The sequence below is a fragment of the Strix aluco genome, chromosome 14 (genome assembly GCF_031877795.1).
Source record: "Strix aluco isolate bStrAlu1 chromosome 14, bStrAlu1.hap1, whole genome shotgun sequence".
Taxonomy (NCBI): Eukaryota; Metazoa; Chordata; class Aves; order Strigiformes; family Strigidae; genus Strix; species Strix aluco.
Genome location: NC_133944.1, coordinates 8,168,260 through 8,456,617, shown reverse-complemented (window position 1 = coordinate 8,456,617; position 288,358 = coordinate 8,168,260). Strand labels below are relative to the sequence as shown.

The 288,358-nt window shown below is 36.7% G+C and overlaps 1 long non-coding RNA gene across 1 annotated transcript; it reads left to right on the top strand.

Moving 5' to 3' along the window:
- The first annotated feature begins 50,952 nt into the window (after positions 1 to 50,952).
- On the top strand, positions 50,953 to 188,697 carry LOC141929757 (uncharacterized). Its single transcript, XR_012625094.1, has 3 exons — positions 50,953 to 51,008; positions 187,150 to 187,270; positions 188,584 to 188,697. It is a non-coding gene; the product is annotated as an uncharacterized LOC141929757 (long non-coding RNA).
- Positions 188,698 to 288,358: the final 99,661 nt, after the last annotated feature.

Here is a 288,358-nt window from a genome sequence, read left to right as displayed (position 1 = left end):
GGACTCAGTTTTATCAGAACAGCAGTGCTTCCCTGGAAGTGTGTGCTTGTTCCCTCTGCCTTTCATTCAGGCCAGTAGTAGGCTGTATATACCTCTGCTCTGAATTCTGCAACCTGGTAGTTTGGCGTCAAAAAGTTCACCAGGCTATGATAGCTATTGAGGGGTGACTGCCACCGGAGTGGAGGCTGCGTAGCATGCTCTTTCATCACAGAACCAGACATCAAGAGATGTAAAGTTTACATAGTCCAAAATTAGTTGTATATTCACTCTTCTCTCAAATCCCTGGTCTTGTTCCGTTCTCAGCACGGATCTCTAAATACAGTCTGTTGAGGTCTCTTTGAGGAGACCTTCATATCAGGAGAGGGTATCCTGGAAAGGACAGTACATTGCAGTGTCTTTCTGAAAAAAACATTGACACCTACATTTCAATACATGGAAAAGCTCAGAGTTTTCACTATTTTATGATGCAATTGGAAAATTGTCTGATTAATATAAACCTATTTTATTAATTTCTACCAAAATATATACATTTTTCTATGGCTTTTTCTGTAAGTTTAAATATATGATGTTTGAAGTGAAAAATCTGTCAGACATTGTATCTGCAACATTGGTTTAAAAGCTATCAAATGAGTTCAAAGGAAACAAATTTATGGAAATGAATTAGAGGTAAAAGGATTTAATTGAAGGTTTTTTGACTGTAATTGAAATTAACAAAGGCTATTGATAGAGATCAGAAGTAATTGAATTAATGGGAAGAAATTTTGTTTAATTGAGATTTAGTTGAAAATTACTAAAATTGAATGAAATTCAATGAGAAAAGTGATAAGCTGTCTACTGATTTTTAAGATTGATATTAATGGTTTTCTATAAAGAAAAGCTGTTATCTAAGAAAATGTATAACAGGTATATTCATATGAGCATTTATTTCTTTATTTTCTTAATGGGAATATTGATATTGTTGTGGTGTCACAAATACTATAAAAATAATCAAACTACCTGAATACAATATATAATATTGCTAAGTATAGATTCATGAGCTGTATGCAGAGAATAAAGAAATCCTTCATGCTTTTCTGTTATAATTGGTACTGAAAGAAATGAAGCATTGCTAGATATAGAACTACCGGACTAGTAATAATTCTCAGTATCATCTTTTAAACAACATGATCTATCATGATTATGATATGACATTTTCCAGTGGTATTGCTTGAAAGGGTTATAAATCCTTCCTTCAAAGTGACCCTAGTTTTATATGGCAAATGAGAATACAGATAAGTAGTTTTGGTTATTTTAGAATACAAATATATAGATTCTGAAAAATATGGGGTCTTTTTACTTGATAACCTGGGGTTCTGAAAGGGGAAGAGAGCTTATTACTACCATCTTTATCGGAACCCACACCAAAATTACAGGGGATTTATGAAAGCAAGAGTAGAGATGTGAGCATCAAGTTAATTGGTATTATTAATATCTCTCTGGAAACTGGCTGGAAAAGCTGTAGGAACTGAGCCGCAGTAACTTTTGAAAGTGTTATATACCCCTGACCCCAGTGTTTCGGGTCACAATGCCTATGGTCAGAAGGGTGTCCATCTGTTGGCATTGTTCCCTTTTACTATCTTTGAACTCTTATTTAAAGTCTAAAATATTTTAAGAAGGAACACATTAACAATATAGCTCTTAATTCAGCTTTGTTGAACAGTAAATGTACTTCTAGTTTCATTTGTGTTTTTCAAGGATTTAAACTGAGAAGGAATTGTTTTGCAATTCCAACAGGTAATTTTTTTCCCTAAGAGATTATCTTTTCATTTTAGAATGTCCCAGGAGAGGCTGAACTGCTTCACTTTTGTTAGGGGATGTGCTGGGTTGATACTAAAAACTAAACCTTGAATGATCAATCTCCTAATAGTTAACAAGTCTTATAAAAATAGCTATCCATTGTTTCTCTGACTAGCAGGTCCATTCACTTAGAACATTCATTTTCCTAAAAAATACATTTATTTATATTTACCTTACTAAAGAGATCTTTGCCATTTCACAAGTAAATAATCACTTCCTTTGAACTTTGCCATATGAAGTTGGTTCATATTCTCTGAATAATTACAGTTCAGCTATGACTTTATTTTTCATTCACAGACAAAGTGATATAGGTCTTAATTTTCCAGCAAAGCTATACCTTAGTTTCTGCTGATTGTAACATTTCTGTTCACATTTTAGCTGTAAAAGCTTCAAAAGAAGTCGCCATTTTTAATAATGAATAAGCAGATTTGTGCAAATCAAAATGTGGATGAGTTAGATGGAAACTGCAAAAACTATATTCACTGTACTTTACATCTTACATGTGTATCTTTTTTAAAGTCAAGCAAAGAATTTGAATGTGAATTCAAGGGCAGGCGGTGCTCTTTTCCTGTTGCTTTGATCAGTCATTTCTAGGTGTGCTGCTTCCTCTGTAATGTTCGTATATTACATTTGGAAACTTGTTCGATTCTGAAGCTCATAAATGAGTAAATGTTTATATTTTTAGAATAACTGAACTGTGAGAATTTTATGGAAGATAATTGTGGATTTATAAATACAGTTTAGACCCAACAACTAACTAAAGAAGGTTTTGGAGTAGGTGGCTATAGTATATTTTTCTTACACTTTATGCTGTTTAAATATAATTTCCAGTGAGTTACACCAAGGTGTGGGTTATCCTAAGCAAATAACTGATAGAGATTAATTGTCATATCTAAGCTCTATACTTTCTGTAATTTGACTTCCTTTAGCTTATGTAAAGTAAACCAAGAATCACTACCCTTTTCATTAGTACAGCCCACAGTTCCCTGTATCCATCTCACTTGGTTATGTGTACATTTTAGATTATGATCAAAATAGAGTTGCAGTTCTTTTAGCAATGCAATTTATCTCTTTCTCTCTATAAATACTTTGCTCTGTGTATGTGTAAGTTTGGTTTTGCATGTCTTTGCTAGGAGTTTCACCCATGTAATGTAGTAAATCCTCTCATGTTCCAAGATACAGAATGTTATCTTAAGCATCTGAGTTAACTGTTAGTAACTTTTAGTTCTGGTGTGGGAAGCTATGCTTTCCCTTCATCTTTTAGTTCATGAAAAGAATCAATGATCTTCTCCAGGTGTGTTTTGGTTATCAGTAATAAACACATTGCTGCTTGGGTTTTTTGACCTCTAAACACTGGCATGCTGAACTAACAAAATTAACTCCTCATCTTGCAGCAGGCTCTGTACTATCGGAACTTACAGCTTGCACAGATCCAGTAAAGATTTGTTATTCTTAAATGCTTTAATACTCCATCATTATTTACTGTCAGGAGGTTTGTTAATATTTTTTAATGTTGTTCTTTCTCTACTGTCTGGTCACCTCTCAGCACAAGTATGTTTGATATTTTAAGAATTCCATGAAGAGTGGTAAGTGCTTTTTGGTATATCTGTTGTTATGGGGACAGGGAATATCTAGTTGGGGGGATATCTAACTTTTAAATTTAGTAAAATACAAAGAAATTTTTCTATAGTAAGTAGGTTTTTTTAATTGATCTCTTAAAAAACAGTGTTGTCAGAAAGTAGAAGATAACATGTTCATTGGTTGATAATAAAATGAGTAATCTTTCAGCTATGGGACATAGCTGAAATCCAACAGTGTGATAAGCAGTGATAAAATCATATCTGGATGGCTGTTTGATGGTTTTAGGACATATAATGTTCTTACTTTGTTTCTGATAGATAAATTATTACCATACAAAAATCCCTTCCATCACACTTCATGCTAATGCACACCTTTATGCAGCAGTTGGAAAACAGAACTAGGTATGACAGTGGAACCATCTTTACCTCCTAAACTGCTTTTATGTGCCTTGCATCATCATAGCTAAAGGGATGCTTGAGCTAGTGCTAAGTAGCAGAAGACCTACAGAATTTTTTTAAGAATTTAATTGACAATGAGAAACACCAGATTGATTTGGAATAACTCAAACCAACAAAACCTGCCATTCTGATTTTATTAAGTCTGTAGAAAAAAATGATTGTATTTACTCTTGTTTCATAATTCTGTTATATCTGCTTGATTAAGAATCTAAGTAAATGAAAAAGGAGAAATAGTTATTGAGCCTAACAAATGTACACAGGAAAAATTAGCTGACCCTCAGTTACAACACTTCAGTTTCTCTTGACATTTCCTTTATTTTGAGCTGTTACATCTGCCCTAGCAAACACATTTATAAGTGGTTTCACAAGCAAAGTCAACATTTAGTCAGACAAAATAAAGCTAACAATGGAATGATTGCTGGTAAAATGAAAATTATTTGGGTTAGAAGAGACTAAACACACTGTATGAACAGTAAGTATTGCATAGCTTAACTTACCACATGCCCAGTGTATTTTGTTTTTTATGAAAACTTATGAATAGACATTTTATTTAGTGTGGACTCCTGTATTGAAAGGCATAGAATACCCAGGAAGTAAACGGTTTCATAGGGGGATGGTGAGGGGAAAGATTATACGGTGTTCTCTGGAATATGTGTTGTAGTTCAGCAGAATGTATAGAGCAAGAATTTTTAAAAGTTACAGTACCATATAGAGGTATGTTAAATGCTTCCGCAATTAACTTGATTAACTCCAAGGCAACAGGTAATTATCTACTCTAAGTCAGATCAGTCTATGTCCGGATAACTAATAAAACATTTTTAGGCATTTTTCAGAAATATGTTTCACAGTCCGTATTTTGTCCTGCCAAACAGGATAGAAGTAGTCTTTTTGTTAAAGAAATACTGCTACTGCTTTGAAGAAGAAGGGATTCAGTTAAAATTGGTTATCCTGCACCTGATTCTCTAGATTTCATTTTTTTTGTAGAGGATAGTGATATAGTCTGTGAGCTTTCTGTCTGTTTTAAAAGCAAGATAAGTATCAACAGGATTGATGGTGCAGAACACTTTTGGAAAGGACTTTATGGCAAGTGATGTGAAGAATTCCACCTTTAAGTGCTTTATCTGAAGTTTATACTGAAGTTTACTCTCTTCTCTGTTATGCTTAGCTTCTAGTTGGGCTGGATTATTGTTAGTCTAAAGGTAATGCTCAGAGTAAAGTGACAGCATTTGGATTTCAGGAATTCAAAATTTTTAAGTTTGCCTAGCCACGTATTAAAAACTGCATATCGAAGACCAGATGCATCAAACAATTATCAGGGTAATTTAATATCTAGAATCACAATATATATCACTACATGCTAGCATTAAGAATTATGTAGATTAGATAATTTAGATAGTAAGTTTATCACAGAGGACATTCTTCATAGATACAGACTTTGTTTTCAATAATAACCTTACATTAGCTAAAAAAAAATACAAAACAAACCATGAACTGAAAATATGAAACAAGACATGAACTTAAGCTATTACTGTTTTCCTTGTTATACCAAACTTATTACAGGTCACCAAAACACAGAATAGAGCAAAATTCTCCACGCTTTTTTAGTAATACACACTTGGAAGACCTAACACCATTGACTTCAATGTCAGAAAAGTTTGGAATCTGGTGCTTGTTATCTTCCACAAGATAGCAGGTGTTCAATCAAAGTTGTTAATGTATTTTCTGTGGATCTCATATACTTTAAAAGCAGGTAATTAGAATTATCCACAGATACTTTGTAACTATGAATAATTCATTTCCTGTGCATCAATAAAATAATTATTGCATATTATCATTCTTAGCTTTCTACTTCAATAAAATTGCTCACATCATGTCACTGTCATAGTAATGTGCCTTTTTATTTTTCATATTAATGAAAATTACCAGTAGAATGAGGAAAATTGTTATGAGATTTAATGTTACCTATAATTCTTTTCTGTTGTATTGCACTCAAATGATACAATATCTGGACCCTGCTTGATCATAGACATGTGTTCTTGCCCACCTTGGCCACTTTTGAATACTACCTTTCTAAAATAATTGTTTAGTAGTTTAGAGCTCTTACTTTAGTTTAACTAACTCAATTTCCAAACTATTTTGTAAAATTCAGGCAGTTTCTTTACAGTTGTAAAGCTCTTTTTTCTAATCTTGTTACTTTGTTTGTTTAGGAATTCACTACAGTCCTGATCCAGAATGATTTAACACATGAGTAATGTAGTATCCTCATTAAAAACATATCTATATTTTAAGCTAAGCAAGCATTTAAATCCTTGCTGGATTAAGATCAACTTCTATTTGAATTTATTTTTAATGACTTATCTTTCAGAAAACATTTAATGCTCATTAGAAATTTTTTTTTCAGCTGAAATTTGTTATTTTTCCAACAGCACTAAAAAAACCTGAAACGCAAAACAAATATTTTGGAAAAAAAAAAACCCAAACCCAACAAACACAAATCAATTTCTTTGTTGGAATACTTAAACCCACATTGGCTATAAAATACTTAGATTTTTGAAAAACTGTGTATTGGTTTGTTAAGATGTTTTGTTACTTTCGGTTGCAAAATGCCTACATCATTGTGACTTCACTGCTTTTCTAGGATTTAAAAGAATCCTTTTCAAGTCTGTCTAGTACTAGTCATGGAAGTTGCAATGGATTCTGTAATGCAACTGTCAGAGGCTTTGGAGAGACTGGAACTGAGGATTTGGATCAGCAAACCAAGTGCTGTAGCCATTGCTGTTTTGGTTAAAAAAAAAGTCTACCAAGACTTTCTTATCTATGTTCTGTTTGAAAAAGAGCTGCTGTGGTTCAGATGTCTAATTCTAGATAAAGTTATTATGGAGAGAAACCTCTGAGTTTCTGTATATGATTTTTTTGGAAGTGTCAGTGAAGAGTGAGCTCTGAATAGTCAGATATTTGGCTAGCCTGAGTCATCTTACCTTCATCATGTCATTTCAGTGTTTGTGAAGTTAGGTGAGGAGTTTGCTACAACATTTATGGAAAAATTAGGTGGGTTGAAAGTTGGTAAGATCAGTGTGTGGGCCTTAGCGAGCAAGGGATATTGAGGGACTCTCCCTGCTTTCCATACTGAGCGGTAAGCAAACTCACGGAAACAGTCTTACAGTACGTTAGTGTTTCCTGGTATTAATGAATCTCCTTGTTTGTCTGTTACAATGTACTGAACAAAGGACTCCCACCACGGGTTCTGTATGGTGTTGAGAAAATGCGTGTGATCTGAGATGATGCAATCGGCAGCACTGTGCACTGGGAGCAGGTTCTGGCTGAATGGTTTGGACCTGTATGTGTTGTGTCTGATGGGAATAAACAGAGCAAAAACATTTCTACTGAAAGGCAGAACAAGTCCAATCCAACCTAAGGTCATTATCCCAGAGACTCAGAGTCTCTAAAGAAAGGATTTTAGCATATTGATTTTTATTTTTTACTTATTCTGTGATTCATCTTGATTGCTAATTGTTCTTTGACACTCTCTGAGCATTTAAAGGAGGGGTCTGATCCTTACTCTTACTGAAGCCTTAGGGCTTTTCCCATTAGTATTAAATTACTTGCATAGAATCATTACTTGCAGGATCAGGTATGAAGATAAAGGAATACTTTGCAATTTTGAATCAGGACAACAGCCTAAGCCTGTACTGCAAATTCATTCACTACTTCCTTTGTCATTTTCAAAATAATAACGAGATTACAAAGCCTCAAAGCTAGTTTCATGTTTAGCTTGATCTTGAATTTTGAATGAATGATCTGAAGTGGAAAAAAAGATTGATCTTTCATGAAAATTATTTAAGTTTAACAAAGTATGGATGAAAATAAATCAAAATGTATTGTATTTTATAGGAAAAAATATCCAGAATTTTCTCATAGACCTTCTTCTGTTAGGTCTATCCTGGTTTTGTTTTTCAGACTGCATAGATAGATTGAGTATATATTTATCAAGCAGCTGCTGACCAGATTTTTTTTTTAAATGGGAGTGCCACGGTCACTGAGATCTGCATTAAAATCTTCAGGGTAGGACAGGAGAGAAGGGGAAATAATGTCCATTTGAATAAAACTGTAACTGGGGGGTACAATTATCTATAACAACAAGCTTATGTTCTTTTATTTTCTGGATTAGAACGTATGTTCTGTGTTGCTTCAATGTTCATTATAAACCCAGCAAAAATGTATTCTGCTTATAAAAGGGAAAATATGTGCTAAATTTTGTAAAATGCTTTAGAAATATTTTTTATTTCTACAATTCAGAAGCTTAAGTTTTTACAAAACTTCTACCTTCAATCTGACCTTCAACCTCTTTCTTCCCAACCTTTGCTTAATTTAAAGGGTAAGTACAATGATATTTTTTTTATCTCACTATATACCACTTGTAGCACAGTCCAAGTACTTTGTTGCATCTAAATAATTTCCTTAGAATGTGGAGCAGAACTTAAATTACTTAATAAAACAACAAAATGCAGGCTGTAAGCAAAAATCTAAAAACTTTAACTTCCCAGAATTATGCAGACATTCTTAAGAAGTGAAAAACAAATGAAACAAGCAAAATCTTTTATTTTTGCCATTACTGCAAGTTGAATGAACTTTTTATTTGCAATTTAAAATTTAAAAATATTTTTTATATCAGGAAATGTTAATATTCAACTTTAGTTATTTAGTGCACACAGAATGCTTTGTGCCTTATCTATAATACCATGACTTGGCACACATATGCTACCTGCTGTTATTTACTATTGTCTTAATTTCAAATTTGTTGTCAGAAAAATATCTTCCTTTTCCATCCTTCAGTTTGCTGTAACCTGAAACTCAGCTTTTAGTTACTGCTTGTTTGAAGCAGAAAGATATGATCATACTATGTGTAAATATCCAATTTAATGTGAAAATAATCTTAATAAAATACTCTGGAAAATGTGAGGGGTGAGATAGCAAAGGTTGTATACTTTCTCTTTGTATTTATTTTCGCAGTTCTGTGCTATGAATCCATGTATTTTGCACTAGAACATGTGTCAAAATTGATTAATTCTGAATTCTACTGCTACTTAAACATCTTTTCAGGCATGTCCACATCAGTGTAATCAGTGACAGCGATGTCCATGTAAGTGAATCCTTTTAAAATATATTTTCATTTAACCTTGATACAGTCATACTGTCTGATTATTAAATAGTCCATGAAATGGTGTGTGTATTGATCTTCTCAAATTGTGCATTCCAATGTAGTAAGACTTGCCAGGTCATTTAACTTCGGCATAAGATTCACTCCTTAAGGCTCCTCTTGCTTGCCATAGGATCTGCTGTGCCTCTGAAACTCAACACAGCTCAGTCTTTTCCTTCTCCAAGAACCCACACACTCTGTTTTGCTGATTAGATTCCTTTAGAGCATGACAGATCGGTCAGCCCAGGAAACGGCACATAGGATTGAGTGGGGCAGCGTTCTGTTTTTTCTAGATGCTTGTATGGGTTATCCTGACTTGTATGATTGGCATTAGGAAAGAGATGTTTTCCTAAATTAGGCTGGGATTAATTTGGGGAGATTTTTTCAACCTTTTTTTCCTGGAAGCCTTTAACATATTTGCTTCACTGCCCTTGTGGAGGCTTCAGATGTTAGCAGCCTCTTAGTCTTCTATCTATCTTGTCTGTTTTAATTTCAAAAATACAGTGTTGTTTTTTCTTTTCTTAAATAATTTTGTGGATTTAGCAGTAGAAATGTCCAGATGAAGTAGAATGGCTGGTGATCAGGTGCTCTGAATTTGCTCTGATGTTAAAGTCTATGAAACAATGAAACTAAGTGAAGAAATTGTGTATGCTGTAATGTTCATTCAAACAGAAAGAATTTGAAAAACAACTGCACCTGGGGAAAAAGATTTGGAAAGACACCTGGAGATGTTCCAAATGTGTGCTTTCTTAATAATTAGCACATCATACACCTAGTTAGCATCTCATAAATAACCATAAAGTAGTCATTTAATGAATCATTTTACATTGTGCTGTCAGAGGTTACAGAAAAAGCAAAATACTTCGTTTATTTTAAGAACAAGGTGCGGCTCTTCTTTCAGCATCGTCAAAAAAATTGCAGTAGGAAAACTGATGTCATATTATAGATGAGGTGAGGGTGTTTTAATACTACATAGCATGAGTTAAGGTCAGTGGCATCAAGTATTCTGTTTTGTACATATGTTACATTTTTAGCACATAACAGAGGGTGGCATTGGTTAAGCCATGGGGCATTTTCTGACTGCAGGCTTCATGAGGTTTCTATACCTGAGATCCTGTGTGGGAATCTGTTCAGCCACAGAAGCTTTTTAGGCTTCTCAGCTCCTTTCTACTCAGGTAGATTCAGTTAGCTTATTTAGTGCTGAGAAAAGCATTAGTACACTGTAACATTCTGGGCTTTGTAGATTTGTATTTAGTCTTGAGAGCTGCACGGATGGGTTATAATTGTGCTGCCCTCTGTGGGGGCTAACACAACTAAGTCTAGTTATGGTAGAAGACTCTTCTTGTTAAGGCACCAGACTGGGCTTGTGCTGGGGGAGCAGAGAGTCAGGATGCAGTCTCATCCACTAAGGGAGATCTGTCTTAGCATTCTGCCTGGGTTTTAGCGATGATTTCAACATACCTCATTAGGAGTCACTTCCATTTATTGTCTGAACTTAAGGATTTCTTAAATGGTGAGGGCAAACATCAGTCTATTCTGATAATCCTGTCTTTAACAGTAGACAATACAATATGCTTAGGGAAACATATAGGTAGTAGAGGTTCTGTACAACCATAGCATCATAGAGTCATTACGTTGGAAAAAAACCTTAAGATCATTGAGTCCAACCATTAACTTGACACTACCAAGTTAACTACCATTCCTTCATTCTTCTACATTCCTTCGCCTTGCATGGCCTCACCAATATTTTGTATTTCTGAGACAGAAATTGCACTTAAATCATTGTGTGTAGTAGCAGCTAATAAACTATCTGCATATAGATTCCTGATTAGTCATTTCATGTCTTGAATTTTTACAAGTAAAAGGTAGGCATGAAGTCTGCCTCTTCAGAAGTGACTGGAAGGATAACCATTAATGTAGTTGCTGTGCTAACTTTAGCCCTTAGTCCAAAGATGGTTATTGGTTTCATTCTAATGTCCATAAAAACAAGTCTTGATTATTTGTGTAGGTATCAAGAGACTTCCATAGAACAGGGGTGCAGCATTGATCTTGTCAAAGCTTGTGGTAAACCTGGCTTCAGTGAGAAAGTAGTTATATTTTAGGTGGTTCAAATCTTCTTTGAAACTGTTATTGATGTAACATTATTTGCTACACATATAGTCCTTGGATGTTAAGCATGGGGTGGGGGGAGGAGGGCACGTGGTGGGGAATCCCACACTTACGAGATTACTTCCTTGTTGAAGACAAGAAACCCCCAAGCCTTGTTCAGGAGACAAGACTTTGGCCTCTTCAGGAATCTGCTCCTGGGGCATATGGGTAGGGCCATAGTGGAAAGGGATAGGGCCCCAGGGGCAAGAGGGTTGCAGGAAAGCTGGTTGATATTCAAGATCACATCCTCCAAGCTAACAAGCAGTCTACTCCAATGAACTGAAGTCCAGCCAGGAGGCCTGCATAGATGAACAAGTTGCTCCTGGCAAAACTCAAACATGAAAAGGGAATATAGAGAAGGTAGAAGCAAAGGTAGAAGCAAAGACAGATATTCCTGGGAGGAATATAGAGAAGCTGTCTGAGCATGCAGAGATGGGGTTAGGAAAGCCAACGTCCACCTGAAATGAAATCTGGTGTGGGCTGTCAAAGGCAACAAGAAGGGCTTCTGTAAATATATAAGCAGCAAAAGGAAGACTAGGGAAAATGTGGGCCTGCTGCTGAACTGGGGCAGGGGCCCTGGTGTCACAGGATGCCTTCTTCATCTCAGTCTTTACTAGCAAGACTGGCCTTCAGAAATCCAAGGCCCCAGAGACCAGGGGGAAAGTCTGGAGCAAGGAGGTCTTTCCTGTGGCAGAAGCAGATCAGTGTAGGTAACACTTAAGCAACTGGACATACAAAAGTCCATGGGCCCTGATGGGGTTCCTGCACAAGTGCTGAAGGAGGCTGCTGACTGATACCTTTGTGAGGCATATCTTGATAACCTTGGAATGATCATGGAGATTGGCAGCGGTGCCTGAGGACTGAAGAAAGCAAATGTAATTTCTCAGTTCAAAAGAGACAGGAAGGAGGACCCAGGGAACTACAGGCATGTCAGCCTGTTTATTGTAACCATCCACAGTGGAGTACCCGAAGTGCCCGTCATGAAGACCTCTCATGTTTGTTCTTCTTACCGTATTTTTAATGTGGAAAATTATGTACTTCTGGAAGAATTTTCTCTACAGAAAAAACTGTTCAAAGTTTGCCTTCTACATACGGTTTTTTGAGAACTAAAAGTAGCTGGAATTTTAAGTGCTTAGCCCTCTCATTGTTTACTGAAGGTACTGTGAAGAAATGGAAACTCAACTTTCATAGAAATTGGGTATTTCTTTACAAATACAGGAAAAAGTAAGGCTTATAACTTTTAGCCAGTAACTGGTTTGTTCTTTTGCTATGATACGTTTGTACAGACTAAAAATACTAAATTATGTATAACTTAAAGCAAAGTTCTCATTGGAATTAATGAGAGCCTTCCAAGAGAAATAACAAATGTTGATAGTCAGCATTGCAAAATTTTTACTTTTTCTTTTCCTTTGGAAGGAGAGAAAACTGACCAGTGAAGTTGCAGAGCAGAAGGGAAAAAATGAAGTCGAAATCTAGGTGAAATATTATATTCTCATTTTTTTCTATTAAGAATTAATTATAATGTGATTATTCTATCACACAAGCTAGGAATAATTAAATGCAACAAAGGCCTCTATTTAAAATTAATAAAAAATAGATACATAGAGTGCATCAGTAAGGAACTTTTTTTTGTTGTTTTGATGCGCAGAAACAGACTCTACAACTTGAGGAGAGTTATAAAGCAGGTATGTTTATTCCGGCGTCGGGGTGCAAGGGGATTTCTCCACAAAGCTTGCACACCAACAGCACATTTTACCAGAAATTATGGAGTGTGGATATACATAGTCATTGGATTACACAATACAAATATACATATGCATAAGTAGGGCTGGGTTAGTTCAAAAGGCTGGTGTCAGCAGTTTGTTATCTCTGCGCCTGCGCATTGCCTCCTGGTGGTCATCTTCTGGGGTCTTCTGGAGGAAGGCTCGCAGTCCTCCTCAGCTTGTACTTTTCCTCAGAGCATGCACAGTTTCTCTTAGCGAATTTCTTGAACAACAAGAGTTGTTCCAGCTGGTTTACTTTCTCTATCTTATCTAAAAGCACCAGCATACTAGTTTCTACTGTCCATACATGGCTATCTGTACTCTGCAAAGACTCAGCTTGTTAGAACACATCTGCTTTCCAAGGACATGTCTCTTATTTTTGCCGAACATAGTAGATTCTTGATAAGTTTCCACAGAAAACTGCTTTGTTTTGAGGAACACAGTAGTACTTGGTAAGTTTCCACAGAACAGTCAGGGCAAGCAGGATTATTAATCAATATTCAGAAATCATTATAAATTGCTATAAGTAAATAAGTTGCAAATCAGGTGATCATTTCCCTGTATCAGTTTGCTTAAAGTTAAGTTTATATGTTCAATGTTGTAGGATCAAGGCATAAACACTGGTAAGAAAAGCAAACAGATAAGATTTGGAAGCTGGGCTCTGTATCCCTACTTTGGGCTGGCTGCAAGTCTGCAGTGTGGCTATCAAGTGTGAGTGGTGACTATGTAAATCAGATTTTGAATCTAATGTATGTATACTGAATTCTTCTACATGAGGCTGACTGTTTTTCTCTTTGATTTTGGCCTCTTCAGTATCCCTCTAGATGTTTTTTTCTCTGTAGTACAAACAAGTGAAGATACTTTTTCATGTACCAACAGTTTATCATAATCCAAGCCTTGAGTTTAAGCACTGTATGTAGTGACTCTGTTTCTTATTTAGAGACAGATATAAATTAATGAAATTCTGAAGTAATTTGCCTGGCATCTTGAAGCTTGCTGATTGTGTTTGTTGGAACTATCCAGTTGGTGGAAAACATCACCACCACCACCACCACCTAAAAATCTTTTGAAGAAACCTTTGAATAAATGATTTGAAAAGCATCCTTAGAGTCTTTAACATTGTTGTGGTTTAGCCCCAGCTGGTAATTAAGCACCACACAGCTGCTTGCTCACTCTGCCCCTACCCCAGTGGGATGGGGGAGGAAATCAGGAAGGAAAAAAGTAAAATTCATGGGTTGAGATAAAGACAGTTTAATAGGACAGAAAAGGAAGGGAAAGTAATAATAATAGAATATACAAAATAAATTATGCACAATACAATTGCCTACCACCCGCTGACTGATGCCCAGCCAATCCCCAAGCCACAGTGTTCCCTGACCAACTCCCCCCAGTTTATATACTGGGCATGACATCATATGGTGTGGAATACCCCTTTGGCTCGTTTGGGTCATCTGTCCTTGCTGTGTCCCCTCCCAGCTTCTTGTGCACTCCCAGCCTCTGCTGGCAGGGCAGTATGAGAAGCTGAAAAGTCCTTGGCTTAGTATAAACACTGCTCATCAACGATTAAAACATCTACGTTATTTTCATCCTAAATCCAAAACACAGCATTATACCAGCTACTAGAAAGAACATTAACTTTATTCCACCCGAAGCCAGGACAGACATCCATCAGCCTTTTTTAAGTGGTAAGTACCAATAAAATGTCTGTGGAGAGAAAAACTTAGAATTGTCTAATGTGGTGAGTACAGAGAAGATATTTTTGGATTTCTTAATGTAGCTTTCCATCCTGCAATGTATCATTAGGTGTTATCAACAGCAAGGAAAACTGCCAATCATCTTAACAACTAACTACTTTTAAAAAGACATCCAATGACTTTAATTATGATTAAGTATTTATGAAATTATCACTGCATACACAAATCCCTTCTGGTAATGATCAAGGTGTTTATTTTTTCCATATTGTTATGCTTTGGTCTTGCAGAGCACCTTTGAGTGTATGCATACTTTTGAAGTAGGGTTTTCTTACATAACCAACATATTTTAATTACCTTGAAAAATAAACCCCAAATGACCTCCAAACCCCCTTTGTTTCTCCAACAAGCAGCTATACTCTTTACCCTCTTTTTATATTCAGTGTTCTTTCTGTAGTTTACCTTCCCTTGAACTTGACTTCTTGTTTTGGTCTTTGTTGAATTGAAATTGTTCATTTTAAGGTGTTTACTGTTATTCTATCTGATCTTTATTCCCTGGCCTTCAAAAGCAGTGAAAATTTTGCCAGTTAGGTAGATGTACCTGGCCCCAGGCCAAAATTTTGAGGTACATGCTCTTTCCAAAGCATCTAGGAACAGACTGAAGTCCTGCCTCCTCTCACTGTCTGGAGACAGAAAAGTAGATATGTTGTCTATGGTCCTCTCAGCTCCTAATGTCTTGAGGGCTGAGTGAAATTTGTGGGCTATTTTGGAGGAATGCAAAAAGTTGGAAGACACAGCACTTGAGTCAAAGGATACATCTCCAAACTCTCACAACTTAAGGTCTCCTAAATCCTTCATACTTAAATTTCTGTTGGTGCTGGTGCCAACTTGTCAAGCATACTTGAAATCAAGTACATTTGTGTACAGTATTGATTTAACTCTGGTTTTGTATGCTGCAGACAGGCATTCTTTCCCTGTGACCATTGTAGAGTACCTCACCACTGTAGGATGTCTCTTCTGGGTTTTTTGCTTAGCAACTAGTTTGTTATTTTACAATCTGAAATAACTGGAATAGGAAAGCTTTGAGTGAGAGCAGCCCTACAATGTTCCATAGCCTGGGAATTAGAGCTTGGGATAATATATTCAACACCCTGCTCTAAATAAGTTGGAGTGGTGACTTGCTTTCCCATTCTACCTCAACCCATATAAGTGCTCTACCCCAATTAAGGAATGAATTCTCTCTTTTTCTTCTTTTAATTAACAGAAAATAAAAACAAATAATAAACTCAAATGTAGAGACTTTGGGCAGATGAAATTGGAAGGAGTGCAAGAATTTTTCCACCAGTGCTGTCCGAAGTTTTTAGTATTTTACAGATTGTTAAGATACCTTCTGACTAGGCATTCCTAAACCTAATTATTGCAACATTTAGGAAGATGTGAGGGTCTGGTCAGGACTAGATAAAAATAGCCAGAACCTATAGATACTAGATGCAGTTAGGTGGAAAATAGCTGAAAAATATGTGCAACTTTATTAAAATTATTAAAATATATTTATTAAAATATGTGCAACGTTTATTTGGTCCCTGGGAAGTTTAGAGACTTAACTACTGTGTAGCTCTTTAATCAATGAGAGTAATCAACTGTTAGCATGTCTTGCAGCTAAGCGCTCAGTAACATTTGTTAGGTACTGAAGTATCTTTGAAAATCTGGCTCTGTATCGTTCTGGCATATGGAATCTTCCTCCTCCTCCTTGATTATGCTGGTTTTTTTGGCAGCACTGGTAGTACTGCCCTTTTTACTATTATTCCTGTTCCCCTTGCAGAAACTCCTGATTTGTGTACTGTAACCTTCTGCGCTTCGACCACCTAGAATCCAGAACAATGTAGGGTTAGTGCATCCATCTTTTGCCTGGACCCATTGCTTCTTACTGTATTTATTTCTCTCTCCTCCCTTGCCATGCTCCAGTTTTCCAGTGTGACAGGCATCATTTTTACATTTAGAAACACTTAAAACCTTTGAATTTTTTTAATTTCCTTCCTTGACTCTGAAGATATTTTGCTGACATACAATAGTCAAGAATTTGCCTATGTAACTCTGGAAGGATGTGATCAATGAACTAACTCAGTGGTCCTTCGTAACCTTACCTGGATTTTTTTTGTTTCACTGCATGCAGACCAACACACCCCCCACCCCCCACCCCACCCCCCCCCCCCAAAAAAAAAAACAACCAAACAACAAAACAACAAAGAGAGAAAAACAACCTAGTAGTTTTCATTCTGTTCTAAGAAATTGACCTGACTTAGCTATCAGAGGTTTTAGATGCCAGAACATTATATAGCCAGTGAGCAATCTAACATAATATAACTTTCTTTAGGCCTCAGCTGTACAGATCAAATTAGAAAACTAAAAAAAGAACTCAAACTTAGTCTTTTAATTTAATATTCCAAATTGCATAGAAGATTTCACTATTAGGCAATCATGCACTGGTGCAGTTATATGTGTTTTCATTTGCAGAAGATCCTTCAATATGCAATTATAAGGAACTAAGATTTATGTTCATACATTTTCTTTTTTGTGCTCGCACTCTTTCTCTCACATGCTCTTTCTTGCACTCTCACTCTTTTTTTTTTTTAATTGACTATAATGTTTAAGTTAACCCTGCTTTATGCTAAAGATTACCCTGATGTTTAACCCTTTTATTCAAAGGAAAACTCTCCCAAAAGTGAGCATATGCCAAATTGTGTTTCAGGTGATTAAAAACATGCATTTCCATCAGTCAGTATTCAGACAATACTTACTTCCTTGCACTTACTAGGCAAGAGAATTTATATTATCTTATTGTACATCCAACTTCAGTGGTAGCAGCAAACTAAAGCTGAAATAAAACTGTGTCCTGCTCTTTTGCAATGAATAATAGTTAACTCAGTAATGTACATATATTTTCTTCAATTAAATAACCTAAGTTGCAGAGCATAATAGAATTTTACAACAAGTCTTGGCTCTAAAACAAATGGACAACAGAAATAGAATGTAGGTTTTAAATGTTATTTGTCTCTGTATAAATTATGTATTTGTATTTTAAACGACTTTGCTCTTTAAAGAATTATATAAACAGTAGGTTAAAGCCACTCATGTGTCATAAGACTGTACAGTGTTAAATGAGATTAAACAAGTCTTTCATTTTTGGTTAATGGCTGAATTATTAATTGTGCTTGCATGCATCTATAGGGATTATTTGGAGAACAGAATTTAGACTATGTTATCCTAAGGAATACAGGGTGTCTGTTTTTAATTCACTGCTGAATTAACTATACTTGAAGTCTGAGGAAAAGGCTGCTGGCCATCAGCCAACAGCAATTGCCACAAGTCAAAAGAGCTGCAAGAAGCAGGTCAAATTTAAGAAGTACAGAATGCTAAAGCTCAATTATTTAAATCAAAAAACCTAGTGCAGATGATCAAATAAGCAGTTGAGAGTATTTGATTGGGAGCACATGGAAACCATCTGTTCCTCTATAAGCTAAACCATAGTAATAAATACAGGCAATCATGTGTAGTTAAATGGCTACATTTTAGTTAGTACACTATAATGCCGTTCTCCGACTGAATTTATAAAAAATATCCCAGATTATTTGTGTGGAAAAACATGTATGTATGCATGTAAGAAATGCCCCACAAATGTGTGAAGAGTTTCACCTGCTTACTCTTCAGTACAACTGAATACAGTGTAACTATAAATAATTTCTGCCTTTTTTTAAAAAAAAAAAAAATCATCTCAGGCTACAAAATTTGTACAAAGAACCTTCTTGATGATCTGTCCGTTTCAATTGGTATTTCCAATGCAGAATTCTGAACAATGTTATTTTACATGTACTGTGTTTGAATGGTTGAGAAATGGAGTAAGTTTTTTTATCTTTTTAAAAACAGTGTTTGGTCTTTGGAGCTGGGAATGATTGAAAGTGAACTGGAAATTTTTCTCTTATTTTGATAGCAAAGCTTTTTAACTGTAGTCGTAATTAATCTGTATGAATTATTTTACATTTCTGCACCAACTCTGCATTTTCCACCATTGCTTGTTATAGGAGAGGTTTCTGATAGCTGAATTCTTTACACCTACTTGGGATAATTAAATACAAGCAACTGCACATAGGGCTTGTCCTGCAGTCATTTTTCCGAGCTGTAGTGTATATTTACTACATTTCAACCCCATGTCAACCTCTCTCCAGAAATATGAGTATATATGGTGCACAAATGCAGTGCCATTCTGAAATTTTATGTAGTGTATTCCAAATAGGTTGGACTTGCCTTCTGTTGTGTAACAATTGCAGTGAACAAATGAAATGATCAAGTGTATGAAACTACACAGGAGAAGTGTTCTAGAGTGGCCAATTTTTTTAAGTGTAGGTTTCTAGTATTACCTGAAGCCGTATCAAATCTTGTCGGTATTAGTACTGTACAAAATAAAGGAATGTGTTCCTTGCCTCCAGAATTCTTCAGTGTGCATGATTACTTTGGAAATACTAGTTTTCACTGATAAAAGGTGTCAATAGAAGCTCTACTAATATTCAGGCTTAGTTGCCATAGCAGAACACACAGCTGACCTCTTCTTAATCCATTTCAAGGATGAATTTACTTGTTAAATTCCTTTGTATCCTTCTTCACATGCAGTATTTGTCTTTTGTTCAGTAATTCTATATGCCAGACAGCTGTTTTGGAGCTCTGCTCAGCTTCCTGATGTCCTGGAACCTGAGATAAATAGCTCTTGCATATACAGACTACACATGTACAATAAATCTTGAGGCATCCTTCAAGTCGATTTTGATAGCTGCATGCTGTCCAGTGCATATGCCTAAAATTATATCCAGTAGTTCTGTTGTGGATTGAGCGTAGTTGCTGTCATTCAGAATCTGAAAAGTATTTCAGATGCATCACAGAAGCAGAGAGTTGAAACTGCAGCAAGTCTTTAGGTCAAGAAAAGACACAAGAATGTCAGCACCTTTAGAAATTGTCTGTTTCTTTTGAAGATTTTCATGCTTGTGAAAGCAAGGTACAAGAGACCAGAAATCCTTAGTGAAGGAGGCTGGTATGAAATCTCAGCCCCCCACCTAAACAATCTCGTGCAGTGTGGTCCAAAGTAAAGCTTAGAAGGAGAGTTTTAGCATCAGGAGCTGGTGGAGGAGAGGGTTGGAGAGATGAACAAAGATGCTGTGTCTCAACATTTGTTTCCTGCTCTATGGGGGGAATCTAGTTTTAAAAGTTAAAGTGAGTGTGTCTATGAAGCAACAAGCTGCTTCAAATTGTGCTTGTAACAGGAACAACTGGCAGTCTTCAAACTGGCTGACTGAATCATAGTTTGATATCTGTGCAAGTGAGAGATAGAAAAAAACAGGCAAAGAAGATACTGAATAAGATGCTCTGAATTTGTGTATTGTAAACTAGTTGCCTTACTTTGTAAATTAGGATATCTAAATTTTTAAAATAAACCAATTGTAATATTAAATAACTTGCATAAATACGGAACTTCATCCTTCTTACATTATGGGAAGAAGTTCCCTATCACTACTTTTCTCCTCGTAAGTTCCCTTCACATACACTGCTTTGCTGCATTTGAAGAATTTGGACTATGAAAATTGCTAGTACAATATAATGTCCTTTATGTCTTCTACTTGTAACTGGTAACAGTTAAAGTTTTGAGCAATATTGCTACATGTAAAGCAATAAGCTGCTTTGTGAACATGAGTAAATTTATGAAGCAGCAAAAAAGGTGTATATTTCTTGCTTTTGTGTGTGTGTGCACGTGTGCATGTTTTGAATTTCGTGGGCAGGAAAAAGGCTAGACTGAAGTTTAAATCGAGTAGTATATACAAAATGTCAGTCAAAAGTCAAAGTATATTTATAGCTGCCTTCTTTGAGAGTTTTGTATGAAAACACATTTTGTTTTTCTTCTCTTTGGTAGTCACTCATTTTTCTCCACCTTTGCAGCTGTGAAGCTGCACCAAGGGAGAGACCTCTTGTAAACCTCAGTTCTTTTAAGTAAAAAATGTTCACTAAATGAGAATGGCTTTAAAATAGCTTAAGGCAAGCAACATCATGTACTTGATGGGAACTAAAATGACTTTTGAAGAATTCTTTAGATGGTCCTTCAGAGTGGTTTTTTTCATGAGTCAAAGTAACTGAAAAGCTGAAATTTCAAATGATGGTACTGTTGAAGATTTTGAATAATGATCTTTCAATAACCCAGTGGTTTACTTCAATATGTTTCAAATATCTTTGTTCAGTTACATAAGGTTATGAATCAGTTAATTACAAGTACAGATGGGCAAACCGAAGCACTTAATTTTGATGACTCTAGAAATAATGTACAACATAAACACTTCTTTGGAATTTATGTAGAAGTGGTAGTACGCCGCACATTTTTTTTTGCAACAGTTAGCTAACTAATTACAGTGTACGGTATTTGTGCTGTCACTAAATGGTTTCACAGTGTGTAGCCACATCAGTTCTGTTCTTGAATTTGGCAACTTCAATTATTGCTGATAAAAGCTGACTTGTTCAGAAACTCTAAACTTTGAAAGTATGCTATTAAATTCTCCAGGGATCCTGTTTTAATTCAAAACTGAGTTCTTTGGTATCAAAAACTTGAGTTTTCAATGAACAACTGAATAGAAAAGGTCAATTATTAAGCAGAGCTCAAATCTTAGAATGTGGAGTGCCCTTCAGGCTTATGTTGGAAGTGATTTATTTCACAATAAAATTGCTGTAAGATTCCATGAAGGCAGTTAAACAATCTAAGATAAACTTTTCTTTTTAGATGTATGAGTGAAGGTATAAATTTTGCTTTTTGTGATGTGCATGAGTGTAATGTGTTCTTACAAACAATGTCCATTAAAATTAGATAAGGCAGTGCAGTTGTGTGTTACTGACAAGCTTTTAAAAATAAACTACATTTGTGGTAGATGGGGGGGGAAATAGTTATGTCTAGTAGAGTGAATCTCAAGTAAGGATCTAATTCTGGAGATGTGGGTCAAACTTAAATCCCATGGAACTTACTGTTGTTGCCTGCAAGTTATGTGTTATGTTAATGCCAAGGAAATAGCTATTAGTGGATGCCTATTACTGAAGACATGGTACAGAGATCAACAGGTAATCCTTTTATCAAAGAGTTTGCAATGAAAATTGATAATACAGTGAAATAATGTATCTGAGAGCAAATAATATGATGGTAAGTTACTGTATTTTTTCTAGAACTACATTTTTTTTCAGGGAAGAGGAGTAGAAATTGCTGTGTGAAAGGTAATGGTTCCACTTGTGAGAGATGAGAGTAGAATGAAGCAAATAAGGGAGGGCAAGAGTGGAAGAGTAAAACAAATGCCAAGGGGTTGTGAAGGCAATGAATGGAAATTTGGGGCTAATGCCCAATCATCTGATTGTACCAGTTAGAATCCAGACAAAGTGTATGCCAGTGCTTGGCCTGCTTCAACTGCTGCTTCGGCCTTTCTCAGTATTTCTTTCTGGTGTGCTTTGTATGGTTGCAAGTCTAGATACAAATGTGTTAAGGAAGGGTAATGAAATAAATGAATAAACCTTGCTTTTTCTCTTTCCCCATTTGTATTGCTATTGGTGTTGAATGGTAGCAATTAGAAGTTAGTTTATTAGAGGTACAGGGAAGAGCCGTTTTGATTTGATTGGTAAATGCTTTTGTGCATTCTATGCTGTAGAGGACAGCCTGGTTTTGGTGGCATTGCAGCATGGCATGCCCTTCCATGGGTCATCTCATCTTTGCCTTCCTGAGTTTCTATTGGTAAAATTCTGTTAATTCACTTTTAGAGAAGTGAAGACCACAGAAAAATCTCAAGATTGCTAAAATGCCTTTGGGTAAGAGAAGGGACCAGATGACATCCAGAGGGTCATATTCAGTGTTGGTTATCCCTTGATTCTAAATATACAGTATATTCTATAGTAATTAGTGGTGTACTGAAGTGCCAGCAGGTACATTAAACAACAAGTGGTCTGTCATGGATTGGTTGATCTTTTATACTCACTGTTGAAAGAGAAATGTGTGTAGTGAAATGACTTGTTTTGTTTGGCATGGGATGTTTTGTCCTTGTTTTTACTGGGTTTTTTATTTGTCTCTTATTGAAGGTAGAGTGTTTTGGTCTGGCAAAGATATATTCTTTGCACTTGGAGCAAAGCATAGCGAGATTTGGGATTGTGCCTATTTCCTAGGAGAGTTACCTCGAAAGTTTTGTCCCACATGTAGTTAAACTTGTTACAGAGATGTTAGCTGTGCCTGAAGTTGTTAACCATGGCCTTTATCCTGGACATCAAGAAGTCTTTTAGATGCCCTTTGACCAGATGACAGAGCACTTCTACACAGAAGACCAAAAAAATTTTGCATATGATAATTAGGAAGCCTCAGGTTTATGTGGGGTATTTTTGTTATGTTTTGTTTTTTAAAATGGACATCTGGACGCATCTGGTATACTTACATAACACTCAGCGCTACACTATTAAGTCTTAGATACATTCCCTGACCAAGAAAGACTAGCTTCATCATGGTCCAGTATGTCATGTTACGTGGTTCAACCAGAAAGTGATGAAATCATGAGCAAATCCCAGCCAAGGTGGAATTGCTCATAGCTGTGGTGTTTGTGAACTTCAGCCAAGAAGCTAACAGTGCTCCTGAACTGACTTGAACATCTGACCTTCAAAAAGCAGAACAATAATGCAAATAATCTTGATGGTAAAAAAAGAAACTTTAGCATAGTAGAAGGATTGTATTGCTTTGCCGGTTGACAAAACAGTTATCTCTGTTACTTTGCTTCTAGGTTAAGAAGAATAATACAACTGCTAATACACAAGAATTTCAGGGTACCATATGAAGGTATATTTTAATATCATTTGATGAAAAAGAAGCTAAGTTGTTGAGTGGGATTTCTTACTGGCCTATTCACTAATCTCTTGAAGTAGCAGATCTACACTGTTACAACAGTAGCTTTTAATATTAAACTATAAAAACCACAGAACTGTGTATTAGTGGCTTTTACTTTATATATTCATTTATGCATATTATAATTCTCAGTCTTGAAAAAAGATTGTATCCACATTATTTTGTCTAATTTATGCAGACTTAATTAGAGATTCTGCTCTCAAAAACTTTAAAATTCAATTATATTTACTTGAGCAAGCATGAAAGTGATGAGTTAAGTGTGAAAAAGACAGAAACAAAAGTTGAAAAAGCAATGGAAATACTTGCAATTGGCTACGGAGAATGAATATTGTTATTTTTTTAAAGACAATTTTTCATCTGTATATTTGGAAAAGCAGTACATTTAAGCACACCTATCCACTACTTGAAATGATCTGGTGTAAGCTTTTCTTAGGTTACCAAGGAAGAGAGATTCAAATGCTTGATGAAAGTTTAATAAAGTAGGAATGACAATTAGTTTTTGAAATACGTAAGTAAATAGAGGTCTTTTTCTGTATTCTTATGTAGTTAACATGGTGCCCGAAAGTCCAGTGTTGATGTGAAATCCCAAATTCTACATTCAGTGCAGAAAATAGGGGAAGGAAGAAAATTTGTTATCATACCACAGTGTTTTTTGGAGCTTCCAGCATTAGGCTCTTAGAGAAGGGGCTGCAAACTCTTCTCACGGGCTCACGCTGTCTTGTGAGCTCTCTTGCTCTCTCTTCAGTCTCATGTTGTACAGTTAGCCTGCACCTTCCAATATTTTGTGGAATTCTTTCAGAAAAGAAGTAATAGTCCCGACTAGAATCATTCATCACTGAGGGAAATCTATAGCCAGTGTTATACTAGTGCAATCCCTAGGAGGAAGACAGAATTACACAGGGGAGGGAGATAGAGAGCTGGCTGATATGCTTTGAGAGGTAGCTTCTTTATTAAGAAGCAGCAGCACAGATTCAGGATAGGTTGAGGAATAGGTCGGAAATGAAAACAACAAAAGAAAATTTCCCCTTTCTCCTTGCACATACTTCCTTGGTGTTGATGCATCTTGCTAAGCGTCTTACAAGATGTAAGAATGTATTGTGTTTCAGGCCATTTCACCAGCTTAATCTCCTGATAAGCTTTCTAACATCTGTTCTGAACTTGACATAAATTTTCTTTTCTGTGTTATCCTTGAGGCAAAATTCTCTTCTCTGGTCCTCACTGCAGCTCTCTTATCTACACTGCAGATCTTTTCTATGAATTTATATTCATTTTGCTGACTGAACATCCACTGACGTGAAGTTTTGCATACCAGCCAAACATGGAATGAATATACTTAACAATTATTCACTTTCTCACTTCAAATCTTAGAGAAGAGAGAATGAAGGAGCTTCTTACTGATTTTTTTTTTGTGGATTTTTTTTCCTTCACTACCTTTTCAACTACTTAAGACATTTGGTTTTAGAGAAATAAGGACCAAACATTGACAAGAACATGTTACAAGTGTAATTAGTGAGTGGCTGCACCTTATCAAATCCAGAATGTTGCAAGCGTTTAATTAGAAAGTAAAATACTGTATGTAATTCTGAATTTAAATTTTTCTGTTGCTTGTGGGGACTTGGCTTGTTACATTTCCTTGTAAAGTGTACCACTCTTAGGCAGAGGACTGCAGATTTTTGTCATCAATCAATATAAAAGTTCATTCACAAATTTAGTGGTGACTGAACTATACCACATATTGATTTTTTTTTTTGTCAGTACATTTTAGTCTCCTAGATGTTTATAGGATATGCATGTTCTTCACTGTGTTCTTCACTACAGTCCTGAAAAATTTAAAGGGTTTTTTTTTGTACAGACAGTTAGAATAAGATCTTTATTTTTTTTTTAAAGCACTCGAAAGGAGCATCCAGTTTGCTACTTGAAACTTAAAGAACTTCACGTTTCATGTTTTAGAGAAGATTGTTGTAGGTCTGATCTCGACCTAATTAATTCAGTTGTGTCCAACCCCAAATTGAGATCTTATTAAGATTTTTTACTAAGGTAATTATCTGTGATTTTAAGACAACATTAAGATCTTAAAACTTGTTATATTTACTGAAGGCTTCTCCAATAACTTAAATGTTTTCAATCCAGTACGTGAACTTTAGATATGTACTAAGTCCCTTGCACTATCATTTGCATTGTAAGGGTGGGTGGAAACACCTATGGTCGTTCTCTGCACAACAGAGTATATCAGCCTAGCAAACTTTTTCTTCTGTTATGGTATGACACATACTATTCTGGAGCAGTGTTAGATTGCTACAGACCAGAACTTCACATGGAAATGACAGTTATGACCATGTTAGCTAAGAGTTGCTCTTGTTGCAGGTTGAATTAGTTTGTGGTTGTCTGTTTTCTTTAAAGCAACATTTCAGTTAGAGGCATTTGCAAGTTATAAAGTATCTGGAAGTGTTTTCAGAGAGCTTGTGATCTTAGGATCAAAAGGACTACATCAGTGTTTCAGTTCTTTAGGCATTCAGAACTCCTTTTTTTGGTGCTCTTGTAATTTAAATATAGCTCAAATTATTATATTTTATTTGAAATGTTGTAACAGAGAAATAATTCATGGCAGAGATCTTCTATGTTCGAATTTCCACAGCCAAATGCCTTTTGAACACCGAACTCTAACTAGAATCTTAATTGATGCCAACCCTCCAGTTTTCATAAAAGCGTCACTGATAGGATTGTAACATTGGTAACCGTAGATCTTTGCATTCATGCACTTTCAAAGTCCATATAGTAGCAGGATAGTATTCTCCTATGCATTATTTCACAGTGTGGTCATTGCTCATAAGATGACTGTATACATGGTAAATTAGCATAGGATTTTGTGAATATTTGGAGAATATGGTGTAAAACCATGATGTTTCTAGTAGTTCTGCTCTATCTCCTTTTAGCTTGAACACAGCATGAAGAGAGCATGTAATTTTTGCAAATAATTTATTTTTTTAGGAATTACACAGGCTTTCTTTACAATATCTGTAGCATGATGTTAAATGGAAATGAAGTTCTGTCTTTTTGTTCTAGTTCCTATAGTTCCTCAGAAAAAAAGAAAGGACTTAATACATCAATTCCTGTTAACTGTAATCAGAAGGGTACCCACCAAGCTTTCCAGTGGGTCAGTGAAGAAAAAAAAACCTCAACATGATATAATTTGGTACTTTTGGGGTTTGGGGTTTTTATGGTTTCATATAACATGGCTCTCATTTTTTGAAGTATTAAGAGGATAGAAATGTATGGCATGAACTTTTATTGTCCAGGATACAAAATTGGTAGCTCACTGTTTAAGCAGGTATTTAAAAACTTTGGTTCGTCAATGAGCTTAGTTCGAGAGTTCAGTGTTGTACTTCATAAAAATGCCTGCATCTTATCAGCTAGTCATATTTGTCTGCCCTTGTTAGAAACTAATGTTGTTATACATAATGCTGAAGACACAGCAGTCTTTGAAAGGGGTAGCTTCTGTTAATCTTTCAGTCTTCAGCACTTCTGCGTTTAAACTTGAATTAATTAGTTAATTCATCTATGTAAAGAAAACCCCTTAATATAGTGCACTCTAATTGTGATTTCCTTCAGGATTCTTAAGGAGATCATATGAATTTGAGTTGTCATACACAATATCTTGTTTCTAACACCTGGATTTGCAGATTTTTCTATACATGTTTGCATAAAAAAGTATTAGAAATGGTGGAGGTGCAGAGTGATCTTTTCCCTGTTTATTCTTCAAGCTTCTGGCAGACAATGACAGGGATTTACTGAGTTGAAAATTGCATTGAAAAGCACTCATTGGATTTGATTGTGTCTAGTGGAGAATCTTCTAGGATTTATAGCTCATACTTTTTTAAAATAATCTTATGTTCCACCATGTCTTGTGTCAATGAATTTCACAATTTAATTATGTATTGTGTTAAAAATTACTTTAAGCATTACTTTGTTTTTTGACTTTTAATATGCTACCTGTTAATTGCATTGAAGGTTTCTCAGCTCCTGTGCTGTGAGACACAGTTGACCATTCATTCCACATCTATTTGCCTCACTATTGTTCGTGATTTTATACATCTTTGTAGTATTCTAATGCCTCTCTTCCATACTGAAGAGTCCTAGTCAGTCCTTTTATGGTGTTCTCTTCCCTAATCTTCTTATTCCCCTTCTCTGTGCTTTTTCAAATTCTCTCATTTGGTTTTATTTGATATGAGGGACCAGAATGGCTGCAGTATGAGATGCCATTCTTCATGCATTTAAATCCAGGAGAATCCCTGGGTATAATATAATAATAATTACATGTGTTATATCTTTTTCAGAGAGCTGGTCACAGTGACTTAAAGATCTCTTTTTCTGAACGATGTATGATTCAGTGATCATCTCTGAATTAACTCTCTTTCTTTAGTGTGAATTGCTGTGGACTTAACTGACATGGGACTTTATCTCCCAGTTGGTTAGTATCAAAAGCTCTTTCTGAAAATCACAGTCTAGTTCATATGAAAAAAAAAATGTGTTGAGTATGTAATATGGGAAGAAACTCTGCGGCAGCAGTTATTGCTGCTGGGTTATTTTACTCTTTGAAACGCATTCATATGAAGTAAGCATGGTGTTGGAAACTCAAGTAAAAGAAAAGAGAACTTTTAACATGCTGACAGTGCTGTGAATGATCTACCTGTCACTGTGTAGTCTGTTCATGGAGATGAACATGTGCTCTCCTGGAATGATTTACATGGTTTGGTATGTTTGGAACATTATTTGCCTCAGTGAAGATGTCATTTTCCCTGCTTTTCCAAGATTTGTGTAGACAGATGACTTCATGGCTAGAATTCTTTGTCTCTGGGGTGAATTGCTGCAATAGTTTACTGTCTCTGCAACTTATGGAGTTCCTGTTGTGCCAACACTTACTCATCAACAGTAGTGTCCATATTGCAATTCACATGCAAAACTATTGCAAGAAGCTGTAGAAGAGCAATTGTTTGATGGATTTAAGGAGATACCCTTTTACTGTTGTGTTTGTTTAAAATGGGCAACATCTGAACAAAACCAGTATAGGCCTTTGTTCTGAAGAGCGCATAAGTGTGTACTTTAAGCACGTGCCTGAAACTACCCTATACTAGACTACCAAAGTTTAAGCATTTTGTTAACAGTTATCTAATAGAATTTCATTTTGTGGTGCTTGTTTCTCTTGATCTTTACTCAACATTTTTGGAACTTCTTACTTCAATAGATAAGTCTTATGAAGAAGCATAAAATATCTGGAGTTATTTATTTAGCATTTGCTTTTTCCTGAAGAGAAGATATAGTTGTGTAGCAAAAGAAGTATGTTGGCACTTGTAGTTGAATGCTGTAGTAAATACTAAACTTGAGCTAAAGGGCTTTTTGCTTTAAAATCCAGCTATACCTTTGCTTTTTTGATACTAGTTTATGAACTGTTTCCTGACTGGTAAAATGGAAGTTGTCATTAGAAATCTGCACTGAGTGCCCCCCACCCCTCTCTTGTGAGCTATGGCAACTGCTTGGAAAAGAAAAGAGATGTGCTATGATTTAAAATACAGTTTGTGATCATTTAGATTGGACTCATCAGTAACTCTTTTTTTTTTTTTTTTCCCAGAATGATATTACTGTCACAAGTTAGCATGATAAAATGAACAGGCAGATTTTGAATAACAGTGATGTGATTATTGGGGTTTCCAGAATACAAATTTGTAATTCAAAACAGTCTTCCTTACAGTGGGTTTGAGACACACGCTTTGCTTAGACATATCTATATCCCAGAAAGTTTCTAAACAAGTGAATAATGTCACTGTGGTCAGCTAAAACACGCACTTTTTCCATTTTTTTATATTTCTGAAGTCACCAGGGTTGTACAGGTTCTTAGCGTTGAACTCATGCTTACATGCCATGTTTGACTGAGACCATAGTAAATGCCCAGAATACTCCTTGTCACTTTACAAAGACAGATGGTTATTTGCCATGATGAAATATTGCAATTTTTAAACAAAATGGGTTAATACTTATTTTTTTATTATAAAGATTATGCATCATGTCTACTTTCTTGTTACTAATATTAACTTTTCTTTATTTCTCTTCTCTCTTGTCTACTTGATGCTTACAAATGTATATCAGTCCAAAAAACCCCTGTAATTAAATTCCTTGGGCAGCATCAAAAGAATGAAGACATTTTGAGCTTACTAATGTTCTGCAGGGGATACTGTTTGCATGCCAGAGGGAAATGTGCACAAAAGGTGAAATAACTGGCAGTTGGCAGTTGTATATCTTCCTTCCAAAGTCAGGGCAACCTGAGAAGTAGTGTTTGTTATTTGCTGTCTTCCTTGTGAGAGTTAGCGATACGTATTATTGTGAACAGACTGACAGTGGGTCAGATGGCACACCAAGCCAGAGCTCTGTGCTCAGGTATAAGCAAAACATACAGTAAGGACAAACTTTAAACAACTTAGGTGCCTGATGGACTGACTCAGATTTCCTGGGGGTAAACTATTTGTAAATATTCACCAAACAACTTAGATCTTTCTGTTTTTCACGTCATGGATAAACTTCTACCTCTTCTCAATCTTTCAGGGAGTTTAGCCACCACAAAGCCTGGAGAAAGTGAGGTAAGACATTCTTAAAATTACTAATTTCTAAGGATTCTTCTTCATTACTTGTGTTGAGAGATTAGTCAGTCCTCTGTTACCATTCCCGATCTTTGAGTCTGATCCAATTTACAGTGAAGTCATCGGAATAATCTAGATGCGTTTTACAGGCTTTCAGCTAGTGCTTGGATTTTTGCATGAGAGAATCATAATGAAAAACAGTAGACTAGTATTTCACAAAATATTTGTGAAAGAGGTTTTCTTCTATAGAGTGAGTATTAGGCCTGTAGTCTGTTGTCAGTGGTAGATTGTTATAAATGGAATAGCAAGCATTGCACAAGATATGTAACAAAGGAATGAAAAAAGTCTTTAATACAATGCATTTTCATTTAAATTTTTGTACCAAGAAAAGTGTTTTTATTAACAGATGTATTACATTTGTTTATTTTCTCTTTATCTCTGTCAAATGCATTATAACTGTATTTTGTATTTATCATAGTATACATACAGCATTAGGAAGAAGGATTAAAGCAATACTCATTCATGCACGTGTGTTCTTATTTCTGTTTTCAAAATTGGCCTTGATATTCTAAATAACCCTGTATTTTGCCAAAATTTCTCCAGTTTGATTGGTAAAAACATAGATGGATTTAATTTGGAGGGCCCCTCTAGAGGTCATCTGATCTAGCCCCACCCTGCTGAAACGGTGAAGACTTCAAGCAAATTGCTCAGGATCTGTCCATTGGGCAGTTCCTCTGGCTCCCGTAGTGTTTCAAAGATGATAGGGAATGACCTTGCAGTGCCACTGACAAGCTCCCTTGGTACCCTCAAGTCACATCAACTTGTATGTGTCCATTTGCTGAAGCAGTCTCTAGTTCCACCTTACTCTACTGAAATGCTTCACTCTCCCAGACTCTGCTTCTAGATGAGTCAGCAGTCCCGGACCCTTTTGCACCTTGGGGCAGTCTGCCATTGTGATCTGCTAAGCAGATCCCTGAACAAGCGGAAATCTGCTTTCCTGAAGCCCGGGGCTGTAATTCTGCTGTTTGTTTTGTTCGCTTTTCTCTTAAACTCCATCATGTAGTCTTTGCAGCGAAGGCTGTCATTGACCTCCACATACTCACAGTTTTTCTTATTTATTATGTTAGTAGGTCCAACAGTGGGCCTCTCCTGGTTAACTTTCTGATCACCTGTGTTAAAAATTCTCATTAAATCTCTTCAGAAATCTCCCGGATTTGTTGTGCCCTGCCATGTTGCCCTTCCAGCAGATGTTCAATCATTAATGTTCCCATTGAGAAGCGGGGCTGTGATGATGAGACAACCTCCAATTCTTTGAGGGTTAATCCTTCTTAACGAGGTGATCTGTCCCAGACACCCGTCATGATGTCACCCATGATTGTCTGTTCTCTGGGCCTTACCCATAAGCTCTAAACTAGCTTGTCACCAGTTCTGCAGCAGAGCTGCATGAGTCTAAGCTGCTCTTTGGCCCTCTTCCTTACGTTCCCCTCCTGTCCTTCCTCAAGAGCCACTATTCCTTGTAGCACTCTGGGCTGAGCTGTGCCAGTGAGATCATGCCTGTGCAACTGCTTGGGAGCCATACATCAGACTCCATTTACATATCAATAGATGTAACACATCACAAAGCATCCTTAGTCAGTGTTACTACACACCTTTATCATTGATAGGTGTCACATTTATTGTAGGTAATCTTTAACCATCCTCCTCTGCATTCTCCCAAAATAGTTCATTTTGGTGATTCTCATTGTTTGACTAGACTCGTCTTCAGACATTTTTGCTTTCAGTCTTCCATTAGAAGATTTTGTATCACTTTTAAACTTCAAAGTATATAAAGACTGATGGAGGAGGGGAAGAGAGGGAAAAAAAAAGTGTGTTTTTTCAGACTATTTGTTAATGCTCCTGGTCTTGGATTCTCTTTGACGTTTTCCACATTTCTTTTTGTTTTGTCACTTGGCTGTAAATAACATACTTTCCTGGCCACTTAGAAAGGTAATGTTCTCCTCGCTTGTCTTGTACAATAGACTTATCATTGAGCAGAGCATTCCTGGCAGCCTATTGAAGAGCTTTAAATTGAAACATCCTTTTAGTGCAGAGTGGTAATCAAAATACTTGTGTGTTATATGGGAAAGGAGAAGTAAGCATTTTTCAAGTTTATGGCACAAAGCTTTTCCCATTGTTGTAAGAGTTCCATCATTAAAGAAGCCACCTTAAATTGCCACATAGATCCCAAAGCAGTTCTAAAAAATGTTTGCTTTTGGAGAGCAGTCTTTGGATCAGTTGTAATTGCAATTGTATTCTGGTGTCATTAGTTCTCTCTGTGGCTTTGCTCTGTGTGTTCTTCATCATCCAGAAAGTACATTCTATTTGAAGCATTTACTCCTAAGTCCCAGAGTGAAATATATTATATGATTTTCTCTGTCATCCCCAACAACTATGCATTGTTAGAGGTTCAAATTTGCTTCTTAATAAATATTCACTTTTTCTATGATTTTAAAAAACTGTAATACTGGTGCTACATACATTACAGTAACATGCTGGATGTGCCTTGTGCAGCATGGTAGCAAACTATAAATTGTAGTAAGTACTACCTTTACAATACAGAGTGTTTTCCCATAGGAGGGAACTGATGTTTATATTATTTTGATAGAGTTTTCAGGAATTTCTGAGGATATGACCTAGCAAAGGAGGAGAACAACATGAAAATTAGACTTTTATCGCATTTATTTACTGGATGGTTGTACTAGCCGTAGGTCTTGTATTTTGGGACTTTTTTCAACTGTTGAATTTGCCAAATTGTCTGACTGGAAGTATATTTTCATTTTTTATGGGCCCATAATGAAACTTAATTTTCTCTTAAATTGCTCATCTGGCCCTAGATGAATGCAGATAGGTTGCCAAGCCCCCAAGGCTTCTTGGGGTCATGTATTTGGGATCACTTGCCACGTGCTTTCATAAGCCATGGCTTCTACACTAGATCTCTAGTCTGGCCAACTTGCTTGGCATCTGGTCTCCAGAATTCCTGACTGTAGGAGATCCCTAATGAGCTGTGCTAGAAGTTGTGGCAGGTGCAGACTGAAATTAAGATCCACATTCAGAATAAAAATCTGTTGTGCTAGTCAGAAGTGAATAGCCATGGAAATGACTGGTATTTTACCCATATCCATCTAGAGCTTCCAAAGCTACTTGGATGTCCTGCTCTAGTGTGACCACTGATCAGTTTAGCAAAGTGGATTGGTACCTTGGAGTGGATATTTCATTCTAGATATGCCATAGTTTGGCAATAAGTATACACTTTCATGTTTTGGTCTATTGTCCTGATTCAGTCTTATTTTTCTTGAAAATAAAAATTTCCCAGAAACTGAAATTTCATTTCTGCACCTGCTCTCAGCATGTACATATTCCACCAACCATATACAAAATAAAAGTGAAACAAAATTACACATATCTTTAAAAGTTAAGGAATACTGGATTGTTGGCATTTAGCCCCTCCTTGCGTGTATGTTATGATTATGTGCTGTTCTCCAGCAAGAATGTATTGACTATAGAACCTAAGCTTCCTTAATCAGTTCCTCATTGGTTCTATCCTCCCAAGCTTCAGCTCTTTATCCTTCATAAATACTAACTAATCCTGTTCCGTTCCTGACCATCAGCTTCCTCTTCTTTTGACAAGTCAGCTTTTTGCAACTTGCTCTGCGGTTTCAGACGGCTTCTTTCTCCCTTTAGCTTGTGATTCACTGGTGCTAGAATGCCAGCAGAGAGCAAGGAGACAAAAGATCTCTGCTTTTAATACAAATACCTTATTGCATCTTGTAGCAGCAGTTATCATTAAAACCCTTCTCCACACTTACTACCAAAGAACAAGACGTGCTTACTCAGTCTATGGTATTGGAACATGCACTGTGTAGTTACAAACAGAATTTAATACCCACTTTCCTACAGAGATAAAAATGCTTGTAAAGTTTGGTCAGCAAAATCCAACAGTTTGAGCTGTGAGAGTCTCCAGTTCAGTCACTGAGAACAGATTCTTTTGCTTGTTAATCTTTGAGTGCCTGCTTACATGTGTGGGAAGTGTGGAAATGCTAGCAGGCTTCAAAACAAAAAAGTCTGGGAACTGTTTTACATGTGCAAAATTCTCCTCTCCCACTGCCAGTGTCAGAAATTTCTGATCAGGATGAAAGTATCAAAAATGAAAAGCTGAACCAGAGAGAGAGCACGAGACCCAGTGTAGGAAATGTCAACACAACTGGCTAAAGTTTGAGCCAGAAAAAGCAGTAAAGCAATGTTACTATTCAATGCTACCTGGAGTTTCCTGAATATCAGCACCAAATAATCCTTGCTTTTATTTTGTATATTGTAGTAGTGGTAAGAATAAAGCTTTCTGCTATAAATTCACATCCCTTAATTTATTCCAGCTTTTGGAATCCAGCAGTAGGATAAATGAAATGGAATTGCTCAACTCTTTTCCTTCATCATGAGCTGTTTTGTATTGCCAGGGTTCAGAGGAAGATTAAGAGTTATTTTTGTGGTTTAACCCCATCCAACAACTAAACACCAAGAACCGCTCGCTCACTCCCCCCTGGTGGGATGGGGGATGAGAATCACAAGAGTAAAAGTGAGAAAACTCGTGGGTGGAGATAAAGACAGTTTCATAAGTCAAGCAAAAGCCGCGCACACAAGCAAAGCAAAACAAGGAATTCATTCAGCACTTCCCAAGGGCAGGCAGGTGCTCAGCCATGCCCAGGACAGCAGGGCTCCATCACGTGTTGGGTGACTTGGGAAGACAAACGCCATCACTCTGAACATCCCCCCCTTCCTCCTTCTTCCCCCAGCTGTATGTGCTGAGCAGGATGCCCTGTGGGCTGGGACATCCCTTGGGTCAGCTGGGGTCAGCTGTCCCGGCTGTGTCCCCTCCCAACTTCTTGTGCACACCCAGCCTCCTCGCTGGTGGGGTGGGGTGAGAAGCAGAAAAAGGCCTCGACTCTGTGTAAGCGCTGCTCAGCAGAGACTAAAATATCCCTGGATTATCAACAGTGTTTTCAGCACAAATCCAAAACATAGCCCCATACTAGCTACTATGAAGAAAACTAACTCTATCCCAGCCAAAAGCAGCACATCTGGTTTTCTTATTTCATTGGTTGATTTATTTTGCTTTTGTACTTTACCTTTCAGGATGCAATTATGTCTACTGCATAATTTCATATTTTTAAACCAGCATGTAAGTTAACCATAGTGATACGTAGATTTATTATGGAATATATCCAAACTTACTCATTTGTCAGATATGATTATAATGTATCTTAACAAGTTTAATAAAGTGTGCTGAAGTGGTGTCACTATAAAAGTATTCCCAGAGATGTCTGCATTGATGTGAAACAGTTCCCTGACTACTTTGATTTGATCAGAGCTACGCAGCTAGCTTCACATCAAGCTTTTCCAGGCTTTATCACTCAGATTTCCATGAATTTTTCAAGCCTTTCTCTAAAATCTGCTTTATTATTTATTTAGCTGTTTCTTCACTACAAAGAAATCCAGTGGAAAATGAATGTCTCAGCTGTTTAACCGTTTGGCTAGGTCAGGTTATTTACTATGTCTCACTGTCTTCTCTATAAGTGAAGGCTGGAGTGTGGCTTTGTTTTTTGGCTGCATGCCATATGCCAATCTGCACAGGTGAATCCATAGTTAACCCATGGATGAAACTGGGCCTGTGAATGACAAATACCTCCATGATCATTCATATGGACAAGTCTGAGGTTGCCTACTCTTCTCAGACTTGAACAGTTGACAGGAAAATCCAGTTAGTCAGAATGGTTCGTTAGTAGCTGCTGCTTTGAGGTGCATACGTACACGCGTGCATATGTTATTAGCTGTCAGGCTTTCAAATTAGCTCTTAAGAAAAGGAAGATATGTTATTTCTTTTTATGACACAGAAGTGTTCATCAAAGTCAAGTTTCTACATCAGAAAGCATATCATATTGCAGCACAGTACATTGCTTGGACCATAGAGAGAAATCAGCTTTGGCAGTTACTTGCCACCTCATTGGGTGCAGAAAGTCCTCGTGACAGTGATTGGTAGGGTTGTGCTCCACAGAACAGAGTGTGGAAGAGTTCTCAGCCTTGCATGTTGAAATCTACATCCAAATCTTACCTACTTGCTCTCCCCATTCCCTTCCTATTCTTCCACTGATGTGAAAAGAGAGGAGAAGAGAGAGGCTAGAGTGGAAGACACAATAACCTCCTTGACTAGAGGAGTACATTGTAAACCTCCATTTATGTGGGTGGGCCTAGGGCTAGCTGAGCAGGTTCAAATATAAATGAGGTGGCTCCAGAAAGCTCCATTAGGCACAAGAAGTACAAGACTAGAAATAGCAACAGAATATGAGTGTTGGCACATTGGGTTAGTAAAACTTTGACAGTGATTTTTAGTTCTCCTATTGCATGCTAAGATCACCTTAGGAAGAAAGAAGCAACCTCTCCTGAATGCAGTGCCTGCAGAAATCTCTGATAATTGCAAATGCAGTGAACTATTTCTTCTTCAGCAGACTTCTGACCTGAGGTCTGTGTTTTTCCTGTACATTTGTGTTCTACAGTTGTGAATCACTGTATTTCAGTTTCATTTAAATTCAACAGTGGGAATAGAAACTAACTCTCCGAAGGACAGTCTCTGTGTTTATGGTATTATATTTTATTTATATCCCTTAGTGCAAAAATTATCATAGGCTTAACTTGTTTTCCTATATTTGAACTCCTGTTATGGAGTATATATACACTGCGTCTTGAGGCTTACAATGTTTCTGGTGTACTTCATATAGTGTTACAGATTTTAGCAAATTTATGTCATCCCAATGGTCTTTGAAGGAATTACAATTTCAGATTTACTCATCTACTTGCAGGTATGAACTGCAGACTGTGGCAACCAGTGCCAAATGGGATATGTATTCATAAATCTTATAACTGATACTTTGCACTGTAGCATTTAAATATTTTAATCAAAAGAGAAAAATGATAAGGAGGATGTATGGATATTATTTGGAATACTTTTTATACACAGAGTGTAAAGTGAAGAACATGATTGGAAAGACCTAGGAATATCCCAAAGTAGTTTTTGAAATAATAGGGTGATATCATTGTGAATAAGAAGTCTTTGAAATCCACCTACATTCCCTTCATCACGTAAATAGCGAGATAGTTAAAGGTTAGTAGGGAAGAGTTACAAGTTGAGGATATATTTTTTTGTACCAGTCTAGCAATGGTTGGTCTTCAGTGTAAACTACAGTGAGGATTTAGCATTCCTGCATGTAGTGTGTTACAGTGTTACTGCTTACGTAATGTGAAATGTATTTGTTCAAACTTTTTTTAAAAGTACTATTAAGTGTGCATGTGTGGATACAGACGCATGGCTTCTGTGATCTCAGCTTGTAGAATGTGAGCTAGGTGTCATCCTCAACTGTTGCAACGAAGCTCGCAAGGCTTTTTTCCCATCAGTCTTAGTACAAGCATGTTAATGTAGCCAAGTGAAACATGCGGAAATAATTTCACCACCTTTTGTGTTTGTTTGTGGGAACATATAGGCAGATGCAGTAGGAGAACAATACCCTTCGCCCTGTTTCTGTGGTTGTGGTGGCTTAGCCTCGGCTAACAGCCAAATGCCCACCCAGCTGCTTGCTCATTCGCCCTCCTCTGCAGGGCAGGGAGAGGAAATAGGATGAGAGAGCTTTTGGAATGAGGTAAAGAGGGAAATTCCTTATCAATTACTGTCACAGGCAAGAGAGGCTCAACTTGGGGAAAAGTGGGTTTTATTCACAATTAAAATAGATTCAGGTAGTAAGAAATAAAAAGACAAAAATTAAAAGAACACACTTCTCCCTCTTTTCCCATGCTGAACTTCACTCCTTCCCTCCAGACTGCTTTCCTGTCCCTGCGTGGTTCTGGGGGTGGCAGGGATGGCCAGTACACAGTGGTTTCTCCCTGCTGCTCCTTCCATCCCTCACTTTTCTCCTGGTCCACTGTGATCTCTCCCACAGGCTGCAGGGGAACCTCTGCTCTGGTGCCTAGAGCTTCTCTCACCTGATTTTCACACTGCTGGTTTTCAGTATGTCTTTTTTTATCCTTCCTCCTCTCTCTTTTCCTAAATATGCTCTCACAGAGGCTCCACCAGTGTCTCTGACAGGCTCAGCTGTCCGGTGGTGCCTCCATTGTGGAACCAGCTGTGTCTGGCATGGAGCAGCCCCAGTCTCTCCTCCCAGAGCCCCCCCTGCAGCTCCTCCCTCCGCCAGCACCTCCCCAGGTAAACCTCACACAGGGGTAGAAGGTGAGTCAGCATAAATAGAAGTGATTAGGGGAGCAGGGAAAAAAAAAAAAGGTGATTTTTTTGTATATTAAATTGATAGGCATGTTGGATGAGCTCCTAGTATGAGACTGGCTTGGGAACTCACCGATGAAATTATATTGACAAATTGTATGGTAAAATGATCCTGTAAGTAAATACCTACAGTCCAAAGAGATTGCACCAGATAGCCTGGAGGAGAAGGTTAGAAAACAGAATTTACAGGAGAGCGCGAGATGTGAAGGAGGAAGTTATTTTGCCTTCCTGTATCTTGTATTTCTGCCATGTGCCTGATGCATGCTTATCTTCTGCTTACTCTGTACAGAGAGTTTTATGTGCAGTTAATTCTGTGGACTAGCAGCTAGGATATTTTTGCAGTGTGCGTGTATTTCCCAGAAGTGCTGGTATATGAAGATCTGGGAATAAGCCATTAAGATTTTGTGAGAGCTTTGTTCTTTCCTACAGGGCGTTGTAAATAACTTACAATAATTTGGACTTAAGCAAAAAGGAATTAAGAAGTTGACTGCTGCTAATGAATACTAATGATTGCTGGAAACATGATCAATGTGAGGTACATATTATTAGTGAAGGTGCCCTTCTTAAACTTCATTAATCACCAAGATACCTAGGAAGCAACAAATAATACCTTGTTATTTGGCAACAGCTGAAGGAAGAGCCAGTTAGTAATTGGTGTTAAATTCTGCATTCCTGTCTCATGCTGATGCAAAGCAAGATTTCTGTAAGACTTCGTGCTGGCATGAGTAAAAGATGTTTAGTGCCCTATTGGCGCTTCAGCATGTGAATGTGTCTGAATAAATGACTAAACCTGTTCAAGTCAACCAGGTAACATGTGAGTTTATAGTTAATCATGTATTTCAATACAAGTCTGTAAGGGCTTCCATAGTGGGAGAGCAAGGCCATGACAGTGTATAGTCAATGGGATTGTACTGTCTTCTGAAATCCCATATCGTACAAAGATACATCTCTCTACTTTTCTGTAATTAAACACTATCACCATAACAAAAAAGTCTCTGAAGTTAAATGCTTGTTAAACATGTCTTCTAGTTTTAGCTGTTTTAATGACCACAGTGGTGCTGCTTGTTTTCATATGCCTATTTCACTGTCTTCATATATCCTACAAACAGCTTTCATGTAACGGCTTTGTTACTTCCTTTTTTTTCTTTTTTCTCCAGAAATCTCTCAATAAATACATTAGGAATGAGATAATTTCTCATTCAGCTTCTGTTGGGGTGGCATTGTCCTTAAAGTTTTTCCTTCTCAATAGCAAAATCTTTTAAATGGAGTCTTTTAAATTCAAATTGTTTGTGGAATGACTTCCCAAAAAATACGTATTTTATAGATAAGGTTTTAAAGCGGTTACAAATGACAGGTGGAGGAAAATTGTATTTCAGACCCAAAGAAGGACTTTTTGCAGCTGATAACTAGTCCACTTTTCTGTCTGTCAGATAAATATGCAACCTCTCCCTACATGTCTTCAAACACATTATACACTATTTTCTTTGCAGCGTCAGTGAAAGTGATCTTGTTAATAATGGAAATAGCAAGAAACTTTTTGCACTTCTTCGTCATCAGAGTCTATGTTTACCTTCTCTCTGGGCACATAGTGCATTTGTGAAAACAAGACTAGATTAAAAAAACCACAAAACCAACAAACACAAACCAAAACCACCCCAAAACCCCCCCAAATAACCCCCAAAAACCAGTTTATTGATAATTTGGGGCCATCATACAGGTGAGTATATATAATGAACTGTAAAAAGACTTTAGATATTGGGTTGATTTTGTGCCACCTGGGATAGTAATAAATGTGTACAGACCTTATTTTCTTTTTTCTGTTTCCTGATGTTTCTCTACAGATAGTGCAGTAGTATTAAAGCTCTTAAGAGAAAAAAACAGGATTTCTGGTTGAGAAGTACACACTTTTAATAAAATGCTATACCTGGTTAGCTTACCAAATGGGGGACTGGTTTTTATCTTTGTTTTCATCTTCCTTAGCTCAATTTTTTTTAATGACTAAGTAGAGATTGTGCCAGGAAATCTTAGTTACTTTTGATACTGAAGTTTTCAAGTGTCTATTTGCATCCTATTACTTAATTTATTTGTTTTGTCAGTCTTACTAATGGTATTAATGATAAGCTATGGTTTTATAGTGGAGGTGTTAGCTATCTTAAGCTTATTGCTCTATAGCAATGTTTAAACTTAACTAAGCTGGAGATGTTCTATTTCTTTTTAGGAATCTCCATAGAAAAGTTTTTGTGTAGTTCAATTATTTCCAAATTTTATTCACATGAAATTTTTCAATATCCATATGTGGGGAAACCCTTTCAGCACAGTCAAACCAGCTGATCCCTTTGACAGTGTCTATGATTTGCAGTTAGCTCAGACTTGATTTTCATTTCCTGATAAACGTTGTTCTCTTTCATTTTATTTGAAGAAAATACTTTTTCACCTCTTTGTCCTCATTGGCTTGAATTTTCCTGTCTAGTTCGTTCATTTAAGTAACAAGCAGGCCAACTGTATCGAACTTCAGACCTCTTCAACACTATGTGCTGTATTTTTACTGTTCAGTAATTAGTTCCTTCAGCAATTCACTTAGCTACTGATCTTCCTAGGAAGTTGCATTAGATCCCGTTGATAATAACCTGCTGTGGAGAATTCTTTGAAGAAGTTTACCTTTCCCAAGTGTGATTTTTCTTTCTCCTGAGCTTTCTTGTGCTCATTTACACTCCTCACAGTAAAATATCTTGCAGCACTGCAAAGATTCTCAATTTGGAAACTTAAATGCTCTAAGAGAATTAGCTTTTTGTCATTCTGTAGGGATGAGATCGGAGCTATTTTGATCATTTTCCACAATTTCCCAAGTAAATTAGTTTTTGCGCTGATAAAAGGAAGGGGAGAATAGGCAAAACAAAGGTTTGCATAAGTCCTCTGCATCTAATGGTGAGCTTCACAGCAGAATTCACTGGGAATATTTACTTTGTCACTAGGTTTCAGTGTATGCAGAGAACAAAGCAGACCAGTGACATCTTTTCTCCTCTGTGCCACCACCGGTGCTATCTGTCCTTGCAGAAAAAAAACCAGTCATCTTCAGCTGCTAGGTGTATAGCAGTGGCAGTAAATGCTTTTAGCTTTATCCCTTGGACCATGTATTAGACCTATGGTAAATTTAGTATCTTTTTTTCTGGAGCATTTTTATTTTCCTACTATACGTAGAGTGAGGATACTGCTAATGGTTAAGATTTGGATGTCATGCTCTAAGGATCATAACTTTCCTTTAGGTGGTCATACAGGGAAAGTTTCAAGGGAAGCTGTTTTTATCACTGAAGTAACATGCTTGCTTTCTTACTGTCTGCTTTTGTCTGTTTCTAAAAGAAGTAGCTTCTAGGAGAAAACTTCCTTGTGAAAACTTTAATGTTCATTCCCATCACGTGGTGTATAGTATTCCAACACTGCTGATCTTTGAGCCCAGATTTTTAAATCAAATGAAGTGTTCTGCATGTGGAAATGTTTATACCTGTGGTTGGTATCTCTGGCTAACGGAGAGAGAATTAGTCTTTCAGTGCAGCTACGAATATTTCTGTGCTACTGTTTTTCACTGTAAATTTAGAATATAAAAAGTGGGTTAGGCTGAGCTCAAGGATTTTTAGGTGAGGTATTACCTGACCATGGAAGAGTTCTTGTCTCATTCCCTTAAATGCCTCAGAAATTTTCAGGCATTTAGTTTTCCTCTGTTTTTACAAACCTACAGGAGGAAAAGAAAGCATTTACGAATTACAGTATTCTTAATGAACAGTTATAAAAAGTGACTCAATTACTCCTATTGAGTGAATTATATAATTTTGTATTAATAATTGTGTGTTTACTGATGTGGGATAATACATCTGAGTAAAAACCCATGGTTACTCTTACAAAAAAAATTATAATCTGAGTGTAAAAGATAAGGAAGCAGATTGACTGGGGTTCACAGCAGTTTGCTATGGACAAAATTCTTCTCAACACATTATGGTCACAAATTGTCACTCATGTGTTTCAATGATAAATATTTAATTATCCTATAATAACTCTGTAATTTGTTTTTACCCTTTATATTGCACAGTGATTATTTTATAATTAAATATTAATTTAATAACATGATTATGTTTGTGTTGTAGCACAGAATTAACATTGAGTTAATTATGAAATATTTCAGATGAAGCAGTTTTAAGTAGTAACCTCTCCCTTTTCCCAAAAGAAATGTAACAAGAATTGTATTCAGAACGTACTCCAGAGTAGTAAAATGGGATAATCTTGTGCATGAATTATGACAGATCTGTGGGGACTAAGGTAGTTTATTGGCATTTATAAAAGTATAAAGGAATAATTCCAGCTTTAACACACTTAATACTTTAGCAGAGATTGATGATTCTTATCCTAGTGGTGACTCTCACTAGAAATTATTATTCAGGTACTATTGTGTGTTTAAGATGATGATCTTCATATACAAAGAAGTTGCAACAGCACAAGGAATATTTTGTTTGAGGCTAAAAATTGAGCACCCCAAAGCTTGCAGTAAATGTTTATAGGATACTAAATAGATCTGGTGTTTTGGTTACTACATGAGGCTTGTCATTGTCTAATAAATTCTGGAAAACAATGGTGACTAGGTAAATGATAAGAAAGGTCCTACTTGTTTAATATTGATATATTAGGGGTTTTTGGCAATATTATGAATACTAAAGTGCTGTGGAAGGGCTTAACCTAGCTAACAGAACTGTTTACCTGTGTTTATAGCATGCTTTTTGCATTATTTTTACACTCAACAGAGAGAAAATAGTAGCCTTTAACAAATAAAACCCTTCCCTATGCTAGGCTTGATGTGGAATTATGAATTATGTGGGGTTTTTCCAAGCAGTGGAAATAAATTCATTCTGAAGATGGATTTACTATGGAAAAGATTGCTTCATAGCAATGTGGAGTAGTGTGTTTTGAGAAAGTGCAGCTGCTCTTCAAACATCATTCCACCCTATCTTCTTTTTTTATTGTATTTCTCCTTGCCAAATAGCCTTGTTTCTGGTTAGGCTAAGGGTTGTATTACTTAAGATACTGCCTGAAGTCACATAATGCAGAGTCATGGGTTATTTAGAGAATTATTAAAAGAAACAGGTTATTTCAAAACAAATGAAACTTGCTCTTACAGAAATAAGAGTAATTTTTCCTCCTTGTTTATCCTAATGCATTTCTGATACCCTTTTCAGTAGTTCATCACATGACTGAATTCAACCACATAACCTTGGTATTCACAGTGTATTAACAGGAATGTTTTACATCGTAGTATCTGAAATAGCGGGTAACATTGCTTAATCTGATTTCCTCCCTTAGCGTTGCCATTGTTCCTTATCAATCTGTTGCAGTTGTAGAGTGTAAGTCTTCCAGTATTGGAAGCTATTTATAGTGAGCTTTGTGAAAGGTCAAATACCTTAGGCTGTTTAGATGTTTTAATTAACAATATTTTTTCCTATTTTCATACTGTTTGAAAATGTGCCAAACCAGTATTTTTTAGAGAATAATATTTAGATTTTTTTTAAAAAGAAATTAGGACTATTTTTGATTTTGGCTCGATAAATTCTTTACAGAAAAACAGGTAACATAACTAATTACTGTTACTTTTTATATCTTTTATCTGATTTTGTCTTGAAGAGTCCATACATTATAAATACAGTCAGCATTATTCATAAATGCTGAATTGATTAGTTAGGTTTGGAACTAGAGTATCCACAGGGTACTCAGATAAAGAAGAAACCTGAAAAGCTGGTATCAAAAGCTTAAGGAATGAATAGAAAAGAACTTAATATTGCACATTTGATATCATCAACCCAAATATCAAACTGCTTTTCAGGTTATGTCATAGCTCTCTGACATTTTTTATTGCTTGTCTTTGGGGCAGAAAGCACCATGTGAACTGTAGTGAGGTTCATATCCCAGAAACTCTGTGATAGGTCCCAAACACTTTCTTCAAAAACAGCTGTGTTCTTTCTTTTCTGTAACACTGGGTCTTCCAAAAGTAAAGATAGTGGTGTAGCCCCCACTTTCACAGAGCAGTTCTGCTTCTACCTGCATGGCCACTTGTGCCAGTCTGGAGCTTTGCTGACCAATTATAGAGCTGATTCAGCTAGCCCAATCCCCATGTCATTCTCCAGAAAAATGGTTATTATCTGTTAGCATGTTGAATTACCTCATCAAGGGATCAGAAAAGCTGCAGCTTTTCCATGTGAAGATTGTAGCCAGGAGCAAGGTTAAATGGGAAAAAAGATTTGGTAGAAAGAAGGAGGAGCAGAAGATGAGCTCCACAGCAGCATGTAAACTGTTCATGTCCCATATAATTGGGCCTGAAAACAAATATGAGGCAAATTGACTGGGACAGAGGGAGAGAGAGAACCCCCTTTCTCTAGTTTAGAGGTGAAGACAAATACAGCTGAGGTAGAGACCAAACAGAAGGGCATGCTTATTCTAGCTTAGGTCTGGTCTCACCAGTTCATGGATAAATGTGGAACACTGCGTCTTCCCACTCCAAGCTGTGTTTTTGAATGAAAGTAGCATCTGGTGCTGTGTTTTATGCTGTCATACCTTCCCAAATGTTCCCTTTGGGGAACGTAGGAGAGCATCTATGCTGAAGATTCTACAGGGAGTCTGTGTGAGATGATACCAACCTGCTCAGTTCTGATAAGACTGTGATCCTTCTGGGCATGGGCAGAAAAGCATGTCTGTAACACCTGAAATGTTGCTGGTGAAGATGTATGTGCTTGTAGGGAGTAGATGAGAATTTTGAGCATTGCTCTTGTGGATTAAAGCACATAAATGCCAGTTATATCTTACTTCTGGTGTATATATATAATTTTGAATCTGCATGGTCTCTTGTCTACTGGGATGAGATTTAGAAAGGCACATTTGTGTTTCCAATTAAGCTTTTGCACATTTGAAAATACAGAGTGTGTTTCCAGTTGGATTTAAAGAAGCAGTGGTATGGATCTTAGGAAGATGAGGCACTAAATTGTACATCATGATGGACAAGCCACTTAAAACTGGTTGAAATAGCAGGAAATACTGACTGCAGATGCATGTCCTCTCTGAACTCCTCTAAGTCACCTGACTCAAACATGAACATGAGGCTCTCAATTTTCTGAGAAATTGTCTTCCCAAGAATTCTTGTTCTTCACTACATTTTAGTACTTTTGTATGCTCTCTTATAAATACATTTGGAAGAATAGACTCTCCTATTATCTTTTGAGCAATTTTCTAAGGCCTTTATGAAGTACCAGTTTTCACCCTGGGGAAGTATGCACACCAGCTTCACTTGTTGCTGGTGGTGGAGAGCTGCTCCTCTTCCTCAAAAGCAAACAGAATTATGTGATGTTTGGGGAAGTTGATCATATGGTTTTGATTCATTGCCCATCTCTTTGCTTAACATCTGAAAAATAGATACCACTTCTACTAACTAATTGAAATATCATCAAAAGAGACCAGAAAATTCACGCACAAAAACGAACCAAATAATCAAAGTTTTGTCTGGGCTTCCTGTAGGTTTTACGCAGTTCTTACAGTTAAGAGAGTGGTAGTCCTGAATCTTGAAGCAGTGGATTAGAGTTGCCTTAAAAATGTTCTGATGGAAGCATTTTTCAAAAGGAAGAAATAGCAAAGCAAGTTGCTGTTGTTTAATATGGAGGTGAATACTTGCATACATATTGAGTCTCTGAATATGCTCAGAGTGAACATGAATAGATTGAGTAATACAGATGTGCGCTTCATAAAACACTCTGAGGCTTCTTCTGGCCAGCCTAACTCCTGAGGTCTTATTTAATACTGCAACCATCTTCTGCCACTTTTAAGTGGCTTAACCTCTGATCATCATGCCTGTTTAGCAACTGTTTATTTTTCACTTAACCTTTTCCTTTGCATTTGTTTAATTAAAAGATTTCTCAGGAAAGCACATTGCTACAGTACCACATTGCACTGCTTTTGTCAAGACTATATATAAGTGCTTCTGTAATAATTGTCATGTGATTTAGGAGAATTCTGCAAACAGGTCACCTCCCTGCCTTCAACTCTTTCCCATATTAAACAGATTGCCCTTCAGCCTGTAATACATTAGAAGTCTGGTTTATAATACCGTAAACAGTAACATAACTGAAGTAAATCTCGCTAACACTGCAATTTACATCAATTGTTAGTGTTAATTTATGATCAGACTTTATTAAATCCATTTAGTTTTATAAAAGGACTGTAAATTAATTCTGTGATTTGGGAACACACTGAAGTTATTACTGCACAGCACCTTATTAAAACATTTGAACACTTCTCGCCTGTAGAAATACACTGTGATGCTCTGATAGTCTCAATGGCTTTTAACTGTACTACTGCAACAGTATAATGATTTTCTTTAGTATAAGAGAAAATTCAGGTGATGATTACACATTTTCTGTTTAATTATATGCTATATTTGATTGCACAGATATACTGAGCCCCTCTTAGTTTATTATTCATAGTGCTTAAGGGAATCCTTTCTTGACAGTCTCAAGGCATTTATGTGTTTTGTCCATTACTGTTTGCCATTGCTGTTGAAAGAAACAGCAGTGTCTATAGATACTTTCTTAGTACAAAAAAGAAAATCTTTGTTTTATCACGTCAAATTGCAGGGAACAACAAGAAAAACCACCAAATTCAGCATTGCTTTTCTTCTAAAATTCTTTCAATCTGTTCTGAGAGAAAAAAAAAATTAGCCTGTGAAATCATTAAATATAAATTTGAAAAAAACACCTTAGTATTGTATTCAAAAAGGCATCAGTTTTATTCCTCTGTATGTTGAAATGTCATCACTGATGTAAAACACAGGATGTTAATGAAATGGGAGCATATACCTTGCAGAGTAGAGATGTGAAAAGGTAAATTTAACACCTAACAGGTGTTAAGAGCCATAAATAATGAATGGCTCAGCAGTAATTTAATCCTTTGTCAATCAAAGTATTCACTATTCAGAAAATATCTTGCTGAGAATGCTATGTTTAATGGAAATGCTTGTTAGTTTGAGAGGCAAAGTGCAATTTTACTAGCATAACACTGAGCATGGTGCATTTTCAAGCAGTCTGTGAACCCTCAAATATCAGAAAAGATGAGTTTTATTGCTGGTAGTCATATTTTGTTGTTATTCCAGAATTCTGTACAAATAGCACAATGGCAAATAGACAAAACACTTCCACATTCAGTATCTACATAATATTTATCAGTGTACTAGGTTGGCCTGACTGTATGATAGATAAATAATTCAAACGATTCTCAGAAAAGTACTTTAAAATTGTATGGAAAGTAAAATCATTAAAATATGGGTGAAAAGATCGGTAAAATATTTAACAATTCTTTGACTTGGGTTTATTGCAGTCTGTTTTCCACATGGACAGACTCAGGGAAAAATAAATTGAGATTTAGGTTGGTGTGGGAGAGGAAAGGACACGTGTGTCCCACTCCTGCATAGCTGTGTTAGGTACACTGAAGGACTGTGGCAATTGCAGTCTTCAGTCAGCTGTGCATGTGCTTAACTAGGAGCTCATAAACAGTCACAGGCTAGCGACAGATGTCCTGTTCTGCATCTAGTTTTGCCTATGGAAGCAATTATCATCTGTAAGTGATGTCCTCCTCCCTGCTGTTCTCCCCTGTAGGGTCTTCTCCCCTACCAGCACAATTGCTCTTTTGAAAGCTCCCTGACCCATTTCAGTCAGAAAGCTGGATTCAGAGAGACTTGCTCTAGAAATTGGCTAAAGCCATCCTGCTCGTTCTGACTGAAAGCAAGTGAGAATGGCATTCACAAAAGTAGCTTTGGGAGGAGAAAGTAGGAACAGTCTCAAGAAACTTGGCAACAGCTTTTTGTCTGGCACGTCTGGGTCTGGAAGAAAATTTGTGTCCTCATCTGTTTGACAGAACAGCCTCTGTTGTGGGTGATGACCTGGGGAGCTCTGTCTTTGCCTGTCTCCTGTAGAGGCAGTCACTTGGTTGTGTAGTTGTACTAACCTATCTAGACTTTTCTCAGACCACACCAGAGTTCTCACACAGAACTGCATTTTGCATGAGATATGAATCTGATCTTGAGGAGAGTCTCTGAACTGTCCTTTTCTTCCAATGGATATAATGTAAGTATGGTTCAGTAGGTTAATTCCCATGCTTAAGCACATTTATGTTGAAGATTAGGGTAAAATATATGTAGACACATAGTTTTGCCATAGTTGACCCCAGTGAGATGAGGTATATTGATGACTTCAGTAATCATGAGCATATTGAAAGTAGAAATCATGCTTCAGAAACCTCCAAGCAAGGTTAAGTCTTCTGTTTTGATAAGGACAGTCACTGGATTTTATTGACTTAGATGTTCAGCATCCCAAAAGGAAACAAAATAACAACGAAAGAGCACAATACAGTTAACTGTTGTTTAAAGTTGTGGAACAAGGTATTAAAAATTGATAGAATGTGTGTCCAAAACATAGTATAAGGATACAAAGATAGGATTTTGTCGGTCACTTCTTATTACTCCAGAGAACAGGACAAATAAAAATTGTATACTTTATATATTTTTTTTAATCTTTCAAAAAGTGTGTTACATTTTTGGATCATAATTTTGCCAGGGAAGATGTATTTATTATCTAAGAGTGGTGTCACTCAGCAGATACCCTGCTGGCTTCATTTACGGTAAGCAGTTCTGCAAAAACACAGAAAACTTTTTTCCTTTCCATCTGCTGTTCAGTTAAATTTCTATTACGTTTGGTTGGTATTTATATAAATTGCTGGTAAGTTCTTTATCATTGCTTCAGATGGTAACTGTTCAGTTTTCAAGATCCCTTTCCCCAAATTAACAGTGAGGGCTCATGCTGTTTTCAATTATTACAATTCATTCCATTTGCTTTGTAAAGAATGCTTTTCTACATTTGAGTGAGGCACCAAAAATAAGTTTTCCTTAAAATCAGTGGAATCCCACTGGAAGACTGTTTGTCTGATTCTACCTGTACTGTGGGTACCTTTGGGCTTACTCCTCTTCTCTTTGAAAGCCAGCCCCTACTGAGTTCAAAGTGAGTGGGGTCAGAGCCTCAGTGAAAGAGAGAATAGCCTTCACAGAACAGCCTGTACTGTTATGCCAGGCTCTGCCTCTGAGTTATTACTGCAATCTCAGCACAGGCTAAACATGTGGATTTGAGTGCATCTGGCATCATATAGCGAAAGATACACAAAAGAGTGACTGGTGTGAGTTCTGGTGGCTCATTTTGTGGATTGTAGGATTTGATTGCCTGAGCTGCTCAGTTTGCATATATGGACTAGGGGAATAGGTTCTGTAGTGACGCTTGTCAACATGGTAGAATCTGAGAGGAAGGTGGTTTGAGAACTTGCTTATGGTATTTAATATCCTAATGTATGCAGCAGATTTTGAGTCCCAGGGGTAGGAATGTGGGGTTGGGTTTTTTCTGTTTATTTTGTATGTGATTTTTTGACTGTGGAGGCTGGTTTGGCCCACTTTTGTTGCTTGCATGAAATTGAAATAGTATTCGAAGTGGTGGGCAACAGTACAACACCCTCAGTCAGAAAATAGAAATGGGTCTATAGCTGCAATCACTATTTATGTCTGCGTGGGAAGTGTGTGCAATCCTAGTACAGACTGCATTGTGGTCAATAACTTGCACTTATTGTAGTTCAAATTATACACATGCAGGCTGTCAAGGGTGACACATTTATCTAACGCCTTCTGACAGATTCAGCGCAGTTCTTAGCTGGCAGACGCACTGTTTGGACCAAATGTTCCAACACCAACGCGTTAGGCAAAGAGCCAGTAACTGTTTGTCATGCAAATATAAATAACTGATACCACAGCAGTGGTGTCTTGCTGCAGAAAAGCCTGCTTTCTGGTAGAAACACAGTTCTCTGGTTGTATTTGAAGCATGAAGAATGAAGTAATACATGTATTTTTAAGTTATGTGTTCAAGTGTCAGAGAACAATTAGTAATATTGTTATAAATTCTGTAATATTTAAAAACTCATCCTATGGATTTTTGGAATCTTTGAAGCTGCGTTTCTTTGTGTCTTTGAATGGTGTGTGTCAGAGTTTGGACCCTTCTCAGTGCAAGTGTGTAGGTTCTGCTTCAGTTTTAATCTTCCTGCCTGTCCAGACAGAGAGTGCCTGTGATCACACAGGCAGGGAGAAGGCTGACCCTTTGAAGTGAACCCTAGTCATGGTTGAGGTCCTTTCCCACTTTATTTCACCTTGACCATATGTACCTGCCTACTGCTGGCCAGATGCCAGTATAGGAGAGCAAAGCTGCTCATCTCTGTAGTCTCCTCTTTGTATATCTGTGGCAACAGGGCAGTCAAGCCATTCTGACTGAGACCACCTCGCCTGTCCTGCATTAAAGTGTAAGTATCATGTTCCCAAGATACTGTGCATCTGTCCAACTGCTAAGAGACAGAATCAGGAATATATTTTTCTAGGGAACCTAAATTGCCAAGGTATCTTCTTCATAGCAGCCTGGATGTTTAGAGCCAGCCTACTGGGGAGTAGGAAGCTGTAAATTTTGTATTTAGATTGGATTTGTATTTTTGTCCCAGTTTTCTACTAACACTGATAGATTACTTCCAGTGTAATACAGGCGATTAAGGAGATAACGAGCAATAGCGGTTTGTAAAAAATAACACAAAAAGGTTTTTTAAATCCTCTCTGATTAAGATAGCTCTTCTGTACTTGCCTTCCTCCTTTTTTAGTGAAAGACCTAACTGTCAGAATACCTAGGCTGTATAATGTTTATTTGGCTTGGAACACTGTTAGCAACATACTGAACTAAGTAAAAACATTTCAGTGTAATATCTCCGCTTGTGATAAAAGTTAATAAAGTTGCAGCCTCTCACTTTAAATCAACTCTTCTATTCTTAATTCAGTTCATGTCCTAATCAATAGAGGCACTTCTGCAGTGAAATTCAGCAGCTGTTAGAAAGCAAACCTGCTACAATAAAGGCTTAAGACAAAACTGGAAATGCAAAATGAGGTCTTTCTGGGACAACAAATTTTCATGACTGCCTGAAATTGAAATTGTATTGGTGTATTGTAATGGGACCTTTACTTATGATAAAGAGTCAGTTTCTTGACTTTCATAGAAGCATGAAGAAGCAGATTACCTTATCTTTTTTTCAGGATCTATTCGGAATACAAAGGCTGCAGCCACTGATTCAAATACTGCTTCTTAAACAATTGCATGTCCTCCATATGTGTGTGGCATAACTAGTGTTACCATTACATTTTAGTGCTTTTAGAGCTGAGTAATTGTGTATCTACTGTCTTAGTTTCTTGAAGTATCTTACCCAATCTTTTGTTTGTTTGTTTCTAAAATACACATGCGTCAGTTTCTGGGAAAACTGTGTTTGATAATGAAAGCTCTGCCTCTGCTATCACAAAACAGTTCCTTATCCTTCTCTTTTGCTGTAAACAAGGATAAATGGTTATGCTTCCTTAAAGCTTAAGTCTTATGTCAGTCACACCATATAAACGTCTTGTCTTTGTCTCTTGCATTCCTGGCAGGGAAAAAATGTCAGTGCTGGTGATTTCCTTCATCCTTTTAGTTGTTTCAAATCTTGGAGTCATGATACATAAGCATAACCAGGACTTTGTTATCCAGCTGCAAAGCTGATATGCAAAATGTAATTAACTTGGACGGTGACATCTCTCTGTAACCTATCTAGTCAATACTTCAGCTCTTTGTTGTCTGGAAGTGTTAAAGCTGTTGTCTTATTTCACTTTATCTCTTTGGTATTGCTCTACATCTTTCAATCCACCTCCAATGTTTGTTTCTGCAGTGTACTGCACAAAAACCAGAAAAGCTGCCCCATCATAAGTAAAAGTGATAGAAGCATGTAGGAACTGCATAAACAAATTGTGATTTGGCATCCTTCTTAAAAGTTGTAATCTCCCTGTCTTGGCTGTTCATTAAGACAGATGCATAAAACATCTGTACTAGTCATCATTCACTGCCAGAATGCCAGCTACTCCAAACATAGCTGAAAAACCCATTTTACTAATTGAGGAGGGAGTTACCAGCAATCTTTTTGACAATAGCAGTTTCATGGACTTCAGTCACTGGAGGGGAAAAAAGAAAGCAAGCTATGCATGTTGTATGTACATATTCTAAATAATATCACCCAGGATTTCACAGCATCCAAGCTAGCAGACATTTAGAAGCATTAGTCCTTTTTTAAAGCTAATTATTGCATGGGAATCTAGTTCAATATTCAGTACCATTAGTAATGTAAAGGCGAAAAGTTCAATTTCAGGACAGCTCTGAAAAATGGAGTCCTGCTCGGTACCTCCTCAGGTATGTATGCTTATAAAATATGTAGATATTTATCCAAAAGATCTCATAATACATTGTGCAAAAGAGGATGTAGACATACAAGCAATATTTAACCCAATGAGTAAGTTAATTTTTTGTTCCTTTTTATGATCTGTCACTCTTATTTTTCAAAAACGTGTGTGAATCTGGTTTGAATATTCCCACTAAATTTACTAAATCAGTAGAAGTTTAATGAAAATTTCCATTAAGCTGCTAAACTTAGCGGTGTGTTGGTAAAGTATATCAAGTTTTAATGTTCAGTTCATTTTGTATCCATGATAGGGAGTTTGAAGTGACACATTTGTTCAGAAAGGAGAACCTTGTTTAGCTGTACTGAAAGCTATACCCACAGTTAAGACTCTTCTAAATAAGGCAACGTTTAATTATTGATCTTACTAATGCATGTATTCTGAACTGCAGGATGTAACACAAAAGCAAAGAAATGCAAAAGCATTCATATTTTTGAGTGAAAGTACTGAGTTGTTTCCATCAACTCAAGTATCCGTTTCATAATGGAGATACTTCAGTGAATTTACCTAAAATTTTGGTTGCTATTTGTGAAAGCAAAATCTGAATGGGTTTATTCCTGAATGAATTTTATGTGGAGGGGAGGTGCAGGGGGAATGTTGGCAGTGTTCTTTAGAAATACAGTTGCATTTCCACAGATACACTTAATTTTTGTCAAACTTTTTAACCAATTTTTTTAAGGTCTCATACTGAAGAAAGACTTCGGGTTTTACAAACCCACAACAAGAATATCTGAATTTTTGACAAAGAAATATTTTGGTCTTGCAGAATGTCCCTAAAAATGCAGTAAAAGTTTCTCATTAAAAACTCCATCTAATGAAGAAAAATCATGTATTCTCTGACTGACAAGTTTTAGTGTTCTGTATCTGAATATCCTAAAATGGATATGAAAAAGTGCATTATGCATTACTTAACATGTTAAAAACAGTGTGTAAAACTGTTAACATCCTACCTATACAATATTTTTTCTTCCCTGTTTGTTGTAATTTCTGTGTATTTGCTAAACTGCATATTCCAAATGGCACAGTAAAACTGGTGCTTAAGAAAAATGCTGCATCTTCAGCTCTGTTGCCTATTATCTTCTATTTAGACAAGTTTTGTTGTGTTAGAGGTACCAGTAATATAGCACTTACCTCAGACTGCCTCAGTGGGGTTAAGCTCCTGTTTTGTTTTGAAAGGACTGTGATCAGGTCACTGTCAGTTTTCAGATTCTAAGCGTAGTATCTCCTTGTCTTTTGCTTTACAGGTACATTAAGCAACACAATTAACAACTGCCATAGAATTTGTTCTTTAGGGGAGAAGCACGTTAAGGCAAATTACTTTGGTTTGAATTGTTATTTCATATGGGATGTGTTTGTGGAAAAACAAATATGCACAAACCTACTGGTAAAACAATAATTAGCATAACTCCGTAGACACAGTTCTGCTTTGCAAAAGGGTTTGCAAGAAGCACATATGTTTACACAATCTCATACTTGCTGCATGTGGTAGTATCAACAGGTGTTTCTTGAACAGCTAAGTGAAATGTGCAAAGACTTTTGATCGTCCTTAGTTAGTTGGAAGATTTATTCTGCAGTCTTGAGCTGTCCCAGGAAATTTCCATCTCTTGGGTAAAATATTTTCAGTGTTCCAACATTGATTTCTAATATGCTTACTGATTAGAGCAGAAACATTTACAGTAAATAAGTTATTTGTGAATTCAAGTAGGGTTTTTGTCTTTAAACAGCTTGTGCTTTTAACACATTTCTTCTCAAGCCATAATTATCCAGTAAGTCATTTTATGATTCTTATTCTCAAGACAAAGAGTACACTATAAAATTTCAGGTTCAAAAAGTCAAGAACATGCTTGTAATTCATATTTAGGCTCTGAGTGTTTTCTGGTCACAAGGAGGTAACTCTCTACACTTGAGTGATTAGTGTGACTGTGATAGGCAGCTGAAACTCTAGGAATGTCTTTGTCCTTTTGAAACAAAGTGGAAACTAAAGAGCTGATGGTCTATGGAGTATCTCCATTTAATACTTTGAGAAGAGGTCAGAGAACAGTGAAATTATGTAACAATTACAACGTAGTATTTTGTGCCTTTGGAGAAAGTGAACTTGTTTTACATTCAATATTCCTTGTACACTGAAACAAACTAGAAAATTGGAAGTGCCTTCCAAGGGAAGCCATAAGAATGGCTTTGCAACAAACTTTTTTATCTTAGTAATAAATACAGCAAGAAATTAAATAGTGCACAATCTAAGAGTATTTAAGCTTGTTTTGCATATAAATATGCTATGTATACACACACACATATATATATGTGAGTGTGTGCATGTGTGTAATAGATAGCAACAATTATGAATACGTTGGTTGGTCTAATTAGGTAGTAGTGATAGGTGTCCTTAGAAGGAGGAGGTTCCATGCAGTAAATGTTATTACTCAGCTTTCCTCTCTCCTCCCTTAACTGCACTTTTCATAACTCTTTCTTAACTTATCTTCCCCTTCATAACAGCTAGAACTCGGTACCATAGAACTTTAAAGATAGACCATCAGATGTTTGAAGCACCTACCTTCTTCTACCTGCTTCTCCATTTATTATTTTTTTTTTTATTCAGTGCATGTGCTCAGAATTAAGTTTGTTAGAAGATTCTGCCTGGGCAAATATTTTATCTTTAAAGAATGAATGGCAGAAGTGTTTCCCATGCCTTTACATTTGCTATTGCCTACAGATCAGTTCCACTTAGATTAACTTGGACCTTAAAGTTTCTATTTACTAAACATCACAGTAAAAAAAAATGCCAAACAAGCTGTTAAGAGAATTGCACTTTTGGTAAGTGGAATCAATTATATTTAATACTATTTGTACATCAATACAAAGTTTAGAAATAAACTATAAAAAGTATATGGCGCTGTTCTTTAAAACAAGCAATAAACACGAGCTGTCAGTAGAAGTGTAATCTTGCACTTTCATGTAAAGTAGTTTCTGTGCAGAGGAATCCCTTCTCATTCATTTTATTCAGGAAGAATTTCTATTAAGAATTAAAGGCATTATAGCCGTATGCAACAAAACACACAGCACTGGAAGATAAGAGGGATACATGTACTTTTCAAAAAAACTCCATACTGGAATTCATTATTATTAGTAGTAAGAAGGCAGAACAATATTTTGTGGAAGCCCAGAAACAAATAAAAATGCTTAATTTTATTGCGGATTCCTTTTGCAGTTTTTTAGTCCTAGCATAAGCTTTTTTTGATTGACTCCCTGACTGAGCTCAGATTTGGTTTGATGCATTTTCATCTTTGTCATTAATACAAGTACATGTGATAGTTATGAAATATTTGCTATAGCAGATATTCTGTACACCTATGTGTACACTATAGTGTACTACTATACTGCTTTCTGGCTCAATCTTACTGAAGTCCAGTCTGTCCAAAATAAAAGAACATATTTTTGGCATGGTAATAACTAGAGGTAGGCATATTCACTTCTAGTAATTGAAAGAGGTTTTTCTGTACACTTCTTGTAGAGAACTGAAGTTAAATACATTAGGGTTTTTTAATGTATTGTGTTAGATTTAGAGTTCTCTGATCTCAGTGGAGAAATTCTCATTCTGTTTAGTGGATTATAGATATAGCATCTTAAAAGGAAGTCTCTTGTAAATTTTCCTCCTCTAAATTACTGTGTTTGGATATATATTAGTTTGGGAAAATTTGTTAAGAAATGTTTCTTGCTTTTGTCATCTAGGTGTAAAACTGACTTTCTTCACCTTTTTTCTGCTTAGCAAATCATTTACCTGACATTCTTCGGAGTGGAAAAAAGATTGTTAGTATTTATGGCAATTAATGTTGTTCAGCTCAGACACATTAAATGTACCTAGTGGGGCTTGTTTAGAGTTAAATCCAAAATATCTCCATCTCAATTTCAAGTGATAATAAGATCCTGTTTTATTTTAGAGGTTTCTATGTATGTGTGCAAATTGCAATTCTACTTTCATTAAATGGAATATAATAAAATTATTTACTTGGTAGGATTAAAGCATAAAGGTAAATATAGAAGACATTTCGTGATATTTTATCATTATTCAGTTGGGTTTTTTTCGTATTTCCTCTGTGCCTGACAAATATATCAACCTTCCCGTATTTTGTCATAATTATACCTGTAGATCAAATGGTTGCGGGGCTGTGATGTTACAGAGACGTGAGGAATGTGCCCAGTTGATAACAATGGTGCTTGTACATAAAGAGGCAGTAAAACAGGTGATAAAACACAATCTGTTTCCTCAGTGTTGTTGATACCTTGATCGGGATGTGAAGGAAAACATTTCATTTTGGTTTAGTTTCTTCTCGTGCTGCTTTTGGCTGGGATAGAGTTAGTTTTCTTCATAATAGCTAGTATGGGGCTATGTTTTGGATTTGTGCTGAAAACACTGTTGATAATTCAGGGATGGTTTAGCTACTGCTGAGCAGCGCTTACACAGAGTCGAGGCCTTTTTCTGCTTCTCACCCCACCCCACCAGCGAGGAGGCTGGGGGTGCACAAGAATTTGGGAGGGGACACAGCCGGGACAGCCGACCCCAGCTGACCCAAGGGATGTCCCAGGCCACAGGGCATCCTGCTCAGCACATACAGCTGGGGGAAGGAGGAGGAAGGGGGGGACGTTCAGAGTGATGGTGTTTGTCTTCCCAAGTCACCCTAACACGTGACAGAGCCCTGCTTTCCTGGGGATGGCTGGGCACCTGCCTGCCCTTGGGAAGTGCTGAATGAATTCCTTGTTTTGCTTTGCTTGCATGCGTGGCTTTTGCTTTTCTTAATAAACTGTCTTTATCTCCACCCACGAGTTTTCTCACTTTTATTCTTTCAATTCTCTCTCCCATCCCACCGGGGGGGAGTGAACAGGAGGCTGTGTGGTGCTTAGTTGCTGGCTGGGGTTAAACCGTGACACCTGTTCAGTAGAATTTAGAACAAATCTTTCCTCAGAAAGGAAGGCTTATCTTTATCATTCAATCATGTTTGATGTGTGTTCTAAGGCAATTAAACAAGGAAGATCCACGTAGCCTGAAAGTATATAAAACGACAAATGTTCACATTTGAACTGTTGAGAAAGTGATGCATGTTTGATGTTCAGAGCACCTGAAGAGTGCAACAAAGAGGTTTTATTTTCCTTAAAATTCTGCTCAGTTTTTCAGAATCTGGTAGCAGTTTTGTTTTGGTAATAGGAGAGTTGTAGCTTTTTAAGAAACAAAAATTGAAAATAGGCTCAGTGTACTTTAGAGACTTGTATTTTTTCATAGTTGATGGCTCTTTATGCTGAACTTAGTATAATTAAATTATCCTTTTTAATTGTATGCTACGTACTGAAGACTGCGTTCTACTTGATGACATTCAATATGAGGCAGCCAGTGTGGATTGCTTTATCATAAATCTTTAAACAGTACATGGGATTGAAGGTGATTTGTTGGCTCTGGCTGCATCCTACATGCTAGTGTTATGTTGACACAGGGTGACTGAATTTTATGTATTTGCTGTCTGAGCAGAGTACTTTTTTATCTCAGTTCTGTTTGCAACTGAATCTAATTGCTAAGTCATGTGTAAATACTAATCCTCATCAAGAAGTGGCATTGAATATTGGTTGGAATGTGCACAATGTGCTGTAAACTAATTCAGTGTAAGAAGTTCAAAGATGAGCTGTGGCTTAAGAGGAAGAAGTATATTAAAGTTCCTTCCTCCAGGGAGGTACAGAGGTCAGCCTAGCGTGATAGCAGTAGTTTTATAGCATTAACACCATCTTCATTATTATTAGACAAAATTGCAAGTGTGAAAATGCTGTCATTATACTGATCCCAGATCTGAGCAATAGCAACAGAACAGCAAGAGGGAGGGAGGGAGGGAGGGAGAGAGGACTGGCATTCCCTGTTGGTGGGTTGCTCCTTTCCTTTGGCACAGCGAAGGATTTTTCTGGCTTTATGTAGAGAAAAGGAGGGAAGCACTTTGGAAAGATTGTGAGAATCATGTTTCCCAGCTTCCCAGAAAATTAAAAGGCTTTACAGTACTCAAACTGAGCTCAGGTTTGGGGCCATCCAGAAACAGGGAAACTGCTAGTGTTGTGGCTGCTATAGGTCTCAACAGATCCATGATGTGCAGGAGAAAAGGGATAATAAACATGGAAATCTCAAGGTTGTTGCTGCAGTTTCCATTGTTGGAAGGCGGTCTCCCTGAGGAAGGTTACGCATGGGGCTAGAACGTAAAATGTGTTAACAGCTTCTGTAACTTCTATGTAGGCAATTGTTCTTCTGGATTATAAGCAATTATAATACCCCTATTCCCGAATGAGACTTTGTGACAACCAGGTATCCTCCTTTTCCTCTGGAAAGCTTGCTTCTTGCTACTTCTGCAAATTACATCTGTGAATGTTCTTTCATTAGCATACTGCTCAGACTTGGTAGGGATGGAAAAATTCACATTCAGTACTGGCTTGTTTAGCCCAGATATTCTCTAATAATAGTGTGTAAATGATCAGTGTGCTCTCCCTGAGCCATCGTGCTGCACTGGCACAAAGATTATAGACAGTCTAAATTCATGGCTTATGAATTAAATTGGGCATAATGGGCTGCTGAGGCCAAAATCATTTAAGTGCCTTGGGACTGTATATCCATTCCAAACCTGGTTCTTCCCTTACACTTTTTGGGAACACTTTGCAATTACTGATGGCCACCCTAGTGTTTTGGCAGTAAGTAATTATTTCAATTGCCTGCGGTCTTAAAGAAGCTTATTATACATATAGCAGACAAAATGGTAGTTTACATGCCCATGAGCTTCACTAAAATTTTGGCTTCTCTTAGGCTGGGCTCAGCATTAATGCTTTGCAATGTAGTAAAGTACCCGTTTAATCTTACTTCATACTAAAAGCTTGAGTTGCATTGGATGTTAACACTTTGTTCATGTAAACCTTCATTTTATGTACCTGAATTAATTTTGAATCTCATAATACTAAATGATATATATTGTGAACCTTATCCTGCAAAAAGGGTCCTCAAGGCAGCTTTCTCTAAATAATTACTATTACAGAGATTCCATTTGCAGAAATCATTGCAAGGAGAAATTGTAGGCAAGGCCTGAAGAAATGCATCTTGCTCATTCAATTAGAGAGATTCAGCTTCTCTATCTTGTAGGTTATGAGTATTGCTTAGTCTCTTTTTAATATGTGTGTTTATAGGATAAATTTATGTCTCCAGGAGCACCAGAAACTCTTCTGTGAACCTAAACAACATAGACTTTGTGTCCAAGGCAGATCAAAGGTTATAAGGTTGTGTCACAGTTTGCTTAAGATAACCAGTCAAGAACACAGGATTTAGTATGACTCTGATTACACCTAGTCACACTTCTGCTTCGGCGATAACAGCATGAAGTAAGTCGGCAAAGGCATTTTAACCACAAAGTCATTTAGTACATACAATGTATGTATTATGTTTGTTTGTGCACAGTCATGTACATGGACTAATATTAAAATTTCCTCTTCTTTGTGTTGGGGAAAAAAAGCACTACTCTCTTCAATAATCTGTCTTCATCAGAAAGAACTAGTTCTTGTGGGAATATTCCTCTTAAAAAATACCTTCCTTTGTGTGCAGATCATGCATACACCCAAAAAATCAAGTTATATGCTTTTCCATTAAAATACAACCACTGTAACTTAGTGCTTGAGAGCTTGTGTCATAAGGCTGTAGTTCAGAGTGACAAGTATATAAAGGTCCATTCTACTTTTTTCTTCCCCTACCAGTCCGTCCCACACCTGTTCCTTATTTGTAATTATTTTTAAAAATAAGTGAGAAATATTTTTATAAACATTTTTCTCAAAGATGCAGGTTTTTTAAATCAGAAAACTGTTCTTTGTGGTCTAGACAGTAAAGAACTTGCTTTTTGGGCAGGGATGGAGAAGAGATTGTATGGGATTTTTATTTATATATAATATATATACTATATATAATATATTTTGTAATACATAATACAATATATAATATATACTATTAATAACTCCTAGGGAGTTGATTAGATAATTCCACCAGATCGATAAAATACTGATCTCTGTGAAGGTGCTATCATTAGAGCAGCCACTGGGACTATAGTGTGTTAAAAATTCTGTATAAAAGAGGGTTCTTTTCCAAAAGACACAAAAATGTATTGTGTGGACCTAGCTTTAAAACCATACTTTTTAGAACATTTTTAATAGAAACTAGTTTTGCTCATGAGTGAAGACAGTCATTCAAACAGACTTTGTTCTAGATTATGTCTTGTTCTGTGCTAATATGAGATGTTGAGCATGGGAACAGTTTTCTTGCATCTTTTTTTCAAATCTTTATATGAATGATTTTAGAATATAGTCTTCTGACAAGAGATGCAAATTATAGCAACCTGAACAGACTTTATTGATGATGTCAGCACTGTAAATCAGATATACAATTGTAAACTTGAACCACATGACCTGAGCATTTGATACACTCTTTAGAAATAAGAAAATGAAATAATTAAAAAAAAAAAAAAACAACCACCAACAAAAATCTCTTATGTATGTGTGGGATAGAAGAGAGATCAGCATAGACTATACATTTTCATATTCTCTGCTGATCTTGTTCACAAACACAATTCCAGAGGACCTTGGGGGATTTGTTTGTTTTAGCTGAACCCCTGCATTGGTCTGCTTCATCTGTTTAAGAGTCATCCTGTTCTTCAGAATGCTCAAGATCTTCTAGTTTTATTTAGGTATGAGGTGACAGTGATGCATGAGAAGGTATTTTACATTCAGTTAACTAAATGTGCTTTTGTGTTAAACCAATATAGGTAGTACAGAAAAATCAAGCACAGGAGAAAATGGAAAGCTCTGAAGAAAAAAAAATCAAACCACTGATAACAGCATAATTCTGTTATTCTGTTCAAGAACCTCACCACAAAATTGATGGCATTTGGATGTGCATATCTCATATTTGTATGTGTGATACCAGACCCTGTATTACAGTTTTATTTTTCTACTCTAAAGCTATCTTTATCTTTTTTCACTAGTTCCCTCTTATGCCATGGAGCTGATATTCCTCAGTGTTAATGAGAACAAAAACCAGCAAAAAGTCAAGTTATTTGAAAGTCCTTATACCCCAAACAAGTGATTGGATATTTAGCTCGAGAGCTGTGTGTGCTCAGCGTTTAAAACTAGGGCATCTTTTTAGATACTTATTATTGTTTTAGGTTTTGTACATGTTTGAAAAGCTCTTGTGACTGAGTGTATCATTAAAGGAATAAACACAATCTTCAGTTGTAGAAAAGATTTTTCTCAAGTTTGATAAATACTCCAGCACTCTAAAGTTCTATCATATCTTCGTTTTCTCAGAGATGAAAGACTGAGAAGAACCCTGTGAATGAAAAGAAACAAGTGTCTGGCCCCCACCCCAAGTGATCCTTTCTGATATTTTTGCAAATCTGCAAACTGTGGTAGGAGAAAATGGCAAACATAAGAAAGAAAAGCAAATAATCTTGCCCGAAAGTATTTCTCATTTCCTTCTCTTAGAGACTGTCAGGGTGATTAGCTCTTTAGGGGCTTGTGATGAAATACAGTAGCCCTTGAAGTATCTATTTTAAGACCGGTTGCTGTTGGACTTCATGTGCCTATCTCACAGCAAGAGACACAGTCCTCATCCATAACCATCAAAAGAAAGACAGCCAGGAAGTGAGCCTGGCACTGTTTGATTGTTATATCTTTTTTGGACTGCTATGTCTGTCTTTTCAGTTAAAAGCTTCAGTTTAGGAATAGTTTACTCCTGGGATACTCCAGAAGGGCAGTGTAAACAGTGTTCTCTTAGGTGTGGCCTCTTCCTGCATAAGCCAGTCCTCTAACACTGTCCCATCAGGCTGTGCACTCCCAGATACCATAGATGGATGCATGCAACTCTTCCTTCAGCTTACCTTTGTAACAATACCACCCTTGGGGGCTGTAATATATCCATTACGTTATTTCAGAGTCTTTGCACTGAATAAAGCAAAGTACTAATATTTCAGGGCCACAGAGACGCTGTATGTGGCCCAGAGGGGATCCTGTGGCAGGATCTCTAAAACGTTTGCTATTCCAGGTGGTAATTTGTGTCATGACCCTTGTTCTGACACATGACCGACATGCTGAGAATGAAAGCTCTACTCTAGGGAGGGACAGCAGGGCAGAGAAACCAAACCCTAGAAAGTGAAAAGCTACTTCTTCGTTTTGATCTTGGTTTTCAGCCGTAACTCTAAATAGCCTTCTATAAACAGGGGCTGGGTAATCCACCAGTTCATCTTCATTGCTCCTAGCTTTTTAACTTTATCATAGTAGTAGTTAGTAATAGTGTTAGCAGCAATCTTTCCATCTCATTCATAAGAAGCTATCATATTCATATTTGATAGTTTATATGCATATAAAAACTATGTAAATATGTATTTAGTTTAGACATATATATGTGTGTGTATAAAAATGCAAAGGGGCAAGTGAGAACCAGAGAGAAGCCTATGAACTGAAGATCATATTATTCATGTCTACCTCCAGGTGTTTGCTCCCCATAGTGTAAGGAAGGTTTAAACTTGATTTCTCCCTATACACGGTAAATCCTACCACATATAGTAAGTGAAATAAAACTAACACTTGAGCCTGACTTTCTGCAAACCTCTCTTGTAAACTAACTGTGATTTGGGCAAAATGAAGATACAGTTTTCTTCAATTTCTTTCCTCCTTCATGTGCATTTGACCTTGGATGCATAAATGCATTTTGCTACTGACACCCATCAGAGAAAGTAGATTGTTTAGTGTTGAGGCCAAGAATATGTGGAAACCTTTCTTAAAGCTAAAATCATGATTGTGAGGCAGGGAGATACTCCCGCATAAATCTGAGGCAAAGGCTAATATTTGTAACTGGGAGTGGCAACAGTATCTGATATTCCTTTGTGGTGTGTCCTGTTGTTGGTTCTTTTAGCGGTGTTACTGTCTTACTTGTTTGGTGACCAGTACAATAACAACACTGCTTTTTTGTTTAATCTTGAAGCTCTGTCAAACTTCAAATTATGATGTATTACTAATTTTGTATGTCTTGCTTTCAAAGCTATGCATACCTACATATGAATATAAGTATGTATCTTACTTATGCACTTCACTTTGATAGTGACATTCAGGATGTTGGAGATTCTGTAAAGTCACTAGTCTCCATACTGAATATATCTAAAATATCTCTTGAATGCTTATGGCATTTGCAACTCAACATTGTAACTTCAGTTTCAGAGGGAGAGGAGTTAGTCTGTAAGTGGCAGTAGTGGATTTCTAGATGGTACCTCCTTTGTCCTTAAACTTGAAGTACAATATGGATTTGTAAATCAGAGTGAATTATGTGAATTTAGGCAATCTGAGGTAGAAGAGGAAAACATATGTTAAAAATAGATATTATCTACCCCATCTTTATCATCTTTAGAAAAGAGCTGTCAGTGAGAACACTATTGCCTAGCAATGAGATCCTAATTTTCCTTTCTCTCATCAGTCTGCTATCTTTTCAGCTTTCTTGGCTTTCTAGCATTTGATTTTTCTACAGGAACAGACTTCATACTATTCAGCTTGTCAACTTTAAGGGGTTTTTTTTCTTCTATTACTGTTTTTACCTAGGTTCCCCCACAATCGTTTCTTAAGACAGAAAGTTAACAGTGGCTGGCTTTTTGTTATTTCTTTTTCTGAAGTGTATGTTCTTCAGTAGTGTTTAAGAGCATGTTGTTCTTCCTGACAGTGATTCAACAAAGATAATGGAAAAGGAAGTTTTCACATATGATCTGATACCACTCCTGTGTTTGTATACCTTGACTGAAGGTAAAATATCTTCTGAAGTAGTGATTACCATAACACTCAGTCTCCTTAAAGGAAGGAAAGTGAAATTTATTATCACTTCCTCAATACAGGACCATTCCTTGAGACTGAAGTGTATCAGCTTATTCTCTGAACTAAAAAAACAAAGGTATGGCAGTGTTACTTGTGTTCATGGAAGAGATAAAAGGGAGATCTGGAAAGAGAAATCAAATGCCCAAGTCATTAGAGAAAAGTGTGACGTCAGAATCAGATGGGAAATTGATGTTGTTAATATGTTTAAAAATAAATAAATAAACACTGAGCAATAATTAATAATCTATGGGAGACAGTGCTTGGAATTAAAAATAAACATATCAAATGTATTAAATATGAAAGGGTATATTTAAAGTCAACTTCTTACTGAAGTTGCAGCAGAAGAAAGTTTTATTTCATGAGAAAGGGAAGGAGGATCTTTCATGTGCATTACAGGCTAGAGCTGTATATAAATTTTACTATCCATGGCAATTTATGTCTATCAGTTAGATATTAATAATAATTTATTAAATTACTTAGTATATTCATCTTACGGAAAAGATAGTAAAGCTGGTAGAAGGGCACGTAGCAATTTAATTGCAATTCTTTTGTGTTTGAACAAGCTACTGACCAAATCTTCAAATGCCTGTGACTAAATAGGAACCATAGTGTATGCCAAACACTGTGATTGCCCCTGGAATCTAAACAGTGCTGCTGTAAAAATTAAACTGCAGTAGTACATAAAAGTCAAAATGTTAAATGACCTGGAAACGTCTCAAGACTGCCAGACAGTGAAACACCAAGAAATTTGATTAACACTCCTTCTTTGTCTCTTAATTTTGAATTGTGCCTCTTTTATAAAAACATTTAACATTTTCTTATCTTTTCCAAAAAAGATCCAAAGAAAATCCACGAGTTATAAATTTGCACATAATGTATACTTTTATAGGATTTTCGAACTTTATCATGAGTAACTACTTTTGTGTTTTGCATTGCGGGTCGGAGATCTTCAAAGGAATCAGTGATAAAATACAGTATGTTCTAGAAGCAGAGCTGTCTACAGTATCACTTTTGTTTTAGTGGAAGAGAATCTTGGGGATAGCTCACTTGCTGGCTAACATGGTATAGCCATCTTCAGGGCTTATAACATAGACTTGAAAGCTTCATTACAAGGTAGTGGATAAAAACGGAACTAATTCTTTCTGTTAATGAAATATAGAATAAAGTCAGATTCTCTGATTAGTTAGTATTAGTGCAATAAGCTTTTCTAATAATTTCTACATAGATTAATACTGGTTCCTGGGTTGTTTTTTTTTGGTTGGTTTGTTTTTTTGGTTTTGTTTTTTGATTTTTGGGTTTCTAGGCAGTTATTTGGTTGTGGGGGTGTTTTTGTGGGTTTTTTTTAACCTGCTTCAGGTTTCACCACTCTTAAAAAGAAATAATAAATAAATAAAACCTGATTTTGGTATTTTGGAAAAGGAAGGAAAGAAAAGGGGATTTTTCCATCCCAGAGGGAGCGGGGAGGAAAAAAAAAAAACCAACAAAGGAGTCAGAGACCTTTCCTTTGCTACCTTGAGTGGGATTACAGGTTCACAGAATACAATTTGCAAACACAGGAGAATACGTGAGCTTCTTGCTTAATTTCAGAAGTGAAGTCTCAAGAGAAATTTTCTTCTTTGATTAAAACATGCCTTTTTTCAATGACTTGGCATCCAATTATTATCTACAAAAAACCATCTTTGACCTAGCTGAACACTGTGCTGCCACTCAGTCCATTTTATTCCAGTGAATATCCACAGACTTGAGACAAAAAGCACTAGATCAGTTTTTGTAGGTAGTTATTCTTTGCCATGTTGGCATTATTCTTCCCAGTATATCTTGTTTGTGTATTTGATGTATACTTTATTCATTTTGGGACACAAGATAATGATCAGTCTATTGCTTCCTGTTCTATGAAGGTTTGGAACTTCTTCCTGTGCTTACTTAATTCTATTACATATTACATGGAATTTCATACCAACCCACAAAAGTGACAACAGTAAAATGATGGAAATTGCACCTCAGTCTACTTAGGAGCTCTAGAGTATCTGAAATAAGACTGATTATAAAGCAGCAGCAGTTTGTTGATGAGCAGTGAAGTTTTTAAAAGCCTTAAAATCTTTAGAAATATGCACCTAGATACTTGAGACTGTCTTCTTTAGCAGTACACGCATATGTCAAAGCATCTCTTCGGTCTTACTGATTCTGGAGACATTCTATTTAGACTTTCCATTTATTACATAAAATGCATTTGGGTGTTTTTTAAGTTTGCACATCATTTATTTAAAGTTCTGCTGTCTCTTCAGCACAGGGCAAACTGGACTTCATAAATGTTTGCAATCTTTCTTTTGCAAAAGCTGCACTGTTACTCTTACGTTACACCTTTTTCAGAAGAGAAACTACCACCTGTCTTGAATTTGTATGCTGGCTTGGTGATATGAACAAATCCAATAAGACTTATTCAAGACTCTGCCAGACTCATTTGGCTTTTATGAGCCTAAGTAACAAAACCCCCCCCTAAATACTGTTTAACTCAATATTTCATCTCTCTGAAAGAACGATGTTATTATTGTGTATCACAGTGAGCAAGGCCTTGAGCAGATTCTTCATATTTCATGTCAGTTTGTCTGCCTTCTTGTAGCCTCATATCATCTTATGTGAAATGCATTTGTTTTCTGTAAGCTTCATTGCATATTCAATGAAACTGTCTTGTCTTCTCATCTGAACTCAGATCCCACTAATGTAAATTATTATTCTTCCATTTTACAAATACATCATATGCATATGATTTAATTTATGCTTTTCTCTTAGGGTACACATTCAAACTTAGATGTATGAGTGAACTCTAGTAAGCCAGGAAATACCTTGCTTTTTTCTTCTTAATTAAGAAAAAAAAAACAGTTTGAATGAAGAGAAACTAATGTGATCCTCTGATGGGAAGTCCACAGAAGAAGGTAAGAGGTCATTGTGCACCTAGGAAATTAGGTCAGAACAAAAATACATTTTTTCCATTTTTAGTCCAGATTTGAGTGGCATTAAATGATAATGGACAGATGGAGGAATCCCATGCAAGAGGTCACCTAGTAATTTTTTTTTTTTTTTTGGCCAGGTTGACTGCAAATCCATCAAAATCTACGGTTGTTAGAACTGCTAATGGGTTCCTAATTAGAAATTAGCCAGCCATATTAATAATATATAATGTTTCCCAAGTCTGTCAACCAGGAGGATGAAACTGTTAACAGCCTAACTGCTAGGTTGATTAATGCTTATTTAAGTATATGATTTTACATACTATTTAGCCTTTTCTCTCATCATGATCAAGTCATTTTGAGATGAGTTGTGGCATTTTTTCAATCAATTCTACACCAACCTTTTTTAATGAGCCAGTTCAACTAATTTGAATTAGTCAAATAGTGGTGATACTGTTTGTTGTATAGCAGTGCTGTATATATATAATTATTACAGTATGTAAAGATGTTTGCATATTTGGCATTAATGCAGTAGAGAAAATAATTTACATTCATCAGGAGATGTGGATTCAGTAGACCTACATATTTAGGTTAGCTGGTTGTGTTTGTCAATACAACATGTTTTGTTGGGAACAGTCTGAATTTATTCAAGCTTATTACAATTAGATAAAATATTACCAGGATTATTAAATAGAGATATTTCTTGCTGAAATTTTCTTCTTGAAAACTCCATAGATTAATTGCATTTTATATCTTATTTGAGACAGCAAAAATGGGCACAGCCAAAATCAAGAAGTTGTCTTAGGTTGGAAAGTGACTTAATTATTTACTTATGTTTACTTCTTTGGAGTATTGTGTTTTTATCACTAAGTGCAAGTAAAGTTAATATGAACACTGGGATATTAATATAACCCAAAGGAAAAAAAGTGTTATCAGCCAGATGGGATTCAACTTTGGAGGTAGGAGAACCACAGAAATTTCAGTGCCTTGTTTGGTTCTGCAAATGTTAAACTGCAAAAGATCTAAACTTGTGATACAATTTTGAATTCACTGTTTATGCCCTAGATGATCTTGGAATCTTACTGTGTCTCTGAAAAGCAAGAATGGACCATTTAGAGAGGACCCATGACACACATGAATCCAAAAACATGCTATTAAATACTTCTGAGTTTTCTATTTAGTTCTAGCAGGTTCACTTTGCATGGTTCAAGTAAATACCACTGGTACTGTTGAACATTGGGATGGTCAGTTTTGGGAAGCTATCATCAATATTTCAAGACCTTTTAGTCAGGACATGTGAAAATAAGAGTTAGAACCAATTTGGGTTGCTAACGAACAGTATGTGTAAATGTATTGAAGTTGCATTTTAATGTGTTTCATGTATGTCGTGCAGAATACAAGTATTTAAGAAACGTCACCGAATTTCACAGCATATATAAAAAATAACGTTTACAAAGCAGTGAGATGTCAAACCTATGTGTGCTGCATAGAACTTTAACTGGTAAGAATGTTTTGGGGATTTTTTTTTTCTGCTCTTTTTCTCTTTAAAAAAGGGGAAAAGAAGGAAGTACTTTCATTCAAGGGATTGATGCTCATAGTTTTTTGTATCCTGATATTTTCCAAAAGCCACTTGCTTCAAAGTATCAGACAATTGAGGAATTGATTTAGACTTGTAGGTGAGCTCAGAAGAAGAAATGTGTGTGCTGTGGTCAATATTTTAGCTTTAATGGGAAATTGAGTATTCCAAAGCTCACTTAAACCTTTAATGAGCATTTTAGACTTCACTAGGGCCAAAAGTAATGTTCTCTAATTCTTGCAAATAAATATTTTACTGTTTCTTTTTTCTAATGTGAGTGCTCAGATAATTGAGGCAAAGTATTGGTGTTTAATCATTGCAATTAATTTTAATTGTAAATGTACATTTCCAGAGGAAAAATTATCCAGACTACATTGGCGGTTTTTTCAAATGTGAACAGTAAATCCTGATAGGGCCTAAAGCATTAAAAGCAAACAACAACATAAACCCCATAATTGTTGTTTTAGGCTACATTAAAGTTGAAGAAACTGTTAATGGGTAAAAAATAAACTGAGTACCTCATTAATCTTATTTTAAGTAACTAAAAGTAATCCTAACAGTGTGTTGAGTTTTGGCAGAAGTGATGATAAGTTTTTTGCTGGCAAGGGCATTGTGAGAAATGTGCATAATGTGGTGGAATATAGCCTGAAAACGGAAAGATTTTTTCATACAGTGGTGCTGATTCATACAGTACAGGAAGACTGCTTATTAAGAGTTATTAAGAGTGGCTGGAGTGCCCTAATTAGTGTTCTGTGTTTTGTGCTTGTTCCCTGTGATGGCACTTGAAGGTCAAAAAAAAAAAAAAAAAAAAAAAGGAAAACAAATGAAATTAACAGAAACAAGCCAAGACATTTCTGCATATTTCTTTTCTGCAGGTAGGTGCTTTTGTGAAGCTATCTGTATGACTCGAGGACGCAGTGGTTTTTCTAACATAAGTTTGTACAACTTCACCATTTAGGAATTGGCAAGATGCTAATGATTTAAGCTTTTTTTCTGTAAAATTCACTGGGGAAAAATAGTGCTACCCTTTGGATTGTGAGGCTATGAGCCAAAGATCTCTCCAGCCTTGCTGAAAGTATCTGGACTTTGTTTCAAGAGGCTAAGTACGAAATACTTGTTGCTATGGCTTATAGGTAGCCTCAAATTAAAATTGGGGAGGTGAGGGGAGAGGAATAATTTCTGTACTTGAAAATATGGAAATGTGTATGTGGGTAGTAGTGCTAAAGTGTTCTCAGCAAATTTGGAGAAAAATAGATCATTAATTTTTCAGTTTTCTTTTGAGGATACTAATGACCTTATGGTAAAGCTTAATGAAAAACGCAGTATATACTAACTGTTTTCTTCACTTTTGTTCTAGCATGTATGTATTTATGATTATAGTGGTCATTCTTAGAAGCTCTAAATTGGAGAATGCTCAAATGTCAAACTGATGGACCCTGAATTTGAAATGGATTTGAATAAAATTTAGACTGTTACAGGATAAGCCTGATATTGTTTATTAAGGAAACCAGTAGAATTTCTGTAACTTTTTTTCACTGCTTGGCTATAGGTAGAACTTTTGTTGGACCACTTCTGCTTGGCTTATGCCACAGTTAATTCAATGGAATTTCCAGAAACTTTTCCAGTTATCATTGTTTTAGTATCAGAAGCAGTGTTAGGCATAAAAAACCCTAAAAAACCCAGGGGGGGGAAAAAAAGCTGCAAAAGAAACTATTCAATGCTACATTATATTCTTGAATTGCTCAAGGAACTGTCTTTTTTCAGTTTCCATGATACAGCTATCACTATGTAAACATAAACTGGTGCATTGTCAACCCAACCTTGCAGAAAGCTGTCTCTAGCCAAAAGATGCTATCAGCAAAGGTGTGAATGTGTCAGTTCAAATGAGATGAGTTGGTACTTCCCATGATCTGTTTGTTTTCAAAATTTTAAGCCTTAAAGAAAATTGTGTTAATTCTTAGTCTGCAAATTGAGTAGACCTTAATCTGCAGTAGATCCATGTTGAAACTCGCATATTATTTCATAAGAAGTGGAGCTAAATCTTACAAGCACAACACAGTTAAATATGCATGCAACTAAAAGCAGAAACAAATTTGCGATACTACTAACTGAAATGACTTATGCTTTAAATCTCTGTGTAATCTAACAGAATTCTGAAAACTGCTAAAGACCTGGAAGGAATAGATGAACAGGTTTGTGTATGGCACTTTTGGCTGGTAACACTGAATATAACTTAAGCCCAGCAAATAAATTCTAATGGAAAAAAAAAAAAAAAATCTGGAATTTGCCTGAATTTTCCAGAGCCAAATTTGATCACTACCATTGAGTTTGGAGAGATTTGACTGAGAAGCTTTGCTGAAGTTCTTTGTGGCCTGACAATTAATAAAATTCACTGACAAAGGACGGAGTCTTGCTACAGCAGAAAATAGCAAGCTAAAGGAAGAATGTGATGCAAATTAAAGGGATGATATAATATTACTTTATTCCTACATAGCCTGAGCTTTTTTCTCTGCTAGCCAGCCATTTATTCCTGTCCCACATACACCCCTGATTCAACAAATATATCAGACAATGCAAAGCCATTTTAATTAGTCTGTGCTCCCTGTATTATGTTGGTATGCATTCTGCCACTTGGCAAATCAACACAGCAGTAGCTGGTCATGGAAGTGTGGTCAAGAAGTATGTCTGGAGGAAATAATATCATTTCTTTTGGGCAACAATACCATTTCAGAAGCTGTGAAGGTTTGAACCCAAGCTTTGAATTGCAGTTGCAATAGCTACTGGCTGCTTTTATGTTGAACCACACTGTGCAGTGAAATATATGCCTAAAGGCTTATCTGCTCTTCTTAGGTGGCAGAGCAACAGCAGTTTTTCATGGCCAACATAATGCCAGAAAAACTTATGGGCACTGGGACAGGCATTCACTGTCCAGACTTCTGTGTTTCTCAGCTTCTCCAGGAAAGGGGAGAAGCTAAGATGAAAGGATGTTGGGTGTCCAGATCCAACCCCTGGACTGTAACCTTTCAGATCAAGAATCACGCAGTCTGTAGATTGCAATTTTGAATAGAGTAAGAAGCTGCATTTTAGTTTGATTCCTGTAATCTTCTTTATTTGCAGAATTCTATATGACCTGATCCATTCTTCACCAAAATTCACAAAAAATTCTTCTCAATCTTCTGTTTTGTTCTTGCACAACAACGCTGTGGGTTTCTGAGATGTCCTTACGGGATATTACTTCCTTTTTTCCTTCCTCCTACAAGAGACATTCTCCCCATCTCACCCTTTACATCACCTTGCAGTGGTGTTTTTTTCCTCCCCAGTGTACTAGAAGAAATGCCATTAGAAGCATGCAAAGCCTTTTTATTTTTTTTAATGTTTCAAATCTTTCACCTTTCTCTTGACCTAATAGCTTGTCAGCTGCACCTCACCTTCTTTTTCTTTTATAGAATCTTTAGTATCATTCATTTTGAAAGAATAAGTAAGTTCATGGGGATACAAACCTGTTTGAACTGCAAGAAATCTGCCTTCACTTATATAAAGCCACGTTAGTACGCCAGTGTGAAAACACATTCAGCTTTGTTGCTCTCTAAATGTCTTCAAAGGGGATGAAATCATGGGCAATAAGGGAAAAAACATACTTTTGCACAGAGATATGTTGCAATAGAAGGAGAATTTTGCGTATTTGTTTGTATATTATTCTATGTGCAATGGACCTGACGGAAGAGTTCTTTCACATTCAGACTTAAATAGACTCAAAAAATGTGAGGGAATATTTCATAAGTGCTAGTAGATGTTTGTGAAACAGAGAGAGATAGGCAGGAGTAAAAGACCTTCAGGAGTGTATTACTTCTTGTTATTGCAGAACTATTGAGATATATATTATTCCCAGAAAATGTCTGCCTTCATTCAAAACTGTTCATCAGGTCTGTATATAAGATGTGCTCTAGCCATAGCTCCTTAGGAAAGCTGTCAGCTGCTTCTGAGGCAGATTCAGGTACATCCTGAAGTTTCTGCCTTGCTTCCAGCCAGCTTAGACTACTGGTAGCAAGGGTGTATGTGGGAAGGCTGTTGAGACCCTGTGAAACTCTGTAGTTCTATGTGGGTAGGAAACCTCAAAAAGCTGAAAACACTGATGAAGTAAGGAATGTTTGAAACGTGTGATCATGAGCAAGAGAGCTTGAAAGTGTGTCTAAGCTGCAGACAAAATGATATTTTAGTGATGTATAAATTATGAATATGTTTGAAAGATGTATGTTACGGTATTTAAACTAGGTGAGAGAAATATAAATTTGAACTGCAGTAAAGGTCTAAAGTCCTGAGTGCCATATTTACAGTGAAAAAAGTCTTGAAAGCAGAATCTCTTGGGAGCAAGAGAATTCATCTCTTTGTCAAAGATGAGTCAATACCATCCCGGCCTGATATGTGTTGTGAGGACCTTGAGGTGTTCCATACAGGAAAAACTCATACAATACCTTGTTTTCAAGTAAACTGCGGTCAAGCTTGAATTAAAGATAATTACCTGTCATCTTAAACAGATTCTCTTCAATACAAATCAGCTGTGCAGTGGCTAATCCTCACCAGAAACTCTGTTATGCACATCATCATTTGTTCTGGCAAGTGCATGAAATCTCTGGTCAGAATGAGCTCCAAAGGTAATTGCCTCATTGCATGCAAGTGTACATATAAAAAGGTTCCAGTGAGTGCCCTTCCTAATCTTCTGTTCTTGCAGTGAAGACTCTAATATTCTCAAATCATGAGGTCTAGTATTGTTTGCAGAATTGTTGCCCTTCCCTGAATCTCCTTGCATGGCACTGTACCTCTGGTACAGCTGTGAGCAGTATGAGTCCTTTGAGAAATGCCTGCACAGAATAAAATTTGCAGCACCTTGGCAGATTTCATGTTTTCAGTTTTAGATTATTTCAGATCTCTGGAGAGACTGTCAAAGCAGTTAAAAGAATTACTGTTTTGATTTTAATTACACAGTAAGTGTATCTGTTGGTTAGGCACAATATGACGCTTTTCTCACATGAGTTTACAGTGGTGGCTAGTCAGAAGTGAGGAAAGCAAGAGCGAGTAGTGCTGCTTTTCACAGTTGAGGGTTAATAACCCATGTGCTATCCCATCCTAGTGGTTAACTAATATATTGCAATTATGTTACCCTTAAGGCCTCTTTAAAAAGTTACAGCCTCTTAGAAAGAACTGGTATGTTTTAGGAAACTAAGAAAATGATCTAAAAGAGGTAGAATTAAAGAATAAAGGATTAAAGACCTAGATCCTATGTGGCTGTAAAAGTATTGTACTTAACTTGTTACAGGTATAATATTTTTTGCATATATAGCTCTTTAAAATAACGATGCTTTGTTTAGGAACCAGACTTTGTGGGTTTTTTTTTAGCACAAACAACTGATGTTTTTAATGGTTTCTGTTTTTCATTATTATTAGTAGTAATATTAAATATTACAAGTGTTACGTGTTTAACTTGCAGATCCTGAAAGCTTTTACCTTGTGCTGTTCACTTTTGTTATTCAGCAGTCAGTATTGGTGTTGTGCAGTCAGCCACTCACATGCAGAACCACCTGATATGCAATCAAATGAAACTGTCTCCTTTTTTCTAAGTTAAATTTAAGGAAAATTAAAAAAAAAGTATTCACAGGAAGGAACACTATTCTTAATTTTAATTGAAAAATTACAAGTATGGAATAGTGGCCACAGATTTAAGCTACATGTCACTTAGAGAGGTATGAGGAATTTAGGTTTGAATTTTTTGCTATTATTGCTGTTTTTAAAAACAATAATAAATTAATTATTCTAATGAGAATAAGCACTGAGCTGATGATGATGTTAAAATAGACGTAACTAGAAGGAAGTTAAAGCCAAAAGGTATTGTTATCTGAAGTACCAAGGTATGATATTTTATGGCAGATTGGTTGTCACAATATATATTTGTGCTTAATGCATACTAAATAAGGCCACATTGTAGCTGTGGTTTGTGTTGTGTGCAACACTGTAGACATATCATAAGCAAATGCATAATAATTTCAACCAAATGACAACTGGAATATTTTTCAAACACTGCTCTGCTACATATCTAGTGGTAGAGCTCCCAACAACATTGACAGGCTTTTTGAATCTGCAGGCAAACTGAAATCCTGTTTATAAGGTTAGTTGTTAGCTGTTCATCAGCGTGCTCATTGACTGCATTATAATAACGCATCAAAACCCACGGAGAGCATGTGCTGCTCTCTCCACCTTTGGCCAAAGCCACATTATACATTAAAGCTTCTTAAGTGGGGAACTGATCCATTCAGTGGGCTTTATGTTTTGGAAAGCCAGGATGTTGATATCCTAAGTTCAGCATTATGACTTAATTGCAGAGTCAGGACGGAAGAAAGAAGAGATGGAGGAGGCAGTGATGAGGAAAAAGATTGATTTAAAAGGCCTACTGCATAAATTATTGGAAATTGATATGAGTTCTCATTAGGATGCATTGTGAATAAGGAGTTTGCCTTATCTTTACTGGGACTCACATCTTTGCTATTTAAGTATGAGGCACATAATGAATATAGTAACTGTTCTCATTTTCCCCCTCTGTAATAAAACTGGAATAGGTGAGCTGTTCTCTTCCCTCTAACTGGGGCAGAACTGGAAGCAAAAGCTATTCAGGTGAATACTGAAGTCTCAGAGATGGTTCCTTATCTTGTTCTGGTAAGTTCCTATGCTAGTGGAATAGAATACAACAGAGTTTTGTTGGCAGCAAACTGTCCTAGAAACATGCCCCCCGAAAAGTCTCTGGGAACTTCTACAGTAAGACGTGAACAAACCTTTCATCTTCAAAGAAGTCCAGCTTGGATCCATGTCAGTATGCAAACTCCTTTTGCCGCCTTGGTCCAGCAGTCTTGAGCTAGAAGCACAGTGTAGATTTGGGTTCCATGGAGCATCTTTTGGTACAGGCAGAGTCTGGAAGTACAGAGCTGTGGATGTGTATGAGGGAGTATCTGTGTGAGATTTTTTTTCAACTAAATGTGGATGTACAGATCCAACAGAGTAAATAGATAGCCTTGAGAAACTAAAACAAGAAGTAGTGTTGGGAAACAATAAAACAGCTATAGAGACATCTGAGAGGTAGAATAAAAAGAAAAAAAACCTCAGCTCTTAGAGTTTTCTTCATCACTCTTTCATCATTATGTGTACTGTTAGGTATGAGAAACAGCATAAATACTACATGTTTCTGGATTTACAAACTCCAGTTTTAAATGCTGTATCTTATATTTTGTTCTTTTAATAACATTAAATAGAATGAATCTATTCTCTGGAAGGAGCTAGAATCATGTGGATTTTTTTTTTAGTTAGAAGTTTCACGTACTTGGTTTAAGAAAAACATCTGTGACTGTTAGCAGTCTGGTTAAAGTGAAATTTCTCGTTTAAAAATGTGACAGGAGTACAAGCTGATGTTTATTTAGCTTATTTCAAGAAAATGGGATGGGGAAAGTAAAGATAAGAGGGAGAGAAGTGTTATTACTAACAATGAATTACTTTTTATATACAGCATTATCTGCAGCCTCCTGTAGTACAGAGAAAGGAAAAACCCTTAAATTCTGATCTGTGCTGTTGCTAATTCCTCTGCAGAAGTTAAACTTAGTTTCACCTCTTCCTGACAGCCCAGAAGCTCTTATCTCATATATTCCAATGCTTATTTCTACCACTCCTGTACAGTCTTGGAACAGTCTACCACTCTACCTAAAGTCAGTGGAACGGTGCTTCCTGTTTTTAATGGCATCTGAATCAGGAACTTTATATCTTCTGTATTTAGAATCTACAGTTTTACGTTCATACCAAAGAAATATCCCTTGTGGAAAATTCCCCACAGCTTTGCATTTTTTAGAAACCATAAAGTTAGTTTTGCAGAACAAAATTATAATTTAGGATTTATAAGACCTTGAATTCCATTGTTGAACCCCTTGTTGAAATGCTGTGAAATCAGTCATTGCAACTATCTGCAGAACTTCAGATAATACAGTAGACTGAAGTGATTAGGTTAGGGGTTAATTTATGTTAAACATGCTGTGGAATAAAGTTTCATAACAAAGAAAAATGCAAACACAAAATGCGAACACAATGGTGTTCCTAGCAGTTATTCCTCCTACTTGGAGCTGTTTGAGGTAGATTCTAATGTGACATAGAGACACCTAGGGGAGATCACTTGGATGGTAGAAGCAGCCTTGTTAAGCCAAATATATCTTATTTTATTAACCTCCACAACAGAAAACATGTTGTTGTAGCTGCAGTTAATAAAAATCCAGTGCCTAAGATTCCATTGTATGTAAACCAACTTGGGTATCTTTATCTGTCATACTTTAGTCTGCAGACTTGACTTAAGCAGCGGAAATTCCACAGAAAGTCTCCAAGGAATAACTTTGCACAAAGATATTTAAATTGTGATGTTGTTTTTTATGTTAATTTTTCTAAAGTAAGTATTGGTGAGTGTCTGGTTTTAGGTAGATGCCCTGTATTGGGCTGTACGAGGCTCTGCAAATGCAGTTTTTGTGCATGTCAAGCTGTGCATAGTATGAGTTTTCTCTGGATTCTTTCTCTTTGTTAAGAGTGGTCTCTTAAGACAGAATTGCTCCTGTTGGGCTGTGATTTCTGTGTTGGGCTGTAATAACAGCTGGCATGTTATTTGATAGCTTACATTCCAGTGCTAGTTAGAGATGTGTAAATAAAACAAGTTTTACTGGTGCTTTCTTGGTCATTCAGGCTGGGGCTTCATCTGGAATGCACCTCAGTTCTCCCCTGACTGAATGCTTGACTTTTGTCCTTGGAGGTGGAGAGAAAGTGCTTCTGGTCCTGACAGGAAATGCCGTCTTTCTCCCACAGCCTACTAATTAAACAGAAACCTAGTCTTGTCGGTCTTCCTGTAGGAGTTACTAGGGGGAGATGAGTTTCTCCAGAAGGTGATTGAGAGCATACTAATTTTCTGAAATTGTTTGTCTCCATTTGTTTCGTTGCAGACATGCAGAGGTGACTGAAAGTGTGTAACAGGAATACATTCAGCTCTACAGTTGTTGATGTTACTGAAATCTTGTAGGTGTTGACAAAAAGAGCAGAATGGGTTATCAGCTGTTTAATTTCTTGGTCTGATGTTTTCAAATGTTTTCAGTATTTCTGTAAAAAGTTACATCTTGGAAAAATTTATGGATATTTCAGCTGACAACATTTCAGTAGGACAAACTTCATTTCTACAAGATAAAATCTATCCAGGATCTTGCTTTAAACAGTGCTAGTAAGAAAACACCTGTTTTATTGTACACATGGTAAGTAGTCAAAAAGTAAATATTTCTTTAAGTGACATAGTAATTATCTACAAAATATCTGCTAAATTTCATCTGGTCTGAAATTTCTCATGCAGCTATGTTTTAATAAAAGCTTTGCCTTTTTGTGCTGTTTTTAACATAATCCGATATGATGTCTTGAAATTCAGTACAGCTACTGGAAAGAAAAACTGTTTCAAACAAAATGGGTTATAAAAATGTTTTTAAAGGATTTAATTTGTAATCGTTACAAAGACTTAGCTGAAATGTTTCATGCTGTGATAGATCATTTAAATATTGTGATATCAAAGGCAGTTGAGTGATGTACTGAGAGCACAAATTTATTAGCTATTGCCTAGTATTATGTTATAATCTAGTCTGCCTGAGTGCAGGTGAGCCTGTATGCTGAATGAAAGCAAAGGGAAGACTAAATAAAGTATGAAGTCTTGGCTTTTTGCTGGTCTATATTCTAACAATATAGACATACTGCAATAAAGTTGCTTAAGCTTTTTTTTTTTTAATGTAACTTCACTGAGACAACTGCACATTTATTAAAGAATATGCTTCACTTGTTTTGTTAGATGGAGCATGATCTCTGGAAGCAATGAATTTTGTTCTTAACTTGGAACTGGTGACTACTAAATGTCAGAAATCTTTCCTCCCAATTTGTTTTCTGGAATATTTTGATTGCTCCTATTAGCTTCAGTGCTAGCATTAAAGGAAATGCAGTAGAACTCTAGATCATTTTAAAGTCATTCAACAAGTTTTACAGCAGGGGAGGAATTCAGATTTTTATTTTCTTTTTAAGATAAAGTATCTGTGTCTGAAGTTAAATGAATTAATTTTTAACATAAATGTATATCTCTAGCATTTCTTACTTAACATCCTAGGTAATGTTTTCTTTCTGCCTGATCCAGTTGTGTTGAGTGCTTGTGTGTTCAAAGAGTTGCTCTCCCCCTTCCCCGGCCCCCCACCAGTAATACCCTGGTGGCTTCAGTGAAGCAGAACCCAAATTGCCTGCTTAAATAACAGCAGTAAAAATCACTCATGCAACTAAACATAGTATCAGGACTCTGTCTTATTGGAGGATCTTTCACTTGTTTGTTTGGTGGGGTTTTTTTTCCTTGTTTTTCATTTAATTTTCATTCTTTCAAATCTTGGTTCAGCAGATTAATAACAATTCAGCATATGAAAACAAAGAAAGTAAATGCAGACATTCAAATAGCTAAACTCACAAGTCAATTTACCACTACTCCACGGTGTTAGCAGTAGTGACTGCTAACCCAAATAAGTATTTTACTGTTGCTTCATATGTGTTTTCTGTGCCATATGAAATCCTGGCATGGCTTTCTGAAGGGTCTGAGAGGCTATGCTATCAATGGTGTCACTGGTATTCTATCCAAGAAGTTCTTACAAAGTCAACCATTTTACTTCCTTTCTATACAGTCATATTCTGAGTGAATGAAAGGGTATAGTCACTTGCAAGGATGTTAACCATGCTAGAGTCTGATGAGTAGGTTCTAAAGATGTCCAAGGATTAAAGTGGAAAAGCGGGAAGTCTCAGGGGGCTATTACTGTGACGGTTTTCCAGTGAAGCAGATTATATGCTGTGCATAGTCTAAGGGTTTATTGAGCACTGTGGCTGTAAAAATAGAAATCAAAAAAGGAAGCTCAATGAAAAGGTTCTGATTTTGAAAAGAAAACAATGAAGAACAGCAATTAGTATTAATAATTAAGGAGGAAAGGTTTTTGACAAGATTACCTTATGTTGAAAGAGTCTTTTGAAAGAATTAAAATACTGATGCAAATCAAATTTTCTTAAAGCTTTCATCATATTTTTAATTCCCTTTCATTAGAAAGTCCCTAGTCAAAAGTTCCTTTCAAAGTCCATGGGGCTATAGGTCTTTCAAATCTGCCTTTATTGCATGTTTATTTCTCTCTTGTGTGGATTTTCCAGTGAACAGACTTAGAGACTTCCCAAATGCACAGAAATGATTGGAAGAATTCCTGTTAATGTTGTGCAGTTTTAGATCAGGTTCTGAATTCGTGGACTGTTGATGTCACGATCCCATCAGCCTCTGAATGAAATGGGACATCTAGTTGGTAGAGAAAGGTGGGAGCAAGAAGCAGGTGTGGGAGGAGGACTGTTATGTTGAAATAGAACTTGGCATTTTCATGATGTTCTCTTTCTTGGAGGAAAAAAAAAGAAACATTCTAGAATTGCCTGCACCTTCTTTGGAGGAACTAGTTATTTTGACCCATAGGTCATAACTGTTATTCAGATTAACAGCAGAGGCTGAAGGAAAATGTTATGGTGTAATTTGTAGGGAACATCCTATGTACATTGTAAAAGCATAAAGAAAAGCAATTTAATATCTTTCATGCTGAATTAGTAATGTAGAAAAATATTATACATCAGGATGGAATGTTAAAGCATTATAATGGATGAAAATGTGCCAGAGGAAAAATATTTCTTCCTGAAACAGAATTTGAATTTCTTGAATTTTACCTAAAATGACAATTATAATATTTACAATGAAAAAATACAGTGGGAAAAAAACCCTACAAGCAGTAAGTTGGTAATTATGCACTTGCTGAAAACATGCACTCTGCATTTTTTAAATTCCCTAATTAAATCTTAATTAGCATGTGCACTAGAGTGTTAATTCTTGCTTTTATTCCTCTTGGGCATCCCTACACCTTCAGGAACATAAGCTTACTCAGATATGTAAAAGATAATTATCAATAAATAGGACTATCACATAGTATGTTCATTATGTTACTTATTTGTTTTGTGCCTGCTAGTCTATTAGCCAGAAAAGCAATAGAGTTTGTTTTGTTTCTGGTTTCGTATGAATGTGTTCAGCTTTATCAACAGGATATCATAGCAGCACAAAAATTGGTCACCATATTGTCAAGTAATTACAACACTGGAGCAATTTTTTACTGCAAATTCCAAGTTTAGCTGCTTGTGTGTTTGAAAATATTTCCTATAGCTTAGAAATTTATGTTGAGAAAAAAATAAGTGCCAGTTTAAAATAGATGGTCAATTCTTTGTTATACAGATCTTTAGGTTATTTCTATTCTCATGCCTTTATTCCACCTTGAACTTCACATTGACTACTTGGTGGTTTGTTAATATTTACTAAAGCACTAACTCTCTTAATAAACAAAAGATATTAATTAAACACCCATATTTAAACCCAACAGGTAAAAAAAAAAAAACCAAAACAAAACAAACAAAAAACAAAACAACAACAAAAAAAAAAAAAAAAAAAAAAAAAACCAAACACTGAAAATAAACGAGCAGTGTGATTTCTTGGCAACCACTAATAAATCAGCCAGTGGAATTGTGTTAGGGAAACAGATGGGTTTACTATATGAGATATGTTCTAAGCATCCTCTCCATAGGGCTGAAAATCTCACTCCTGAGGCCATGCCCAAACCAACTCATTAGTGTTTAGGAAAAGTCAGGATTTGGATTGGGTGGTAAGTCATTTGTACAAAGCAATCACTAGGTATCTATCTTTGTACTTGTAAGGTGAAAATTTTTATTTCTGAGACTGGCACTTTGATTGTATTCAGCTTTTTAATTGAAGTAATTTGATAAAGTGACTGAAAATAGGTGGTTTTCTTCCATTCATTTTTCTGTCCCTCTCTTCCTACAGCAGGGATGCTGTCACCATATGTCATGGTTTACAGTTCATTAAATTCTTGTCCTGAATGTCAAAGGGGCTCATCTTTTCCATCTGAAGGAGCTGTTTTTAGACGTATTTTGCCAAAAGTACTAAGTTCTCACATTTTTCTAATTGCAATTAGTCTTTGAATGCAAGGTTTGAACCCCAATGAACAACGTAAGTTCAGCTGTCCTTGCCATTAAGTAACCTGATCTGTAGTAACAAATTATTGGGGAAAAAAGGTTTTCTCTAAATAAAGAAAAATCAATAAAAATATACAACATAGTAGTGTTTGCCACCTTTAATGAGTTTTGATGACTTTTACAATTGGATATCTATTTGATTGTATGTATTTTATTGACTTTCACTAAAAATTGCTAAGATTAATTTTCCTTAAGCAATTAGAAATAACTTCTTAAATTTGCTTAGACTTTTGTTGGTCAAGAGTTGCTCAATTGTAACGAGATAATCCATTAACTATAGGAATTTAAGGCTAGGAGGTCTGTAAGAAATCATCTTATGCATCCCTTTGTACCAAAATAGCTGTTTGTCTAATGTGTATAGCAACAACAAATCAAAGGGGTTTATACAGCTTTTCTAGAAATCTCTAAAGGCTTAGTACCTCTTTTAGTCAGAAAACTTTTCTAATATCTAAAGTAAATCTTTGAACCAAATTTTAATGCCTGTCATTTGTTTTTTCCTGCCCTGCATAGGATGACTGTCATTTTGCAGATTTTTGCATTGTAAGTCTCTCATGAATCTCACTTTAATGTTTTCTTTTGTAAATCAAATACATCAAGTTCCTTCAGCTCTTCTTTATATGTCATGTTCTAAAATCTATTGTCTTTATTGTTTTCCTCATGTAGAGCCTGCAATTTGACAGCATCTATTTTCGGGTCTCAGAACTTGGCTCATACTATCAGTGTCAAGAATACTTGTCTTTCTGTATTTTACAGTCCTGCTAGTACCTCAAGAGTGAGTTTGGTTTTGGTTCGGTTTGTTTTTTTTTTTAAATACTGTTTATGTTCTAGGCCCTCTATTCTCTTCTTCAGTTTTGCTGTCTGGCCCCTTACTCCTTGTTTTTTATTGGTGCATTTCATGACTTATTCCCACATGCAATGCCATTACCAAATAATCTGCCTTTTACCAAATTTCTTCCTAGAGATGTTTATTGACATTGTTTCCGTTCTGTAAAGATCATTTTGGATCACAAAGATCCAGAGTGCTTTCATGTCCTCCTGCCTTCTTTCACCTGCACTTTTTCCTCCACCCTCTTCACTGGAGGATAATGTAGATATTGCCTGGGTGGACCCCTGTGAATTTCCATCTTAATGCCATTTTTCAGTTCAAAATCAGAATATTGATAACAGTGCCTTGAACTTATCTTTTAAATTAATTAAAGATTTACCTCAAGGTTTTTTCAACCAGGTAATATTTCTCTAGCTTGTCTATGGAGTTTCCATGTCCAGCAGTGTTTAAAGCTTTATTAAAGTGAGGCTGTATTACACCTACTGCTTCTACCTTATCAATTAAGCCAGTTACCTGTAAAGGAGGAAATTTAATTGGTTTGGCACAGGTTGCTCTTGACAAATCTGTGTTGGCTATTTCCATCGCTTTATTATCCTGTAGGTTATTATTAATTGATTGTTTAATCATTTTTTTCCAGACTCTGTCAAGCAATTGAAGTTGGGCTGGCTGATTATTATAATTGTCTCCTTTTTACTTTTTGGATGGGAAGTGAATCTGTACAATATTTATACTCCTTTCTGACTTCCATATTCTTTGTTAGTTGTATGTAGTATTGCACCAAAATTTACTTGCCCTATTCCTTTATATACATCCTCAATCATATGGCTTTTTATTAGCATTGTAAGTTTCCTTTTGACTTCTAATTCTCTAAAGAATATCTTCACCAATTCTTCTTATTTTCTATAACTGTATCTTAGTTTCTTTTGTCATCAGTGTTTCTACAGCTCTTCATTCACCTCTCCCATTCATCTGTCTGCCTATACTCACAAGATTGAGTTTAACATGATAAGGATCTGGTCTTTTTCTTACAGAACAACTGTTTAATTTTCAAACCAAAGTGATACTTCATCTTCTTAAGCTTTTTAATTTTTGCTTTGTCTGTATGCTTCCTAGTGACTTGGACATAAAGTACGGTCAAATCTCACTGCCAAGCGAAACCTTCCTGTAGATCCCGGATTCCCTGCCTCTTGAGTGTCACTTAGTGCCTGGCTTACTATTTCAATGTTTATGAAGGTCTAGGCTGGAGGGTGTATGCCTGGGCAAAAGCATCATAAGCATACCCTTATGTGAGAGTTACCAGCAGTTTTGACATGATATTTTCATGTTAACACCTCAAAAATCTCTGCTTTCTCCTCTTCTCTGTTGGCACGCTGAACTAGTTCCTGTGCTGCTTTCATTGTTTTTTTCAGTTCTGAAGTCTTTAGTCTTAAGATTAGTAAATGGTTAAGGAAGAGCTTGTCTAGATAAGGCCTCTCATTTGAAATAATAGACAGATATTAGCTCTCAAGTAAGTATATAGTTCATTTACTGTTTTTTAGAAACTCTACATAAAGAAATTACCCTGAAGGTCACAAAATGAGTGTTCAAATTAGTTCTGTTAAGAGCCATGAGTCACGTTGGATTTGAGACAGAAACAGGATCCTGAAATGGTGTTTTCTCTTTTTCTCTAGAACACCTTCTTTAACCAGTTTACATTAAGTACTTGCTGATGTCTGTGGTGTAGTCCCCACTACAGAAGTCATTCCCAGTGTGCTGTCTCCTGACAGTAACTGCTGCTTTAGTAAGGTTGAGGCAGTCTTGAAATTTATCATTCTGCCAGCGCACACTTTTCAGTCAGTGCACACTTTTCAAAAATTACTATTGCTTGGTTTCTCCTCTTCATGAGGCTGGGGGCAGGGCACACTTTCTGAAATGGTTTAGAAGGATTCCAGCTATGCCCCCATGAGGAATAAACATTTCAGTTAAGAGATTTTGAGGGTTGAGCTTGAGGCTGTGTAGAATTAAATCACATGGCACTGGACCACTGCTTTGTTTTGTTTCACACTATATCTTCTCAGCTAAATTTTCACTTTTCATAGTAAAGGGAAACTAAAAATCAGTTTTCCTATGAACTCTGGACTATCTAGACCTGGTGTTTCTATTTAGGCAATTGTATTCATATTTGCCTTCTGGATTTAACCTTTCCTTCTTAATATATGCTCCTTATTCAGATAAACTTTGTGATTTAGCTTGAGAAAATGGCTAAAATGTTTCCCTGTAAAGAGATCTTTCTAATCAGAGTTCTGTCTCACAGTTTCTGTATCGTCACTTTGGTACACTCTGGGGTTTTTTCCTCAAGATTTATTGATCATTTAGACTTGTCTGAGTGTTAATAACATGGTCTCTCACCAGGTAGTTTCTACAGAGCTACTGAAAAACTTACAGAAAACTACTGCAAAGAGAAGGCTGTCTTACACATGGGTGACACACCCACATTTAGTAGAGGTATAGCTATGCTGCAACTAGTGATCATCTCACTGTATCATCTGTGAGAAGCCATTTACAAATGACCCTTGGTCAATTCAGGACTGTTTCACCTCTTTCATAATGTGACTGAGCCTCAAAACCAAATTTAAATAGAGCAAATGCTGTATTTTAAGTGTTGTAATATCTTAAAATGATTCACTCCTTCCAAGAAATAAACACTTATCTAGAATTTAATAATTCTGTATTGATGTTTCTTATCATTGATGAAAAATGAAACGACATAAAAATTGTCCATGCTGAATTGTTTAAAGCACTGTAAAATGAATGCCATTATACCATTCTGATCCTTTCACCTTGGAGTCCTTCAGAAACCAATTGGTGTAGAACAGCATGGAATAATAGATATTCAACATCCAAGTGCTGTATCCCAGTTATCTTAGAAATACAATTTTAATGCTTACCGTGTGCTCAACATGCAGTAGGGACTTTGAGGGAATATGTGGATCACCTGCCAGTTCTGAAAATACTAGTATAGAAAAAATAATGATGTGATCATTCCCCAAAGTATTCCTATCAGAAGTAGTTTCATATATTTAATACATTGACACTGAACTGTGAGTGTTGTCATGGCCTTATTATGGAAGGTGAAGTCTTCAGAGATACTGTCCTGGTAGTTAAATTGGAGAATGGGAAGTTACTAAATGTTAAATAATATAAACATATTTTGGGATACATAAAATGGTGCATTTCATAATAAACATGCAGTTTAGATACATGTAATGTGTTCCAGATCAATAGAATTGCCTAATACTACTGTCCACCTATCCAGATATAGATGTCAAAATGTTTATGAGCCTAAACTTGGAGCCTAAACTTCCATGCGAAGGGAGTCGTGCAGACCTGTGCTAAAATTGGGCATTGAATATGAAAAAGAACTGGAATAGGGAGATATTTATTCTGAACAACAGTGAACATTATGTAGGTTGATATTCTCTAATTTTGAACATTTTTAGTTATTGATAATTATGATTTTCATCAGTCTGTACATTCTGTAAAGGTTTGTGTTCATCAAGCACTTCTCACTTCCATGAATGTTTGCACATCACAGAATACTGTGAACATAAACAGTGAAAAAGTTCACTGCTCTTAGGCATTGAACCTTTAAAAGGTTGCACAGTGGGGAACCATGTAATTCTTGGACATTTAGTGAATAGGACTGACATGTTAGAGGATGCAGGCAGAATGAAGCAAGGGGAGGACAAATCTGTGTGAATATATATTAGACTGCTGAGAGCAGTTGGCTCAATTCTCTGCTCTCTCACAGAATTCTGTTTGGAGTTCTGCAAACTATTTGGCTTCTCAGTTCCCTTCTGGAGATGCCAATGAAAACATTACAATGGGTGCTGATGAAGAATTTTTGAAATAATGTCTTCCAGAAGAAAACAAGAAAACTATTTCAGTACTTTATAGCACCCCATTTTAAAAGATTTTGAATGAAGCACTGGATTTTTCATTTGAGATCACTTTTTATAGCGAATGTATAATACTACGTATTAAGCGTACATTTAAACTTTAACATGTAAATGAGTTAGGATATTTTTTTAAAAATGGTTAATTGATGGAAAGGTGTCTTCAAGCCTTCTGGAGAACTAGACTGTACACAAAGATGGCCATGCTGAAATGCTAAAAGTGCAGTTGCAGCATGGTTTTATCCTAACTGACCTCTACACTGCAGTCTTTTACACTGTCTATCCCATGAGTATATGAGTTTTCATAGTTTTAAAAAATAGTAAATTGCAGCAATACTGTAATAACTTACAATTTAGACTGTTCATGCAGAAATTGAATAGATGACATTGTAATCATTGCAGTAGGATGCATACTTTATTACAGTATGTTTTTAAAGTATCCCGAGGAAGGTTATTCATGCTACACTAGTCAGGGATCATTTTTGTTAGACAAGAAAAATAAAACTGTTAAGTGCTAGATCATTTACCTGGCTGTAGAGTTTAAGCCCATCTGTGTATTCTGCGGTCTCTCCCATAGAACACGGTAGCTTTACATGGCTTAAAACTGCAAGCTGACTTGTCGGCTTGTCAGAGAGGCTGATGTCGACATCAACAAATCAAATAATAGCTGTGAGAAAAAACATGTGTTGGTGGGTAGGAGGCCATAAGGGTCAACAATTGGCATTTACACAGATCTTTACTTTGAAAAATAGTATTAGCAGCTTTTTGCTGCTTCCTTTCAACAGCAGTGTGTGAGGACTAGAGTCATGTGAAAAACAATGATCCAGTGATGCAAGTCAAATTGCTGTGACTTCACTTAAAACCTATCATTCTGAGTTCCTTTCAGCTGGTTTTTCAAAAAAAAAAAAAAAAAAAAAAAAAGCAGAATCCACAGATAGAAAATTATCCTTTTAACAAGGGATTTTCCAGGTAAAAGTGATAGAGCCTACTACATGGAAAGAAAAGTCGTTTTCTTACCCATAGGGTAGGAATATATAATCATTATTTAATCTATTTCTTTGTTTTTTAACTTGAAATCATACTTACACATCTGAAGTCTTTGGAAGATTTATTAATCCTTTCCATATAAAAACCAGAAATAAATCAGTAGTTACTATACTTTAAATTTATCTTTTTGTTTAAAGAAGCATTATGCAATATAATTTTCAGATTTCTCTATATGAAGGAATATTATCTTCTTATAGAGTAAATGCACTTTACACAAAATTGCTATCGTGTAGGGTTTTGAAATTTTAGTAAGTGAAAGGAAATTGAATATTAATATTTATCAAACCAGCTTTATTTGTGAAATGTTCATATGGGCAAAATAGCATGATTTGTTGACTTTTTTATGCATTAGATATTTTATATTAGATATATATCTTCACCTCTGAGCACTTCATTTATTATCTGTTTTGCATATAATTAAAGCATTTTTTTAAAAGTAACCACGGCCTCCTTCATTCTTTGAAACATTCCTCTGATTTTGAATTTTTTTTTGTCTGATGAGAGGCTATCGATAGTCTTGGTGCTATGTGAGATGAGTTATATTTGTACAGCTTCATTAATATAAATTATGAAATGAGAGTAGAATGCAAAAAGAGGTCATTTTTTATGGCAAATTTTTTACTTGGATTATAAGAAAACATTACAAACAAAATCACACATAATGACAAGCAGGATAGTATTAATAGTAAAAGCACACATATCTAACAGCATGAACAAAACTGATAAAACTACTGGGAAATTGTATGAAATTCTTAGAATTCATGTTGTGTAAAATGCATGTGTCGTTTGAACCAAAAGATACATATTGACTAAATTCTGGGACTATCTTGCTAGGATAAGCTTAGGACCGAATGGTGTACAGTGAATTTCTGATGCAGATGCCAATGTTCATGTCTTTTGAAGTGCTTAGAATTCTCCATGGACTGTTTAACTGTTTCCTTTCATCGGGGTGTGTTTCTTCCAGTTGTGGGGCCATATGGTAAGGAATTACCCTGCCTTCCTTGCAAGCTGCACTGTTTTTATTAAGGTGGAGAAAAACTGTGTTCAATAAATAAACTTATTTTTATTGAAATGTTAGGTAACAAAGTAGTAAGAGCCTGCTAGCAACAGTCTGCCTGTTCTGTGCACTCTGGGAAAACAGTCTTCAAACAGCAGGTGAAGCAATAATGTCTCCATTGCTCTGCTAGTGTGATCACAGCAGGTACAGGCATATGTGTGTCGGCTTTGATATGGATGGTCTGAGCCACTAGTACAAGTGAAGTCTGGAGCCACGTAGGTTTCTAAAGACAGCTGCTCTAGCTGAAGCCCGTGTCTCCAGTCACACTGTTGCTGGTATATGCGTTCACTAGATGAAAGCTGTATTTAAGATGCCTGTCCATGATCCAGTCATTCCTCTGATTTCCAAACAGGTGACCTGTGCATAGGTGCTGTGCCACACCTGCATATTGGCACAAGCTGCATGAATCACTGCCAGGAACTTGTGTATTTCTGCTAAGTCTTTCACTGTTCTGTCCTTAGCCACTCACATCTAAGTTTACAGGATTAGAGCTGACTTGAGCATGTGTTCTCCTGTTGCAACTAAACCTGCAGTTGCGTTGGAGAGACAGTGAGTCTTCCTACAAGAACACTGTCTATTCCACACACAAAGCCAGTGTGCATTAGAAGGTGCAAAACCACAGTTAGTTTCTAAGAGCCCAGTCCTGCATGGAATGTTCTGATTATGGGTGAGCATGGTGCTTGCCTTTCAATGACTGTGAGAATCTTTACATTGTTTTCAGTACGTTGAAGCACTTGCTTCCATCTCAGGGCTTTGAATTAGAAAGCAAAGCCTTCTAAAGCATAAACCCCCAAAAGCATGTTTTGTCTTGGCATATGGCCCCTGTGCCTCTTCTTCTGTATAGCTGAGAAGGGATGTGTGCAGAGGCAACAGGGATGTGGGAAGTGCTTGGGAATCCAGTCTCAATAGTGTGCCTCACTTACCACCCAAAGAGCCTTGATCACTGTACTGTAATAAGTATTGCTGGCATTACTGAGCAGAGGCCCAGCATGGTTTTGTGGATCCATTGCTATGTTTCATGTTCTATTTATAATGAGGAAAAATCATTGAAGTTCCTTTATTATTTCTGGTTACTCAAAGTCAGAACAGTAGTAGTAGTATATTTCTTATTTTTATATATAACTTGTCTTTGACTAAGAGAAACTATTTTAAATTTTTATTTTTTTATATTTACCTTTTGGTTTAGAAATCAATGTGGTAATGGTAGACCACATTGCTGACTGTGTGTATGCATTGTGCAAATGCACTGTATTTTTCAGTGTTTTTCTCCTTCCTGTTTCTGTTCGACTTCTTACACTTCTGGTCTGCATCCAAAGAGTGTTTTCCTAGTTGGAAGGCTGGTGGGGATATACGTCATAGAACAAGGCTTGAGGGACAAAAGGATATCAACCATTTCTTGAATATTTTTACTTTAGGTTCTTCACTGCCTTCCTTCCTTTCTTCTCTCCTGCTTGTTAAATGGTAGCTGCTTGATTTAATTATGCCTTTTCTTTCAGTGTTCTTCTCAAAGACCTTCCTGTTAAATCATTCTACTTTTTTTTCTTCATAAATACTCACTTAGCAGTAGTATTACTGCATTCTGGTATTTCATGAGTAAATTCCTCATAATTCCTTTAGGTCACTTTTAAGGCACTTAAATACAGTGGAATCACCTATTCTCTCTGATTCCTTTCCTGTTAAGAACCAATTTCCATCTACAAGCTGAACGTATTCTTATTGACATGATGAGGCACATAAATATGTGCCTGTCATGCAAACATACTATTCATTATCTGTTAATCTACAGAGCAATATCTGTGCCCCTGTTTGATTGCTTTTCTCTTAAGTAACTGTGCTCTGGCTCTTAAAAATAAAAAAAGCTTCTAAAGAAAAAAACTAAAACAGAGCAAACACAAGTGACAAGAAAGTAAACATGATGGAAATGGTGCTGGATTGCTATTTCTATGCTTCACAAACCCAGTAAGGAAAAAAATAAATACAACTAAGACTGTGGCCCAGAATACTAATCTGAAATTTTCTTGAGATACTTTATGGCAAACACATCCATGCAATCCACAAAGCAGGTTAGAACAAACCCCTAAACAGCAAGGCTAAACAAGAGCAATGCAAACTGAGTTACCATAAAACATGATCAGCAACGTTAACTTTAAAAATGGCTCTTGCAGTTGCCACCGTCTTCCTGATAGGCTTTTAGCAAAGGGTAACATAGTAGTTCCTGAGTTGGACAGTTGGACTGGGTAAAAGAAGGTTTGAACTCCATATAAAATAGAGAAGATTCTATTTGGACAAAAGAAAAATTTAACTTTGTAATACACTTTGGGGGAAGATCTGGCAAGTTCTACATATATTGCATTTTAAATGGTTGACTTAGTGTCAGTAGTATTCCCCTGTGCTTCCATGTACTGGACTTACTGTAGAAAGTGTGTCTCATACTAAATGTTCGTTCTGTGTGGTCACTCTGAGCTGAGGGGAGGACACAAGGAATGCAGTTGCTGTTACCAAACTTCTGGAGGAAATACATTGAAAACTACAATTGCAGAGGCACAAGAGGGGATGGGCAGTCAGGTTTTCTTTCCTTTTAAATGTTCAAGGTCAAGCACAGTCATTCTTTTAAATAACATGCAAGCAGTTGAAGTAAAAGCTGATCTTGCTTTCTGTGTTGAGACTCAGGTGTAATTGCTCTTGAGTAATAGTGTAGGTGTACTTCCATTAGTTATACTCCTTCAGCAGAGCACTAAGCCTGACAGCAGATCTTGAAACAGCTTCTCCCTTTACATATCTGTATATACATGTTACTTCCTAGACACCAGCGTTCCACTGGAAGCTCTAAAAATTTCATCAGAATATCCAGAATCCCTCTTAACTGCCTTATTAGTTATCCTAATGCCATTATCAGCTTCTAATCTTTTATGTAGTGAAAAGTCAGAAGAAACTTGGCCTGCCAACATGATAACATGCAAAGAGAAGGTGAACGCTTAATGACTGCATCTGTCTCAGTATCATCCTATTAACTTATGACATCTGTGCTGATAATATATTAAGGTGGCTGGCTTGCCAGCAGGGAGACTGTTTTCACTAAATCTAGTATTTAAAATATTAGAATCTTTCCAGATTCCTTTCTTAAAATCCCTTTGCCTAAGAGAGAAATTGCCTTAAGTGTTTTCAGGAATTTATTAGTATAGCACGGAAGATTAATATTGTGTAGATTCTCATATGATTAGAAAGAACCTCAAAAGGCCGTCATTTCTGTCCCTTGTGAAAATCAGGCTGAACTCTCTGTCATTTCTGACAGTTGCATGTCTAACTTCTAAAGAGCTCTGCTGACAGAGACTAAACTGTTTCAGTTAACTTCTTCAGTACTTCAGCAGTTTGAACATTTTTCTTCATGTCTAAATCAGATCTTCCTTGCTGCAACTTAATCCTCTTGCTGTCATATCAACCAGAGACATAAATAATCACTGTGCTTGTACACATAACTGTTATGTCCACCCCATCGCCCCTACCCCTAGCATTTCCTTCTCTATCTTGAACAGCTCTGATCCAGCCTTCTCCCTTTATCCTCCCCTTCTTTGCTTGGGTAGCTAACAATTTGCATTGTTCTCTTTGAAACTCACCTCATTAGTGTTTTCCCATCAGTATTTCTTGAAGAAGAGTGCTGAAACTGAAGACACATCTTCAGCTAAAGGCCTTGTTAGGATGGAAGGATGAGTGCAAATGTTTTACAAACAGCTTCTGTTATCATGTCCTGCTATAGTGTTTGTTTTTGTCTAATTATGCCATTGGTTACTTAGGTCTTGTTATAGGTGATCTTCATTCAGTTCCTTTGCCGTGACTTACTTTGTCCTCTATCGTGTTCATGAGCAACTCAAGTTGTGAGAATTTTGCCATGTTGGAGAGTTGACTTCAAGTGTAAATCTAACTGCTAAGGCAGCTAATGTCCAAACACTTACTAAATAAGTAGAAATCAATTGACTGCAAAATTGAATAGGTCACACAGTAGAAACACCTTAATCCCTGTATAATTTGCAATCTAATTGAAATTAAGTAAATGAAAACAATGCAGATGAGGTAAGCAAAGTGTAACTACGTGTCTTGACTATGCTATTAGGAAGTCTGTATCACAGCTTCTGCTTTCTTCTGCTTTTTCCAAGCAAAATAGATTGCACTTTTCAATTATCTGACCTTTCAGGAAAAATAAGTATGGGTAACTGAATAGGCAGCTCACCATCAAGCTTTCATTTATTTTTATTTCAATTCCTATGTGGATGATGGGTCTATATAAAAGACTGATATCAATTATCCTTCCAAACAGATTCATCTTCTTCACATGATTTGAACCATCAGGGTAGCCCAATAGACCAGTGCTGAACAGTGATTACAAACCAGTGCATATGGCTTATCACAAGACAAGCAGGGTTCAGGTGCTTAAATCTGAAATTGCAATGTAAAGGTGTTTTTGCTTTAAAAGTTGTCTATTGCTGACAGCCTTCATTTTTTAACATAAAGTTTTAAGTGCCTGCCATTCTTTTTTCTCCACATAGTCAGAATTGTCTGGACCTGAGCAGCTCCAATCCTGTGCCTAACTGGGACCCTAAAGCTAGAGAAAGCATTATACAGGTTCCTGACAGGTTCTGTGAGCAGGCACCCTTTTGGACTCTTAACTATGGAATCATTATCAAGCACCTCTCTAGTATAGTTTATGTACTTCATTTTTAAAGCACCATTCTTGCAGCCATGGAGCTTAAGAGTTCTGATATGTCGTTTTTTCTGTGCTTAGCTGGTAGGATTTATCTACTACACAGTTTGTAATAGCAGTGGCTTGGCATTCAGGGTGAACTAGAGAGCCTGCATTGTGTTCTGAAAAACTTGAAGGAAGTCAGGCTAGGCTACTCTGACAGCATTTGCATTTGTTCTGTCTAGTCTGTTGTGACTATACTGCTATCCACATACAAGTCATTTGGCTTAAAATAGCTCAGGTCTAATTTTAAGATATACTCCGTTGATGGATATAGTACTATCCCAAGGATTTTACGCAGTAACGTGTCTGTGTGTTAAAAGCATTCATGTTTTCCCAAGAAGCACACCAGGGATAATCAAATATGGGACAAATTCTGTATGTGGAACATTAAATGGAATAGGATTTTTCAGCCTGGAAAAGAGATTCCGTTAGAGGAATATAGTAGAGACCTGTTCAATTGTGAGTGGCAAGTAGGTGGTTAATCTGGAATGTTTGTTTTCTGTCTTTTCCAGTACAGAGTTAAATTAAACCAGTAGGTGGGCGGGAAAACCCACCAAAAAAAAACCTCAAACCAACCAAACAAACAAACCAGCAACAAAAAGAACCTCAAACCCAAAAAGACAAACAAACAAACAAAACCCCATCTTCAAAACCATGTAATTAAGCCCCTGCTTAACTCTTGCCAGAATAAATGTTCAACAGATTGTTGTGGGAATTTAGACTGTTTGAGTCTCATACAATTGGCCTTGGCCCATCTATCCAGCCTGCCCAGATCCCTCTGTAAAGCCTTTCTACCCTCAAGCAGATCAACACTCCTGCCCAGCTTGGTGTCATCTGCAAACTTACTGAGGGTGCACTCAATCTCCTTGTCCATATCATTGATACACTGATACACTCAGCAGAACTGGCCCCAGTACTGAGCCCTGGGGAACACCACTTGTGATGAAGGGTTCTGAAATACAGAGGAATCTCTCAGGCTTGTATAGTACTAGAGCTATAGATTAGGGGAGAGCATTCTGAGGACATACAATTACATGCTTCTCTTTCTTTTGTATTCCTCTAGATAGTGCTTGCTATCAAAAATAGTTGGAGGAATCAGGCAGGAGGAATCTTTGATTTGACCTGATAAACTTTTCCTAAGTTCCTAAGAATATTTTTTTTCCTGGCAGATCAATTTATTATTCCCCATTCTCCATTTCTGGCATGATTTTAACTTCACTATTTGTCTCTAAAGTACTTGCAAACAATTAGTTTAAACCTGACCTTTTCTTTACTTTGCCTAGCAACACCTTTTTTTGCTTTCTAGATTTAAACTGCTTACATTCTTTTCCTATATTTTTTGTCCTAGAGTTCAGGAGCTATGTCTTTTTTACCCCCCATTTCTGCCCCTAGGAAATCCCAACATGCTGCTGTGCTTTCATTTTTTATTCGCCCACTGTGATTTATTCTATAAGAGGCTCTAAAGTACAGGATTCAGTCAATAAACAAAATACTAGGGTGGCAGCTTGATGGACCAATTACAGAAAGGTAATTGTAAAAATGTGCTTTTATTTCCTCTAGACATTGTGTGCAGAAGTCATAAAGTGGACTGCACATTACTGAAGTCAAATTATGATGAATGAGAATGCATGCCAACATTTCGGCATGGTTTTGGCAACTTGTAGATTTATTAGCTGATTAGAAATAAAAGATGAAGACACACTGCCCGATTGTTCATTGAAAAGCTGTTCAAATGCTAATATAATGGAACTAATATTTCTACAAACTTTGATTAAATGTGATATTATACTTCTACACTTTTGTGTCTGCAGTCTCACTGCAAAGGGTAATCTGTTGTAATAATATCAATCTTGGTAGATAATACCATCAAACTTTAAACCAATGGAATATTTCACTTAATAAAGTGATATGATTATGTGCATTTTAAATAATTTCTCTGTTCTCATTGATTTGTGCTTAAATCAGGATGTCTTGGAATAAAATCATAGTCTTTCTAGTTTCTAGTAGTTTCTAAGTGTGAAAGTGAAGTAACCAGACTGTTATCTGTTACTTGCATACTTGGGGTTCATAAAATTCTTCTTATGTGAGGACCTCCTTCCTTTTACCAACTTTAAATTCTTCATGTTAGTATTAATTTCTCCCAAGATTTTATGCTTGTAAAATTTGTACAGTTTTGTCAGTACATATTATACTTGTACAAACCCAACTTCATCAGGAATTTGCAGAATAATACTGTGCCATGAAGAGTTAGATCTTTGTTGAATTTCTTGTAATTATATTTATTGAGTTTATTGCAGTTGATTTGCAGATAAAAAGTCATGTGATGATCTAGTATGTCCTCTAACATAATGTCAGTCCTTCCTAAGCATCTATTTATCTTGGGAGAGGCTGGTGCGAGGGCAGGCAGGGCTGGGAGTGGCAGAGTTGAATCTTGATGGTAAAACTTTCTAGATGCTTACAGAATATAATAAAATATATAATCAAATGTGAAAATGACCTTTCTGCCACTTTTTCCTGACTCATCTTTTCTTATCCTTATGTCTAACTTGTGTGTCTCAGAGACTGTCTCTCGTTATATTTTCTACAGTGGCTCAAATCCAGTGTTTTATTTAACTTCCAGTTAGCTATTCAGCATTTAGTAAAGGTCTGAGTAGAAGGGAATAGAGAGAATTAATTACAGAAAAATAATGGCCCATGCAGTATTTTTTCTTTGTTAGTTTTTTTAGTGGTCTAAGACAAATTCAGCAAAATACAAGTATTTGCCTTATATAAGGGGAGAGACAGTCATGCTGCAACATTAAAAAGTTTGTAGTGGTGCCATAATGGGTATAATTGGAAAAGCTCTTATCAGCAGTGAGCTCTATGCCTCGTGTTATAGTTTAAATCTTATCAGTCTGTTTGTCTCAATAGATTTTGTGGCTTTAAAAATTAATTGTAGGTAATTTTAAAAACTGCCTTTAAATTTCTTGTCTTTTAGTCACATTGAAATTTCTATTGTTCTATTAATTTAGTTCAGAATAAATAAGAGTTCCCAACTAGCTTTAACTGTACTATAAATTTTTATATATATATCTCAATAGGCCAGACGGGCAGATCATTATCACTGAGCAACATCAGCAGGAATGGGATCAAAAGGCAAGGCAGCATTAACCAAGAAAATATACACACATTACACATATGAAAGAGAGCTGAGTTCTGCTAGCAATTAGTGTCCCAGTAAGGGTCCTGCTGCTGTTACTCTGCAGCCAAGACATTAGTGAGCCTGACCTATGCACTGCGTGTAGTTTTAAAATGCATAAATATGAATAGAATAAAATAATCCACATAGGATCGCCTGTAGATGTTGGCTTTTTTCCTGAGATAAGATAAAATAACGCTAGTGTGTTTTCATAAGAAGCTATTTGTGCGTGAAGAGAAGAGCAATATAGAATACCGTCAAAACTATTCTCCACAGCCCCTGATTTGGTAGTTTGTGGGGAAGAATGTGTTTGTCTTGGGAAGCAATTCTGCACATTTTAGCAGTCTAATCAGAGTGAATGAAATTGCTTACATGCTTAAGTGTATTGCTTTATTCCCCTGAAATACAGGGCAGAACTACAAGCTGGTATGATACCAAATAGGGTGGATGATAGTTGTGTCCATTACTTTGATCCTGATTCTTCACCAACAATCTTAAAGAAGAATTAACCCAGGGTATCCCCACAGTGCAGGCACATGTCTGCTTTTCAGCAGCCTAATACTGTACTGAATTCTGAGCTGCAAGAAGTTGGCTGTGAAGAGCAGGAGTGCCTGCTGTCTTTAAACTGTAACATATACTGTGGATATTATTTATCATGATATTCTCTCCTATTTTCTAGTAGTCTCCTTGTCATGTATGTATTCCTCAAGAGGTTTTATACCTCTACTTCTCTAATCATACTACTAATAGGAGGAGCCTTTCTGCATTACTAGTGTTTTCTTACCATCCCTAGGGAATGTGGTTAACGTATGTATTTTTCTGTTATCAAAAAAAACCCCTTTTTCTCTTTGTGGTGATTGGAAGGACTATTGTTATTTGCTATCCTGGGTTCATTTTTGCAGTGACAGTGGATTATTCATGTTGACTCTACATTTGATCTTGTTTGGGGTTTCTGTGTGGTTTCTGTGGAGAGAGGAGGTTAATTTTTTAAAGAGATTTGTCACTTGCAGCACCTTGTTCAGGAGGAGAGGTTGTCTTTGTCTTGGTGCTTTTGTACATACCAGGAGTATTTTTTATAAACATTGACTACTTCTTACTGTATTTAATGACTGCCAAAGTAAAGTTTCAAATGTCATCAAAACAGCAAAAAAATTGAACTCAGTTTCTAGGTTGTCTCAGGAGAGGTCAGATCGGACCAGAGGTACTAGAAAGCGTGGTTGACATCTTCCCAGCAGGACAATGCTAACATACAGGCTGACAGGGACTGAGGCCATGAGAAAAGAGAATGAGGTGGTAGTGGGGTTGGCAGAGCTGTTGGAAGCAGATTTTAATACCTACTTCCACCACACCATCTTCCTCACAGGCCCAGGTGACACAGGTCTCTGGTGAAGTTGTTATGGCATAAATAAGCCATACCCTTCATGTGCCACATGGATCGCAATTGAAAAGCACTGGGATAGAAGCCAGAATAAAAAGTAAGACTAAGCACAAAATGGCATCTAGTAGCTTACTATATCATAATATACAATAATTACTATAATTATTCAGAATTACAGTGGCAACAAAACCCCTGTCTTTTATAGTAGAAATTCTTGTGAAGGAATGTGTGTGATGTGCATTTTGGGTGGAGTGAGAGAGTCAAAACTATAGTAGGGAGAATAATTTATCAGTGGATGGTGTAGGTGTGTATAACTGCACATGATGGAGATAAAAGGTAAAGAAAAAAGTAGTTTTATGTAGTTGATGAAACAACCTCAGTATGGCCCATGCTTTCATCAATATCCACCAGAGTAACTAATTTCAACAAAGTAATATGATTTGTTAAATGCGCTATGCAACTTTAAGACTGTTTCTAGTCCAAGCTGAAGAATATTCAAACTTTTTTTAAATGTCAGCTGGCAAAGAGGATAGAGCTGTACTTGCCAAGGATATTAGTTTTATGGTGATGAAAGGAAGAAAAGCAGTACCTCCTCCAGAGCTTTGTGACCTCACTCCTGCACTTACTCTTCATGTCCTTTGATTTCCCATGAAGTTTTCTCAAAAGTCCTTCTCTGAGGTAAGGTAGAGACTGCATCTGTAGCAGTAAGTTGAAGGGTGTTGTGGAACATTCCTGAGCACTGGCACTTGATCTCAAAACCTGTTAAATTGTTATGATGATCATGGTCACCATGTAATAGAAACAGAAATGTCCCAGTGTGGGATAACACAGGGGCCATCAAACAGAGCATCCTGTCACTGAATTTCCAATATTTAGAGTCTGATTATTTGAAGATGTAAGTTTGAAATTCTGTGTCTACTAATGCTTTCTTTAGTGTTAAATATTCTGGTTCTAGATATCCTGTTCTCACAAATGCCTATCACCTGGAATCTGCATTCTTGGCCTCAACAACATACTGTGCACTGACACATTAGAATTATCAAGACATCTAAGTATTTTATTTCAATATAGAGATTTCAAAATTAAAAACCAAATGTATAGGGTGCCTTCTGGAAATACTTCCTTTTGTATAGAATTTTGGTAGGTAAGTTGACCTTCTGTAGTTCTAAACGTGGTGTCAAATATTTACGTCTAACAAAAACAGAAACAAGAATGTTGCTTCTTCAGTAGACTTTGTCTCAGGGAATTAGTAAGCACTGATTCAAACCCCTGAACAGGGTCACTTATCTCCTTTATGCTTTCCCACTAGTCAAAGGTTAGAAGATGAAATGGCAATATGACAATAAATCTCTCTTATCTGATGTTAGAAGAATTGTGGTTAGGAAAAAAGGCACACTGTAAATAGCATCCTGCATAGATTAGTGTAAGACAAGATGCAATATGTATGCATATTAATTTTAATTTGCAAAATGTCTTCTCTTGAAATGAAATAAGGAAAATTTGCCTTTTTATATAATAGAAATAGTTTTGGTATGTACCAATCATTTCCCATATCAAACCAGGAGATAACAAATCTTGCACAATGCTCCTAAAAGGCAGAAAGATTATAGCATATTAAAGCAGCATATTACTATTAGTCGAAATGGTTATGATAAATAGATTTGAATAGGAAAGCTCAAACTCAGAGAACAAAGAAATATATAGGAGGTCTATGAAATGTATGCTCTATCAGAGCCACGCTAACAGGAATGTAAGTCAGGAAGATACTACAGTTCTTTTTTATTTGATGGCATTATAAGACAATGCAGTAAATATGATGGTTACTGTTGATTTTTTGTCGTTCATTATTTCCAAGACAGAGGATTAAACAAAAGGATGGAATGTGTAGAATACTGGAGAGATAGTAGAAGAGGGCATGTCAACTAGTAGATAAGAAATAATGGCAAAGCTATTTTAGTAATTTCTCTTTCTACTGCTTGTTGTAATGAACTTCATAATTTGGAATATGCCTTTTGTACAAAAGAAATACCTTTTTCCCTTGCATTACATTTCTACATAGTTTTGCCTATGTGGCAATATAAAGGTCATTTCAAGGCACTCACATTGGTTATCTTGCTACCTACTTTGCTTGTGCAAATACTGTAGTTGTCCACGTGTTCCTTTCCTTTTTGGCCTAAATTTATGTCTTGATCGTAGCTCCGTCTGAAGGACAAAATTTCCCTCTTAGATCTGCACATTGAAGCTGAACTCTAATAAGCAGCTCTCACTTTGAGTGGATCACCCAGTGAGATCAGTGGGACTTCTGCATGCAGGGTAAGGTCAGTGTATTAGAGGTGAGCTTTGCTCTGTAGATTTCAGAGAACATCTCTGTCCTAAGTACAATTTTATTTTTTTTTTTTTTTTAAGTGTAGAGCTTCTACATTTGATGCTGGTGCTTGGTGTAAGGTTCTTCCTTTTATTCTTCTGATAACAGAAAAGTGATACCAACACAGGAAGATATAGCTTAAACAGTAGGCCAGAAATTTGTACCAATTGGTGAATGTATCCAGACACAGTCCATTGTGTAGACACAGGGGCATTGATGTGTTTAGAGAATGCTAAGGGTAATAAAGGAAGAGACCCAGGTCTGTCAAAATCTTTGGGTCTCTGCCTTGCCTCCTATCTGTGTGTCTGACTGGCACAGATAAATATGGATCCAGTGTACGAAGGCAGAAGTGAGCTGTCAGTGCCTATGTGTACAGCTCAAATCCAGCCAGATGGACTGGAGAGAAGCAATGGAAGAGCAATCTCAGAAAGCAGTTCCTAAAAGATAATTGCACAACTTTATTTGTGCCACGTTCTTTCTCCTGAATCAGACCAATCACCACGTTTAGCTACAATGTACAATATTCCTGAAACATATAATAACCTGGAAAAGGGGTGGCTATCCTTTAACGTAGATAGAAATGTGAGTAGTTTCTAGAATGAGGTAGGAAAAGTGGAAAAGAATGAGTGCGGAAAAGGTGCACTAGATTCACATGTGACTGAGATGATTCTTCTGTATTTTTGTATCACAATTGTATAAATAAAAACAAAGAGAGTGTATTCTTGACATTCTGCAGCCTACAGTACAATTTAACTTGCATTCACTAAGGAAACAGGTGTTTAAGTTGTTAACAGCCTCTGGCTATCTCTCATTATATTTCTGCAAGAGATTCCTATCCGTATGAGAGGGTCAGTAGAACAGGGCAGACCCCCATTACTCCAGTTCCTCTTTATTGGGGGGTTAAGCTAATCTGTCTGATTCTAATGAGTTAAGTCAAAGTCAGTGCTGTTTGCTGTTGACTGTGTTACAGGGGTGACAACCTATGGCACAAAGGCAGGTGACAGCTGAAGGGTAGTAGCTGTTAATTCAATTGTCTTTCTCTACAGAAAGCAAGGGGTGAAGTGTTTCATACAGTTACAGTTCACTGGGTGTGGCTTCTAGTTCAGATTAATTCTGATTTGTGTGAGTTGCTAAATGTCTTTGTAACTTAGTATTTCAACTACAAAATACAAGCATGACCACAATAGAATTGCAAAGTCTCTTTTAACCATATATTGAAGAATTTTGAGATCCTCTGAAGAAAGCACAAAGATCAGTGTTTTTGTAATTCATTACTATTATAACAACTTCAGTGCAAAACCTGTTCTCTACAGTAATTTTATACATGTTGGGAGCTTGATGGATTCTATATGGATTTCATATTTCATATTTCAGGGACTACCTGCCTATATGACATACTATAAATTGGTTAATTAGTTGACAGATGAGAATTACCAAGTGGTGTCTCTCGCTGCACTAAAACTGTGCTGTTACAACTTGCTGTACGTTTGGTTTAGTGGGAATTCGTTCTTAGTTGTAGTCTATGCTAGCAACATGAATGGAACTGAAGAAAGAACACTTCTGGATGAGACAGCCATCATTAATCTTACTAATTAGTCGTTGATGTCAAGTGTATCTTTAAAAAATAAATAAAAATAAGCATTCTTGGGAACTGGACCTGCACTTTGCGCTGGACAAATGCTTCAACTAATTTAAATTTTGAGTAGTTCTTCTCTTTATATTATTTTGTTCTTTCAATCTAAATATTTTAACTTCTTTCTCAAGGCTGTATGAGGTCCACAGGAGGAAGTCTATAGCTTTCATCTTGATTTATAGAGATGATGATAAAAGTTTAGTCTCACAGCTTGTTGCCCATTTCTCTGCTAGATTGCTGCCTACAGCATATGTTCAAAGACAGGTTGCCCATAGTTGAATGTAGCTTTATTTCAGTAAACATAGCCTACAGTAGAAACATATTGAATTTAGGCTAAACTTGCAGAAAGATTGGAAGAAAAACACTATGTATAGTGTTGGGTTGCAATTAACTCTGTTCTAACATTTATAAGCCTGTGTGGCTATGCTAGAGGGATAGAAGTGGATGGGGTTCCATCCCTGTTTCGGATGTCTGTGGTCGTCATGGTTTGTGGCTCAGTGTACAGAAACAAGATATTGTGACTTCTGTTGTATGAATGTATCTTCTTGTGAATCAATTTTCTGTGTGTCTCAGGAATCTGTATCTCTCAGACATCACAAATAATGATTTCTGTGCAAGTTTTTCATGCTATAGAGGAGAAACAATATGAAACTGCAGATGAATAAGAGGAGAATTATTCATCCCCAGGTGAGGAAGAAGACTGCTTCTTTATGCTTCCTCAGAAACCCAGGAAGCAATATAATACAGTCATCATTTTGAAATACCCTTCACTGTTATATATATTTTTTAATATATACAAAACCTATTTCTATAGATAACATATTTATACATACACATATATACACACATTATATATATGGACTATATACACTGTTGTGTTAATAACTGCAAAGGAACTGCTTACTTTTATTGACCAGTGCCTTCAATGTTAATTAGTTTAATATTAATTTAATAATCACATTAATATCGTTTATACACTAGTGATTGCTTACTATAGGAGGATGTTCTCAGTTTTACCAAAAGAGAATGTGTGCTTTTTTTCTTGGAGTAAGCATTCACTGACACTAAAATACAGCACGACCTCACCAAACAAAGACATGTTTAAGTAAAAGAATGCATACGCTCTAGGGTCACTCATTCTTAGTATTCTCTGAATTTATTGTTTGGAATTACTGCAATAAGGCTCTGCTACAGTAAAAAAGGCAATTCTTTGCACATCCCTGTTCATGGTAGGAGCCCACTCCTGTCAAAATTATTATAATGCAGAAATCCAGAATTACAGATCTCTTTCAGTATTAAATATTTGGTAATGAAGGGACAGTTTTTATTTTTTTTTTTTCTTTCTGTTGCTGACGTAGGACTGTACAGAGTTCCATACAAAGCTGCATTTCTACTGCTAATGATGGAAGTATCTATCACTGACTTACAGGACAGACAGCAAACAGATTTGCACTAAAAGACAAGAAACATTCAGCTTAAATGCATCAGATTGAATGGAAATTTTTGTTACTTTTACCTAAGTTAGTTGAAACAGAATAAAGTGAAGGATACTTCACTACATGGTGAAGTAGTGGTTCATTAAGATCCTCATCCATAACCTGCCTGTCACACACCCCTTGTTGAGACCAGATTGTCTGCTGTAGGAAAGTTCAGATTAATCTATGCCTTATGTTGTCATACTTGCTGGAGTGGCAGATTAAGATTCTATTTTTGGTGCCTAATTTCTAAATTAGCAGTTTTCATCAAACCATGTTTACTGCTGTCACAGAAGAACAAGCTGGGATGTGCACCGTCTCACTGAGTGACGTGTAATTATAAAAAGCTGAGGATGTGCCCTTGTGCTTGCTAAATGAGATGGTAGCAGTCCTTTTCCTCTCTGAATGTACTGATGAGCTCTTTTTTGGTGTATATTTAGTTGGCACATTCTTTAATAGTTAAAGTACTGGGAGGTTTTTTCCTGTCACCAACTGGTAATTGGTCAAAGTTAAAGGAGGTTTCTTCCTTAGTTTAAGAATTTTCTTTTTCTGAATTCTTTGTACTATTCCAGTCCCTGCTAAGTGGGTAGGCTTACTTTATGTATTGTAGTTGTTTGAATACAGTTTTAGTTATTAAAAAGTGGAAGAAAACGGCTTTCTCAGCTCACATGAAAAAAGATGTCAATCCTCATAAGGTTAAAACATACCTGTGACGGGCTTGTCCTGTCCAGCCATGCAAAGGCTGAAGGTTCAAGAACACTAGTGAAATTCCAGGAGAAGTTCTGACAACTGCATAAGAGGGGAGTGGATGATATAATTTTGCTTCCTGAAGCTATGTTCATTGTAGATATACACTCTCAGTTCTCTATGGAGTGAATTTGGATTGACTCCCATTCCTAAAATTAGCCTTCTGAAAATTGGCATCTTCGGATAAATTGGAAACAGTCTACCAAACTTTTTTTAAGGTCCTAGAAGATGTTAAGCTTCTTGGGAAAATCTCATATCAGTGGGGAAGTGACCATCACAGGCAATGAAAGGTAAAAATGGGGCCACCAAAGCTTGCAAGACTACTAGATTTTGGCAGTGAGGGGGCATTTCTGAGAACAAAATGTTTGCAGAAAGGAGGATACACTGAATCTGGAAGGAGAAGTCAGAATATTGGTCAAATTCAGCAGAGTTTTGTTCACTTTCTTAGGTAACTGTCCAGTGGAACAGAGTAGTTGTTGTTTAGCACATAGGCAGGATTCACAGCACATAGCTTGTTGATGTGTAGTGGTAACTCAATTTCAGTTTTAGAGTAGGAGGCATCAAAAAAGTATCAGGTGATAGCACTCAGTATAAATATGGAAATGTTTTTTGTGTATCTCCATGTTGTGCTAAATAATACTAGTTAAGAAAAGCCAGTTCAGGTGCTACTTAACATAAGGCAGAATCAGACAGTTCTTTAATTGGTCATCTGTATCACTTGGAGATATTCAGATTAGTGATGGTTTAGGAATTCCATATAATTATATGAATTTAATAACATTCAGATTTATCTTGGTAGAGAAGTCTTAGTATCAAGGTACTCATTTGATTTACATTTCACTACTACACACATGCCTGGGTGATGAAGGAGCATTAATATTTCTTACATGTATATATGAAATAGTTAAGTATCTTAACAAACTGCTATATATTTAAATACTGATTACACATGGAAATATTGTCACAGATTGGACAGAATTATTTTTAACTTCAACATCTTTCATTCCTCATTCCCCTTTTTTACCTTATCAGGAAGGTCACTCAGGATAAGCGACTCTTTATTCAGACTGCAGTTTTTTAAAGAAGGGTCTAGCAGTCTTGAAAAGGACTCATAATCACTCCTTTGGATTTCTTTAGATATGTTTGCTGAACTCCTCAGGGAGTCTTTGATATCCTGACACTTCATGTTAGTGCAGTGTGTTTGCCAAAAATATTCTTTGTCAAAGAGGTTGCAGAGCTTTTTTCTGTTTGCCTGTTGAAGCTGCATGGCATACAGATGCCTACAGTGAGAAAATGGGATAAAGAAAGTGGTGTAAATGTAATTACTGTCAGCTATTTGGTGCAGACACTTGAAAAGATTTTTTTATCAAACAGTGGAAGAGCAGTAGTTCATTCAGAGCAAAATGGTAAACATTAAAACATCTAGAATCTATACTATGGAGTTCCTTAAAGAAACTCCAACCAGAGATGTTTCAAGTACTCCTGTGAAGATGAAGTTATTTCAGATTGGGGTTACTCACTGAGCCCTGGGTAGGGAAGTTATGCCGACATATGTTTAGCAGTATCTGTGGGACTCTCTTTCAATTACTGTAGTACACTATTATCTCCAGATAACAGTAGATCTGCAAACAATACTGTAGCCCTGGAAATGCTAACGCATTCAGGTTGTATTTTCTTTTTCTCTGGTACAGACTTCTTCCCCGTAACTTCCAGAAATATAGACACTGAACAGCACTAGAATAAATCATAGTGATTTCATTCCACTCTTATAAATTGTTGCCTAAATCGTCAACACCTCTTCACTATTAGTATTAAGTAAACTAGCTTTTGTAAAATATGAGCAAGTCAATCATTTATCTTAAGCCCCAATCTATCTTCTTGTTGTTTTTAAAGGTGAGATATAATACTAAGTGAGAACAGGGATTGCTTCCCTGAGGAAATTTTACTGCAATTGAAGCAACCTGACTGTGCATGAGTGAAAATGATGCCTTAATGAAATTTAAAAAAACTTAGATAAATAGATGAAATGGAGGATTCCAAACTAATTATACAGTAACTCTGAAGAGTGAGTGCAAAATACCGAACCTTCGGGTTGAATGTGGAGGGGACAATCATACTAGTAAACTAGGTCAGGAAATACGTTCTTTGATGAAGGGGAAGGTAAGAATGTGGAAGTGGCTTTGTGAGACACTGTTGTGGACGCCTGATGATGTTTAATTGCCTTTGGAGTGATACAGGTAAAGGGTGATGAGAGAAGAGACTAAATCAAATGAGAAGGGAGGAGCAGAGTTATGTAGAGCCTCCAAGGTGGGGGCAGGAAGACTTTAATTTAAATCTAACTTTTTGCAGAAAATGTAATTTAAAAAAAATTGTATTTTGTAATAAATGGAAGATTGCTATGCAAGCAATAGAGTCTGGTTCAAAAGTAATTCTCCCATCTGCAGGCCTGTCAAAGGAATAAACATGAAGTGGGCCAGAACTAAATGTCTGACGGGTCCAAATACAGCTTGAACTTAAAATAATTGTTCATTTCCAATTCTAGTTTAGAAGTCATAGGCTTCAAGGGATTTGCTGGTGATCGACTTAATAGCCTTTATACTTGTCATAATATCTCATTTCTGAGAGGCCCAGTTTGTATGTTTTTCTCACAACCTCAGGATTATATTGTTTGCAAGATTTAGGTCTGAGAAACCATCCTTCCCAGATCAGATTGATGGGGTAATGGATGATTTCTAGGGGTCATTTAAGTATAATTGCACTGTTTGATTTCTGCAAATTCTGTCAGTAAAAGTGTTTCAGAATTTAGGGACAACTTTTATTCTTTGCTTTTGTCATCCAGTCTGTGGGGACAGAAATCACTATATTCATTTAGGAGCATCTAATGATTTTCTTTGCTCCTCTTCTCTAGAAAGTCTTGCTTACCATGTGGAGAACCAGGGAAGGGTAGGAAAGACATTTTTTTTTAATTCCTGTCTATCTAACCATCTGTCTCTGAGGGAAAACCAAAACTTTGCTCAGTACACTGCTTATAAGGAGATTTGAAAGAATACGTCACTAATTGGAGCCTTTTGCAGGTAAACACTAGGGTATTCCAGCATGTGACACGAATGCAGATGTAGCTGAATTGCCAAATTGCTCTGCACATATTCAGCCACGGCTAGGAATTGTTGTGATTTTGCCTGATTTATATAACCTTCAATTTAAATTTAGACTCTCTTCTCTTCCTCCACCCCACTAAACCTAGGTGGATATAATTACTTTGTTTTGAATGCATTTCAACTTCTGCAATTAGTTTTTTCAGCAGAAAAAAAAGAATCAAGTGTTAGGTTGACTTAAAAGTCTCCCATTTTTTTCCTCTCTGTCTTCTTTGGAGAAAGGTGAGAACAGGTTTTTGGATCCTAATATATTACACTGAGATCTATATAGCACTTACTCTTTTGTATCTGATGTGATGGCCAGCAAAATACTCATGCTATTGAAATTATGTTTTCGTCTTTTAAGCCTAGTTGTTTAATCATGGTATAGTGATACCAGGACAGACATTGTCTGTTTATTTTTTTGTAGATCTCCATCTCTTTCTATATCCATCTGTTGTGTTTTCTCCTTAGGCAGATGTCCAAATGGGTAGTCTGGGTAGCAAATATAATAGGGTCAAATGCCATTTTATGTTATAGGTTAACCGTGTTGCAATATTTAGCAAAGTCTTTGCTATCCAATAGCTGTACAAGTCTATGTATTAGAATCTTAAAGATTCAGGTGTGAATAATTCTTAATGAGAGTTGCAGTTGCATGTTAGGCACAAAAGCTACACTGCAAGATGTTACCTTTCTTAAAGGTAGGATAGCCTCCACTGTATTTTTCAGTGTTTCAGATCTGTTTCTCTAGACAGAATAAAAAAAACCCAGATGGTCCCAAGTTTTGTCTGGTTCTATAGGACTCCATGGGTAACAGGATAGACCTTTCTTGGCCATAGATTGGACAGAGTAAGTAGGGTTTGAAGGGGTGGCAGAGGAAGAAGAATGGGGAATAAAGATACTGCAATAGTATGGGATCTCCAGATAATAGAGTATCTGGGGGAGCTCAAAGTCCTACAGCTTATCTTGACTGTGGACACTTAAAACATGAGCTTAATGAAAGCAATACAAAAGACAGCAATATAAAAGACACCCATATGTTATCATGCAGCATGAGTTAGGCTTAGTTTGTTTTCATTACAAGTATGTCTTTGACCTGTATGGATTTTCATCCCATCACTACTTCAGTATCTTAAATCATATCATTTTCTGCTACATTACTGTTTTGAAATGTTAAGCTTTCAAACTTCTACATTCAGGGCTATCATTTGTATAGCACTTCATTAGGAAATCGTTTGAAAGTTGGAGAGATGCCTAATTTAAATCAGTTAAAAGGAAAGTTGTCAGTTGCATTTTCAGTGGTCATCTGCAACTTTGCACTATGTGAGAGAAAGAGGATTTCTGTCTTACTCAATCCAGCTACTCCTCAGACTTAAACTGGTCCTCAAATTTCAGGAAGTAAAGCTGGGAATTAGGAACAGATAATTCTGCAAAGTACAGACAGGAAAGCTGCAGTATAAATGTGGGTTGTTAGCTGAGATCATTACCTGATAAGCTCTTTTGCAGTATCAAATAAATGTGTGTGTATATATATATTTACATCTAGTGGATGTAAACAGTTAAGTATCTTTCTATTGCCTTGGATACCCTTCCCCTGCCGCCCATTGGTTTTGCCAGTGCAGTGTGGCTATTTTATTTTTGTGATAATATTTGTTTTGATTGGAGCAGGTTGGTAAACAACTGAGCTGTGATAATTACTTTAGTAGTTTGTTTGGTTTTATTTCCTCCTTGGGATAGTCTGTGTAACTGAGTTTGTACTGCCTGTTCCTTAGGCAAATCTTTCGGTATTGGAAATATTATCTTCTAGACAACTTTATATTAAGATTTTGTATATTTTATTCTTCACATTTCTGTATTTTTCGTACTGCTCTTCTTTCTAATCCTTCCTTGCCTGTTCATAGAAATTATTTACAATTATGCTTTGTTATTAAGAGGAAGGATATGCTATTAAAATGCACCATTACCAGAGTTTTATTGTATGTGTATGAACTTTAGAACAGATTTCTGTGCTCAGATAAACCTTAACATCTTTCTCACCCCCCCTTTCTGTCCCAAGTGCATACTATACTTTCATTAAGATACAATGCAGTTATGTTGACTTCTGTGTTGGTATTTTGAGTCTTACAGGTTACCTCAGTCAGTATTATCCAAGGGGAGAGTCAGTTTATTCAAAATGTACTATTTCTGCTTTTGCTTAATACTACTGAATAGATGAAAATGTTTTCAACATGATGGTACTGTTTTACACAAACAGGGAGGGTTATCTAAAAGGAGTAAAGGCAAATGTTGAGTTTTATCATCTTTGATTCTTCAGTGAGATCGATTTAGCTGTACAATAACTGGTGCAAACATCACTGAGTGTGTCCCCATTTTATTGTTTACTGGGGGTGAAAATGCAAAGTAGGACTTTTCTGAAGAAATTCTTGCCATTGCCATTTGTCTGTCTGTATGCGGTTTGGAATGTAGTTTAGAGGAAAACAGGCTATATTCTATTCTTGCTTGTTCTACTTTTAGTAATTGTTGCTCTTCCAAATTTTAACACATTCCTTTGTCATCCCACATATGTATCGTAATGATGAGATGCACTTCCTTCAATGCTAGTCTGTTCTTCTAACAATCCATGTGAGTGACACAGATTAATAAAATGTGGCATTTCAGGATGCAGAGTAAAATATGAAATAAAAAATTACTGTTTGAGGAAAAATTAGTCATATGCAGAGGGACCTATTAAAGTTGCCTCACATGTCAAGTCTTTGTTCTGAGCATGTGTGACTGGAAGTGCAAAGTTAGGCTGTCAGAATTTGTTTAGCTAATGATTCTAACTTGTTAAAATTTTAACCATGGCTCCTTTTGTTGTGCTTCAAAGGATTCGTAATGCTCTTTATATTAATTTGTCTTATATTCTTGAAAATATAAATTATTTTAGTTATTATTTGGACATTGATTTGACTGCTTGGCAAATACTATTTATATGTAATTTTGATTTTTGATATAGAGTTGTGTAAAAAGAATCTGCATAAAATTTGTAGCTCATATATGAGCACTTTTTTGTTATCCACTCAGACACGAGATGCAAATCAAGTGTGAGAAAAGCTTGAAGCTAGACTGTAAGATCTGAATGTTAAAATCTATCACAATTCATCCTGTCAGAGAAATACAGATTTAAAAATCCTTGGTCATGTGTAATAGTAGACTGAAACACAAATATCATGTTCAAGTGTAAAACTTAAGGAACATTTTTGTCTGAGAAGAACTTGAAAACAGTCCTAAAAGTACAATGTGTGAAGAAACTCATACTGATGTTTTCAGTGTGGTGCTACCAGGCCCATTACCTTTATTCTGTCTCTGTGTGGCAAACAATAATCATAGAATCATAGAATGGTTTGGGTTGGAAGGGACCTTAAAGATCATCCAGTTTCAACCCCCCTGCCATGGGCAGGGACACCTTCCACTAGACCAGGTTGCTCAAAGCCCCGTCCAACCTGGCCTTGAACACTGCCAGGGAGGGGGCAGCCGCAGCTTCTCTGGGCAACCTGTGCCAGTGTCTCATGACCCTCACAGTAAAGGATTTCTTCCTTAGATCTAATCTAGATCTACCCTCTCTCAGTTTAAAACCATTATACCTCATCCTATCCCTACACCCCCTGATAGAGAGTCCCTCCCCACCTTTCCTGTAGCCCCCTTTAAGTACTGGGAGGCCACTCTAAGGTCTCCCTGGAGCCTTCTCTTCTTCAGGCTGAACACCCCCAACTCTCTCAGCCTGTCCTCACAGGGGAGGTGCTCCAGCCCCCTGATCATCTTCGTGGCCTCCTCTGGACCCACTCAAACAGGTTCGTGTCCTTCTGATGTTGATGCCCCCAGAGCTGGACACAGCACTGCAGGGGGGGTCTGACAAGAGTGGAGTAGAGGGGGAGAATCCTCTCCCTCGACCTGCTGGCCACACTTCTCTTGATGCAGCCCAGGATACAGTTGGATTTCACTTTCTGTGATAAGGTTCTGGATAACCATCTGGTTACAAAAATGTGGATGTGGGCCCTTGCTATGGGGTGAAGGTGATGCATAACAGTTTTAGTTTATGGTTATGTTTGTCACTGTTCTGTCCTCCTATCAGTCCCTGCCCACACTGCAGACATTTTGCTCCCTGAGCTGGTTCCAGAGCCCACTAGAGTGAATGGAGACCATCTTGGGGTTTTCAACAGGTGTTGGAGTAAGTTCAGTTTCATAACCTGTTCCTTACACATTCAAAACACAGAACCTGCTTCTCCCAGTGTGCATATGGAGGTGGGCCAAGCAATTCTGGGGTAAAGAGAGTTGTTTTTAAACAGATACATCCAAACGCATTTGTTTGCGTGTGCATACCCTCTTGGTCATCAGAGAAAGAGCCTCCTGAAACATCTGTGGGAAAAGAGAGACAGCTTTAGAAATGCTTTGAAAAGATGGGTTCAAACCAAAAGCAGACATAGTGAACAGTCATATAAGACGGGTGTCAGTAAAGCAAAGAACTGAACTTTTTGCTTCTCACCTAGAAAAATCTGACTGATCAGGAACACTGGATTTCACAGGGAATATAATTTCTTTTTCATCTGTTTCTGATGGGGTTGAGCTCTTGAAGACATTGCACCAGGAAAGAAGCAGTCTTGCCCTCCCATTAATCTGCGTGTCTCTTGATTCTGCTGGTCTCTGTTCGGACAGTTTCGTACCCACCTGTCCATGGCTTCCTTTGTAGTAAAATAATCCTGTTAAAATTACAGCTTACTTGAATTTCTTATGTCATAAAAAGTGGGATCATAATTAAATTATTTACCCTGTCTGTGAAGTGAAAACCACACACAATAACAAATCCTTTTAGTACTAGCACCCAAGAAGTTTGGGTTGGATCTGCTGTCAAACTAAGGAGCACCAGAAGGAAGATACAGTCAGGCATGGGTCCGATCATAGAACCAAGCAGGAAGCAGTAGCATATAAAATGTACTGTGCTCACAGCTAGGCTATGTTAATAATTGTGGGTTTACACCATATTGATAGGCCCAGGTAGACTGCATTGGTATTAAGTGTAAAAAAATGTGTATGAATAGAAATCTGTGCAATTAATTTGTTATAAAAGATGTGTAAATCCTAAAGCACATACTTACACATTCAGTACATGCTTTGTATTGTCTTTCTCTTATAAAGAAGAAAGAAACTACAAGGAGAATTACACTCTAGGCAACACAAAGGACTTCCTAATGTTTTTGGAAAATATTATGTATAGAATAGCATGCCACTGAACATGTCCCAGTATATGTATTATTTGCACTTTTAGAATTGCTGTTGTATTTACCAGAGCCAAAAACTGGTTGCCAGTGTCAAATAGTGACCTTCTGAACCAGTCTTTCCATCCTTTACGTAGTGACAACTTTGTTCCTCTTCATATGTGAAGCTTGAGATTGTGTTTCCTTTCTGTCTCTTCATAGCAGAGATTTTGTCATGGCAGTTACAAGTGAGCATATGGAGGCAACAGCCTTTTGGGCATCAGAAGCTGCAGCATCAGAACAAGCCACATTAGTAGCCTAGATGAAGGATGCTTCCTTGTTGATAAATGTCATGTAAAGTGTTCTATCTGCATGAAAATGTGTGTAGTTTTCTATGCAAAACCAAGGGGATTCCTAACTCTCTGCCCAGATTGGAAATGCTCACTCAAGTATGTGGATGGCCTAAGATGCCCGTATGCTACGGCATATTTTTGGATTTCTTTTTGATTAATATCATGCTTCAGTGCATCCATCTGTCTGTGTACTGAGTGCAAGTTTCAGAGGAAGATAAGTGATATACATCAATTAAAAATGCAGGCAAAGTTTAGGACTTCAGCAAATTTCAGTAAGTTTTTAATAGTAAGGTGTTGCCAGATTGAAATGATAAACAAGTTTATATAGTTTTCAAAATAAATTAAGTCTATTTCATAAATGTAATTAATAAAAACCTGTGAGGCTGAATAACACTTCTAGCCCTCCTTACTCCAAGAGATCCGGAAAACACAAGAGATAGGCAAAAGATATTTTGCTGTCATAATAGTCTAGGATGGACTTGGTTAGATAACTGCAGTAATTTCCCGGAGACTAAGCAAATAATTTCAGAGTAGTTTGGCAGGTCTGCAGTTCACAAAGCAAAAGCTATGTCTGTATTTTACCATAGAAACATTTTAACCTACCCTGCAAACTCTGCTTCAAAAGTCAAGCTTCCGGCTTTCCTAAAGCTGTGCCTTCAAATCCATTTTGAGCAGTGGATGCATTGTCTGTGTCAGGCTTGGAAATGCAAGCTATTAGCCTAGAAGTTACTGAGTGAAATATAAAAAGTAAAAAGCCTATAAGAAACTTAGCCCATACAGTTTAGCAATCACTAAACCAGCTAACAAATAGAGACGATTTAAATTGCTTCACAATGCCAGTTGCTTGCAGAATACCTGCCATCCTCTTGATAGGTTAAAAAATAATCTATTTGCAGCTCTAAGGTTGAAGAATGCAATGAATTTAGCAAGCTCAAGCCTCACTGCACTTGTCTTTCATGCTACCAAATGTGTCCTTTTAAGATATTATACTGTTTCACACCTGACTGAATAAAGAATTTAAGAAGATATCTTCTCACACTATATCTGTTCTTAAGTCTCTTATCGTTTCTTAATGTTGGAACACATACGTGCCAATATCCATGGGGCAGTTAGAAAATATTTATAAAAAATGTCATGGACAATGCTTTGAAAGCTTTATTTGAATATCTAAGGAAGACTTAGATTTCTTACTTTACAGAAAAAAATTAGACTGCTTATCTGCAGACAAATACTCTATACCATAGTATACTCCTTCAAAAATAGTGGTTAATGACATAAAAAGGGTCGGTAAAGTGCAACCTTAGGGCAATAGACTAACAATGTCCAATTTTATCAGTAGTGTAACTCCATTACAGTTAATCAAATTACAGTTGAAATGATTTGGCCCAATGAATCTGCAAGTAATGTCTTCTGAGAGACTGAAGGACATATGGTTACTGTGTATCTTAACAGTGATGTTCTGTGACAAGTTTCTGAGTTCTAATCTAGATTGTGTGAAATCAAATGGACCTTGCACAGCGGAAATTTATGATGTGCTTGCATATCTGTGTCTTCCTTAAAGATTGCACATTGCTAAATACCCACATAATCTCAGTATTTCTGCATTCTTACATAGTTATTTCTAGCTTCAATTTAAAAATTTATTAAAGCAATGTGGTGGTGGTGCATTTAGCCAGATTTCAGTGCATATGTATATTTACACAGGTGTTGACAGATATTTATACCTATATACATAGGTATAGATATTGCAGAGATACCAAGCATTTGTAACATTTTTGCGGTCTAAATAATTCAGTGTGTTTGGAGGTATTTGAAACAAAAACTGCCTTGGGATATCAGTAGGTCATACATTCAGTGAGAATCGGCTTCTCCATTAACTAGTACTGGCATTGAATCAATGTAGTGTGAGTTATGCTGTCAGCTTATTCATTTCAGCTTCATAAAAATGTGGAAAAAAAATCCAAATTTCACAATGGTTTATCCAAAACAGAAAGAATCTCAACAACTAATTTTGCATGCAAAATTGATGAAAGGCTGAGGAGAACAACAGACCTTGTACAATCCTTTGTGGATAAGGTTTTGTGTAGAGAAGTTAATAAGCATTATAGTTTTCCTTATTTCTCATCACAGTTCTTTTCTGTTTGGGTGTTGTGGGTATTTCTTTAGATCAAGATCTGTATGTTAAGAGCCCATTTACACACCTGCAAAATTCACTGAAAGTCTGTAAACCACTGACTGAGGTAAGTGTGTAAGAACATATACATGTTAGGGAGTGGAAATTTCTGCTTTAAAAGACTGATAAAGTTTTTGCTCATGTGTCATAAAGAGAAAGCTGAATTCAGTTCTTTTAATGATACGTGTCTGAGCTTGCAAAATCTCACACAGCACAAGATCAGTTTTTATGTACTTCGAGATACCTGTGTTTCTGTTAGTTCATGTGTGTGCAAAATATTCCTGCAAAAACATTTAACATCAGTATATGTTAGGTTCTTTTCTGCTTATTCTGTCTTCTACAGCAAACTGACCTTTCTCTGAATAGGTCAACATCTTACAGAGCCCAGGGACCACCATCTGACCTATGTTACAATGATGAATTTCTAGAGTATCTTCATTGATGTCATCAGTACAGCTATTCCATTCTATACTGGTGTGAGAGCAGAAATTTCACAGGGAGCTGCCCTCAAGTATCTAAGTAAACAGTTTAAAAACTTTAAATCAGTTCCTTTGCAGTGGTAATTAATTAATTAAACAAAGGCTTTAAAAGTAACACTTGCACTCTGCCATAAGAAGTGAAGGACCAGGTCAGAAGAGGTGAACTTGTAGGTGAAGAAATCTTCTAACCTTTAACCTTAGGGATTGCAATTTGTGTTCATATTGGAGACAGCTGCCTATGGAGAAACTCACCAAAATTATTTTGCAAGGCTATGTGATTGCCCATGGATAAAGAGAGCCTACCTGATTTCTAGTTATTTTATAATCTGTAAGAAGTAAAATTGAGATGGATATTCTGTTTTAGAAAAAGGAAAATAAAATTAGTTTACTTTGAATTAAGAATGGATATTACTGACAGACTCCATCACAGATGATCAGTGCAAAATTGGTGTTACATATTACTTGACAATTTCTCTCACATTGAAATTAAAGAAATTTAGGATGCTTTCAAACAAAGCTGTGTCTAATTCTCTAGAAGTGCACTTGTATGCCTTGAGGGACCTTCAGAAATGTCTGTTTGTGATAAGCCACTTCAAGCATAAAGATTTCAGACATGTCGAATGTTAGCAACTATAAAGAAAAGCCGTATCTGTTTAATTCGGATCATTTTCCAATTTACGTAAATGAAAGGCTTGCAATTTTTTTTCCTTTTGTCCAAGATTCAAATTTTCAGTGCTTTATTGCATCAAAACAGGCAAACAAAAATGGATGAATTTACTGAGATGTGTGTTGAACACCAAACTCGGGTACAGTCTTGCAAAATACCATCGGGCTTGGCTTTGCATGGCACTGCCATCAGTAAGTCCTTCCAAGTGGTTAAATTCAGTCCAGATTCTGTGTTGGATCTCAGGTGTTGTGTATTATTTCACATCCAATTAGGATGGTTTTGTTGTGTTGATTTAGACCTTCTGCCAGTCAGACTTCTGACTTGAGAACATTGAGGAGTTGTGGCTAAGTGGGAGCTATAGAAAGTACCAGAGTGATGAGGCCACTGTGTCCAGCAAGCCAAATAACAATTCCACTGTGTATCTCATTACGTATGTGTGTTATACCTCTTCTGTGGGGAGTGGAACACAATAGTACCTTCAAAGTTTCTCCTTTATTTTGCCAATTTATATCACTCACATTCTCAGTTGGTACAACAGATATATGTGATTTAAAAAATAATTTTAAAAAAAAGGTATCTAGTCTTGTACATGATAGGGTCGTTGTGCAATTATTTTTCCTTCCAATACTGCAGTTTTTTATTCCCTACCTATTATCCTTCATTGTTCCATAGATGATGAGCCTAAAACTTGCAGCATACCACTGAGCTTTCTCCCATATGCTCTATATGTATGTATTGTGTGTATGTGTATACATAGGCAAGTATATGTAAAATCATTTATGGGGAGAAAGAAGCAATTAATCCTCAGGTTGTGTAACTGCACTGTGCACAGATGGGAGTGGTCAGGTTAAAAGTGTGTGGGATGAGTGGAAGCTTAAACTAGGTTATATGTTTGGTTTGTTTGTTTGTTTTTTGTGGGGAAGATGTAAAGATTATTATTGGATAATACTGCAGACAGTGGACTAATGAAGTTCCTTTAAGTACTCATGAAATTGATTTGTTTTTAAGGTGAAGGTCAGCCTGTGAATGAAGACATCTGAAGCAATGGTCATGATAGTAATGAACCAGCTACAGTGTCATTCTTTCAGTCCTTGGGTCATGTTTGTTTGCATTGAATACTTTGCAATGGATTTTCCTCACAGATCCAATACAATCTCTGACAAATCAGGTAGTTTAGTGAAGATCCTGGTTCTTGATCTGTAATCCCAGAGTCCCTGAGAAATTCATTTAATATCAGTCAGCTCTGATTTCACCAGGGTGTGTGTATTTAGAGGACTCTGTATAAAAAAGGATAACTATATTGAGATGGTATTCTGCCATGTTGTGTGCTCAACTGATAACATCCATGAGCTGAAGTACGAAGGCACAAGGCTGGAATGCTTGTACCAATAAGGATCACATTAATTTCTATAAAAATCTCTCTTGAATATTTTCAGATAGAATATTCTTTGTCATTCCCACATAGGAAGCATAGATACGAAACTACACCCTATAGTGTTTTGGTCATTTCAATTCAGAATTCATCATTAAATCCAGCATGGGTACAATTCATTGCCAAAGGTTTCCTAGCTACTACAGAATCCACTAATAATATGCACTAAAATAGAGAACACTCCCAGACCTTGTGCAACACTGGTTTTAGCTGTGCAGTTTGCAAGTGAGCATGTAGAGCTACAGACAAGGAAGAGATATGAACAAATGTCCTTACAGGAAAATACAATACTGAAGTAAAGAATATCAGTGAGACTATATGCTAGAGACTGAATTTTTTGTTTTATTTTTTTTTCCCACTGTGCTCAAATACTGTTGAAGCAGCTTGAAAGCTCAGGCAAAGGTGTGGCTTCCCTAAGGCAGAGACAAAAGACAGGATTAAGAGCTATTTATTGTTCTGGGGATGAAAACTGGTTTACACAGTGCAGTAGCAGATAAATACTGAAGAAATACATTCTGCGTATTAAGCATAGATTTAAAACATAATGTGTTCTAAAATGAGGCAAAAAGGAAATCCAAATGATGTGGTGTTTCTTAATGTTGGTGAATGACTTCCATTTCTTGGCATCACATATCTAATAGCCTCATAGTGCCTTAGTAGAAACGTTATACAAGTATAATCCAATAAGGCAAAATGCTAAACTAAAGAACCAGTAAACTTGAGATAGAAGCCCTTAATCCCATGACCCTTCAATAGGAAACACGGAGCAGAGATTACCAAGGCAAATGTTTGTGGATTGTTATATGCACAGTTTTCTTGATTTGGCACAAACTTGTGTACTACTTCATACAGAGTTGAATTAAGATCTAGAGTTAAGCAAATAAAGTAACTTAAAGGATGCAGCTTGTGGGTTTTTTAGCCCTGCTAAATTTCATTGAACAGGTAAGTCTGCCTGCTTTTCTTTTTCTTTTGTCCCATTCTTTTTCTCAGTGCAGTCCTTTTGAAGAGTTTTCTATGTGAGTGCAATGATTTGTATGGGAATGTTCTGCTCAGTTACTGTGTTCGAGCAGTTTGCAGTCCTGGTAGTTATAAAACTGGGTGCTAAAGATTCTAGTGCCTTGCCCTTTTTCCAGTGTAGTGTATGTAAGACAGCTGTAAGAAAGAAACTTTGTATCTGATTTTATGTAGTGTTCCACCGAACAACTATGACTTGCTTTTCAGCTACCTAGTGCATATTTAGGCTTATTTATTTGACACAAGGCTGCTTTGTGTTGTGTTTTGTCGTCTTGGAGTATGGGCTAAAGACTTTGGATCTTGCTACACATGTCCATGTTGACAGCCCTCCATTAAATAATGTTATTCCTAATTACACACCCATTTAAAGCTTAGCAGTGCCTCTGAAATTTTATTGACATCCTCAGCAACTCACCGTGATCTAGGCAGTGGTCCTTTCATTTACATATGCAACTATCCTTCATTTTCATGGGTGTTGTACATGTATGTACTCTGGTTTGTGTTGTTTTGCTTTATTGAGACAAGAATGTATAGATACTTATCATTAAACAGAAATATTTTCTACCCTCTGCAGTGTTACAAGAATAATTTCTTAACTTTATCTCCAGAGAACAACCAAACAGGGAAACATCTGTTTTTTAATACTGGCAATCTGCAAAGGTGGATATTGTGCTCTTACTGCATTTTGTCAGGACAAATACGGTATAGACTTTATTAATGTTTACAACAGAAGCCCTAATTTACTTACAGGCGATTACTATAGCAGTTTCTGAAGGCAGCCAACTGAAATGCAGATTTTGTGTTGTTGCTTCAGATATGACTAATTTGTCACTGAAAACCCCAAAAAAAGATTATTTGTAAGCATCTTTATATTTTAGTTGTACATTATCAAGCATGCACTAGTCAGTCCAGTTTTGAACTTTATACCGGATTCAAGGAACATTTGAGAGATGGTGTTGATTAGAGAGAAGATAAATTGGTATAATGATATCTTTAAAAATACAGACTTCTGATGAAGGCTGTTCCATAGGAATGACCAGTGAGCAGTAAGGCAGCAGTGAGAAAATATATATGTATATCCCTAACATATACATTTGCTACAGATAAACATAATGCCTTATAAAGTAACTTCCAGGAAAGGGGGAAAGTTTCCTCACTAGTGTGGATGAAAAACTAAGGCAATAGTTAGAGTGGACATTTTGACTTTGTTTGAATTTAGGCAGTGAACTTGAACCAAAATCTGAACTTCTGACCTATGCTGTTTCTTACTGTCAGTGACAACTATGAGCTTGTTTCTGTTTGTTTTCCTCTGATAAGAGGCCTATGCATCTTAGTTCCTCCAGAAGGAGGACATATATCAGAGGATAACAAAGTGATGAAATCCAAGTTTTACTCCCTACCATAAAATGACCTTTTAAAAAGTGCATCATTTAGCACTGTAGTATCCATAGCTTTTTACTAATGTCTTTTTATCCTTTAGTGCACTGTGAAAACTCTGTGGAATGTAATCCTGTAACTCACACAGATGTGCTAATAATTCCTACTTAATAAAGGCAAAATTTAAGTCCTTACTCAAATTATGATGGTTATTGTGGAACCATTGAAAATGTAGAAGGGGAGTAGATTTTGTTAATTGTGACAACTCTTTGATTAAAGCATGATAAATTTTAGTAGATTCTGTTTTATAATTAATTAGTGTTTCCTACAGATAAGCTAGAACTAGTGTCTGAAATTAGTGTTCCATGTTAAAAAAAAACACAAAAAATGAGCTCAAGGAAAAGCAAGAAAGAACCATAAGCTGAGAATTGAAAAGATGAGACTGGCAAGTGAATGTGTTCACATATGCTTCTGTTACAATGGTGCTTTATCACTTAGCTTATGAAAGGCAACTTCTCTTAGGCTACCTTCATGCAGTGAAAGAATTGTTGCAGTCTCCAGCTTGTAGCCTCCAGGCTGGTAAATTCAGCAGCTCAATGAGTGGGTCACCTTACTGACAAACTATCCTATGTATCATCACAGATATGTAACACATTGATTGACTGCTAGAATACATATTAGTTGTGATAGAAACCACATGTCTTCTTACTTACTTCAGGCTATGGATTCGTCAGGTATAGGTGACAGATATAGTTATCTGTAGTATTGCGAGCCTGGAGATGAAATGACTGAATGAAGTAAGACTTTGTTTGAAATGTTGAGAACATATCAAAAGGTTCAGCAATTCATTCACTTAAGCATACAGAATTGTATTGCCTACTTGAAACTCATACAAATGAGATAAACTTCCAGGGCTTGAAAAATAGGGTTGTAGTATTAATCTTGAAAAATGTACTCCTTTGATATTTCTGGTATGTTGTTTTTTACATAAGCCAGTAACAATAGGAAGAAAAGATGCCCTTAGAAAACCTCTGCATGGTTGTCTTCAATGTTGTACCAGCATTGCAAAGAAAAATATTTTGAGACTGCCTGTCCCAGTGAGCTGTGAAGAAAATGAAGCGGTTGGTAGTTGTTTCCCCTTCCATCTCATAGCTTCCTATGAAATTCCTGGCATGTATCTCAACTCAGTAGCTGAGGCTATGGAAATTTTCTTGCAAATTTTTTTAAAAAAAACTTTTTTCAGTGGTTGATCTTCTCTTTGTTTCAGGAGAAAAATCTTAAGTGTTTTCTTGCTGAAAAGCAAGCACTTAAAGAATGATCTTCCATTTCAATTATTAAAGCAGTCTAAGTTCTTATCCTTTCAAAGTAAAGCCCTCACTTTCAGATGCTTACTCAATAGAAGAATACAAGTCTCCAAATTTTGCGATTCACCCAGCAGTTGTTACTATAAAAGTACTTTTCTTTTTTATTTTCCTCCACAAAATGTTGGTAGCCATTTTAATTTTTCCTATAAAAATGGCGTTACTATGAGATGTCTTAATGAATCTCACCAAGTTGCCTGATGAACTTGTCAACAGTTAGAAATCTCATTGTCAAGAAAAATGTAAAAATTAATGTTTCCCATCCATAATGACTAATTTCACTGAAGCTATCACTCCGTGGAAGTACTTTTATACTCCTCATGCATTCTGGTTAGATGCTTGTTGTGCCTGAGCTGCTTGAAATACAGAAATATGTTACATTTTGGTTTCCAACTGCTATATGCAAGGCATTTCTATCATTTCAGTATGGTATCTTTTCTATACAATGCTACAGCATACACTTATGCTGTCTTCTCCTTCCATCTCCACATACAGCTGTTTTTTTAAAAAGGACTGAGAATCAGGACATTGAAAACTTGGCATGTGCCTTTTATTTTTAAAAAACATGAATGATATTAAGTATGGTCTTCCAAGCCATTCATCATTATTAGTGTCATTTGGAGCTGGACTGCTACCCTCTTTGTTTTTAGTGCATTTCCTTCTTGTGGAAAATGCCAGATTGACAGCCTTGAAAACTGAAATCCCTCTGTTTATCTTCAGGTCGCAATAGTATAGTCAATGACAGCACAAACATCCCCTCTGCCTCATCAATATGCCTGAAGTGTGAGCGAAGGTAGTTCAGTCTCCATGGCCATTAAATCCTGTTGATTCCATCAATAAGAATGCCAGTTACTGAAAGATGTCATAGTGACTTTGTGATCCGAATGACTGCTCAAAAGACACTAGATTGAGACACCAAATTCATCTCACATACCTCAGCGCATATACGATGGTAATGGTTTTCATTCACTGTGAATCTGGGATGGATTCAAAAGGTGTCTTAGATTTAAAGCTTTCTGAAATTCAATAACCTTCCCCTGAGCCACACACTCCCTCCACTTACTTGAGAAACTTGTTCATGTTTTTTAACAGGTTCCTTTTCATGTATGAGGCCTTTATTGTTTTCAGTACTATCAGTAGGAAATAGTTTCTGAGATCTGTGGAGCATGTGAGTAAGAATACTTAAAGATGTACTTAAGTGTAGAAGAACTGCATACCATCTGGTATACTGCATGTATTTTGTTTATGCTGTTAAACGAGCTACAGGTATCTATCTTTATTCTGAGTTCTGACCCTACTTACATCACCAACAGGGGCTGCAAAAGCATAAAGGTCTGTAAGGAGAGCAAAGTGTAACTGGGTTAGCCCTCAGCAAAGTCCTCTTGCTTACTGCCTCAGTTTCCCTAACTAGAAACTGGTGATAGCAATGCTCAGTGAGATATGATTTTAAAACCTGAATAGTTTATATCTGAGCATTTTATCAGGCATGTAAAATGCTAAGTACTTTTGCCACCTAGTTAAGCAATCCATTAGTAGATTAAAAATAAAAGAATTATCTTTTAGACTTTTGGTTGTAATAAGGTTTTCAGGCTACAGAAATGTGGTGTAGATAATTTGCTGTCAGCTTTTTTATTTCAGAATGCTTCCCTGGAAAAGAAATACTCTTAGAAAATTCAAATACAAGTAACAGCAAAGTTTGCTTCAAGAAAAACCTGTACAAAACATATGAGCTTCATTAGTTACCAGGCAATATTTAACTGAACTAGCATGCTGAACAGATGCCGCTCACCAAAGGGTGCTTTTGTCTAAAAATCATTTTGAGCATAAAGAAAAAGAAAATGGAGGAAAAAAGTGTAGAAAACTTACCTGTGAAAAAGAAACCCATATTTGGTCAAAAAAAAAAAGACTTTTTTCCTAGTATCCCAGGAGTTCCATGTCTAAAATGAGTTTTAATGGTATGCAGTGTCTTTTCACTGGAAAGGCTTTGTGCGATCAGTAGAATGAGAAAGTTCTCAGTCAACACCCCAAACTCGCATGACTAAAATGGCTGTAGAATAAATACTTTGGAACTTTATTTACTTTAGAAGGTAGCTCCACACGCATGTCAGACAGGTTATCCATAGTACCAAGTGGCTTTCAGGGGGCAATGGTAGGATTTAATATCTGGTTCTGAAGTTGATAAAAATACTGCTGATGGTATTTTGGTGCTGGTTGCATCATCCTTCTCTGAATTGCTACAGCAAACACAAAAGTTTTTTTCAAAAATTAGAAGTCTACAGAACTCAAACTTATTTTATGTCAGCATCCTATTACACATGGACAATCTGTTTCATAGATAGAAGGCAAAATTTCAATTTCCTGTGTGCTGACTGTTGGAATTACCGAGGCAGGTAGCCAGGTAGCCGTGCAGTGGATGAGTTTCTGACACACTGTGCCCCTCAGTGCATGTGAGCTGGTAAGAAAAGTTAGAATTGGCAGAGTGCCCCAAGAAAAGTGCTTAGATTATTTCTTCCATACCAGGAGTACAGAGAGACTATGGGGCAACTCTTAGCCAGGTTTCTGATTTGATTCTGCAGTAGCAGAAATACAACTTTCATCTTATAGCGTGCAGGTAAATAACAGGTGAGCCAATGTCCCTGTCATTCCTCAGATAAGCTCTGCATTTTGCCTGTCACTAAAGATGGTCCCAAACCATTTTGGATATCTTGAAAATTGCAGCATATATAATGTATCTCTAAATCCTATTGGCATTCCTGACATTTATATCTTTGCTAACATATTTTATTCCTGTGTATATCTTCAGCAAGAAGGGAGAAGACATTTCTACACTGAATATAGTTTCAGATGTATCAAATGGCCCAATCTACTGCGGCTTAAGTAATTTGAAACTTTTTTCCATTGACTTTAATCTGTAGTTTGGAGATGAGTAAACTATGGGAGGAAAATAAAACTTGACCTCTGGTATTGCATACCACAATATGTTGTATAGTTCTTTATAGGGCAGTAGCACTTTGTTAGTATATATAATTTTCACTCTTAGAAGCTTCTCCCACATTCTTAATATTAAACTATATATAAATTTTGTTAAACATATAAAAATATAGAATTTATATTAAGTTTATCATGCCTGTGCCTTAAGGAACACATTTTTATTGTAAAAAAATTACACTTTTAATTTACGGCTATTTATAAATAATATATTAGTAATCAGTAAATGATTAATACACATTTCCCCCCTTAGTTATTTAGGGCAGTGTTGAGTAGGACTGTAAGAACTAATGCACGTTATAATGTATAAGAGCTACGAAATAATGGATAGTATCCTGTAGTAACGTCTTTTAATATTATTTATACATGTCTCTCTCATATGTTATACAGTGGAGCTACTTGCAATAATTTAGCTTAAGAAAGCAATGCCTAGACTCGTTATCCATTTATCCAAAATTGTCATCTTGGTTTATAGTGATACTGATATTTGCTATTTACCTTTTTAAAAGATTAATGTTGTTTACTGACTCACTGTCTGGACTAGTGTAATAGAGAAAGAGACTTAAAAAATTCTAAGCTGCTCTGACCTCATCCTGCAGTGCAGTCAGCAGGAAGGGCTCCGTGCACCCCTGTGGATGCCCACCAGGTTCAGTGGGAGTGCACAGATGTGAAAGACGCTCAGGGGCTGATTGCGCTGCTGGAGGTTGGCCTGTAGAGAACTAAAAAGATGAGTGTAACTAATCCAATAGGGACTCCGATACAAAGCTTAACTTTTAGCATTTCACAGTGAACACAACTGAACAGATAACTCTATTTTATGAACCTGATTGCCATGCTCCTTTCTCTTTTTTTGGTCACAAAATGCATGGCTCTAAATGCATTAAAAGGAGTAAAATCTCAGAGTTCAAAGCATTTTCAGAGTATTTGCTTATTTGTTGTATGTTTGTAACAGTTTGAGTACACCACATTATTTAAGCTATGCCCTTGTTAATAACAATTTTGGTTTTGTAAGTATCAAGAAACCACAGAAGCATTTGGCTTCCTTTTTTAAATACACGTTAAAAAGCCACTGGTAGAGTATTCACATCAATAATTCATTACTATCAATGTGGCAGGTTCCTAGTAAGAAAAGATAAATAATTTTAATGAAAATGCAGTGACAGAAAAATAAGCAAACAGAATTGAACAACTGGTATTTTAATGGCTGGATTTTCTCATGGTAGTTAATGGGTACTTTTAAACTGACTTCACATGGAATATGGTCAGGCCAATAACTGCTTTCTACTGATGTACTCGGTACAATTACAAATAACTTAGGTAGCACCGTGACTGATATTGAGTAGTGTTCTAGGCTTGCAGTCTGAATTCAGTGATGATGCATAAATATGTTTCCCTGTACTCATTTCAGATCTGGGCTGTAGTTTGTAACAGATATAATATGTAAAGATATACTTTTAAATGCTTTCCATGCATGTCTCCAAATGATGCAATCCTAAAATGATACTTTTAAACTAAGTATGAATGTCAAGGTGGCACAGTGGGACTCAGGTGTTTGCACTTACAAAGGTTTATCTGTACTGTGTCACATGGTAGGGTGTTATTAGCTTGACTGAGGACTAACAAACCTACATGACATTTTGAGTGGAAATGATTTGAATTCGTACAGCTGGGAGCTGGCAGAGAGAGCTCGTGTTTGTCTGTACCCATCCATGTAGACATACCCTAGATTTTCAGCTTAGATTTTAGGAAAGAAATAAAGGAAGGATCCCACTATTCATGGGTTCCTGTGAAGTACTCTGCTGAACTCAGTTTAATTTCCCATGGATAGGTGTCCGCCAGTGCCAGAACTGTCACATCTTACACCCAAACTGACACAGCAGTAAAATGAAGCAAATATGATATTTACCCTTTTTTAAAAGTATATGTCTAACTGCCGTATATAAATCTAATCTGACATTTCAGACTATATAAAAAAAAATCCTGAAAAAAATTGTGGTTGCCATGTTTTCAGAAGAGATCATTCTCCTCTGTTACAAAAAAATGTGCATGTCTTTCCATTAATTCTCATTATGGTTCTGATTAATAAATGTTGTAACAACATAGCTTAAAATGCTGTTCTGCAGTTCTCTGGTTTTGAGAATTGCTTAAGATTTCAAGTGGAAGGAGATGGTTTGAGATTTTGATGGCTTTCATTCCATACTTTAGGGAAGGAAAATGCAGGCCTTGAGATTCTCTTATCATGTCTTCCAGGTTTTGTGTGTTCAGATTTCATTATAATCTGGCTTTCACTGTCTCTCTTTCAGTGAAGTGACGGTAATTTATATACACCTGTTTATTGTATGTGAGTTCTTTTCTGCCACGTTTTCTTTAGTTTTATAATAAACATGAAGTTTCATCTAGCTGTTCCTTTTTATTGTGTTTTAAATTTCTGAAAGTGAGACATTTTCCCAGGATGGCAGTAGGAATCATCCTCTAGGTCTGGGAAACCAGTAGACACAAACATATAAAATCACAGCACTGAAATACAAAATTGTGTGTCTTTTTTTGGTAAATACATGTATCTGAGTAAACTGAGGTATTAATATGAATAGCAATCTGCATTCTTACAAGACCCATCTGCTATCTGAAGTTTGGACATTTGAGATTTGCAAGGCATTAGAAAATTTGAAGATTAGAAGACTTAAGGAAAGGAGATGGTTTCATCCTATTTAATTTAATGAAATTTATTTAGTATGAAAAATGGAGAGAGCTAACTGTCTCCAGCATAAAAGCTCTTTAAATACATTAGTTCCTGAGAGGCCTGCAATCTGAACACTGCTACTGTGCTTTTTTAGATGAATTAGACAATGTCTTCCTCCATTCCTTATGAATTGTGAGGCAGAATAGCTTCTGAAGTTCTGCTAATACAGGAGAATGCTCAGACATCCAGTCTTGAATTGCAAGCATATTACTATGTAACAGTGAAAGTTTAATTCAGAACTATTTGTCACTCGTACTGTCTATTAAGGTCCTAGACCATCCTGAGGATCTACTTAGCAATTAAAAAAAATCTTCAACAAAAATCTACTTAACAGTAGTAATATCTCCTTCATTTCATATGCATTATGGAAGATATTACACAATCTTGGATTATGAGTTGGATTGGGTTCAGAATATGCAGAAGTGGGAGAGAGGGTATACTCATCATTATACAAGTCTACAACTGCATGTTGACTTATATCTTTAGATAACACCCTGGGGAAAGTCCTTTCATGGAGAACTGTGCAGCTCAAACACAGCACAGAACTGCAGGTTTCTATTTCTTATAGTTCTTGTTTCCTGATCTGCTTCAGAGAAATTTCACACTGTTCTTAATAATGCGATGGGCAATCCACAGTGCAGGATTCTGTACTGTAGTTTTTTTGTGTCAGTTTTTATTCAAGATTGACTATGTGACTACATAGATCCTGGTTCTTAGAAAAGTTTTCTCATGCTTATTCCTAGATTCACAAATGTTACTAAAAGATTTCATAATATGTTCAAATCTAAATTCCAGTGTATGTGAAACATAGGCAGGTAATAACAAAGCCTATATTTTAAAAGATACTATATTATAAGGTCTTTAAGCATTGATGATTTTCACACCTTCTGAGGTAGTCTGTTACAGTGTTTAATTATCCAGAACAATTTTGAACAAAAATCAGTACACTTGGCCTCATTAATGTAAGCCAAAGCAGAGCTTTTTTAAAGCAACCTCCAGACAGGATTTGTAAACATCAACTTCATTTTTATTTGGTACAAAGCACATTAACAGCAGCAGCAGAGAGCGAGCTAAAATTTTACAAGTAGAGAATTAATCACAGTGGGTGATGACAGGCTGGTAAAGTGTCTCATTAGTAAAAGAATAACAAGGAGTTTAATAGAGAGTCAGTGTTTTGTAAGTATGATGGCCTGGGTTTCCAAAAGGGATTGGCAATTTGGGAATGTCTCTGGTTTTGATATCAATTCAAAGCACCCAATTTTCAGAAGGTGTTTAAAACGTCTTCCTGCAACTGCTTTAAAGCATTTTGAGAGTCAGCATGCCGAAGTCAGTAGACTGTTTTATCAGTCTTAGACAAAATTCTTGACAAAAATGCCTAGATTCACAATATTTTAGGAGGCAACAGCATGGTTTAAGAGGCAGATTTGCAGCTGATATAAAATATCACAGATCCAGACAATGTAGACAGAGCAGTGTCAGTTCACAATAGCTGAGATACTGCCCCTACCATGAGCTCCTTGCAGTAGGAAAAGGATGTGTCATTCTAAGGGAAAGCTGAACGTTATGTGGAAAGCTAACACACACACACAGACCCCCACCCCAGTCATGAAACTGCAACACCTACCACAATACATATTTTGGAAATGCTTTATTTTAAACATGCATTCTGCTTGCAACAGACCTAACTAATGCAAGATCTAATCTAGAAAAGGGCATAATAAACACAGCTGGCAGAAGCAGGAGACATAACCATAAAAGACAAGAACAAGCCATAACTTGAATGGACAGATTGGAAAATGGAAGATGCGAGGAAGAAATTCCAATATTATTTTAGCTATTTTGAGGATGAGCCAGGAGTTTTACAGCAAGCTTGCTGGGTAGTTTACTCCTGTGAAGTATAACTAATCGCTTCAAACAGATAATCTGTAAAATCTTCTTAGGCTTTTGTGATACATTTAAATATATTATTTTGATTGGTTTTTACTCTCATGAGTGCCTTTTCCTCAACTACTGAGCATATAATTTATATAACCTTGTAACACAATATATTGCAGGTAGGCATTTTATGGCATGTTTTGTTTATATTTTACTGTTGTGTGCCATAACGATGTTTCTGCTGCTTCCAATTTCACTCATTAGAGCAGGCAGGACAACAGGCAAAGCATCTTGTAATAACTAGGGGCTAAAGCACAATAGGTATTTCAGCAATGCCTAATTCTTAGAGGCCCTCACCTGGTGTAGTATGTAGCTACAAGTTAGTAGACTGTAAATTATATAGGAAGAAGTATACACCAAAAAAACCCAATTAATGAAAGGCAATGTGTGATGTAGCAAGACCAAAAGACTTAGAAAAGATGGGCTGAGGTTTGGTCTGTAAATCCCATTGGTGTTTAAGGAGCTAATTTGTTTAATGCCTCCAACTGAAGTACTTTCATCCTTAAGGATACAACCTTTGTACTGAGGAACTTTAGAGCTTTTTTTAAGTCAGGTAGCTTCTGTGCAGGGGTTCTGAAGAATTAGCCTTTGGACCTTTACATACTTAAAACAGGAATCATATAATGTCTTTAGTGATGTTTGTCATAAAAAGGTCAGGTCTGCCTTCTGTGCTCAGAGAAAGCACCTTTCTCTGCTAGAACTGCCATCCAAATAAAATCAGTGTTGTGCAAAGTGGTGGCAGGATCAGTACCCGTACTTTGGTAACTCATGTACTGAAGTGAAGGTTTATCTGTTAGTGGAAGAAAACCAAGTTTTTCTTTTGATGCTTTCCCCCTGCTAAATCTATTGAAGTCACAGGGAGAATTTTGATGCCTCCCCCAATCTATTGAAGTCACATTTAGAAGATTCTTGGTGTTAGTTTTATAGCCAAATTATTTCTAGATATTCAGCTCATAATAAATCTACTTAGGGTGTTTTGTTCTGATGAACTCATTTAAATGTATTATATTAAAAAATTACATTTTCAGAAGCTTCTACAGACATTTCTTAATCGGTTGTCATGGTGATGTCACTGATTACAGTTTTTAATGTCCCATTTGAAGATTATGCACTACTTAATGGTCCAAAAAGTAGGTCTAATTTCTTTATAGAAAAAAATTGTTTTCATGGAATGAATTACACAGGGTACTTATAGTACAAAATAATGAAAAAATTGAAATAACACAATGTAAAGAAAAATTTCCTTAAGATTATCAGTCTAGAACATGTTCTACATAAAACACCTTTTTAATAAACATAGCAATAGAATAAAAAAGTTACAATCACTAAAAATGTGGATATGGGTAAGAGTAAAGAACACCTGAAATATCCTTGTGCAATCTTCATCTTTCTTTACAATTACAAAATGTTAGTGGTCTGGAGAGCATGTGCAATTATTTTATATTTTAAAGGAATTTGTTGTGACATATTTCTCAGTTCCTGGTTGGACTGTCACTTTGATTTAGGTAGCTTTGCAAGCTGCAGCAGAGTTCTAGCTGGGAATTCAGTTTCAGCTTCACCTGAGCGTGGTCCACCTGCGTGTGCTCCACATTTGGAGGGAAAAAAAATGTCTTGCTATTTTTATGTTTCAGACTATTTTTCTCATCCTTAAAGGATAAAATGTCACTAGTGGTTGTTCTAAAAAAAGTTTAGAAACATTCCTTTCGTAAACAATATTTTAAATTTCAAGAGGTATTTTTGTAGACTTTTTTAGCCTTTACATTTATAGGTATCCTAGACTGTAACATCTCTTCCATAGATTTTATTCCTGTCCATCCAGACAGTCTGAAACAAGACACATAAACTTCCTATTACAATGCAAATTACTATTTTCTCTGATCAGGACAATATCACTTCCTATTTAAAAGTAAATTTCCATTTAGGTCCATTTCCCCAAAACTGATTGGGAAAATGATATACGATCCTTGTGAACTCAAGGGACTTTTAAATGGCATAGATGTGCCTATATCAGTGTTCAGGTCTGGAACAGGAGGGCACTTTAAAGCTCATCTGATCATTTGCAGTTGCTGTGCTTTGTTTTGTATCATGTAATCTCAGAGCACGTGAACTGTATTCAATTCAGTTTGACTTAAACCAGCAGATCTCTTCCAAACCCTAATGAACCTGCCTAAAGCTAGTCCAGAATAAATTCTCCTAAACGTGTGTGGCATGGGCATCAAGTCCTCAGTAACAGCTGGTTCTGTCACCCCATCCTCTACTGTCTCCTAACGTAGATATAGCAATAGTGTGTCACACTACTCTCTGCATCGTGCGTGTGTGTCATTTGAGTTGACTCATGCAGACAGTGGCAGTTAGCTTCCTGAACCCAGGAACTAGTCAGGAGATATTTGCTTTGTCTTGTTTATGCCACCTATTCTGCTATTCATTCTCTCTGACATTTATAAAACTATATAGTCCTTAGGCTGATTTGTAGCACACTGAAGTCAAGGAATTAGGAGAATGAACTGTTGGTTTACTAGCAAAGGAATTGTAAAAATAGTGAAGGGAGTGGGGAAAGGAGAGAATAAGGAATAGATAGGGAAAAATTAAATTATAAGGAAAAAATACACCTCAGTTCATGTTATGTGATCCTTCATCTTTGTCTAAGGACAAGGTTTGCAGAAATATTTAGACACTTAAATCTCATTGCTACAGAAGATAATTACATACCTATATGCCTTGACTTCTGGTTAATATCATACTGCTTTACCCTCCCGAAACAACAAATTTTTCGCAAAATCCATTGAGAGAAGTCTTTCTATTAAGATTTCAGGTTCTTGCTTTTCATTTTTTGGCAGATCACAAATATCTGTACCTATAAAAACTTCCACATGGATCAAGGGTGAGAACACAAATAATAATGAAGACTTGCATTGTGGCAGATTCAAAAGACATCAAAAGGCAACCAGTGCATTTTGTGCATAAGGAGAGTTGGAGCTTTTCATGGACATGAAGAAAGTTATGTGGGTCAAGTACTTCATTTACAGTACAATGAGCAAAACTTTTTTGAGAAAATAAGTATGTAACTCTTTCTAGACAGTAATGGTCACAGAAAATATGGAAAGAATTAAAATCGATCCTTCAAAAGACATATGCTTTATTCATTGATGGGGGGAAAGTTTTGAGGGGAAAAAAGTACTGGGAAAACATTTTTTTGAAAAACAAAATGAAACAAAACCCAAAGTCCCAAAACAATAATCTGTTTTGGAAAATATTTCTTATATTTGAACTATGCCTATCATGATCATCCCTGCCGTAACAAGCGTAGAGAAGCAATTCCTCTCTTGCTTACAAAATGTTACCCGTTACCATAATACTGATTCAGTTCTTAACGTTTTTATTCTCAGAAGGTACAAAGGTTATATTAGCCCCATTGAACAAATGAAGAACATTAGGCACAGAGGAAACAAAAAAGCTTGATTCTTAGAAGATCAGTGCCTTTTCAGAGGTCAAACTCCAGCACTGGAAGCATGGACTTTCTCCCTTAGAACACAGTGCTCTGCCATAGCTCTGCTTATTCTTCTGACTCTTGCAATTCTCCTTTCCCTGTGAGAGGAACAGAATGAATATCGTGATTTCTGACTTCTACTGAAAAACCTTTTTCTTAATAGGCTTACAGTTTTAGCTGTAAAAAGCACTGTTAAGCCTTGCACAAACACACATCATCCACGTCATCAGTACTGTGTCCTTGTTATCTGTCTTGGGATCACAGGTCCTTGGGCACATTGCAGTGACCTCTTCATTTTTTCAAGCCTACTTGTGTGAGGCAATTTGATTCCTCTACTAATCATGCAACTTCATGCCTGCTTATTATTCATGAACACATGCAGCATGCGTGTATTCGATGCTGTGTCCACAGGACATACCTCAGGCTAGTTTACTGGAGGTTAGTTTGCTGGAGAGAAATTTGTTAACAGGGGATACAGGGCAATTTTTGTTTCATCCTTTTCTCCTGAAAGCATAGTCTTTGCAGTTTGCAAAGTTTTTCCTTTATTTTATTTTTTTTTTAAAGAAATTTCATGTAAATACACATCTTGATCAAACAGTTTCTTTAAAAAAAACCAAAGATATTTGCTGCTCAGGCCTAATTTTACTTCATCAGAGCTCCATGACTTTAATGTTTGGCAGCTTGCGTATTGTGTATATTATTGAAAGCTAACCAAATTTCCATACAGATAACTGTTCTGATAATCTCCAGAAGTTTTATTCATCCACAATAGACGCAAGCACTATGTAAAAGAAATAAAGAATGATACCACAAATGTCTTTAAAGATATATTAGAAGGGAGTCAGCAGAGGAAAAACTATGAAGGTTGTGTGATCTGTAGATTATTATGCATATGCTACAACAGCCAGAACATTAAATACCTGGTGCTCCATCACAGCCACAAATACTATGTTTGGCATGTAATGAAGTCTAGACTATATCAAGTAAGTGGTTTTATTCAGCAAGAGGCTTAAAGATAAAAACCCTTCAGAGCTGAACCTAATTGTCCTTTGAGGTATGTGTTAAGGTCAAAGCTGTACTTGATGGTAATTACAGTTACCTTCCCATGAAATCTTTGCAATTGTACTAAAAACAGTACCAAAACCTCTTGATCTTTTACTGTTTTTACTCCAGAGAGAAAGAATGCTTCCTCTTTCTTTTCAGTAAATAATGCTAACTTAAAAGATTGTTGCACTTTAGTTTTGTTGTGGTTATTACTGCAATTAAGTCAATATCAGTCAAGATAAACTTTACAAAAAGAGATTAAAAGGAAATAGTAAGAAATAGTATAAAAAACAAATGGCTATTCTGAACAGGAGACCAGCCTACTTAGAAACCCAGTCAAGAAATGAACCACCTCTTTTCTTACAAAAGTCAGCCATCTTTCATTAGCATTAATCTCCCTTATAAAGTATTTCCTTCACTCCTTAGCAGTGAGAAAAAGTGCCACAAACCTTTGTTCTTGCAAAAATTTTGCATTTTTTTTGTAGTATAGGATCTGCTTGAACAATGGTACTTTTTAATAAAGAAAATAAATGTAACGCCACAAAATAGCTCTCCCTATCCAGTCTCCCCAGCTTTCAGTATCTAGAAAGCAAACAAGAAAGGAAAAAGAAGAAAACCAAACCCCAGACCTCCCATTTTACATTCCTTTTGCTGACTATTTAGACCTGGTAGACTGAGACTTCCATTCTCTGGCAAATATTCTACCTTTTTTAAAAGACCTCAGCTCTTCTGCTTTGCTTTCAGCTTAAAACTTGCATAAATTCATGCACTATTTCCATCCTTTTTTGCCTTGTCAGTCTTGTTCTCTGAAGTCACGTTGCTATGAAACATTGTGCCTTTTCAGTTTCTGTTGACATGAGTGAGTCTTGATGGTTGTCAGCACTTAGCAGCAGAGCGCCAGGGTTTGTCCCCTCAACAAATACTGTACTCCCTACCATGTCTTCTCTAGAAATCCCTCCTGCCTTTCTTCATTTCATCAATTACCTTCCTACCTCCTTTGACACATCATCACGGACCCCTAGGTTTCCTCAGGATGATCACTTCTATTTTGTGGTCTGTCCCCCACTGATTATTATGTGGAAGCATGCGACTGAAGGATTTCTATTTCAGTTACCTTTAGGAGGAGAATTTTTTGAATGAGTAGATTTCTGTATATGCCTCATCGTAGTTAAAGAGAAAGGAATATATATATAAGATTCATAGAAGACTAAGTTTTAAGTCATCTTACTTCTTTGGCCTTCCTTGACTTAATGCTTTTTGTTATTTTAGATAACCTATTTTATCTGTATTTGCACTGAATCTGAGAAATTGCAGTGTTCCAATTGGCCTCTGTGAACTATTCACAAATTCTTCTTTTTCTTGCCCAAACTTAAAGATAAACATTCCTTCTGTAGAAATATTCAGTCCAGTTTGTATATATGCATAGTCATACCTTGGGAAATTCATAAAAAGACTGGGTTAGCTTCACTTCTTTCAGTGGTTGAGGTTTTTTGAGGAAAGACAAGTCCTGTAAGAACAAGAGAAATTTTGAAGGGTGAACACCATAAAGTATGTTATTAAAGTGCACAGCAACACTATCATTTAAATGCTTTCCCTGTTCATGACAACAGATTGTATTTTATATATTTATTACTGTTTACATACTATAACAGCAGTCCCTCATTTGTTCACAGTACTGGTACATTTATGGTCGTACAATAGCTTGTTTAGGCCAAATATAGGTCATTACATTTCTGTGAAGTATTCATCACTTTGTGTCATTATATGCTGACCCCTTCTTTCTCAGATTAAATCATTTCATACTAATTTATGCAAATTTTTCCCCTCTCTTTTTTTTATTCCTTCATCCCATGGATAGAAATTTAATTCATCATTGTATACTGACTGGTGTGCATTCACGCTAATGGTGAAGTGATTAGCTTTTCAAGGTGGCATAAAAGATGCTAAACCAAATATATATATATATTTGTCATTGAACATTCAGAAAAGATCATGGTCTTAATTACAGTTCAACAGTAAGATACATGGTAGAAAGGTGATTTTCCCTCTAAACTTGAGACTTTTCCATACTGACATTCAATTTGGTTAATGTTTACATTAACAGCAATTTATTGGTCACTTGCTCAGCCGAAGCTTTCCAAAGCGAGATTATATACGATAATGTGTTACTACTTACAACCCCATAAAGCATACACAGATCACAAATTGGAAAATATAGGACTAATTAACACTGATCAGCAGATGTGTATGCTGATGTGATATATTGAGAAAATCTGATTTTCAGCTTCATTTATTCACAATCAACATGTTGACCATCCTTCTGAAGAATGCCTGAGTGAGCTTTAAAACACATCAGTAAGGCCCTATTCATATATTCAGCCTTGTTTTTCTATAAATCTAAAACAGATAATAATATGATTAAGTCTAAGATCTATATCTTTTTGCATTGGATTTGAAAATTGAGTAACAATTACATAACTGTGTAAGTAAAGATACACTGGTAAACAATCCAAAGATGATATTCACAAGGCTGATTCACACAGCCCAAAAAATACATTTCTGTATAGATGAAAACTGAAATCTCCCTTTTTTAATGCATTGTTCTTAGATATTTTTATTGTGATGAGAATAGGACATAAGGAAGAAATCACAGCATAGCTCAAATCAAGATGGAAAAACTTTAAGACAATTAGTGTGTTTAGAGATCATTATCTGTCTAGTACAATATGAAAGGAATAGCTTCCATTTCTGGTATAGGAAATGTATCAAATAAAAAAACCTACTTTATTCTTGTTTTACGCAAGTACATTCTCACACAAATGCACCATATGCTAGCGGGCAGCAAGACTAAGGCAGATGCAAAGGTTTGTGAGAGAAGTACACAGAACAGAGAAATCAGCATGAAGAAGTCGGATCATCTTACTCACAGCCCATAATCAGAAAGGAACGTGTCATTCCTGTTTACTCCTAGGCAGTGCTGGGAAACGAATAGCATTAAACATTCAGCAACATTATTCCTTTTCTATGTCTGCATAAATTTTTAACAGTTGCAGCGTCCAAAATAATTTGTATGAGTTTTAAAGCTAGGAAATATGTTCAATCATAATATGCCTTTGCCAGTTGGTCCAATAAATTTAATTTCTGACTACTGCCCTTAAAGTCTGAATTGGACTATTTTTGAATCAATGTGAAATTAAATTTTAAATTGGTGCCAACTTTCTTCACATTACAAGAGACTAAGTTTTAGCCTACTAAAAGGTACCCCAGAAAACTTGTGCCTGTTTTTGGCACAGCTTTGCCAGCATGCATATGCTCACATACATGAGTACCTACTTTTTCTGTCATCACTGGTGATGAGAGATACATATGTGTATTATATATATGCACACACACATATGGTTACTATAAACCATATATCTCATTTTAAGTTGCTGTTCTTATGGAATGCCATTTCAAGTATGTCTATACAGTAAGTCCTACTCTTAGTGCTTTTATGGTCTCATAGACTTACCTCCACCCCAGCCTTCAATCTCCCCACTTTCATTGATATTTCCTCTCCACCAGCTTTAAAAATCTTTCAGACATCTGAGCAGTGTGTCATATTTTCTCATCTGTTGTGAACAAGGTTCAGGTCATCCATGCAGTCTGTTCATCTACCATAATTGCTTTCTCTTAACAAGTGGGGAATGCTTTGCCGGAATGTAACAGTAATGTAAGGAGATCCATGAACTTGAATAGCTTTCCTCTGCTTAGTCAAATCTCCAAGCATTTCAAATTTTATTAACCCCTACTGTTATCTGATTTAATATTCCAATGCATTATGGCTTGCAAGCAACGTGGGTGGACCATCAATATGTGGCTTTGCTATTAGAAGCAAGACTGATATAAGAAAAGAGGGATCTGGCTTTCTTCTCCAGTCAAGGGGACAAACCCAGGCAAACTGCTACCAGAATTTCCTTCTAAATATTCGTGACTGTAGCCCCCTGATTTTGACAAATACATGACCTTCAAAAGAGCTTTTAGTTTCAAAATTATGTCTTGAAAACAAACAAGAAACATACAGACAGTGTGAAAACATGTCTTATGGACTAAAGGTTTTAGGACTAAAATGGTTTTGATTTTTCCAACTTCTGGTGAGAACTCCATAGCACTAACTTAGTGTACAAGTCAGTATTTCTGTACAGGATGGCATTTCCTCCAATCTAACCTTCTTACTGAGAAAATTTCTATATGTACTTCAGTAATTCAGTTTAAATCCTGCTTTGATCCACAGTGTGTGAATTCTGCTCTAGCCACAGATAATTCTCTGGAAACTAGTGTAGTGATAGTATCATCTGCTGATTTTTTTTTTTTTGAGTTCATCACTTTTCTGAAGTGAAATAATAATTCTGGAAGAATATGCAGTATGGATATTAAATTAATCATTAACATATTTGTTAAGAGACAAAACATAAAGGGATATATGCCCTGTGCATTTCTACATTTAATGAATAAATTATGGAAATTATTGCATTTGTTCACAGAAGAAAATATCTTACTCAAGTATTTACCAGTACGGTATTCAACCATGTTGTGGATATAACACCCTCTTCCCCTTATGTTGTACTTGGCCAACAAGAAACGTGGCTCTGGGCTCAGACCACGACAGTAGGAATCTATGACTCAAGAATATGAAAGCTAGCAATGAACACTGCTTTCTCTCAGTCAGATGCGCTGGAGTGTTTTGGGCCTTTAAAGTGCTTTTTATTAACCTGAGATCATACAATTAAGTAACTGCATCACAGTGCTCATGCCTCATTCAGATGCACTGACTTTTGAATACTTACCTCTGTAGTATTAAAAGTTCATTAACATTACTTATTTAGACACATTTGAACATAGTTTTTGGTTTATAAGGCAGTAATTATTTTGAAAATACCGTGTAATCACAAAGTTGGTACAATCTATTTGTAATGTTGGCCAAGGATCAAATGGTTGCTAAAGTATCAAATGGTTAGTATGACTGAGGAAGCCATCTATGCTCATATAAGTATGATACAGGCTGCTGAGTTCATCCTGTCCACAACAAATTTTTGTACCAAAAATTGGAGAATTTTCTTAGCTAAGCCCAAGTAGCGTCTCAAATTCCTGTCAGCATCCTACTTCAAACTTGGTAACCTTCTTCCATGGTATTTTCTTTCAGTTTTAAAAACTGTTTTTATTCAAACATTTGTGAACTTCCCTGTCTTCTTTCTATTTACAGTCTCTGGTAATTGAATGTGTAAAAACAACCAGGCAGCTATTTCCAGTCACATTTTGTGAGTGTGCATCCTGTTGTGGTAGGTCATTCGGGTTGACATAGCGCTGAGGGATATGATGTAGTTAAGAACGGTCAGTGTTAGGTTAATGGTTGGACTAGATGATCTTCAAGGTCTTTTCCAACCTAGATGATTCTGGGATTGTTTGTAAGATGCAGGAATAGATGTATAATTTAAATTTTGACAAAACCTAATGCTGTATGTTTGTGTGCATGCACATAGATGTGTATATATATGTGTGTGTATGTATACATGCTGTCCTGTCCTCATGCACTGGCAGCCTTCTAAGTCTTTTATCTGTTTTCTTTCAGAAAAAGAAACCTCTTTGCACTCCTCGTACCAAATCAATTTGAAAGTGGTAGCAATTTTTAAAAAGTCAGTAAATCTTAGGGAGTTAAGTGAAAGGTCATATGCTGAGAGCAAAGAGAGAGAACGTCAATTGTATGCAGCAAATGCTGTTTATCTTTTTCATTCATCTGTCAGTTTTGAAAAATTGTATGTTATATAACAGTTAAAAATAGAAGAATGCTAACATTTTACAGAAATGCTTGTTCGAGATCTTAAATTCCAATTATTGCCTATAGTGCATTGATAACTTAATTTAGTGCAACTTTTATAAGCAGCATACCTACAGCTGCCTGCTGTACCTTAGATGGTTTCAATACTTGCTATAATCCGATGTGTAAGTTAGTGTACCGTGAGGAATAGGGAGTCTTCCAATTTATTAGCTGAAGTATCTTACATCTTTCGATGCTAGAAAAAAATTTATATTGACATATCCAGAGTTTTTATTGAAGTTATATTAGTGCTATCTATCAGGGATATGCTAGAAAATCTATAACTTCCACCAAAATGTTGCCCATGTGAGCAATTCAGTTTATGAAGTACAATCTTCCCAGGCTGGATTAGTGCCTCCTAGTTCATTTTTCAAGCTATGTGATGTTTAATGAATTTGTCAAAATAAAAACTAATACACAGTTTCACGTCTATCATCAAATTATGCTTTCCAATACACAGCTAAAAGTCTGAAAAGAGACACCTATATGAAGGTCTGCAAATGGAAAACATCTCGGGTCTATGTTATTCTATTTCTTGTTTTGACACTTCTTCACAGTCTCAGAGATGTTTTACATTGGTTGCAATTACACTGGGAGTTTGTCCAGATGAAGTAATGACACTGTTTCATTATGTGAAGCATGTAGGTATTTGTCTGTGGTGCACCATCAAGCCAGTCAATATATTTGCAAAAAAATAAATAAAAGGAAAGGTTGAGAGGTCTTTACGACCTTGTTTAAAGCAATCTCAGATCCCATTTTCTAAACTACTAAACAGAGATTTTCAGACTCATTCGTTTTCTCCTACATATTAAGTCAGACCCTTACATCAACTAACAGACTGACATTTTTTAAATAGCTTGACATAATGTTTGCCCTGTTTATATATGCTGCATCATTTTCCCAGGGCCTTAAGTTTCTTTGAATAAAGCTAAGAACAGTAAACCTCTAGGAATACTAAAAGGGAAAATGATTTCTCTGTGCCCTGTTCTGCAGGCATGAGTAATATATGCTATACTGGCTACCAATTTTCATAATCATTGGCCATTGTCAATCATCATAAATCAGTCTCTGCTGTGACCTCTGTGGGATTACGCAGGTCACTGCAGAGTGCTTCACATGTTTTATTTTTAAGTTTTGATGGAGTGAAGTAATGACACAATGGTGAGAGTTACAAGACATGTAACTCCTCAGGCCCATTAGATGCCATGTCAGATGGCCATGTGTGCACTCCCTCATACAGTCGGGGCTTCGGGGCTGCAGAACTCTGTTCTCGCTGCAGCTGGATCCAGGGCCAACAATCCCCAGGCCTTTCTCCACACAAGTGCAATGTTCAGGCATATTAAGCTAATAAAGCATATTAAAAACCCACTGGTGGGGCACTGCTGATTATGGGATGTAAACTAGGCTAACGTTACAGCACAGGGAGGCTTATTGTGAAGAACATATCACCATCAACAGACATATTCCTGTATTTCAGCATTACAAAAGTGTATGTACAAAATCTTAAGTGTATCTTTTTAAATTGTGTATTGCCACAGCAGCTGCAATGATGTGGCCTTGAATTTACTGGGGTGGTGATGTTTTATATCCACTGATACAAATTTTACACATGTAGATGCTATTAATACCAGCACATGGATGGAATAATACTTAAATGCCTCAGATACATCTGGCCAAATAGCTTGCTGGCCTTTAAAATCTTGTGTTTTGGGCGTGATACTGGGTGTGCCTTAACATTGGAGTGTAAGTGTAACCTTAGAAATTCACGTAATCATGTCAGATGTGAAACAGGAGCTTTATGATAGAAGAGAGTAAGTACCATCTGTAGCAAGTACTCCTTTTATTGCAGAATACAGCATATATACTGGCCAGGATAGTGCCAGTCATAGGCTAGTCCCTGGCTAGTCTCACTACTTCAGTCCTGTGCAGGCAGACTCTGACAACTTTTCTACTGTTTTAGTGTTTTCCCATTCTTGTTCAGGAGATGATACCACTGGGACAGTGCAGAACCAACAACACGAGCCTCTGAATCAAGATATTAGGTCTTGCAAAGAAATACAGAGGGCTCCAGAAATAAAGCATGATTATAGGGTTTTTCTGTGGGTGGTTGGTTTTTGTTTGGTTTGGGTTTTTTTTCCAGGCAGGGTTGAAGTCCCTGTCAGAAAGAAAATTAAGAATTTGAAAAAGGCAGAGAACTTCCAGTGAAATGATGACCATAGACATGTGCAAGTCTGGGAATAAATAGGGAGGTAGTATTGAAAGCCAATCTGTTGAAGTCTGTGATTGCCCCAAAGGGGTTAATTGGGTTTTTCAAAACATTTTCCATTGGTTTCAGATGATAATATCTAATGAATCAAGAATGAAGATTCCTTGAAGGAATGTTCATTAGCATAATTATGCTCATTAACATAATATGCTATCACTTAATATGGATCTGATTGGCTTACTTAGGATTAAAAGCCTGAAGCTGCAACACTGAAGACGACCTTTGCTATCAGCTGGCAGACTTTACTACTCAAAAGGATTGTGATCATAGGGTCCAGGAGCCAGTGTTTTCACCAGTGCTTCCAGTGTATTTTTGTTCACAATTGCAGCCTCAGAATAATAAAGGCTCTCAGAGTTTCTTTTCACTGCCAGAACATCTAATATTTGCCAGTCAGACAAATTCCTATGAGACAGTATTGTACCTACGAGTATATTCTGGAAACAGTTCATATAGAACCCCTGTGTAAGTTGAGTTCATTTTTTCTTGATAATAACGGAATGCTAGGTTGGCATCCTAATGTCCTATTTTTCTGCTTAGTTGGAACCTGTCGTGTGCATGTTGACAATAACAGGAAAGCTGAATATGAAACTTGACTACACTACCTAGAACATTAAAATTTCAGTAAGTTCAAAAAAGAAAAATGCAAACATTTGAGAGGTCATTTTGCTTGTTCATTTTTTACAGTAAATTGCATGCAGCTCTCATTATATCATTTATCTCTCATAATAGCTTAATTTGGACTCTTTCCAAATTAAAATGGAGACAAAGTCATTGTTTTGCTGTTTTCAAAAGAGATGCTGAATTTCATATGAATAAGGCAATAGAGCAATGTCTTGAATACTAAAAGGAATACACAATTTCCTTCTGGTAGCTGTGCTGGCAATTGAGTTAGTATGTTTCCCTTGCTTGAATGGCTGAAGAAAATAATGGTTTTGTCCCTTCAGATGGCACTGTTGAATCCAAGAGTTGATTTCAGCAATGTGACTCATACATTATGCTGTCATAGTCTGCATATGGTGTCTTCTTCCAGAAGAGTTTCTTGATGGCTTCCCATGTGATAAAACACATCTCTCTGCAGCTTATATTGCTTCCATTGCATCCTCCGCACTGAGAAGGTAAAATAAGTAGGTAATCCTGCTCATCTCTGAACATTCCCCTTTAAAGGCAGTATATGATGTTATTACTAAAATCATAAGTTTTCAAAGATGATCAGACAATACCTTTTTTTTTTTTTTTTTTTTTTAAGAGTCCCTATATAATGATATCCACACAAGTACTGCCTATTGTCCCTGCCAATGTAAGCTAAGCTGCCAGCATGTTTAATAAGTCTGGTTCTTAGGCTGTAGTAAGACTGGTCCAGTACTTAACTACAAATGTCTGTAAGCCAGTCACAATGAGCCAGAACAAAAAGCACCTCTGTGGCAGCTCCATAACCAGCATCCAGCACCTATGTGGTGAACTCATAGGAAGTTGTAGGGTAGATGTAGGACCACTGTGATAAACCTAAGGCTGCTGTATGGTCATTCAGTAAATTTCTGCTTTAAGCTCTCTCTGTCCATAGCTAAGTCCAGTATCAGCTGTGATGAAGGCCTGACTGAAGTTTTCAGAAGCGTTTCAGTGTGGCAGTGTTGCACCAGGGGCACGTCGAAGGGGCCCTGTGGTAACAGCTTAGTGTTCAGTACGTGATATTGGTCACTCGTCAAGACTGTGCTCCCTTCCCTCTTTTATACCTTCCTTTCATCTGGGAAGATCATAGAGTTCAATTTCAATTTAACAAATTGTGGCATTGATTACAACCAGGAAATTCAACCGATTTTCCTGTGCTTGTGTGACATTTCTGTGTTTGCATGGGCACTGAGAGCAGAATTTGACCACACACCACTATCAAATGTAAATAACATATTAAGAATAGCAGTTGTAGGCATTTTTCAATAACATCCCACAATAATATGGAGCACATACTGAAGAATAACATACACAATTCACTGAATTTTAAGTAAGCAAAATGCATGTGTTTATATTGGAAAATGGCCAAGACACGACCATTATCTGCCACGTTTTATCTGAAATAATCTCCCCCATCACAACTGATGAGAGAAGGTCAAAGACACCCTTTAACTCACACCCTGGAGATAAATATGATTCCTACTGCCTTTTAAACATTAACTAGTGGCTGTTCTCAGTTTTCCTACGACTTAAGTAACAATAGTAATCATTAATATCAAATGCTCTTATGAACCTTTCAAGGCACGGATTTCAAAGAACTCTGCAGAACTATGAAAGTGTCTTCATTTCCCAGTTTTGCAAATAAGGAGAGTGAAGTGGTTTGGGTTAGCGATTTGCCTAAAAGCACACGTTGATATATTGCATTTCTAAGAATAGCACTTAGAAGTTTTTTGGCTCTCAGTCAAAGGATCACTTCACTAAACCACTTTGCTTCTGATACCTATGTTAAGACCCATGTAACACATGATTCATAGGTATGAATGAAAAGGAAGAGCACCATTTTGTGTACCAGCAAATTTATGCTTTTCAGAACCTCAGATTGTGTTATTAGAGATATCAGATATTTCTCATCTAAGTACAAACAGACCTAAGCTGTTGCTTATTTGACAAGTAAGGTCATGGTCCTCGTTTCTTAGATGATTGTATACAGGAATACTCTTGATATGTTTTAGCATGCTTTCCTCTGTGTAATTCTTACTGTTGTGCCCACTCTTATTGAAGATTTTTGCTTCATTGATAATAAGTACTGATGGGGCATTAAAACTTAAAGAAAAGTCTTAGCTCAAAGTGGAATAGGATTAAATTCAGTGTGGTGAAATACACAGCAGTGGTTGTGGGATAAACTTGAGAATAGAAAACCCTGGAAGTATTTGGCTTGTAGAGTAAGTTTGGCATCATTAGTCTCATCAGAGATGTGCCAGCATTTCTGCACCATCATTTCTTCATGAAAACTTTGTCACTAGCTACAGCTATAATAGTTTAAAAATAATATTGAAAATTTAATGAAAGTTAGGAAGCCACTGGTAACTTTTTACCTCAGATACAGAAGAGACAATTTTTAACAGCTATATTCTTCATCTTAAAATAGTGGAGAAAGAGAAAATAAATAGCTTTGAGATGTACCTAAGCATTTTACAGTCTTTCACCATTTCTTTTTGCACGTCTGATAGCTGGTGAGGTAGGTAGTGCTATATGTGATGGAACGTGGCATTGAGACTCACATTACTTAAGTTAATGGGTTTTGTTGGTTCCATTCACCATTGACTAGTTCAAAGTCCAAATCTTTAGAGGCCTTTATTACTACTTATTTTTTATTTTGTTGGCGTTAGGAACATCATCAACCATATACCAAACCATCTGAGGAGTGCACGAATCTGGTGAAAGATAGATCCTGCAACTTATCCACCATAAGGCTTGTGTTTTAGGCACCAATGGTCTGACCAAAAAAAGAGACTTCACTGTGATACACACACTAGGTCACATATAATTTAGGAGTAGAATTCATAGACAAATTTAGGTTATTAAATTCTGTATCAGGTGGTAAAGGTTTGATGCCTGGGAATGTGTTTCAGACATACTGCACACTGAGACAAGGGAAAGCTCTGAAAATTAGCTGAAACAGCTGAGGAGAGGGGTGTTACTCTCATCCTGCTTCTCTTGTGCACTCTTTTCTAACCCTTGCTCCTGCTCTTTGAAGATCTAGTTCTGAGGTCCTGAGACTCAGTTGTGCACATAGGAGCATTGGGGAAAGGTTGCGATACGGGGGTGGGGGAAGGAGGGAGTGGAAGAATAAAGGAAGTAACAGATACCTAGACTCACTAACTACCAGAATCTACAATAACTCTTTTTGAAACTGGACCACTGTGCAGCCAGGAAGTCAAGCGATATCAAGCTAGTCAGTAGTATGGAGTATTTGAATCTATTATAATGAATAAAACAGTCTGAAAAACAGAATACCAACATTTTTCAATACCTTGGCTAATAAACTGTATAGGAATGTTTTTCATAAGTCCTTGTGTTTTTTCAGTTCTGGCTGCTTGGTGGTTCCGTTCTTCAGGAAGCGCAGTCTCTGCGCATTAAGTGTGCATATACTATGCTTAATTAATTGAGGTTTCCAAAAACTCAGCCAGAAGTGAATATCTAATACGCAAAGTTGCTTAGGCTGAGTTAAGCATTCTCCTTCCCATATCAGGACATTTTGGTCTGTGCATGTTCAAGCTCAAAGGTTTTGGGCCAGAGAGCTATCTACTGTTTTAGATACCCTCTAGGTTCACGTGGCTGTTGCTAATCCTGCTGATTTTTTTTTAAACATAGGTGCCTAAATTCCGCTTATCCCGCATTGTAGAAGTCAAGGTAGGAGTCTGAACCTCAAACACAGCACCTAAAGCCTGATGCTGTCTCTCAGGAGAGAGTAACTTCCTTACTGTTCAGGGAGGCAAGAGGAAGGGATAATCCCCTTTGCTTTCCTGGGATGTGTGGTTTTTTTTCAAGATTTATTGGAGGGGGTGAAGGTGTATGGAGGTGTAGTCATGGTAATATTTATTTTTTCCAAATATGCCCTCAGAAGGAGTTGTGTGGGTTTTGGTTTCTTTTGATAAGAAATGAACCCAAAGTAGAGAATTAGAATTTTTGCAAAGAGGCTAAAACTTAGTCTGAGTTGCAGGCAAAGAGAAACTGTGGCTTAAGTGGAAAGTGGTTGGAAAATGCCTTTTAGATGTAAATTGCAAGTACTGATGTTGCTGTTCTTGTAAGACAGGACAGGAAATCTCTTCTTTTTACCCTTCTATTCTGCATTTATCATCATTAGCTGCGAAACCACATTTTCCAAAGTCAATATAATATCAATATATTTCAAAGACAATATATTTTTTTAAGTTGGGGCATTTTTCAAATATTTGCGCTATTTCCCATCTCTAACCAAAGTCCTGCCATTCACTTCTGTTAGTTTAGTAGTCTTTTAAGATTCATTTCTCTTCCCAGAGTTTTTCAGTATGTTTATTGCATTGTCATTGGGACATATTTTCTTAGAACTATATTGATTTAACTTGTCAATTTTGGAGTCCAAATTGGATATAATTCTTTTATTGAATCCCTGTTGTTAAACATTAGATCTAATGCCAAGTCATGGAGATGTTATTAGTAGAAAATAATAAAAAATTAAATGTCCAATAATTTATTTGAAAGTATCATGATACTTAATCGTTTATGAATATTGTTCACCAGTGCAAAGGGATCTTGTGGTGACTCAGGGAGTTGTTACTAATACGCATTGCTAAACTGCCATTGAAGTCAGAAGTTCAGTGAAGTTGACTAACCAGATGAGATCCCACCACACTTATCTGAAGATATGGTATATATGGTAAGATATGGTGCAGAGCTCCATTCATTAGTTTAGCCCCTAATAATTCTGCCAGGAATCTGTACAGGAAGAATTATCTGCCATTCATTAATGACTGTGGATCTCTGCTTGCATGTGAAGTGTAGTTGACACATTGCAGACCACACTTTTCATTGCCTAGGGTAAAAATTTTGTAATCAGCTGTATCCTCAGTATAAATGGCATGACGCCAAGGGGGTTCTGCCAGCTGAAGAGTTATCCAAGAATTTTATCATGTTATATTCTCTAGGAGCACAGTATCAAATACAGTCTTATTCGTGTATAGCTTTATTTTGCAAGAGCACTGTTAATACCACTGTAAGAGCAAATATCTGATGTGTAGGCTCTTATCCAGTATAAATCAAGACACATAATTTAATTTCCTTCTCTTTAGAGCCCCTGTTGTCTGTGGTTAATGTTTGTGGTAAATAGCCATGATACCAAATTGTTTTTAATAATTTCATTTTGATTTACAAATGTCATAATTAGGGAGGAAGGGTCAGTGTTTGGTCCCATTTCTGATTCCCCTGAATCCATGCATCCCAAATACTGTTTTGGAGGGAAACGATGTGATTCTTTCACTTAACAATAGGACTGCGTCCAGACTGGGATGCAACCTCATGTTTCATGACAGTCTGTTTGCCCTGTGGTTTTGACTGAATTTTTTCTGAAAGAGGTTGATTAACCATGTTCTTAAAATAAAGTACTTTTAATTAACAATTTAAAAAGAGAAAAAAATATTTTGAATGACTATGTTACAAATTTATTATTATCATCTGGCACTTGACTGAGTTTTCAAAAGGCTGTATAGCCTGTTTTGCTAAATTACAGTGAGAGGACAGATTTATGTTACATAGTCCATCTTTTACTATATTATCTTGCAACCTACAGCAGCCATAGTTTACCCTGCCAATCCTCTTTTTCTTGTCTACCTCTGTTAAGAAGCTGAGTTGAAGACAGCTCTGACTGTCATTGCTTAGGATCTGAGTCTAAAAAGCATACTGCTGGATAGTTTCTTTGCTTTCCACAGACCAAGATGCAAATCTTCCAGTGCCTTTGTGGGTTTGTCTGTCTTCCAAACAAGAGAATGCTTTGTCCATGGTGCTCCATGGTTTAGGAAGTAAAAACTAGGTTAGTTTCTATGTATTATAGTACCTGGTCTCCTACCTGTCTCTCCTTCTTGGATATCAAAAATTAATTTTTGTCTATTAGCATTATCATCTGCAGGAGAATTTCTCTTCCCCGTTTGTTTTAACTGGTAGACTTTCACTGCAAGACCTTAATTTAGTGTGGTCCACTTACATAGTGTAATCATATAATTTTTCATTTAGTATGTTTTTAGTTATACCACTGTGGAGGTGCCTCAGACCAGCTGAGCTTATTAAATATTTGAGAGTACATTATAGCAGCAGAGGAGCACTTTTATCAATACAGTTTACGATATAATTAAAGAAATTGAACTGTTGTGTGTAGACAAGGCCTTAACTTAGTAACACTGTGTTTATTCAGTCCTTTTAGCTAGTCCTTATAGCAAAGGTTTGCTGCTATCTATATATTGGTAGAGCTGTAGAGAGGAGCAATAAATCAGTGTTCTTACCATTTCCTCTGTTAGTATCCGGTCTTTACTGGAAAAATTGATGATTAAACCAACAGATGGAATTCACTGAATCCCAGTCATTCAAACATTCACCAAAAAGGCAGGCTACTCAAAAATCCTCTTGGTCTGGGTGCAACTTATAACAGTAAAAGAGAGCTTTTTGTTAGAATTGCTTATGCCACTTCCCTCAATGAAGCAAGCTATGTTTTTTCTCAGTGTGACTGTGTCTACCCCAGGGCTTTTGCCACTACAAAAATATTCCTAGCTGACATTGTTCAATGGAAAACATGTATACGTAGCTTTAGCGTAACTATGATCTTAGAAACAGGAGATTGCACTTTAGATACAGATTGTGGGAAATGAGCACTGTGGTACATGGTCACCAGTGTCATGATAACATTATATATGATGCATTTGATGATATTTTCCTGTAACAGTCTGCCAATCTAAACACGTGCTGAAGAACTTGTTGCACACTCACCCAGTATCATTTAACATACATTTATTTAATTGTGGGTGCCTAGCGCGAGTCAAATTTTAGGCTAGGTGCAGCTTTAGTAATTGCAGGGAGATGAACTTCACTCTGCATTTTCTTGACTTATTGATGGCATGTAATAAAATGCAAACGCCCACCTTGTATCTGTGAAATAATAATTAATGATAAATACTGGTAGTTATATATTTCTTAATTGGATAAATATACATTTCAGAAAGGAACCGGTCAGATTTTACAACCTAATTAAAATAATGTATAAAAGGATTATTGCATGCAGTGGTCTATGATAATTGAGAAAGACAAATAAAACCAAGCTTTACTGCAGGTTATCTGAAGGAAGAAATTCTGTAACAGAAAAAGAAAGTAAAGTATGCACTGAATGGGCACTGCTCCGCATGTCGACGTGGCTGCTCTGCACATGGAAGGAAGGTTTCATGGAGTTGTTGCCACTGTTCCAACAGTTCTAGGACAATACTGTATCACACGGCATGAAAGGAACAGCATGTATTATCAAATTCCATTACCCAGAAGCTATTCTTCAGAGTCTTTGGTTCAGGTAATTATCATGGTCCCTAATTTGGCAGCTTGCAACAAACCTTTCTGTCATAATGCTGCAGACAGACAATACTCAGAAATGCTGTTACAAAACTGGCCCAGGGTTCTTTCCCTTGGTACTGGAAGCTGCAGAGAAAAAAGATCTAGTTAAGAAAGCAAGCTTACCTAGGAGACCTATACTACGTGCTCTGCTACCCATTTTATTTTGCTTCTGCTAGCAATTTCTCCTCTCTTTTATTGTTTCTGTTTTGAAAGAGGAAGTATGTAAGTATCTCCAAGATAAAAAAAAGAAACAAAAACCCCACAAAAAACCAAAGCAACAGCAAAAAGAGAAAACAAATAAAACTACTTGCAAACTGTGGAGGTGTTTTGAAGATCTAATGCACTGCTGTGTATAGCAATCCTCCTATGCTTCAGATCGGGCCTTTTGTGTATATTTTGTGTATTTTATATATTCGTGATAAGTATCATTAGCTGTAAGGCATTTATAGGCAAAAATATTCAGTAATATCAGTAACATCAATAACATGCCGTGAGTCTAAGGTTTGAAAATGAATGGCCTGAACCAGGCTTTAAGAACAGGCTGAACAATTTCTAACTGAAAGGTTTATGTAGGAAGGCAATAAATTAAAATGTTGAATGGGACATGCTATTTCATCAGAGTTTTCAGTGAGAATGTATTGAAATATTTAGTAAGATCAATACACCGTGTTCTGTAAGAGTACAATGCAGCATACTTTGTTAGTCTGAAACATTTTGATGATCAAAATTACATATATCATAACTTTGTTTTTATTCTGATTTGAGAGGTTGAAAAAAACTCAAACATTATGAGCATGTGGAGTAGAATTAATATCTTGGGTTTCCTAACAGTATAGAAAAGAGTCGCTTTTCCTCATATTCACAACATCACAGAATAGTTGAAGTTTGAAGAGAGCTCTGGAGATCATTTGCCCAACTCTGCTCAATGATGAGCAGATGAGTCTCTTTAACCAAGTAACAAGTGATAGGACAAGAAGTAATGGCCTCAAGTTGCACCAGGGAAGGTTTAGACTAGATATTAGGAAGCATTTCTTTACAGAACGGGTTGTTAGGCATTGGAATAGGCTGCCTGGGGAGGTGGTGGAGTCCCCATCCCTGGAGGGGTTTAAGAGTAGGATCGACTTAGCGCTGAGGGATATGGTGTAGTTGAGAATGGTTGGTGTTATGTTAATGGTTGGACTAGATGATCTTCAAGATCTTTCCAACCTAGATGATTCTGTGATTCTGTGAAAGCACTACAGCCTTCCTGGACAACCTGTTCCAGTGTTTGACCATCCTTACAGGAAAGGTTTTTCATATGTTGGAATGGCATTTCCTGTGTGTCCTCTTGCGCCCGTGGCCTCTTGTCTTGTCACTGGGCACTGCTGGGAAGAGTCTTTCTTACCCCCTCCCCTCAGAAATCAATACACATTGATAAGATCCCCCTGAACGGTCTCTTCTCCAGGCTAAGCAGTCCCAGCCCTGCCAGCCTCTTCTTGTATGTCAGATGCTCCAAGAGCTTAATCATCTTTATGAACCTTCGCTGGACTCACTCCAGTATGTCTGTGTCTTTCTTTTATTAGGGAGCCCAGCACTGGACATAACACTCGAGATGTGATCTCACCAGTGCCAAATAGAGGGGAATACTCACCTCCCTCGACCTGTGATTCATCATCATCAAACTATGGCAAATACTAACCGGCAAAACTTCAGTTATGAGCCTTGTGCCAAGACTGAGTCCTATTTTTGAATGTTTGTTTGATGTTTAGGATCTGATTCTTACCTTGCTCCTGTGTATAGGTTGTAAGAATAACTCTGTTAAAGGTTAACTAAAAAAGCTAAAATTGCCATTAAGTGAATGCATTGTAAAGCATTAGAGAGATCCTCTGCCTATCTGTGTGTTCACAAATACATTGACAAAAACACCTTTTATGAGCTCTAAGTTTAATCATCAGTGTCAACCAGGTAAGAGAGTGGCATTTTCTGGTAACATTTTTCCTTCACAAATGTATCAATAGCTGCTGAATATCAAAGGAAACATGGGCTATTCTTTTAATTTTGGGACTACTCTTTTAATTTGGGAGGTGACTAAAAGAGGTTACAGCATTTGTCATGAAAAAGGAGAAAACTTTTTTTGCGCATGTGCTTTATTTCACTGTGAAAATGCACACAAGTTTATAGTAAAAACTAGAGATTTGGGAACTTCTTAGGCCAGATTCCTTAGGAGAATGGCCATGACAGGATCTTTCCATTTCTATCAAAAATCTGTAATCCATGCTGTCAGGTGAAATCAGGTAGTAGCTGGATAAAGAACCTTCCCTTGCTGCTGAGGCAAAAGATCTAGTAACAGCGGTAGCATCCTACACAGTCTTTGACAGTTGAAGTAGGGGTTTGTACCATGCTGTCTTGTCTGCGCCAGAAAAATTGAAATAATTTTTGCTCCAGCCTTGTTTTATCTTCCTCACTATCTCCTGAACTAATGTAAAAGCAGGAGACAGAAGAGAAGAGCTTGCACTGATCCAGTCACAGAAGCAACAACTTCAGGATGCCATTCTTTCTTTCCTGCTCTGGAATGAAATAATTGACCCTGTGTGGTTTTGACCGACAGTGAATTTTCTGAATTTAGAAAATCCCAAATGCTCTGAATTAATCTCATTTCATCTCTGGCCTTAGCAGTCTTTCATGCAGGTGTCAGTGTCCTGCCCAGCGGATGGTCAGTGAGTACTGTAAGCTTATGCTGTCTCCAGTACTGTTCCTAGTGCCTCTTGTATCCTGGATAATACTTAAGATCCAATGAATGGGTGTGCTTTCACTTCTGTGAGATTCTTTTTCTTTGGTAAGGAATGCAAGATTTGTCCCATTTTTAACAATAATATGCCTAATCTGAAGTTGTAGCAATGCACACCCAATTTTTGGCAATACCATTTGCATCTTTATTTATGGATGAAAAATGCCTTCTTTTCTGGAGAGAGAGAGAAGTATCTGACAGTTCTTTGAAACATGTACTATGTGTAAACAGATTATTAGTATTCTGCAATAAATATTTACTTCCAATTTTAAAATCCTTAGCAGAAGTGACTAGTACTCTGATACTGTGTTCTTAAAATCCTTCAGGAGGTAAAGTCTCCTTTAGTGCTAATTTGTACATGTTAATTCTTAGTTATAAACCAGCTATATTTTTATTCACATCAAATGATGCATGTTCCAAAATTCCATGAAAAAATTGACTGCAATAATAATCTCCTGGTCATGTAAAAATCTCCTCTGAGCCTCTAGCTAAAATTTGACAATTGGCTAATTCTGTATGAAAACAGTCTTTTGTTCCAGTACAAAATCACACAGGCTATGATTTGCTTCCTGAATGTCACAGGGAAAACTCAGCTGCAGTTCTCAAATAGGAAAATGAGCATATAGGATTGGTGCTGGTGTCCTGCCACAACACTGCAAAGAATCCCTGCAGCCCGCCAGTGATAATTAGAAAATGGTTTGGGTTGCCTGGACATGTTTTTTGGGCAGGCTGTTCAGTGAGTCTAAACCTTGCGAAATCTAGTCCTGCCTAAAACACAAACTACAGGTTTTTGGCAGTGGCTCGGCCAAGTGAATTTACAAACTGAAATTATTTTCCTGCACAGCTGCTTTCTGCTTAGGACAGAGGCTAACGCAGTTCATTTAACTCCAGTCAGGACAAATTCTCCCAAGATCCAGAAAGCCCTACACAATGTAGAGTAATGCCAAAACTAGTGTGTTCTCTGCACATACTAAACTATGAGTTGTTATTGTGAATAGCGTTGATTTTGTCTGGGCTAAAATAATTCTGAGAGAAGCAGTCCAAGTTTGTAAAATTGGATTGAATACATAGGAGAGTTCTGTAACTTACTGGTAATGTTGCTTGTGTCTCTCTCAAGTTTTCTGCTGGGAGACCAGTGCAATTCAGATGTACTCCTACATATTTAAGTATGACTTTGCTTGCTTTAGAGATGTGGTCTAACTATGCTCAAGAATTATGCAAAAAACTTAGGTTCGTGAAGCCTTCAGTACCATTCTTAAACCATTAAGATGGAATTTAAATCACAGGGGAACATAAAAATGTTGTAATTAAGTTCAGAAGTTTTTGTAGCGTAGATGAGATACATTGTTTGAGGCAGTTCCTTGCCATAAGGAACTGCCTTAAGCATGTTTTGCTTAAGATGTTACTGTGTGTCAGAAACTCAACCAGCCAAAAAAAAAAAAAAAAAAAGGCTACCCACAAACAAAAATCCTAGCCTTTTCCATAACCTGCAAAGCTGCGTTACTGTAATCCTCTACCTAGAGCTGAACTGGTATGCCCCTATGGCGGTGGGCTTCATCATATGTAGGTGGTACCACTCAGGCCCTGGAAGACTACAGCACCCTCCAGCTGATACCATACCTGTGTTGTTCAGTGTATCTGATGCTTAATTCTTAATCAGTCTGGGAGAGCTCTGCACTAACCCAGCTGACTGGTTTCCAAGGTTCAAGCTAGGCTCAGTGCACTGTTCTACTGTGGAGGCAAGACACAGGTGGACCAGCACAGGTTGATGCTTGCTTCTGATTCTGTGTACTGGCCATCTCTGCAGCCATGCTGGGTTAGGTTATCGTTACACCTCTTAGTGTTATTTTACCCCTAGGAATGCTGCCTGTGCTGTGGAGATCCTATGCATGCTCTGCTCCCCTTGTTTCCTCATCCCACAGCTTTTCTGCTCTTTTTCCTTTTTGTTTTTTTGACCCCTTTCTGTAAAACCATATTGCAATTCTGTTACTGTGTTTTGTGTACCACAAAGTATTTAACACCTGACATTTGTAGAGCTACTCTAATGGAGTGTTTCTGGGTTGTTGGGTGGTTGTTGCTTTTTTTTCCCATCTGATATACAGAACAGAGTTATTTGTGGTTTGTCTCTCTTGGTGAGAAAAGCTGCTCTCACTGCTCAGACAGCCTGCTCTGTTGCTCTGGTGTCCATGTTTTGCTAACAAATAACATGCAGTGGGAAAGACTAAAGTTCAAGATATGGTGGTGACATTAGCAGTGGCTCTTTTCTCCCTAAGATTCCCCCAAACCATCTGCCATCAACTGATAAGACTGTAAATGGAAAAATGTAAGCAACAGACTTCCTAATTCATTGTCTGCAAGACCACAGGAGAGATGAAAAAAATGACAGTACAGTTCTGCCAGGAGGTATAAGCATCAGGGGAGTATCCTTAATAAACTAACATACTAGATGCAGTATGCAGAAGAGTCACTTTTTAAGAAAGGCTTGAATAAATGAGAGCAAATTCTTTATAAAGGTGCATAGGTATTATATCCTATGAGAGTGGAGACAAGAAACAATTCTGTAAAGTCCACACCTGTGGCCTTTAGGTCTAATATTTATGACAGACAGACTGAGCTTTGATTGACCACCCAGTGTATAATCATCTGTAAATATCCAGAGCATGCTATGCAATGGCACTGACCCAGTGGGTGCAGTTTTATTGGAGGCTTCATGCCTGCCTTCACATTATTATGCTGCTGTGGCCTTTTGAGCATAACATTTAAAATGAATGGACTCCACACTGGGTAGGATTTACCTATAAACTGTCATTTCTGTTTATGCAAACAGTCATGACTCTTAACGAGAATTGACTCGATTGCTGGTAGAACACTGCTGCCTCTCCAGCCAGAAATCAGAGGTTTCTAAGTCTAATTTTAGGAATCCCACCATTTTTTAAAGGTAGATTTAAAAGAGTTTGAATTTTGACACATAAAACCAGATTTCCAAAAAAGCCTATATATTTGGCATATCACCCCAATATACATAGTCCCTATTACATGTCTTTTTTATGCATTTCACTCATTGCACGGGCCTTTGAGAATCTGCCACCTGGGGCTTTGATTTTCATAATACAAGCATTTTCCCATGCAGGCACACACATGAAAATCACCTCGTGCAGTCTGTGACTGTGGGTCTAACACAAAACAGATTTGTGCATGAATTTTGCTAAGATGGAAACTTAAAAGTAGCAGAGTCAGTTTCCATTATGCGGTCTGAAATTCTCAGTTTAAGTCATACTATGCCATGAAAAGTGAAGTTTGTGGCAGGGACAATGTGCAACAGTATTTGCCAGAGGGATACTCTGAGGCAGGCAGGAGGTCTCCTCTTAGTATGTGGGGAGAAAGTGGGCATTACGATTTCCCACTGAGGATGACATAGCTGGGCTTTTGTTTTTTGTGACTGGGAAGATCCTTCTGTCTCTCTTAGGAAAACATCACATCAAACAACATTGGCAGTAAAGCATTCTGAAATCAATTGGATTTGGAAGATGCAGGGAACAAAAAGGATGAAACATCTTTATGCCTTTTTCTGACCCTGTGTATAGGCACCAGCTAGATATAACTGGCCCTCACATATGCTAATTTGGCTATCATCTTTCATTTTATTATTTTTTGCTTTGTTCAATCTGTGCACTGTAGCATAGATTGTACAGTCTTGTAACATCCTCCAGCTGCCTTTATTCATTGTCTTGAAAACCGTCTGCTTACCAGACATGCAATTTTCAATTTTAAAAAGCTCTCATTATTCCCTAAATCCTGCTATTCTTGAGGTATTGGCCTCTAGTAAGATGATAACAATTCCCCATTGGTCTGTTGATGGCTGAATGTTTTTTTCCCTTTTTTATGCTTTAATAATTCTATGAATACAAGTAATGAATGAGCCACAGCCAGTTTTTGCTTGCTTTTCTCCCAGTGCTAGTTTTATTCTAAATATGAGTTGGACTCATTCTAAGAATTATTAGGAGTGATTCCTTTCACAGGTCTTCAAGCCTTCCAAGTTTGGCAAGCCAAAATTACAGGCTTCAATTGCTGTGCAGCGAACTATATTTACTTTGCATGTGATAATTCAAATCTAAAGTTCTTTGTGCAGGGCAGGAGGTCTTCTGTTTGTTTTGCAGACTCTGGATTATAAAACGCTTTTGGTTTTGCTCAGGTAGGCTTATACATGCCAGGCCTAGTTTTCACCTGGTGTAAATTAGTATCATTTCACCAAGCTCAGTGAAGATAGACAGTTTTCTACAACCTGACAATCTAATACATGGAATTACAAAGTGCAAATCCCCCAAAATCATCACAATAGTGTTTCCTGATTTTATTTGGTTTCCATGTGAAGCTGAAAATTGATCTAAGCTTCACTGACAGGTCTGGCCTAAGTGACAAAATTTTTCACCAGATACTGAATTTTTACTAGTGAATTTTCACACAGCTGTAGTTCTAGGCTAGTTGACTGGAGTTGTGTATTTGCTGAGTTTATCCAGTGCAATTTCTGTCCCAGGACATGCAGAGACATGAAACCAGATGTTTAGCCGCAACTTACTTTGAGCATTCCCCATGTTTTAAGGTATGAGGAGTCTCAAAACATTTCCATGCCATCGTTTAAAAGTGGCACTCAGGAGATGCTAAGTGCTCAATTAGCCAAGATTTCTAGATCTTCTTACTCACTTATATTCTAACCCTCATCCTTTAGCCCCTCTCTCCCCCTCTCCACCTCCCACCACCTTTTTATGCTTGGGTACCATTCAGCAGCACAGTAACATTGTGCCTAGAGGCTGTGACCCTCTGCCCCTGCACATCAGCAGAATTGCAAGGATTCTCTTCTTATATGGATTTTGTTAGATTGGAGCACATAGCTCAGAAGCAATTGCTGAACTCCTATCATCCATGCTTTAATTTTGCAAACCGGCTTTTTCACTGTGCTAACAGATCAGTGATGTTCTGAGATATGGAGCATCTCTACTCCTTTCTTGCTAGTAGTCAGTTTTCAGTGGAGAGTACTACATTAGGACTTTCAGTCCCTTCCTGGTCATGAAATGGCTTGACACAAAGCCTACGGAAAACAACAAAAGTCATTTCATTAACTTCAGTGGCCTTTGGATCAAGCTGTGTCAGGCTGCATAGGATGGCTCTGAAATAGACCTTTTGAGAATTTTTTTTCTCCCTTGGAAAAATGTTAACGCTTAGGAAAAAGCAGCATTTGTGAACTTCTTGCTTCAGGAAAAATACTGAAAAAAACGATTTCAAGCTGCTGATGTGTTAACTTTTTCTAATGAAAACAAAATGCACTTTGTTTTGAAATATAAATAACACAGGTGAAATACATTCTTGAAATAATTGAAACAATGTTTCAGTTTTCATCTTCTGGCTTTTCTCCAGATTTTTGGGAACCCAATTTTGCCTTTTAATCTCAGTTTTAGGTAAGAATATTTTAGACATCAAAAGTGCCCGTGAATGTGTGATCACTGTTTTGTATACAATTTTACTATGCAGTATCACCCCTCCAGAACTTTTGCCACTGTGCCACTTGCCCAGAGTGGCATTATTTAATGTGATAGTAAGAGGAATGAGAAAAGCAAAGTAGGAAAAATGACTGAGAGACATAATTCTAATTCCTAAATCTCTTGCAATCTGAAGAGAAATTTATCATCTTTATTTTTATCAGGCTTGCTATGCATTAAATTTTCTCTATCCTACTTCACATTTTAAATCTTTGAAGTTTGGCATCATTTAAGTAACTCAGTTCTACATTCCTTCAAGAGAAATTATATCTTATCTAAGAAAGAATGACAAATGCTAGATATACTACTCTACGTGAAGCCTAACCATTGCCTCGCAAAGCAATAACACCGCCTGATTTGATTCACATTGTATTCCCTCAGCTCACCTCCCACCAGCCTGTTTATCTTATTCACTATCAGCCAAATATAAGGCTGAAAAAGCTTTTGAGGTTTGTTTCTGTAACAAGTGCCAAATTTTCTATTCTGATCAGACTGTTGACTGTCTTTTGTTTGTTTGCACTTCTTCTTGCACTCTTTCTTTTGCTCTCTGGGGCTTATTGTTTTAAATGTTCCCTGATTGTACCACATTTCTCTGTCCATTTATCTGGGCCCAGGTACACTAATAATGTAATGAAAAAGGATTTCTTCTCTACAGGAGCTGTTAAAAACTGATGTAAAGAGCTGCACAGAGGAAACCATTTCCAGTTCACAATAACAACAAGTTTTATTGGACAATAAATCCCAGGAACTATACTGCTTTGTTTTCTTGTAGCATCTGCTGGCCCCTTATTTATTAACTAGCGATTTCAAAAATATAAAGCACTTTCAATACCAGGGCCTGATCCAAAGCCTCTGGGTAATTCAGTAGGTTTTGTATTGGCCATTAATACAGATGAGTGCTGCTGCCGAGCCTTTATGGGTGCCAAGAAAGGCAAAGATAGCTCTTTCTTGCCTTACCATCATTTAACACCCACTAATAAATATGACACAGTCAAGATTTTCAGGGAGCTGCTCATAGCCGTGTCTTCTGAATTCTATGTTCAGCATGCATCTGTGTCTTTAGAAAAACAGTGCCCTGGCTCCCATTTAAGCATTATAATGGCTTTGATATTGCAGTGCTCTTCATTGAAACTGCTAATTCCCTGAGTTCATATACCTTCAATACATATCTGCAGTGCTCTTCTGTTTTCAACACTGAGGAAATGGACATTAGAGGCAGCAGACATTGGTCTATCTCTGATTGGGAATTTCTCAGTAAAATGAATATTTAACTAGAAAAAGAGAGAAACAAAAGGAAGAAATCAAAATCAATCAAAATCAAAGCATTATCTGAGGAGCAGTGGCTCTTAACAAATTTCTTGTTTAAAAAACAAAATTGGAGTTTTCAGATCTCCCCTTTCAAAAGGCTGATGCTATCGTGCAATATTTTGATTGATCTGATGAAAAATTTGTGAGGCAAGTAGCTTCAGCATTTCTTATCCAGCATTTAAATTTGTAGATTTAGATTGCCACACACATGGTAAGTCTGATGCAATTTCACTGAGACCCCAGGCAGAATGTTATTATAAATCCACACCGCATTACTGCAGTAGAGCTCCTAGGATATTTTAATTAAATTAGTATTTCAGAAATAAACTATTAAACCAATCTCAGAGTTACTATTCAGGTAAAATATCACATGGCAGAAAGACTTCAGGATGTTATGACTAGTGTAGCTTATAATGATTTACTGGGCAACAGTAATATCATTCAGTTTTGCTGTTTGTGTTTTTTTTAATATTGTTGCCCATGCAGCTGCACTGGAAGCTGGCTTTGTATTAATAGGTAATATATGTAATTCTGTCAGTATCCCGCTTAACTCCTCACCTGTGAACTGTCATTCATGCCTTTGCTTTAACCTGTTCTTTGATTGATACATGAGTAATGAGATAAATAATCCTTGCTACATTGTGAGCTCCTCATCTTCTTCATGTGTGTTTGTCTTTCACAGAAAGGAGATAAATTCTTAATTATTTCAGACTGACATTTACCTTTTCTGAAGAGGTTGGAACATATGGAATGATACCAAATGATGGTGGGGGAAGAGAGAGTAATATCACCTTGAGCTTTTTAATTCATCCAGCTCAGACGGAATCACTGCAGGATACCAGCAGTTACTTATGGGAACCAAATTGTTGTTGTTGTCCTGTATGCCCCTTTTACCATCTGAGTGTCTATTAGGGAATAAAAAAACTCCATTCCTTAGTGCAGGGAAGGTTTAAAGTGCAGACCAAAGTGGCTGTGCCAGATCCATGTCACTATGAGAAAAGTGGAAGTGTAGAAAATAGTATGTCAAAAAGAACAGATGTTGCTAATGAAACAATCACTCCAACAAGGCTGTGTCCTGGCAAAGCTTTACAGGAGCTAAGTGATTGCAAAAATGCCTTTACTTTTTTGCATTTGTGTTATGTATTGTGTTATGAGGATGATGATACTTAACTCCCATTGACAAGCACTTTTAGCTGAAGTGTTATAGTAACATTAAATATTAGGTGGATGAGGACTGTTAGCAAACTATTCTACTTTATTAGCCCACAGTTGCTTAGAGCGCATGCTGACTCCTGAGTGGTTGAAATGTTTCCTGAAGACCTCCTGGTTTCCTTAGAATTTCTGTTGAGGAATAGTTTGAGTTTGGAACAGAGATCCATTGTCTAGGTAGGTAGATCACTAGCTCAGTATCTGTCCTGATTTGTAATGACTGAGATGAAAAGCCCCTTTCTCTCTGACAGAATAACCATTTACACTTGTGTCAAATGATGTGGACTCCCAGTTTGGCGGCTAAAATGCAGAGGCTTCATCTGTCCATGGTGTCACTTCCTGCCTTCTCCAGATTATTATTCAGTATGGATTTGTTTGAAGGGCTTTGTTTTTTTGAAAATGAACATGCTCAAGTATAAACTCGTTTCAAAAACTCAGAGGCTGACACAAGATGGAGTTGTTATCATCCGATCAGCCTTACCCACAACTGTTTCCCACTACCTGTTATTTAGATACTTTGCAACAGATTATTCAGAAAGAGAGGAGGAGACGATTTAATTGCTATTTTGCAATTTTAATGAATAAATGCCATTTCTGTTCATCTTCTACTTACTTTCACAATGTAAGGCAGAGTTCTAATGCCAAGAATGAATTTCACTACCAGCAGAAAAAAAGACACTTCATTAATACTGAACTGTTATTGCTGGCATGTGTGCTGGTTGGCTAATGTCTGTGATTATCAGTAAAAATACCCACAGCTTTTCAGACACAAGAGGAAGGCTGCCATTTCAAAAGTAACTAATTCTCATGGATGCTTCAGTTTCTGTAATTTTGATCTAGGCACTTGAAGAAAAGTTAATTTTTGGAGCACTGAGGTTTGGATTTTTTTGTTATTCGGGTCTTCATTGATCTAGGTAAGGGACCAAAACTAAGCCTATGGCTTCTTATAATTACTAGACATTTAGCAGATGAGAAGGGGTAGATAGAGGATCAAGATACTTGGAGCATATCTGCATTAAGGACATTACATCCATCATTCCATATCATTGAAACAGTGAGACTGGAATAAAATCAAAGATTCTGATTTACAAGACTGAAAGGTGTTCATGTTCCTATCTGAAACGTTTGGAATAGTAATTCTCTCAAATGTGAGCTTTTTGCTTTGAAAACCTGGAGTTAAGTTCTGCTTGAAAGAAACAAAATAAGGAAAATGCTAAGGAATATTTTAATGCTTCTATTTCTAATTTAGATATATGTTGAAATGGTTGAAGATCAAAATTTTTTGATAGGTAATAGACAACCACAATGAATTTTTGACAAAAATCTTTGTCTCTTTTTTGGTGTTTTTATCAAACAAAAATTTTCTAACCTGAAAAATTATGACAGGGAGTTTTTCGTGGTAAAATCATAACACTATGAAGTGTCTTATGCAGTAAGGTCACTTGACATTGATTTACACACCTACATTGATAAATACACATATAAGTATTTAAGCATACACTAGCTTGGCTACATTAACTGAATCACTATCTCTCTGTAAATGCTCCTAGATCCATCTATACCAACTTAGCAAAAACTGGCAATAATCTGATATAAAATAAGCAATTAAATCTGAGGGTGTTTTTATAGGGATTTGCACAGAAGTACATGTTTATATGCTGTTTTTAATTAAAGCAGTGCAATTAAATGGGTAGGCTGGTTTTTTGATTTTGAAAATACAAGTATCTATAAATTGACTGGTGTACACCAACCCCTTTCCTGTTATTAACTTACTGGTAAATAAATGCAGCAGCATTTGGACCCCAGTTTTGAACATCACCACTTGGATCATTACATCCCCTATTTTTGTTTACTTGCAAAATTCAGAATTAGATCTGAGTTGGCATTTAATTTACTTAGCCTTCTGTATTGGGTTTTTGTAATGACAACCCCTGTCCTAAAAACCTGAACAACAACCTTTGCTTTAAAGTTCAGGTAGCGATGTAATCTAGGTTTCAATTTCAAGACCGGCTCTTACAATAAAACTTAGCCCTTTGTCTACAGAATCATGACTAATTTTCCTTGACCTTTTTTCCCATCGTACTGTCCTCCTGTGTGCAAATGTTTTATACAACTCTTTTATTCTTGCTATGGATATATGACACAGCTTGGCTATTTGATGCTATTCTTCCCTAATAATTTTTTCTTCATGATTTAACTTTAAAACCCCCACATAGCCACCAATCTCTCTTTCCAGTTGTTCGTATACCTGTTCTTTCTTTTCTGATTATTAATGAGCACACTATCTTCAGGTTTATTACTGGAATTCAGATTTCACTTTAGTGATATTTCTTTGCCACCCACCCTTTAAATATCATTTACTTCTCCACAGTAGTTTTCCTGCATAACAGCTGATTTCAGTCAATTATCTTTAGGTTCTAATTCCTTGAATGTCTGGCTTTTTAAGTCTAGTGTCCTTGTGCTTGTGCTGTGCCATTTGAATATATATTTCAGATATATCTCTGATGGGATTGTATCAGATTAACTACAGTCATACACACTCAGTTGTCTTCAGTCCTCACTTTGGTTAGTGTAGCTGAGTACAGAGAACCTTCAGTACTTGCCTTCAGTTACCCATGCAGCATCCTGTTTCCACATTCAACTACCCTAAGTATTCACATCTTTCTCCCTGCTCCCCCACATCCTTCTGGGGAGTTTCCAGCCATCTCAAACGACTGGTCCTTCATGTACATGCAGAGGATATTGTACATTTCCTCTAAGTATTTTTTCCTTACGTCTTGACCTCTAACTGGTTTAACTTACGGGTTTATTTTAAACCCTTCTATGCTAATAATTATTTTTTTGATGGAATAGGGGTTCTAGGATGTATATATCTTCAGGCAGTGAGGATGCAAATGAGAGGAGAGCAGGACTCCTTATGCTCTCTAGCTTTCAGGAAAGCCACCTTAACAAGTAAGAAACATTAACAAGAGGAAGTCCAGAGGTTAGTAACAGAAAAAAGTAGTAGGTAGTTTTAGTCAATTGACAGAGGAAAAAGGACAAGAGAATATGCACCTTTAGCAAACTAAATGGCCCAGCTCAGCCATTTTATGATTTAGCAGCATTACACTTTTACTGAAGCGTAGGGACTGATGAACATCACTTACTCTTTTTCTTACACTAGCACGTTCTTTAGACAGGTTCAGCTTGTGGTGTTTTTCCTCTGGTCACACACGTGCTGAAGCACATCAGGTGTAACAGCATGAAAGAAAAGTCTCTAAGTCTTAAGTAATACCACTGATGTCTAATGACAGCAAAATCTAGTCTGCTTTCATCTAAAAGCAGAAAAATGAGTTTGCCACAACAGAGAAATACAGCAGTCAACATAATTTAGAAGAGTATGTTAATTTTAGCAATGTTTATCAGAAATGGAAAGGGATTCACATATAGAAGGAATCAGATTCTCCACCAAGAATTTCTCAGTGCTTTCAGAAGCCAAGATACTGAGCTGTATACAACAGTGACCTTACATTACACCAAAACCCGCAGTGCTGTTGAGATGTGGGGTTGGGGGGAACAAAGGGCAGAGGTATTTCGTTTCCAGCACTGACAAAAGACACTGGCATTTTATGCAGCATTTCATTTTAACATATAACAGCATGAAACAGGTATTCTTTTGCCCCTTTCTATTGTTCCACATAAATATTTCAAGAAAAATCTATTATTTTCTCACATAAACATCAACAAAGCAATAAACAAGTATTTTACGTACGCTGTGTAATTCCAAATCATTGAAAATGATTATACTTGACTTACTTCTCTATGTAAATCTTTCATAACAGGGTCAGACCTTCAACTAGAATAAATCTATACTGAACCCATAAAGGATTTATATCACTTGTGGTCTATAGATCAATTTTGCCCCATATTGTTCCTATATGTAGTTTGCTCAGAACTTGAAAAACATGTGCAGACATTGCTATGCATGGGAAAGATAAAAGCAAATTATTAAAATAAAACAGGTACAGTTGCAGTCTCTGATTCAACAAGGCACAGGAGTGCTGTCTTTGGCTGTAGGACTTCTTTGAGCTCACATGCTTGAGAAATTCTTGGCTGAATCAGGGTTTATGCTAAATGCATTTGTAAACTATTCCTAGTTCAGCCTTTCTATTAAAACTTCTACTAGGGGTTAACAGGCAAAACTCACTACATTATTAGCTTTCTTTGCCACACAGCTTATTTTTAATTGAAAAACGTAAGCTGCATCTTCTAATCACATTTGTTCCTTTACCTGCTTTTTCCTATGAAGAAGGCATTTTTAATTATAATCTGAAGTCCACAGCAGGCTGCAGTTCACCTCATCGGATTGCACCAGTCCTCTTTCTTTGAGCAATCACAGCACCCAGATGCCAAGCTGTTAAAATAGTTTTCTAGCTATAGCATCTGCCTCCAGATTGATCAAGCAGTTGTGTCTGAGTCAGTTATGTGGTTAAAGGGATAATGGACTGTCTGTGCTGTCTGGCCTTCCTGAATGCCAATTCCTTTTGACTTGCATTTCACAGTAATTCATACATTTTTACCAATCGTTCAAAAGGCTTTGCTGCAGTCCACCTCGCCTCATTTCAGTTTGCAGCAATAAAACAGAAGCTCCAAACCCATTGTGTTCATGACTGGACAGTGTCTCTACCTAAGAACATGGGTTAGATTATTTTTTTGCTAGATACCCTGTTTATACAATAGTAGCAACAATTGTCTGCTGCACAGTCGCAACAGACCCTTTATAATCATGCTGTCAGACATTTTCTCATGATTCTGGGCCACAGCAATTTAGTAACCTTTCTAATACACGTTTTTCAATGTTTGTAGCTCTGAGTAACATACAGATTGGAGGAAAAAAAATGCATCCCCTTCTCCCAGGCTCCTTTTAATAGTTTTAGCTCTAAGAAGAATATGAATGAAATGTTAGGTACTAGAATCTGAGGGGTTTTTTTCCTTTAACTCACCAGTATTGGGGACGAATAAATACGATGAATTTATTACATGTGAGTTAAGGATTCTGATTTTTATCTTCTCTCTGCATGAAACCAATCTTCTCTGAAAGGACATTTGAATTGAAGAAATAGAGGACAAATATAAATATGGATGGAGGTTAAAACTCTCAGTATAGGTGTGAAGTCATAAACCATTTGACCGAAAAAAAATCATTATGTTGTTTCTACTGCCAGCTTGCTGAGCTGATACACCAAAATTTCTTGAAAGATAAAAGAAACAGTATGTGAAACAGTGAGAAGTTCAGAAAAATGAGATTCATGTAGTGCTAATTTTATTGCATTCTTTTGTAGTGAAGTCACTCTTCAGTGCCTTCATTTTCCCCTCCCAGATTTATGGATAAAAGGACTATTCTCAGACAAAGAAAAATGCTGTGAGAGTACATGTTGTACTTCTGATTCCACAAGATGTACACATGTACATTTTTTCAAGGATCATATTGGCCTAATAGTAACAAAGCCTTAGGGCCTTACAGAACGCACATCCTATTTATTCTGAGCTTAAACATTTTCCTATCAAGCTGCAGATAATGGTTAATATACTGTAGTAAGTGCAATCTCATTATAATTCCTGTGATTTCAATTATTAACATGCTAATATTTTCTATTAATTTTTAAATATTCAGGGTTTGAATGTAAATCATTGTATGCTTCTGAATAGATTTTTTTCTATTAATTATTGAATCTTTGTTACTGTACCAGTATTTTATTATACATAGTTCAATCTTCTTGCTAAAACCCCCCCAAAAACCCACAGATAAGGAAGCTTTGAATTTATACCATCTCTGGATATAACATGTGTCCATCTGTTCATACATAGAGTCTTGTATACATATTGCTGATTTTGTAATTAATAACAAAATTTCTAATTTATATTTATTACTTTTGAACCAGGAACTGACAACAAAATTTGGATGATTAGCGTGTGACAGTGTGTGAGCATGAGAAAGAGAGTAATGTTTAGAAACACTTGATGTCTCATTGACTAAGGGACCAACAAAGAGATCAAAATGTGTACATCTAGAGAAAGATAATGACATGAGAACAGGAGGAAAAAAAAGTCTGAAGTGTAGTATCCCAGATTATACTTTTGAAACATGGAGTGAGTTGAGAGCAGGAAAAGGCCATAGCAGCTCATGGAGACTCTAGTTCTGCTAACCTTACCCCTCCCTAGAGCATTCAGGCTTGATTTTGCATGTGGAACTGATTCTAAATATATTTTTGGAATACTAATTCGGGGAATTCATACTGAGTATCGTAAACCATATTAGCCTCTTAAATCGATGGAAAGAAAAGATACCTTCATCTATTGCTAAGATAAATAGATCATAGATCACAGAATGATCTATTCTATTCTATTCTATTCTATTCTATTCTATTCTATTCTATTCTATTCTATTCTATTCTATTCTATTCTATTTGAAGTGGATGGACTACAGAAAGAGGTTAGATATCTGGCTAAGAACAGACTCATAATTTTTTTAAGGGTCTGATTAGAAATAGCCAGAATAAATTCCATGTGAAATGTAAAAAGACACGGCCATGTGCAAATGTGTATGGGATCAGCACCATCAGGTTCTGACAGATTCCTTGCATCATGGACATGACCACTATCATTTGTGATTTGCATGATGTTGCTATAATAGAGGTCAATCTTTTTTTTGTCCTCTTTGGTGTCTTGGTGTGCCCTTTCTATCTGACTCATATCACATTGTCTGCCCCACTGACCATGCCATTCACCTCTCCCTTAAATGCCTTTTTTGGCTTCTCTGGTGTCCTATTTACATAGTTTCCTTTTGTTCTCTCCCAAATCTTAGCCATTTCTTCTGTGACTGTTAATGACTGGGTAAGAAATAGTATTTATATAGTTTTGCTCTATGGATCTACTCCAAAAATCTGACTGGAGCCAATGAAATTACTTACATTCCTGAAATACAAAATATACCCAACAGCTTTTATGAGTGATGGTCTGTCTCTCTTTGCCACCCTTTCCTTTCATAATACATTTGTCTTCTTTTATACAGCTGCCTCTTCAGGAGACATATTTGTGGCATTACTTATGCTCTATAGTAATTGCAGAAGTAATAAGAGTAATAATAATGTGGTATTCTAGGTTGTTCATTTTATGCTCATTTAAATTGGCATTTCTATTTAATAAATCTTTGTAAATGAATCTCTAAAAAGCTGTAGTGAGAATCCTTAAACAAGAAAGTTATCTGTCACGAAACCCAAGCAATCAGCACCATCACAGCATCTTAAGTGAACCCAGTGCCAATCCTCAAAAGTCTTCAGCTTATTGTTGATGCAACTGATGTTTGGATAAAAACTTGTATTGAGCCTCTTTAATAATGCCATAGATGAATTACAATTAATATGTAGAGACATAAAACTAGGCTTATCACATGTAGCTATCTGTACCAGCAATCAGGCTTTACAAATCTATCCCTTTTGAAAGTCCATCAAGCTACTTGCTTCACGTTTTATTTCCTCTTTGACTTTAGCTACTGAACTGCCAGCAGAATTCCAAGCACACTGTGGGCTCTTTGTAATTCACAACAGTCAAAGGCATGGCAAGTTATGATCCACTTGGCTAACTAGCAAGACAGCATGTTGCTGGTTTACTTTTACAAATGTCTCTTCCTTCTACCACATATTATATATATGTTTATATAAGTTTATAGTTTTGTATAACCAAATTATTACAGCATTAATAAGAAACAAAGACTCGTAATAGAGGAAACTTTCTTTAGCCCTGCCACAGAAGCACCTGACCAGAGCTTGTAGAATGTGCCAGGTCAACTGGTGCTCATTTTTGCTACTTACTTGCACAGCTCTGTAATGGTGTATCAGAACTGGTCAGCAGGCAGATTTTCTTTTTCACAGAACAAATAAGCAACCTCAAAATAAATCCCCCCCAACAGCCAGAATTTTCACTGAGCAAGAGCAACTGACATAAATCTTAAAACTGTAAATCTGTTCTTCACCCATCTGTAAATTGCAGTATTTATATGCCGCAGAGATCATGGTGGGCATGGTTAGAACCAATGAAGAGAGTAAATGTCATACTTAATTAATAATGGTGACAGGCACTTTCTGGCATTGAAAGGCAGACTGCATCCAAAACCTGCACATTTCCAGCCCTACTGAGCACTGATGCTGAAAGTCAAATAACTAACTTTATCTGATTGTTGTTATTAGGCATGCAGTAAAAGCAATGAAAAGTAGGAGTCAAAGTGAGAATTTAAATTTGTCTCTATGAAAGCTTTGTGCGTCTGCAGATGGAAAACTCCTCAAAGAGTAAGCATGGGGGTAGCTGGGATATACAGGAGCTTTAAACATTACTTACTTATTTAGATGTCGTAGTGATACGCTCAGCTGAATTGGTTTGTCTCTGCTTGGATCTGGCCTAAATTGGCCTGTCTCAGTCTCAGTATGATTTTTTTTTTCCCCCCATTCATAGTCCCTGGAATACAGTGCTGGATTTGCAGACCACAATCAGGGTTTGCTAACAACCTTCCCTCTTCACTTGAAGATGCATGTCTTGCAACACATTTAAGAATAACTAGGGCTTATCTCTCACATTTACATGTGTGAACAATGTTATCAATAATAAGAAAAAATGTTTAATAATTTGAAGTGTAATATCCAGAAAAAATTGAAGATTCAGATTTTCCAATGTACTGTATTTTTTCTGTATCTACAATGTCTCTATTTATTAGATTTTTGAATGTACACATTTCCAACTATATTTAATCCCTTAAGTGATCTCTTGGACTATGCAGTTTTTGTTTGAATAACAAGTTTCCTTCAGCTTAACTATGAAAACAGAAAGGAAAGGAACAGTTAGTCTTGAAAAATCCATGATTCTATATATTCATGCCATAGTATATGTCTGCATTCTCCCATAACCTGATCCCAGACTGAAAGTTCAGTTAATGTCCCTGAGTAATCCAAACATAACAGGCTTTCCCAGGCAACATTACTGTAAGGCTGCTCCCCCACCACCAGCACCACCACCGAGTTTGCTGTTATTCTCACATTTTCTAAGAAAAAATCCTGTATGAAATGGTACCCAGTTCACCTGGAGGTCCTGACCTGCATTCATTGGTTGCTTACAGTTCTCTGATAACGAGAGACACTGAGGTGTAAGTCTGTGATGCTGAGGCCCTTTGCCAGCTCTGACATGTGATTTCTGCAAAACCTTACTGAAATTCTGGAAATTCTGTAGGAATAGGTCAGGAGCAGGTAAAGCAGAAGCAGCAAGAGCCGGTCCTTTTCAGGCTCCCTCTAAATGGGACGAGAATGCTCTCGTGCTGTTCTCACAACTGTGCTAATGTTTCCTGTGATGTCCCTGTCACTCCAGCTTGACTAGTGGGCCTGAGCAGTTGCAGACTGACTGCAGATTCTCCTTGAACATGTCCTTGTACATTCATGCCACATCCAGGGGCATGAAAGGAAGCCCTGGCAGAGCACAGTCTGTGCCAAACTGTGTAGCTTCTTGTTTCTACTGGATACACAGCAAGCAGTGCTGTGCAAAGGGCTACATTAGGTAGATGCTTGGCCTTTTTGTTTTACACTTGGAGAATTATGCCAACAATAACTACATTAATTAAGCTTTCATGGCTTAAGCTCCTAAGTTATGAACTTGTTTCCAACCTGTAGCCCCACAGATCAGAAGGGTTGAAATATTCTAATAACTCTGCAATCCTATCAGTGATTTTCAAAACTCATTACATTTGAAAGCAATCTATGAAAAATACAGATAAAATCATTCTCATCATTGCCTTTTTATACCATCACCTAACCATCTCTCTGCTGTATTAGAAAAAATGGATTATTTTTGTGACAAAATGCAAAGCTGAACTATTGTGCTTCTCACTGTAAAGATGTTGGCAGGTTTGATGTGTGCTGGATTTGAAATATTTATTGTACTGCCAGAGCAATCCAAAACCAAACAGTTTTACAAATAATTATGCCCACTAATTATATGCAAAAGGCATCCATTTCTCCTCCAGTGATACTATACACATATGGATCTTCTGCTAAGAATAATCAAGTTTACACACATACATTAAGGAGAGACAGAGCAACAAGCTCCCCTCATCTTCTTTAAAAACTGGACAACTTCTTTTGCAGATCAAGCTGTTATAAAATTAACGCACTTCTCTGAAATCACAGTACTTCCTATAACATATGTGTGAATGCAAAAAGCAGTTTGGAAAGAGAGAGAAACCTAGAGGGGCTGGAAGAGAGCCAAAACGATAAAGAACAATGAGTGGGCTTGCTGGTCTGTTGATCTTGGATTCTCCCCAAGTATAATTTTTTTTCTATGAGCTGCCGTTTTTTTGTTGGTATTTTTTTCCTCCTCTCTCTCCCCCCCCCCATCTCTTTTTCCATCTTACAAGACAAGGACAAGAGAAAGAGAGCAAGGCAGTGCAGTAATTTTAAAAGGAGGACAAATAGGAATGAAAAAAGAGGTGTTTATTAGTACAGGAAATTGGTTTACAGCTTCATAAATTTAAAACAGGCATATCATATTGCACAGATTATGAAGTGTTAGACTGCTCTATTCAGGAAACTGGACAATCTGCTTTGCAATGCATAACGTACTTATACAAGCACAGTGTGGATTTAATAGAAAGTTAGGGACTACTTAAATAAGCTGGACATACACAGACTCATAGAATAGCTGAGGTTGAAGGGAGCCTCTGGAGCCTCTAGTCTGGCCTCCCCTCCTCAAAGCAGGGTCAACAAGAGTGGGTTGCTCAGGGCCTTGCCCGGTCTCGTTTTGAAAGCCTCCAAGTCCATGGTGCTGGACAAGATGCATCCAAAGATGCTGATGTCATGGGAAGGTTGCTGTCGTCTTTTGGAAAGTGATGACAATCAGGGACTAGAAAAAGCAAATGTTATGCCCATCTTCAAAAAAGATCAGGAGGGTCTTGGGAACTGCTGGCCATAAAGCCTCAATTCAGTCCTGAGCAAGGCCTCCTGGAAAGCATTTCCAGGCACAGGAAGGACAAGAAGGCGACCAGTATCAGCCCGTAGGGAGTTACCAGGCCCAAACTGTGCATGACCAACCGATTGCTTCCTGTAATGAAATGACTGGCTTTGTGGCTCAGGGTAGAGCCAGGTTTTCAGAAGTGTCCTTTAGTACCTTTGTAGCCAAACTGAGAAGGTATGAACTGGATAGGACAGCTACAAGGGTGCAAGCTGACTGCACTGCTGGATTCAGAGACTGTGGTTCTAAGTGAGTGTGTCAGTGGTTCAGAGTCCAAATACCAACCGGTTATAAGTGATGTATGCTGAAGGTTCATACTGGGGCTGATACTCTTTCACTATTTTTATAAGCAACCTGGGCAATGGCATGGAATACATCCTCAGCAAGTTCATGGCTAACACCAAATTGGATGGGAGCTATAGAGAAGATGGACCCATATGCTTCTCAAAACGTACAGCAAAAGGGCAAGAAGCAACAGATACCAAATGTAGCAAGATAAATTCCATAGATACAAGGAAAGTTTCCCCACAGTGCATGTGGTTAAAGCAGTAGACCAGACTGTCCAGAGATTGTGGAATAACTATCCTTGATGATACTGGGATCTGACTGGACAAAGCCCTGATCTAACGTTCAGGTTGACACTGCTCTGATGCATTATACAGAGTTCTAATATCTGGCATGCTGGTTGTCTCCCTTGGCATTTTGAAGACATGAAAAATTATGCTTTGGAGGACTTGCCAGCTAAATTCTTCCCCTGCAGTTTTGCTGCATTACATATCTAATTTCCACGCATCCAACGTTTGAACTTTATTATTTTCATCCTTCCAAAATACAGAAGTTATATTAAAGTGTCTCTAAAGCCCCATGGATTTAACAAGTTATGCTGATTAATGGAGTTAATTACTTATCTGTTAAAATGTTACAGAAATGAACTAAAAAGATATTATTTTACTTTAATTTTTTAGTTCTCCTTTCACTTAATACACTTGCTTCTTCTATGACAGAAACTAAAACAATGAACAAGGCAAAAGAAAGACATATTGCAGAGTCCTTTATCAGGGAAATAAATTTCAAGATCCTTCATTGCTTAAGCTTTGCATTTCAGTTTATGCATGTGAGTACCTTTGCCTTTTCAGACATGGAGACTTACATGTGACATCTAATGACAGTAAGACTAAATGAATATTCCTATATTTTTGGGTTTTTGTAAATCAGATAGCTGACTAAACCTCAAAAGGAGAACTGCTTTGCTGTGTCTGCAGGGTAAAGTTGGAGAAACTGTTTGGAAATGATAATCAGGCTGGGCTTCTCTACAAAAGGAACGTCTGCTAATCTCAGGTACATATCTAGTCCCCTACACATATTTGAGCAATTCACTAGCAGCAGCATACTAATCTTCACTCTTGTGAAATAGGGAACTACTATTATCTCCATTTTACAATTAGAAACCAAGACAGAGGAAATACTAAAAAAAAAAGTGGCAAGAACAAAAAAACTGAATAGCAGCCTCATCAATTGCAGATGACTTTCTCATGCTTCTGTATCTTTTTATAGGTTTTTAGCTAGACCATCGTCTCAGCCAGAAGGGTAATCCCTATGTTTCTAGTGCCTGAATACTGTACCTTTTAATAACATTATAAAAGTATTAGTGCAGCTTTAATCTTATTCCCGTTTCAATCATAACTATTATTTGGCATGGAGAAAAACTCCCACAAAACACTGTCATAGAAGCTTAGCTTCGCAGTACAGTTCAAAAAAAAGCAATTAGCTACTTATTAGTTAATGGACAACTATCAATGACCTGTGAGAGTTACATCCCAGATCAGTATCAGCAGTAAGCATAATAAGTTTGTAACTTCCAGCCAGTGAAAAGGGAGATACTGCCATTTTCCATGATGAAGTATCTTCCACTTCATGAATGCAATCAGGTATAGAAATACAACATCACTGGGTTTTACAATGCAAATTTAGTCATCTCTACGTACTGTGTTCAGTGTAAATGTCCTCAAATGCATAAAATGAAGCACAGTGAACAAAAAATATGCACAATTTGTTACACAGAGCATGGAAGGGGTGTTTGCTCAGACAGACTCTGAGCACCATCTGGGAGACAAGTGTTTAGTTTTGCAACAGATTGCATAATTTTCATGTAGAATCTGGAGAAAAGCTCTAAATGCTTTAATAGATAGTTGATTTAACATGCATTTAATCTTTGTTTTGTGTTGTCTTAAAGGCTATGCATATGTTTTGAATGACGGAAGTAGTCATTAACTTATTACAGTGCTCATCCCCTTTGCATGATTTGCTTTCTTTTCTTTTCTTCTCGTTGCGTGTGTCTGTGTGCATGCAATATTTCACCTTACAGAGTTCGTTTTCACAGCACATGGTAATTAATCTTAGTAAAAAGCCAAGCATCTACTGCATATGCATGCCATTTGATTGATTAGATTAAAAATTTAATGTTACAGTTCATACATTAGCAATATTTCAATATAACATATACCAAGGACTCTACTATCAATAATAAGAATACTTCAAGAACACAAATTAACACCTGAAGCATAAGAATGACCTTGAGAGAATGAAGTGCTTTACCTAAAACACATTGCTTAAAATGTATTTAAACTGTGCGAAAAAAGCTGTAGAAAGCACTGCCCTTCAGAATAGGAAAATTTCTGATAAAGAATTTCTCACTTGGAGCTTTTTAGAAGTGGCGTAACGTTTAGAAACACTACATTCATTTTTAGTTTTTTTTTTACTGGTATCCAACTAAAGAGTTCTGCTACACAATACTAAAAAGCTATACATTAGAACTTTTTTCAATCTTCTTCTTGCACAAGTTAATAAAAACATTGGAAGCCATAAACTGAGGATTCACTTTATTAGGGCCAGAAACATAGAGAAAGAAATATAATAAATTGAGACTATACATATTGTATAAAAAAGGCATGCTGTATTATGTGACATTGTTATGACAAAATGAAATACATCCTTCATTTGGATATCTGTTCTTCTATATCCAAAAGCAAAAGTACATCAAAATACTTCTACACTGATTGACTTGTAATGCAATGCACTGCAGCATCTTTGAACCTTAAGCAATGATAATGCTTTCAAACCTGCTATAAACTGGGTCAACTGTATGAAGATATTGTAAAAAATGATGCAGTAATTCAATTTAGCACTGTGTGAAAACCGCACAATAGCAGGATTAAAGGTTCTGAAAATGAAGACAAGTGGTTCATTATTAACTCCTTAAATGTTGTTTCTTCTGCCTTTCCTGGAATGTCATTTATCTGTAGCTTAGGATTGTAATTTTTGTGTCATGATACAGTGTATACATTCTATATTGCATCTCCATATGAGCACACTGAAGTTTCCCCAAAGGCTTAATAACCTTTATGAAATAAGTCAGCATTCACTATTAATTTTACCCACATAGGTAACAAAAATAAATTAGAAAGAAAAAGCATTATACAATCATATAAAAGCTGTGGCATGTACAAAACATAGTCAATTTAAAAAAAAAAAAAAAAAAAGGAGAAAAGCAGCTGTTTAAGTGGCCAAAGAGCAGCATAAAAGAAGAAAAAAAGAAAGTAATGCTAAATCTGCAAATGGGAAGTGCTTGTATGCAGTAGAGATACCCCTATTTGTTCCTTGTATAATGCAATAATTTAAACAGCTGGCCTCTTTTGTAACATGGTAATTTTATAGACATCATTTCTTTATGTGCCTAAAGAGGTCTTTTTTTTTTTCCTTGGGCTATTGTGTGTTGTATGTGCATGTGAATATGTTTTGGATCAGCATGTGTGACTGCCATGGCCATTCTTTCAGCAGGAAGTCCAGTCTCTGTCCCAGTGTATAACAATAGCACGCCATGCTGATGATCACCAGAATCCAGTGCTCGATTCACAGGCAACGTCAAAATGAGTAACAATCGAAGAGAAACCAGCCTGGAATGATTTAAAGAGCTGGGTAAGCCTAAAGATGAAAAAAAAAAAAAAAAAAAAAAAAAATCCTGCTCCAGGGGAGCAATTGTACTTTTGTGTATGGATCTATAAAAAACCTCCTCTGAATTCTTTGAGAGCTTCGATAGCTTCAATTAAATTCAGTCTGGACATCTAAAAATAAAGTTGATAATAGACAGAAGTGTAGTCTTACTTCTGCTGTGGAAGATTATCTTTCTTCCAAACTGTAATATGTTTGATAGCACTGATTTTTGAACTTAATCTTATTCTTAATTGGCAGAGGATTGATGCAAAATTCTATTTGGCACTTAGTATTTGTGCCTAAATTGACAGACAGTGTGCTCCAAAATGCATGTTATGGTTCTGGCTACCACCAGTCATCCAGACCAAGGGATCTGCTGGTGCTCCTCCCCATCTGCCTGAGGCTTTCTTGCCAGTAGCAGCTAGGCCAGACTGATGTGTCCTGGGTCTGATTTCAACACAGACAGGATGCAGCTAGGGCTGGTTAACTTGGTTCTAGAAAGCAGTCTTAGGTCCCCTAGTTTAAGTGTGTGCATGGCATTGCCCACAACTAGAACTGTAGTTGCTTGGCCATCACAACAACTAAATTAAAAATTAATGTTGGAGAAAAATCATAACAATCCAAAATAGCAACTTGAGTGATGATCAGCACCGATATTATTACTAACGAAGAAGTCTCAAACCTAAATTTAGTGACTCAAATGCAACTTACGTGTTTTAAAGAATTTGCAGTTTATTTTCCTCTGCTTCCCCATCTCAAATAGTAGTAGTGATTATATAAATTACTACTCCCTTTTGAACTCATGGTTACAGATCCCAGAGCACAGAAGCTATGTGATACCTCACCTATTTCTGTATCATTTCATTATGCAGATCTGGTGGCACATGGGATGCAGCCTGCATCATCTCCTTGCTTCAACTTCTGCCATAATTCATAGTAAAACCATTGGTCAGTGAGCTCAACTGTAATATTAGTGTTGGGTCTGTCATTAAGTCAGCATGAGATGAAAGAGAGTAGCTGAGCATATAGAAAAGCACTCATACAAAGAGACTTCACTCAGTGGCACAAATGGATATCATAAGTGGAAAATATGTTAAATAAATGTTGTGACAGAACTGTTTGTTTTGAGAATAAAGAGAGAGAAGAGGGATAGAGTCTTCTAACTGTGTAAATTATCATTAAGCAATTAACACTTTCTCCATCTGTGGTCCAAAACATAAGTTGTTCTCCTTCAGAAGTGATCATACATTATGAATGTATATCTCTAGGAACAAGGAAGGATGTGCAACTTACCAGTTTCTTTTTTTAAAAGTATAAACGTTTAATTGTATAACAGAAAATGGACTGAAGGAGTAAGGTAAACTCTAAAATCAGAGTGGGAGCAATTTTTTTTTCCCCTATAATAATAATAATGTAGATTATATTTGTGAGGTAAATTTATAAACCCCTCATACTGTTTGTTTTCTCAGTTTTTGCAGTTTTCTCAGCTTGGATGAAGACAATGATTCAACCTTTATGTTTGCTTATAGTCAATCTCATGTTTAAATTACTGGAATTTGCAACTAGAGGTTTCACACTCTGGAAAAGCACTCTATTTATGGAGGACGAAAATCAATGATCCTATTGCTCTTAAATTTTTTCAGAAGGGTTTTTTTTGGGTGTTTTTTCTTGATGCACAACCACCTGTTCTGGAACTTCCATAATTTCATAGTGTCTTTATGGTAACTTTCAAGGCATCCTGAAACTCAGTTTCACACTAACAGAATTTAACTGAATTTGTACTTACCAAAATCAGTATACATGGTTAACTTCATGAAACTGAGATTAGCTAAACCTTGAGATACAATGTCTACCAGAGCATCAGATTTCTATCATGACCATGCAATGGGAACAACTTCCAGATTTCAGGTTCATGGTGTGAAAAGGATGTTTGTGTTAAGTTCGGTACTGTTGCAGAGAGCAGTTCTGCATCGGTTGGATCAAGTGAGCACAGAGGTACACGGGGATTAATTTGGAAAGGTAATCCATGGTCTGATCAGCAAACAATTAAAATCTCTGAAATAAAATTCAACTGCGGGACAGCAAAATGAGGAATGGAAATTACAGCAATATACTCCCACTTTTTATATTTTCCTAAATTTATTCATTTACTCATGTTGACCAGTATGCTTGTGAATGCAAAATGTAGTTTGCTTTTATGCATATCTTGCTGTATATAAATGCTTGTTTCTAAGTAGTAATAATATGCATTTTAGGGATATGATCCAATATCTGCTGAAATCAGAAGAGAAGTCTGTATTGCTCTCCAGCTTATTTGAAACAGGTCCAGATCAGGAAAACAAGCGATACATTCAGTGTTTCTGAGTGAAGTAACATGCATCAATTAACTGTGCCACAGTTAGTTCTTGGCGGCTTCTTTGCAAAGTGATTGCCAGTTGCTTTTGATAGTTATGAATGAAATTAAGACCTTCAGGGTGGAAAAGCACGTACAGTCCTTAGCTGTTTTATATGAAAAAAAATTATGTTTTCATATGGGGCACAATAGCAAAGAAACAGGGTTTTCAAAGTGACATTCCTGTGCTAGAGCTCCCGATAAGTACCTGTATATGGGTACCATCAGCAGAGCCGGCAGAACAAGCCATATTTGGATGAATCCCTTGGCAAAGTGATAATCTGTGCAGAAAGGAAAAGCAAGTTTGCTTTCTTGGGGTGAAGCTGGGGTGGACATAATCAAAACGTGGGTGAGAGATGATGCATAACCTTTAACGTGCAAAAGATTAAAGCATGAGGTGGCAAAGAGTAAATGTGGACTTCTAAATTTGTTTGGTAAGATAGATGTGCAATTAGAGGAAGCAGAAATTTAAGACCAAATAAACCCTAAATAGAAGGCAGACCTGTCTGCCATGATAAGGTAGTCATTTAGGCCCACAACAAGTGTCAGTACAGTAATTAGAATATACTGAGAAATCTGATTGGAATTTTTGCATGATGAGAGCATTGCCAACTGCTTTTGATATTGGCTGATAGCAACAGTAACAGGCTGACAACACCTGTTCTGAATTCTTTACCAGCAAGAGGGGAAGATGCTTTTCAGTGGATTTATCCTTTTGCATCTCCCCTTTCTTTTCCAGCCTCTTAAGTCCTTTGTAAACAAATAAACAGCAACGATATCGTGAAGGGTTAATTGTGCCAGGCATTGCTCAAGCTCACTTAAGAAGAGGTGCCATATATAAATTGCACTCTTCATGTGTGAGCTTCCCTCATGTGTTACATTTGCCATCAAGTTTTGGATTCACTTTGCAAGTTTTCAGAGAAATATTATTCTATTCTGATGTTTTTCATAAGCACTGGCAAAAGGTTTTGCTGTCCTGTCTCTCTCCCCTGGAATTTCAGCTTGCTCGAAACAAAGAAAAGATTATTTGCAATAGATCAATATTCCCTTAAGATGTAAATGCATCAGCTTTTCTAAGTGAAGCAAGATTTGGCCTGGCCAGTACTAATGTTAGATCTCAAAGGATATCTCAGGGGCTGCAGAAATTGTAACGAGGAATCAATAACTAGAACAAATCTCTCACAGGCCTGATGCAGCCTCTCAGATATGTTTGTGTCTTTGTATAACTGGAGGTAGTTTTCTGCAAATGAGATGCAAAATGGAGGAATTTGGGAAATTCATGTGTTAGTTTTAGTGCTGGGCAGGACTGTAAGTTTGATCCCAGCGGTGAGATTGTGCTGTCAGTAATCATATTCTTCCTACCTAAATTGCCACCAGAGGAAATACTCTCCTTTACTCACCCCTCTTAGCTGGTATACGTTGCTTCCTTTTACTGTTTAAGCAGAGGCTGTGTGTCACCCTAGGTATGCCTGAATTATGGTTTGGATTAAAGAGAATAATTTTTATACAATGTTTTGGGGTGAAATGAGCAGTTTCAAGTCCTACAAATGTATGCAGAGTATTTTGCTCTCTCCCACACTGTTCTTGGATGTGAACATGCTGAGCTTTCCTGTATCCATTTAATAGCTTTATAAGAAAATGAGTCAGGATTATGCTGCTGGACCACCACAGCAAGCTTTCTGTCCATCAGGGCATGAGGGACTATGTAAATATATGCATATATCTATATATATCAGGGGCTATTTTTTGTACCCCCTTAAAGTGAACTGTTCTGATATTTTGCCAGGGTGGAGACCCAGGGCAAGTTGAATGTCTTAGCTGAATGCTGAGTGTATTTATAAGGCGAGCAGGAATCCTGTTGTATTTATTAATAATCTGAGATGCACAGAAAGTCTGCAAACAGCTTGGTATTCATAAAACGTAAGAAAAGTTCAGATGCTGCATACTGGGATGTTACAATTCCATTACAGTAAGGACCTTTTGCCTTTGTTTTGTGAATGACTTTTTCATTTATGGAGTCCCTCTTTGTTCTTCTCTCCAAGCTATCGTTTTTTTGTGTTAATTAAAACCCAGACGATTAAGTAGACAAAAGTGCACTCAAGCTTCTGTGCACACCCAGCTGAAAACAGGGCCAAATGACCACAAAGATGCTAGCAGAGATGCGAGCCTCGTCACTGGAGTAGAATGACTGAATATGAAATTCATTATTGGGAAGCAAAGTGACATTTAAATTATGCTGGTGTTTCTCCTACAGGCTTCTGACAGGGTATTTTCAGAAAGAAAATTAAATGAGTTACAAGGCACTTAAATGCAATGCTTGAAAATGGTATCTTAATGTGTTTGATTCTTAAACGAAATGTTAGCCCTGTGTATCTCTATGATTTTACCATGAATGTGACATGTAAAACTGACACTGTATCTCCTCAAATCTTCAGTGCAATAACTTGCATCCTTTAAATGCTGGTCTTGTGCCATTTCTGTTGAACCTACACAATAGAATTAGTCATGTGGAGAGGGGAACAGCTGGCAAAAAAAAAAAAAAAAAAAAAAAAAGGCATGAGCAATGAGCAGCCAACTTCTTAGCATTGTCACAGGTAAAAGACAGCAGTGAATCACAGGCAAGTGCAAACCTATCCAGGGAAAAAAAGCCAGTAATAAAGGTGATTCAACTGTAATGTCAGGCTCTCTCAAGGAAGTCATCTGCAGATGGATAGAGAAGTGGAGAAGAAATGGCTTCAGACAGGTGAAGGCTAATTTTTGATGTTGAAAAGAAAGCTTCATCCTTCTTGTCTGAGGCCCCAGTTTGAAAAGGGTATTTATCTATGGGGTTAACTTCATCAGCTCCACTAACTGCACTCCAGTGAGAGCTAAGAAGATAATTAAAATTACCACCATGCTTAATCAACTTGCCAGCATAGGGATACTCTCTTCAATTGGGGCACAATTAAATTAAAGTTAACTTCTTCTAAATATATGCAAGAAGTAGACATCTGGCAAAGTCTAGCTGAAAATGCACAGAGCTGCATTATGACAATCTCCAAGGAGAAAGGAAATGGAAAGTGAAAGGATATGAGAGAGCAAGACTTCTGCCAAGTCCTTTAATCTTTGTTTTGCAATGCAGCCTACCAATCACAAAAAATACTAATGATTTCACTAATTTATTGCTAAATCACTAAACTAGGAATTTCACTCATTTGCCCATATATACATAATATACATATGAAAACGTATGCATATACATTAATGTACATTATTTAAAAATGTTTCAGTAAGCATCTATAACTGTTGTTGTGTTTCACAACAATTTGTAAGTGCAATTAAAAGGTCTGAAAATTATATAAAAGGAAGCAGACTAATTGAGCTAATCAGAGACAAGATCAAGGCCCTCCTGGCCTTGAAATCTATAGCTCCATGAAAGGGAGTCTTTGAATATTTGCTGAATCTGAGGATATTAATAATCAGCAGTTACAGTTCTGTCCATCTACAAGGGGCATCAAAGAATTAATTTTTACAACATGCCCAGAAGGTAAATAGCAGAATCCCTATTAATTTTACTGAATCACAAAGTCAAGAAGACCTGCTAAAGCCACAGCTGGAACTAGTCACAGCCAGATTATATATTTCAAATTCCTGATTCCTAATCTCTGAGCATCTGCTAAAAGCTCACTAAAGACAAAAAGGCTTCTATTCAGATCTGGTCTGATAAAAAGTGTGACTGGCAGTTGTGCTCTCACACTCTGAAAAGTCAGAATGCTTTAAAAATAATTCAGAGTGTAAGTAAATAATTATCTTTTCTTATTTTTCTCTACAGTAGGAACCTTGAAGAACCTTTTCAAATGTGAAACCCACATTTCAGAAGTGCTTTAAAGAGTACAGTCACTCACCAAGAGCTAAAACCTAGGACCCATCAAGCACTTCCTATTTTAAATTATATTTATCTTTATCTTGCAAAGGCATCACCCCATTCCTTTTACTTAACTATGCAAAAAAAGGTAATAATTCTCTTTTTCTTCCCCATAAACTGTAGAAGTAGTAAGTTCATTAGCTATGGTTTTGACTTTTCTGTGCTTCTTTATGTAAGTTGCTGTTTCATTCATGGGGGAATGTTGTAAAAGTACTGATGGAGGCTGAAGAAATGCCTTGTTAATTTATTCCTTAGTGAGATATCATTCGAATGCTTTGGAATGGCACTAAGTCTCCTGAGTTCCCAAGTCTTCCCATATGGCTTGTTCTAGCCTGGCCACAATGCCTGAGGAGTAGAATATAATTAGAGCTCTACTTTCAGGAGATCATCCTCCTTTTTCACCAGGTACTTCCTCTTGATGGGATCTGATTGTTGATCTTGCCCTTGTTTTCTATTTTACATCTTAAATACAAGATTTTACAAAATAGTTCAGTGTATCAGATGTTCATTTTCAGCCCAAATGTGTGGTATCTTCAAATATGGCAACAGTCAGTCCCTTCTCAAGTCATCGGTTTAACATTGGGTTCCAAAGGCAAATTAAAAGGGGGATTTATACTTAAATTGTTGTCTGCACTCCTGAATGAAATGTGTCAGAATCCATTTGAGTTAACTAGACTAGTTTATACTATAGTGGGTTTTTTTCCACTTTTAAACAGTTCCATGATAGCCGAGAGCGTCATTTCAGCAGGTGATGACTCTTACTCTGCTCATCATGGGTCTCCCCGGGGGGGCAGCTGCCCAGCAGGCTGACAGGGTAGGACGGCTCCTGCTAGAGCCTGGTTCAGGCAACGGCTGCTCTTCCCGTATCTCAGACCTCGCACACAACCTCCAAAGGCGCCTACCCAGAGCCGAACGCTTGGAATGCAGACAGCTCCCGCCAGCTGGGAGGGAAAATTTGGAACCAATGAGGAATATAAAATGAGGCTCTTGACATATATGCATGATGAAGTTTGTATACAGATGCAAACCCAGAAGCATTTGACGTGCAGGGTCTTTACAGACCTGACACCATCCCTGGAGGTATTTAAGACGTGTAGATGTGGTGCTTAGGGACACGGTTTAGTGGTGGACTTGGCAGTGTTAGGTGTTTGGACTCGATGATCTTTTCCAGTCTAAATGATTCTATGATTCTGTGACACAACACACTTACAAAGCGCAAATTGATTTTAAGTTACTTATATGTTGGAAAAGAAAGAGTATTACTGAACACCTTCAGTTGAGTCTGGCAGTTATTCTAAATAGAAGAAAGCACCAACATCCAAAAATCTTAGACCATAAAAAAGCCACTGTTCATCCTGCAAGTGTATTAATTATCACTGGCAAATAAAACACTGAAACACCCTCCATGTTTCTGTAAGGGGAGACTGAGCAGTTCAACTCCTGAAGCTCCTACTCAGGCAGAATTTGCCAGTTCTTACACCAGATCTCAGCAGGCTTGATTTGAACGAAGTTGTAGGCTTGAAGCCATAAAGTTTAGGTATTAGAAAGGTAGCTCCAGTGGGAAGAAAATGCAAAAATCAAATTGTCTGAAATTTTACTCTTTGAGTCATGAACACATTCTTCTGAAAAGTTAAGCAAGTGATTAGCAAGTTATCAAAACTGTCCATGCTGGACTACCTCCACACAGAAAAAAATGGATGCTTTCATTAATAGTAATCCCAGAAAACCATTCTGACATGCTCATTTTTATTTTCTTCCATTGGCAATCAAAGAACTGTGCTTGTGAGGGAAAGAACATTCTAATATCCCCATCATCTTTTCCCCTTTCCTTTCAAAATGAAAAGAGTACATCTCTTCATTTCTCTGTTGTGTTCAGCTACTCTTTTACAACAGTGGGTCGTGAAACCAGAACTCCCACTGTCATAGGATCAGAGACAGGCTTAATATTTTAGAGGTGGTTCTGAAGTCCTGAGAAATCCTTCAAAAGCTGTATGCTTTTAGCTGTGCTGAATTGCTACTGTCTTCAGATCTGATCTTTCCAGCAGTTGATTTTCCCTTTATCCTGTGTGACCAGACATCTCCCATAGGAGAAATTATGGTTCTGGCTTTCCTAAAATTCCCAGTGGCACAAAAATGGGTCACACTTTGAATCCTGTTTACACTAGCTTCACAAACTTACTCATTGCTTTTATCATGCAGATGGTTGTATGTAAGAAAACATATTTGTTAGATGTAAATTTTAGCTGCTTGGGGTCTCTGTCTCTATGTAATATCTAGCCTAATGTCACCACAGGACAACATTTATGTTTTCATTTAAAAATAAAGTAAGCAGATGGGACTTCTCTCATCCATAGAGTAGTAAATTAAAAACAAAAGTAACAATTTTTTTAATGTTGTACTCTGCTGGGATGAGAGTTTGGCATTATGACATCTGGTCTAATTTGAGTATTCCAGTAGCTGCTGTACAGCATTTACTAAAACACTGAAAGGAAGCCTGATAATACTATTTTTGCATAATCCCTGTGAACATGTACACAGAAAGTCTGTGCTTACCCACCTCTCAGCAAAGTAAAAAAGTGACTTTCATGGCATATGCCAAGTAGTAATCACTATAGTTGAAATGCAGTCATACAAAGTCCATTTGAGATTATCTGTCCATGAAGACAATGGGAAAGAGAAGAAGAAAAGAGATAGCAGTCTCCCAATTTGTACTTTGAAAATGTCTTCCCAAGTGAACAGCTTTTTCTCAGTAATCTTCCAACCATTAGGGCAAGTTACTGAGATTCCACTGAATATTCAAAATGTTTCTTCAACAGGTAGAGATCTTACGGTGCCAAGAAACTATCAAGAAATAACTTAATTTTTGTCCTCTAATTATAAACAATTAAAACTTGTCATCTTTAACCAGACACAAAGCATGACTAGTAAATGATTAAATAATTTTTGAGAGTTCAACATAACATGCCACAGATATGCCATAAAATTGAAATGCCTAATGTATCTAAGTACAAAACCCAAGTAAACTAAATAGATAAATGGGCAGATTGCAATTCCCAGGAAATAATGCCTTTCGCTCTTCTGTGGAATAAAGAAGTTCTCATTTTAAAGTCATTGACTCTGGTCAAAAAATTACCTGCTGGAAACTGCTGCAGTTGCTAGTTGGTATCAGGTCAAATATTAGTGAGAAAATCAAGTCAGGCTTCTCCTTCAGTGGTAAAGCAATCTAGCAGATACATTACTGGATAAACTTTGAAGAACTGAGCTCCATTCCTTGCTTGACTTCTGGCTGAACTGATGGTAAGTCACAGCTGTGCTATCTCCATAAAATGCCTAAGATTCCTCACCTGCAACAAAGGAATAAGGTTAGTGTTACTAATACTTCTAAATGGATTTATATAGTGCTTTGAAAAAAAACCCCAGAAGTAGTGTGGTTTGTTTGGAGGTGGGGGTGGTTTTTGCAGCAAGTAACTAGGTTCAACCAGCAGTGAGAGAATGCATTTAGCTCCTATCCTTCAGCTTTCAGTTTGGAACTGAGTCACAAGTGCTGAGGTCAGTGGGAACACAGTGACCTTCCAGACATGACGGATGCCTTCCAGCTCTGTACACCACACTACCTTTTCATGAGCACCAAGGGTACTTAGAAAGGAGACATTCTCTTAGATTTTTTCAGGAAAACACTTTTGGCAAATCCAGCCAAAATACAAGTTCTTTTTACATACTTTACATGACTTTTTTAGGGAAAACTAACAATGCATCAACCTGAGAGGAAGTGCTTTTTTTCAGTCAGACTGTAGTAGGGCTTCATAAGCATTTACCTTCTGCTTCTAGCTAAGGAGAATGAACAGTTAGTAATACTAAGTGATATGAGAGAACAGCAAGCCTTGTGTTTATTCAAAGGTTATGCAATTACTGTAGTTGATATTTTTATTCTGTGACAATAATGATACAGTATTTTACACAAATATAATAAATAATGAATATTGTGAGTGCTGATAGTTTAAGGAATTACACTGAGAGAAGAAAAAAAATCTTATTTGGTTTTAAGTGTCATACAAATCTGCTGTGCAAGAGGAATGATGATGAATAAATATACTAGTCTTATGTGGGTAATCCCATATGCATAGTGACCCTGGAACTGGGGCTCTGTATAGGTGCAGGGCAACATCAAAATTTATGCATTTTTAGAATTTAGACCCTAATATGGAAAATGAACTTTCCTCCTGAATCAGCCAGCATGTCTGTACTTTCATTGGCAGTGGCTAGTAACTAAAGTTCAAATGACTTTGAGCCACCTTGTTTTCACACACCTCACCATATTCCGTATTAGTATTGGTCAAAACCAAACTTTTTTCATGAAGAATTTTGAACAAAGAAATCTTAGGGCTTTTTTCTTTCACTTTTTGCTTTTCAATCTAGCTTTCATGGTGGAAATAAAGAACTGGAGTCTAAAAACAAGCATGGACAGAGTTAAAGTACCCATTTGGAAACCTGAAGGATCAGGGATGTCTTAAATAACACCTCCTTCTCTGGACTTAAGGTGGGTGGAAATGCTAACTGTTGTTCAGGGTTTCTTTTGAAAAAATGTGGAAAATTTCCTTCTTTTAGACAGATGGCTAAAAAGTAGATGTTTCCTCTTCTACCTTCATTTATCTCAGTAGCTAAACTACTCACTGAAGAGGTGGGGTACTTCAGTTCACAGCTTCTTCTATCCAGGGAATTGAAATTCAAATTTAAATCCTTATCTGTCTTTCTGGAGAGTGCTTCATCACCACTGTATGTTGCACCATGTGTATATCTGTAAGTATGCAAGAGAGCATTTTTCTCATTTTTTTTAGGGAAGCAGTTTATTTTGCATGACATACTAATTAGGGAGCAGATGCACTCCTTTACAGTCTAATCTTATGGTTAGAATGCTTTCCTGGGAGGGAGAAAAAAATGTAGGTTCAGAATCCCTAAAACATGGGAAGTAATTCAAAACAGACCTGCTGCACTCCGCTGTGTTCTGAGAACTGGATATAAAAAGTTACCGCCAATTACCATTCTTGTATTCTTCTAATACTACATTTTAAAGTTCTCAGGCAATTAAAAATGAAGATTTTGTGCTGGAACAGTTTTGCTCTTTAGTAGTAATGGAGAAAATCTGGTCTTTGCAAGTAGCATTCCCATATGGACTCCAGAAATATGTTTTATTGTCTTTAGAGCAAGAACTAATTCAGAGAAAGGCTCTTTTATCTGCCACCTATGAATCTTGACCTTGACCTAGAAAGTCTATCCTCACTGTTGCATGAGGGGCAATTAAACTTCTGTGAAGCAAAACCTCCCTATCATAGCAAAATATGTCAAGTGTATCAGAGCTCAAACCTCCAACCTCATTTTATTTCCTTTAAAATGTGCCAAGCTGCCTCACATTAATTTCAATAAACTGAGAACAACAGCGTTTAATAGGTTTGAGAAACTTGAAAGTTTCTCTAATCTGTTTTGGGTTGTTAGGGGATTTTTTTTTGAGGGGAGAGCAGGTTTCCAAAGTGAGTAAGACATAGATTTCCAAAACAAGACATGGGGCTCAGACATTTAACTGAGCTACACTGGTCTAAGAAGTTACTGTGTACCAGCTGAATCTCATAGCTGTTAGTAACGGCTCGTGTGCTCACTAATAGCCTTGCCTGATTCTGAGCTAATACAACTTAGGAAAAGCTCAGAGTAACAGACTCTTGCATTTTACTTGGGGAGGGAACAGGCTAGAGTACACAAATGAACTGTTCTATTATGGCAGCTCAGCTGATGGGAAGTAATTTATTAAGCTTATGTTACCAAGTCGTTAATACACTGATCACTGCTATCCTTTCACAGACTCCAAGGAGGAGGGAAGTGTACCCAACTACAGCACATACTGTTGAACAAATCATGGTCAGACAGCTTGCTGAGTTCTTACATAAAGCAAAGATGCTTTTAAAATTCAAGTGGATCCATGGATCCTCAGATTCATACTGTGCATGAAGGAGCATAACATAAAAATCTCTGCTGTTCTGTTTTTGTCAGTAGTATCTGACCACAATAAAGGTTTGCTTGCCTTCAAGAAACGCAGGTAATCATTGTTTTGCTGAGGTCGATGCTTAAATATGCCTTGTTTTCTTATATACCCAAATGAAATGCATCCAGAAGGCCTTTTTATCTTACATCCTTGAAAATGAGAAAGTTTACAACAGGAAAGAGGGTCCTTGATGCTGAAAGGCTTACAGTTTTCCTAGTACAATCAATGCTTCTAGAATGCTGGATCCCAGGGTTCTGCAATTTTGCATTGATCTCATTCACCCCGTTTCCCATGAGAGCCTTTCTGAAATACTGCTATTGAGTAATATGCTCACAACTATGAAGGGAATAGAGAAGGAGTAACCTTTGCTGCTTGAGTAAAATGCAGAATGACATAAAGCATCCAATTCAGCCTCCTTTAGGGTGTTTAAGACACAGAACTCATTTTTCTGGATGAAAAGCAGACAGTGACACTGCCAGCAGCAACTGTGTCAGCTCAGGTTCTCCCAGCAGGAGAGACATACAGGGTGGCTGGAGAGGGAAACACAACAGATGCCACAAATGGAAGTGCTCATTTAGAGCCCACATTTAACTACATAAAATGAGGTGTGGGGCATGTAAAAGTTAACAGTAACTCTTCAAAACATAACAAATGGAACTGCTCAATAATGCAAAGTATAGACCAATTAAGATCTGTTTAAACTGGGGGTCCCAGCTTGCATCCAGAGCATCCTTACGTATGCATCCTTATGGATGAATAATGAATGGCTTGGTTTGGTATCTTAACCACAAAAACATTCAAGAGAAAAATTAAAACACAGGTTAGGGAGGTACGAAAGGGTAATGTTTTGAGCAGGAAAACCTTTCCCCTCCTCCCAGAATACCTTAATAAATTACATAATAATCACATTGTATGTCATATTGTTCAATCAAAATGTTTTATATCCTATTTTGTATTTATCTCCATTAAAGCAGTTTTTCTATTGTGTCTATATTTAAATGAAAAATTATACTTAGCGGTTTTTAGGAACCCAAATATCAGAATGAACTAGATATATTTTTAAAGGAAAAAAAAAGGAAATTTGAGGAGACATGCAAACTACAAAATACATTATTTCTAAGTAGACTACGTTAACATTTTGTACTGCTTAGCACTAAGATGATCATTATAGGATAGGACTTACATCATACTATATACATTGAGAAATCAGAAATTACTTTAATGAAAGACAAAATATTAAAAAAGCAGAGTTATTAAATATTTAGAACATGACTGCCTTATAGTGGTTAAGATCAACTAAAATAAAACTAATCACATTTTTTTCAAGATAATCTAGATATATTTGGATGCTCCTCAAGCCATTAAAATAAGTGACAGCTATTGATAAGTTTAGCATTTCCCAGCACTTATTTACTACTGGAATAGCTCTGTGAACAAAGCTGGTTTTGTTAACTTGGAACCAATTAATAAAGTAGTGCCTGCCATGATCTGTAGATCATCAAAACACTGATTAGGAGGGCTACAGCAACTTTGTTTCTGTGTATAAAGAAGTGATCATTTCCACTGCCTTCTAGAGAAACAAAAATTTACCTACAAACCCTACCTACTATTTAAAGGAAAGGAAAAGATGTGAATTGCTAACTATAGTTAGGGGGAAGTTATTTTTTTCTTTTCTTTTTTTCTTTTTTAATGATGAATTCTGGCCATCTAATTATAAAGGTGGCAGATACTTCATGGTTTTGTTATAGTCCATCTTTATATATTATTCTGTGTGTTCTATCATAATAGCTTTTTGTTGAAGTTCAGCTCTCTAGGTTGTGATTCAATTGGAAATTGCACCAGAAAAGTGCAGAAATCTATATACAGCAACAAAGCAAAAAGGTATGGAAAGGTCCATGGCCCTGCATTATTGATGGGATACTTTACAGTACTAGGTTTCCACTGTTTAATAAAACCCAAAATAGGGAACATGCAATTCAGTCCACTGGCAGGTGAAAAACTGCAGTTACACTCATGTTTTCTCAGGACTACTATTTCTCCACTCATGCCTCCTCTTTTACTTTGAACTCTTACACGAAATCAGTCTCTTAAGTACCTCGGACGCTTTTCCCATAAAGCAGTTACCTGGTGGCACTCCCATTGTCTTAGTATGAGCCTTCGATGTGGCTTGAATAGTACACAGCTCTGCACAGGGTGCATTTCACTTGGTTGAGTGCCAGAAGAGAGATGCAAATAGCTTGAGATAGCCTATGATAAAGATTACAAGTAGCACTTAAATGTCATTGTTTCCATGACCTGTTTCATTTCATGAGTTCGCTGGGGTTAAAAATACTGTTCTGTCTGCTGCACGGTGTGTTTGTGATTGGGGCAGACTCTATCTGTCAGAGAGAGAAAACTATAGACAAATACAGCTAGATTAGATGTGCCAAGGCTGACTGCCACTGAGACATGCTTTGTACAGCTTCTCCTGCATTGACCTCACCTGGTAAATCAGTTGTTTTCAGACCACCAGTGTCCCAGGATGAGCCTCAGCTGTGGTAACATTTAGGCTGCATGCACAGCTATTCTGGGTCCTGCATGGGAAATTCTGCTAATTGGGTAAACCCACTCTAGTGTACAGGCACCAACTGGCAGACACAACTTTCACAATGAGAGAGATCCATAATTTTCAAATGTAACTAACAATTTGTGACAATAAAGCAGCGACAGGAGCCAAGATGCTGGCACTTCTTCTTGTCACCTCTTTGAAGCACAGAAACTAGAATTTGCATTTGTTTCTTTTCCAAAGGCAGTTACTTATTTTATAAAGTAGGCATTTATTGCATGCAGTTTCTTTGGCACGATTTTATTTTAAAGCCAAAGTCTCTAAAGAGATCAGTCTCTAAAGAACCCAACTAGTGTTTAATTAATACTGTATCAGACCAGAGAAATGTCATCATCCACACACAGAGTAGAGATCAGAACTGTCTCAAAAAGGGTAAATAACATAATTGTGATAATGAAAAGTGAAGATGATGGAAGTGTACAAAATTACAGGTGACACAGACATAGTGAAACAAAAATTCTTGTTTAAACTTTCTAATGGTGACAAAGGTGGTGCACTTCAAACCCACAAAAGCTAATGGTTTATCAACGTACAGTGCCATTGTCATTCATGATGTAGTGTCTTGGTTAAACAGTTAGCTACATCTGTGTCTCCCTTGTCCAGTGCATATCCCTGGCTCGTAGGGCTCCTTCGAGGGGAATTTAGATTTTTTTCATTTTTAGACCAGGCCCTGGGCTGCAATACTCAGCATATCAATCATTCTTACCCTGGAGGTTAAACTCCATAAAGAAGTCAATGCATGGAGGAGGGTCAGTGCCAGAATAACATTTTTAGAAGAGAAGTGTTCTTTATTTGGCATTTGGCTGTGGGCATAAATCTTTAAAGACAAAAAGAAAAAAAAGGGATAGAAAATTGGAGGGAAGATTTTTAAACACTGGCTTAAGGGTTTGTAGGGAGTAGGTATGCTAAGTAGGGGTAGCTTTTTTAGCTACCCTAAATTCATTATCCTGCTTCCCCTGCGGCAGGCTTCACAAGGAGAGCCAACAGGCAGATGAAGAAACATTAACCTGAGCTGGCACTGTGTTGCACTGTGGAGGATACCCGTTCAAACTCCAAACGGCTTATTGCTGTGGTAGCACAGAGCTAGCTCTCAGCTAAGACCATCTGCCTCTCAGCGGCACACATTAGGCAGCCCAGCACCATGTTGATGTAAACACACTGCTTTAAGTTCTGGACGCAGCTCCTGCATAGTTGCTCAGTGCTCCACCGTGCAGCAAAGACTGTCCCTCTTGTTAAAAAACTCCTACTTTAAATCTTGCCACTTTGTTTTGGGTTTTTTTTTGGGTTTTGGTTTTTTTTGGAGGGGGAGTCCCTTAATCATGTCTTGTCAGAACAAGTCTGGTAGGCTGTCGGGAAAAGGAGGTAGAGTCATTAAATCTAACAGTTCTGACGTTGTTTCTTAACAGCTCCTAAGTGTCACTTGATGGATGGCTGTCTGGAACAATATCCTCCTTCCTGCTGATATTCCCGACCAAACCCAAGTGATACAAAATGTCTCAGAATCCCAGCAGTCATCTATTAGCAATAAATTATTACATGGCACTCCACATCTTTTGCAGTCATCTATCTACAATACACTGATCCCGTATAGCACTTGAAAAGGCTTAGACAGTGTATGGATAATATGCACATTTGTAGTTTTGTTAGATATGAAAGAGACCCTGAAACCAAGATTCATTGTCAGGGGTTAGAATGCAGTTTCTCCTCTCTGTGGATTATTGGGGCAGGGTGATGGACTAGGTGACCTCTTTAAGGTCTTTTCAGGTTTAGGGTTTTGCCCATGGCCTTTATGTCTCATCCATCCCCATTGTCCCCACCCTGGTTTCTATAATAAATGGGTTTTTGAATTTCTGTGAAGTACCTGATAGTATACCACTGCCAAAGGTAGTATAACAGAGAAGCTGTACTACAGGTCCAACCAGCTAAGAAAATTCCTATGTTCTTTTTGGCCATTTTAATAAAACAAAGAAATGGACAACTCATCTGAAAATTTCCTATACACCAAGAAAAACACTTACTTTTAAAAATACAACTTGAATTTTATGAGGATAACTCATATCAAATATTATATAGGCAGAAGCTGCTCTATTTCATTCAGCTTCTGGAGAAAAATAATTACGCTCTTTACAATTTGAAGTGCATTTGTATTCCTTCCAAATAGTCCTATTACAACAAATGAAGTACTTACTATACATCTTTTTCCTGCTGCTTTTCAACTTAAATTTAATTTTCACATAGATTTATTTAAAACAATTCTCAATGTGACTCAGCCAAATGATGAATTTATGGAAGGTTTAGTAAATGTGTAATCTAGTTGAAGTTAAAAATGGCTACTTTGTAATTCTGTGCCTAAATGAAATTACCCATTGTAGCCAGCTCTTGTGCATCCATTTAAAGCCTATTTCTTGAGGCACATATTCAGTCTTGAACTGAAAGAAAGCATAGTGCAAATATGCTGCTAACAGAAAAATGTATATATACATATATAGCATTAGTGTTAAGCAAATGTTCTAATTTCTTTTTTTGTTCTCTGAAACTTCTTGAGCAGTTAATACATACGTGTGCATATACATTTTGTGTATGCAGAGCATACTAACAATAATACATACTGACGATGTCTTACTTTCTATTGCTCGTAATACATGACTGTCTATCCAAATGTAAATAGTTTAAATTTAAGAAGAAAGGTTAAATCAAATAAATGTTGCAGAGCATAAAAATATTTGTAATGAGTTGTCACTGCAGAAAAGGTTTGTGACTTGTATTGATAATAGAACAGACTGTGCAAGAACTTTGCCTTGGGCAAAGCGTGATTCTGTTTTCTGTTCCATTGTTGGCACAAAATCAGCAGTTACACCAGAGTTAAGTCTAAAATCAGCCTATCTCTGATAAAGAATGCTTGAGTTCAGCATAAGATGTTTACAAGTTCACCATTTTTAAGAAGGGACCCCAAAATTTTCTGAGAGAGAATATGTCACTGAGGTTTCACATAGCTACCCAGCATTGAGGTACACTTAACTCACTTGTTATTCAGGAGTTTTTACCAAGTTATCCACACTAAGTTTGGTCAGGATAAAGTTCATTTCTCCCACCCAAACACATAAAGATTGAGCTAGTAAATTCTCTGTCCATATCACCACAGCCTTGTACCAACTACAGACGTGGTGTCTAATTCAAACGCACTGCATACAATTTGTGGAAGAACTTCCTCACAGTTCTGGATGAGGCCTGTATTTCCTCCTGCAGTAGTACTTTATGCTATTTATCAGTAATGTCCTGATTCATATAGATTCATATTTCCATTACTGTCTTTGCAAGAATTAGTGGATATGCAGAAAGGTGTAATTCCACATCCTCAGAGAAACCTAGACTCCCAAAGTTAGACTGTAGTCTGTAGTTTGCATTGTAGCCCATCCAGCATGCAAATTAGACTTCAGTTGTATAAATTACTGAGAGACCACTTTATTCTTTCTTTAAACAAGACCAAAAAAATCACAAACTGTTTCATCTTCTTTTCCCACTATTTTCATTTTTGATGTTAAAAGGTTGACAGCTGCATGCTAAGGAGATAGGCTTACAGTGGAATTACGACAAGGTATGTGAGTGAACATGCCAGCTCTTTTGAGGTAACTGTCTCTGAGTATGCCTTTAACCCACAGCCCCTCAAGGGAAAGGCAGTAGAGCTTATCCAGCTTCCTCTGAGGGGTTACCTAATGTGCCTGTGTTCCAGGGAAGATGCTGAACCCAGTCTGTTATCACAGGCTGTTTAACTCAATGGAAGATCCTACCCTGCTTTACCCTATCACAACTTCTTCATGACTGTGATGTTACTTTATGATACAGGATTAATGGAGTGCAGCAAATACTCAGATATTGATTATAAGGACTAATTTTTCATTGTTCGTATCTAACAGTTAGCCTACTATTAAGCTATACAGCACAGTAAAGCCTGGAATTTAAAACAGTACCATATTTAAAGAAACAGAATTCAGAACTCTTCTGCTTATTGTTGCCTTGCTTACTTTAAATCACAGACAGTGTACCGAGAAAAAGCTAAAAGGTTTTCATTTGTGATTAAGCCATGGGTTTTAACCAGATCCCATTTTATAATCCTGTAACCTGTGTATGAGAAGTTTCCAACAAACATATTTTATTGCAACAACAGTCCACCAAAAGAATGGCTTTACGTCACACAACCAGCAATTCCTGAACAACAGTACAAAGGTATATGGAGCTCCTAATACTGTCACTACTGACTATGTCAAATTTGGTTAGGTTCCCCACATGGCAACACAAGGGCTTGCTTTCTTTGGAGAATTTTATACTCATGATGTACAGTTCCAAAATAATACTGAAGCCTGGGCTTATATGAAAGACTCCAGAGTTCCTGGATTCTTCAAAAGGTTTATAAAATCTTTGAAGTTGGTAGCACCTTCTGTTTTGTCTTCTGTATTCAGTGAAATGGAAGGCAGAGAAGGCATTTGGGTTTTGTTACTTTGAAAAGAGCCAGTGAAAGGGCCTGCCATAAACAAAGCTTATGAATAAATGAATGCACCTGACAAAGAAGTTAATGATCACATGGACTGAGCCCAAATTCTTGATCAATGAATCATGTAGGCTGCTTTGTTTAGGCTTTGGCAAATCAATACTCCATTTTGTTAAACAAGTAAAATAGATTTTTTTGTGGGGGTGCTCTGGATTAATTTTTAAATATAAAGTGTCAGACAAAGAAAATCTGCAAGGGTTCTTGAGAGTACTGCTTGGAGCTTTTCAAATTTCTTTCCTTCTTTCTATTTATTGTCTTGTTATGCTTCTTACCAGGTGACAACATGCAGCAGATGACCAGTAATGGGAAAGAAACAGTAAACTTTAGAAGACTATATTGTAGCTACAGAACTGCAAAAGAGCTCCTGACTCTGCAGATTTATTAGTATGGTATAATTATGTCACTACATTAGATTGCTATTAAATGAAGTAGGATTGGTAAACAGTAGGACCCTCTGCATTTCATTCTCTCCCTGGGCTTGTAACACCCAGCACATGAACAGTTTTTCCTTTATCATATCACCTTGGAGTTTTATTCAATGCAGGTGATTACATTGTTCCCTCAGTGACCTGTCACACCTGTAGTTGGCAAAGCCACTCTAGTATGTAGTCTGTGATTTTTTTATGATAGAAGGCACAAAAGTCAAGATTCCTAAAGGGATTTAGGTATATAATGATGCAGATAGACCCTGCTCAAGTGCTAAGAAATAACTTTAGGCTGGATGATAGAAAGTTTCTATCTAGCAGCAAGATTATGCCAATTCCACAGGAAGAAATTTATTTAAGTAACTAATGTGGGTTCCTGACAGTGGGTAAAACTGGTACCTAGTTTTCAAGGGAACCTGATTGAGTTTTGAAAATTACTCCTGCAATATCAGATGTATCAAAGGTATGAATATTACATTACCTTCTGATTCTTGCCCCACAGCATTTTCAAGATGGATAGAGCAGACTAGGCAATTCACTCCTGCTGAAAGGCAGTAGAATCCTACTCCCTGGTTTACATTGTGCTCAAGTAGTACTGTAGATCACACCAGACATCTATGTGCACTTTGAATGCTGCCATAGTTCCCTAATTCTGGCCCCAAGATGTTGGGTCAGAACTGGTACCATGAATCATGTGAGTATTGCTGAGTTTGCACCTGTCCTCTTGATACAGCAAACTACTGAAATTCCTAGCTCTAAGGCTCAATGAGTGAAAAAAACCTCCAACTTGGGAAGAGAGTAGAAAGTTTCTAACCTCGTCAAGAAAATGACAGTGTCCCACACTTGATATTGCCCAAACGATATTGCCTGAACAATATTCCTGAAACATCGCTCCTAGATAGATGTAAGTAGAGACAAAATGCCAAATCTGATTACGTAGATCAAAGTGGTCTGCTTCTACAAAGCTCTGAGTATTCACAGCTCATGTTGTCAAAATTAGATTTGTGGCTAAGTGGAATTTTTCATCATCATAGTAATTTGTTCAGGATACTTACCAATGAATTTAGGGGCCTAACTTTATGTAGCAGACATTGAAAGCTTTGGTTTTCTAAGAAAAGATACTGCTGACCAGATTCTCATAGTTATTTATTACCTTCAGCAGCATATCTCATTAAAGAGGGTGTTCAGAACCAACTTCCAGCAGGGAAAGCAACCAATACTGAGATATGGATAAGAAATTACCTCTTCCCCTAGCCCGGTTGGTTACTGGTTTTTCATCAAGCTTATATGTGCAAATACCGCCCAGAAAATGACACTGTGACTTTAATAAGAAAGCTGAACAAGAAACTGCTGTCTGAACTATGAATTAAGCATTCTGTATGGTCACTGCATTGAGTCAGTGAAAGAAAAGAAACCAACTGTTCTGCAAAAGATAAATTATTATCCCCTAAAATGGTTTATGTTCCCTTGGTTATTTGTAGCAAGTGATTGAAAGTCAGGTAGAGGACACAAGCTATTGAACAGATCACTGGGGACTCTTCCAGGTTTGGTCTGTTAAAAATCTTCGCAAGTATATCAGAAAATTCTGTACAGAATAGGACAAAATGGAGCAAAATAGAACAAATCCAAATCAAGGATTATGCCTTACAAGAATGTGCAAGCTTAAAGATTGTTAGAGGAGCTAAAATCTGTTTTGTGGTTTGTTATTTTAAAGCCTGAGCTGGGTTATTGGAATGCTAACAATTACTCATTCATAGAAGAGAAAACAAAACAAGAAACTGCCAGCAAGTAAAAATAAGCTTATTCACAAAAGTACAGTATGTATTTTGCAAAGCTGTTGGCTTGGTATTCTCAGGCTGAGACCACCCAGAGGCAAACACTCTTTCCATTTAAACAGAAACTAAGGCCTCATAGCACTTCTTAAATTCAGGTGTTTTTCCTGTTCTAACATTCTCCCTGATTGCAGATTCACACATTGCTGAAGGTCTTTTATAAACCCAAGTAGAGCTCAATATTAGTAGTGACACATTTAGTTACTGTCCTTTCTTTATCAACTTGGGATCAAATATTCTAATGAAAATCAATAATTTCCCCATTGTGTCCCTGAAATCAAGAACAAATACATAACATCAGATAAAATGATTATGTTTTCACAAGTGATTAGCATGATTCAAGTGATACACTACTAAAATAACTTTATGCAGAATCAGTGTTCTTTAAATCAGCATTTTACTTCCTCTTTCATTTGTCTATAAATATTTCCATTTTGGCATATCTTTTATGTAGCAGTATCAGATCACAACCCTGCTTCAGACTGATCAGGATATTGGCATCACCTCCATAATTAGAAGATGCAATCTTACTCATTCACTACAGTATTGCTTAGTAGACTCAAGAACAGTGTATTGTGGTAGCTGGAAGTTCAGAACACAAATTTCCCCATGTCTGCTTCAGTGATTAGTATGTAGAAAAATGTTTTGTGTTTAAGAACAAAATGACAGAGATTTCCATAAATAAAACACTAAGTCTTTCAGAAAACACAACAGAATTAAAGCTGAATCTATGGAAAAGTTATGGATCTTAAGCAATAAAAAGCCTGAATTTGTTAACAGTTTGGATGGCAGAGTTGGAATGTCTCACATATTTTAATGTTTGATATAAGCTTAATATATCAATCAGTGTGACTTGTTTTACTTATATATGCTTGCAAAAAATAGTACCAATGACCCTATTTTTACATGTTTTTAAAGTTGGTGAAAATACTCTCCATTGCACAGCTCTGTACAAGGTTGTACATATCCATGGCCAGGACTTCTATAGTCTACCACAATATAAACAATACATTGTAATTACAACTTTTCTGTCATGTTACAGAAAGGTAAAGAGGCAGCACTAGGTTTCATTGGACGTTTTACCAATACTTCTTAAAGGTGATCGGCAACCAAGTGCAGTGTAAATTTATGCTGCATTTCCAAAAATAGGTAGCAGCCATTCCTTCTGGTGCTGTCACTGCCAGTGCAGTGCTCACAGTGCTGAGACCTGAAGACCTTCATTTTACATTTATGCATTGAAGGTACTTGTTCTCCTATAGATACAAAGACTGACATGCACCATAGAATACTCAGTAATCTGGTAGATAAAGCATTCCGCTGGGATCTGTGGGTTCAAGTCGTCGCATGCAAAGAAATAAACTGGAATTAGTCTCTTCTTACTTAGGTAATTGTATAAAAAAGTCACTGTGTGAATTGAGCCATAGAGGTGATAAAAAAGGACATTACATGCTATAGGGTAGGTCTAGAGAAAGGTGACAACTGTGAGAGAAATAATGGTATACATAGTATTTTTTAAGGAAACAAAAATGGCTTTCAGATCAAATATAATGATACTTTGACTCATTCAAGTAGTCTTTGTGACAACGTGGAGCAAGAGCTGCAGATGGCCAGAGCAAGAGAGAGGGAGACACGGAAATCTCCAGTTCAGAGAAAGCTCGAAATGTAATAGAAAGCAAGTTGGCTGCATCTATCCCCAAGACAGAGATTTCACTCATCATTGTTACAGAATGAAAAATTTAAGAAAGCCCCAAGAGAAGAATTTTCTTATTTTATTCAAACGAAGCTTCCATCTGAAGGCACATATGCCACCATATGGGATCCATTTCAGGCATTCATTAGGAGAAGAATAATTAGTCTAGCATCATACCAGGAAGAAAGGAAGAGGCCCAGAGGATAATTACTTTAGAAACAGAAATAAAAGACCTTGAAACTAAATTTGCTAGGGACAAGCCTATGAAAAATGAAAAAAAAAACCCTTATTTATGGGAATTTTGAATTCAGTTATCAAGGAGAAGAGGAAAAGGGGCATGCCCACGACAGGATTAGTTTTAGCTTGGGGAAAAGCTGGTACACTATTGTTTTAATGATTACGGAAAACACGTAGTCTCGTATTTCAGCCATTCACCACAAGCAAGAAGCGTCTTCTCTAGTACAAAAGAGATGAAACACTTCCACATTATACTAGGAAGAACTGCTCTGTATGTCCTCTCTTTGCAAATACACTGTTATTAGTGCTACTGGTCATGGCTTCAAATACGGCTGTGACCCTTTAAAAGTTGTCAAAAGGGATTATTCCTTTGTAGAATTTACTATGATACAACCTGCAAGAAAGAGAAATATCTGTATTATGTACATAAAGCACAGATTGAATAACATGAGAATAGAGACAAGACTCAAAATATGTCAGATTTAGGGATTTTTCTATGAGCAATTAAACATACTGAGATAGTGCTCTCTATACATCAACTTAATCCTAACCATGCATTTAGCCAACATATCTCTACTTCACCTTCGGGAAGGTAACAGATAGACACATCATATTGAATAAAAGACATACATTGTATAGTGCACCACAGTCTGTCTCTAAAGCCTCAGGCCCTAAGTAACTAACCCCTAATTAACTGCTGAGTTTGGAGTTTCTGTGCTACTCAAAAGGCCCATGGGAAGTGAACAGTGATAAGATTTGGCCCTTAAAAAAAGCATCGGTGACTGGATTCTTCCTCTTCATACCAGGAAACACCTGATATTCTGCAGCATTGAAATCGTAATGGGAAGTAAAGATTTGTCTAGGTAAAATCCTTTGATTGAGACAGCGGTCAAAGGGACAGTTCTTTGATGTCTGGAGCTCTTTGTAACAAAGAATAAAATGAGATCTCACATCACTGCGTGTGAAACAGATGGTATGGGTTATGACAGTGGTTCATTCATATTGGGAACACTTGTTACAATGCATTATCTTTTAAAGATACAGAGAAAGCTATCTAGCATTTTGTGACTCACCTACAGTATAAACAAGATAATTACCTGGTTCACCTGCTAGAGCAGGGAGATCGATTATAGAAGCTAATTAGAGACCTGTTTTAAGCAGATATGAACTCATGAGTTTTCATTATGGATTCTTCTCCTCTTAACACACCACAGAGAAAACCATAGAACAACAGTGATTAGCCTTATTTCATTTTTATTGCTTCTCCCATTCAGAGTAAAACCACAGAAAGTCAAAAGTGTAGCTAATTTACTTTAGCAAGCCAGCAAATGTAAGTTAATTTCCTTACTTTACTACTTAGAAAGCTCTGCCAGAGCATTAATGTCAAAGGAAAACAAAGAAAAAATACGTGTCCATATGGAATACGAATGCAACTCATGGTAGCTTGACAAACACTGGCAGGGAAAACTGTCACGTTTGCAAGGAGGTAACGGATATTGGTAGTGAGCAGTTGAGCTCTTCATTATTTGTACGTGTCAGTAATGCAGCAGATAGATATACCACGCTGTGATGTTTGTTGATTTTTACTTTTCTGGCACTGGAGAACACTTGCGTTTCCTTTAAGTAGCAGTCCTCCTTACTGTTGTTCCCAGAAGCAGAACATCTATAGCAGTGTCCATGAATTTCTGATTGCTCATATTTAAATACATTGTATGTCTATGATCTGCAGTCATTTCCCAGCTCCATGTGATCTGTCATACTCCAGGAGGGATTACTTTAGAACTCTTCATTCTGAAAAATTTCACACTGCATCTCCACCCACATGTGGGATGAAAAAACAAATTACTTCAGGAAGGCAGAAAGACTTTAATAATTAGTACTTAATTCCCAAGTGACCTGCTGTCTAGTGCAAACTACAGTTCTGAGTAGGGCACTGAGGCTTCCAGCCCACTGGAATGAAAAAGCTCTGACATATCTAAGCCACCAGCCTTGGGCGTGAACTGGCACCGTCACTTGGAAATCCCAAGGAGTGAAATGTGGACTAAACTGTACCCTTGTTAAACACCTGCAGCAGAGCTACAAAAAGACCTTGTCATTTTAGCCACAAAATTGTAAATTAAAACCTGCGTTCACCAGGAAGAATCTAAATCCTTTAGGTTTTCACCAAGTCCTTAACAAACTGACTGTTTTTGAGAATATTTGCCTAAATATTGCAAATATCAAGTAATTAGGCACACAGCTCACATCTCAGCATGCTGGGATGTGCAAGTCTGGTATTTGTTTTCTCACATGCAGGACCAAGGGAGGCATGAGACCACGTCTGCTATATCGGGTTGTACACAAAACATGAAGTTTCCCCTGCTGCCCTTGCTCTTCTCGTGAGCACTGACTGCTGCATCAAACTGCAGCTCTGTGGCTCCTGTTGAAGGTGTTTCATTTTCATTTTGTAGGAAGTACCTGATCACTGAATCAGTGGAAAGAGCATAAGTGAGTGACTGACACTAATGAGCTGAGCACTAACATGAGTAAGGGAAATGTTACCTCACATTTGCTGCCCAAGTTCATTTTTAAATGCTTTTTAGTTTATGTAAATATAGTAAGGTAAACATGGTTAATGTATTATAGCTTAAACACCTTGGAATGAAGTCCTGCCCCAAAACGTGCTATACCTGATGTTTCAGGCACTCTCATAGGTAACACAAAGCTAACCTACTCCCCTCTAATCCCAATCCTAGAAACTCAGTCTCCAAAACAACAAATATTCTAGGCTGGATGGCAAAAGCTGCTTCTCCCACCGATCAGCCAGCCTGCCTCTTTTGTGTCAGGCCAATACATTGATGCTGAAGGTTCCTTCCAAGACTCGCTGTCCAGTAAGGCCCACGCAAGCGAGGTCAATCAGGCAGTGTAAACCGTTAACAGGATTAAACAAGAGGGAAATACCCAGAAATTTAGCACTGTCAAAAATGAAGTGTCTTTGGATGTGCCCAGAAGCAGAAACAGATACCTGGAGAGTGTAATGGGTAGAGATAGAGTCTCTATCTATAGAGTAACTTCCTTGCAGAGATGAGCCTGCTCTGCCCTTACTCGAAGGCCACCAGATGTAACGCAGTCACACTAGTGCAGCATTGAACCTGAGCCAGTAAACCCTGTCTCAAGCCTTGGGGCTCACCTTGGCACTGTGCTAACTGAAGCTACACGGGTTGTCCTGAATGAAAGCAGAGTAAGCTCAAATCTTCATGTAGAGGATTGTGTACAAACGTTTCAAGAATTTAAGTGCCTACAGAGTTAATTGGCAACCAGGAAACATCTTTACAGTCTTGAAGGTACTTAAATACTGGACTTACCTGCCTGGCATGGTATTTTCCTGTATCTGTGGCTATTGCACATGCAGACGCACAGCTGCCCATCAGTGATATTAATACTTCTGCAAAAGCTGGACAGTAACAGATACTAAATGTGTGTAGCTGCTTAATTGTCTCAGTGATAGTCATATTTACACCACTTGCTTTCTAAACCTATTTATTCCATGGAAACTAACACAACCTGGGTTAGAAAAGCAGCTAATCCTGATTGAGTACCAAACTCTGTGGCAAGGTTTAGCACTGATAATCCTAGGGCAGAGGATGACCTCTATCTCTGATCACAGTGCTGCAGTTCTACCTGCCTGCCTCCTCATTACATGCTAGGCTAGCATAGAAACTGCAAACAGTCTCCTGAACAGGCCTTCCCTGTGCATTATGAGTCTGTACATTTTTTGGGAACATGGATACCTATCTTGGGAGGTGAAAACCGTGCTCTCAGGCAAGGAACCAGGTTTAGGGTTGGGTAATGCTTAGAAGATGTTAGCATGGACCTACATTCATTATTGAAAATGACGTTAAACATTTGACTAAATGCTTGCATTTGTGCTACCAGATTGGTGCAGTATAAGAAACTACCCTGCAGTCACAGAAGGATGCACTAGATATCTAATTTGAAAAAGGTTGCACCGCATCTTCTCTACATGTTTCTTGATCTCCTATAGCAAAGTTAGCACCTCTGATAAAAACACTAATAGTCACAAGAAAAATGCCAAAAAATGAGAAGGGCATATGCATTGTCTTAGGCTCTGTGAGGACAACATGGCTGTTAAGTTGGGGAGTAATGATTCTTTTCCCATTGAACATAGCAGTGGTAAAAAAATCTATCAGTAAAAATAATATTACACTTTAAAGCAGGCCTTGCACCAAGACCAAACTGTGCTTGTATTTTATGGTCACTCATCTCTGGTCAAAAAGAACTGATAGTTTTCTCTTTCCTTTTGACTTCGAGATCCAGTAAAAGTGTTCACAAAAGGCAGAAAAAGGCTATCAGCTTACCAATGCAAGATGCCAATTAAAACTCTCATTAAAAACAAACTGATGAGGGTGGGGAGGAAGCTCCCCCAAAACACCACCCAACAACAATACAGATTTAGCAGCGGGGGAGGAATATTATTTTTAAGAGACCAAAGTTGTAGTAATATGAAGGTTTTATGTAGTGGTTCTTTATCAATCAGACAAAGGCAGGCTTTTCACCTTAGCTCCTTAAATACCCTATCCAATAATTAATTTAACTGATATGGGACAGCTATATCATCCCTGAATAAAGTGATTTGTGTAGATCTAAAAGCAAACGCCTCGGCAGAAAGACAGGGGTGATCATTATTTCAAAGCTCTTTTTTATTTTTCTCCTACTCTTAAGACTTGTGAAATTATTTATTTGACAATCTGAAAATAAAACTTGAGCTGTATTAGCATGTAGGCTGCTCAATAAAAGGGAAAAAATGGGAGAGAGAGGATTAATAAATTACATGCTAGAAATGGGAAACAAGATTAGAGGTGACATTTTGGCAATGTCTTCTTCACACTGAAGGAAAAAATGAAACAAGATTAGTTGGAGAAGAGGGAGTCAATCAGTAGGAAAAATGAAATTTAGAAAATGTGAGAAAGACTATGAAAAATGGAGGAGTTGATTAGGAGGATAAAGGGTGTGATAAAAGTGGCTCCATAGCAAAGAGGTAAAATATACCCAATGAATCAGAGAGAGGCTGGAGAATAACAGGCTGATAGCCAGGCTGATAGCAGTGAGACTGCAAAGTGAAGAGGATGACAAGAGAGGAACAAGGTGAAAACAACGTATGTTACTGGTGTTACAAACACAAGAGTGAGTTTCCGCAAGGCCCGTGTCGGGTCTCTCCTACTTTCTTACCTCTCCTCTGATAATGTGGATAAATGGTAAGCTATACACAACCACACAAGAAACAATAGTTCTGTGTGGATTCACAGATTTAGGCAAGACTGGATTTTCAGCCAGTTTGTCTACTTTCATGGGTCAACACTGATAGATTGTACCCTACAGCAAACCTTAAATATGCATATTAGGTTGCTGCCTCCAGCACATTACTATAGCAACAACACTTGAATTGCTGATATTTGACATCACTGGGGTTGCTATTTCTTTCTGTTTTCAACGGCAAGGCAAAAGAATTCTCCAGTGTTGTGCAACCTTCTCTGCAAGGCCAATGGACCTCTTCACCTTCAACTTTTCCACCTCCATCATGAATGCTTGGCTCCCTTCAACCTACTATCTTTCCATTCCTCAACCTCCTCTGTCACTGTTAAGATCTCCATTTTTGTTTCTCCCCCCCCTTCTTTTTATACCCTGATTGCAGTGGCTGTTTGAAACTTGTTTCAAATGAAATGAGAATGTAGGCAGGACAAGCAGGGACTCCCCATGCTGTAAATAACAAAGAGAAGCGATCTCTCCGGATTGGCTGTGGCCTGAGCAGCTATTTCTCCTTTGATTAACCAGAATATACCTCCTTTGCTGGTATATTTGATGAGCAAAATGGATAGGGAGGGGGTAGAGTCCACTGCCATGCGCCAGTGAAGTGGATAGCTGTTTGTCTCGTCTCCATTTGCTGGCACTCTGCCATCAGCACTCGGTCTCATAAAAAAGCCAGAGCACCTGTTGCTTCCAAGTACAATCAGAGTGAGGACAGCATGCTTGCTCTCATTCTGATAAACATGACATCTGCATGGAAATCACTCTAACGCACATCTCATTTGAAACGCAACTCTCAAAAAGCAGCAAATTGGAGCAGAGCAAAACTACGGCTTTGACTGTGCGTGGGTCTCATGAGGCTCTGAGGACTTCTCCAAGCAAAGCCTACCCTGAGGATGGACACACTGGCAGTTTAAGAAGCTGCCTTTCAACTGCTAGACTCAGATTATCATCTGAAAATGATACCTGTTGGTAATTGTGTGCCCTTATGACAGGATAAAATTCCCATATACTACCATGAAAATAAAGTTTGCAGACCAGGCATGCTCGGAACAATCTTGGAAATAACAAAAAACCTTGTAACTATAAAAATCAAACTTTTGGGGGACAAGCGTCCCAAGAATGACTATTTGGTCACTCCCTGACTGTCTTGGGCCTCCATTGTACCATCCAGGGGATCCTAAGGAAAGAAAACAAACAAAAAAAGCAAAAACCAGAAAGTCCTTTGGGTTGACCCTATTCAAATTTACAGGAGTCATTCTATTACTACCTTAGTAAGACCTTTCACGAAGATACAAACATGGACTCAGTCCAGGACCCAGAATGGTGGTATCCTGCTGTAATTCGTCTTTACATGAGTGATCATCTGACAAAGATGATTCCCCCAGAAAACAGCTCATCTTACTTCCTTTGCAATTATCAGTAAAATGCCGATTATGCTTTCTTGCAGTTTCCTACAAGATGCAGGGTACAGGAAGATGTCTTCTGTATGCAGTAGTAATTATCATCCCCTAAAATGCTCATGTTCCAACAACAATTGCTCCAAAGCTTCTAAGTCTAAGAAAGAAAGTATGTGGGTTTTTTCCTATATTTAAATGTAGGATTTAACTAGTAACTGACTGTCACACCGTGCCACTGTTGACTTTTTGAATCATAATTCCTGTAACTGTGACTGCACTGAAAAGTTACCTCAATTTGTCAATGAAATTGCGAGTAGTTAATGTATAAAATGTAAATTTTAATTTTCTAAGTCAGTATGAATATTATACTGCTGAAATATTTATTAACCTTGAGAATTTGAAATGAATGCATGCTTTGCTCATGGTCTTAATGGGACATTGTTTCACCTAAACACAAAATGCAGGTAGATGTATAGTATTTTCTTTTTAATTTATCAGTAGCCTATTAACATCATTTTACTTTGCAAGTATATTTTATTTTTAATGATAATTCTTTTCTAAATTGTTTCACAACCTGCTTTTAATTAGGATGACAGACAAATTTAAATTTTGCCTTTATTTTCCTTTCTCACAGTGTTCTTTATTCCCTATTAGTTTCCCACAGAGAATTTTTTAAATGAAGAGGTTTTGTTTCAGAATTTGTAATCTCCTGAACAGACTTTATAACAATGAAATATAAGTCTCTTTCACACAGTAACCTGCTGTTTTTCTTATCTGTGTTTGGAAAACTTCATTTAAGACAGGAGGTTAAGTATATCTCCAGTTCCCTAGGGGTCAAAGTGCAGAACATGCAGATACATACCTACACCTTGTATAATCTCTTACAACTCTGAAAATATTTATTGTCTTGGCCTGCTTGTTCTTTAAAGTTGTGGCAAAAACATACTAGAACAATTACAACAGTATACAAGAGGAGATGTCAGCCAGTCCTTTACCAAATGCAAAATATGGTGCTTACTTAGAAGTGCTTGTTAGATCTTAACTTCCAGATTGCTGAACTGTCATCAAAGGCTCTCTGTTAATGTGCATACACATTTACCATTTGTTAAAAATTATTTTCAAGAGAATCCTAGATTTTTAAATCCATGTTAATCAAAGACCTTAAGGCAAGATTCAGCAGTCAGAGCTGACAGAACATTTGTTATATAAGGCATAAGAAATCCAGTTTAATCTGGACATCACCACCTGAAATTTTTAAGTTACCGAAACAAAAACATAGAGTTAACACTCATGATTTCAACCCTACATGACTGGACATTTAACCATGCACTGAATGTATGTGCATTAGTTGAATGACACTTAGACTTGTATCAATAAGTTTTCAAGATACTGGGCCAAATTTTTCCTTTTGCTGACCTTAAAAAAACCTTATTACTTACAGTGACTCAGCCAAAGATGATCCTGATGTAGTGTTGCCTTCATGCCTGGAATAAAGCCACTGGTACTATGTTCTGAAGGTAACAGTGTTGTACAAATCTTAAGGTATTAAATGGGAATATTGTGAGATGCAAAGAAAAAGGTTTACGTTTGAAATGTACACCAGGTGATGTCTAGCATTATGTGCATTGTGGAGATACAATTATAATACAGAAGTAAAGGTAATGAAGGAAAAATTTGTCAGGAAGAACCAATGATTTGAAAGAGACATTTGTCCAAATGTTAATCAAAACCTAACAACATGGATGTGAAAGTACAGTTAGTGATCACAGTTTTCAGTCCATTTGATATAAATTCTGAAGAGGAAGGAATCATTAAAGTATGGCATAGTAAGTAGAATTTGCACACAATGTAATAAAAAAGAAAAACTAAAAAAGAATCAATGAGATTTGGCAGAAAGCCAGATGTGATGAAGTTGCTAGTTCAAAATCAGCCCCATTATTTTCATTTTTTATCTTAAAAGTGGAAGACTTCTGAGTGAGGACATTGAACTGGAGCTTTAGAAAAGTCATATAAGTGCTGGGTAAAAGGAAATGGGATAAAGAAATGAAGGAAGAAAATATAGAAGAAAAATTGTTTCTGGACATTAACGTTATGTCCTAGAGGGTAGTACATAGCATGACATCTAGCAGCAAATACCACAATAAAATGTGTAACTGCAAAAAGTAATGGAAGGTTAAAGAGTGAAAGCAGTCACAAACACAGTGGTACATAGGAATAAGTGAAGTTAAAAGACTATAACAATGATAAGAGGAAAAGAGAGAGGCTGAAATGGTATTTGAGATTGTTTTTATAATATGCATAAGAAAAGAAAAAAGGTTTGTAAGGGCCAAAAGGAGTACTATGGTGGGAAAAAGAGATAAAGAACATAAAATATTTTTTGCCAGGGAATGACACCAAAAGAAAATAAAACTATATAAAAAAATGCTAGATAGGTATCAAAGGGAATCAGTTTCATATGAAAGAGGATCAAGAAATAACAGTACCTGAAGATTGACACAGCTTTAGAGTGAGCTGAGAGCTGTCCCAGAATTCCAAATAAAATGACAGTCGGTCAGGTAAGCCTCTCAGAAAGATGCACAGATGAAACGGTTTAGGAAATAATTATAAGGAACCCAACATCTATATTCTAAGAGACAGTCTGGTGAAATTCACTCCTGTATGGAGGATCTTTGCAAGTTCCTTGCAGTATTTAAGATTTCAAGTTTAACAGTTAGAGTTCCCAAACTGTCACAGCAGAACTGAGAACCACTGGTAAATAAGATGAACAGTGAGGAGAGAAAATTTGCAGAGACAACACAATTTCTTAGGTTGTACAAGGCGAGAAACAATTTCAGGGAGGGTGATTATGCAAAGCTGAATGAAGGCACATGACACAAGACAAAGTTCAATGACACAGTACTGGAAAAAAATTATTTAAGCATCTTTTGTTCATTGCTAAGTTCTAAATGAACTTCTTACAATAAAGAGGAAAAAGAATCTCATAGAGAAGTTGTGGCTGCTCCTTCCCTGGCAGTGTTCAAGGCCAGGCTGGATGGGGCTTTGAGCAACCTGAGCTAGTGGAAGGTGGCAGGGGAGTTGGAACTAGATGATCTTTAAGGTCCCTCCCAACCCAAACCATTCTATGATTCTATGAATTTTTGGACTCTCCAATTGAACCTTAGTACAAAGGAGAGAGAAGAACGATTCTATGATCTCTCCAAATTGCTGCACATCAAGAGAGACTGAAGAGCTGTAGAGATATGTAGTTAGGTGTGTGCATGTATTTGTGATCACTGCCAGTCTTTCTTACAAAATTATTTTGTTATGAGATTAATATGACTTGGTCAGAGGAATTTTGTATCCAGTTGCATGCTAGAAAGCAGGGGGAAAAGGGAAGGGGAGAAGGTGACAGAGCAAAAACAAAAATCTGGGTAGATAAGCCATCTCACTGTTTTCTTATTCTTCATTCTCTAAACATTACAGATAGCCTTCAGAGTTCCTCAAATGTGAGGAACTAAGTCATAAGAAGCATAAAAAGCAGCGAGGACACAGTAAGTCAAGACAACCGCCAGAATGCTACACCATGAAACTAGATCTGTAATTACACAACAGACCTTCCAATTAAAGCTCAAAAACCTGTTAGAAAGCAAGGTACTTGGAAGCCAACAAGTCTTTCATGGGAACAATGTTCATCAGCGCGAGTGTACTGCAAACATGATTATCCAAATGCAGCTTGGCTGTAAACATCTGTACTCTCAGTTGCCTGAGTGGGGCCCTTAGAAGACAAAACAAAGCTCTCTTGTTAACAAAGTTGAACACAGTGTCTGTTAATGTTGCTAATAAAATCTAAGAAGGGAGAGTAAACTGAAGATATCCATAATATTGAAATGGTTGTATTCTGGTAATATATTAATGGTAATATGTATTAATGGTGAAAAAGCTGTCTACGCTTATTACCATAATGGCTCCTTGGCTTGTGTGCATGCTATATAAGCACTTCTGTTCACCCTCTGTGGTGCGCAAGGGCACCGGAGGGTATTGTGACTGCCATGTGAAACTCTTGCATCTGATATTTAATTTACTGAGCAACAGAATGCTTTGGAAAACAAAATGAAGGTTTTGCTTCTCTAAATAATCCTCCCTCCCCCACTACAGTCATTGTCTTTGCAGTATTTTATGATTTGTCATATAACACTCTGGAATATTGTCCTACAGAGAATGGGATTATAAATATATTGCTGAAATGAAACACATGTATGGTGTTCCTTACTCACAGTACAGCTTAAGCAGTGGCAGACTAGTCTATATGCATATCTTAATATTTTATTTTGAGTTTTTCAATTTTTGTAATAAAGAGCAAAAAAGAAGCAAAGAAGAAAACAAGCTTCACATTGATTTAGGACTTCAGGGAGAAGAATAAAGCTATTCCATCTATTTTACAAATGCAAATATGCTTATAACATTGATCTCAACAGTGTAAATCAATAATACCCAGAGCTTCCCTGTCCCCCACAGATTGTCTGCAAATTATAAATGGTGTTACACAAGTATAATCAGGGTGAAATATTATTAAATCTCATATTCTACACATGCTGTAATTCAAAAAAGCAGGTATCTTCAAACTTGGAGTTTTGATGTTTTAATGAGTGCGCTATTTTTTCTAGTGAAGCACAACCAATAAATTGAGCATCCAGCCTTTTGCTGAAGGAACAGTCTCCAGCTTCCAAATGACTGCAGTTCTCTCTTTTACCATTACAGGAAAATCTTTTTATCCTGTCAGCAAGCTCAGTGCACTCAGATGGTATAAAGCAGCTGACAGCTAACATTAGTAGTATTCAATATAATCAGATTGGGTTGTGTATCTGACACAAGGAGCCACTAAGAGGCACAAGGAAACACTAGAACATATTTTGAAATTACATCTTTTATTGTGGAGTAAAAAGCAGTGTTTCACAGCTTTCTCAGAACTTTGGTCCGTATCAAAATTAGCCTTTTGGAAGTGTTTCAGATTTCTTAACTGTGTTTGTTAAAAAAAAAGAAAAAGCAGGTTTCAACAGGTTCAAGTCTTGTCTTTTGTATGAGCAGTGAATCTGGGAACGCATCCTCCTCCTTACCCATGCATCAGTATTTGATTAGGAATATGAAGTAGAGCAGCTTCAGTAAAGAGAAACCAAAAGAACTTCTCCTAAGGTGAGCATAAGGGATGGAAGATGAGAGAGTCACATCTACTGAAGCAGAGGAGAGATTTTTTCCTATGTCAGTGGAATGCTTTAAACCCTATACTGCTAGATATAAGCCTTATTTAAAAAAAAAAAAAAAAAAAAAAGCCTTCTATTCCTCATGATATATTTTGCCTGAGACCTAATCTGGTAGGAAAGATCTGAGCTTTGGCTTTTGTTTCACAAAGACTGGCTTGTTTGTGAATACCAAGAGACTGTATCAACCATCTCCTGCCTACTAAACATTTTGAAAATCTAAAGGTCCCTAGAGAACATCACTACTAGAAACATTGACACACTGGACGTTAGGTGCTTGCAGACTTAGGCTAAGAATTTTGAGTATCTAAAGTTTGGACTTTGATGAATTTAGCCCTGACTGATTTGTCCGGATTCCTACAGAAATACTAGAACAGCACAGACACTTTGAACCCACATCTCTCCAAGCTCCAGTTTCTTTTTCCAGCTATCAATTTGATTTTACCACCCAGTTCAAATTAAATTTTATCAGAACTGGCCAGTTAAAGCAACTCTAAAAATACCAGACTGTTTTTAGATGAGAAAGTAGCACTTGATCCCCTTTTCCTATACCACATTCCTCAGATTATGGAGAGAAAAAAGATGAGGGTTACATTTTTCCTTTTTGCTCTTCAAAGAACTCTGTGTCTGGCTTCAGCAATGGCACAGTAACATTTCCAGATAATTAATATTATGGGTAAGATGTTAGCAGTCAGGCTGCTTGCAGACAACCTCAGAGATAGTCATGCTTTAGGAAGTGATAGGCTCATATAAAGATCACTGTAAATAAAATAACTCTCAGTGAGAAGCGTAATTAGTTAGTTAATGTGTTTATACCAGACCACAAGCAGTAAGTCTTGGTGCCGCTTACTTATAGGCAATAATACTGAAAGCAATGAACATTTCTCCATTGTTAAATGCTTAGTTTCAGTCTTTGCCATTTAAAATAACAGTAGTTTGAAATCTTTCTTCTGCTATAGTAAATGAAGGTATGGAAAGGCTATTGCTAGTGCTAATAAATAACACAAGTAATTTTACCACTTGGTTAGCAGCATTTGAATGGTATAATACAAGTTCCTTATTATTTGCTTTATAGTGATGCCACATACAAGCTTTATGTTAAATGGTATACTTTCTTTCCAGAATGACAACTAGACAGTTTTCCTCTGACTTCTGAAACCACCCAGAAAGAGATAGCATTCTGGAAGATGTTGAAAGACAGACATCATCCTGATGACAGACTCCATCAATAACTCAGGAAACAGATGTTATAGTGTCTGTTTAAGCTTTCCAAAGTGGTCTGGAAATTATTTTTCTGACTATAGTTTAAGAACTTCTTTTCCATGTTCATGTGTTAATTTTTGTTCAAAAGTTTCACATTTTTGCTAGGGGAAAAAAAACCAACCCAACACACCTAAAATGCCTGTGTGTTTGTTTTGCTGAATCCAGAGGTGACCCCAGCTTTATGCTGCTGTTCTTATGTGCATCTATTGTAATAGTTTGCGAGTTGCTCACACCTTTAATGAAGCTGTCCTCACAGTAAACCCATGGGTAGGTAAATGCTATCATATCCATTTTACAGGCAGAGAGCTGAAGCACATAGGGACTAAGTGATTTGTCTAAGTTCACACACAGTGTATAGCAGAACAGGGACTTGAAATCACCTTTCAAATTACAGGGCTTGAACTTCTGGCTGAGGTACTGCACAGTCCTTTCTCTTACTCAGCCATCCCTGTGCCCCCTTTCCACAGCCACCTGCCCACCACCGCAGACTCTGCTCCATCATGTACTCCATCTCATTCCCTTCTGGGCATGAGGCCAACTAAATCATTTAAATCATCTGGGACTTCACAGAAAGCTAAATGTAGGAATACACATTATGCATACATCTATTCCTGACAAACCAGCCTGTGAGGCAGTCGGCTTCTTAGAGGGTCCATGGAAAGTGGACTAGAAAGAAAAAACTGAAATTCCAGAAATAGATTACAGAAGAAGTGTCACAGAGCATTTTTGGGCTCTTTTTGGACTCCTCACAGAGCTAAACAGTGTATTCCTGGGAATATGGTGGATGTTTTCAGCTGTGTCTCCTGGAACCATGTGACCTGATTCAAGCTGGAGAACTTTTTTCAGTGTAAAGACACTTACTAATGTTCTACACTTGGGTAAATATCAATAAATATAATAAAATATGATTAATATAGTATTAAATTATATTACAAATAATGTATAGCATTGTAGAAATACATATACTAAAATATAAATAGAACAAGATCTCAGACCCTAAAGTTATGGATGGCAATTATTCTACCTATGAGGAAAAGAATAGGTTTTTTTTTTAAAGCATGACTTAATTGTAAGCTACCTCTATGTAATTCTCTATCAAACTAGGTCCTTGTTTCATAAACACACTGAAAACTTCTCTTGTGTTTCATATGGAGAGCCAATAAGTGGCCTCATTTAGTTTAGATGAAATAAATAATTTCACAGCCACTTCTCATTTAATAAGGTTGGCTACAGCCTGTCTTTCTTCTCCTCAGCTTGTATATTTTTGTTTGGAGTGAACATAAAAGCTTATTTTCTTGCCTGCTGAGTGTTCATTAAAACTACTTCCAAATCTTTGCAGCCATTAGAGTCCTCACTATGTTCTGATCTTACTGGCATATTGATTTAACTGTAAAAACATTCCTTTCTTCAAATAATAATAGTAAAGATATTAACTGAAAGTTATGAAGGACAGCTCTTCATCTAAAGGCCTACACTACTTGCAAAGGTTTCAAAGAAGGAAAAAAACAACCAAAAACCAGAAGGTCTCTGAAGAAACAAGACTAATCCAAGCATGAATTCTACACTTGTTGCTGAAATGCAGTTAGTGTTGCCCAGTAAACCTATGAAACTGGTAGGCTGCAAAGGAATTACAGGAAAATTTTAGTTGAGCTAATTCTGCTCCCTGGCTGAAATCCACACAGGATTTCACACCTGGCTATGCAAAACTTGCCAGAGCAAAACCAAAGACAGACATGAAGAGATGATCATCTATGGCTCCAAGTTCTGGACTGCCCCCCCCCCCCCCCCCGAAATTCACCAAATTAAAGGCCTTCACTGACAGCCATCTTCTGAGACTGGAGCGAGAGGTATAGGTCAGAAGAGGAAGCCACAGCGTTTGTCTCTATCTAAGGCCCTGAAGTTGCCCTTTTCACCACTATACTTAGGCCACTGCCCACCAGCTTATGTTCCTTTCTCTGCTTACCTTAGCCTTAAAAAGATTCCATTGAGTTCCGAGACTAGTTTTCCTATTTTGGCACTTGCAAGCAACTATGTAAATCATGTTCTGTTTCCCCAAAGTCTCTTTCAAACTGGGTTTTACCTACTTGGGAATTTCTTACTTGTTCCTTATTGTGGTATGCAACTCCTTCCTGAGCTGGGAAAATGGTATGAATAATAAGAACAGCCCCTGATAATGGCATTGGTAACGAGTATAATTATCTTGTAGACAAGTGGGGAACTCCAGAGATCTAATGTCACCAAAGAGGCACTATTAGAAGCAGGTAAGAAAAATCAGTAACTAAACATAAACAGAATTTCCAAGTTTCCATTGAAGCCTACGAAATACTCCCTTTGTGAAATTATAATTTGTTATTCTTTTGGGTTAGCAGTCTGAGCAAAATTACTGATCAGCTTTTCAGTACGCAGACTGTTTGAGAATGTCTTCCTCTGGTTAAGGTGACACACTGCACGTAATACAGTAGATAACACAGCTATATTAAAAGCCTACTTAAGCTCTTCATTATACCAGAATTCTGTAAATAACTTTGCTTTTTAATTATCGAATATTTTCTATGCATAAAAGCCTCAAATTATGTAGAGACAGAATGACAGTGCTCTGCAACAGCAACAGGGAACACAGATATTAGATCGTGTTATTTCAAAATTCCAATTTTCAGACAGTGTTATAATGACATTCAGCCAGCACACCCAGCACACTGACAAAAATACACAACTGATTAAAACTACCTAATAGGGAAATACTGAGGACAGGAGTGCACAGACTGCGTATTTATCTGTCTGTCTGTCCTAGAGACTGCTGTACTACTAATTGCAGTTAGTTGTTGTAGCCGTGCTGCTCAAAGGATATAAGTGTGATAAAGTCATAGGGAAAAAGTAATAGTTTACTATTGCTAGTAATCTGATAAGCTAATAAAAGTTCTCTCTCCCTACCTCACTTCTGCTCTGATTTGGCACTGCTGATTACTTCTCAGAGAAAAAGTTAAGAACAATTATGATAAAATTACGGAAGTCATAATTTTAATGTCAGACAGAAATACTGCAGTGCACACCACTGTAATAAATGTTAAGCTGTTGTCAAGAAAGAACTAGATAAATGATACAATCCATTCTCCAAATCTTACTGAACATACAGAGCTGTAACTATTATTCTATTAGGTCTGTCTAGGCTGACAAATTGTATGCTAATGGATAAAATCTTAATCACAGAAATAAGGGCAAGAAAATCATTCAGTTTAGCTAAGATGCTTCATAATTATGTTACTCTTTCATTTGTCCTAACTCATATTGGTAGTTCAGTCACACACCTCATCATTCCCTGAAAACTCAACAACCTCTTTGCAACTCGTCTGTAAAATTTTCCTTTTAACTTCAGTTTACTGTTGATGCCTCTCTGAAGAATTTTGTGTTACTGTACATTAAGGCCATCCTATAAAAACACAATCTATTTTACTACATTATAAAAGAATGCCAGTTATCCTGACACATTTGTGTTAGCTGCACAGTCCCATGGGAAATACTCATGCAATAGAAGGGAATACGTTACAATTTGTTTGGAAGCATTTTTACAATCACCAGGTGAGCAAGTAATTGCTCACATGAAAATGGTTATCTCAATGCATTATCTCAAAGATGGAGATTACTGTGTCTGCACAGAATATCTGTAACTGCTATCGACTTTCTTTGGCACATCTAGCTAAATAACTAGCTAAATGAAATAAGTAATGGAAATGGGAGTGTTCATATTTGAGGCAAGCTGGTAAATTCACTAGGAAATGACATTGTGAGCAGCTGATTCTGAAATATTTAGTTCAATTATCCGATGTTGACCACGGCTTTGTACACAGGGGAGGCAGAAGTGATTTATGCTTAACCTCGTATCAGGTGGGCTCTGCTAGAGCCTGACTACACTAACTGCAGAATCAGGACTCTTCTCATTTAACAACATTTCTAAAGGTTGTAATCTAAATTACCGTAATCTTCTGATGAAAACTGGGATTTAATAAGAGAGATTGAGTGAAGCCAAGTGTCCCTTAATGAGGGAAGGCAAGAATACAGGAACCTGGAGAGGAGTTTTTCCTGTCAAAAGCAAGATATCATTCATGACTTTGGAAGGAGTGCATAGTGCAATACAGCAAATACTTTTTAGACTTTGAGGAGCTTTCTCTACTCCCTGCTGATCTGCCTGGGGGGGTTTGGCGCTCTTGGTCTCACTCTCTGAACTGAACAGTCTTCTTATGGCTTCCAGCTATGAAGTATGAAGAAGGAGAAGGACTTAACTTACTCTTTTCTTACATGTTAACATAACATGCTTACAGACCATTAGCACTTGGCTTCAAGGGGTAGCATCCTCTGCCTAAGGTTTTACTGCCTGAACTCATATACATGGAGGATCACAGCTTTATTTGTAGGACTGACTGAATTTTCCTAGCAAAAATATTCTAATATAAAACTAAAACTAAAAAAATTCAAACAAAAATGGCTTGTTGCTAAAACATTTTGAAAAAAATAATTTTATGTTTTTTCCTCCCAAGCAAAATAGAAAAGATAATTTGAAAAATATTTTCAAAAATAAAAATGCAACAGCTCAGACATTCCCCTGAAAAAGAGGATCTGTTGGAAAATGTCAGTTATCTCTAGGTAGAATCAAAGGAGTTTAGTTTTACTCTCTGTCCCCCACATACATATCTAATGCTCAGAAAAACAACTTCCAAAATTATCTTCTGGTCACATGTTATTTTTAATGGCTTTTTCTTTGGTTGGTTGATTTTATTTCTTGTTCTAGGCAGTTTTCAAGAAATCTTAAGCTTTCCTCCCTTTTCCCAGGTCTAATTATTCTGCATACACTTGTGATATATCTAGAACTACATTTCTACAGTTCTCTGTTTCTAACTATATGTTGTTCACAACTGGTGATCATCCTAAGGTTTGTAATGCTATAAATAGAAGTTGAGAAGCAAAGCACATCCCTATTGTTATGATGTGCTGAACAAACAAAATGCATTCTTTTGTATTCTGTAAATGGACTATTATTTTGTCCTTCAATACTCAGATGGTTTCCCTCAGTAAAAAAATTTAATAGATAATTTTACAGCTGAATAACATTTGACCTTGGAACTGCTCATTGAAATCAATGAGGCAAGTTGATTTTTATGCAGCATCTATGCACTAAAAAGGCACTTTAGGCAATTCCAAACATGAGACAGCATAGCAATAGGAAACACTGGTTTCTTGAAACATGAAAGAGCTTGTACACTTTACAAGGCTTGCAGTTACTTCTGTATAAACTTCTAAACAAGTATTACACATTTTATCATAGCAGGACTCATAAAAACTTCCATGATTGCTGCACTAATAAGGAGATTTAGTGATCCTAAGAGCTTCATCACAGCAGAGTATTTCTAGCAGTTTTGATATTTTTTTAATTGAAAAATCTCTCCAAGGACTATCAGCATAGTTTTTTTTTAAGTCAACAACTACTGCTAAATGGACTTGTTTTTATAAAAGCACAGCTGAAGCCTACTATGATAGGCTAATATTATTAATTTAAAACTCTGAATTTAGAGCTTAGAAATCCAAATCCAGACCACACAATTAATGTGTGGTCTGGAAGCACATCTTTTAACCATCATGGTTTTTTTCTGTAGGTTGATTCTTCTCTGTCACTTGAAGCCACTCTTCACCAAAAAGCAAAATCACTGATACAGTTAATGAACTTTTATTAATTCTGATGATTATCTATTCAAGGAATAAAACACCATATAAAAGTGTGTTAGTATATTTAGCAGACAGATTAAGAATTTGTCAATGTTATAATCTGCAGAGTGGATCTGGTCTCATGAAGGTATGAAAGACAGTGTAAAACTAAACTCAAACCTATATGTAGGTTTGAAATTAACAAGGAAATTCTTATCTGGGGAAAAACAAATAGCTGGCTAGTCAACTGTTCGTCCTCCTTTGCAGACACACATTTAGTATAATGAATTCCAGCAATCTCTTGTTTTCTTTATTTTTTTCCTTTCCTCAGACATTTACAGATTTCCCCCCACCCCTGAATCCATGGTAAGTTCTCACATTTGCATTTATTATGTGTTGTGCAACCACAACCCCACAATCATATAATTATATTCAGTTCTGACACGACTGACTGTCCAGATAATAACTACTGGATAGTTCATAGCAATATGATCAAAGACAGAAGAAAATTTGAATGATAAGGGCTAAAAAGCCAGATGACCCTCCATCATGACATTAAAGAGGCAGTGCAGAACACCCACGAATTTACTTACGCTAACAAAAGGACTGGAAAGCAAAGATCTCAGTATTTTTCAAAAACCTGTAATAATATGTAAAAATGTTTTCCTCCCAGAGAAAATAAACACACACTTGATTCCTGCTATGTTAAGTCACTTGAAAGGTCAATAAAGGCTCCTATTTCAGTTTTAAAATACAAAGTTCTGTAACATGGAACAATTACCCCCTTACATGATATAAATTACAAATTAATTTTTGCTGATTATTATACACTGAATTCATTTTAGAGAACAACTCACTAGAGCATAAATGTCGATTTCATTATTTTTTTAAAAAACTAGGATTCAATTTTGTATTTCTATCATATTCCAAAAAAATAATTTTCTATGTAACTCAGTGGAATATTCATATGTGCTCAGGAACTAATGAGGTATGGGAAATAGATACACTATCATAAAAGGAAAATTACTAAATGAGAAAAAAAGATTTTAAAAGGATGTCTTAGAGTGAAAAGAACAATTTCTTCACCAAATGGGACTCCTTCACTATATCTCTGGTTTTTGCCATCCCAAGTAGCCTGTTCATTTATGTAAGTATTTTGGAACATTCTCCTTCTTTTACTGATTGAAAGAATCCTGTTCATTAAACATCTCTGTAAAGTAGTGTTAAAAAGAAAGTCGAAGTAAAGGAGTTTATAAAGATCATTTTAAAAATAAAACTGTGCTCATTTTCTTTTGGTAATTCTGTTTTGCCTATAGAAATAAATGGTTCTCTAAACTATAAGTGAAATAAGGGGAGCACACAGCTATACTTCTAAGTAACACTCCCTCATTATTTTTAAGTAAACTGAATAGTATCTTTCTCATCTTGCAGCCCGAGTGTCCCTTTTCATTTGGTGCACTTTAGATAAACTGGCTGGTCAATGTGTTCACACAGCTGCTTGCCATATTCCAGTTCTTACCAAAATCTATGTTTGACTTAGATTTCCCTGCTTTCAAACTTAACTTTGACAATTACACAAAGACCAAATGATTTGTATGAGCTGATTCAAAGGCACAGTTATTCAAGGTTAACATGTGCCTTGGTGTAATGGCAGTATGTGATGTCAGCCTCGACACGAATATAAGGTGTGACCCTCCAACAAACTGGCAACAGTTGCTCGAAAAGTGCTGTAACAGATGAATTAAAAATTCTCTTTAATTAAGAGCTACATGTTCAGAGAAAGTTAGTGAAAGATGTCTCTAAGCAGAGTAAGAAAAATACATATTCATATTCTGATAAGGCAATCAAGATGTTGATGTTAATATTAGAGCAATAACTTTAATTGTATTTCAGCAAACGAATGGCAATTAGAAAACAAATTATCTCAGAGAAGCATGTCTGCTGCACAGCTTAGCCCTGAAGGCAAGCCAAAAGCTAAACCTTTTTCTTGAATTTTAATGCAGAAGATAAATAGACACACCTCTGGAATTATTCTAAATAGAAATACCATAAACGGTTTAAAGTTACTCTGAGACAGAAATGTAAAAATTGCTTTTCCTCTTGAAGTGGATTCTTTGTTGCCATAACAAACATTAGCATGGAAAAGTGAAATATTACTCAGTGCTTTAAAGATGGGGAAAATGTAACAGATGTTGGCCATGCTAATTAAAGAGCATATGTGTATAGTAAACGATTTCCATTAGAGTAAGATTTAGTGCATAAATGCAGTATTAATGATTCAAGGTGAATTTTCATACTACTTCCAAGTGCTATGCTGTTTTCACAGTGACCAAACACAACTACAACCATGTTGTTTCCTGACAGAAATAAACACTCAACCTGCTTTGTATCTGATTGTATTGGCTCTAACAAAACAGCTGGTAAGGTTGCTTGAACCCTCTCTTGCACAGAATGACAATGGTCAGCCAGCGCATGACTTGGTATGCCACAGGGTACCAAGAAATAGACTGGATCTTCACCAACGCAACTGAGGGCTAAAATCTGGTGTAACATTTCCAGATGTAAGTTATCTTCTGTGATAAAAATTACTCCTTCCAATAAAAATACACACATGTTTCTAGCCATCAGTGTTTTTCTTCTCTTTGGTCCACTCCCCAAGACAATATGTCAAGGTGGAAGTCTGTTCTTGTGATCCATTCACCTCACTGCTGTAGACCTTTTTGGTCTGTATGATTTGGCATGGATGTTATTTTCCTAAAACAGTGGTGGTATAAAATGCTTAGCCATTACTCAGCCCTCCATGGTTTCAGTCATACTATTTAGAATATTTATAAAATCTTTTGATCAAGCTTGAATGGGATGCTGTAACTGAATCCACCCAGATTGCAACAGAACATTGCCATTTTCAACCATCAAATTATGCATGAATGGTAAAAAGATGGACTGCAACTGAGGATCTTGATCCTTAAAAATCTCCTCACTCAGAAAGGAAATCAGTGACAATTTCTTATTGTACCTGCAATGCAACAGTCCATCTTGGTTCTACAAAGCAATTAAGTACCTCATTAACATTAAGCACCTGCTTAATTCCCATGGCTTTGAAACCAGTGGGAATCAAATGCTTGTTCCTGAATTTGTGCATGAAAAACATGGTTGTTAAAACTTGCAAAAAAAGAGGATTATGTCTGCTAAACTTGATATAGACTGGGTTTAATAAACTTCATGGTATTTAACCTACATCTTTGTTACATAAAGAATCAGAGTAGGGCCCAAATGTGTGATGACATTTAGCCTGTATCTTCAAAAGATGCACCAGACATTAGGCGATCTTAACAATCTATTTAGAATTTGAAATTATACTAATCTACTCAACTGACCACTACTATGAAAGTGGGAGAAAAAATCTAGGAAAAAAAGGAATAGGAATCTTCTTGATGAAGCTTATGGTTTTAGGAGACTGACCATATTATCTGGACTGAACATGATGTTCTTTCTTTTTAGTATGAGTTTTACTCTAAGGGTTCCAAGATTTGCATGAAAAACCTGAGATTTCTGTCAAGAATATCAAGATGGTGGTGGCCAGGTGTTTTACGGCATTATAATACACTCACATATGATATATCAGCCTCACAGTGTCTGTGTTCTCACTGAAGAAACAGATGATGAAATACAGATGAAGGCTACAAAGATGTAACAGAGACTCTTCCAAAATGTGTCATTTAAATCATGTGCTGATTTAAACACGTGCCTGTTATACATGGGTTGTAAACAACTTTATGGCATGCTCCACCAGTGCTAACCAAGGAGAGATGGAGGGATTATAGTGAGCAAGGCTTAAGAGACATTGCTATGAATTTCCAACAATGAGACACATACCTCTTTGGCAGGATGAGGTAGGGGAGAAGATGTGACAGCAGCCATGACCTGTGTACTTTTGCCTGCAGAGACAGTAAACAGCACTACGATGTACTTTGCAGAAAATGAAACATACAGTGCCAACTCCCAGGAAAATATTTTCTGTAAGGAACAGAATGGTAAACTCACTAGACTACCCACAACCACCTTTACATTAACAAATATATCAAAAGTCTTTATTTTACATTGTGAGCTTCATCATGATGCAGCAAAATATATATCAATAAATAAAAGATCTCTGGACTGCTGAACACTTCAAAGTATATACCTGAAAGTTTTCTTATCTGTTTCCTGAAATAAAAGCATTTTTGATTGTCTTGGTTATTGGAACACGTATTTTTTGCAAAACACACTGATCATAGTGCTTTTCTGATAGCAGCTATTTACCTTCACAGGTGATTAGAGGACTTCTTGGTAACCCTTTTTGATCTGAACAGTGAGATAAAAACTCAAATCTTAGACATTGCTGCTTTCAGCTGGTGAAATTAGTGGTGGAGTGTGTGATGTATTGTTTGCTTGACAACATGAGTAGTCACATAAGTTACCATAGTATCTTACCGACAGCACTAAGCCCTTTTCTACTACCCAGGACTTCAGCCATAGGCATAAAACATGGTGAAAATCTGGTTTATTGTCATAATTTGCTAGCATTGTAGTTAAATTAATCAGTGGTGGATCAGTGAGTTACCACCAAAAGTGAGACATTTTCATGTCATGTACAATTTACAAAAGTAATTTTTTAACTGTTCTTTGTTTAGCTTTCAAAATGTAAATTAAACTTTCTAGTAAACTTTTCAAGCAGTACATTCTTTTTAAATGTATTGTGAAAACTACTTCTTAAATATGTCTGCATCGCTTTAACAACAAAAGACAGGAAAAAGCTGCTGAAGAGAATCCAAAAGGCTACTGGATTGAAATTCATGAAGGGCAGTTTCTCCCTTCAGTGTCAGAAGTAATTGCATATACACTGAACATCAGAGCAGTTCCAGAAGTTGCAAACATATTATAAGCAGCAATCCAAATGTATTGCAATTCTTTGCATCTACTAATATCTTTCTGTAACTTGTCCAGTGATTTTCTATCCTTAAAATTGATTGAAGTGGTCACATGATATAGGTAACAATCTAGATCAAAAAACCTTAATTATTTCCAATGTTAGAGATGCTGTAAGAAATATGTCTGATAAAAACATTGTGGAGTGTTGGAAGTACTAATGCCATGTGGAAAGATCAACTGAAAAAAAGTCTTGTAGTGGTTCCTAAGCCACAAGCTGAACAGTAAAATGTATTAAATACATAATTCACATTTTTCTATTTATCTTCATAGTTTTAGTGAATTTTAAAATTTGACTGTTTAGTGCAAATAACCTATACTGAGGACAAGAGTTTCTATTTAGCCCCTTGGCATAAAAGCTTATTGCATTTACATCATCGCGTGTTAAAATTCACAGGGAAGCCTCTGTGAAGAGCACACTCCACCTCTTCCTTATTTTTAAAAATGTTTTGAAAACAAATCCATCATGTTTAGCATTTGTATGTGGTACTCAACCGACAGGCCTAAATGTTACTGAGTGACAGAACTGGTACAAAATATACCGCAGCACTACCTACTGCATCAATTTTAAAGTCAAGGGGACCATTTCCAGTGTGGGAGGAAACAAGATATTTTCTTCCGAAGACAGACAAGCCAATTTCTTTTGCTAGGTTTGCCAACAAGCATAACAGTACAGATCAAACTTCATGGGTCTATTTTTACTATAAGGAAAGGACCATATATGGTACAAATGATCTATACAATCTACACGTATGGTCGTACATACGCATGCATTTGTGTGAAGTATAACACATAAACCCTGGTTACCCAGAAATATAAATACAGGGTTTGCAACTTCCAGGTAGAGGCCATTCCTACTTTTTCTGAAAGTGAAAGGTGGCAGCTGACATCTGTTTTGCACTGGTATTTCACAGTAGAGCAGAAGGCACCTCTAGCCTACCTATTTGAATTAGGTACTTTTCTCAACTTTAATTAAATTAAATGATCTTTGAGGAATTTACTACAAAGAGTACAAAAGAGAAGGAAAAAGATAAATGAGGAAGTGGAATTTAACAGCATTTTATTGCACGTATCATCATGTCCTTTGCCTTTATAATATCTACCAGTAAAATGCTTTCTAAAAGTGAAAATTAATTATTCTCTTCAAAGTTTATTAATTAATCATATCCTTTTTTATGAGAGACTGATTATTTAATTTTAGTCATCAATGGGAATGTTGAGCTTCTTAATATCAGACTGAAGCCATGTAAGAAAAGAGCATTAATTAGTTTCTTTCCAAAAAGCAGGTAGAAAAGGCAATTTAATGATCTAACATAGGCAGGTATAGGCCCTGATCTCATGTGAAATATCATTACTGTCTTTCTTTTGCATGACTGTTAGCTAAAATTCTACTATTCTGAAAGTTACTTTGTGGCCTACATGAAATAAGCTGATGGTCTCACTCTACTTTCCAGTGTTCAGGTGCCAGCATCACAAAGATACTGTCAGAGCTGTCACTCTTTGACATGTATGATGACAGGTTTATCAGATAACAAAGATTTAATAGGCACAGAAACTGAATGCAACTCTTGACTTTATGGGGACTGCTGCCTGAGCCACACATGGAAAATATGACCTGAGAATTTTAATTTGCAATAACACCTAGTAGACTTGTTCTGTGGAGAAACCAGATGATCGTAGTCACCTTTCTTGTTATTTTCTCCCCATTTATTACACATGCATTCTGCAAAGTTTTCAGTGAAGAAGCCCCGTTGGTTCACTGGAGAGGTTAAGATGAAAATTAGAAGTGTGGGGGGGTGTGTGGTTGTCTGAGAGGAGAGAGATGTGCTGCCCTGCATATGTATGTGTACATAACATATAAAATAAAAGGGAACTTTGACAGAATGCAGCACAGATTAGATGTTTGAGTGTGCAGAAAACCGCTGAAAGAAGTTAAATGTAGAACAGAAAAATTTGTGTGCCCCAGGGCACAGGGCCATGAAAAGGGTTTCCTCCAATGTCTATCCCATTTTTAAATGTTAAGAAATAAAGAAAGCCCAGTAATGACATAGACCCATTATTAATGCATACAATATTTTCAAATAATCATGCAAAAGCTTCAGTAAATATATCTGAATCATTTGAAGAAAAATGGAGTGATGTCCTTGAGTCACACAAACCCCCCACATCATTTTCCTTAATATGTATCTCTATTGACAAAACTCGCCAATTAGTTGTCATAAGAAGTGTATAGCACCTTCTCAGGTCACTTAAAAGTGAATGAAATGACTCTGGTGTACTATAATTAAGGAAGATAACATCATCAAAGGTTGAGAAGTTGAAGGCAAAATATTGAGTCTTTTTTCAAGTAACTGAGTTTTATAAATCAGAAAATTCAGTTATTATAATAGGACAAATTTTAGCTTCTGGTACTATTCCCTCACATAATGCTCCTTCATTATACTTCCTGAAAAAATGTTTTAGCAGCTAGAAGCTGAAATACTTTATACATTTCAAACTTAAATAAAGAATATGAAGATCAAAGAAAAGGTAGGGAAAAGTTGTTGCCTGGACAACACAGAGGTAAGCAAACTCCTGCAATGACTAATCAGAAATCTCTCCAAACAACATTATCATACCCCATACATGGAAGGCAGCCATACAAACAGATGTTGATGTTGACTAAGTACATTTATTCTAAAGAGTGACATCCGTCTTCTGCCAAGCATAAGAGATGTGTGACTACATCTGTTCACTCCACTAAGGGAGCATACAGGCGTAGGACAGGAGAAAGGGCTGCCATAAAATAAAATGTTAATTAGCGCACAGAGTCCCATTTGAACCATTAGGAAGTCTGTATTTCACAAGCCTTTAGGATTAGCCTATCACAGGTCCCCCCTGAAGGCGATGAGGGCTGTGCACTTGGTGTCAATGAGGGGAAAAACAGATCCAAGATTAGTACTTAAGTTTGACGGTTATCCATGGAGCCTTAAATAGGTGACGACAATAAACATCCACTGTCTACATACACATATATTTATGCACACATATCCACACACACAGGCACACATACACATGCTTATTACTATGTCTATCGGTGCACATACACCTTCTGCCTCAAACTCTTTCTCTTTTTATAAAACAACTGGAAAAACAATTCTCATGTTAAACTTTCTCCATTAGTTAAATGCAAAGATCAAAGGAATACGAACTTAATCACTGTGGTCCCGGAATGAATATATTCTCATGGTACAGTTCATGTGAAGTATCAAGCTGATTTCCAGTAGTATCATTAAATAATATGACACTTGTAGAGTTCATTCAAAGGTCTGAGACATACAAAACTAATTTATGAATATATCCCTCATTTTGCAGCTCGGGACTCGATTTTACATTGTGCTATCGCCTTCACTCAGGTTTTAAGGGTCTTCAGGGCACCTGGAACAACTGCCAACTGAAGTACTTTAGTAAAGGAAAATAACTATTTGCATACTTTCACATTTGTATAGTTAATAATAATACATCTTCAAACGCTGCTTTACTATTATGTGTATATGTATATAACGCACATACATAAATAAGTTTCCTGACTTCTCTGACTAGTTGGGTTAACAATCATGAGTCTTTTCTAACGTAATTTTGTGTTACGTTCTCTTCTCCTTACTCAGTCCTGTTGCCTTGGGTGAAGGTAAAAAGGAAATTGTCAAAATCTCAAAGATCTTTAAAAAATAATTTAAAATATTTAATCCCGCCCAATTGTTGAACTGTAGCCTAAAACAAGGCAGTAAAACATGTTTATATTGATTGCTAACTTCTTTTCATACTTCAGCTACAGATATTCTGCTCTTTCACCAGTTTTTGAAATCTATCCATGTGACACTTCTACTCTTCAAATAATCCAGCTCCCACAGATGCATGTGTGGCTGTTTTTGATGATATATTTCGACCATCTGAAAAGATATTCCATAAGATCATGCATTTGCCTTGATGTACAGACAGTACAAGTAAAACACCTTATTTTAACATTTCATTGTGTTTACTAACTGACAACTGAAAAGTTATAAAGTGAAATTGGTCATTTGTATGTTTTATAGATAGACAAAAGCACAAATGTGTGCTTTGAAGGCAGAGATTTCGTGGCTAAGATAAAGCATGTGAGAGATTTACTTTCAGTAACTTAAAGCTGATGGGCTTGGTAGGACAGGCAACTCATACTGAATGCTATCATCCATAGCTACTGGCAAAAGTGTGCAGTAAGATTCCAGGTATGATCATCCACTGAATTCACAACAGGGACACTGATGAACATGGCTCCAAGACACAATAAATTAGTAATAACCTCCATTATTATATCCCCAAACTAAAAGTACAAATAACTTTTCTGCCAGAAGGGGATATGCAGTAAATGTAGCACGGTAAGTTTGTTCTGATAAATTGATGATTTAATGGCAGTTTCTGTACATTTTGTCTTCATTGCATGTACTGCCAGTTACCTACAAAGTCTTTGCTTCAGTATTTCATGGCTTTTATGCAAATATTTGATGTTAATAGCTGCATCTTTTTTCTTGGTTTGCTTTGTATAGTTTTGCTGAATTGCATTATGCAGTCATTAAAAATGAATAGCCAAAATAAAAATATTTCATATTGGAAACCATACTTAAAAATTAATGGTGTTTTAGCAAAAGACTGTTTCCCATAATTTCACAAACACAGCGGAAACTTCATAAGGGAATGGTTAATAAGCTGAAGACGGCATTTATCTGTGCCCTTTCTACATTTGGTGCATTTGGTAAAAATCCCTATAGTTGCTTAAGCTATGTAGGATTGCACACACAGACCAGACAGTGCAAAGGTGGCTCAAAGCTACCTTGTCCTCTGTGCAGTGTGCTGCCAGCTGGAGGTACAGCACATAATTCCCTTCCACTCCTACTGCTTAAGAGAACAGGCAATAACTTTCTACAAATTCTTGTGCTTTGGATGAATTACAGTTTCGGTTTGTCTGTGGATAACAACAGTAACGCCACTAAAAAAGCTATTTGGGATATCCAACAGAGAACAAAAGAATAATGAGTCTTGTTTCAAGAAAACTAAATGAAAACCCCACAGATTGTACTAACTGGATTTACATGAGGCACAGAGCCACGACAGCCTGATTCCTCACTGTTTCTCTTTTACAGATGGACTGCAAATCCATCAGTCTCATACAATCAGAGAATCCAGTAGTCAGGACTGGACTTCCTCACTGATAAAGTTACTCAAGGGATTCACTATGTACTTTAACTGGTTTATGTTAAAAAAAAAAAAAAAAAAGTAATGTATTTCTAAGGAGCACAGGTGCAAACAGTTATTCAACATACTGAAAAATAAAGAGTGAGATAATAAAGAGCAGTGATTACCCCACTGTTGATTTTATATTCTTAATTGCTCACAGGTTTTTGTAAGTCAGTACTTGAAAGTCTTCATAGTGACAGGGAGAGGAAGGGAAAGGAAAAAGAAACAAAGACAGAGAAATAACCATGAAAAGAAATGGATGTGCAGATAAGGCAAAAGCAATTGAAGATGGCAGTACTGGAGTCAGATTCCATACTTAGAGTGGGAAAGGTTTTACTGTTTGCTCTCTCCCAAGTTCCCTGCCATCATCACAACTGCATTTTTTATCCCCTTAATTTATATTGAGCTCAGCAGAGAAAATGGCAGCTGAGATTCTTCTCACGAGTAGGTTTAGATTAGGCAAATTATGCATCCTCTTATTTTTACAAAGGATCAGCTTCAAATTCAATCCACTGTATGATTTTCAGTGGGTTTAACATATGATGATGAAAGTTCAGCTATTCCATTTTGGAAACACGCCAATTTACATTTCTTGTACTTGTGCGTAGTCCTCCTTTGCAGTCTTAAACATTTCACTGAGGTGGACTTTGCATCTTCAAGTCATAATGCCAGTGATTGATTACTGAAATTCTCTCAAGCACATAGTGAACATCAAACAAAAGTTTGTACCCTGTTGGTATTGATTTAGAACTGATGATCTCATTAGAGAGCCCTAATTCTCAACATTGCTTTGGTTTACACAGTCTTTAATTTATTTTAAAAAAACCGATTGGCCAACTATTTCAGCCTCATGACTGTCTCCTCATCTGACTAGACAACTGCTTTAGTCTTTGGGCATTTAAAAGGTCATTAATCCAAATGCTAATGCAATCAATACTATATTAAATAAACTATAAAAAGTAAATTAATATTAGGTAACCTGACACATTGTGCCATAAGGTTTTGAAATGTGCTTATTGTCAGCACATTTAAAATGATAAATTAAAACAGTGCACCTTTCAAAACATAATCCCAGGTAGCTTTGAAAAAATACTTTCTCCACTATTTAAACATTGATTCATAGCGAAAACAGTAAGGAAAATATATATTATTTACTTTTTGGTTGAGCTAGCTTTTATACTGATGCTATTTTTCACAAAACCGTATGTATGTAAAATTCAATTTTAAACACAGTGGAAATCTGTAAATTGAATGAATTTGGCCTAAGAAATAGAACACATCTAATCTGTTGTGGGTGGAGGCTGATGCCCTGTTAACTGAAGCTCTACAAGGTGAAGGAGATCAAACTTGGCACATACCTCTACTTCACACTGCAAAACCCCACAGATTATACACAAATATATACTATTTTCTATTCTGAGAACATAAATGTCCTTCCACCTATCTCATCTAAGATGGCCAAGTTAGCCTTCATATTCATATCTCTTACTTTTTCCATGCTCTTAAATAGTAAGTGGTTTTGTTATTTCTGTATTTGTAAACAATCCTGTTCAATACATCCCCATTCTGAGCAGCCAGTATGCACTACTGTAATAATTTACATCTCATAGAGATGGTGGCGTAAAACCAGCATTTGCTGAAAGTTTGAGAAGGAGTATCCACATTTTGAAATGCATTTATTTAACAGGCTTTCAAATAAAAAAACTAGTTGAGAAATCAATGAATATCCACCCTCCAGCATCTATCCATCTTGCATCCTGTGGATTTTATTCTGAGGCATGAGAAAAAGTTTATTCATTTTTTTAAATCTTGGATAATGAAAACTGAGCTCTTGCAGCTACACTGTTAAAAGCTTTTTCCCTTTTATCATCACTAGAAAATCCTGCCTATCTTCAGTGCTTGCATTTGCAGTCTCTGCTATTTACCTTCCTTCTCAGACTTTCTTTCTGTATCCAGGTTATTGTCTAAATAGTTCCTTTCTGCACCTTTGTCTTGAATGTTAAAAAAAATCAGTGTGGACTTTTGGTATATCATGATTCATTTAAAATGCCTCCAGTAGCTGATACTGATCATTTTCAGTCTTTCTAATGAACAGTTGCTAAAAAAATGCATTTTTGGCAACGATACTTATCTTATTATCACTGGCATTCATTTCTCATTCACTGGCTGTACCAGCTTTTTAGGCTTTTTGTGCTCACCTTCCAGGCCCATCATCAGCCTGGCTTTCTCCTGTTCTGCCGTCTGCTAACAAATCTGTCAACCTAATCTGCCAGATGCAGTGTTCAGATGAGGAAGCTTTTGGGAGAAAAACAAAAACACCCCAAAACCAAAAGGGTCACAATTTGTAACCACAAAAACAAAGGGTCAGAATTTGTATCCACAAAATGAAGACTCATGCTTTTGCTCCTGCAAAAATGAACGGAGTGTGCAGACTTCAGTATTTGGCTCTTCAACTACCAACTTCACACCAAATGGCTACAGTTGCATCAAAATACAGCTGCGAGCACATTATTTTGGGAGAAATTGTTAAGGAAAGATAAAGGTGAAAGTGCCCTGTAAAAAACAATGTTACACAGATTATTGCTATGTAATGATGACAATCTTAAAAGAATCACAGCTAGCAATACAAGAGAAGTGAGTGACCCAAGTTCAGCCAAAAGAAAGAACAAAATACAGATTGATGAGAAAATCACTTGTTAGAGAAAAATATATTTGTTTACAGAAGCTGCACCTTATGTATTGTTTCAATTTGCTTGTAGTTGATCTTTCCCTTGTAATCACTAGAAAAACACTTTTTTAGCAGGCCAATAGCATGGAAAGGCTCTGTGGAATGAGTGGAAAGTCTGGGTCAAGGTTGGTTTCAGTTTATAAACTAATGAAAACAGCCTATCATAAGCTGTTCTAGTGTTAAGACACTAGTTTGGCTGAAGAAAGAATATTTTAATGGATCAAAGCTAGACTGCAGTGGATTAGCCTCTGACCAGCTGGCAGCTGATATGAGGACTGTGACCAGTATGGGTACAGGTGAATATTTATGGCTAAGTGATGATTGCTTGTTCAATCTCATCATGTGTTTTGTTTTGTGGAGTATAAAGGTCAAGGAGCTTTCTTAATTTAGAAAAATATGAAAGCAAAAGGAATAATTGAACAGTCCCCTGTTCTTTCCACTATGATTTGAGAAGTGACTCACTGCTAGTACCTCGTATAGTAACAGGACTCCAAGAAAAGCAAGACTACTGCTCATAGCGAGCCTCCAGCAGCAGTACTGCAGATGCTCAGCAGACAGAGCTCACAGCATGAAGTGATGAAATGGTTCCTGCTGCTCAGAGGCAATATACCCACAGCAGTAACTCTTTACATGGTATAACTCAGCTTGGTAGTTTTTTAACTGAACTGATAAATGATGATAAACAGGAGGCTTTAAAAATAATTTTCCTTGGTGGAAAAAAATCAATAAAAAGCCAATCATACTTGGGTATGAAAACATTTTCTTTCACTTCATTTTACTTTTTTCACTGAACTTTTATGTTCCCAAGTGTCTTGTTTCAAGTAGCTTGGATATTTTGCAACACTATCCACAAGGGGTGACATAATGAGTACAGGGAGAGCGTAACTAAGTGATGTGTAACAAAGTACTGCTCGTTTGTAGGGTGAATCATAAAAAGAAATTTTTAGAAGAATATTGCACAGAGCACAGAGGATTTGAAATGACAGTGCAGAGAAGAGCAGCAGTGGTGAGAATATTAAGAGATTACAAGGTGTAAGTATCTCAATTTTGAAGAGGTTAATTTCAGAGCACTCAAGTATTGCTAGTCATACCAAGCTGAGCACTGGGGTAAACAGCAAATGCAAATCACCATGGAAACATCCTTAGGTCACCAAGAAGCAAATGCTGGGGCTGAGCTACTCACATGATTCAAAGGCTGCTCAAAGTTGTAAATGGATGCTATTTGTTTCACTTCAGAAGCAAAATACTCACTTTGCTTTCCTAAGTAAGACCATCTTGCATCATACTTTTATCCAGAGTAACAACAAATTACTAAGAACATTTTTTCTAAAACTTTTGATTGTTATTTAAAAAAATGGTTGCTGCACAGTTGTGAGGTTTCCCTAATTGCTCTAAGTCTGAAATGGTGAAGACTTCAAATAGTTTATGCATCTGCAGCATTTTTTCAGTGGAGTCACTCAAAATGGAGGAAGCATGCTTCTAAAATCAAGTGCCGATGCAAGGTAGTATTTCACTGTGCATGCACTGCTGCACAGTGTTCTCAGAGAATACAAGTTTCTCTGGGACAACAGTGCATCTATTTGCAGTGACTCAGAAGTATATTTGCTAACAATTGTCAAGACTGTTATGTGTGAATGCATCCTCACTTGTCGCAAGCTCCATGTGCTCCATGGCACAAATCACTTGCTAAAAATTAAGATTACTCCAATTTGAATGAAATTATTCTTCTTTTTCCATCTATATTAAAACTACCACAAGCTAATAGTGGATGTATTTTGATTTTTTTCAAAGGATGTTGTTGGTAAAGGATGAAACCCCTTCCCCAGTGTGGTTCCATCACAGTGCTTTTCCTGGCTAATCAGCACCAGAACAACACAACACCTGAAAGGATATTTTCAATTTGCTTTTTCATAAGAATCAACTGACATCTAAAAAAGTAAAAAAGACTTACCACTGTCTAAGAGATGAGAAACATCAAAGAAATGTATGCAAAGCGTTGTTCTGTTTTATGTCCTTTAAAAGTGCCTATTGTTCACATGGTATTTGGGTCAGCTGTCCCGTCTCACAAACGGGAGGATCAGAGCAGAAGGAACACATAAGAAAGAAATCAATTGCTCCCTAGTGTTAGGCAAACACTCCAAACATCTATCATCGCCATCTTTCATGGAACACCAAGGGCTAAAAGACATCATGTGTAACTTCTGCTTATTGAGGACAAAGTTTGAATCTACAAGAGATAAAAATGTCCCAGCCAACCTATTTTGGCTGCTGATTCTCTTCTATCACAGGCAAAATTTTAGAAATACTGAGGTATCACAAAAATAATAATTTTGATTTTTAATATTAGCTTTAACATTGTTTTTTAGTAAATAAATTTACTGAATCTTTTCAATCCCAAGTATGATTTACTAATACTACAACTTGTGTATAAAAACAGAGCAATGAACCAGCATAACTGGAATTAAAGAAATAATAACAGATGTCAGGAAAAGTCATATGGGCATTGCCTGATACTAGACTTTAAGAATGTCTGGTAATATTGGTTTTCAAGTCTGTTTAATAAAGACATTTTTCTTATTATTTTTTTCAATTTTATTGTATTATGATTATAGGGAAAAAATGTAATTTTAATGAAACAGAAAGAACCTTGGATTCCTCCTTGGTCTCCTTTGGGTGTTGCATGTTCTCAGAAGAATGTATCTTAGCATTTAGCTGATGTCAGGAATACGGCGTTCTCTGATTACAGCAGCACCACAAATGTATGAGGGCGTATTTGCATCCTTTGCATCTTGAACTGTGCACAAGTACAACAGCTAGTATGAATATGGCCCTAAGTGATTTTTAAACCTATTCATCAAATGCCAGTTTAACATCAAAGTTTCACACTATGCTAATATCCTAACTGACAAATTTAAGAGACAGCCTTTACTATGAGTTTGTCTTAAAAGCAATGCAAGGAAGGATTAACTTTGTCATTCTTCAGAAGAAAGAGAGTATGATTTCTAATATGCTCTTGGTGAGACGAAGAGGAAAGCAAGCATACCACACATTACAATGACTTGAATGACTTGACAGCTGTTAGCTAAACAATACAACATTAATTTTCAACATTTTTGCACATGGCTGGGTGAGAGATCCCTTAATCCCAGTTCCTATTCTACTTCTGCCTCATTGTTGCTGTCTCCTTTTGTATCACTTATAATCAGTTTCTGCTGCATACTCCCTTTCACCTTATTATTGTTGCAAAACTAAGGTACTAGGTTAATTCAGACTTGCTTCCCCGGGGTACATTAAGATGGATTTAAGTACTTTATTGAGACAGTCTGACTTCAAAAGCTGCTTTATCAGTTACTACCAGAGAGAGACAGACCCATCCATGACAGCAGTAAACTAACCATAAATTCTCATATTCTATATGCTGAGTGACTTTCAAAAGGAGAACTATTGATTTTGTCATTTATGAATGGATTTAGTCAAATTAGTCTTTTCATTGTGCACAATAAGACAGCATTGTGATTAGGAATTAGAGGATAAAACTCTGTGGAACAAATGGAACTGCCATTTTTGGGATCCTCGGCACAAATTCAATAAGCTTTAGTTATGCCACCCTGATCATTTTGTTCATGACCAGCTACTCTCCATATTTTGATTATCTTCAAAGGAAAGGAAAAGTGGCCTCCACCTTCAAGAGGCATTTTGCTCTCCAGAAGACTTAAAGAGCTCTCATGTCTTTGCCTTTGAAAGAGCTAATAACTTGTTTGCCAAAATGGCATGAGTATTTACAGACATACTTGAAATCAGACAAAGATCACACAGTGAAATAAACAAAGAGACTGTCAATGTCAACAATAAATTAAGTTTGTGCTAAAAACACTAAATGTTTAGAGTGTAGCAAACATCACTAAGTATTATGCTACTCAAGCCTCTGAACTTTTCCAAACACAATAAGCACTGATAGGCCCTGGATACCTTTTCCTGAAGAGCCACTCCAGATGGTTATTTCAGTAGCTGGGCTGTATTGCTGGAAACAACAAGGCTAACACTTGCGTCCTGATTTTCATCCTCTTTGTGTGGTGTCTGGCATGAATATACCAGCTTACAACTATATAGAGAATAGACCGTCAAATGAAAAGCCACTGGGGAGGAGGAGTTGTGTGACAATATTGTATAGCCTGTGTATTTAGCTGTTTGTGCATCCAAATGCATGCACAAATGGGTATGCATAGAAATCTTAGGATGAAAAAAATGAAGTATGTGTAACCAGTACCATTTGGTACTTCCTAATTATTTAACTGAAAGGTTTCTGCATCTAAACTTGACTTTGCAATTTAGGAATACAGACGAGTCTATATTTTTAGTTTCCTTCACAATTGCAACATTATTTTCTAACCAATCCTGCTTTCAGTTTTATATTTTACATGGCTATAACAGAGAGTATTTCTGAATTTATTATAGACCTAAAAGATTAATGTCTTTGACCTGCTGTGCTATGTGTCCAGAGGTGCCAGAAACAAAGTGAAAACAAGTGAATTTCTAAATACAAAGTATTTCAGTCTCTGACCCCCTTCACTTTCAGGAAGAAATTGTGCATATCTTACATAGCTGATGTATGCCTGTGAAGCAAGTCCAGTGCTTCTGGCCAGCTTCTATATGAACAGTTATGTCAGTAATTGCAAGAAGCAGAAACAGCCATAGCAGCTACACTTTATGAGGTGTATAATGAATCTGGTGTCCCAAACGCTTCAGTCAGTGCAGGTAGAAAGCAGCTGTACAGTATGTACACAAAGTCACATACTTCTCAAAAGCTTTGGTCTTACTGCATGTGTAATACACAACACATCTTTCAGAATGGGAAAACATCATCAGTGCCTTGTAGATATGTTGCAGTTTTTAAAAATATATTTAAAGGAATCTTTTTGGAAAACTCCAACACAAACCAAACCAAACCCCAGATATTAATCACTTAATAACTTTTGTTTTTTTCATTTCACAGCCAAGTGCAGATATTGTCCTCATTCCACAGGTGGCAAAGGGGAAACTGAAGTTTGTGCCAACACATTCAGGCTTAATCATTGACTGTTAAATAGAATCAATTGATGTGGAGAAAGAGACAAAAGACTTGACGGCTTGGCTAGCTGTGGCTGCTGGGTTCTTAGACCCTCTACAATACCAAGACCATCTACTCAGGTTCCTGACTTCAGTTACTAAGTTTTAGTGCTGGTTACATGACTTGTGCGAGCTTATACAGCACATACATGGCAGAGCCAGGTATAGAAACCAGAAAGGTCCATTGGCTAATACTTTTTAAAACCAACAGCCACTATGTCCTAAGTACGTTGCAAACTTGCCATACAATCAGTGAGTATAACAAGCCTAATTAGGAGAATACACATTGTATATTTCATGGCTAAGTAAGCAATACGTTGACTATAAAATTTATGATCTGCTAAACACAGCAGATTATTTAATATTAATACCTTCATATTCCTCAGATGAACCATGTTAAAATGAATGAAGTATAGCCATTCCCATCAAAGGATAACGTGATTAAGTTACTCAAATATTTCAAATAAATGGATAGGGATGTGAAATGAAAAAAAATGGATATGGAGGTAGAAGCCTGTCTGAAGTCACTAGGAGTTTTACCGTTAATTATTACAGGAATGGAGTAAGGCTCACTATCTCAACTTAGTCTGAAGATGAGTGGTCTTTTGTAAGAAATGAACAGATAACTTTCTTGGAGACAACACCAAACATAACATGATGCACTGATGCACAGCCATGCTTATGCAAAACAGGAATATAGTACAGGCTTAATTATAATGATATCCTTGGGCACTGAGTCTGAAGCAGATGCAAAAAGTTAAACACATTGATGTGCTTCACTGAATAAGAATAAAAGGGAAGAGAGTAGTTAAGGTATCAAGAAAAGGCAAGAAAACCTCAGTGATTTGAGATTATAAATACATAAAACAAATATTTATTGGGCTCTGTGCTATTTTCAGTGTATTAATTCCTTAATATGAGTGGTAAAACCCATCCTGTCTTTGTCTTCTAACATCACACACCATTAGTTAGAACAGGTGCTTTAAAATAGGTCATTATGACTTTTGAGACATAAAGTAACTATACAAAATAATAACAACTACTGTATTGAAGTTTGTGCAATTTAAGCAGAAATATATAATGACATGACTTTAGCTGGTTACTTAATTGTTACATTTACATGGAAAGAGAGCAACTGCTTCAGTTGCTACTGGAGCTTTCATTTATATCATGTTATTTATATCATGTTATCCATGTAAGAAGATTGTGTATAATGTTCTCAAGCCCGACTGTAAGTTAGGACATACTAGGAACATACACTTGAGAGCATTTTGAAGAACATTTTCAAAAACTGTTACTGGAAGACACCACTTCTTTTGTTGCTGAAAAAAAGTAGCTTTTTAGCTACACAACACAAATCTCTTTGACAGTCTAGGACTTAGTGTGCAAATGCTTAAGCAAAGGGGATTTTAATCATCAACTTTAATGTGTTCAAGAACTGAGCCCTAAATAATTCTGCCATTACTATAGCTGGTAAACTGTGTAAGCTCAACTGTTGTGTTATTCAAAAACAACCCTGAAAAAAAATAAATCATACAGTCTCTAGCATCATCATTTGGAATATCAAAGGCGTTTGTGTAACAGGTTTTTTATGCAGCAGTAATTTTGCTCTCCATTTTCCCTTGCTATTAACTAATAATGCAAAGCAAAATGTTCTCGCAGAGAAAAAGAACCAGCTATAAACAAATGTTACACCCTTGAAGGCTTACGTTTTCCCTTATGAAAAGCAATGCATTGGATAATGTTATATATTTATAATAAAAGATTCCCCAAAATATCACTTCATATAACTGTATTTAGAAAGAAGATTTAGATGTTCTGATAAATGTGCATACATGTTTGATAAAAAATGCACCCTGAAAACTGATCATTTGCTGAACATGAAAATCCATGAAGAGTTATGCAACTGAATGACAGATGTGAGGTATAAAATATTATCCATATTATTATTTTAACACTGGTGTCTAAATTCTGGTTTCTTTATATTGCTTAGTCTTTGTAAGACTCTATTTACAGCCTGACATCTGAAAACTGATACAGTGAAAATGAAATCTCTTCTTCTACTTTTATGGTAATTTCTACATTTTTCTTATGTGCTGCCCTTCCCAAAATAATTCACTCGCTGACAAAAAGCTATTTGAATAATCTTTATATATACAAGTTTCTGCAGAATGGAAACTAAAGAATAAAGAAGTGAGCCGAATACCCAAGTACAGTCTGAAACATTAGGATGCATGAAGATTACGTTATTCACTGCACAAGTTTTCACAGTTAGAAAGGATTCCTCATCAGGGAAAATCGATCCTGAGCCTGGAATGCTATACATTGAGTACAAGACATTTATCATCAAATGTCTATGAATACATTTGGCATTACTCTTGTTAGGAGCAAAGGAAACAAAAGCAATTACTGCATCTTAATTAAGGGTAAACACTGGTAGGCATATGTTATCTAAAAGAATAGCTATGTGTCTGAATATGACTAGATTTAATCTAAAATGAGTGCTGAGATTAGCCAAAATCCTCTAGACATTATCTCTGTGTAGGACTGGTTTTATAATCTTGTTCTAAGGCTAAGATCAATGAAACCTTAAAGAAGGATTTAGTGATGCTGATAGGATTTTCTCTTTTTGATAGATTGTTAGGTGAAGAAAAAGCCATATTAATAGGAATACATTAAAAAGTTTCTTGATGGTGCACTCACACTATATGCAATACCCGTACTGGAGAAATGAGTTGTAAAACAATCCTTTATTAATGTATGAAACACTTTTTCATATTGCTAATGCTACTTCAGATGCTCATGAAATGTGAATCTTTCTGAGTATAAAATACCAAATTTAAATTGCAAAGAAAGAAGATTTTGGCAAAGATTAAAGCTAATGAATATACTGAAATCTGTCTCAGCTAGATGACTCTTATCTAAAGATAATATTTTGCTTCATAGGCTTTCAAACAGCCCAATGTGTTAGTGACACTTCTATCTTTTGATGCGATATTTTCTTGAGCAGCAAATGGGTGATGTACAATTATTGTCCACATAATATAGCCCTCTGGGAAACACACTCTATTCAGTTATGTTAGAGAATAAAGGTTCTTGGCATTTTTCAAGGTCTTTTAATCCCAAACAAGCCAGGAAAAAAACAGAAGCTGCAGATAATCTAACAGTCATTGAAAAAGGAGAACTGTTGGTATAAAATAAAATCCCAAACTCCCCCTTTTTCCTGGAATATATAAAAAACCTCTCTCACAGCAGTACTTTTACATGACAGTCATGTCTGAACTACTATGAACTGTTTTGATTCCTAATTTCAGTAATACCAAATAATTATTATACATTAATACTACAGATAATTACTGCTGTCAAAACAAACTGTCCACCTGCATTTAGAATTACATGCATTTCTCTTCCTAGATAGCATGTACAGTGAGACAGTTATCTTTCTCAGAATTGCTGTATGGTGTCCAAATGCAGAGGAGAAGGAGGACTGGTTCAAAAACGGACAGACGTACAGCAATAGCTGAAGTGAAAAAAAGAGACAAAGATGTGGATGGGAATAACAGATAAATAGAGCAGGTAAGAAAGAAACAAAGACCAGGCAGAGGAGGATGAGGGAGGAGGCTGGAGAAAGCCCAAAGCAGGTTAAGAGGCCCATTAGACCAAGTACAGTAGGCTGTAGTTCATTAAAAAAAAGATCCAGAGAAAGAGCAAGGTGGAGGGTTTGAAATATGTCAGGACTGGAAAGTAGTTTTAATGACAGTGAACATGGTGGAAGTGGGAAAAAGAATATGCAGGAATGAAATGTTACATAAAACTTTTATGCAGTATATGTACACTTAGCAGTGATTTTACTGGGAGGCGGTGTTTTACAGTGAAACCACCAGCTCCTGCCTTTGAAGACAAGCACTTCAGCCCTAGGGTTGCAGCCACCATCCCAGAATGCCTATGTTGGGATAAAAGTGAGCTACCTAAAGGAAACCATTGTGAGTACCTCATGCAATAAGTAAAAAGCTGGTTATTTTTAGTGAACAAATTGCCCAATTCAGCAACTCAGTTGCAGTAGTGCCACCAGGCAAAGGAAAATTCAGTAGTATGCAAGGTAACATGATACTCAGATTGGACACTTCTAAATTTTACTGTGAATGGAGAACAGCAGTGAACTGAAAAACTACACAGGTGCAAACTGAAGTAAGAGATGCTGGACATAGGAAGATAATTAAACACTAATTAGTACAAATTGGCTGAAAGTAATTTGCTAGGTTTTTACTAGGAGGTAGGGATAATTCCATAAGTCAAAAAGCTTGCTTTTTTTTTTTTTGTTTTATCCCCATCCCAGGGTGTATACCTCTCACCAACCATGGTGGGCATTTTGAAAATTCCACAGAAGGTTTGAGCCACATCCTCAGTTCAACTGAACTGTAATGTTTTACATCTGAGGCATTTCAGAGGGTGATTCAAGTGAAAAAATATTACTAGAAACAGATTTGGAGGGAAAAATGTATTTTACTGCCTACAGAGCACTGAGATTTCTAAATTCTCTCATTCCGCACTGAAACAGTAATCATAGGAAACCAAGAGCAGGAAACCATTGAAAAGGAAGAAAACCAGGAAACCTCATGAAAACTGTCCACTTGTAGTCTGCTTATCACAGCATTGCTCTGGAATATGAAAGAGACGGGTTCAAATCCCTGCTCTGATTTTCACACAGCAATTCAAATCCCGAAAATGCTTTTCCAATCCAAAAAGGCTTCTTTCAAATCTTGTCTGTTCCAGCAAAGCTGTTTTTGACAAGCTGATATTTTCTGATGAAAAAACATTTGTCAAAAATTTCTGATACAGAATATCTCTGCACACATGATATATTCAGAAAAACAGTCACTCACAGACAATATACAGTATTACAGTAATGGTTAACACATCCTATCTCCTAAAAAATAGTTTTCAGTGGTTTTAAAATAGCGGGTCTTAACTGTACAAAAAAGATTATCAAATTTCCTGTTTGTTACAGAAGGGCTGGGCTCAGCAATTCATAAGGAGACAATGTGGGTATACCAGCAGTCACATCAAAATGTGCAAAACATTTTAAAGTGTTGATTCTAAAATGTTGAGGTATACTAATGCTGTGGAAGAATTTGCTTTCATATTTGGCTAGAAATTTAGATCTAAGAAAACCAGTGTTACGGGTAACTTAAAACTGGTCATTTGTGAGCATTCAGTTAATTATTCTTTTATTGCATTTTTCATATCTGCTTATTCTCTTAAAAAGAAAATACACTGATAAGTGTTGAAGCCACAGTTACATTTCAACACAGGAGCTCATCCAGATGAGAACCTGACTGCGGTTTAATTGCAGGAGTAAAATGGCTCAGGCAGAATTGAGTAATATTTTAGAGGTCCTTTTAAGTTAATGATATGTTTGTACATTTCTCAGAGTGTGTAATATCTGCCTGAGAGACTGGAATTTGTATGAAGAAACAATTTCCTGTCTCCCCCTGGTAAATAATGTATTTAAGTAGAAGTTCTACAAATGTGTATTATGTGTAGACTGTCTCTGAAGGAACCGTTCTAGTCTGACAGCTAAATACCTATTTATAAACGTTTTAAAATCCATATTATAGACCACCAAAGCATAATGGTTCTTCCTGGAATGGTTCCAGGCTCTTGTGCAAATACGTATTTAAGATGTGTAAGATGGATACCATTTATATTAAACAGACATACAGACAAAAAAATATCATACCTCTGGAAAAGACAAGTAACATGCCCTGGACTTGGTCTGATACGTACCAGAGTCTTTGCCCAAAATTATTACTTTCCATTCACTTTGATTTGAAGGCACTCAACAGTTTGTAGCAAATACTCAGCACCCATCAGAGTATCAGGATAGAAAAAGACTATAAGGAGTCAAAAAGATAGGTTGTATAAAATACTCTTACTTAAGGATGGGAACCTGAACATATGTGCAGTTCTATTAGTAGATGAAAAGGCTATACGTGTTTTTTTAGACTGTAATGAAAAGGAGAGTCAGGGTAGGGGTTACTAAATGTACACAGTCCCTCACAGAAGGAACTTAACATCCATTTCCAGTTGTCTTTGCCATTACACACACGAAACCATGAGGGGAAATGATACGTTCTAACATATACCTGTGCTTTTAGTAAGCAGTGGAAGGTTTGATCCTTCATATTTACACCATTGCATATGCATGAGACATACTAATTCTTCCTGGTTTTAAAATGGGAAATATGTACAACACTCTGGACTAAGAGCTGGCAAATTACTTTTCCACTCTGAACAACTCAAGTTGTCTCACTCGTAAACCCCATGGAAAATGGAGTTTATATTGCTAAATCCTTTTAAACCTCACTATAGTAACACACAAGATACCTCTGAAATACTACTTTATGCCAATTTTATGATCCAAAGCCAGTCTTTGAGGTGTATGCTTGCTTTTTATTGGCTGTCCTTCAGATGAGAATAATTCTGAATTCACTAATCATGATCAGTGCCTGATCTCCGTAGTTCTAGAGTGTCACCATGGCTGAATATAAGAAGTTATTGTGTATGTATCTTCTCCCCTGATCTGCTGCTCTTGCTATTTAGGCTGAGACTCGGAGATGGCATAGTAGTTCACATACTCTGAACATGTGCAAATCAACCACCTGTGTTCAAAAGATCCAAGAAAGTACATTCTTTACCATTTTCTAAGGAACAAATGGGGCATTAATACTTGTATTGATAAAAAAAATCTTAAAAAAAAAAATAATCTGACTTCCACTGAGGGTCCCTTAGTAATACGAAAACCAAAAAACCCCAAACCCAAACAGCTGCCACATCTGCCTAGCTCTAAGCATCTCCAAGTCTTTGGAGCTCAGCCATGCACTTCACGAGAATGAAACAAAATGTCTATCTACACTTTTGACCTTTTTTAAAGAGAAGTTTTCTTCTTAGCTCCATTCCCAATTTAATCTCACTGGACTAAACTCTCTAGGCAGCATGAACCCTACTTCAAAAGATGTCTTGAAGAAGGAATTCTGAATTAAAGGGACACAAGTCCTATTTATGTATCCCAGACTAGAGATATAATAGCATCTGAGTGTGGCTTTAGTCTCTACTTATTCTCTAAATAGACCCACTTGATATTCTCCCAATTCTTATTCAGTCAAAACCTGAGAGATGCTTAGTAACTGCTACTCTCCATGGCTTTCAAGAGGATTTTCAAGTAATCTTGATTCTATTAAAGGGCAATGCCCTGTTTACTTTAATGGGTCAGGCTTTGGTCAGATGCACATAAAATACCTGGGTAAAGACTAGAAAATTAGGTCATCAGCTTTCAAGCCTTCTGAGGGTAGGGAAAGAGGGGTACTCCTCAGTGCCACCAAATCTACACATAAATAATTGCACTTAAGACAGCTGTGCTCTATGGGGAAATTTTCAAGCTGTAAATAGACTCAAATGTTTGCCTTTGTGTTTGAGTGAAGTGATTGGTCCTGAAAGCAATTTGACACATTTTATTCAGAGTTATCAGCTGCTGCTAACATAAACAGTTTTGAAAATCTCAACTAAAATACATCTGTGATCATTTGGGCTAGATGAGACAGAATGATATTTGTCTATCTGGGAAAACAATGAGCGATGAGCATTCACTGGAGTTCAGAATTTAATATTACTCAGATGAATCAGTGAAAACATTGGGTGTACTGCTATTTCAGACAGATAAGCTGGAGTGAAAGCACATTCTCCTTTTCATCCTTATTAGCAAAGTGTAGTTCTTTTTCCACATTGTAAGAGGCCTTTTTTCTCTTTTTTTGTGTGTCTGTATTGTGCATTTTGCAGTCCATATAAGGGGTTAAATCCTGAGAGATGATGAGTGATTGCCATGCATACTGGCTTAAATAGGTGTTCCAGAAAACCTGTCTCTGTTTAAGATTCAGTCGTCTTTACATATTGTTTACATCAACCTCATTGCCAGTTTTTTGAAATGAGGAAAGCAATTGCCTTGAATAGCATATTATTTCCTACTGTGTACATAAGTTGGAAAGCATTCTGCTTCCTTTATACTGCAAAAGAATTTGTCGACAGTCCATTAATATATTTTTACCTACTAAGTCTCGTACATCTAGCACAGAAAACAGACTTGAGAAGGCTGGTTCTTTTTCAGATAGGGATGAAAACCTTTGACTTTTGTTCTAAAAAATAACTAAGTGAAATAGAAGATAGAGCCAAAAGCCAGGACCCACAGTTATTCCCGGGTCTGGAATAACTATGAGATTCTAGAATTCCCTGTAAGGTATTCATGAAACTTGGGATTCAGAAAGCATAAAATGCTCCAACTTCCTTAACATTTCATATCCTTCAATCAGTTTAGAAGTTTGAATCTATGTAAACTGACTCTGTAGTCTACACTCTTACTCTGATTGATTTGATGTAACTAGTGATGAAAATAGTTGGCCAGAGCAGCAAGCAAACTATGTGAAAAGGGACTCTACAAGGGTGTGCATTAGAAACTTTTTTTGGAGACTAAGCTTTCCTGATGGAATGCACTTATTGCTCAGTTTTTTTCCATTCTTGTTTACAGTGTGTGAAGTACTGAAGGAGAACGTTCTGTCTTGATCATATTTTGCCCAGAAATTCTCTATTAGCTGCAGATAGGCTGTCTTTGAGGGTTTAGCATGGATAATTTCATACCTGTGCATGCCTAGCTGTTATCCATCTAGAATCTCAGCATTATTTGCATGGTATCTCTATACTCTTCAGATGTCGTTAAAATATTTTGCATGATACCTGCTCTTAGAGATATATATTGTCACGTGCTCTTACCTTGATTCATATTATATTTATCCTTAGAAGCTGCAGTTTTGCAAAAAGGTTTCCTAAGGCCTTAATCCTGCCTTGGTAAAGGAACTGACTCTATTAGTGAAAACTGTACAATGGTGCGTACTGAAAAGAATGATAGTTATAAATAATGCCACTAGCTATTCATGAGATTTGCCATAGCTTTTTTAAGGCATAGGATAATATTCTCCAAGAATGGTAGATGTGTTAGCAACTGTCTCAGATTTTACTGCCATAAATTAAAATGAGTATTAAATTCACTGACAGCACCATTTTGATAAATAAGTGTTTTCAGCTTAATGGCATAGAAAATTCAGCATTAGATTCTTGAACTGGATAAGAAATGCAGCTACTACTACAGCACTGTGAGGTGGTGAGATGAAAATTTCACCTGAAAAACTTATTTTTCACAAATTTCACACTATACAAAGGAAAAACATCATTTTTCTTTAGCACAGTTGTACGAATTTGTGGTAAACATTAGAAATATGTTTTAATGTCAAGCTTTAACTGCTGTCATAAAAATTATACTGAAATTGGCTACAGCACATGCTTCTGTAGACTTCTGTAAGGCCTTCTTACTCGATGGATAAATTAGTTTATTTTGGAATTAGTCAACTGTTTACTGACCTTTCCCCATTCAGTAACTCCTTTGTTAGGTGCTTGGGCTCAGTTATTTTTTGCTTGTAAATTTGTCCAGAAGTAGCTGTGACTTTCTCTTGCTAATGAAAATGGTCACTGAACCAGTCAAAGTAAGGCTTTGTTCAAAACCAGGACTGTCGATACATGGAGATATAGACACACAACCCCTCCCCAGCACCTCCACACACAGAGGTAGGTATGTATGTATATAGAATGTTGGAAGAGAGAGATACAATGTTAAAAGAGAAAGTGAGAGCAAGTGAAAAAATAAGCTCTGTGAGCAAGAGCTACTCTTCCATATTAAAGCTAAGCTATGCTCCACATTTCTGAGTTGATCAGCAAACCAGGTGTATCTTTAGCCCACACCTTAGGAGCCATCACTTTAGAAAACAAGCACAGAAACACTAGCTGCTGTTTGAATAATGAGCAATTAATAATTTTCTAGTGCAATCAGTGAACTATGTTATGCAACCAGCATAAAAAGCAACACTTAGCATTATACAAACCTTGCTGTCTAAAGAGCCACTTCCACCTCACAGTAGTACCTCCTGTGTAAGAAGAATGGCTGAGCATCCTCAGACTGGGGCACCTTTCTCCAGCACACAAGAGAACTTCTTAACAACTGTAGGGAAATAGGAAGAGAGATCATGCTTAGATCATGACTATGACTGATGGAAGTAGCGTAGTTTCAGGTACCAGAGGACAAAAAAGATAGTGAAGATCCTGTAGAGGTGATGAGAAACTCAACTGCGGTTACTAAGAATCCACAAGCGGAGAAATCAGACCAAACACTGCCATGTCTAGTACTAAACAATACAAGCACATACACTTTTATTTCTTCTATTTTTTTAAACCCTCATCTCCAAATACTTAACTCTCATAGGCAACACTCCAGGTAGTATGCAACTTGTGTTCATGTTTGTAACTGAACTATATTTTAATTGTGAAGTTTCTGAATACCAGTGCTCCTATCAGCACCTGAGCAGAAGTCCTGCTCTTGCACAAACTTTGCTTATGCTTATGCTTTCCTAGCTCATGATCAGCAGGATACACAGGTGCAGCTCATAATTCAATTTTTCCTTTCTACTTTAGACGAAAAACTTGTGCAACATTTTATCCATGGCAGAATTACAAAGACCAGCAGAGATTCCTTTTTATATTTAACACTCAAAAAGACCCTGTATGACTCTGCTGTTGAACTACCTAGTCTGGGAAATATCTATTATATAAATACCTATTATATAAATATCTATTATATAAATTTGGGCACAGAATCCCCCAGTATACAGATTTCCCCAAGTAGTTCTAAAAATACTGAAATTGGAGAATAGAGTATTTCCAGCCTCCCTTGCAGTATGTAGTAAAGTATACCTAGCATTACTTGCATTCCCCATAGCTTTTATCAGCATCATGACAATCAATAACCACTAGGTACCATTCAACACATGAAAACAAAAATGCTCCCCCTGACAAGAACTAACCAGCCAATCAACCACCTCAGACAAGTGCAAACCTAAGACCAGTGCATGCCTTCCCACTTGTCTTCCTCCTCTGACCCTCCTCTGTTCTTCTCATTTCCCTCCTCTCTGTTTCTGTATCATTTGACAAATCTTGTTAAGATGGCACTTCTTATTTATTCATTTACCTCTTAATACCTAGTGTGGTATATAATAAGCTGAATTTGTGCTCTTTCAGTGGTGCACACTTATTTCCATAGCTATCCGCATTACACTCAATGAGAGGGTACCACTCATGCAACAAGGCTGTAAAGCCAGTATGGTAGGATTTGGCTCTTGAGAATGGTCTGACCTTTAAAACTACACAGTTACCATTTGGGGCAGCTCTGTGAGCTCTCCCACCATATGACAGCAAACGTCTCCTTCAAGTTTGGGAAGTTCAGTGCTCCCAAACCAGATACATTCATCAGCTGGGTCACGCTGCAGGGCTTCAGTTGGACGAAGTTACAGTAAGGCAGATGTGCCTCCATTTGGTACTCCCTTGTGACTGGGAAGCCTGCAAACTTCACAGATATTTCCTATCTGTTCAGCTGCCAATTATATCAACTGGTGCTTGTGCAAACTGGCGTATTACAGTTTTGTTTGGATGAATGGTTAGCATTTAAAATACATTCCAGACAAGGTCCCCGGCAAACTATATGCAAAGATGTCTGCTTTGATTTTTCACATTTGTAGCCACATATCCTCCCCCTTGTTTTTCAACTACAGCTCAAGTTTCACAGGCAGTTATGTTGATCATTCATCCCCCTTTTCTTCCCTGTTGTCCCTGACCTCGTTAGCCTTCTGCATACAGCTTAAGTCCAGCGTGACTTAACGACTTAGCGTTTCTTAGTGTAGTGCCTAGCAGTAAACTTCTCTGTGGAAGCTTGTACACAGAGCACTATAGCCAATATAGTTTCTCACAAAAATGCATCATCTTATACAAGCTGCACAAAAAAATTTTCCACATTTCTGTATGATACAATAGGTAATCAGATCTGAAAAAACCTGCTTTCAATAATTCTGTGCAGATGTACCTATGTTAATCATAATGCAGCTAGAAACCCATATAAACAAATAATAGTAAGAAGAATATAGTAAGGCACAGATGAATTTTGCATTAAATGTCAGGGGTTGGCTTAGAAGTTCAATACAAACAGAATGTTAGTTTTAGTGATGCACATAGGTTCTGTTTTGTACATTTTTTTTTAACTCTGTCTTCAGAGAAAAGTTCAGCTCAGAGGTTTTGATTTGGTGCTCATGGCTACACAAATAGTGTAGCCACCCAGGGTCATGCAGCAAGTCAGCACTTTAATTAGGATTTGATCACAGAATTTTCATGGCTCTTGGCTATTTGCTCTAACAAGCAGCTGGTACAACCTTCTAAAGATATTTATTTAGATGGTCAGTGGCCAAGAATGAAACCTATTCCAGGCAGCTGTGTTCACCACTCTACTACTCTGTTACTCAGAAATCTAGATAAGTCACCACATAATTAAGTGGTTGAATAGCAGTTTCATATGAAGGTATTTGGGAGTTATAGTGGATTGCAAGCCAAACATGAATCACCACGTAGATGTTGCACAAAGGGAAACACCATACTGGGATTATAAGCAAATCTACGACCTGCAGGATATAAAAAGAAACTTCTCAGCTCAGCTCGGCACTCACAGGTCCTCGGTTAATTTAAGTCTACTTTTGGGCAACAGACTTGGAGAGACACGAAGCAATTTGAGAGAATCCAAAAGAGGAAAAAAAATGATCAGAGACTGAGAAACACAGCTGACAAGGAAAAAAAAAAAAATCAAATGCAGAATTCAATCTGCTCTTCAGGCTGTGGTGAACAGGGCAACAAGCAAAAGGATTAAATTGCAACAAATAAGGTATTGCTTAGACAGCAAAGAAAACTGACAGAAAGCGTAACAGTAGAGTGTTGAAACTGGTTCATTTGTGATCTATCCTGTTGTAATGAACACAGAAGACACTGCATATCTGGAATAACATAGTTGCACTTGATTTTGTGGTTCTTTCCAGAACTGCACGTGCTGGAAATTATTGGTATGATGAAACCTTAATCAACATTTATGTATTTCAAACATCAACCTGTACTTAATATCACCTCTCAGTGGCCACTGATATTCACAAAGTAAGAAGTACTAGAAACTCAGTACCCATCTCTGTGTCTCACACATACTTGGGACTATGCTATCAAAGCATCCATGCAGAGCTGTTCTCTGACAACCCCCTTCCTGTACCACGCCTTATGGTTGTTACATCCCAGGTGCAGAACAGCGCTTTTGTCTTTACTGAAACTCATGGAATTTTCTGTCAGCCCATTTCTTTAGTCCGTTCATAACTTTGTGAGTGGCAGCCCTGTTCTGCTATGAAGCAGATCAACTACACCATCCCATTTGGTGTCATCCAACAACTTGCTGAGGATTTAATCCCAACAAGCAGGTCATTACTGAACACTTAAACAACAGTAGCCATTTATTAGTATTAACTTCTGAGGAACATAACTGTTAACTGGCCACCAGCTGGACTTTGAACCAGTTCATGGTAGTTACTGGATGTCATAGGATCCATATTGCCTTAAAGTACTAACATGTGAGAGAGAGCAAGAGAACCTCATAGAATTAAGCATACTCTATCACTTACTCGGTGTATGTGCGCTTCCATATATTTCCCCTAATCCCTGTCCTCACACACAGATACCCTTTTGTGGGTGAAGAGACCAAGCCATAGCTTTAGTAACATCAACAGCTTTAGAGTGGGAAAAAACTATATACAATACCTTATTCAGAAATACCAAATCGGATGCCCATAAATAAGAGGAATTAGGCTTCAAGCGATATTCTGCAAAGGTGTTGACACATAGTATGCCTTGACAACCCATCTGGTAACTGTGGATGTCATTCAATACTCTGAATTTCCCAGTGAATGGCATGCCAAAATCTCAGTAGAATAAGAAATTGTACACCAGATGCCAATCATTCATTATTTTCTAATTCTCTAAGGAGTATTTTTCATTCAGTTTGGAATTTATAAAGGAAAAAAAATGCTGTGTCTCCATAAATGAAAATTCTGCACTTTTGTATCAAGCCAAGGGTTGACATGATGCATTCAGCCAGGCTTGTCTGAGGGATGACCATGTGCAAGATATGGAAATGGTGGTGCTATGAAGAAAAACAAAGGCCTCATTAATGTGCTACTGAATTTAACAAATAAATGAAAATGGAACCAAGACTATGCTCCTATTTTTCCCTGTTCATTTTCTATATTATCAGTCTAGGAGAGAGAAGAAAAAAAAGGCAAGTGCAGGAATACCTCAAAATGCCATAATCAATAACTCAAACTGACTGGAATGAATAATGCAGTATCTTGCCTAGATTTTACATCTGTTATAGGCTGCTTAAAGTAACGTGTCCTGAAGTATAGAAGGACATTAACAATCTCTGTGTGCATGTTAGTGAGGGTATGTTAGAAAATATAAATAAAAACACATAAGAGTTGCAGGGAAAATTTATTTCCTAAAAATAGTAGGGTCTCCAGTTTTCATAGTTTGAGATATATTGTTTAAAGTAATTGAAGTGACTTTTGGTATCAATTTATTTGACACCTTCAGTTCTTGCTGAACTGCTGCAACACATACATGCAATCTTCCTTCCACCCACACTAAAGCCAGCCCACCCAAGCAAATACAGATTCAAATTATCTAGAACTTTTTTTGAGCTTATGTGAAATATCTTCAAGAAAATGCATCTTTCTCTGAAAATATTTTACATATCTTCAACAATTTTACTTATTTCAAGGTTTTGTTTTAAATCAGGTTTTGTTTAAAACTGTACTTCAATTATTAATGTTAATGTTACTAAGTACTCAGAGTGGAGCAAACACTGTGTTTGACCCGATTTGTTTTTTTTTCATCTTTAGACTGCAAACAACAGTCAGTTATTTGTACTACTCTACAGATGAATATTGGTCATCCAAACTTTTTGCAAAGCGTATCCTAGCTTACATGTTTGTGTTATGTTTTGTGCTCTTCACTTCTAGAAACAGCAAGATTAAAAATAATTCCAAGTGTGTAATACACAAATGAGAAACAAGAACAGAAAATGCGCAGCCCAGGTCAAGAGAAAAGAAGATCAGTGAGAAAGGTATCTGACTATATGATTGTTTGTTTTCCAGAGCTTTCAGCCTCCTCTCAAACTGCAGTGCCATGTCTCTGAAGCAAAGAAGATAAGAGAGTTGTCTGTTGTCCTGAAGGATGTGCTAAGGACATATAATGCTCCAGGCATGAACACTGAACACAAGGTATGCCTTGAAAAATGTCAGAAGATAAGGGATGAATGAAGGTGCATGTGACCTTCATTGTGCAAGGGCTTAAAACAGGGAGACACTCGGAAAAGGGCATTGAATTTTTTTCCCCTATTTGTATGTTAAACTGTTGCTTCTCACAGATGAAAGATGAAGAGCCATTTTCCTGAAGAAATGTCCAACTCTGCCATGGACTTTCTTCTTTAAAAGAAAAAATCTAATTACAAATATTATGGATATGATTCATTACACTGACACTATTTTCACCCAAATCAGTGCTTATGTCACCATAATACAATACCAAAACCAACTCCAGCCTAGTCTGTTCCAATTTAGTGAGATACTTAGCATGCAAATAATCCCACTAAAGTCAGTGCCTGTATAGGCATGAGGACTATTCACATTCTTGAATTTTAACAGCAACTACTTGACTATTTCCATCTTCACCATGCCTGGAAGCCCACAGAACTATAAAAATATTTTCACATTTTGCTTCATTTGCCAACCTGAAAAAAAGAAACAATATATTTTTTGGATCAAAGGATTTTAAATCATTCATTTTTTTTTTTCTCAGAGATAGCAAAATAATTCAACAAATTATTGTCATCCTACATGCAAATTGTGTTCCTAAAACAAAGTGTTGGAGTAATAGCTTAAGAAAAGTTTGAAAAAAAAGGAGGCTAAGATTCACAGTATTTCCAAGGAAGCTACTTATCCAATTATATATATAATCATACACGGCTAAAGCACACAGGAGCACGGGAAACCCATAGCTACCTCTACTGCTGGAAGAAAATGGTATTCATATCTCCTACCTCCTAATGCCCCCAACACAAAAGCTACACTTAAGCAAAGACTTTAGTTCTTCTTCCTAACATCCATTAATACCAAAAACAAGACAGTGAGAACCAGATAATCAGAAAGCTCACCTGGAGCTGATACCGTCTCTGCACTATAAGAATATCCTGGTACCTGCTGGTTAGGTCATCTCCCTGAACTGAAATTCTTTCAGGCAGGAGTATCTCAGACTTGCCATATTCCAGGTGAATTCTGTAACAGCTGAACTCCTGTACACCATTAAAAAGGCCATTCTTCCACATCTCCATCCAGGACATCTAGTGCTGACAATTTTCCCTTTCCTTTGAAATTCTTTAGTAAACATGACCAAATCTGTGAGGAGGCAACCAATGTAGTTCATTCTTTGCAAATAAATAATCTGGGGGAATTAAAAAAACCACAAAAAACCAAAAAAACCCACAAGCTTAGTTCTCAGTTTTGTGACCTATTTTTTTATACCACTCATCTAAGACATAACCCCCTGTACCAACAAATCCAATTTTCTCATCAGCTAACCCACAGAACAAAGCAGATGGATTCACAGTCATGCACAAGAACTTGTCATTACAGAACATAAGATGCCCTTCACAGAATTAACTTGTGAAAAATATTGCAATGATCTGTTCATAGATAGCTTTCTGGAAGTGGTCTCTCTTCCTTTATGTTTCCAAGACCTGTGGTAAGTTAGCATAACTTATATGCTTCTATGGCCTCCATCATTATGGTATCAGCATGACTCACAAACATTAATTCATCGATTTATGGATTGTAAGGCCAGAATGAACTATCGGGACAGAGTAGACTGTACTTCCTCATGATTCAGACCAATAATTTTTGCATCATGTCTGTCACTTCTGCTGAGCTGTAAAATATCTTTCAGAAAATTGTTTAGCCTTCATTAAAAGATTACAGTTGACAGAAATTCTAATCTGTCTGTAATGATTACCTTTCTGCCCTTTTAAAAACGTTCCCTTTATTTCCACTTTGAATTGGTCCATTTTTGGCTTTCACTCACTGTATCTGCTTGTCCCTTTTTTACAAATTAAAGGGCAATCAGGAATATCTTGGACATCAAGATAAGGTAAAGTAAGTCTCCTTTTTTCAAAAGTTAAACAATTTGGCCTTTTCTTGCCTTCCCTGCTATGATCTTTTTTATCAGTTTTTTGAACAGGCTTTTCTTTCAACTGTTTGCTGACCTTTTACACTTTTTTATTTCATATTTCATCTTTCCAATCTTTTTTTTTTTTTTTAAAGATTGCCCAATATTCAAAAATCATTGTCTTCCCAGTTCCACATACAGTGGAAATAAAATTGCTTCACTCCATAAATGTTCACTATAAAATTAGAATAAGATATCATATTTGCTCTTGTGAGGAAAGGAACTGTTATGTCCAATTTTCAAATAAAAAAAAATAGAGATAAAAGCATTGTGATTAACATCATAAAGGAAGAATGTGGCAGAATCAGGACTCGAATACCTACTCAGTTCCAGCCCATAAAGACAAGATTATCCTACTCCTTAATTAAGCACAAAGCAACTTCCAGCATTTAGAAAAGGAGATTAATGCAAGTTCTTAGATCTGTTTGTGTCTTTTAATATTAATTATGATCAGAAGTGATGGTATTTATGACTTTTAATATACCATGTGCCATATATACATATTTTCCCTATCAAAACAAGATGTCGCTCAGTTTCTTAGATTTTCTATTAAAATATTTTTTTAATAAGAAATTGTGCTTTAATTTAAGTCTATACTGTGCTTCGGAGAAACACAAACCCATACATGCTATTTATCCACATCTGTACTATCACCATAACGCGTTTTCTTTCATACATTTCACATTCAGAGTCTGTCACTTCCAGACTGAGATGGCATACTATTTTTCAAAGTGCACTGCCATCTTCATGGTTCCATCAACTGAAGTGCCTAGGTGTTTCTTAGTTGTTAGTTTCTGTTGTTGCTACTTGAAAAAATTACACAGAAGACTTACCTTCTGATTTGATGAATAATAGAAACCTACTGGCTAAACATATGATCCTGCATCTTTATTTTTTTTAATTTTATTATTTAATTTCATATTAAATACAATCCTTTTTTTTAGATATTTACTATTTGCCAGAAATAGAAATGTTCAGTACCCTGTGATTAAACACAGGAATTATGTTTCCTGTGAGAATAAACACACACAAAACATGTTCTGTTTGTGATCAGTAAGACTTCCATAGTGATACTAAGACAGTGACTGGAAATAGCATAGCAGAGCAATTTTGTTCTCATTGTTCTGGGGTCACACTATTCTCTCAAAAAAGGAAGATTTATTGTGGCAGAAATGATAGATGGATCATCTTCTCTCCCCCTCCCTTAACCTTCTGCAGACTTTCTCCACCTTTTCAATTTCTTGTCCCTCTGTACATGTTATCTCTAGCAATGCAATGCTTGCTCCTGTTACACCCTGATAATGAGCATTTTAAAAAGTAGCTTTTCTTAAGAAAAGTTACTCATACGTTCCAATTATTCTGATACTTAAAACTGAATTTTTACTTATTTTCAAAGGTTTATCTACAATGTGTTGAAGTGATTTTAATTCTATTTTATTATCATCCAGTATGCTCAACAGTGTGTTAATCCTTCTTATACTGCCATAAAGTCAAAGGAAAACTATCATAGCAATTTTGGTTTTATTCCAAATATACTAGCTAAGACTTGAGCTTTAATAGAAATGCATTTTTATTATTTTTCTTCTTAACTGTGATAGAAATGGGATTGCTTCTGTGACAGTTCTGGGAATTTTCTTATGTACAAATCAAATTGCTGTATCACAAAATGTGCTACTGTATGTAGGACTGGGTATATGTAAGTCCCAGACCAAAGACAATGGAGGGTCATTAAACTTCATGGCTCTCATTCAGTGATGATGACATTAGGGAAAAAAGTATTGGCTGAACACTAAGGAAAACAGTCCAGTCCAAGAAGGGCTTGTGAAGAAGTTTGTCCAGAGGCAGAATAAATATTATTTAGTAAGAATTAATTTTATTAATATTGTCTGGTTTTGATCATTATCTGTAAGTTAAATGTTACCTGGGATAACTTACAGGGATATCAAGTCTCAAAAACATGCAGGCAGGATACATAGAGAGGCATGCTTTAGGGCCAGAAGGGAACTGAATGGACAAAGAGGGAAAGCAGGACCGATTCCATGATGCAGAGAGGGAGCAGGTCAATCAAGACTTCCTTTATAAACTCAGGCCATTTTTAGTGAGGTTCCTATAATTAGATCCTTCCAAAAATCCAAACCCTTTATTTTTCAGGAGATAAACTTTTCTTTTAAAGTGTTTTCTCATGCTACCACTAAATATCTTTACTTCTAGTCAGTGCATTGCTTTCCTTCTACTTTCTTTTAAGTATTTAGACATGACTTAGCCTGCTAACAACATTTAAACGGATGCGCTGGAGAAAAGATGACATATTATTCCATTTCCAGTCTTATAGGGAGGAAACTACTAGCAATTCAAAATTCAGAGAATAATTTTATGGGAAAAATGTCCGAATTCCCCATTACGTGCCTCTTCCTGTACACGGACGGTGGTTTTAATTCACTTCACAAAACACACTTCTAAATTACAGAAACAGACTTCCATCCTTAAAAGAAAATGTTAAAATTAAAGCTTTTCTTACTGGGATGATTAAATTCAGATGAAGAATGAAAGGGGTTTTTATTTAATTGCAACAAGGATATTTTTTTTAAATCTTTAAAACAGAATCATAAATCTTTAAGAACTAAAAAAAGTTTCTTATCAAATGACAATCCTTTAAACACTGAATAAAAACAGAGGTATGATGTGGCAAATCCCATTTTCTGACCTATGTTTTGCCTGAAAAACATAAAAAATGGATTTCTCAAAAAGATCCAACTATGACATCTTAATGAATAATTTGTACTCTGCTATGGGAGAAAGCTTCACCGTCTACAACTGATTGTTCCAATGTGGTTAAGACAAAAATGAAATAAATGAAAACAAATAAAGATTCAATCTTGTTTCTATTTCCATTTCTATTCTACCTTCCAGAAGTTGATCTGGTTGGCAAGAAAACACTCTTATTCAAAATGATGTCATTCAAAGCTTGGACTAAACTTCCACAAGATCGTGCATGACTGTCCATGGTGAAATGACCCATTAGGTCACAAAGTAAATTCAAGCAACATTTTTAAGTCACTAAAATGTTGAACATGGTAAATATGAGAGAAATATGTCTACTTTAAGCCATGAAATGTTTGATTTAATTAAAAAAAAAATTACAGTAAGTAGGAATCAATCTATTTTATGGGAGCTTCAATGTATTAATTTTACACAAAATACTGCAATATGTCAAAACAGAAGGGACACCGATATATTCATTAACTGTATCCATATACCAATGAAAGGGATACTAGAACTGAATTAAGATTCTCATTATATTTTGCATCTCAACATATAGTTACACTATTCCACTGTTAAACTATGCAAATCAGACTTCCAATTAGTACTTACCCACAATTAGCTTTGATATTGCCAGTTTAGTGCTGAATAAGATGTACATTTATATGTAAATGAAATTTCCTTCTTAAAATTTGCCTTAAAATAACTTTACTTTTGGGTAATTGTAGAGGATGAGACCAGGAGATCCCTGTTTGTTTCTCCCATGCTTAGCAGTGTATGGCACACATCCTAAAAATTAAGTTGTTCTTATTATTGTTGTTGATACTGTTATTATTATTATTTGAGAGGTTATTTCATGTTAAGCTAAACATTTTTACTGGGTGTCTGATATTGGTTCATGAGACTTACAGAAACAGCTTTCTTACACAATTTTAAATAGAAAGATAATTTATTGCATGGCACGCAACATTTTTCCCATTTCTAGGCCATCCTCTCACCATATTGGTTTAAACTCCTCAGTGTATTTCCACTGTAATGCTGTGAATGATGGACACTCGGGATGCACTGTTGAAAACTGTTGGAAGACCTCTTTACAGAAGAGGAAATGTAATGTTCTTTTGAGATGAACAACTGAAGGAAGAGAACTCAAGACGGAAGTGTTCTGCCTTTCTGATAACACCGATCCATACGAAAGCCCCTTACGCAGGCCACAGTTCACTCCTCTGTAAGGGTTCACTACAAGTCTACCTTCTTGTAGTGTCCAATGTTTTAAAAGAAATTTAAGTGTGGACCTGCCACAGACAAATGATTTAGATCACTTAAAGAATCACTGCCAAAGGTAGTAGCAAAAAGTGATTTTAATGCGAATTTGCAGAAGTGCAACTTAAAGTTTGATGGCAAGCTTCACTCTATTATTTATTACACGGAAGAAACATACAAAGGAAAATCAAGTTAGAATCAATTTAAAATTACTTACACAGAGACCAAAAACGCCAAAAAAAAAAAAAAGGTAAGGGAGACCCTCCCATTGAGGCAGGAGGTTCAGAGTGGACTCACTCCCCTTGCTTTCTAAACTCCTGATGGAGCTTAGGTGCTGCTAGATCCAATCTTAGTCCCAGACTTGGTCAATGGCTTACGTCTAATGGAATTCATATAAAGGGTAAAGAAAACCTCCCATTGAGTTACTACATTAATTTGTCGGAGAACAAATGATCACAACTTTGAGGTAGCAGCAATTTAAGGCTTATTAGCACTATTATGGTAAATCACAAGATTAGGTTGTATGATTTTTAACAATATTTAATCATCAGCCAGTTATCAGAGTGATTTAATAAAATTTGCTATAATCAACACTACAAAGTTTCCTAAATTGAATCACACCCACACAAACACAGATATAGAAGTTAACCTATGATCAAGACTTTTTCTCTTTGCCAATTGTAGTAAATTAGTGGTACCAAATTATCTTTGAAACTTCGCAAAATCTAATTGTAGTGAATTACTCGCTATTCTCCGTCAGCATTTGTCAGCTGACAATCTCTGACCCCTTCTTCTTTGTAGGCATCTATCAGTGGATGATCTTGGAAATCCTTGCAAACTCTACTTTTTGAAATCTACCCTGAGAGGCAATCCCAGCTCAGGGGGACACACTGGGTCACAGCCTGCTGTAATCCTGGAGAGCACAAGGGGTCTCACTTAGGATTTATAGGATTGCATGATAATTGGCTTTGGTCAGTATATCTCCATTCTGGCCGGAATTCTTGTCAGGTAATTCTGGCACCCTCCAGGGAGTGCCATGATCTAGGCAGCAGAAGTTTCAGGTATGACTAGGGAGTGCCTAATTGTCCTAAACACTGTACCATAACTGTCCCAACTCACTGCACTTGTAGACAAAACAAGAACACTATTTTCTGACATCGCAATGTGGCCCAGGGGTTCTCTGCCACCACAGGACCTCAAGACCATATACCTGAGGATTTAAATTGGAACATCTCTGTTGTAGCTGGATGAGCTACAACAATTTATACCAGCTTGAGACTAGTGCTGAAGCCAAATCAGTGATTGAAACTTAAATACTTGTCTTTCAGGTAACTTATTTCTGTACTTTCTATGTCTGCATCTTTCTTCTCCATGTACTAGCTTTGGTTACATATAAAATGGAAGTGGTTTCCCTCAAAAAAACTTGAGTCTTGTTCTACACTGAGACAAATCTGACAGTTTTTCATTAGCATGTGTGTACGTGTCCGTGTATATATACATGTGCATATTTATGTGTCTGTATATTTAAAGTAAGCAGGGCCTTCTTCCAGATGATGTTATGGGGTAGTATTCATACAGAAAGTATGAAAACCTGATTTAAATCATACCTAATTCAGATGAAACAGTTGAACTTGGATCTGCTACAGCCCACTTAAGTGACAACCTTGTTATTATTCTCTGCTTACCTTGACTGGAAATTTTGTCCTTTACTTTTCATCAAAAGTTTTGTCAAGACTGTCAAATAACAATTTTTTTAAAGGAGAGCTTATCAATCACCATGGTTTTGATGAGAAAACATTCTTCATCAGACCTAGTCACAATTTTTTTCTCTGCCATCTGCCTGTACCCATCTGTTATCTGTTTTAAGATTAAAAGTGATTTAGGACAGGGAGTGTCTTGTTAATTTTTGTTTTTAAAATACCTAGCACAGGAGGGTCATGGTTCAAGCCAGGAAGATAATGCAGTTTCTTCTCAATTCAAATGACAAATACAATAACCTACACCAACAAGTTCCCTGGCAGGGAGGTGCAGAATGAGGGCAGTGTGGTAGAGTTTCCTACAGTCTCTGCCCTGTAAACTCAACATTCTAGTCCCAGGCATTAAGTGAAACTTTGATAATGAATGGTTTGGTCCTGACTCTGAATGATCAGGTAAATTTTTATTTATTTTCTGTAGAAGTTTTTTTCCCAATTTCTAATAACAGTTTCATTTGGGGCAAAAGATATCATGGTGATGTCCATGCCTCTGGTTGCATCCTTCATTCACGAAAGTCTATAATTTTGAGACAGCTTTTTGGGGGGTCACAGCTATTTTGCATTTGTTTGCTTTACCACTTCCCTCAAGAAGCTTCATCTTTTCTTTTATACATAGCAGCTGAATACAGGATAAATCTTTTTCAGTAGGTGTAATGTTAGCTTTTAAGCAGCCTCCAGGGAGTGAGAGGAGTTAGCTCTATACTGCATTGACATTCTACATTCCCCCACTCCCAGCGAGTATATTGCTTTTGTGACACTGGTGGCCCATTCAGCAATACTGGCTAATTCCAGCTCCACAGTCCTTTATTAAGTGTTTTGTTTTGTTTGACCTTGCATCACAGAATCATCTTGTCTACCTCTGACTTTTTCATTACCTTTCATTACCTCTCATTTCAGCTTTCCCTACATTACAATGTCATCTTCAGAGACTTGCACTCATAACACTAGGAATAATTAAGCGATCTGCATAGCAGTAATACTGTTGCCCTCCGCAAAAATGCCATGCCACCAGCTTTTAACTAAGAATGACAGAAATCCAGCCCTGAAGGCAGCAAAGCGAACAGCTTAAATTCTAAAAAGTGTTTCCTGAAATCTCAAAAGGTGTAAGACAGAAACAAGAGAGGTGATAGTGATGGATGGTAAGTTAGTATTTTCAGTGAATGTATGTGAGCTAGTACTTTCCCAGAAGATGGCTATTTAGTGTTGTAGTCTTGCAGAAAGATGGAAGAGAATTAGGCCCCATGTTTTCTTCATCTTTCCTATCTCTCTCTTGGCATGCCAGTCAAGATTTCGTGTTACACTCTCAAATTTGTTCTTCCTACTGTTACAGTGTTTCTCTCTGGCTCTTCCCAAAAGGGTCACTCATCACTGACATCTATTGGTTTGAAAGCAAAGGAAACTGAGGGAAAGAATTTTTCATCCTGGTTGCAGACAGTAGCCATTATCTTTAGCCTTTCTGCTGAAGCGTTCTGCAGATGCACTTTAAATAGAATGTCAGGAGAGCAGACCTTTCAGGTTATGCATAAGGAACGGTGACCTGCCTTCCAATCTGGCCTCAGATCCAGTGCCAGCCTACTTCTCTCCCACCCGTTCAGGGCCAGGTGACTGAAAGGACCAGTTGACCCTGCTTCCTGCTTGTCAGATGAAGTCACATGGGCTTCAGGTGTGCATGGTACACCAGGACACACTCTCCAACACATTTTGGTGCATTTGAAGAATCTAACTAGGTGCACTAACGCAAAATGCTTTGTTACCCATTTTTTTGAAAGGCAATTGAATTGAAATACCAGAAAAGAAGCCTTGAGAAAACAAATTGCTTTTACAGTTGCTTGTGGGGTGGAACTGAAATCTTTATAAAAGTTGCATTCTTCAAAACTGTTTTCTTAGGGAATTTTTTTAACCTTTTTCTCCACCACAAGATACACTACCAGTTTTACTGCAGTAGGCTGACTGCAGTAGGCTGAAGTGTTCAAGAATATTTCTGGGTTTTACATACACTGTACTGCAATTCAACCTTTCCCCATATTCTTCATTCCTCCCAAACAATTCATGAGTACGCCAAGTTACTGTTGTGCTCTTCATCTGTTTAACGCACACGCAGTTCAGATGACAGTAGCTCATGTTAAACTCTCCTGATGTCATTACCAATTAAGAAGGCTATAATTCAGACAGTTACTTGCAGCTTCTCCATTTGTCTCTGAAATATCTTCCACAGTCCTGCATGTTACTTGAGCTATTTAGAGTGAAATCTGTGACCGTTCTAAAAATTGTAGTTAAAGTAAGAAAGCTTGAATCTCAGGTAGACACAAGTAACGTGATTTCCTACACAAGGTCAGAAGAGCTATATCCTCTATTTAATGTGCATTGTTCTCCTATCCTCTAATAAAGCCTTATTTCCAGCCCTGCTGTGTGTGTGCACCATATCTGTTTTTTCCTCCCCATTGTTTTCCTGTCTATTGCAAACTTTAATCACAACTTCTTAGTGTCTTTGAAGTTGTCCTCTTTCTTTTCTGAACTTTACTGCTTCAGTTAAAGCACTTCAGGCTTATGAGTTCTACAAATTTTCCTCTCTGGGAACTTTGCTGCTATACTTATTACTTGCAGACTTTCAGGTCCCTGAGTGTTTAGCTTACAGTATAGTCCACTTTACCATTGCCTGGTCTCTAATAAGACTATGCTGATACAAAGAAAAAATACCAAAAACCTGAAAAAGCCAGAAAACTTTCACTGGCCAAATACCTTAATCCAAATAACAAAAGCATTTTATCTAACCCTTCCCAGAGCAATGAACATTTTGTTCATGCGAGCTTATGTTTAGCTACAGATGAATCTTCAGGGATCATAATGTCATATCTATTAAATAAAGCCATAAAGTAGGGCAGAAAGGTCACTGTGCTAGTTAGTGACAATGTCTTCCGCTCAGTGGAATGTATCGAGAACCGTTCCTCCAGGCTTGCTTTAGAATACATGATGCTATCTTCTCCTTGCCCTAACCTAATGTTAAGAAAAGCAAAGTCTGGATTTTTTTGTTTTGGGTTTTCTGAAGAGATTTCAAGGGTGTGCTTGGCCCTTATTTGCAGACTTTTCCCTCATGAAACTGGGAATTTCATTATTAATGAAAAATCCTAAAACTTTCACAAAATACCATGATTCCAGCAGCTGATATTTTGAGAAGGATAAACAAACAGAAATCAAAGTTGCAAGAATCCTAATAACACTCCAGGAGACAGCAACAATGCCAACACATGGAAATCGTTCAAAGACAGCAGTATAGGATTTATCTCAAAGTCAACAGAAGCTCATCACAGTCCATAAAAACAAGTAAACAGCTATATTAACACTGAACAGTAACATTTGCAACAGGAAATTGAATTCTGTAACCAATGAACACTTAAGAATAGCCATAATATTTTAACGTGTATTTTCTTAGGAGTTTGAATCCAGAAATTAGGGGTAGGAAGGACATCTGATGCAAATGCTTCTGGGAAGGAATAATGCCCAAATGGTGCCATTGTATGGCTTAGTTAAAAAAAAAATATATCCTACACATCTGTAAATAACTCTAAACCAAGCTGTGTTTTATTTTTTTTTCACAGCTGGAATACTAGTTTTTATTACAGCTCAACTGGCATTGCAAATTAAAATCCATCTCTGTTTGTTAAACTGCTACTTAAAATGGCTTCCACCAACTGTTACAGTTGGATATTATGTTGTCATTTATGCATTAAGTGGGAATGGTTCAATAGCATGAATATTTAAGAAGAAGTACATGGAAAGTATTTTAATTGGGTTTCCATTGCTAACTGCTGAGTTATGTTCCCAAGGTTTGGTCAAAGCTTGTCTAATTTTTCATTACCTATGAAGCAGCATCCACTGAATTAATGGAATAAAGATCCTTTGTAGGTGCATCTCAGGGTGTCTGATCACAGCAGAACAGCTTTGCACTTCTAATGGACATCATTTAAAGTACTCAGCAGTCTTCTACCATGCCGGTTAGTCTACGCTGAACAAGTTATGTGGTGAACTCTTCCTTAGAGATGTTAATTGAGAAAAAAACCACCACATTATCATGAACAAAGGTACTACAGAATGACTGTAAGCACACTGAAACTTCTGGCAGAGATTTTCAAAGGTCTGCGCTGGAGCTATGCATGAAAAATTGTATTTTCATGGCCCACTACATCTATAAAGGCCCAACATCCAGGGCAGCTGAAGTGAACTTTGGAAAACGGATAAATGTATGAGGATCTAGGTCTAACTTAATTTAAAATATCTGTCTGAGGATACAATAGACAATTGTCAGAGTAACCAGATTATTTATATGGGAGTAAGGCAGTTCTGAAAAATTACAGTAAGTCTTCACCATCAGGTTTCTAAATAGCTCTTAATGACTGACTGCAACTTTCTCAGATGTTAAAATTTTTTTTCTCTTTAACCTATAAATCACATCCTGCAAGTGACACAGTATCAGTCTTATCTGTTACTCTGAGATAGTCACATCCAAGATATTTTTGTTAAGGTTGTTTCTGAATGTTCCCCCAGACAGTCTGACTACAGAAATCCCCATGATCCATATATTGAAGTTACTACTTTTACGATAGCCAAGTTATGATACACATTGTTAAGGACTTACCCAAAGAGCTAACAATTACTCAACACTTATGAAAAAATCTGCACAGTTATATAGAAAGCAAATAAGGTTTTCATAAATGTCAAATGATTCCTAAATATCATTAAAGTTCAATAGGGCCTGGATATCTAAATACATTCAATAATACTGTTGAAAATATCTCTGCTTATCTATGTGCCTTTGACATCCTCAGCCTTTGATTTTTTTAATCCACTTGCACCGCACTTTTATTGGAAACCTTCAAGGGAGGAGAGCTATTCCTCATGGTGACCACTGAATGACTGTGGAGGCCAGGAGGGTTCACAGGCTTCCCAGCTTTCTTGCTACATCAGGTCTTCCTGGCAAGTGTTACAGAGTGTAAATTTAACATCTTATTTTTTTCTAATTGGTATATTAGCTGCAAAACAGATGCAACTAAGTGCCTCAGTCTATATCTCTCCATTGTGTAGGTGTAAAGCTAAGTATTTTGAAAAACATCATGTTAACTACTCATTTCCTTAAAGCGATGGAGATTGTCCTTCACATTCTCAGGCTTGAAAGTACTTAACATCAGTAAGGAAGTATCTTCAGTCTATTATATTTCCCAAAATAAAATAAGCAGCAGATTCACTGCCTATTACTGAAAAATACTCTCTTTCTCCCAATCTAGTAATTCTTCCCTTGACTAAAATAAAGGAGTCTGTGAAATTGAATGAAACGTCTAAAATTCCTCATATTAGCTTTTAAGATAATCATGTTGGTTTTTAAAAGTAAGACAGTAAACATTTCTGTAGTTGGGGCAAAGGAAAATTACTCCTCCACTGGAAAATAATCTGCTTAGTTTTATCTCTGTCTAGATTTTGTATGTGATTATTCTTGGGGTACATTAGATAAATATCTAAAAAAGTGTGTCCTTTGAAATATCTCCTCCAATCCAACTGTGAATTCCCAACATGATTTCCTAGTTGTTTTCATTCTTTTCAAAGGGATGGAGCGGAGGTGTAGGAGGAGCAAACAAACAGGACTTTAGAAAACTTAGTTTTCTTTTTCTGACCAATGCATGCTGTTCTCCCAAGTTAGAGTACTACTTCCAAAAAAGTCTCCTGCTTCAAAGTGATAACTTACCTAAATTATAAAAAAAAAAAAAAAAAAAAAAAAATCTTTATTAACACTTATCTTCATCTGAGGTTTACCTCCATTTGAACTTCTTGGGCAGACCAAACCCGTGTGTCTATGGGTATTGATGAGTATCCACTTGACATTCTTGAAGGTGTTTCAGAGCATTTACAGTCTTCAAAAAAAATCTGTCAGCTTAGTTTTAAGTAGATTTAAGGTCAGGCTACCAAAACACCTACTGATTCTCAGGATATGCCACTGTTGATTCTAGCACTGAAGACTCAAACTATTTTGCCTATTTTTTCATAAGTATCTTCTCTCTAAGTACAAGGTATATGTCTCTCTGTACCCAACCCTTTTCAATATTTTCCTTCTAACTCTGCCTACCCTTCTCTGATGTGACTGTCCTCTCAACTTCAACAGCACTCCAGAATTCTAAGAATTTTATTTTTTTTTTTCTGGGAATACACTGTGTAAAGGGTTTTTAGATCAAAGAACCTTTCCACTCGACAGAAATTCCAGAAGAGATTAAACACTCATTGAAATTAGCTGTTTAAATGAACTCCATTTTTTCCAGTTTAGGACATCAGTATAATATTGAACCAATTTTTAAAAATCCATGCTATTTCAGTAAAAAGAAATTATTTCTACTTCAGTGATCCCAAAATGTTTAATTTTAAATAAAAGTGTCAAAATAACATTTATTACTGTGTCTTTCAGAATATTTCTACCTCAGAAAGTATAAATTTCTCTTTCTATTTCATGGCAAAGGCAAATGTTGATAACTTCCAAATTTCAATAAGATCTAATTCTTAGCTATTAGGTTTAAGGAAACCTGTATTAAGGGGATCAAGACGGCAGTTCTGAGCTGTGTCTGTAACAATATTAGCAGAAGTGTTTCCATCCTTTATTACAGGAAAAGGAACTGGCTAACTGCATAGAATATTTATGTCCAAACAATGAACTGATAACTTTTCTTCCTTATATATTCAAGCTATATCTTTTATTTTTTCCAACGACTCACTATCCAGAATGAAACTGTTGCAACTGAGAAACTTCTCCCTCACCCACCTATATATATATATATGCGAGTGTATATATATATATATATACACACACACATGCATATATAAAGAGCAACCCCTATTGTTAAACAACTGTTTCTCTTGGCACAGAGAACTGTCAGTCTTAAATCTTTTCTGCACATGGTTAAATACCTGCAGAAGACCCCAAATCTTTTTTCCTAGGGACACTGATAGAGATATATTTTGATGCAGGTTATACTCTCATTATTTTGAGCACATGTCAAAGATGGGAAATAGCTTGCAGGGATAGCCTATTTTGAAGGACCTGATACCTGATACTTATAGAAAAGAATAAGATATTGTATGGAGATATGATGGATAATGACTGATACAAGAGTTTTCTCAACTGACAATCCACTATGCTTCAGGGCTTCTGTTTTCATAATGCTAATGACAAAATTCTACATCCAGTTGGATGGAGAATTTTCAGGAGTTTTCTCTCTAAAAGGGAGAAAGAAAATTTGACTCCATTTAAGGAAGAGAAATTAAAGCATGAGTCAGTGAGTTTCACAAAAAAAAAAGGGGGAGATGTTGTCAGTGGTCAATAATATGTGTTACTTAGAAAAAGGAGCTTCTGTCAAGTTGGAAGCTTTTTTCACAGGACCACAGAGAGTAGAGAGGGGCACATTTCAGAATTCAAGACATCTCAATTCTTCATCTGCAGACAGCATTACTTTTCCCCGCCTTCCTGTTAGAGATGACAAACTATTTCTATGATTATTATTGAGATATCAGGTAAGTTTAAATATGGTCTTTTCTCTGGTACTCAAGCATAAATAAGGATAACAAGGTTGACATTCCTGCATTTCATCATAAAAGGACTTTTTAGAAGGGAAATGCCCAAAATATTCAGCAAAGGGAAGAGATTTGAACTGGTTAGGCAGGAGGATCAGATAAGTTAACTACAAATTTATGTAATTTTCATTTCCTTTCCTGTCAGCCTTTTTCCAAACTAGCATGTCACGCAACGTATAACCACGAGACAGCAAATGAGGATGTGAGGCAGTGTTTCATTTGAATGACTAGCAGACTTGTTTTCTTCATCTTGGGTTATCTCACCCAGTGGGGGAAATGGGAATTACCTCATCCGCATCAGACAAGAATAAGTGGTAAAATATAACAAAAGCAGGAATATGATGCTCAGGAAGTCTAAGGAAAAAAAAAAAAAGCTGGCAAGATCTAATAGTAAATCCACAACTATAAGTATGGGGAGATGAATCAAACTTATTTTGAATACTATTCATCACACTCATTATCTTAGAAGAGCAATGGGACAATCCAGAGAACTGATGCTACCACTTAACAAAACTTGGCAGAAGGAGAATCTAAATCAGTTTGTCTTTCTATTTCACATGCACTCTCCCATATGTGATAACATTAAGAAGCAGTGTCATATGTTATTATGTTTTATTGCTTAAATGGGCAGTTTCCCAAGTTAGGCCTTGGGAAGCTCTTCAAATGCAAACCTAATCAGGAAACTTGCAACTCTATAGATTGCACTTGATGAAATATACTGCTCTCCAGCTGACCTTCAGGAAATGCAGCATCAGTTGGATGCATGCCTCTCTCCAGGTCTATGACTCAGAATTTAATTACATTAGAGAGGGTATGATCTAAAAAGCTGATGCTGTTTTTATTCCAACCACTGAGCTTGTTGCCAGCTTAGTTATCAACCTCCATTCAGCTGAATGGTCACTTGGGAATCTGTGGTGGCAGTGTTAATACAAAGCTTGTGGTGCTGTTTTTCCTGTGGTGGCTGCCCTCCTGGAGGAAGACATGACGGGGTAGGGTAAAGGGGGATGCCCAGTAATACAATACAGCCTCGTAGGAGCTAGCTTGTAAACTGTTCAACAAATTCTAAAATGTTGCAGAGACAAAACTGCTTGATTATTGAACTGATTGATTATTGAATTATTATCACCAACATTTCTGGCTAGTGGGGGAGGTAACACTCAAAATGAGATCTGCATTCACTGGAAATTGTTTGGTTTTAATGTTAATTTTTAGGCCTCATAAAATGGGCTTACTAGAAATGAAATTAAAAACAGATTTCCGTATTAGAAGACGGCACTGGTACGGAACGTTCAATATCCCTTTCTCCAGGAAGGAAGGTTGGTCAGTTTGCATTTGAGAGTCAAAGTTACTTCCAAAATGCACTGGTATCTATTCAGCTACACCTGTGATGTAGCTTACAGGAACAGTATTTGCTCTGTTATGCCCTAAACAAAAATTAAGTTTTCCATTATTCCAGTCATTCTCAAGAACGTGGAGTATTGCTGTTTTATAAAAACTATTTTAATCTGACAATTTCTTACACAAGTAAGATCTTTTTCCTAACAAGGAAAAGGGTCACTACCAAAGCAAAATGGGTAGATATGAAATCAAAAAATAATTCTTATAATGCAAGTACTCTTTGACACTGTTGCCTGACAGATGTGTTGGACAGAATGCTGCAAAGCTGAAGCAAACACTGTACTGTCATACTCAGACCAAAGTCCATCTGGTCCAGATTTCCACCTCTAACAGCAACCAACATAATGCTTCAGGGAGAACATTTTAATAAACAGCTACAAGTTAATTTACACCAACTTGATACTGACACTCTCTTAACACACACCAAGTTTCATCTCAACAGTATTAATTGCTACAAATACATACAGCTAAACAACTTCATCCCAGTCTTTAAGATCCCTCTCAGTTCATGTACCTACATACTTTAAAAGGCTGGAACCTTAAAACTTAGTTTTTCAGCCATCAAAATAAATAGCACTTATAGGAATAACAAAGCTTAGACATGATGTGGTAACATCTGATTGACAGACCACAGGATTCCTTCAATTAATTGCTGTTTAAATTTGGATTTTCAAAATTCTTAAAACAATCTTAGCTAAAAAAAACCAACCAAACAAACAAAAAACCCCAACTGATAGAGAATGGAATAAACCATTAGTAAATTGCTCCAACTGTTAGCTACCCTCACTGAAAAACAAATCACCTTCTTTCTCAACTAAACCTTCTGAGCTTCAACATACAGCTATTGTATCTTGTTGAATCTTTGTCTCCTAGACTAAAGAGTCAACTACCCCTTCTGGATACTTACAGACTCTAACCAAGTCCCTTAATATCTTGATTTAGTAAACTACAAGAATTCAGACCTCAGAGAAGAACAAGGGATTCCAATAATGTACAATAGAGGACCAAAGTTTGGAAGGATGTAGCTGCTACAGTGAGAATGAAGTAAAATTTAGGCACCTATATATTGGAAACATCTTACTGGTAATACAGAAATCCCTTAATCCACAGAACCTTACCTATTTACTTTCACTGATGGCCAGAGTGTACCTTTGTGTATTTCTAAAATTAAACAATTTGATTCCTAGCTAACTCATAAGCTCGATCTGGACACAAAAGTGACACACTCCTTCATCTATATTGCCAGTGGGCCTTGCTTTGGAAGGGTTCGCAAATCATTTCTTACCAAAAAGAACAGGATAAATCCCACAGAGAATGCAGTGATAGCTGCCATTCTTTTAAAATAACAGATAGAGCAGAGAAAGGAGGGGAGAGTGGTGCTTGTTTCCCTTTCATTTGTCTGAACACACACCCAAGAAGTGACAGATGTAGGTTCCCTTTGTCTGCCTAAGTGATTTCAAAACCACATTTCCACCTTCTATAAAATATATACACCAAGATTAAATTTAAATCTTACCAGCAAGGAAAAATACATAAATCCTACTTCATCTTCATGACTTCCTAGTGACTAGATTAGACAGATCTCCACTTAGTGCTTGGATGCTGTGAATCTTTTTCTGAAAGAACAACCCACCTGCACACTGGGGGGAAAAAAGCATCAAGCTTAGAACAGAAGATTCTACTAGAAAATCAGGTGTTAAGAAGTTAGGTTATATCATATTTTGTATTTCAGTGTTGTCTGACAGATCTAACACCATTACAGCATCGTTTATTCTGATCAAGAATCTCCCTGGTCACTGTACCTCCCTGTTGCGCACAGCATCATAGTGGGAGCACATGTTGCACTGATTTTGCAGCATGATCTTCAAGACTTTCAGAGACACTTTTTCTAAATTGGAAGTCTCTCATACTGAAATATTGAAATGCTTCTGGTCAGAGTGAAAACCAAATTATTTTCGCCTACTTTACCAAGTGACCTAGGTTGCTTTGGAAACATGCCCATCTTATTCACTCATCTTTTTCAACATGTCCAAACTTTTTCACTACAGATTTTATGCATTCCAAATTGATAAGTTAAAAAAAAAAAAAAAAAAGTCAAAGCCAGAATCTGTACTTTCAAGGCTCCAGGAAGATTCAACTTAGTAGCAATTCCCCAGCTGTAATTGCCTTACTAGACAGTTTAAATCCATTTGGAAAGTTCCACGTTAACTCTGTAGCCTCAAGAGTCTTGTCTCCAGAAATAGCTCCTGTTTGAACTGTAGCTGTTCACATATATTTTAAATCAAGTGTGTGACTTTTTTACCTGGAGAGGCTGTGTATTGAGATAGGCATTTCAGGGACGTATGACAGGAACAGGATAGAGCAGATAGTGGTGCACATACATAAAGGTAAGCCAGCTGGTGCAATGGCTCAGTTAGGTGGCCAGGGAAGTGCTTGAAGCCACCCCAATGGTTACACTCAGCATGCTGGGGCACACAGCAAGCTACACACAAATCTGGTATATATTGCAGCTTTAAGCCCCATCACTAAAACTAAATGAGTGAACCTAGAATTATTTTTTCCTGTATAGCTAAAACACACATGGAATATTTTTAACTGTCCTTTGATTTGGAACTGCAGGTAATTAAATCCTAGTACAGGTCTAATATTTCAGTGTGCTCCCTCTGATCATAATTATCACATTTACAAAGAGCTACAGGGTCCAGGCTGTTCGAAAAAGAGAGAATTTTTTTTCTGTAACTTCAAGATAATTGTTTGCAAATAAGCTTGAAAGCTACAGTCGGTGAACAAGTTCATGCCCTATCTTGAAGTCAACAGGAGAAGCAACAGGCCAGCTCATGTGCTGAGCGGTGCTGTGAATCATGCAAAAGGAAGGTTCATATCACACACAGGCTAGCCTTTATCATCACACTCTTAAAGCTTCTCTCCTACACCTCCAATTGCATTTCTCATCCTTGACTCCAGTGCTTTCATCATTTTGATGAGGAGTATGTAAAGGTGTAAAAGGCATTCTCCATTCATGAAAAATGAACACTCAGAGCAAATCAAAATAATTTCAAAATAAATGTCTGTGGTGTGCAAATACATTCAAGCCCTGTTCATCTTCTTCGATCTTGTTAGCTAGTCATAAACTTGAGAAATCCTATTCAATTGTCAAGCTGTTATACACACTCCACCAATGGTTCTATATGGAAAATTGCATAGTTTATAGTGACATTTACTGCAGCACAGCAATTTTACTTGGAGAGATCCAAGTTTAAATGTAGCATGAACCACATCCAGAAAAGAGGGAGTGGGGCTCAGGGTCTACCCAACATTGAGGTGAGTTAATTTCAAAACCATGTTATGAAGTGATCTGTTGCAAGCTTTCAATTATTCTTGCAAAAGCTCCACACCAGGCTATTTGGGCTCCTGCACAATAGAATTCAGTTAAATCACTCTTACACAGCGCCTGCCCACAGCCCATTCAACTCTCAACAGTGCTTCCACTGATTACGAACACTATAATCAATGCCCAAAACAAATTAAAGAGAGGGATAAAGAGTTATCTGCCATCATTTGTATGCTCTTTATCTTTCAAAGGCTTCTAGCAATTAATTTGTTGGAAGTTTTATTGTTATCAAGTGAACACTTTATTTTGTAGGACACTATGGGTAAGAGATCCTATAATGCAAACAAACAATGGCAATCTGTTATTATGCTATAAATCTGCTTCCAAATCTGACTCATGCACTGAGGGTTTAGGATCTCTCTGAAGTAACATATTTGTTTACATGTAAGGGGAAAGGGTCCTTCTGTATGTACAGCATAGGTTAAAATTTAATCAGAATAAAAATGGCACTCTTTGTAAACTATCATTCGGAATACAGTGATCTGTGGTTTCATAATTAGGGGAGCATTTTTTAAATGTTTGCTGATGAATGACTACAGAAATGCTAGCAACCATCGGTGTGCCCTTCACACTCACAGAAGATGACATAGTGCAAGGAGATGCAGTACGGCCGGTAAAGATATTTTTCCACAGATCTTATGCATCTATCACACAGTTAGATATCACACATATAACTAGTTTGTTACTTCATTTTCTTTTGATTAACTTCTTTGAATGTTCTGATGGGCCTTTACCCTGTACTGCCAACAGTCACTGGGTATTTCAAATGGGTTAGTGCCACTTCAGTCTCCTTACAGTACTTCTAAGGACAATCACACTTCTTGCTTATCTCTATACTTGTACAGGTAGATGCATTGAGTATTTGGCTGTAGACACATACACAACTAATATAACAACTCGAAAAATCTGATGGAGTATGTTTAGATATATATTATGGCCATATATTCATTCAAAAATGAGAGACAGCGATGATGCTGAAAGGCTGTTGCTAGCATTGGTACATCAAGCAATCAAAAGTTGGGAAAAAAGGGAGTGTAAAAAATTCCTCTCTCTCGGGATGTGACAATGAGAAATGAATGCTAATCAGCTAGCATAATCACACCTGCTTTAAACACTCTCTTCCCTTTTAGGGGAAATTATTAACTTCACAGAGCAAGGCAGACCGTTCAGGATAAAGCATGAAATATAGCAGCAGCATAGTTTCTCACAGCACCTGTAAGCAGGTTTGCGTTGTATAAGTAATTATGATTTGAATGGATATTGCATAGATGTTATCATCTTCGATTACGACTGTCATTTCCATAATGCCATTTCCATGTGAATGAAGACCAAAGTCTGTCAGAAAAGTGTTGACCCTCCTAGGTAATAATACAGTACTGATTGTGATAATAGTGGAACTCCTGTGCCCTGTAAAAAAAGCAGCTTGTGTATCAAGGACAATTTAATAACAAAAACTAAAACCAACCTTACTGTAGTCAGTGGTGGTTGTATAAAGAAAATGCTAGTCATTTGCTGCAGTTCAGGCACAAGGATGATTGTTCACAGAGCATTATAGCCAATCTAGCTACTTTGCTTGGTACTTCAGCATCCTATCTGAAGCCTGTTAAGAGTGACTGTCATTTAAACAATCCAAAATAAAGAAAATCCCTAAAAGAATTATGGCACTGATGTCCATAGTTTAAGACAAATGACCAATAACACCCTTTAAAGAGTAGATTAAAACTTTCCCAAATAAAAATGATCAAGCATTTTGCTTTTGACTTTTGTTTCAACAGAAACAAAATAAAGCCCAGTCTTTGCTTCAAGCACACCCTCAGTGCATATTAAAATGGGTTCTTTTTCACAGATACCACAATATTGCAACTTCAATCATCAAAGATGATCTACTAATCCACATACCCTGTAATTATCACTCAAATGGTGCAATCTCTTTTCAGACCTAGCACAGAATTAATAACAAGGGCCTGATGTATACATTTTTTTAAGAAAATAACAGATTTAGTCCTTTTTCCATTAAAGGTTGTGGCAAAACTCCAATAATAATGAGAAAACTCTTAATAATATTTAACTCTCATATGATTACTATGTAGCAATTCCATTAGTAATTAAAACTAAATGGCACTTATCAAGTCATTTATTACATTTTACCTTTCCTAATACCTGGCCTTTCAAACTGAAGGGTCAAATTGATGTCAGTGTATGTGAAAAATACCTAAGAGGGTGAGAAAAGGTGTTTTCTGTCTATTTATCCCTATAAAAAGTCAGCCAAAGCCCTTCAATTCCCTTAAGCACAATGTATCATCAAGGTGAGAACCAGAATAACCTCTAGCCTCAAGAAAATTGATTTAGTGAAAATGGAAGATCCTGATACTCTCTTTTTTTTTTTTTTTTTTGCATATTCTCTTACAGCTAAGCTGCTAACCAGCAGGCGTGCGCAAACTTTTCTGTACTGTGGTATCTTCATGTATTGACTCTGTGAAGCACAGTTTAGGTAGTCATTCCTGCCTTCCATTCTACCCTTCAGCTCAGTCTGGGCTTCAGCATACCCACTGGATCTGAGTTCTAGTGCATAGCATAAACTGAGCCTCTGAATCACCCATGATAACCCATAAGCAAAGCAGGGTATATGCACTTCAGCCTGGTTATATTACATCTGCCTCAGTTTTTTAAAACTGTTGCTCTTTTGATTGGAATGTCTCTGAAGCAAGGCATTCAGAGTGGAATGGGGAAAATGTCCAAAGAGTGATTCTGCTGTAGCTAATGGATCATTACAGCATTCTTTAACGAACTCCTCCCTACTGTATGCCATTCTGAGAATAATACCAGTTTCTGCTTCCAAATCTTCCCTTTTTTTCTGAAAAATGTTTTTACTTTTGGGGTTTTTTTAAAACAAATCAATAGATGTATCTCAATCTCAATATTGTCCAATTAAAAGTAATCTAACTTTAAGTATCAAACTTCAAATACGAGTGCACTAATACAGAGTTAAGTGACAAGCTGAATTTTAATACATGGTCACCACTTAGCTACTAGTATCTATCTAGTCAAGCCACTACTAGTAATTTATAACTGCACTACTCCAAAGTTATCAGAAGAAGCAACAAAAGCTTAACTCTCTTACAAAATACAATGCTGCTGTTAACACTAAACAATTTTTCTCCTTTTTTCAAAAACTCTTGTAGGAAAATAGATAGTTTGCAAGTATTTTTTTCACAATGTTTCTTTCTAGACACTTCAGAAGAAAGATAGGAAACCCAGGAAAAATTCTGACCTTACATGCACACAGAGTTCTTGTGTAGGATCTTCAGTTCTGTTGTTGCAACAATCCCCATAAGAAAGTTTTAATTTTGGGATATCAGTGCACCATTGCAACTGGTCCAGTTTAACTGTGCAATGCTGTACTGCCTGAGTTTGGATGACCACAATCAAGACATATTAATAAATGTAAAGCAATATTAATAATCATCACAGGAGCTGAGAGCACAGCTTGGCAATAACCCAGAGTTTAAACCCCTTAAAAAAAAAAAAAAAAATTTAAGTTAAAAATCCATTCTGGTTGGGAGTGAAACTGAATCAGTGGTATTTTGATCTGAGAAGAATGGTCCTACCAGGTAGAACATAATGTGTTGGCTGTACTTTCTTTCGTGACTACAGGAGCCCATTTAGCCAGCTAACGCTGGAGACTAATCCTTAACCACTCGGGGCAATAGAGTTACAGAAATGTGCTTAAGAAAGTATACAATCAAACTCTAGATGTTATGTACTCAGCAGATCTTCAGCTAGCATGAATCTGCATAGTTCCACAGACGAGCGAACAGGACCACAGCTGAATTAAATCGACTTAACTGTAACTTTAAATTTTTGCCAATTAAAAGACAATTGCAAAAAAAGAAGCTTTGGGCTTACTTTTTAAAAAAGTAACTTTGGTATAACATCTTACTTATGTATTTTGTATGTTTGTGTCTAGCCTTTCCTTTACATTTTATTCTTCCAGTAAACCAAGGAGAACTAACTATAAGCTCAGTCCTGTCTCATGCCTTTCCTTTCTTCATTCTTTCCCATTTTTATCTAATGTCCTGAAATTTGATATGAGACAAAGTATTACAAGGAAATGTAAAAACCCCACACGACATATAGAACAAGAAGGGGAAGAGAGCGTCTATCATTTCTTTGGTTAATTCCAAACAAATGAGCAAAAAATAAGCACACAGTCCTGTACAGACAGCTTTACATTAAACCTGACAAAAGGGTTTCCTCAGTGACTTGATATTATTGCTCCATTCAAAATATTTTTAAAGTTCAAATGCAAGAAGAAGCAATTCCACTTCTGCCAGAAGTGGTCTCCTCCCACTTGGCCTCTACTGTTATTACTGTGCTTCTGGTAGATTATAAATTATGAATTGTATTTAGAAATTTGCAGACTTGTATTTTCTTTGCAAAGAGGCAGTGAGCTGTTATTATTTGTACTTTGATGTACGCCCATAAAGTAAAATTAAATCACTACTTTTATAATACCCTATATATTCCAAGCACTTGACCCAAATGTATTTAAACAACACAGTATTATTTTTGTATGTGAAAAATCTCTCCCCCCACCTCACACCTCTTCTCTTTTCTTGGGGTCTTTTTATAGCTCAAAATAGCCAAGCTTATCTCGCTGCCAGCATCCTCAGCTCATCTCAGTGTTCGGGGAGATAAGATTAGAGGCCTTGATCCTCCTGCTGTTAGAACAAGACCTCAATCTCTCACTGTCTCTATTTAATCAGGTTCCTATTTTAGCTGCCACAAAGCTGTCAACAAAAGAAAATAAGCTATACCCCATCAAGGGGTTAAATTGGATTTCACAATGTGCAAATGCTCGTCTGAACAAAATTCCACCTGCACCCTCCATCAGGCAAATTACTTCTGACTTTTAATTTATTTCTCTAGGAAATGGAAAGGTATGGCATACCCAAAGTCAATAGGGAATAAAGAACGAGGTGTAATCAGCCTGCTCACCAATTCAGAGCCCTCTTCTCTGTCAGCTTTAATAGATTCTCAGACCACACAATTTATAGAATGTAAGATGTATCTTTTCTGGTCTGTGTTTTATTTTGGACTTGTCTAGTTAATGGTCCTAACAAGTGACAACTGATGTTTGTTTGATGTAACAGTGCCTGTGAGACATAGACGTTACTCAGGCAGACTTTGGACAGTCTGTTTGCCTACTCTGGGCTCTAACAAAACTGGATTTTAGCTCTGGTGGTCTGCAGTACCAGAATTCTCTTACAATTTTACTCAGGAAGCCAACTGATCAGGTTTTTTTTATTCAGATCTACTATGTAGGCCTAAAAACACCCCAATAATTAACCACTTGAAACTTAAAGAATATTTTTACTTCTTTGTACAAAATCGTTGGTTAGCAGTGTGTTAGCAAAAAAAAAAAAAAAAAAAAAAGGTTTTATTTTCTTGGATACTGATTATATTGTAGATATCAAATAATCACTTCACATTCTTTCAAAATATTTCTCCTGTTTTTCCCTCTTCTTAATATTTTCTTAATTTCACCAGGCCAAATTCAAAACCTGCTGAAATTGGTAACTCTCCTTGCTCCCTTCTCCCAGGAGAAGGAACAGCACCATTAAGGTGAAATATCTCTAGGGTAATGAAAGGATGCTTAGTGTAATGATCATCTACTATACAAACCTTACTAGCATTGCTGATCTTGTATCCCTATTCACTTTGTTGGCCCTATAGCAAGGTAGAATTTGATCTGCAATGGGGGCACCATTAAAACTTAATCATAAAGCATAAAATAAAATCATAAAAATAATAAAATTCACATCTGAAGAAAATGCTTCAATCTCATTAATTTTCTAAATAGCATCAGAAAATCTGCTCCATATGTGATACTCACACAAGGGACAAAGGTCATTTTTTCACTAAACCAAAGAGGAGTATCTTTTGCATCTTCAACTTATTTTCTAATCCCATGTTATGAAACATGTACTTGCCTCCAGTGTGTTTATTGCCGTCTAGTAGGACATCTGCTACCTTGCTGCTAACATCTGTCTACCTATGATCACGTAGTGTTAGCCATAATTTTGTCCTTAATAGCTTTCCTTGGGTTTTGTCTCTCTACCTCTAATAGCCTGTATTTTCTGATCCAACAAATAATTAGACCAAAAATAAAGCACTTTTAAGACACACAAATCTTCATAATTGCAAAAGTAATAGATGTGGATTCTGGATAAAAAATTTTTCTGTTTTGCTTCTGGGTCCTTCTTCAACTGTGCAACAAGAATTAATTATGGTGATATTAAAGGTCTTGGGAACACACCATAAAATCAGGGGAAAGCAAAAGCAAATACTTTGAAGGAAAGAAACCTGTAGTGGGATTAAAAGGTAGATTACATCCTGCTAACAAATTGCCATAGAAGCTACTCTTTTTATCCTCTTATAATGGCACAGGTTCATGTTTTTCAACAGAATGATTATCTGAAAATCAAATGCATGTGCCTGAAGTAAATAAGGACAACCTAACTCCACATAGTAAGGACAAGAAGCATAAACCAAACAGGCAAAGAGGGAAGTACGCAATACAAAGGTAGATTAAATACAGCTTCCAAGCATTCTGACAGACCCTTCTTCAGAGGGACCCTTCATTTAAGCAATTTAGAAACCCAAAACTGCTGTCTGAGTTGCCTTCTACCTCTCTCAGAATGAAGATGCAATCTTTCAAGCCAAAAAAAGTGCATTACTGGTACACTGTGGAGCAACAGCACAGAGAAAACAAATACTGGAGTTCACTATTGCTTATTCACCAGCTAAAAAATTTGGGATATTTTATTGTGAAAGTCTACATTTTAAACAACAATTTGAAAGTCACTTAACAGCTAAATGCTAGGATATGTAACATATTCTGTATTGAAACCTCATCTGAAGGTTCCTGAATCCATGCAAATGTTCTGAATGGGCATCTTCAATTAGTTTCTATTTGAAGATACAGTGATACATTGAGAAGATCATCTCTCAGCTATCTCATTATAGTTTATTTTGGATAGTTGAGAAAACACAAAGTGTTTGGGCTAGATGCCAATTCACATAAAATCCCATAATTTTTCTTAATAAAACATGCAGAAACGGCTTTTGGACACAGTATTTTATTTGACCTGAAATAAATTTCAGTTGTTTGAAATTTAGCTTATTCAGATTAGGTTGCACACTTGCAATATAAATTCAGCTAAATAGAGTTCAGAAATATTTTTTTTTTAAAACTAGTTTAGAGACCAGTTGAAACAAAATGCAACATCAGTAAATAGGGTTTTTGCTTTTCCAAAGGACTATGTTTCATTTAAAAAATTGTAAATGGTTTCTGAGCTCCAATACTAACACAAACACTGCACTACTAACCTATTACTGATTTCAGGTAATGTTGAAAATATCTATATGTAGAGTAAGAATTACTGGGGTTTTGTGGTATGGAAACATAATACTAGGGAACAATTATTATTAGCATAGCCAAATGCAAGTGTTGGAGTTCTCAGACTCTGAGATCTGCTAATCACACTGTATCCCAGACCTTTTTGTAGTATGCTGCAAAGCTCAAGTATCCTTACAGTTTCAGAAAAGAAGCCATCTGACAGATACTGCTTAGTTAAATATGAGTTATTATTACCATTACCACAACATATTATTAGAAGTTCCATAAGCAGTCATGTATTTTGGAGAGGCACTGACTTCAGACACAGAATATATTCAGCAAATATAAATTAACAGATTTTCTTTTGCTTTATAAATTCAAAATATTTTTGAAAACCAAAAATCTATTCCATCTCAATGGAATGGCTGAGATGTAAGCCTCTGAAAATACGAGAATTTGTGTGCGTGTGTGTGTGTGTGTGTGTTAAAAATACATACATATTCATCAGGACCCCGAAGGACTGATCAGCCCCCTAACTACCGACAACTATTCTAGTATTAAGGTACTGCCTATTCACTCCGAATCAGGATTGGAGCAATGTTATTAAAACTGGCAGGACTTCCCACCCACACTTCAGAAAGCTCTAGTGTTCCACTGCAAAAGGAGAAAAACACAATTTGCCTGCATACAAGGATGACCCAGAAAGCTAAATCTTTTCCCCAGGAAAAATAGATAAACTTGTGCTTAAGTTCCTATAATGGCAGTGCATTCAACTGTTACCTAATAGAGAATGATGTTGCATCACTGAGTTTCCCGGGAATTTAACATCTCTGCATGCAGTTCTTTCAATAAATAACCCAGCCCAGGTGGTAGAATAAAGAAGTCTGATGCAAAAATCAAACGAACAAACCAACCAATGCATGCTTTGATCTCAGTAATGACTATCAAGTCAATCAAACTTCCTTAATGCTTTGTCTCATACATCAACGCTTGAAATCCAGAGTTTGAAGCCAAACACCCGTCACTGTGTTTAGCCAGCTGCAAATGCATACCACTTATGACAATGCATGTGTTTACAGGACACTGGTATAAAATGTCTGTGGTGCTTTACTAATTACAAGCACAGCAGCTGTAAAGCATCAGCCTCAGTCCCTGTAAAAACAGGACTGTTGTATAAAGGGAACCACATACTATCAGCACTTCACTCCTAAAACCCAAAGGGTCCAGAAGCATGTAGGAACAATACATTTCATTTTCCAAATGTGCCAGTGGATGCTAGGGCAAAAATAAAGAATAACATTAGCCATCTTGTTCCAGCTGAAAATGACTCTGAGATCAGACCCTTATCTCACCCCACCTCAAGGTAGCTCTCAACTTAAATGAAATTTCCCAGCTTACACCACAGGATCACATGGCCCTAGATATTTAAGGGATTTGAAAAACAAAAAGATAACTAGCAAGTCACAATCCTGTAGCTGCAAATATGGACTAAATCCTTGGCACCACTATATGTTGCATTTAATCAAATAGGTTTTCAAGAGCTTAGTTACCTATACTCCCACATACACATTTCATCGCTCCTTCCAAGATACTTGTTCTGCTTCTTTGAATTTGGAATCAGCACCACCATTAACAGCTGTCTCCTTCTGTACACCAGTAAATGACTCTCCAGCACCACTTCCAAAGGGAAGAAAGCTCTCATTTCCCTGGTGTGACAGAACGCATCCCCCCCCCAAATTAAAGTCCTTCCACTGTCACAAGCAGTACTAAGATTAATTCAGTATCTTCTTCCCTGCTATCCCTTTCAAAGCTTTTTCTGGTTATTTAGCACACTAACTTTTAGCAGTTTGACACCCACCATGTTTAATCTCTGTGCTACTGTTCATTCAATGGACTGGTGTAATTTGTTCACAATTCTAAAGGGCAACACAAAGAAAAGTAATTTTCCCTAGTAATAAGATATATACACACAGAAGCCAGGAAGGGAAAGCACAAATAAAGCCAGATTATCTTGCAAAGTCTGTGGCTGGTCCTTAATGCTAATTTAAGTTTCCATCAATAGGCAGCTCCTACAACATGACACTTCCAATACTGATTCACAGCAAATGTAGGAAGTGGTAAACTGAATCACCCAAATGAAATCCTCACTATCAGGGAGAGCAAAGATGAGGATTTGAGCTCTTTCTCTTTACTACACTTCTGTCTTTGCTTTTTATCTGACACGTACAGTACGATTCTAACAACACACAACATGCAAGGCCCACCTACCTACACTTGCTGCTTTTCTGGCCTAGAGCTGTAAAAACAGTAGCTAACTACTGAAGTTTTAGTTCCACAGAGAGTAGTCAGGGATTTAACTTTTTGGTGGGTTTTCTGCTTTTTTGGTTTGTTTTCAGAAGTTTCCATCCCATTTGCTCACTTCTCTGATTGGCCCAAAAGGTCTGTGTCTTCTCAGTTGGATAACTCCCACACAAAGAGCTGACTCAAGACCTGGCAACATGGAAGGGTGTGAGAACTCTTTAAAGTGTCAGACACCTTTGGAATAGAAATTTCCCCCACCTTATTGCCAAGCCACAGCACACACTTATTTTTACCCTCAGCTGCACTGAGTGCTATAGAGACTGAAACTTCCAGACGGGAACCAGGAGTTACAACTTGTATTTTGCTCAAACAAGATTCTCAGCTGTGCTTACATGACAAAATTGACAACCCTGTCCTGGCTGGCTTCCGAGACAAGTGAGGATACACAGTGGTCAGAAGAATATTACCCAGTTCTCATAAGTTTATAGGCATCTTACACCATGTCATATATTTTTTGTATTTAATTATATGAAAGGATGGAATAATGAAATTCTTAGATAAAAGGAAGTAATCCCACATAAAGCATAGATCTTTGTTTAGGTCCAGACATTCGAAAGTGCTTAAGACCCAGAGAAATCAAAGCCAGACTTAGCAGATTTTGAAGAGTGTAAAGTCCCCAGCAGCGCCTGTTGTGACATGACCAGCGTTTCAAAAGCTCTCAGCACACAAGGTTCTTCTGAACTCTTTTGAGAATCTAGATCTAAAGTATTGCATTAGGAGCTGCTGTGTGCTTAGCATACTTAAGTATCAGATCTCTATTGTGGGTTCTTCTGAGCCCTTTTCAAAATCTAGTCTGCACTTTAAACATCCCGCTTCACGCATTGTTTCAGTCCTTGGAGGATTCAAGAGGTTTATAATGAATTTTTTAAATTGTGAAACTTGATTGAAAAGTGCCTTTTAACAGCTATATAAAGTAGGTTATCTCAGGCAACACATTTGTTATTGTTGCTACAGGAGGTATATGCCAACTATAAATACCATTTATTAGCAGTGAATGATAAAGCCTCGGTGTTACTGAAGGCTTAATGGCAGAATGAATTAACTCCTGCTCATACTGCTGTAACTTTAATTCTAACTTGAGGCATTATGGGGGAAAAAACCTCTGGTTCCTAATGGATTTCACGAGTAAAGAGCCAAATGTAAACAACCAGCTAAAATAAAAATAACCACTGGCTACTGGTCATTTGTATGTAGCAGTGAGTAGCTGCTCTAGCCCTTTATATAGATGTTTTCCTTTCTGCAACTGTAAAGACTTGATGTTAATATTTTACTTTTATTAGCTGCTTTACCTCCACATTTGGACTAGCTAAGACAATACCAGGCACCTCTTTTTGAAACTTCACAAGACAGGCAACAGAGCAGAAAGAAGCGATGCAGCTTAAATAGCTTTCTACACCACAGGAGAGGAAAACATTTTTTGTAAGAATACAAATATTGTAGTGCAGGGGGAAGACAATGACAAGAAAAAGCTAAAAATTTTTTCATTCCTATTTACTCAAAGTCCTGAAAGCCACAACTCTCGCTCTCCTGGAAGACAGGAGAACATGCAGACAGGCTAGTAAGGTGCTAGAAGGAAGCAAAATGGGTCTCTAGAAACTCAAGTCTAAATGTTACAATTCAAGCCAGACTCTATCATGTACCAGAGTGATGTGGGATATCTCTATCTTATAGACTGGGAGATATATAAGGATGAGAATCTCAACTCAAACTCATACAAGAGGTAGACCTACCATTAAGATGGAAATATCATTTATATAAATGATATTAAACAAATTAAATAATATTTCGCATGTCACTGTAGTATTTAATTCTGAATTAGTTGTTTTATTCTTCCAAAACCATTCTGAAGATATCAAGTACCCTAATTTGTCTTACATGTTAACTTAGTGAAAAAATAAATGTCAATTTTTCTAATAGTTATCTGCAAACCCCTAAAAGCCATAGCCTATTCTCATACCTTCTCACCAGCATGCTCTCTCCTCTTCAAGAGGGATCTTCTCTCTGTGTCCCTCAAAAGTGTGACTGTAGCAAAGATTCAACAGTATGAAATAAACGTTGGCTGAAGGTACAGGAAAGAAGTAACAGAAGGTATTCTGAACTAAGCAGTGCTTGGGTATTTTGCAATATAGAGGGTTCTAGTTACTCTATTCACATTCTACTAGTGACAAGTTAGGAATTAGTCTCCATGAGAAACAAAGATGGCAACCAGCTGGATACCAACAGAAACCACACCTACTGGATCACCTGCTTGTCTCTCACAAGCAGTTCAGCACTTGCTCTTAGACTCTGCCCTCATCTAATCACCAAAAACATTTGGGAAAATAGACTCAGATTTTTCCCATTTCTCTCCATGGAAGCCCCTCCTGCAAAGGTTAGAAAATGCCACCCTACAAAGCCAAGGGTTCCCCAGCTTCCTTGCACTGCCTGTAGCATTTGCAAAGGCAAAGATTAACTGCATTTGTAAATCAGATCCCTTGCATTTGCTATAGTTCTGATTTATGGCTTTGTAATCTTCATAGCCCAAATTGCAGGGAAGGAAAAATGGATATTGGAAGAAGTCATAGCAGATGTGTTCACTTCTAAAAAAGAATGCACAACATGTGCTGCAAAATAAAAGCGCCATTTGGCAACATAAAATATCTTGGCATCTGTGTGAATTTGTAACTGCAGTAAAATATTGATATGGCTGATAAAGCTGAAGTTCTGTTTTCCTCTGTCTTTGAATGTGTATGCCTTTAGAGGAAGTTTCATTTTCATACTATGGAATTGTCTTTGTTTATTCCAGATTTTTTTAATTTCCTCATACTACTTTGCCTGGTAGAATGGTGAAAAAATAAAAAAAAAAGTTCTAGTAAGTGATCAGATCACTTTTTTGTGGCCTCACTCCATTGGGAAAATATTTATCTATTTTTTTCCTAAATGTAGTGAATTTTAATGTTTAATCTTAAAGATAGTATGAAATTAGTGGATTAATTTCTCTTAATTAACAGCCAACATACCTCCTTTTAGCTGCACTGAGAATTTTCATATAGATTGTAAATGGTCAGAAATGTCCCAATGTCCTTTGCACAGATATGTTTTCTTTTAGAGTGAGATAAAATCACACCAAAAAGGAGTAATATATTTACATGCACAGGTCCAACTCTGTGCTTTAGGCCATTATTTACAGAAACCATTTGTGAAATTCATACCTGTTCCTGTTCCTTCCCTAGATTTGAGGCTAATCATTCACACTTTGCACATAGTTCAAGATAATAGGATACTGGAGGTTTGAAGCTGACTACAAAGATGCATGAATCCCTGAATTTTGTTCATACTTACAGAGGGACTTTCTGTTCTGAGATAACTTAAGCATGAAAAAAAATCCTTCAGAAACAATGTCTCAGAGCATTTGACCTCTGATGTACCTGGCTGGAACAGAACAAGAACATAAAAATGAAAATGAATGAGCATTACTGCATTAAATATTTCTTCTATTAGAGAAAACTGCCATTTCCCCTCCACAAGGCCTTAATCTCCATTTCAAAATCAGCTTTATCACTTCTGGATCTGTGACAAACTAATTTTACCTCCTCCACACAACCAATCACTGTGCACCATTAAAATAACACCGCACCCAGGTTTTGAGAGAGCCTAAGAGATTATGAATATTGAGAGTACTTCAAATGTAATTTCCTTCTCATAAAAAACTTTGGTGTCTGTACTGAGTGCTGATATAATATGTGGAGGCTGCAAGCTTGTTCCTTTAATCCATAGCAATTAGTTTCTATCAGGATATACTCTCACTCTGGAGAAGTTTTATAAATTGGGGGGGAGGGAGGGCATCTGAGGAAATTTTAGCTTCTTAAATCACAATGAAAACAGCCATGAGACTCTCATGGGTCTGTAGTGGACTGTAAAAAAGTCTGCTGCAAGCATATTTGCTGTCACTGTATTATCTACTCTGTGCAAAAAGATTTTTTCCTATTCAAGGTCTTTTTTTATATGTTTACATTCCTGTTAAGCCTATGGAATTCCTACGCATCACCCTTCTCATCACAAACTACAGAAGTGTTAGGAAGACTGGCAATATATACTTGTAGTGCAAGTTTAGAGTCAATACTGGAAACAAGTTAAAGAGGAGCTAGTAGCTAGTGTGGACTAAAAGAATTTCATTTGCAACAGCAACTTAATTCCCATAATACACACTGTCCAATTTAGCATTTCCTACCTAGCTTTCAGGTTTTTGAAATGAGATCACTTGCTTGTTGCTTTTTCCAATTTTGTTTTATTATTCTAAGTTAATACATGGGTTACTTGCAGACACAAGAGACCTTCAACAGCTGCACAGGTAGCTATTCTTGGAAATCAGTAGCAAAACCAGGTATCAGCAATGTTTCTCTAGTGCAGTACTACTTTCTGATATGGTGATGTTGGCTGCAGATGAAATAGATGTTTGCTACAAATCACAGTCATAGCAGAAAAAGCCCAAATTCAAGACAAAAAGCAAGGTTTAGCAAACAAGTTTGCTTTCTGCCCAGGAGACAGTTATTGTGGTATGCACTACTTTGCCACAAAAAATCCTTCCCATGAAATATTTAAAGTATTTCATTTAAGAATCAATCAATTTTCGTGTTCAAAATTCATGCCCTTCTTGATATAAGGGTTGGATGCCTTTCTCAGACAACTAGCTAACAGCGAGCAAGCTACTGATACCTTCTCTATTGTTTTTAATAAAAACTAAGTCAATAATAAATCTATCTGGCCATAAGCATTACATTACAAACATGATCCCTCCAGCAAATTATTGAATTGTTTCTGTTAATGGATCCCAAAAAACAGTTTTAGCTAGGAAACTCCTTCATTATTACTGAGATTCTATTTAAATAACATCATTGATTGAAAAAAATCAGTTGTTTGTACCTGAATGCACAGCTAGCTACAAATATATTTAAGTCCTAGACAGAATATACTTTTTATACACAAAGAAAGTAAACATTTATATTATGTATATGATTTAAAATACACACAGTCTTACTCTCATCCCTTTTTTCTCAAAAGAGAGCTTTCTTCATTAAGTAGTGGGTTAATAGGATCTTTTACTTCAAATAAAGCTGGAAATGCTATGTCTTGTCTTTCCACAGGACAGGTAACTGCCAGCTATCACAAAGTATGAATAGCATCGGTAATTAATCACCATTACTGTACAACAAAGGCTAAAATCAAGAGGGAAGAGTTGAATAAATATGCCAAAAGAAGCATAGGATGTATCTGTTCTACAGAACACAGCGCAATGCATTGCAATACTCTGCTCAAGCTAGCTTGAGTGTAATGAGCAGTACTGATGCACTTGCTCTACCTCCTTCTCCTTGTGCTGGACAGGCAGGGCGATCTCTGGGCACTTACACAGCTACATAGCCCAGCTCCTGAAAGCTAATTTGCTCTGAGCTCCTTACTGCACAGTATCTTGTGCCACACGGACAAAGTTGAAGAAGCAGGTCTAATACAGTCCAGGACTATGCAATCAGTTTGATCCTTTCCCCCCTTAAAGTCTGTGTATCTGATTAACAGAAATACAGTCAGCAAAAGGTTCTGAAAATACTCACTGAGCAAATGACTCATCCTCTGGTTAAAAAGTAGATACATACTGACTCCCCAACAAAAGCATGTGGCTATTGCCTTAATGGACACTGAAGCAATAAAAGCTTGACAGGTGGAATAGATGTAGGTTTGGAGGCAAAATAAAGCCCTCATCAAGCTTTCCAAGCCTTTGTTGCTGTGGGTTTTTAGCTCCATTTTTGTTTACCTCTTGTATTTCAGCCTGTGGCTGAACAAAAGAGCAGCTGCCGAATCTGATAATATTGTTCGGCTTAGGCATTGCTTCTCAAATCGGAACAGTGTTAAATGGCTTTACTTCATTAGTCTGCAGATTTACATTGCTTAGTCTGTATTTCACTGTGTGTGTCTGTAGATGCCCACACATTCCTTTTGTAATATACATGCATTTATTGAAATACATACATATTTTAGAGCAAAGAATTATTGACTACTAAAACCAGAAGAAAGCAGTAAGATCTACTGGCTAGAATAGGGGTTATTAAATCAGGATGTGTAGG